At 38.8% G+C, this 277,546-nt stretch overlaps 2 protein-coding genes and 1 non-coding gene across 5 annotated transcripts; 2 read left to right on the top strand and 1 right to left on the bottom strand.

The window, feature by feature from the left end:
• Nucleotides 1-54,500: 54,500 nt before the first annotated feature.
• Nucleotides 54,501-93,426, top strand: BVES (blood vessel epicardial substance). Of its 2 annotated transcripts, XM_066248010.1 has the most exons (9): nucleotides 54,508-54,692; nucleotides 55,095-55,252; nucleotides 59,892-60,107; nucleotides 62,569-62,693; nucleotides 64,140-64,327; nucleotides 65,441-65,549; nucleotides 74,225-74,392; nucleotides 75,631-75,772; nucleotides 91,822-93,426. In XM_066248010.1, exons 3-9 carry the CDS (start codon nucleotides 59,903-59,905, stop codon nucleotides 91,944-91,946), a joined length of 1,062 nt encoding a protein of 353 aa, XP_066104107.1. In that variant the 5' UTR covers nucleotides 54,508-54,692; nucleotides 55,095-55,252; nucleotides 59,892-59,902; the 3' UTR covers nucleotides 91,947-93,426. The 2 variants fall into 2 exon arrangements, with proteins under 2 accessions (XP_066104106.1, XP_066104107.1); XM_066248009.1 differs by lacking the exon at nucleotides 55,095-55,252 and having other exon boundaries at nucleotides 54,501-54,692.
• Nucleotides 93,427-131,642: 38,216 nt separating this feature from the next.
• LIN28B (lin-28 homolog B) lies at nucleotides 131,643-272,830 on the bottom strand. Of its 2 annotated transcripts, XM_066248160.1 has the most exons (5): nucleotides 272,539-272,830; nucleotides 260,512-260,560; nucleotides 252,841-253,028; nucleotides 191,923-192,107; nucleotides 131,643-132,012 (listed from the first exon to the last, which is right to left on the bottom strand). In XM_066248160.1, exons 2-5 carry the CDS (start codon nucleotides 260,546-260,548, stop codon nucleotides 131,643-131,645), a joined length of 780 nt encoding a protein of 259 aa, XP_066104257.1. In that variant the 5' UTR covers nucleotides 260,549-260,560; nucleotides 272,539-272,830. The 2 variants fall into 2 exon arrangements, 1 of the variants encoding a protein (XP_066104257.1); XR_010727675.1 differs by lacking the exons at nucleotides 131,643-132,012; nucleotides 191,923-192,107; nucleotides 252,841-253,028 and adding an exon at nucleotides 259,348-259,532 and having other exon boundaries at nucleotides 272,539-272,551.
• TRNAA-AGC (transfer RNA alanine (anticodon AGC)) lies at nucleotides 214,521-214,596 on the top strand. The gene has a single exon. It is a non-coding gene; the product is annotated as a tRNA-Ala (tRNA).
• Nucleotides 272,831-277,546: the final 4,716 nt, after the last annotated feature.

Here is a 277,546-nt window from a genome sequence, read left to right as displayed (position 1 = left end):
GAAACTCTACAAGCTAGAAGAGAGTGGACCCCAATATTTAAAGCCCTGAAAGAGAGGAACTTTCAGCCAAGAATACTATACCCATCAAAGCTATCCTTCAAGTATGAAGGAGATATAAAAACATTCACAAATACAGAAAAGATGAGAGAATTTATCAACAGAAAGCCCCCACTCCAGGAAATACTAAGGGGGGTTTTCCAACCAGATTCAAAGAACAAAAGAAAACAACACCACAAGTAACAGCTCCACCAAGAACACAATAAAACCAAACTTAAACTGTGACAACAAAGGAAAAAAAGGGGGGAGAGGATGGAGATTAACAGTAGCAAAGGATGATGAAGTGCAGAAATACTTATAAGATAGGGTACTACAATGAATATGGTAGGTACCCTTTTCATTACTTAATGGTAACCACCCTTAAAAAAATCACCACAAAAACACTTGACTTAAAAAAGGTAGCAACAGAGGAAAGAAGTATGGAACACAAACAAACAAAAACAAATGATAGAAAAACAAAAGAGAAGAATCAAACTAGATACAAAACTAACAGAAAGCAATTTATAAAATGGCAGTAGGGAACCCACAAGTGTCAATAATTACACTAAATGTAAATGGATTAAACTTACCAATAAAAAGACACAGAGTAGCAGAATGGATTAAAAAAGAAAATCCAACTATATGCTGCCTACAAGAAACACATCTAAGCAACAAGGATAAAAACAAATTCAAAGTGAAAGGCTGGAAAACAATACTCCAAGCAAACAACACCCAAAAAAAAGCAGGTGTAGCAATACTCATATCTAATAATGCTGACTACAAGACAGAAAAAGTACTCAGAGACAAAAATGGTCATTTCATAATGATTAAGGGGAAGTTGAATCAAGAAGACATAACAATCCTTAATATATATGCACCAAACCAAGGAGCACCAAAATATATAAGACAGTTACTTATTGACCTTAAAACAAAAACTAACAAAAATACAATCATACTTGGAGACCTCAATACACCGCTGACAGCTCTAGATCGGTCATCCAAACAGAGAATCAATAAAGATATAGTGGCCTTAAACGAAATACTAGAACACCTGGATATGATAGACATCTACAGGACACTTCATCCCAAAGCGACAGAGTATACATTTTTCTCTAGTGTACATGGAACATTCTCAAGAATTGACCATATGTTGGGCCACAAAGATAATATCAGCAAATTTAGAAAAATTGAAATTGTACCAAGCATATTTTCTGATCATAAAGCCTTGAAACTAGAATTCAACTGCAAAAAAGAGGGGGAAAAACCCACAAAAATGTGGAAACTAAACAACATACTTCTAAAAAATGAATGGGTCAAAGAAGAAATAAGTGCAGAAATCAAAAGATTTATACAGACAAATGAAAATGAAAATACGACATATCAGAATCTCTGGGATGCAGCAAAAGCAGTAATAAGAGGAAAGTTCATATCACTTCAGGCCTATATGAACAAACAAGAGAGAGCCGAAGTAAACCACTTAACTTCACACCTTAAGGAACTAGAAAAAGAAGAACAAAGACAACCCAAAACCAGCCGAAGAAAGGAGATAATAAAAATCAGAGCAGAAATAAATGAAATAGAGAACAGAAAAACTATAGAAAAAATCAATAAAACAAGGAGCTGGTTCTTTGAAAAGATCAACAAAATTGACAAACCCTTGGCAAGACTCACCAAGGAAAAAAGACACAGGACTCAAATAAATAAAATCCAAAATGAAAGAGGAGAGATCACCACAGACATCATAGAAATACAAAGAATTATTGTAGAATACTATGAAAAATTATATGCCACCAAATACAACAATCTAGAAGAAATGGATAAATTCCTAGAACAATACAACCTTCCTAGACTGAGTCATGAAGAAGCAGAAAGCCTAAACAGACCAATCAGCAGGGAGGAAATAGAAAAAACTATTAAAAATCTCCCCAAAAATAAAAGTCCAGGCCCAGACAGTTATACTAGTGAATTCTATCAAACATTCAAAGAAGATTTGGTTCCTATTCTACTCAAAGTCTTCCAAAAAATTGAAGAAGAAGCAATACTTCCAAACACATTTTATGAGGCCAACATAACCCTCATACCAAAACCTGGCAAGGATGGCACAAAGAAAGAAAACTACAGACCAATATCTCTAATGAATACAGATGCTAAAATACTAAACAAAATACTGGCAAACCGAATACAACAACATATTAAAAAAAATAATACATCATGATCAAGTGGGATTCATCCCAGAATCTCAAGGATGGTTCAACATACGCAAAACGGTTAACGTAATACACCATATCAACAAAACAAAGAACAAAAACCACATGATCTTATCTATAGATGCAGAAAAGGCTTTTGATAAAATACAACACAATTTTATGTTTAAGACTCTCAACAAAATGGGTATAGAAGGAAAATATCTCAACATGATAAAGGCCATATATGATAAACCATCAGCCAACATCCTATTAAACGGCATAAAACTGAGGACTTTCTACCTTAAATCAGGAACAAGACAGGGTTGTCCACTCTCTCCACTCTTATTCAACGTGGTGCTAGAAGTTCTGGCCAGAGCAATCAGACAAGACAAAGAAATAAAAGGCATCCATATCGGAAAAGAAGAAGTAAAGCTATCACTTTTTGCTGATGATATGATCCTATACATCGAAAACCCGAAGGACTCCACAAAAAGATTATTAGAAACAATAAACCAATACAGTAAGGTCGCAGGATACAAAATTAACATACAAAAGTCCATAGCCTTTCTATATGCCAACAATGAAATATTAGAAAACGAACTCAAAAAAATAATCCCCTTCACAATTGCAACAAAAAAAATAAAATACCTAGGAATAAACATAACAAAGAACGTAAAGGACCTATATAATGAAAATTACAAAGCATTGTTAAGGGAAATCGAAAAAGATACAATGAGATGGAAAAATATTCCTTGTTCTTGGATAGGAAGAATAAATATAATCAAAATGGCCATATTACCCAAAGCAATATACAAATTTAATGCAATTCCCATCAAAATCCCTATGAGATTTTTTAAAGAAATGGAACAAAAAATCATCAGATTTATATGGAACTATAAAAAACCCCGAATAGCCAAAACAATCCTAAGGAAAAAGAATGAAGCTGGGGGCATTACAATACCTGACTTTAAACTATATTATAGGGCCACGATAATCAAAACAGCATGGTATTGGCAAAAAAATAGACACTCAGACCAATGAAACAGAATAGAAAGCCCAGAAATAAAACCACATATATATGGTCAAATAATCTTTGATAAAGGGGCCAACAACACACAATGGAGAAAAGAAAGCCTCTTCAACAAATGGTGTTGGGAAAACTGGAAAGCCACATGCAAAAGAATGAAACTCGACTACAGCCTGTCCCCGTGTACTAAAATTAATTCAAAATGGATCAAAGACCTAAATATAAGACCTGAAACAATAAAGTACATAGAAGAAGACATAGGTACTAAAATCATGGACCTGGGTTTTAAAGAACATTTTATGAACTTGACTCCAATGGCAAGAGAAGTGAAGGCAAAGATAAATGAATGGGACTACATCAGAATTAAAAGTTTTTGCTCAGCAAGAGAAACTGATATCAAAATAAACAGACAGCCAATTATATGGGAACTGATATTTTCAAACGACAGCTCAGATAAGGGCCTAATATCCAAAATTTACAAAGAACTCATAAAACTCAACAACAAACAAACAAACAATCCAATAAAAAAATGGGAAGAGGACATGAACAGACACTTCTCCCAGGAAGAGATACAAATGGCCAACAGATATATGAAAAGATGCTCAGCTTCATTAGTTATTAGAGAAATGCAAATCAAAACTACAATGAGATACCACCTCACTCCTGTTAGATTAGCTATTATCAACAAGACGGGTAATAGCAAATGTTGGAGAGGCTGTGGAGAAAAAGGAACCCTCATTCACTGTTGGTGGGACTGTAAAGTAGTACAACCATTATGGAGGAAAGTATGGTGGTTCCTCAAAAAACTGCAAATAGAACTACCTTATGACCCAGCAATCCCTCTACTGGGTATATACCCCAAAACCTCAGAAACATTGATACGTGAAGACACATGTAGCCCCATGTTCATTGCAGCACTGTTCACAGTGGCCAAGACATGGAAACAACCAAAAAGCCCTTCAATAGAAGACTGGATAAAGAAGATGTGGCACATATACACTATGGAATACTACTCAGCCATAAGAAATGATGACATCAGATCATTTACAGCAAAATGGTGGGATCTTGATAACATTATAAGGAGTGAAATAAGCAAATCAGAAAAAAACAAGAACTACATGATTCCATACATTGGTGGAACATAAAAATGAGACTAAGAGACATGGACAAGAGTGTGGTGGTTACCAGGGGTGGGGGGAGGGAGGACATGGGAGGGAGGAAGGGAGAGAGTTGGGGGGAGGGGGAGGGGCACAGAGAACTAGATGGAGGGTGACGGAGGACAATCTGACTTTGGGCGAGGGGTTTGCAACATAATTTGATGACAAAATAACCTAGACATGTTTTCTTTGAATATGTGTACCCTGATTTATTAATGTCATCCCATTACCATTAATAAAAATTTATTAAAAAAAATAAATAAATAAAAAATAAAAATAAAAAAAAATAAAAAAAAAAGATTGCAGAGGCTCTTTGTGTCCTTTTTTGGTTCCATATAAATTTTTGGAATATTTTGTTCTGTATCTTTGAAGTATGCCATTGGTATTTTAATAGGAATTGCACTGAATCTATAGATTGCTTTGAGTAATATAGACTTTTTAATGATGTTTATTCTTCCTATCCATGAACACAGTATATGCTTCTATTTGTTTGTATTTTCCTTTATTTCTTTTTCAATGTCTTATCATTTTCTGAGTACAAGTCTTTTACCTCCTTGGTTAAATATACTCCTAGGTACTGTTATAAAGTACCGCACCTCAGATACTGAGAGGCACTGTACCTCATTTCATCGAGTTCAAGTAAAGACACCCAGTCCAAATAAATTTTGAAGAGTTTTATTAGAGGAAGAGATTTATTAATATGTTGGCCACATATGGCTGACACGGAGCATCTGCAAGTCCAAATCGTGCAGTGCCAAAAATAGTTCAGGGGCTGTTTATATACCCTTGATCACACACGGGCGGAGGAGAGCATGATATCATGGTACAAGCTGGCAACATTTGTTTAGGGGGTACACAGAAACATTAAGACTTTTAAGGTAACACAATCAAAGATGTTTACAAATCTTTCAGGGTTCATCTTCTCTTACTAGCCTAAAGGTATTTTACTCTCAAGATTCCAGGAAGGGGGAGGAACTACAGTCAGAGCAAGGTGGTATATAAATGCTGCCTCCTTTTGAAAGAGAAGAAGTTTCTAGGTTAACCTTTATATTTTAGATTTAAAATTGACTGACCTATTGTTCTTGCAAGCCAGAAACTTCTACATTCTTCTCCTTCTCCCTCCCTAAAGGAAGGATGGGACAGGAAAGCCTGATAGGAAAGCCTGACCTTTCCTCCCAGAATATTAATATCAATTTTCAGCTTTTGGTACCTTACAACAGTACTTTATTTTGTTGTTGTTGCAATAATAAAGGGGATTGTTTCCTTAATTTCACTTTCAGACAGTTTATTGTTGGTATATAATAATGTCACTGGTTTCTGAATATTAATTTTATATCCTGCCATCTTTTTGAATTTATTTATCAGGTCTAGTAGTTTTCTGACTGAGACTTTAGGGTTTTCTATGTACAGTATCATGTCATCAGCAAATAATGATAGTTTTACATCGTCTTTTCCAATTTGAATGCCTTTTATTTCTTCTTCTTGTCTGATTGCTATGGCTAGGATTTCTAGAACTATGTTAAATAAGAGTAGTGAAAGGGGGTGCCCGTGCCTTGTTCTTGATCTTAAGGGGATTTCTTTTCATTTTTGTCCATTGAGTATGATGTTGGCTATGGGTCTGTCATAGATGGCCTTTATTATGTTGAGGTATGTTGTCTGTATTCCCACTTAGCTGAGAGTTTTGATAAAAAAAAATGGGTGCTGGATTTTATCAAATATTTTTTCTGCATCTGTTGATATTATCATGTGATTTTTATACTTCCTTTTGTTTATGTGGTGAATCACATTGATTGATTTGAGAATATTGTACCAGCCTTGACTCCCTAGAATAAATCCCACTTGATTATGATGTATGATGTTTTTAATGTATTGCTGGATCCGCTTTGCCAAGATTTTGTTGAAAATTTTAGCATCTATGTTCATCAGGGATATTGGTCTATCGTTTTCTTTCTTGGTAGTGTCTATACCTGGTTTTTGAATGAGGATCAATGTTGCCTCATAAAAGAAGCTTGAAAGTCTTCCCTCCTCTTGAATTTTTTGAAATAGCTTGAGGATAGGTGTTAGTTCTTTAAATATTTGGGAAAATTTGCCTGTAAAGCCATCCGGTCCAGGTCTTTTGTTTGTTGGGAGTTTTCTGATAACTGTTTCAATTTCATTTGTTATGATGAGTCAGTTTAAGTGTTCTGAATCTTCCAGATTGAGTCTTGGAAAATGGTATGTTTCTAGGAGTTTATCCATTTCACCTAGGTTGTCCAATTTTTTGGCATATAGATTTTCATAGTATTTTCTTACAACCCTTTGTATTTTTATGGTATCAGTTGTTACTTCTCCATTTTCACTTCTAATTTTATTTATTTGAATCTTCTCTCTATTTTTTTTTTGATGAGTCTGGTTAAAGGTTCATCAGTCTTGTTTATCTTTTAAAAAACCAGCTTTTGGATTCATTGATCTTTTGTATTTTTTTTAGACTCTATGTCATTTATTTCTGCTCATATCTTTATTATTTCCTTCTTTCTACTTTCTCTGGGCTTTATTTGATGTTCTTTTTCTAGTTCTTTTAGATGCAGGGTTAAGTTGTTTATCTGAGCTTTCTCTTACTTATTAAGGTATGCCTGTAATGCTATGAACTTCCCTCTCAGGACTGCTTTTGCTATGTCTCATACATTTTGAGTTTTTTTATCTTTATTTTTATTTGTTCTGTTATAAAGTGCTGCACCCCAGATTCTTAAAGGCACTCTACCTCATTTCATCGAGTTCACGTAGAGACACCCAGTCCAAATAAATTTTGAAGAGTTTTATTAGAGGAGGAGATTTATTAAATATGCCAGCCACATATGGCTGACATGGGGCATCTGCAAGTCCAAATCGTGCAGTGTCAAAAATAGTTCAGGGGCTGTTTATATACCCTTGATCACACATGGGTGGGGGAGAGCATGACTTCATGGTACAAGCTGGCAACATTTGTTTAGGGGGTACACAGAAACATTAAGACTTTTAAGGTAACATAATCAAAGATGTTTACAGATCTTTCAGGGTTCATCTTCCCTTACTAGCCTGGAGGTATTTTACCCTCAAGACCAGGAAGGGGGAGGAACTAAAATCAGTGCAAGGTGGTATGTAACTTCTGCCTCCTATTGAAAGAGAAGAAGTTTCTAGGTTAACCTTCATTTTAGATTTAAAACTAAATGACCCATTGTTCTTGCAAGCCAGAAACTTCTACATTCTTTTCTCTCCCCTCCCTAAAGGAGGGATGGGACAGGAGAGCCTGATAGGAAAGCCTGACCTTTCCTCCCAGAATATCAATATCAATTTTCAGCTTTTTGGTACCTTACAACATCCCCAATGATTCTATTTCCTAAGTCAAATCCTTGACTTAATTTACTAAAGACTATGAGGCTTTTGTCTAGGGTTATTAACTTATAAAATGTAAAAGATATTTAACAGACAGAATTAATAGCATTACAGTTCACTAAAGAAACAAATATTACTGATTAATTTCCTATAGACTGTACAATTTTCTTTTGCAATTTATATAAAACTAATTGGCCTTTATAACAATTTACCTTTAGTCAGAACTCTTAATTTTAAAATTTTTAGTGACAATTAAGCTGGCTTTTGTTTTATCCTAGTTTTCCTTTTCCCAGAGTCTGATAAAAAGAAGTCCTTAGTGAGTTTTTCATACATTCGCCGTATGTAGACCAACCAGCTTCAGTTTGTGGTTGGAGTAGGGCACGTCGTTTTACTACTTTAGCAGCAGTGGGAGTGGTCAGAATCATGGTGTGTGGACCTGTCCACATGGAAGTCAGTCCTTGTGATGTACTACTGAAAGTGCCTCTTGGACAGTCTTTGAACAGTTTGCTGAGTAACCTGTAAATCCTGCAAGTACTTAGGGAAAGGGTGGTTACATTTCTTTTACTATGTGATTCATGCATTTTACTTGTCTTGACCTTTTGGTACCTGTGGGCACAATGTAACTTCAAATTAGTTTCTAAATAATATTGGGTTTCTTTCCTACTAGCCAAATCTTTTTCTAATTGGTTTAGAATAAACCTTTGGCAATAAGGGTCCCAAGACCCCACTGGTTCTGGGTGGCATCTATTCATTTGAATTACTATGTTCCGATTTTGAGGCAGACTGGAAAAATATACAATTAACAATAAAATTCAAATAGTTAATGTTAACAAATACTATAACAAGCATCTTAATACAATAAAATGACTAAAGCCTACTAGATTATGAAACAAAAATAAAATTCTAACAAATTATAACAGGATTCAAAATAAAATTCTTACAGTCACAAGTGTTCTTAACATGTTAACTAAGTAATTTCACTAAGTCTGAGAAATGTCCTAAAGAACAGGAGTTACACATATTCAGGAAAAGTCCACAAGGCATTGGAGTTGTGGTCACAGTCTGCACTTTGCAGCTAGAGTTTAAGTCCTAGTGACCACTGCTTCTAGTTGGAATTAGGAGCAGGTCCCAGCCTACAATAGGCATGGGGCATTGAAACAAGAAGAATAAAGGAGACACTATACATTAAATCTGTGGTCCCCAACCTTTTTTGGGCCACGGACCGGTTTAATGTCAGAAAATATTTTCATGGACCAGCCTTTAGGGTGGGACAAATAAATGTATCACGTGACTGAGATAAGCATCAAGAGTGAGTCTTAGACGAATGTAACAGAGAGAATCTGGTCATTTTTAAAAAACAAAACATCATTCAGACTTAAATATAAGTAAAACGGAAATAAGTTATTTATTCTTTCTCTATGGACCGGTAACAAATGGCCCATGGACCGGTACCGGTCACAGCCCAGGGGTTGGGGACCACTGCATTAAATAAAGCAATAAAATCAGACTGTCAATACCCACAGTAGAGATCTTCAAGGGATAAGTAAAACTGAAATATTCAGGCAAGGCATAGTAGATGGCCCTTGTGTTCACAAGAAATGAGATCAGTTTATCTGCTACTTGGAAGAAATACCTTAGGCTCATAAACGATGTCCTTGAGCCTTCAGTGGCAATTCTCAGTAAGCTGGGCAAGGTCAGGTCACAGGTAGCTGGAGCAGGGCTAGAAGAGACTGAACTCTCCCTCCATGGAGCAAGGAGGCAGCTTAGCTTCTCATGTCCCTTTTTCCACAGCAAAGACATGTCCTCCAGTGGAGCAAAGAAGCCTCGCAGGCTTCAATTCATTGACTTTCTTTCCACTCTTGAAGCAGGGCCATGATGGAATCCTATGAAGCCCTTTAGGGCGCCGGAGCCTTTGAGTGTATGCCAAAAGCTGGTATTTCCTGACCTTTTTTGGGCCTTATTTTCCTTTTCTGTTACTCCCTTGGCCGTTATAGACCTTAAAAGCCATGCTCAGAAGATCTCACTGAGGGGCTTGAGAGCCCTTTTCTATCTATATAAACTTTTGGAAAAAAGACAAAAACAACATTATTAGCTAGGTCAATTCAAGAAAAATAGGTTTGGGTGTCTCCTTTAGAATTCCAGAGTCTCTTATGGGAGTTGATGCTTCCAGCTCCTCCCCCCCTTCTATCTCTCTGTCTCTCCCTCTCCTCTCTAAAAAAATGAATAAATAAATAAATAAATTTAAAAAAATAAGCCTGACCTGTCCTGGTGCAGTGGAGAAAGCATCGACCTGGAAATGCTGAGGTCGCCGGTTCGAAACCCTGGGCTGGCCTGGTCAAGGCACATATGAGAGTTGATGCTTCCAGCTCCTCCCCCCTTCTCTCTCTGTCTCTCCCTCTCCTCTCTAAAAAAAATGAATAAATAAATAAATAAATTTAGAATTCCAGAGTCTCTTTGCTGCTAAATGATTCAGTACATTAGCATTCAAAAGAAAATTTAACAATACTGTTTCAAAATGATAATAAACTAAACATTACATAAAAAGACATTATTAATAATTTCTAATATTTAAACTAAGATTCCAATATTACAGGGCTATAAAACAGCAAATAAAAGAATTAACAAAAGGCCTTTGAAACAATATATACATTTAAATAATTTTATCATGGAAAATACTTTTATACAATAAGGGATTCCTGGTATAAACTACCCAGCTGTCAATGAAATATTAACTTTCTTTTGACTTACAGTAATTTCAATCATGAGGGGTGGGGTGGATGCCTGAGGGAGAAGCAGACTCCAAGAACTGAGAGCTTGCTGCTTTTACCTTTTTTTTCTCTGCAATCAAGCTCCTTAGCAAGACAATGGGACCTCTCCTAAGCAGGACTCAAATCAATTTGCCACCTGTAAACTAACTGCCTTGCTTTGAGCAGCTAAATACAATTTGTACAAAATTAATTTCCCAATAGTGAGTTGCTTTAGCCTATATGAGGTTTCCAATTTTTCCCGCAATTCCCTAAAAATTCTTTTTACAATTTTTACCATTATGGTTAATGCTGTGGGTCTTCCTTATGAACTTCATGTCTTTTACAAAACTGAAAAACTTGGGAGGAGAATCCAACACCCTCTCTGTCCATGGGAGAGTGCTGGAATTCCTCTCTAATTTTTACACCTGTGGATGGCAACAAGCCCTCATCCCTAACCCACAGAGAGCTTATTTTTTATTTTATTCCCTACAATCCTATTACTTATGAGTCTATCACTCCTTCTGTAGTTGCAATTTAATTTAAGAAGCTGCCAATTAACTAGCATGGTCCACACCTATGGTTTGTTAAATTCTAAATTCCTTTTCTTTCCTTTACAATTTTTCTTTAAAGCTAAGTTTTAATTTTTAATACTATTCCTACCCTGTAATTTCTAAATGAGCAAAACCTCTTTTGGTCAGTAGGTGGAAATTTGAAACTAATTTCTATTCTACATTTTAGTTAGTTATTTTATCCTTACTTCATTTCTCTTTTCTGTTGTTCTACACTCAGCAGGCTGAATCCTAACTTAACTATGTGCCTGAAGGCGGCAGGCTGTTTACTGTTTGCCTTCCACTCGGGTGCAGTGTGGAAGGAGACGGGAGAATGATGGAGAGGGTAGGGGGCATGTGTACGTTTGCCTCTCCTCTGCCCGGGCCCCACCGTATCCATCCACATACCCAGAGTCCCCGCTTGGCTTTTTACTCTTACTCAAACTGTTTATTCGCTAGTCCTTTTGCTCCAGAGTTTGGAGAAACTCTTTCAATTTGTGGATTCCACTTTTCTCTCTTCCCCGTGGCTGCTTGTAAATTGGGACATTTATTTTTCCAATGGCCCTCTTCCTCACAATAAGCACATTGATTCTTTCCTAGCCGAATCCTGTTCTTTTTTTAATTCCTCCCTTCTCTATTTTGCTCCTTTGGGGTCCCTCATCCTTAAAAGAGTCCGTCTCTTGGAGTGCTGCTACTGTCATTTTAGCTATTTTTTCATCCCTTTCCAGACTCAAATCTGGCCTGACTAGAAAGACTTGGCACCCTGTTTGCATCAAGCAAACTTTTAGCCATTGTGGTGGATCTAATGTTAAATTTAGCCATTGATCAATGTATGGAAACTGATCAGGGTAAGCTGGATCCTCAGTTACAATATCCCACACTGATTTTATTATCTGGGGATTAAAAGTCCCAACTTTCAGGGCCCTGGCCATTTGGCTCAGTGGTAGCATCAGCCTGGCGTGCAGGAGTCCCAGGTTCGATTCCTGGCCAGGGCACACAGGAGAAGTGCTCATCTGCTTCTTCCCCCCTCCCCCTCTCCTTCCTCTCTGTCTCTTCCCCTCCTGCAGCCAAGGCTCCATTGGTGCAAAGTTGGCCTGGGCACTGAGGGTGGCTCTGTGGCCTCTGCCTCAGGCACTAGAATGGCTCTGGTTGCAATAGTGCGACGCCCCAGATGGGCAGAGCATCGCCCCCTGGTGAGCATGCCGGGTGGATCCCGGTCATGTGCATGCAGGAGTCTGACTGCCTCCCTGTTTCCAACTTCAGAAAAATACCAAAAAAAAAAAAAAAAAGTCCCGACTCTCGGCCATTTAACCCTGAAAGCAGGCCATTCTGATTCACAGAAAGTGTGAAGCCTTCTCTTGGACCATTTAATTCCATACCCACGGTTGTCTTCATAAGCTTCTTGAAAGTATTTTAAAAGACAACCTAAAGGGGTGAACTGGCCCTTCTCCCATAATTAATAGCTAAGTTTACTAATTACAAAATTAAAATTACTTCAGAAAAATTCAGAAACTAGTGTACCAATAAAACAAAAATATGAGACAGATAGTTAACTAGCACCCGAATAAAAGGTGTTTGACTATAGAGATATTAATTATTACACAAGACGAGGGGAAGAAGCCAACTGAAGAGAGTAATTTCCTTCGGGGAGAAACCTTAGCTTGCCTATTCTAGGGTGCCCCAGAGCTAGTATTGAAGAACAAAGAGAATAATAGTTCGCTAATTAAGATTGCTTTTTAGTCAGAAGTTTCCAATTTTAACACAAAAGACTCAAACAGGCCTTAAAACAGACATATTTATACATTAAACAAAGAACTTATACACAAACAATGCGTGCCTATTTCAATTAAATACTACCAGATAATTTGATAAACAAAGACAAAGCCTCATAGATGAGGGAAGAGCTCCCCTTGTGGCCTCTCAGGTGCACACAGGTCTCAACACCAGAAATTTCTGAACCAGGGGTTTTAGAAACAGAAACATTAAAATAAAGACTAAGATCTCGAGAAATGCAGAGATGTCTCTTAGAAGTCTTGGGTTGAGATTAATCAATCCAGTTTAGCTCAGCCTCCACTGATTCAGTGCAATGTGAGACTGACTAATCCTGGATAAACTTAACCTCCATTAGCCTTCGTAGAGACAGACACAACATCCCCATTTTTGGCATTTTACCAAGGGCGCAACTAGATACCTCTGGAAGTCCTGGGCAGGATGAAGTTCCTAGTAATACCTCTCTTAGAGAAACTGACATCTCTGAAGGCCTGCTGCAGAACTGGGCGACCTGGTCCACTCAGTTCCCATTAATGTCCTTCTAAAGTACGAGCAGATATCCCCAAGAGCCTGAAGCAGGACTCAGTTCCCATCAATCGTCCCTCCAGAGTATAACCAGAAATCCCTCTCCTAGCAAAACCCAAAGCAGGACCACTAAAACTCCCCACCGACATCTCGGTCTTGGAGAGCCTGTGCAAACTTACGACCACGTCTGGTCTATTTAGCAGCAGTTCCAGTTCAAAACATAAAAACTATAGACTAGTTACATGCACCTACCTACTTCCACCGAGGTTCCATATTCCTAGAGTCACAACTCAGCAAAGCCCCAAATCCACTCTATCTGCATTCTAGTCCAACACAGACTACAAACTAGTTACAAACATAAACGTGAAAGCAAGAGTTCAAAGGGAAGCCAGAAAATTAAGTAAAGCAGAAAGAGTTGCTCTACCTACCTCCTCGATTTTCTCTGCCGAATTATCCAAATTGGCGAATTTGGTAACCGGGAGGCATCTACCATAGAACTGTCCAGACCCTACAGGAAGACGGGGAGCCCTGGAAAGTCCCAGGTGGCACGCCTCTCCTTGAGATTCAAGCGGGGCTGGGCAGCGCAGCAAAGAGTGCAGCTGATTCGGGGTATCTCGATCCGGTGACGCAAAACACTGGATCCTGGACGAACCCTTTTATGTTATAAAGTTCTACACCCCAGATTCTGAAAGGCACTCTACCTCATTTCATCAAGTTCATGTAGAGACACTGACTCCAGATTAATTTTGAAGAGTTTTATTACAGGAGAAGATTTATTAAATATGCTGGCTACATATGGCTGACACAAAGCATCTGCAAGCCCAAATCGTGCAGTGCCAAAAATAGTGCAGGGGCTGTTTATATACCCTTGCTCACACACGGGTGGGGAGAGCATGACTCCACGGTACAAGCTGGCAAAATTTGTTTAGGGGGTACACAGAAACATTAAGACTTATTTTTTTTTTCTTTTTTCATTTTTCCGAAGCTGGAAACGGGGAAGCAGTCAGACAGACTCCCACATGCACCCGACCGGGATCCACCCAGCATGCCCACTAGGGGGCGATGCTCTGCCCCTCTGGGGCATCGCTCTGTTGCATCCAGAGCCATTCTAGTACCTGAGGCAGAGGCCACAGAGCCGTCCTCAGTGCCCGGGCCATCTTTGCTCCAGTGGAGCCTCGGCTGCGGGAAGGGAAGAGAGAGACAGAGAGGAAGGAGAAGGGGAGGGGTGGAAAAGCAGATGGGCGCTTCTCCTGTGTGCCCTGGCCAGGAATCAAACCCGGGACTCCCGCACGCCAGGCCGACACTCTACCACTGAGCCAACCAGCCAGGGCCGAAACATTAAGACTTTTAAGGTGACACAATCAAAGATGTTTACAGATCTTTCAGGGTTCATCTTTCCTTATTAGCCTAGGGGTCTTTTACCCTCAAGACCAGGAAGGGGGAGGAACTATAATCAATGCAAGGTGGTATGTAAATTCTGCCTCATATTGAAAGAGAAGAAGTTTCTAGGTTAACCTTTATTTTAGATTTAAAACTGAATGACCAGAAACTTCTACATTCTTCTCCCTCCCCTCCCTAAAGGAGGGATGGGACAAGAGAGCCTAGTAGGAAAGCCTGACCTTTCCTCCCAGAATATCAATATCAATTTTCAGCTTTTTGGTACCTTACAACAGTTCCAGGGAAATTTTTTATTTCTTCCTTGATCTCGTTGTTACCCCATTTGTTATTGAATAACATACTATTTAGCCTCCAAGTGTTTCACTGTTTTTCAGTTTTTCTTTTGTAGTTGACTTCTAATTTCATGCCCTTGTGATGAGGATGCTTGATATGATTTCAATCTTCTTAAATTTATTGAGACTTATTTTGTGTCTAATATGTAGTCTAGCCTAGAGAATGTACCATGATCACATGAAAAAAATGTATATTCTGCTGCTTTGGGGTGAAAGATTCTGAAGATATCAATTAAATTCAGTTGATCTAGTGTGTCATTTAAGGCCGCTATTTCTTTGTTAATATTCTGCCTGGAGGATCTATCCATTGATGTCAGTGGGAATTAAAATTCCCTGGTTTTATAGTACTGTATTGCTATTTTTCTCAACCTTTATGTCCATCAAAATCTGGTTTATATATTTAGGTGCTGCTATATTTGGTGCATAAATATTTACAATGGTTATATTCTACTGTTGGACTGCTCCCTTTATCATTACATAGTGACCTTCTTTATCCCTTAGTATAACCTTTGTTTTAAAGTCTATTTTGTCAGATATAAGTATTGCTACCCAAGTTGTTTTTTTATTTCCATTTTCAGGAAATACTATTTTTCATCCCTTCACATTCAATCTATGTGTGTCTTTTGCTCTGATGAGTGTCTCTTGTAGACAGCATATGTACAGGTCCTGTTTTCTTATCCATGCAGCTACTCTGTCTTTTTTTTTTTTTTTTTTTTTTTATAATTTTATTTTTTTAATGGGGTGACATCAATAAATCAGGATACATATATTCAAAGATAACAAGTCCAGGTTATCTTGTCGTTCAATTATGTTGCATACCCACCACCCAAAGTCAGATTGTCCTTTGTCACCTTCTATCTTGTTTTCTTTGTGCCCCTCCTCACCCCCTATCCCTCTCCCATTCCCCCCTCCCCCCCCCCCGTAACCACCACACTCTTGTCAATGTCTCTTAGTTTCAGTATTATGTCCCACCTACGTATGGAATAATACAGTTCCTGGTTTTTTCTGATTTACTTATTTCGCTTCGTATCATGTTATCAAGATCCCACCATTTTGCTGTAAATGTTCCGATGTCATCATTTCTTATGGCTGAGTAGTATTCCATAGTGTATATGTGCCACATCTTCTTTATCCAGTCATCTATTGATGGGCTTTTTGGTTGTTTCCATGTCCTGGCCACTGTGAACAATGCTGCAATAAACATGGGGCTGCATGTGTCTTTACGTATCAATGTTTCTGAGTTTTGGGGATATATACCCAGTAGAGGGATTGCTGGGTCATAAGGTAGTTCTATTTGCAGTTTTTTGAGGAACCACCATACTTTCTTCCATAATGGTTGTACTACTTTACATTCCCACCAACAGTGTATGAGGGTTCCTTTTTCTCCACAGCCTCTCCAACATTTGCTATTACCTGACTTGCTAATAACAGCTAATCGAACAGGTGTGAGGTGGTATCTCATTGCCGTTTTGATTTGCATTTCTCTAATAGCTAAAGAAGATGAGCATCTTTTCATATATCTGTTGGCCATTTGTATTTCTTCCTGGGAGAAGTGTCTATTCATATCCTCTTCCCATTTTTTTATTGGAATGTTTGTTTGTTTGTTGTTGAGTTTTATGAGTTCTTTGTATATTTTGGATATTAGGCCCTTATCTGAGCTGTCGTTTGAAAATATCAGTTCCCATTTAGTTGGCTTTCTGTTTATTTTGTTATCAGTTTCTCTTGCTGAGCAAAAACTTTTTAGTCTGATGTAGTCCCATTCATTAATTTTTGCCTTCACTTCTCTTGCCATTGGAGTCAAATTCATAAAATGCTCTTTAAAACCCAGGTCCATGAGTTGAGTACCTATGTCTTCTTCTATGTACTTAATTGTTTCAGGTCTTATGTTTAGATCTTTGATCCATTTTGAGTTAATTTTTGTACAGGGAGAGAGACTGTAGTCCAGTTTCATTCTTTTGCATGTGGCTTTCCAGTTTTCCCAGCACCATTTATTGAAGAGGCTTTCTTTTCTCCATTGTGTGTTGTTGGCCCCTTTATCAAAAATTATTTGACTATATATATGTGGTTTTATTTCTGGACTTTCTATTCTGTTCCATTGGTCTGAGTGTCTATTTTTCTGCCAATACCATGCTGTTTTGATTGTCGTGGCCCTATAATAGAGTTTGAAGTCAGGTATTGTTATGCCCCCAGCTTCATTCTTTTTCTTTAGGATTGCTTTGGCTATTCGGGGTTTTTTATAGTTCCATATAAATCTGATGATTTTTTGCTCTATTTCTTTAAAAAACGTCATTGGAAGTTTGATGGGAATTGCATTAAATTTGTATATTGCTTTGGGTAATATAGCCATCTTGATTATATTTATTCTTCCTAGCCAAGAACAAGGTATATTCTTCCATCTCATTATATCTTTTTCGATTTCCCTTAACAATGGTTTATAGTTTTCATTATATAAGTCCTTTACATTCTTTGTTATGTTTATTCCTAAGTATTTTATTATTTTTGTTGCAATCGTGAAGGGGATTATTCTTTTGAGTTCCTTCTCAGTTGTTTCATTGTTGGCATATAGAAAGGCTATTGACTTCTGTATGTTAATTTTGTATCCTGCGACCTTACTGTATTGGCTTATTGTTTCTAGTAGTCTTTTTGTGGATTCTTTGGGGTTTTCGATGTATAGGATCATATCATCTGCAAAAAGTGATACCTTTACTTCTTCTTTTCCGATATGGATGCCTTTTATTTCTTTGTCTTGTCTGATTGCTGTGGCGAGAACCTCTAGTACCACATTAAATAAGAGTGGAGAGAGTGGACAACCCTGTCTTGTTCCTGATTTAAGGGGGAAAGCCTTCAGTTTAGTGCCATTTAATATGATGTTAGCTGATGGTTTATCATATATGGCCTTTATCATGTTGAGATATTTTCCTTCTATACCCATTTTGTTGAGAGTCTTAAACATAAAATTGTGTTGTATTTTATCGAAAGCCTTTTCTGCATCTATTGATAAGATCATGTGGTTTTTGTTCTTTGTTTTGTTGATATGGTGTATTACATTAACCGTTTTACGTATGTTGAACCATCCTTGAGATTCTGGGATGAATCCCACTTGATCATGATGTATTATTTTTTTAATATGTTGTTGTATTCGATTTGCTAGTATTTTGTTTAGTATTTTAGCATCTGTATTCATTAGAGATATTGGTCTGTAGTTTTCTTTTTTTGTGCCATCCTTGCCTGGTTTTGGTATGAGGGTTATGTTGGCCTCATAAAATGTGTTTGGAAGTATTGCTTCTTCTTCAATTTTTTGGAAGACTTTGAGTAGAATAGGAACCAAGTCTTCTTTGAATGTTTGATAAAATTCGCTGGTATAGCCGTCAGGGCCTGGACTTTTATTTTTGGGGAGGTTTTTAATGGTTTTTTCTATTTCTTCTCTACTGATAGGTCTGTTTAGGCTTTCTGCTTCTTCTTGACTCAGTCTAGGAAGGTTGTATTGTTCTAGGAATTTATCCATTTCTTCTAGGTTGTTGAATTTAGTGGCATAAAGTTTTTCATAGTATTCTACAATAATTCTTTGTATATCTACAGTGTCCGTGGTGATTTCTCCTCTTTCATTTTGGATTTTGTTTATATGAGTTCTTTCTCTTTTTTCCTTGGTAAGTCTTGCCAAGGGTTTGTCAATTTTGTTGATCTTTTCAAAGAACCAGCTCCTTGTTCTATTAATTTTTTCTATAGTTTTCTGTTCTCTAATTCATTTATTTCTGCTCTGATTTTTATTATTTCCTTTCTTCGGCTGGTTTTGGGTTGTCTTTGTTCTTCTTTTTCTAGTTCCTTAAGGTGGGAAGTTAAGTGGTTCACTTGGGCTCTCTCTTGTTTGTTCATATATGCCTGAAGCGATATGAACTTCCCTCTTATCACTGCTTTTGCTGCATCCCATAGATTCTGATATGTCGTATTGTCATTTTCATTAGTCTGTATATATCTTTTGATCTCTGCACTTATTTCTTCTTTGACCCATTCATTTTTTAAAAGTATGTTATTTAGTTTCCACATTTTTGTGGGATTTTTTTCCTCTTTTTTGCAGTTGAATTCTAGTTGCAAGGCTTTATGATCAGAAAATATGCTTGGTACAACTTCAATTTTTCTGAATTTGCTGATGTTGTTTTTGTGGCCCAACATATGGTCAATTCTTGAGAATGATCCATGTACACTGGAGAAAAATGTATACTCAGTCACTTTGGGATGAAATGTCCTGTAGATGTCTATCATATCCAGGTGCTCTAGTGTTTTGTTTAAGGCCACTATGTCTTTGTTGATTCTCTGTTTGGATGACCGATCTAGAGCCGTCAGCGGTGTATTGAGGTCTCCAAGTATGATTGTATTTTTGTCAGTTTTTGTTTTAAGATCAATAAGTAGCTGTCTTATATATTTTGGTGCTCCTTGGTTTGGTGCATATATATTAAGAATTGTTATGTCTTCTTGATTCAGTGTCCCCTTATCATTATGAAATGGCCATTTTTGTCTCTGAGTACTTTTCCTGTCTTGTAGTCAGCATTATCCGATATGAGTATTGCTACACCTGCTTTTTTTTGGATGTTATTTGCTTGGAGTATTGTTTTCCAGCCTTTCACTTTGAATTTGTTTTTATCCTTGTTACTTAGATGAGTTTCCTGTAGGCAGCATACAGTTGGATTTTCTTTTTTAATCCATTCTGCTACTCTGTGCCTTTTTATTGGTGAGTTTAATCCGTTTACATTTAGTGTAATTATTGATACTTGTGAGTTCCCTATTGCCATTTTATATCTTGCTTTCTGTTAGTTTCGTGTCTTGTTTGATCCTTCTCTTTCGTTTTTCTATCTTTTGTTTTTATTTGGTTGTATTCCATACATCTTTCCTCTGTTGCTATCTTTTTTATCTCATGTGCTTCTGTGGTGGTTTTTTCAATGGTGGTTACCTTTGAGTAATGAAAAGGGTCCCTACCCTGTTCATTGTAGCGAACTATTTTGTGAGTACTTTTGCACTCCATCGTCCTTTGCTACTGTTAATCTCCGTCTTCTCCCCCTCTTTCTTTTTGTTGTTGTCACAGTTTAAATTTGGTTTTATTGTGTTCTTCTTGGAGCTTTTACTTGTGGCTCTGTTTTTTTTTGTTCTTTGTATCTGATTGGAGAACCCCCTTTAGTAATTCCTGGAGTGGGGGTTTTCTGATGATAAATTCCCTCATCTTTTCTGTATCTGTGAATGTTTTTATTTCTCCTTCGTATTTGAAGGATAGCTTTGATGGGTATAGTATTCGTGGCTGAAAGTTCCTCTCTTTCAGGACTTTAAATATTGGGGTCCACTCTCTTCTAGCTTGTAGAGTTTCTGCTGAGAAATCTGATGATAATCTAATGGGCCTTCCTTTATATGTTGTATTCTTCTTTTCCCTGGCTGCCTTGAGAATTTTTTCTTTGCTGTTGGTTTGTGTCAATTTCATTATGATATGCCTTGGAGTAGGTTTGTTGGGGTTAAGAAAACTTGGAGTTCTGTTTGCTTCTTGAACTTGAGGCTTTAGTTCTTTCCACAGGCTTGGGAAGTTCTCATTTATTATTTGTTTGAGTATGTTCTCCATTCCATTTTCTCTCTCTTCTCCCTCTGATATACCTATTATTCTTATGTTATTCTTTTTGATGGAGTCAGATAATTCTTGTAGGGCTATCTCATTTTTTTTAATTTTTGAGTCTCTTTCTTCTTCTCTCTGTTGTGCCTCAAGTTGCTTGTCTTCTATTTCACTAATCCTCTCTTCTATCTGACCTGTTCTATTAGCTAAGCTTGTTACTTCGTTTTTCAGCTCGTGAATTGAGTTTTTCATCTCTGTTTGATTTGTTTTTATAGTTTCAATTTCCTTGGACATATATTCTTTGTGTTCATTGAGTTGTTTTCTGAGCTCCCTATATTGCCTTTCTGTGTTTTCTTGTATATCTCGGAGGATTTTTAGTATTTCTATCTTGAATTCTCTGTCATTTAGCTCCAAGGTTTCCAATATATTAAATTTTTTCTCCATAGATTTTTCCTCATCTAGCTGTGTTACCTCTCTTTCTTTTGTATCCATGATATTCGATTTTCTCTTCCTTAATGGCATCTGAGGGTGGTTTTGTTGATAGTATTAATGAGATTTAATAATGAATAAAAAGTTAAAAAAAATAAAAAAAATAAAAAATCGAAAAGAGTTGTTTTTTTTTAAAAAAAATTAATAATGAAATAAAGAAAAATAAAATAAAATAAAAATTTTTTAAAAAAGGAAATTATTCCCCCCCTCCTTTTTTCCTCTCCTCTCCTCTCCCCTCTTTCTTGAGAAAATCTTGTGGTGGACTGTGAGTTATAACAAACAATGCCTGTGATGGAGGGCCTGAATTGGGGAAAAGTAATAAAGGGGCAAAAAAGAAAACAAGAAAAAAAAAAGAGCGTATGGACCCACAAAAAGCAAATAAGGAAAAAATTTGGGTCAAGAATAAAATGATTTGCTTTTAGGTGTTGGTTGTCTAAGAGTTATGATGAGAGGAATAAGAGGAAAACGGAAAAATGGGGGGACAAATTAAAAACTTACTATTGTATTTAGTGGAACAAGAACTAGATAATATGGAGAGCCAGGAATGGGAGCACTGCTAGTGAGTTAAAAAGGTGAAGTAAAAAAAAAAAAAAAAAAAAAAAAAAAAAAAAAAAAAAAAAAAAAAAAAAAAAAAAAAAAAAAAAAAAAAAAAAAAAAAAAAAAAAAAAAAAAAAAAAAAAAAAAAAAAAAAAAAAAAAAAAAAAAAAAAAAAAAAAAAAAAAAAAAAAAAAAAAAAAAAAAAAAAAAAAAAAAAAAAAAAAAAAAAAAAAAAAAAAAAAAAAAAAAAAAAAAAAAAAAAAAAAAAAAAAAAAAAAAAAAAAAAAAAAAAAAAAAAAAAAAAAAAAAAAAAAAAAAAAAAAAAAAAAAAAAAAAAAAAAAAAAAAAAAAAAAAAAAAAAAAAAAAAAAAAAAAAAAAAAAAAATAAAAAAAAAAAAAAAAAAAAAAAAAAAAAAAAAAAAAAAAAAAAAAAAAAAATAAAAAAAAAAAAAATAAAAAAAAAAAAAAAAAAAAAAAAAAAAAAAAAAAAAAAAAAAAAAAAAAAAAAAAAAAAAAAAAAAAAAAAAAAAAAAAAAAAAAAAAAAAACCCCCCCAAAATGCCACAAACATAGGTTTGAGTCCCAGATAAGATAATTTGTTTGTTATTGAGGTTTGAATGAGAGGAGATGTAAAGGAGAAAGGAAGAAACTAATATAGAGGGAGAAAAGAAAGAGAGAGAGAGAAAAAAAAGAGGGAACCACTAAAAGAAGAAAAAAGAAAGGAGAGAGAGAGAGAGTTAAGGGTTTTGGAGTGCAACCCTCATAGAGAGAAAGGAAGAGAAGAGAAAAGATAATGGGAGATGTAACACTTATGGGTAGTGTAGTTCAAGGAGAGGAGAGAGTAAGACCAGTAGAGAGTTAATCGGCCAAATTGGAGGAAGAAAAAAAAGTATCAAGAATGAAGATAAGAGAAACAAACGAACAAATATAATAAAATGGGATAGGTTATAAAGTCTGCAGATTATTCTTGATTTTGAGAGGTTATCTTCTTGCTTTTTCTTTTCTCTCCCTCTTCCTGGTCGGTGACTCTGTACCCCGGGTTCTGCCCCTTTGGCACGCTCAGGTAGAGGCTTGCAGTTGATAAGTCTCTATGGCAATGTCATGTATTGTGCTTTAGTCTCGTGGGAGTCGAGGCTCATTAGCATTTATAGGCTCCGACAGTGAGAGAGTCCGTGTTCCTGGAGCCTTTCTCCTAGTCTTTCCTTCCTCAATTAGTAGCCTGATAATCCAGCTATGGGGTTGCTGCTGCCTCTGCCTGGATAGTAAGAGGCTCAAAGAGCTGGCAACTCCCCACTCTATTTCCACTCAGCACAGGGCTCTGGGTAAGGCTCAGTCAGTCAGAGCTGCTAGCATAATCAGGCGGGCTTTCCGCCCACTCAAAGACCACTGGCTCTGCCACTCTGTCCGGTAACACAAACGGACGCCCACTTCTGGGGGGCGCTTGGAGGAAACTCTCACTCACTGTCTGCGACCAGGATATCCAGCCAGCAGTCTCACGCTCTGAGTGAAACCCCCAACCGCAGGGAAAAGTTGCAGCGTTGGAATTGAGTCTCGCTCCGTCCCCGTGCGCGGCTTTTGCAAGGCGCTGGGGCGGCTCGAGATTCCGCTTTGGCCCACACAAAGGCCCCTGACTCTGCCCCTCTCTGCGATAACACGGGCGCGCACTGCGGAGGCACTCGGAGGAATCGCTCACTCCTTATCTGCGCGCGCACACCCGGATATGAGGCCGGCCGCGGTTCCTTCTGAGTGAAACCCTCACCAGCACGGAAAATCTCCACCGTTGGAAGTAGTTCTCACTCCCTCCCGTGCGTGGCTTTCCCAGGGCGCTGGGGCTGCCCAGAGACTCTGTCCTCGGCCCACAGAAAGGCCTCTGACCCTGCCTCTCCGTGGGGCAACACGGGCACCCACTCTCGGGGCCTAGGAAGAAATTCTCGCCCACTAACTGCGCACCGACCAGGAGACCGGGTAAAATGGCCGCTCCGCTTGTCTTTCTTTGTTTGGGTTTGGCGCGAGTGTTAGCTTGTATTGCCCGGGTTGCCACAGGATCAGATTTTCCTCGGCTTGGATCTGTGTGCCACAGCCTGGTTCGGCCGTTTGTGCCGCGGCGGCCTGGATCTATTCACCCCCTTTGCCCGCCTCAGTTTCTATATTCACAGTTACCAGAGAAAGCCGCCCTGTTTAGGTTAGTGAGGAAGGTGGAGCATTTCTTACTCCCTTTTTCCTTCGGGGTTTGGTTATATATTTAGCCAATTTTTCACTCAATCATACCTTTGGGTGTATTGCGAAGCATCTGGAAGCTCCAAGTATAGGTTTTTCTGTTTCTGGTTGAAGATCTTGTTGAGTTTTGGGGGAGATTTATCGGTATCGCTTCCTACTCCGCCATTACTCTGACGTCCGCTACTCTGTCTTTTGATTGGAGCATTTAATCCATTTACATTTAAGGTTATTAATAGTATGTACTTATTTATTGTTATTTTATTCTTTAAATCTACAGCAGGCCCCTTAACATTTCTTGCAGCAATGGTTTGGTGTAATGAATTCCTTGAGGTTTTTTTTTTTTTTTGTCTGAGAAACTTTTTATTTCTCCTTCAATTTTAAACAATACCCTTTGATTATTTCTTGCCAATGCCCTCTGGCCTCAAGTGTTTCTGTTGAGAAGTCAGAAGTCATCTTTATGGGGGCTTCTTTGCAGGTAATTAATTACCTACAAAGAAGCCCCCATAAAATAGCTGCAGCTATTCTCTTGCAGCTTTTAGTATTCTTTCATTGTTTCTTAACTTTGGGACTTTAATTATGATGTATTTTGATGTAGGCCTCCTTGGGTTCCTCTTTAATGGGACTCTATGTGCTTCTTGAACTTGTGTGACTTTTCTTTCCTTTTATCAATTTAGGGAACTTTTCAGCTATGATTTCTTGAAACAAGTTCTCTATCCCTTGTTCATTCTCTTCTCCTTCAGGAACCCCTATGATGTGGCTGTTGTTTCTCTTCATGTTGTCACAGAGCTCTCTTAGAATTTCCTCAGTCTTTTTGAGTTCCTTTTTTTTCCTGCTCTGCCTCTGTGCATTCATTTTTCTTGTCCTCTAAATTGCTGATTTGATTCTTTACTTCATCCAGCCTGCTGTTGATTGCTTCTACTTCAGTCTTCATTTCTGATCATGTATTTGTCATTTCTGACTAGTTCTTTTTCTATAATTTCAATACCTTTTTTGATGCTTGCTATTTCTTTATTTAGGTGCTTATTACGTCCATCTATTATTGCTCTTAGATCCTTGAGCATCCTAAAAATCATTTTTTTTTTTTTTGTATTTTTCTGAAGCTGGAAATGGGGAGGCAGTCAGACAGACTCCCGCATGAGCCCGACCGGGATCCACCCAGCATGCCCATCAGGGGGTGATGCTCTGCCCATCTGGGGCATTGTTCTGTTGTAACCAGAGCCATTCTAGTGCCTGAGGCAGAAGCCATGGAGCCATCTTCAGCGCCCGGGCCAACTTTGCTCCAGTGGAGCCTTGGCTGCAGGAGGGAAGAGAGAGACAGAGAGGAGAAGGGGAGTGGTGGAGAAGCAAATGGGCGCTTCTCCTGTGTACCCTGGCTGGGAATCAATTCTGAGCCTGGGACTCCTGCATGCCAGGCCAATGCTCTACCACTGAGCCAACTGGCCAGGGCCTAAAAATCATTATTTTAAACTCTGCATCTGGTAGTTTGGTTACTTCCATTTCATTTAGTTCTTTTTCTGAGGATTTCTCTTGTTGATGCATTAAGGTCACATTTCTCTGTCTTCCAATTTTGTCTGTGTATTATGTAGCACTGTCTGGCTTTAAATTTTTTGTGGTGTCTTTATAAGGAAGTTCAGTTCAGTGGTACTGACCTCCAGGCCTTCTGTTTTTCTTGTTCTAGGAATGCTTCTTGAGGATACTTATTTCCCTCTTGTATTTGAGTATATTGAATGCAGTTGGTTTTTTCATGGATATGGTTATCCCTTCAGACTGGCTTACTCTAAGGGTCAACCTTCATAATGTGTATTATACACTGTACAATGCTTGTCCTGCTGGGTGTATTTATTCCCCGTGGTGTTTGGTGCCTGCTAGACTCTTCCTTTGGGCATGCTGCTTGTATATCTAGCTGAATCTAGGGTTGGTGCTGTCTGCCACCCACTACCAGGTGTGTTGGCTCTAAATCTTCTTGGGTTGGCATCAACTATTCTATGTAATCTGCTGTGGGCTACCTGTCTGCAGCTACTGCACTTTTCAGTGTTTATGTCTGCATTTTCTGTGCCTGGGTAGTACAGGAGGAGCTAAGTTTTGTATAAATATCAGCTTCTTCTTGCTTATAAATGACAGCAGCTCTGTAAAAACCCCAAACTCCATAAGGTTTGTCTCACCTTTCAGCCACTCCACCTCCTCTTGCAGCTGCCTGGTCTTCCCATAGAGTCTTCTGTAGTAAGGCTAGTCTGGGCTCCAACTGGCCTCACTCAACCAACTCTTCTACAAGTTGCACACTTGGTGGGTTAGGGCAGCTGAGGTTGTGAATACAACATTAGTGGGACCACCTACTTCAGGGGTCTCTTGATCAGAAGCTCCATACATGGAATGTGGTCCCTACTCCAGAGCTTAGCCCTTCAGCCAATGCTGAATACTCAAGTTTTATTTCTCCCCAACAAGGTGAGCAGCAGGTTCAAACCAAGTGTGGCCAACAATCCCCTCTGCAGAAGTTCTTTCAGCTGGTGAGACCCTGGTCTCAGGGAAGAAGACTGAGAGAGTCCCCTCCTGGGCTTGACTGTGCCCCCCCCACACACACACACTGAAGGTGGCTAGGCCCCTCAACTAGATCTAACAAAAAACTCACAGGGACCCACACATTAAATGTCCATGCCCCAAGTCTCTCTCCCTTCCCCCTGTGGAATCTAGCTCCACAGGGCAGGATATCCAGCGCCCAGGCCAGCTGACTATGAAGCTCCATCCTATCCAATGCACATACATGAGCCACTGTGCCAGTGCTAATCACAGAGAATGGAAATTACCATAGCTGGGCCTGGTGTGAATAGCTTTTTTGTAGGATACCACTCTAGTAAGGATTGTTATATCCTGAACCAATGTTTCTCACAGCTGACCCCTGGATGTGCCAGCCCTGTGCCTTCCTGGCAGGAACACAACACTGACCAGTGGGAGACACTGCTCTTAACTGGCCTTCAGCAACCTTCTTGGAGCTACAAGCAATCTAGAGTTTGTGGCTGCCTCTGCTAGGGCCAGGTGTACATGGAAATACCAAGCTGCACTCCTAGACTGGCTTTCAGCCACTCTGAGCCTGGGGGAAGGTCCACTAAAAAGGCCAAGTTTCCCTGTGTCCCATCTCCTGCAGTCTCTGTCTGCTGGATGCTTGTTGGGCTCATCTACTGTAAAAACCTCTACTAGAGTGTAATGATTGCAAGCAATTCAGGTATTAGCAAGGGTGGTGGGTATGGCTCTGCCCCTCGGCCCCAGATGTCAGTCTGTTCAGACTTTTATTACAGATCTCAGGAGGGTTTGGCCTCAGGAGTCCTGTGGGTATAGCCCCCAAGACCCAGAAGTGTGGTCTGCCAGCTTTCCAGACAATTTCTACTGAGTCTCCCATGAGGTGGAAGCACCAATCCTAGAGTCAGGTGCTTAGGGTGAGTGGGGAGTAAAGCTTCAATCTCAACACCAGAAAACTAAGTCACTGATGCACCTCCTGCTTCCTGGCCTCTCAGAATATCCCGTTGCCATTCTGGGGTAGGCGAGACTCCCGAAGGCATGGCAGTTGCTTTTCTCCAGGCTGATGATGCTGCACTAAGGGGATGCTCCACCCAAGAAAGATGGTGACTGCAGTAGTGGAGAATGATTCAGCACAGGGGCTCTAGTGGCCATCCCCCATAGTGTCTCTTCCTGGGCCTCCAGCCTTTATACTCTTCTCACACAACTCCACTTCTCTCAGCTCTCCCTTCACCAGAGCCCTGGGTAAGGGGCTGTGAATGAGATTTTTCTGCATGGGCCCTTTAAGATGGAGCCTGTGTCTCCAAAAGCTCAGTCTCTTTTCTCAAAGACAGAAACCCTGCTCTTTTCACTGCCAAATGCTCTCTGGGTGCCTTCTCTTGACTCTGGGACTCTAGGCTGGGGTTCCGGGCCTTGGGCTGAGCACCCACACCTCTCAGGGTGACTGTCCCCACAGTGAGAGTCCCTCCAGACCCTCAGCCACTGCTCACTCCTGGGAGCAGGGCAGCCCTTTCCACATCTCTGCACTTCATACCAGTCTCAGTGTGGCTTCTTCTTTGATGCTGGTTATAGAGTTCTCTTCCTTTAGTCCAAAGTTGGTTTTTCAAGATGATTGTTCTTAAATTAAGTTGTAATCCAATTTGGTCCTGGGATGTGGTAGTTGGAATGTCCACCTACTCTGTCACCATCTTGGAATCTTCTATACTTTAATTTCTATAAAAATTTGGCTCATTGTAATATCAGCCTAATTGTTTCCAACTTAAATTCCTTTGATTCATGTATTACTGGAAATAATGCAATAAGATGAGGCATTGCTTGTTTTCTTGTGTTAAAAATGCTGTATGGCTTTGTATACAAGATCTGTATATGCATAAATAAATGGAGCACCTTATTCAAAAAGTATTAATGTTTTCAAGACTAAGACAGAGTATTAAACCAAGTGCGGAGTTCTTGTAAGCTTAAGGCTCTTTGTGACTCTACAAGTCACATGCTTCTGAAGCATGCCTGGCCAAGAGTTGCCCTTAGGACTTGAAGGAATTAAAGCAATTGCTGTGTGCTTTCCTGCCCTAAATTATATGGGCAGTAAAGACTTTAAGAAATAAACTGAGGCATAAAGGGAGTAGCTTAAAAAGAGCCTCATAAACACCCCATCGCAGGCACCAAGGCAAGTTACCTGGGTTTCTAGCACAGTCTTTTCTACACCTGGACATTTGAGGGCTTTCCATCTATCTACCTAGTGGATGGTCCTTTGAACCTGATTTGACCTCTGTCCAAATATAAGAAGGGATCAACAGGATTTCCCCCTAAGAACTCATGGTGTTGAGATTAATCTACCATGAAAAAACACTGTGATGCTCTCTAAACACTAATGGGGTAAAGAATTTTCTTTCCTCTTCAAAAGAGCAGAAAAATATTCACTTGGTCTCTGCTCATCTGGATAACCTCTGGGTATCATTCAGAGGTGGATTTAACAGCTGGCACACCAGGCACACACCCAAGGCCCCGACTTCTGAAGGGAGCTGCAAAACTCCAACTTTACACTTTTTCCTAATGACACCAAGTTTGGTTTCATATGTGCAATTTTAACATTAATAGTACATAATATTTTTTATTTATTTAAAAATATGGTTAACATTTATTTTTATTTTCCCTGTCTTTTTTTTTAAAGGGGCTCAATATTTTCTTCAACAGACCTTAATTCACCTGTGGTTTCATTGTTACATTGCATAGACCAGGACAAAATTGCTTTGACAAAACCGTTACAAAGTGAAATACATCAGCTAAACTGGCAGGAAGCATAAGAAAAACATACCAGGCAGACATTACAGATTATTATACAACATTATGTAGTTAGGACTCCTGGTTTGATCAAGGACATAAATATATATGTAGTATTAGATTGCACATCTAACTCCCATTCCATTGCACATGATTATGGAACAAATTAACCTTCAAAAATGGTGTTCCCAAATTAATTTTTTTATAAAAGACAGTTTTTACCAAATTAAAGAAATCAGTGGGCCCAATTAATTTTATTATTTTCCTCATTCCACTAAAATTTAAAACATACATATAAATAAAAATGTAAAGAAATATCAGTATCATATAGACCAATTATAATAAAATACAGGTTTAATTTTATAGAACTTTGTTATTTCAAGACCAAAAATCTTACAATAATAAAAGAATGTGGCAAGATTGAAATATTAGTTACTTTAGCTCTTAGTCATCTAACTATGAGTATTACCATCATTTTAATGCTAGGTAGCATTTTGCATATACTAGCATGATTTGATTATAATTTGAAGTTTTATCATTATGTTAAATTTGAGTAGTTTTAGTAACTGCTAGCTAGCTATTAAGGATTAACAAGAGAAAAGTGTAGTTTGAGTAATGTCAGAGAAATGGTGGGATGAGAGATAATCCTGATCTCTCCTCTTGAAATTTCAATGAATTTTACAACTACAGTGGTGCCTTGAGATACAAATTTAATTCGTTCTATAACCAAGCTCATAAGTCAGTCAACTCATATATCAAACTGCCGATACTGGATCCACGCGCCAACGCGCCAACTAGTGGCAGCTTCCTGAATCACTACTTGTATCTCAGAATTTCGTTCGGATCTCAAAGAAAAATACGAACCAAGTTGCAGCTTGTATCTTAAAAAAACTGTATGTTGGTTTATTCGTATCTCAAGGTACCACTGTATATGCAGAGAAAAAAACCCCAGATGAACCTGAAATATACACACACCAGACAGACAAAGGTATGATTGAGTAAAAAGGTGGGCCAAAGCTCAGAAGAAAAAACAATGCCAGAGGACTGAGTATTTCTTTTTCCTCATGCATCTGAGGGAGGGAAGTATTGTTGCCACAGACTTTGTCTCAGACCTGGAGCTGGGAGGAGAGTCTGGGGGGAAGGAGCTGAAATAGGGGTGATGACCAAAAATGGAGAGCAAGGCCATTTCCCAACGTCTGCCACACTGGTGATTGCAGGGCTGTGAGATTACAGGCACTGGGCAAACACAAAGCCAGTGGCATGCTCCCAAGAACTACAGGCAAATAGCTTGTGGAGATCAGCCCATGGGGCACTGGGCATGTGTGATCTGCCAACTGTTCAGCCTTCTGATGCCAGGCACCCCTGTTCTGTGAGCTCTACCACAACGGCTCCTGAAGCTCAGGCACTGGCTCATGGCATGTAGCCCCTGCCCTGCCCAGGGCCATGCTTTCAGTGCTTAGAGTGGTATCAGAGGAGGGACTGGACTGTGACACCCCAGCATCCTGGTTTCTCATTGCTCCCCTTACTGTGAGAACAGCAGTGGTAGCAGACCACCCTCCACTAGATCTCCAGGCTACTCTCTCCTGTGAGAGGTGGAAGCACCCAGACGCTTGATCCTTGCACTGTTGGGATGTGGGGAAGGGCCCTGGAGGATCCCTGCTGGGCCATTCCTAAAGCCATAAAATTGCAAAACCCTGGCAAAGGGCCCCTCTTGCCAACACAACGGCCCTGCTGCATCACTACAAAGGCAACAGCAGAACACCCAAGAATCTCACAGAGGCCAATCTTGTAGTACAGCGTCCCCTGCCAGAAAAAGGAATAATTATTTCTTGTTGGGGTTATTAACAATACCACTTACAAATACCATCAAGGAAAAAGAAATCAAATATGGATATACAAGGCAGAGATGTAGCTCAGATAGATGATAAAAAAATCTCCAGGAAAAAATCTCAATTACATGGAAACTTTGGAGTTAATGACTGAGAATTCAAAATTGAAGCTCTAAAAATACTCAATAAGATACAAGAAAACATTGAAAGGCAATTTAGTGAGCTCAAAAAACAACTTAATGAAAAAAAAAAAAGAGTACTTCACCAAGGAAATTGAAACTATAAAAAAGAACCAAACAGAGATGAAAAACTCAATACACAAACTAAAAAATGAGGTAACAAGCTTAGGCAACAGAACAGGCCAGATAGTGGAGAGAATGAGTGACATTGAAGACAGGCAACTAGTGTTACTACAGAGAGAAGAAGAGAGAGACTCACGAATTTAAAAAATAAGAAAGCCCTACAAAAATTGTCTGACTCCATCAGGAAGAGCAATATAAGAATAATGGGTATATTAGAAGAGGAAGAGAGGGAAAAGAGAATGGAGAACATATTAAAACAAATAATTGATGAGAACTTCCCAAGCCTGTGGAAAGAGTTAGAGCCTCAAATCCAAGAAGCAAACAGAATGCTGAGTTACCTCAACCCAAACAGACCTACTCCAAGGCATATTGTAATGAAATTATCACAAATCAATGACAAAGAAAGAATCCTCAAGGCAGCTAGGGAGAAGAAAAATATAACATATAAAGGAAGGCCCATTAGGCTATCATCAGATTTCTCAGCAGAAACTCTACAAGCCAGAAGAGAGTGGACCCCAACATTTAAAGTACTGAAAGATAAGAACTACCAGCCAAGAATACTATATCCATCAAAGCTATTCTTCAAATATGAGTGGAGAAATGAAAATATTTACAGACATACAGAAGCTGAAGGAATTTATCACCAGAAAACCCCCACTACAGGAAATACTAAAGGGAGTTATCCAACCAGATACAAAGAAAAAAACAAACAAAATCACAAGTAAAAAATTTCTGACAAAACCACAATAAAAAATAAGGATAATCTGTGACAACAGTAACATAAAAGGGGAGTGGATAAAGATCAGCAGTAACAAAGGAGGATGGAGTGCAGAAGCACTCATGAGATAATGGACTCTAATAAATTTGATAATTTTTATTTTAATAACCTAATGATAAACACCCCTGAAAATGCCACTACTGAAACACATAGCTTAAAAAAAAAGAAGAAACAGAAGATAGAAGTATGGAATACCACCAAACAAAAATAAATGACAGAAAAACAAAAAAGAACCAAACAAGACACAAAACTATCAGAAAGAAGTATATAGAATGGCAATAAGAAATCTTCAAGTGTCAATAATTACACTAAATGTAAATGGATTGAACTCACCAATAAAGAGGCACAGAGTAGCAGATGAATCAAGAAACAAAACCCAACAGTATGCTGCCTTCAAGAGACACATCTAAGCAACAAGGATAAAAATAGATTCAAAGTAAAAGGATGGAAAGTGATTCTCCAAGCAAGTAATATCCAAAGAAAAGCAGGAGTAGCTATACTCATATCTGACAATGCTAACTACAAGACAACAAAGGTAACCAGAAACAAGGATGGACATCTCATAATGATAAATGGGACACTATGTCAAGAAGACATAACACTCTTTAATATATATGCACCAAACCAGGGAGCACCAAAATATATAAGACAGCTACTAACTGATCTAAAAAAACAAATTGAAAAAAATATAATCATACTTGGAGACCTCAATATACCATTGATGGCTTTAGATCATTCATCAAAACAGAAGATCAATAAAAAAATATCGGCCTTAAATGAAACACTAGAACAAATGGACATAATAGACATCTACAGGACATTTCATACCAAAATGTCAGAGTATACATTTTTCTCCAGTGTACATAGAACATTGTCAAGACTAGACCATATATTGGGCCACAAAACTAACACCAACAAATTCAGGAAGATTGGAATTATACCAAGCATACTCTCTGTCCATAAGGCTTTGAAACTAGAATTCAACTGCAAAAAAGAAGCAAACACACCCACAAGAATGTGGAAATTAAACAACATACTTCTAAAAAATGAATGGGTCAAAGAGGAAATAAAAGAAGAGATCAAAAGATATATACAGACAAAAGAAAATGACAACACGACATATCAGAATCTCTGGGATGCAGCAAAAGCAGTAATAAGAGGGAAGTTCATATCATTACAAGCTTATATGAAAAAAACAGGAGAGAAATAAAGTAAACAACCTAACATCAGATCTTAAGGAACTAGAAAAAGAAGAACAAAGGCAACCCAAAACCAGCAAAAGAAAGGAAATAACAAAAATTAGAGCAGAAATAAATAAAATAGAGAATAGAAAAACTATAGAAAAAATTAATACAACAAAGAGCTGGTTCTTTGCAAAGATCAATAAAATCAACAAACCTCTGGCAAGACTCACTAAGGAAAAACGAGAAAGGACTCATATAAACAAAATCCAAAATGAAAGAGGAGAAATTATCACAGATATCATAGATATACAAAGGATTATTGCAGAATACTATGAAAAATTATATGCCACCAAATTCAACAACCTAGAAGAAATGGATAAACTCCTAGAACAATACAATCTTGTAGGATGAATCATGAAGAAGTAGAAAGCCTAAATAGACTGATAAGCAGGGCGGAAATAGAAACTATTATCAAAAACCTCCCTAAAAATAAAAGTCCAGGGCCAGATGGCTATATTAGTGAATTCTACCAAATATTTAAAGAAGAGTTGGTTCCTATCCTTCTCAAAGTCTTCCAAAAAATTGAAGAAAAATCAATACTTCCAAACACATTTTATGAGGCCAACATAACCCTCATGCCAAAACTTGGTAAGGACAATACAAAAAAAGAAAACTACAGACCAATATCTCTAATGAATATGATGCAAAAGTCCTAAGCAAAATACTAGCAAATCGAATACAACAACACATCAAAAAAATCATCATGATCAAGTGGGATTCATCCCAGAAACACAAGGATGGTTCAACATACGTAAAACAATTAATGTAATACACCATATCAACAAAACAAAGAACAAAAACCATATGATCCTATCAATAGATGCAGAAAAAGCATTCAATAAAATACAACATCCTTTTATGTTTAAAATACTCAACAAAATGGGTATAGAAGAAAAATACCTTAACATAATAAAGGCCATCTATGACAAACCATCAGCTAACATCATACTAAATGGTAAAAAATCTGAAAACTTTTCCTCTAAAATCAGGAACAAGACAAGACTACCCATTCTCTCTACTCCTATTCAACATAGTGCTGGAAGTTCTAGCCAGAGCAATCAGATAAGAGAAAGAAATAAAAGGCATTCATATTGGGAAAGAAGAAGTAAAGGTTTCACTATTTGCAGATATCCTGTATATAGAAAATCCCAAAGACTCCACAGAAAGGCTATTAGAAACAATAACCAGTAAGGTCACAGGATACAAAATTAAAATACAGAAGTCTATTGCTTTCTTATATGCCAACAATGAAACCTCAGAAAAAGAACACAAAAAATAATCCTCTTTTAGTTGCAACAAAAAGAAAATAAAATACCTAGAAATAAACATAACAAAGAATGTAAAGGACCTATATTCTGAAAACAAAGCATTATTAAAGGAAATTTTAAAAGACACAATGAAATGGAAAAATATTTCTTGTTTGTGGATAGGAAGAATAAATACAGTTAAAATGGCCATATTACCCAAAGCAATATACAAATTTAATGCAATTCCCATCAAAATTCTGTCATTTTTTAAAGAAATAGAACAAAAAATCATCAGGTATATATGGAACCATAAAATTATAACCTCAAATAACCTAAGTAATCCTAAGGAAAAATATTAAGCTGGAGGTATTACAATACCTGACTTCAAACAGATAACGATACAGAGCAACGATAAGCAAAACAGCATGGTACTGGCAAAAAAGTAGACACACAGACCAATAGAACAAAATAGAGAGCCCAGAAATATAACCACATATATATGGTCAAATCATCTTTGATAAAGGAGTCAAAAACACACAATGGAGAAAAGAAAGCCTCTTCAATATATGGTGCTGGGAAAACTGGAAAACCACATGCAAAAGAATGAAACTCGACTACAATTTGATCCCTTGTACTAAAATTAATTCAAAATGGATCAAAGACCTAAATATAAGACCTGAAACAATAAATTAGATAGAAGGAAACATAGGTACTAAACTCATGGACCTTGGCCATAAAGAACATTTTATGAATTTGACCCCAAAGACAAGGGAAGTAAAGGCAAAGATAAATGAATGGGACTACATCAAACTAAGAAGCTTCTGCACAGCAAAAGAAACTGTCAACAAAACAAATAGACAGCCAACTAAATGGGAGATAATATTTTCAAACAACAGCTCAGATAAGGGGCTAATATCCAAAATATGTAAAGAACTCACAAAACTCAGCAACAAACAAATAGTCCAATAAAAAAAATGGGAAAAGAACATGAACAGACACTTCTCCCAAGAAGAAATACAAATGGCCAACAGATATATGAAAAAATGCTCATCTTCACTAGCTATTCGAGAAATGCAAATAAAAACTACAATGAGATACCACCTCACTCCTGTGAGATTAGCTGTTATCAGCAAGACAGGTAGTAAGTGCTGGAAAGGCTGTGGAGAAAAAGGAACCCTCATTCACTGTTGGTGGGAATGTAAATTAGTATAACCATAATGGAAAAAAGTATGGTGGTTCCTCAAAAAATTAAGAATAGAATTACCATAAGACCCAGAAATCCCTCTATTGGGAATATACCCCCAAAACGTGAAAACATGAGTACGTAAAGACACATGTACCCCCATGTTTATCGCAGCATTGTTCACAGTGGCCAAGACATAGAAACAGCCAAAATGTCCTTCAGTAGAGGATTGGATAAAGAAGATGTGATACATATATACTATGGAATACTACTCAGCCATAAGAAATGATGACATAGTACCATTTACAACAACATGGATGGAACTTGATAACATTATACTGAGTGAAATAAGTAAACCAGAAAAAGCTAAGAACTGTATGATTCCATACATAGGTGGGACACAAAATTGAGACTTGATGTCATAATTCTGTAAGTTAACATAAACAAGAAGCTTCCCAAGGAACATTTTAAAAGTGGCTTGATGTAACATTTCAGTAGATTAACATAAAATGGGCTCTCTGCCAGGGACTCCCAAAAAGGTGGTTTGAAATGATAATCCTGTGGATTGGCACCTGTTAGAAGATGTTGGCCAGAAAAGATACTAAAGCTGAGGGGCCCCCTGCCAAGGTAGTTGCCCAGAATCTAATGTGAACATGGACTGTCTCCACGCAGCTCTGAGCTCTAAACAAAGACATCTGAGAGGAGCACGCCGACAGAGCCCCCTTAAGCTGTACCAAGGCACTCCAAAAGGATTTGTGAGTAATAAACTGCCTGTGTGATTCTTGCAACTAACTTTATGTGTCGGTCTCATGTCTTTCCTCCGGTAGCAGTTAGTGTCTGCCCTAGTAAATAGAATCCTCATAGCTGCCACAAGAGTAGTCTCAAAGAGGCTGCCAGCCCTGCTGATAAGCATCAGGAGTGTCCCACTGCACAGGGAAGTCGAAGCAGGGACTCGTGATGGACTTAGAGCTCGGGCTCTACTGGGACAAGGGTGAAGGGAAGAGTGGAGAGGGACGGGGGTGAGGATAAGAGGAGGGGCTTAAAGAGAAACAAAATATAGGGTGACAGAAGATGATCTGACTTTGGGTAATGGGTATTCAGCATAATTGATTGTCCAAATGATGTGGAGATGTTTTCTCTAAATCTATGTACAGTAAGTACTCTGATTGACCAATGTCACCCTGTTAAATTTAATTGTCTAAAAAAAAAAAGATTAACAAGAAACTTTCTTTTTTCCCCTTAAGAATTGATTATTTGTATCTTCAATTATAATTTTTCTATTTATTTCAATTCAGGCTTTAGTGCTCTTAATAAATGTAATTTTATTTAATTTATGATTCCAAAAAAATTTTTTACACAATTTTATAGTATTATTTCAGCTCCATTTAGCTTAACACCATTTGTTTTGTCATCTAACATAAGATTATTCTTATTAAATATAAAATTATCTCCCAAATGATATAATTACAAGACAATATCTTATATCTATTTAATACTTTATAGTTTATAAGGTATGTGCCCACACATTATTTCATTTACTTATTCCTTGGAAGATTACCGTTTTATGGCTAAAGATTAGGTTGAATCACAGTACACAGTGACACTCAACCTAAGCCAGTTCTTCCAAATAACTGTTCTTGCAATTTTCATGCTACACTGACAATGGTGTTCCTCAGTGACTTGAAGAGAACGAAAATGTCCCCAATCTGAAATGAAAGAAAACTCAAAGTCAAAAAGCTACTTACACATCTGCTAGATTTGTTAATGACACTATGGATTCCAAAAATGAACCTTTCTTCCTCAGCAACTAGCTTGAGCTCAAATGTGGTTTGCAAGTGGAATGTGCATTTAAATGAAGCTATTATAATGATTATAAATGTATATAATGAAAGGTCATGTCTAAGCTTCTTTGATGCAATTTAAATAAGTTCTTCCGCCTGACCAGGTGGTGACGCAGTGGATAGAGGCTCGGTGTGGGACAGTGAGGACCCAGGCTGGAAACCCCAAGGTCGCTGGCTTGAGTACTGGCTCACCAGCTTGATTTCAAGGTTGACGTTTGAGTCCAAAGGTTGTTAGCGTTTGAGTCCAAAGGTCGTTAGCTTGAAGCCCAAGGTCACAGGCTTGAGTACTGGCTCACCAGCTTGAGTTCAAGGTTGACATTTGAGTCCAAAGGTTGTTAGCTTGAAGCCCAAGGTCACAGGCTTGGGTACTGGCTCATCAGCTTGAGGTCAAGGTTGGCGTTTGAGTCCAAAGGTCATTAGTTTGAAGCCCAAGGTCATGGGCTTGAGCAAGGGATCACTGACTCAGCTGGAGCCCCCACTCCGCCACCCTAGTCAAGACACATATGAGACAGCAATCAATGAACAACTAAGAAGCCGCGACAAAAGAATGGATGATTCTTATTTCTCTCCCTTCCTGTCTGTCCCTCTCTCTCTCGTTCACTAACTAAGTAAATTAATTAATTAATTAATTAATTAAGTTCTTCAAATTTTGGATCTGTCCAGTTTCCTTTCAGACACTTCCATGGCTCATTTGACATCATCCCAAGAATTTACTGAGCTGCCTTGTCTCAGACCATCAAGCTTTATATGCCCCCTCCTGCACTTATATAGCTCAATTAATTCAGTGCCCCTTGTACTGCTGATTCTCTCTTTCTTTTAAGACAGAATAAAATTTATGTACACTGAAACTTTGTAAACTGAAGCATTTTTCAAATAGCAGCAAGTGAGGCCCCCAAGATAAAAAGATTTTTGGGTGTGTGTGTGTGTGTGTGTGTGTGTGTGATGTAAGCAGAGCTTTTGAAGAACAGGGTACTACTGTGGGATAAAAACTGTTTCACCTGAGATAGAAGTTAAGCCAGTGTACCAGCAAAATATCTATTTTTCTGAGAAAAGAACTTTCCTCACTAGTCTACATCTTATTCACCATTGGGGAACAGTGCCTGGCACAGTCTAGCTACTTTGTAAATATTTGCAGAGTAAAAGGAAAGTAATTGTTCTTGAATTAGCATCTGAATTTTAACACTGAATCCCCCTTCCAAATGACTTTAATGATGACTTGCCATCCACAGTTTTATCATGAAATAAAATTAAGACATGATAATGTCATTTTTTTCTGTATGACATAGAACCATTATTTCTTTAAATGATTTTCTTTAAAAATGTTTTCCATTTATTGACTTTAGAGAGAAAAAGGAGGGAGGAAAGGAGGGACATTGATTTATTATTCATGCATTTATACTCATTCATGCATTTATTGGTTGATTCTTGTAAATACCCTGACCAGGAGTGGAACCTGCAACCTTGGCATATTGGGATGCTCTAACCAACTGAGCTACCCAGCCAGGGTTCTTTAAATAATTTTTAAAGCTTACACTTTTCTTCCTGATACTGTTAAAGTGAGTTTCAGCCGCATTTATTCAGAATGCATAGTTATTAGTTTTCAGGCTAATTTAGCTTAGACTGATCTCTGTATATGATCTCTGTATTTCATTTTCTTCAAAAATGTCCAGTTTGGGAGCCCTTCTGACCTCATCTAAAGTCAATTTCCATACTTCCATTATATTTTTCTGAGCAAAAAATCACCCATGGTCTCGTGTCTGGTATATAGCAATTGTTTGTTAAATTGTTTTTGAAAAAAGTGAATAAAATATGCAGCTGGTATGAACTGAGGAAAAATTGATCAGACAGGTACTTGATAAACACACCTTTCTTTGGTCATTGATCTCTTCCTGTTTTCACACCCACTTCCCCATAATGGAAAAAAAACCCACTTAATCCTAGAACTTAAAAGTAGTTTCTTTCCATTTTAAATAGTCATTTATAACGATCCTCTCAGTCTTTCTCTCTTTGCTCCTGGGATGCAGGGTCAAGTTTACAAGGCTTCATGGCAGAGCAGCTGAAGTGTTTTGACCTCAATCACTGTCCTCAGAGTCCTCCCTGGACCCACTACAATGTTGCTTGGCCACTTGGCCTCTGGGCATCTGAGCTGGTGGCCTTCGAGCATGGTTGGTCTTGCTTGTGGAGTCCCTCTGACTAGGTGTCCTTGCATGCTCCCCCGACTGCTGCATCCTGACCCAGGCATTCCCACCCATCAAACCACTTGATGTTTCTAAATGAATAACGGGTACTCAGGGTTAACCCGTCATCTCTTCCTACTCATTCTAATTCTATCTTTTTCTTGTTCCATTAACAAACAGCTAGATGGGAAGGGGAAGGAGAGGCAGGTAGTGGAGGGGACTGTGAGAGTGGGCAGGAGAGTAGAATGTCACTATTATAACAAAGAGATCACTATAATTCTAATAAAGTGATTTCTAATCTAGTATTGAGTGTCATTTTTTGTTATTTATTCTTTTTATTAGAATGATAATACGACCATATTATAAACAAGTTGGAATTTAAAAAAATATTGGAGTTCCACTATTCTAACACAATGTCTATTAACATGTTGGTATAGATTTCATATATTTATTCTATTATTTTTTCCATTCATGATAATTTAAGTTGTAAAACATAATTTTAAAATATATTTACGCCTGACCTGTGGTGGCGCAGTAGATAAAGCGTCAACCTGGAAATGCTGAGGTCGCCGGTTCGAAAACCTGGGCTTGCCTGGTCAAGGCACATATGAGAGTTGATGCTTCCAGCTCCTCCCCCCCTCCTCTCTCTCTGTCTCTCTCCCCTCTCTAAAAATGAATAAATAAAATAAAATTAAAATTAAAAAAATAAATAAATAAAATATATTTACTATTTCTTCTATTAGAGAATGATACTTGAAAACAAACACACTCAATTATTCCATCAACTAATATTTACTGAGTCCCAAATATAGATGAGTCATATCCCAGGTACCATGGAGATATGAAAGATAAACTAGACACACTTTCCACCCTCTGGAAACTTATGAGCTAGAGGGAGAACTAAGACTTGTACATAAATACATAAAAGGCAGCAAGTGATAAATGTTATAAATAATATAGATAGAAAGTAACTGCTCTAGGAAATCACAATTCTGTAATACTATTTTAAGACACATGTCAACAAGTTAAATCATTAATAAGTAAGTACTAAATGCCGAGGCATTTTTAATTATTTCATCATATGACATCTTATAATAGTCATTAACTGTCATATTCTACTAGAATTTTTCCTACCCAAAATTAATTTTCTAGGCATTAGAAGTTTTATTTATGCATTAAACTCATGAAATCATCTGCAAGGATTCCTGACTCACATTAAAACACTCTGTTGCCTTTAGATGCCATTTTCTGAATTTATAATACAGTGTGTCCATAAAGTTATGGTGCACTTTTGACCGGTCACAGGAAAGCAACAAAAGACAATAGAAATGTCAAGTCTGCACCAAATAAAAGGAAAACCCTCCCAGTTTCTGTAGGATGATGTGGCAGCATGTGCACATGCGCAGAAGATGATGTAACACCGGGTATACAGCGGAGCAGCCCACGGCCATGCCAGTCGAGATGTGGACGGTACAGAGGAAAGTTCAGTGTGTTCTGTGGCTCGCTAAATTCGAATCTGTGCCCTGGCCGGTTTGCTCAGTGGTAGAGCGTCGGCCTGGCATGCAGAGGTCCCAGGTTCGATTCCCGGCCAGGGCACACAGGAGAGGCGCCCATCTGCCTCTCCACCCCTCCCCCTCTCCTTCCTCTCTGTCTCTCTCTTCCCCTCCCGCAGCGAGGCTCCATTGGAGCAAAGATGGCCCAGGCACTGGGGATGGCTCCTTGGCCTCTGCCCCAGGTGCTAGAGTGGCTCTGGTCTCGGCAGAGCGACGCCCGGAGGGGCAGAGCATCGCCCCCTGGTGGGCAGAGCGTCGCCCCTGGTGGGCGTACCAGGTGGATCCCGGTCGGGCGCATGCGGGAGTCTGTCTGACTGTCTCTCCCCGTTTCCAGCTTCAGAAAAATACAAAAAAAAAAAAAAAAAAAAATTGAATCCGTGACCAAAGTGCAACATAAATATCAGCGCGTTTATAACGAAGCGCCACCACAAAGGAATAACATTACTTAGTGGGATAAGCAGTTGAAGGAAACCGGCAGTTTGGTGGAGAAAGCCCATTCTGGTAGGCCATCAGTCAGTGACGAGTCTTGTGTAGAGGCTATACGGGATAGCTACCTAAGGAGCCCTAAAAGATCTGTGTGTGAGCCCACATCGAACTGCACTGAATAGGTATGAAACTGGGAGAGTTTTCCTTTTATTTGGTGCAGATTTCACATTTCTATTGTCTTTTGTTGCTTTCCTGTGACCGGTCAAAAGCACACCATGACTTTATGGACACACTGTATATTCATTACAGTTCTGTTCAGATAACTTAAAGTGGTGTAGTTGATGTAAAAAAAAATTAAGAAATCCCTAAGTTGTAGTAGACAGTAAAACTGCATAAGAAGTTTTGTATGCGACATGTAAACCAAAATGGTATTCTGTCAGAAAATGCTACCCAAGGTATTTTCATTCTTCCCTCACTCTAAAACACTTAGTGAATATAAAATACATATCTTTTCAAAGAACGACCTTTTTTTTCCTGTGACAGTGTGTGAGTCTCTGTAGTTTTTAAACCCAATATCATCATAACCATTTTGTGCGGTTTTAAATTGTAGTGAATATGTTTGATCTTGGACGAAATAACGTTTCATCTTGTTTATCACTTTTTATGCCAAAAAATAAAACTCCTGGTAATGTGGTTCACAAATATTTTATTAGGTTTTAGATACGCATTAAACTAGGAAGGTGTTTCTGGCCAGGTGCTCAGTTAGTGAGAGTGGTGTCCTCATACACCAGGGTTGCAAGTTTGATCCCTGACCAAGGCTCATACAAGAATCAGCCAGTGAACGCATAAATAAATGGAACAACAAATTAATGTTTCTCTCTCTCTCCCTCTCTCTCTCTAAAATCAATAATTTAAAAAATAAACTAGCAAGGTGTCTTATTTTAATAAATGTATTACAATTTAAGTAGTAGTGTTAATAAAAATTTGCATTTAAATAATTCTTTTCTCCTGGGAATGCCGAGTGCTCTTGCACTTCAATTAATGCCTGATGGCAGCAACATTGTTCTTAACCTTTTTTTACTATTCCATCTTTATGATATGTTGCTTTGGGTTTTTGTTTCTGGCCAGTGTTAATTACCAAGCTGGCTAATATCAGGCCTCATCTTTTCCTCTAAAATCATCCCTTTTTGAGAATTAATTGCCTAAGAGAATGGGATTGCTCAGTAGAAACTCTATGACTAATAGTTTTGCTTTGACAAGATATGGATTAAAAGTCATTCCATGGTTTCACTTTCAATCAAGATCTTATCTATACCTTTAGATTACATGTTATTAAGAATTACCAAAAGTTATTTTTTAATCATTAACAACTTCTTCTCTCTAATGACCAAGTATATTTCATATAAGGAAGTTATTTACACACTTAAAAAACTGTACCTTAAAAAGATCATCCTCAGGGTTGTTGCATTTCTCTGTTCTAAAAGTGGAGGTGCTTAACTTGGAATTCATCCAGCAGGCTTCAAGGGTCTGAGAATTTCTAGAAAGGGAAAGAACAAAACACAATGTTGCAGGAGAGCAAAACTTTGGAGGATCGACATGCAGATAACATATAAGAAGAAGAAAAAAAAAATTTTATTAAGCCGGCAGAACACATGGAGCTATAGCTCCAAAGACACGTGCTCCCCGAAATTAGATTTCTTACATCTTATATACCCTTTACAGAACATAAGTTCACGTGATTCCTTTGTCCTCAATTACATGACTTCAGAATGGGAGGGGCTTACAAGTTGCCAAAGGATAATCATTTGTAAATCGCCCATTAAGGAGAAAGAAAGGAGGGAGGAAAGGGCTACTCGATTCTCTCTTCCCCCTCCTATATTCCTGGCTGTTTTACCTTCTTTCACTCAGGTGTATAAAAGGGAGGGGGTCCAAGCCTCCTTCTTCTTTCTATACAAAACCTTCTAAGTGTGAAAACCTCTTCATTTACATTATAACAGCTCTTCCTAAGCAGAAATATTATCAGCCTTGAGATTTTGTAAATTACACAAAAAATCATATTTACAAAAATCTCTCTGAATGCCTTGACTTAAATAATAAAATATTCTTGAAGTGTTTTATTTAAAAGGAGGTCTCCTTCCTCAACAAGAGCAGTTGTGTTGGGCAAATAAGTTTGTAAAATGTGATTTTTATGCTCACTTTGTTAAAAATGGACACTGCTCATGTGATGCTGCCACGTGATAGTGCTGATTGACTTCATGCTTGGGAAGGGGCTTGGTTATGCTAATGTGTGCTGGAGGAGGGATTGTCGTGCCCAAAAAGTTTTAAAAGGAGGAGCTAGGAGGCCATTTTGGAGGAGACCATGTTGTTGCAGGGAGAGAGGTCACGTGGTTGCAGAGGAGGCAGTCAGCCAAGATGGAGGCGTGCAGAGGGTACTGAGTGAGGCTAGTGGGGCCTTTGATTCTAGAAAAACTCGGATGTGTCAGTAGCTTTGTGAGTGCTGAATGAGTGGGTTTTGGAGCCCAGTCTGTTTGTGTTTACTCGCTTGCCAAGTGTGGGCTAGGAAGTTCTTGGCCTTGTTGTTTCTCTACAATCTATCCAAATCTAATGTGAACCTGCATGATCCAGGCGGCTGTGATGGTGGCCACGGCTACTGGCTTTACAGGTTGTCAGGCTTTTGAATCTGCTACTCCAGGGGAACATGCATGGACCCAGGACCAAATTTTGTTTTGCGAATCCAACTTGAGCTCCAGCTCTGAAGTTTCTTTGGGACTGATTGTGAATTAAGAGCTACTTTGATCCTCTTTTGACATTTAAAAAGGAGATTCTGTTGTGCTTACTTACTTACAATAAATTTCTTCTCTTTGAAATAACTTCCTAAAAAAATTAGGACAACCTGACCAGGTGGTTGCACAGTGGATAGAGTGACAGCTTGGGACACTGAGGATCCAGGTTCAAAACCCCAAGATAGCCAGCTTGAGTGTAGGCTCATCTGGCCTGAGCACAGGGTGGCCAGCTTCAGTGTGGGGTCAGAGACATGACCCCATGGTTGCTGGCTTGAAGCCCAAGGTTGCTAGCTTAAGCAAGGGATCACTGGCTTAGCTGGAGCTTTCTGGTCAAGGCACATATGAGAAAGCAACCAACGAACAACTAAGGTACTGCAACTATGAGTTCTCATCACTCTCCCTTCTTGTCTTTCTGTCCCTGTCTTTCTGTCTCTCTCTAACTAAAATAAATTAGTAAATAAATATATGTAATATTAAATTAAGACATTTTACTAAATGCTTCACCTATGGCTTTCATCTGTTATTGTTCATGTTTAAAACAAACAATTCACAAATGCAAATCTTCTGTTTTAGAAGAAAAGCTACATGAGGAAGAATAGACAGAGTATTGGTCTGCTAATTCTTGACATTATACTCACTAAATGCACATTACTGCCAGCACCAAGATGATGAATTACTGTAACTTAGCTCTGCCAAGTGCTGATTTCTAGAATCTGTACTATTACATATTTCATGAGTTTGTTTTTGAAGCCAATACCTCATTTCTGGCTACTCCAGGGAAATCCCAAACCACCAGAAACTTTAGCATGTGCCAAACTCTTGCAATGTACAAATAGAATGAAACAAATAGAATGTACAAATATTTGAAACATCAGTCTTGTATATATTACATTCTATGTATTTAAAATCCAGAGAAATGAAACTACATCTTAGCTATTTAAGTGGTTATAGAATATTTCAACTATTTCATCAAACTAGGGAATTTGAATGACTGAAATTCTGACAATTTTTATTGATTGTATTCCGTGTACAGAGCACTATAAGGAATGAGAAGAGACGTACAATGAAGCTACCAAAAGCTGGATGGCAGACATTTTTAAAAACATAGTATCTAAAAGTCAAAACAATCTTGTCAGCTAAGAATTATTTTCCCAGTTTAACATACAAGTAATTGAGGCTTAGAAAAGTTTGATAAATGATCTGAACTCACTGCGCTTATTAAATGTAAAACCATGGTTCAAATCTAGATGTTAATTCCAAAGCCTCCATTCTTGCAACTGTCTTCATAATTCACTGTCCTCTTAAAGTTCTGGGTCACTTTTTAAAATTTTAGTTGCATTTTGCTTCTTTTAAGATTTGTTAAATAAACAACTCAATGAATAAAATGTAAATCAGTTTTTTCAGAGAGCTTCTTCCTGAATTTAGTATTTAGTATTAGAACTGGAATGGTTAGTTTTAACCTTTTTTTTAGACTGTGGGCCTTGAGATACAACAAGAATGTGGAAGATTGCACTGCCTTGCTTTGGGATGTTTGTTCCCTGTTTTTTATTTAATCAAAATATAAAATACCTGTTCAGTGCATAACCTGTTTGGTTATTTTGAAAAAATAACCGAGTCAGTTTAAAAAGCAAAAAACACCTATAATAATAGCTAACATCCAAAAAAGTGATAACAGCAAATGTGAGCAAGCATGTGGAGCAATAGAAACTGTCACTCACTGCTGGTAGAAATGGAAAATGGTCCAGTCACTTTGGCAGACTGCTTGGCAGTTTCTTATAAAGCTCACAGAGTTTGAAACATGATATGGCAATTGCACTTTTTGGTATTTATCCAAATGAATTGAAAACATGTCCGCACAAAAACCTGAACACAGAAGTTTACAGAAGCTTTAGTCATAATTGCCCCAAACTGGAAGAAACCAAGATGCTCTTTGTAAAGCCAGGAGCCAGGGCCGGGGACACCATCAGAGCAGCCCGGCCCATGCAGGTTCGCATTGGATTCGGACAGTTGGTAAAGAAACAACAGAGCCAAAAACTGATAGGCCATTTTCTTTCATTCTAGCTTGCACCCGGCGGGCAAGTAAAAACACACACTGGGCTCCAAAACCCAATCACATTCAGTGCTCACAAAGCTACTGACTTATCCGAGTTTCCTAGAATCAAAGGTTTCTAGCTCACCAGCCTTATTCTCCTCAGTTCCCCATCTCCTTCCTTATCCCAGATACAAACTCTGCACAAACTGGCATCTCACTCAGCACTCCGCCATCTTGGCTGCTTCTCCTGGCCTACTCTACGTGGCCTCCTTCTGCTCTCTGCTCTGCTCTCTCCTCTAATGATAATCTCAGGAACCAAGAGCGCAAGCTCCCGCTCAGTCCCCATTTTATAGTGTAGAAATCCAAACCCTTAATCCAATATACAAAATAGGGAAGTCTCTAATACAAAGTCACTTTCTGAGGCATGATTGGATTGTACCACCCCACATCAAAAAGGGTAGGAAAGGCTTAATCCCAAAACCAAGCCCCAGGCTACAAGGATTCTGCCTGCCTTTAGCCCACCCCAACACACATTAATATCACCTGGGCGACGGCCTCCTCGTGTTATCTTTAACAAAGTGAGCATAATACATTTTATCTGCCCAACACTCTTTAAAAATAGTGAATGGATAAACAAACTGTGGCACATTCATACTACGAAATATTATTTAGTGATTTAAAAAATGAGCTATCAAGACACAGAAAGACATGAAATAATCTCAAATGTATATTGCTTAGTGAAAGAGGTTAGTCTGAAAAGACAATATTCTAAATGATGCTAACTCTGTGGGATTTTGGAGAAGGCAAAAGTATGGATACAGTAAAAAAAACAAACACACAAACAAAATCAATCAGTGGCTGCCAGGGGATTAGGCTGGGATGCAGAAGAGGAATGATTAGGAGGAGAACAGGAGATTTCTAGGACATATTTACCATTATGCTGTAATGGGGGGTACATGACATTACCAAAGGAAATCTGTTTCCTCTGCTCACAACACTTCAGACATCAAATGTGTGTGTTTTTGTCACACCAACTTGTTCTCCAGCTCTCCAGACACCAAATGGGTATCCTACAATTCAATGCTGACACTAAATACCCAGACTTTGTGCAGATCCCACATGCTAAGGATTCAGTTCCACACGACTGCCCACCGTTTCCAATGCCAATAACAAATCATGGGTCCCAGGTTCACACTTACGTCTGATTTGGCTATCAGTCAGGGTTCCCATGACTTTGTCCTCAGATTTGTTAATTTCCTGTGATGACTCACAGAACGCAGGGAAACACTTATTATAAAGAATATAATAAAACATACAAACAGCCAGATGAAGAGTACAAAGAAAAAGGTCCAGACGATTCCTGAGTGTGGGAGTTCTATCCTGTGGGGTTGGGGCACACGAACCTCCCAGCACTTATTTGCATTTGCCAACTAGAAAGTTCTCTGAACTCATTAGTTTAGAGATTTTTATGGAGGCTTTGTCACATACTTAAGATCAATTAATAACTCAGTTGCCCATGCCCCACCCCGCCCAGCCCCTCTCCACAGGATGGAGCAAGGGGCTGAGAGTTCTAACCATTCTAATCATGGCTTCATCTTTCTGGTGACCTGGACCTACCCTGAAGCTACTTGGAGCTCACTTAGAGTCATGTCATTAGAACAGAAGACACTCTCATCACCCAGAAAATTCCAAGGGATTTAGGAGCTCTGTGTAAGATGCTGTTATCACCCCCATCACTTGGGAAATTACAAAGGCTTTAGGAAAGCTGTGTCAGGAATGGGGAGGGTCCACGTTTAAATATTAGAAGAAAAGATGCTCCTAGCACCTTTATCACTCAGGAAATTACAAGGGTTTTAAGAACATTGTACCAGAAACTGAGAAAAGACCAAATATATATTTCTTATTATGTCATATATGATATTATATATTTGGCAAAACCCATAGGACTGTACGTGGGAGACTGCAAGCTGGCAAAGCCCTCGCAGTTTAAGGCTTAAGCTAAAGGTTAAGCTCTTCCCCACAACTCCATATTGGCTATGAATCTGAGTATTTGTACTCATCCCATCGCCCCACCTCACTTGTTTGATTAAATTGCTAGGGGCAATTTACATGTCCTTCTTCTCATCCCTTGTTTGTACTGATGTTGGTTGATTTCAGTTATGCATGTTGAGAGGATTCTGTTTAGCCTTAAATGGATTCCTGGCCTTAAGAGAATTCCTGTTTCTGAGTCTCATTTTTATGTCCCATCTATGTATGGAATCACATAGTTCTTAGTTTTTTCTGATTTACTTATTTCACTCAGTATAATGTTATCAAGGTCCATCCATGTTATTGTAAATAATCTGATATCATCATTTTTTATGGCTGAGTAGTATTTCATAGTATATATGTACCAAAGCTTTTTAATCCACTCGTCCACTGACAGACACTTGGACTGTTTCCAGATCTTCGCTATTGTGAACAATGCTGCCATAAACATGGGGGTGCATTTCTCCTTTTGAAACAGTGCTATGGTGTTCCTAGGGTATATTCTTAAAAGTGGGATAGCTGGGTCAAAAGGCGGTTCCATTTTTAATTTTTTGAGGAATCTCCATACTGTTTTCCACAGTGGCGGCACCAGTCTGCATTCCTACCAGCAGTGCAGGAGGGTTCCCTTTTCTCCACATCCTCGCCAGCACTTTTATATGTTGTTCTGTTGATGAGCACCATTCTGACTGGTGTGAGGTGATATCTCATTGAGGTTTTAATTTGCATTTCTCTAATGATTAGTGATGTTGAGCATTTTTTCATATGCCTATTGGCCATTTGTATGTCCTTTTTGGAGAAGTGTCTATTCATTTCTTTAGCCCATTTTTTGATTGAATTGTTTGTCTTCCTGATGTTGAGTTTTACAAGTTCTTTATAAATTTGGTTATTGACCCCTTATCAGACATACTGTCGAATATGTTCTCCCATTGTGTAGTTTGTCTTTTTATTCTGTTCTTATTGTCTTTAGCTGTGCAAAAGCTTTTTAGTTTGATATAGTCCCATTTGTTTATCCTGTCTTTGTTTTTTTTTTTGTTTTTTTTTTTTTCTTTTCATTTTTCTGAAGCTGGAAACAGGGAGAGACAGTCAGACAGACTCCCGCATGCGCCCGACCCGGATCCACCCGGCACGCCCACCAGGGGCGAAGCTCTGCCCACCAGGGAGCGATGCTCTGCCCATCCTGGGCGTCGCCATGTTGCGACCAGAGCCACTCCAGCGCCTGGGGCAGAGGCCACAGAGCCATCCCCAGCGCCCGGGCCATCTTTGCTCCAATGGAGCCTTGGCTGCGGGAGGGGACGAGAGAGACAGAGAGGAAAGCGCGGCGGAGGGGTGGAGAAGCAAATGGGCGCTTCTCCTGTGTGCCCTGGCCGGGAATCGAACCCGGTTCCTCCACACGCTAGGCCGACGCTCTACCGCTGAGCCAACCGGCCAGGGCCTGTTTATCCTGTCTTTTATTTCACTTGCCCATGGAGATAAATTGGCAAATATACATGGACAAGAATGTGATGGTAAGGGGTGAGGGGGAGAAGAGGGAGAGGGTGGGGGGAGGGGAGGGACACAAAGAAAACCAAATAGAAGGTGACAGAAGACAATTTGACTTTGGGTGAGGGGTATGCAACATAATCAAATGTCAAAATAATCTGGAGAGGTTTTCTCTAAACATATATACCCTGATTTGTCAATGTCACCCCATTAAAATTAATTTAAAAAAAGAGAATTCCTGTTTATGCATCAGATGTGTGACTTTGTATCAGACTTTCTTATTTGCATATGGCTCTGCACTATATAATAAAGCAGACCCAGGACTTTGCTTTGCTCTTGCAAGCCATTGGCTGTGCAGAGACCTCCCGATTCCATTCTTTTTCTCTCTGAGTTTATTTCTTAATACCACACCATTCTTACTCAGGACCTGGACAATTACTAGCCATGCTAGTCTGTGGCACTGTACAACACAAACATAAACCCTAATGTAAACTTTTTTTTTTTTTTTTTTTGCGAGAGGGACAGATAGGGACAGACAGACAGGAAGGGAGAGAAATGAGAAGCATCAATACTTTGTTGCGGCTCCTTAGTTGTTCATTGATGCTTTCTCATATGTGCCTTGACGGGGGGTGGGGGTCCTACAGCAGACTGAGTGACCCCTTGCTCAAGCCAATGATGTTAGGCTCAAGTTAGCGACCTTTGGGCTCAATCCAGCGACCATGAGGTCATGTCTATGATCCAACACTCAAGTCAGCACCCCCTCTCAAGCTGGTAAGCCCACGCTCAAGCCAAATGAGCCTGTGCTCAAGCTAGCGACCTTGGGTTTCGAACCTGGGTCCAATGCGTCCCAAGCTGACACTCTATCTGCTGGGCCACTGCCTGGTCAGGCCCTAATGTAAACTCTTGTTAATAATAATACATTAATATTTGTTCTCTAATTGTGAAAAATGTATCACACTAAAGTTAAGAGGAAACTGTGAGGGAGGGGGCTACGGTAGACTGAGTGACCCCTTGCTCAAGCCAGCGACCTTGGGTTCAAGCTGGTGAGCCTTGCTCAAACCAGATGAGCCTGCGCTTAAGCGGCAGCCTCAGGGTTTAGAACCTGGGTCCTCTGCATCCCAGTCTGACGCTCTATCTACTGCGCCACCACCTTGTCAGGCCTGATATTTTGTTATGTATACCTCATGCCATTTCCATTCTATCCTGTGCAGGTTACCCCCTTACATCATATTAGTTTCAAATATAGCAGAGAATCTTTCAATCTGACCTTTTCATGACTAGCAGGAAGAGACCAAGGAGCCTAAAGCATTCTCAAACCTGAGTTTTTGTGTCTAGAATTCTTCTTTTGAATTTCACAGAACGAGTATTTATATATCATTGATAAGAAACTTAACTATAAAATTATGCTGTTAATTCTTAGATATGTTATAATGAAGGGTTTAGGTCTAGTTCAGTCCCTGTGTCTATAGAACATAGATACAGAGAAAACACAGACTGTTATCAAGCCAGGACTCAAGTCTTATGATATCAAATTCAGTGCTCTTTTCATAAAAGTATGCAGTCTTTCACATGACTCGATAACCATACCTCTGGAGTCTGGCTTTCTTTTCTGCAAAAGTCAAAATTTGTTCTACTGTTTTAATAAATGTTTTTAAATTATTATGAAAGTAACATGATAACTGTAGACAATTTAGAAAGAGAAGGAGCAGGAAGAGTTAGAGGAAAGAAGGGAAGCAGGGATGGTTAGAAGGAGGGAAGGAAAAAAAGAAAAATCACAATTTCACAACTCTGAGTTAAGGATTATAAGCATTTTAGTATTTGTCAACTTGGATGATTTGTGATATTCTGCACACTCTCGTAACTTATCGTTTTCTATTTAACATCTTTCCATGGGAGACAGGATAGCTAGAGTTAGAAGGTGACAGAAACTGTGTAGCTAGTGAAAAAGAGTTCATGCTTTGAAACTAAACTGCCTGGTTCATATCCTGCCTCAGCCTCTCAAAAGCTGTGTGATCAGGCCCTGGATGGTTGGCTCAGTAGATAGAGCATTGGCACAGTGTGAGAACATCCCAGGTTCAATCCCTGGTCAGGGCACACATGAGAAGTGTCCATCTGCTTCTCGTCTCTTTCCTCTCTCCCTTCTCTCTCTTCCCCCTTGCAGTCAGTGGCTCAATTGATTTGAGCATCAGCCCCAGCTGGGGGTTGCCAGGTAGATCCCAGTTGGGGTGCACACAGGAGTCTGTCTCTCTATTTCCCCTCTCTTCACTTAAAAATAAAACAATACAAAACAAAAAAATACTGTGTGATCTTGAGCAGGCGACTCAAACTCTCTATTATCTCAGTTTCCCCTCTATAAAACGGAGATAAAAATAGTAATTCCTTTAACTCCTTTTTCATGGGTCCATTGTGAAGATTTAATAGCTTAATATCTGTAAGCCGCTTATAATAGTTCCTGGCACAAAGTACACTTTATGTCAGGGTTAGTAAAATTTTTCAGTGAAGAGCCAAATAGTAAATATCGATATTTAAGGCTTTGCAGGGGTATATGGTTTCTGTTGGAACCCCTCAATAATGCCTTTGTAGCACAAAAGCAGCTATAAATGAATGAGGTGGGTGAGTCCAATTAAATTTTATGGTCACTGAGTTTGAATTTCATATATTTCACGTCATGAAATATTCTTCTAATTTTTTTCAACCATTAAAAATGTAAACACTTTTAGCTCACAGTCTGTACAAAAATGGGAAGTAAGCTGGACTTTGGAGCCATAGTTTGCTGATCTTTCTTCTATATAATGAATAGACATTATTATGTCTTTATTATCTTTCTATAAATTATCTTTAATGGCTGCCTATAACAAGATTGTTTGGCTGTCCTATAATTTACTTAGTCCCTGACGGTTAGAATTTGTTATTTCCAGTATTAATTATTTTCACCTTCCAATGACTAGCCATGCAAAAACTTTGTGCACATTGAGTATTACATCTACATCCTAAAGTGTATTTATTGGTAGCTACCAAAGGAGCTGGCAGAGTATCTAGAAAGAAATAGAATCTGAAGAAGTAACCTTGAAAACTAATCTTATATAGTTATATCATTTTTCAAACATGTCAGAGAAGGAAATTTATAAGTACAGCACATATTCATCTACATAGAACTATGTACTGCGTACCACTCTAAGGTGTGTGTGTGTGTGTATAAAATTTAATACTCAAAATAATCTTAGGAGGTACAGGTGCAATCATCATCATGATCCCATAGTACAAAAGAAGAAACTGAGGCAGAGAAAAGCTAAGTAATTTCCCCAAGGTCACACAGCTAGCTGGTAACAGAAACAGGATTCAAGCATGGTGGGCCCAGCACTATAGCCTATGATCTTGAAGGTAATGATGAACAACCCCTTCACTAGTGAGACTTGGCCCTGCTAGGTACTTACTTTATAATGTATCTGTAGTGTTTTGTATATTTAGATCATGTTTGACACACATGAGGGACCTCATACTCTAACTCTGGGCACAAATTCTATCCTATAATGGGACACTCAGGAGGAAACTGCCCATCTAACCTTCTTCCTCTTTTGTCCTTCAACCCTCCCCTCATGCCAACTCTTCATTAATTTGCCCTGCATTTCTTACCCAAATAGTTGTCCTTTATAAATAGTAAATACTGATCAGCGCATCCTTTCACGTCTTGTTTTCCAATTTAAGGTCCCAAATCTACCCAATTTACGTGGCGAGTTCGGTGGAGCTTGGCTTACAATGGAGGCCCCTGCACAGCCTTGGGAATGCACATTTCGGGAAAATGCTCTCCTTTGAAAACAAAACAGTGATTCGGGTCCAGAGTCTCTCCTACGTGGCACCCGCAGCAGTAGGGCTGGCTCGCTCTGGTCTCTGGCGGATCCCGAGGGCGCCAGCCTGCGTCCGTCTGGACCGAACCGCCAGCCTCCGCCGTCAGGCTCAGACGCGATGTGCGCATTCTCCGACCTTTCCCAGCTTGTGTTGAGTTGTGGGCGACTGGTCTAGGAAGGAGTTACGCGAGTTGGTCTTCCACTTTTGAGGGGAAATGAAGGTTCTAGTTCTAATATCTTATCCTGACTTTTCTCTGCTGGGACTCCACTGCTCGAGTTATCTCCATGGGGATGAGCTACCAATACCGATGGTCCCAAGATGCCGCCCGCGCCCCCTTTCATGCCCAAACAAGGACAGAATCGAGAAGTAGAGAGGAAACGAGGAAAGAAAGAAGTGGGTGTTTCAAAGTGATCGCGGTTGTGCGGACGTGGCAGGGGAGCTGGAGCAGCCCGGAGGGCAGTCGGGGTGGAGGCCCCAGGCTTCCACCGCCGGGGGGCGCCGGGGCGCCGGGCGCGTGCGCGGTGTGGGCTCCAGCCAACCCCGGCCGCGGCTGCCGCGATGCCTATTTTAGTCAAAGCCACTGCGAGCGCGGGGATCCGACACAAGTCGAGGAGCCTCCGGATCCGCGAATCTGCGGAGGCCTTGGCGTCGGGTGTCGGTTGAGCCGATGCGCCCGTGTACCCCGCGCCCCGCCGCTTGCTGCCCCAAACTTTGGCCAGCACCGTCCAGGCTCGGTTCCAGGGACAAGCCAGGTAAGGAGTGGCAGGCGCAGCTGGTGCCGTGAGCCCGGCTATTTCCAGCCTCGCGCTCCCGGGCTAAATCGGGAAGCGAAAGTTGGATCCCTGCTCCACTGGGAGCAACTTTGCGGGTATCTGCGCCCTCTTCTCACTGGCCGCACCCTCTCGGGGTTCCCTGCCCTTGGAAGCCACTCTTCTCCCCGGGTGTATGCATCGAGGCCAGAGACCCTTAAGTGTCAGCTGCCACAGCTCTGGTTTGGCAGCGCCAGCGTCCCCAGGCGCTCGGGCTCCATTGGGTGCCCGTTCCCGCGCTCTGCCTCCTACAAATCCCTGGTGAATCCGGCCTCTCCTCTCTGCGCTGGGCTCCTGGGATTACCTGCCCCGGAACCCACTGCGGCTGCCTTTCGCCCCCTTTAGGGCATCCAGGTCCTACGCGGAGGCGGTGCGCTGTGCCGCTACCCAGCTGGAGCTGGGAGTGTGAGGCAGACACCACGCTTAGTGCACACCCCTCGTGGTCCGAGAGCTCCGAATCAAGGGGAGCAGTTGACATTGACCCTCCTTCTTTAAGGAGCCAGGTAAGGGGGGCCCTTCGGGGTGTAGATGGCTAGGGAACCAGAGTTCTTCGCCACCACTACCACTCCACCCAGCGCCACCCCCGCGCCCTCATTAACAAGGCTTTGGGAAACTGGTTGTCAGCCAGACAAGTCACAGAAACGGCTTATTTTTAAGTGCGAAAAGACTCTTAGCGATATAATGTCCTTTAGGATATTGAAGGTGTGCAAAGGCTCGTTAGAATTACAGAATAATAAGTGTACTAGCACACCTTTTGCTCATTGCTGTTATCTTTTTCATTTTTGTAGTTTGGGGAAGGGTTAAGATTAATGGCTCCATTTATTTATTTACCCCTGCAAACACCCATTTGAAAACCAATAGATAAACAGGACTTCATTTTATTTATTTATTTATCTATCTATCTATCTATCTATCTATTTATTTATTGAGAGAGAGAGAGAGACGCAGACAGGAAGAGAGAGAGATGAGAAGCATCAACTTGTAGTTGCCTCACTTTAGTTCTTCATTGATTGCTTCTTATATATGCCTTGAAGTGGGGGTCTCTCAAGAGGAGCTAGTGACCCTTTGTTTAAGCCAGCGACCTTGGGCTTCCAGTCAACAACCATGGGATCATGTGATGACCCCGGGGACTTCGGGGTTTCAAACCTGGGACCTCAGGGCCACAGGTCCACTCTTTATCTACTATGCCACCACCGGTCAGGCTAGAACAGTTAATTTTAGTAATTAGACTCTGAGAACTAATAGAAGAAAAAAAGTTTTCTCAATTTAATCAAAATCAATCTGAACGTTTACCAATTTACAAGTCCTTATTAGACCCATTCATTCTCCATATAAGGATAGTTCAATGTAAGCCACTTACATTCACGAATGCTGATCAAAGGAAGCTGAAACCAACAAGATCTTTTCAATATTTAGTGATGATAAGTAGCTAGCATTTCAGAATAGACATGCAGATAAATATACATAGGCAAATAATAGACAATAGGTAAATATGCAAGTAAATAAATAATATATAATATGTAATCTTATACAAATAATAAACACATATAGAAATGTATATAAAGCCTGACCTGTAGTGGCACAGTGGATAAAGCATAGACCTGGAATGCTGAGGTCGCCAGTTCGAAACCCTGGGCTTGCCTGGTCAAGGCAGATAGATATGAGAGTTGATGCCTCCTGCTTCTCCCTTCTCTCTCTCTCTCTCTCTCTCTCTCTCTGTCTCCTCTCTAAAATAAATAAATATCTTTTTAAAAAGAAACAAAAAAATATATATACTATTATGTGTGTATATATATGTATATATATATATCTTTAGTAAGGTATAGTGCATCAAAATATGTTGTACAATGATCTCACCATTTAAAAACATATTATTTCCCTGGTTCATGAGTCAGTAGATTGTAGTTTTCCTATCATTTCTTTTGTACCAAAAATTGATACTTTTAGTGCCATTTGAAGAACTTTTAAAAGTCTGAAACTGAACTGCAGTGAATTAGGTGGCAATATAAGTGTAATTTAGGTGGATGTGGGGAGGATGGCATGTAATAATTAGCTTATTATATAAATGTGTATTAGAAGCACAGACTATTAAAACTTGAAGAGGTTTCAGAGAACCTATAGTCCATCCAGCCACCTCTGACCCCAGAGGGAAGAAGACCCAAGGAGCAGAGGTGACTTGCCCTGGTTTAAGTGGCTCTCTGGGGCTTACAGTATAGGCCAGTTCTCTCAACCTCAGGATGGGTAGGCATTCTCCTGTCTTTACTGCTGAGGTTTGGGGATTACTGCTGAGGTTTGGGGTGTTTGAAAAGTGATTTCTAACTGTGTTCCTCCTTGTTTTTGACCCTTTCGTATGACTTTCACTTGTTGGATTCTCATAGATGAATATAACATCGTCCCTACTTCACAGAGAATATAGAGTAATTAGAAGAACAAAGGACAATGGGAGTGAAAGTACATTCTAAAGTGTAATAGAAATGGTAGTTACTGTTAGCTTATGTGATACTAATACATAAGCTGAAACTGACATTAGTTTATTAGTGATAAAGGACATTTACTATCATTCTCTCTCCAGCAGAAATTGTGAGATTAATTCTGATTTGGTTCTTAAAGGCAAATTTTGTGTAAATAGAGTTATCAAAATACTGATGCCTCCCTACACAGTCCCAATAGGCCTATATTTTTATTAATTCAAACATTTGGAAAGTAGTTGAATTTTTATTATTTCTTTCCTTTTTGCAGAAAATCAATATCTAAGTCAACTATTTGTCTTGTATTTATGAGCTATTTCAGAATTATGCATAGATCTTTAATTGACATGATCATTTGTAAGTTTGTATTTTTTTTATCTTTCTTTTTAAGAGAGAGAGAGAGAGAGAGAGAAACAGAAATGTCAACTTTTCTAGTTAGTTGTGCCATTGATTGCTTCTCATATGTATCTTGACTGGGACTTGAACTGGCAACCTCTGGGGTCAAGCTGGCACCCTAGGGATATAGCCAGTGTCTTCCCAATCCAGCTGGTGACCCCGGGCTTTAGTGGGTGACCTCAGAGGCTCTATCCAGGGTGCCACTGCCCGAGGCTGTTTTTATTATATTGTCTTAGAGATGTGGAATTTTTCCACACTTGTCTAACAACATTCTTTCAAAATGCCCAACCTGCACCAGTTATTCTACCATCTAAGATCTTTACTTTCGTATGAAGAAAAAAAATGAATGGAAAAGTATAGTTAATTGCATGACCTTATATAGAAAGCTACATATTTTAAACTACATTTAAAGGTATGTTTGGTCCCCATTTAGAATTCTTTTTTTTTAAGTTTATTTATTTATTTATTATTTTTCTGAAGCTGGAAACGGGGAGAGACAGTCAGACAGACTCCCGCATGCGCCCGACCGGGATCCACCCGGCACGCCCACCAAGGGCGAAGCTCTGCCCACCAGGGGGCGATGCTCTGCCCCTCCAGGGTGTCGCTCTGTTGTGACCAGAGCCACTCTAGCGCCTGGGGCAGAGGCCAAGGAGCCATCCCCAGCGCCCGGGCCATCCTTGCTCTAATGGAGCCTTGGCTGCGGGAGGGGAAGAGACAGACAGAGAGGAAGGAGAGGGGGAAGGGTGGAGAAGCAAATGAGCGCCTCTCCTGTGTGCCCTGGCCGGGAATCGAACCCGGGACTTCTGCACACCAGGCCGAGGCTCCACCACTGAGCAGAATAATTCACCTATTCTGGAAATCTACATAGCTTTTTTCAGGGACCAACTTGTATAATCAATAATAGAAAAAATTATTTTAAAAAAATCTAATTAGAGGTGTAAATTAGTAAAAATGTTTTTTGTTCCTCAAATTCAATACCGTTGCTTCTTCTGGATGTATCTTATAGTGTTAAGATACATAATAAATGTCCTTACTAAGTAAAATTGTTCTAACACTGTATGAAAAGTATAGAAAGAGTTTTTTAAATATCAGAGATGGGAGATAGGTAATATAGTCGGAAAGTAGTGACATTTTGTGTAAAATATATATTCTTTGAGATGTATTTGCTACAGATTTTTATATTAAATAGTTCATGTATATTCATGATCTACATATAAATAAAATGGAAGTTTACTACTTTTCAATTTGCAAGATGCAACCAACTAGGATTTTATGGGAAAGAAAGTAGAAATTTAAATTAGACACTGAAAGAAAGAGTAATTGTTATATCTTTCTGTGTATATATAAATGATTAATGTATTTATTATGTACATATATGAAATTCAGGATATATATACGTATGATATAGTGATTTCACAATATAAAAATAGAGCCTACCAAATATTTCAAGCAATTATATTTAAATATGAGGTTGTTAGTTTTTTTTTTAAAGTATTCCAAAAAATCAGTTATTCCAGTTAGTCTTCCTGGTTTGTGACTTAGTGTCACTATTGGAAATATGATGGGAAACTATACTAAATAACTTTGTAATTGTTATAGTTTATGAACATTGGGGATTATATTTTTAACTAGGTAAATTCCATCATTCCTTTCTCCATCACCATTATATATGTTTATATACTGATATGTAGATATTACAGATATATATAGATATACATATATACAAACATATATGAGAGTAGTGGTGCACTATGCTAAGTTTTGGGGGTATTTTGGTGACAGACAGAGAGAGGGACAGACAGACTGAAAGGGAGAGATGAGAAGCATCAGTTCTTCGTTGCAGCAACTTAGTTGTTCATTGATTGTTTTCTCAATATGTGCCTTGACTGGGGGACTACAGCAAAGTGAGTGACCCCTTGCTCAAGCCAGCGACCAAGGGGTCCTGTCTACGAAACCACGCTAAAGCTGGTGACCTCGAGGTTTTGAACCTGGGTCCTCTGCATCACTGTCCGACACTCTATCTACTGTGCCACCACCTGGTCAGGCTATGCTAAGTATTTTATGTATTTTATTTCATTTAATGATAAAGCTAAATGAGGTATTATTATTTTCTTAACAGATCAAGATTCAGGCTGTGACAGAGCTGGAATTTGGACCTGGTTCTGTCTAATTCATAAACACCAGAGAAGTCTATTTACCAACATTTAGTTCACAGAATTAATTTTGTTATAAGATACAGCTGCCATTTTTATGATTGTCCTTTTGTTTGTTTTTACAGGAATTTTCAAGATGAATTATACTGAGTCCAGCCCAGTGACAGAATCAACTGCAATAAATTTTACACCCGTGCCTTCCAGTGAGACTACTTGTGAAAACTGGAGAGAGATACATCATCTAGTTTTTCATGTAGCAAATGTTTTCTTTGCAGTTGGGTTAGTTATTCCAACCACTCTTCAACTCCATATGATACTTCTTAGGGGGCTGTTAGCTATAGGTAAGATACCTAGATGAGACTTTATGTAACTTTTTCATAACTGGAATCAGATGGGTTTTGTACTGGGAGCTTTAGAGAATTTTGAGTTCGGTCTATAGCATACCAAAAATATCTCTATGTTATTAAGTTAGCAGTATACCAAGTAACTTAGAACATAGGCCTCGTACCATACCACTCCCTTACTTACTTTAGATAAACCTTTGTACATTTTCACATTGTTTAGATTGCCCAGATATCACAAAATCCATTTGTGTGTAGGAGTGCAGATTTTGGAGCCAGATTGTGTGATTTGAATCCTGGTGCCAGCACTTACTAATTGTGTAACTAGAGCAAGAGATTTAACCTTTCTGTACCTCAGTTTCCTTGTGTGTCAAATAGGGTAAAAATAATACCACCTCCTAGGGTTGTTGTGAGAATTAAATGAGTGTGTGGGGGATGTGTGAATGTACTACACATTTGACTTATAACAGTGCCTGGCACTTAGTAAGTACTAAGAGTCTTAAATATTATTACTTGAATAAATATATGCTTGATATGGGCAGCAAAGCAACATTAGGAACAAGAGCAATTATCCAGACATGCTAGTTTAAATAAAACTCTTTTGGCCCCAGTAACTGATGAAGCAGATTAAGTTGATTGATTCACATCAAAATACTAAAAAAAATTGAATTTATTATTTTAGCCAGTGAATTTTGACAAATTACTCTCTGTGATTATTTCCCTAATGATTCATTTATTCAGGTACAATTTTGAGCACCTGAATGTGTCAAAGATGAAGAAGGCAGTTTTCATCCCTGAAAAAGACACTCTTTTGGGGGAAGAAAACAGAGGGGTGGTCACATGTAATGCAGGTGTGTGTGCCCAGTGCCAAGGAGAAATGAAGAGAGTTATCACTATTGGCTTAGCAAGAAGGCAGAGCAAAGTCTCCTTGAGGGAATGACATTGGAGCTAGCTTTTGGAAGATAAGTAGGATTTCTTTGAGTGGTAAGCGTGTGTGGATTCCAGGTAAAAGGCACAGTGGAGAGAGAAATACAGCATATTGAGAGAGAATGAAGAGTATCTCATTGTGCCTGAAATACATGAAATATGACATGGAATGGCCAATGTAGGGGCTGAAAGGGCAGTTAGAAGGTAGCTGATGGGACAGGACTTCTGTGTCTGCGTTATCTCTGAGTAAGGTAAGGATTGGAGCAGGTGGAGCAGAATATTGAATAAAAAAATACCCTATAAAAATCAAAAGCTAATTATGATTTGAAGACAGAGTTTGGGAGGTGGAATAGATCAAAGAGATTATTTAGTCTAAAACTATAAATGAAGAAACTGAGGCTTAGGGAAGTTGAATGACTCATCCAACGCTAAGGCTGAGAGAACGTAGCCTTCCCAGGACTGTAATTCAGGTCCTCTGGCTTTCCATCAGCCTTTCCATTATGTTTCCTTGTCTCATTTAAGTAATAATATTTAAAATTTTTTCAAATTTTGGTATGAAATAGTTACAGAATATTCAAAGTTTTACACTTTATACTGTTATTCAGCTGCCCCAAATAGTTCTGATGAAATAAAAAATTGCAAATAAATAACTTTTTAATATGGGAGGTTAGCTTTTATGTATGTGTGTCATTGATATATCTTATTTGTATCATTGATAATTTTATTTTGAATTAAATATATATAGGTGCTCTCACCATAAAATTAATCAAAAGAAACTATTGATATTTTACTTATAGTAAAATAATCAATAAGAAAATCTAGGAAGATTCTCATAGGTGAATGGATAACCACCAAGTTAAAATTCAGATGGTTAAAATATTTGGGTAAAATATTCAAACTCACCAAAAATCATGGAAATGCAAAATATAATTTTACAAATTATGCAGAATTCCTCCAAGTTAAGAGGTCGCAAATTTTATAATACTGACAACTAGGTACCTGCATTTTCAACTAGTAGAATTACAAATTTTTAGAAACCTTTTGGGAAACAATTTTTCAGTATCATCAAAAGCTATGAAATTCACTTTGACTTACTGTCAGTCTCTTCACCAATAGGGAGGTGGCTGAATAAATTATGGTTTAATCAGTTACTGTCATTAAAAACTACTACAAAAGAGTTTTAATACGGTGGGGAAATCACTGCAGTAAGTAAGAGAGAAGGTTTTAAAATCGTATCCAGTATTTTTGCCGTCAGGTGAAAATGCATAAAGACTGTAAAGAAGTATTAAATGTTGATAGTGATTTTCTTACATAGAAGAATTATGGATTTTCCCCCTTAAAATTTTTTTAACTACAAACTTTTGGTAACAAAGCATGTTTTTTTTTTTTATAATCAGCAAAAAAAAGAAAGTGAAACTTAATGTGATGTGGCGCTGATATTTCTAGAATGTGTTTGGTTCATTTTACAAATTCATTAAGCTTCATGCTGAAGCTATTCTAAACATCTAACATATTGTATTTTGTTATTCAACAGGATGCTCCCTTTATATCGCCTGGGCCACCGTGTACCGATGTGCCTTGGATATCATGATCTGGAACTCAGTGTTCCTCGGTGTCAACATTTTGCATCTTTCATATCTTTTGTATAAGAAAAGACCGGTAATTACTAAAAATTAATTAGTAAGGAAGAGATTTTAAAGCTAAAAGCTTTTAGAGTACTTTGTTCAGACTTGAGAATGAGCATCTAACATCTTTAATCCCTTTAATATCATTCCAGATGGAACTTTGTTTATATATGCCCGAAAATGAAACATTTGAATACCATAACATGGCAGTATTCTCTCTTTTTCATCATATACCTTCATTATTTCTTTTGTCTGTTGATATTCAAATGTCACTTGGGAATATCTTCACCTAGTTATAAAATTAATTATTCATAGGCAACTTCTATAAACATACTAGCAATTTACCAATAGCTCATGCTATTTTTTATGCTACTTTTTAAATGTAATGACTATATTTTTTATTATGCTCAAAATATTCGTTTAAGCATGTCACCATTTTTGGTGAGTTGTCATCAAGCCACTAGGACTTAAGTTTTTCTTTTCAGTTCTGATTTATCTTGCTGTGTTTCCTTGATCATACCAAGAATGAAAAGATGTAGATAGAATATAAATGCTGGTTCTTCATGACAGTGGCACAGCAGGACGAATTAGAATATTACAAAGGCTATCATGACTTCTGAACAAATCTCCTTGTCTGGGTCTCTACGCTTCATAGCATGACTGCCATCGATTTTATTGGTATTGATGATCACTTAAACCCCAAAGTTCACTGAAACGCAATCCAGTTTTCCCAGACCAGTGCTGGGCCCAAAGATGAGTGTGACTGGACTTTGCTTGTCTGACCACCGAAGGGATTGAGCCAATTTGCTTTTCCCTTCTTCCAGTAGCCAGCCTTACTCACCAGTGGGTTCTCCATTCTACAGATTTTTTTTAGCTTAGAATGAAACGGCTGCACTGAAACCCTTTTATACTATTCACTTTGCTTCAGAATAAATAAATGAGAAGCAATAATTGCAGCTGTGGATGCATGTTTTCCTATAGTGATTCATTGTTAATTACTTGTAAATAAAATGTTTAATGTATGTATTTTCATAAATGCGTTTCCACATAGACTCCTATTTTATGTGTTCATTGTCTTGATAAATATTTCAAAGTTAGTGTAATTTTTTTCTGTGAAACAAGATTGTTCTAAAAACAAGCAGGTTTTGTGTTATTTGTAGAAAATCCTAAAATTGGGAAGATGAATGCTATGACAACATTCACATCCTCCACAGTAGCTTTATAGCAGCACATAGGGAAAGAGGGGATCAATAATGCAAATCTTCCCCACATGCTCTCAGTTCCATTTAACAGCAAAAGTACCCTTTCAGCACTGAAACTTAAATCACCACTTACTCTCTGTGTAAGATTCCATTGGCTGAAATGCAGAAGGATGATAGTATATATTACAGATTTATTCTCAGAGCTGTATCTAGCCCACAGAGGCCAGTGCTTTGTTAGTGCTGCTTTAGTACAGCATCTCATCACTGCTGCACTTCAGGTCAAGATCGAAAAGGAACTCAGTGGTATCTACCGGCGATTGTTCGAACCACTCCGCGTACCTCCAGATTTATTCAGAAGATTAACTGGACAGTTTTGTGTAATACAAACCTTGAAAAAGGGTCAGATGTATGCTGCAGAGGATAAAACCTCAGTTGATGACCGTCTCAGTATTCTTCTAAAGGGAAAGTAAGTGATCTTCTCATGGCCTCCAGGTAGGAAATGAACAGAAGGGAATATTGCCCCAAATAACAGGAGGAAGTGGTCACAGAGTTTGTTGGTGAGCTTTAGGTTTACAACGGCAATTTGGAATGCTACAGAGCAACATGTTAGTGACATAGAATTGGCTACTCTTCATCTTCTTGGCGTCAGGATTTTTAATTGTGAACCTTGTTAACTTTTTGATCTTACTGTGAAACATATAATTTTATTGACCAATGTCACCCTAGTAAATCCTGTTAAAAATAGATTTAAAAAAATAATGAGTCAAAATTGAAGTAGGTTTAAGTCAGGCATTAAAGTTCAAGAAGCTTATGCATGTTTCAGAGGTCATTATTTTTTGAATATCACAAATCTGATATCTAGCCCTGGCTGGTTGGCTCAGTGGTAGAGTGTCAGCCCAGCGTGTGAATGTCTGGGGTTCGATTTCCAGTCGGCACACCAGAGAAGCGCCCATCTGCTTCTCCACCCTTCTCTTTCTTCTCTCTTTCTCTCTTCTTCTCCTGCACCCATGGTTCAATTGGAGCGAGTTGGCCCTGAGCACTGATGATAGCTCCATGGCCTCCACGTCAGGCACTAAAAAGAGCTCAGTTGCTGAGCAACGGAACAATGCCTTATATGGGCAGAGCATTATCCCTAGTGGGTTTGCCAGTTGGATCCTAGTCAGGGTGCATGCAGGAGTCTGTCTCTGCCTCCCCTCCTCTCACTGAATAAGAAGAACAAACTTGTAGGACTATCAGTCTTCTGGGAAAGAGCTAGTGTATGTTGTTCTGATGTAATAATTAATACAACCCTTTCTCTGAAGTGTCTGAGTTTGAATGTGGTTGCTGTGGCTAAAAGAGCAATGATACACATTGGAAGACACATATCTGGTTTAATACTAGAACTTGTCCTTTTCTTATTGGTAAAATTTATTTTGAAATAAATACTTGTTTTCAGGAAGTTCTTTTAATTATGTCAGTCATTTGGGGAGTCTTTAAAACTTTAGTACAAAATACAAACCCATAAAGTTATGGACATTTTAAGGATTGTCATTTTATTTGTGGACATTATGCATTTATTAACATTAATTTCTGTTATCAGAATGAAGGTCTCCTATCAAGGACATTTTCTGCATAACATTTACCCCTGTGCCTTTATAGATTCTCCTGAATTTAGATCAACTCAGATGCACAAAGGTGAAAAATTCCAGGTATGTTTTGGCATGGGGTGTTTTGGGGGGGTTATTTATTTATTTACTCTATTTATACATTTATTTTAAATTGAGGTATATTTGACCTATAACATTATATTAGTTTCAAATGTAAAACATAATGATTTAATATTTGTATATATTGCAAAATGACACCCCAATATGTCTTGTTAACATTCATCACCATACATACATTAGTTACTTTTTTTTTTCTTGTGATGAGAACTTTTAAAGTCTGGCATGATTTTCAAGAAGATTGAAACTAGTTCATGCCTCAATAAACGAAGGATACTATAGAGAAGTGTCCATTATTTATTGAAAAAAGAGGTTACCATGTGGTATATAGAATATGCTCTCATTTTTTATAACTTTAAATAGTGTATATATGTGCATATCTTAATTTGGTGACAGTGTTAACACTGGTATTTCTGGTTTGTTGAGTTTGATTGCTTTTTTTATTTTCCTTTGGTTATTTGAATTTTTATCATTTTTCATGGAAAACATCTAATGCTTTTTTTACAGAAAGAAGGAGAATGTCAGTTGTGGGTAATCAGTATTCCTAAAGCATGTAATTGGTTACTCTTATTGAGGAGAAACAGGAAACCGTCTCTGCCCTAGGAAATTCATGTTGTTAATCCTTATGAAAATCTAATCACTTTTCTCTTTTATATGCAATGACTATATTTAAGAGCAAAGAATGAAGGTTTTCATAGTTACACCAATTTGTACATCGACTACTCAGCATGATATTTTTTTGTATCTTAAAATAAATTGCTCCATGATATGGCACTTTGTTGTGATTCGTTCTGTAAATACCAACCTTCCTATTTTGTAAGGTCTACCGGAAAGTTCTGTCCGTTTCTATCACAAGTTTCGACACGTAAGCACATTTATTTGGCGCATGTGCGCCTCTCTATTTTTATCACTTAATGTATACATACTGACGTAGCAAATTAAAACAAAGTTGATTCACGTTAGTCTTATGTGTGAAGTGATAGTGTACCCATGGCTACTGATAAAGTTCATTTACGCCACTGTAATTTTTACGAATTTCAACAAGGAAGAAATGCTACAGAAGCATGTCTGTCGCATCCACCATATTCCCCAGACTTAGCACCCTCCAACGATCACTTGTTTTTGTCCTTACAAAATTTTTTGAAGGGCAAAAAATTCAAAAATGAAGAAGATATCAAACAAGCACTGGTTCAATTTTTCGCATCAAAAGATAAAACATTTTTAAAAAATGGGATATACAAATTGCCCTCACACTGGCAAGAAATCATTAATAATAATGGCAATTATATTATTTAATAAAGTTTATTGACGGTAAGAAAAATTGTATTTTGTTTTATTCCAAAAACAGAACTTTCCGGAAGTAACCAAGAAAATAGGTGACAGCTTCTTTTCATCTTGGCTTCTAGATAAATATCAGTAAGGGAATAGTCTCTGAACAGGGCTGCTTGTGAGCAAGAGGATGACCATATGTAGGTAGGAAATACAATAACCCAAGGGAGGAAAAGTCAGAACTCTTTTTTTTCTTTCTTTTTTCTTTTCTTTTTTTTTTTTTTTTTTTTTTGTTGAGAGAGACAGACAGACAGACAGAAACAGACAGGAAGGGAAAGAAATGAGAAGTATCAACTCATAGTTGTGGCACCTTAGTTGTCCATTGATTGCTTTCTCATACGTGCCTTGATGGGGCTGGGGAAACTCCAGCTGAGTCAGTGACCCCTTGCTCAAGTCCAGTGACCTTGGGGTCTCTGTTACCACGGTCAAGCCAGTGACCCCGCACTCAAGCCAGATGAGCCTGCACTCAAGCTGGCGACCTCCCGGGGTTTCCATCCTGCGTCCTCAGCATCCCAGGCTGGCACTCTATCCACTGTGCCACTGCCTGGTCAGGCAAAAGTCAGGACTCTTGATTACAGATTTTATTCTTGAGTCTCATTTTGAGATGCTATAAAATTTGGGATGCCGCATGGAAATGAAAGGGAAAATTTATAGACATACGGTTTAGCTTATTTGCAATGGTTTCAGCCCTGCCCTGCTCCCACCTTGCCTGAGTAACAGTACAGCTTGTTAAAGTGATGTGCATGTACTAGAAGGTCTCAGATAAGCTCACTAACTAGGGTCAGTGTTTCCAAGCTGGTTGAGTGTAAGCTGCAGAACAAAGCAAATGCTATATTTGGGCTCTCTAATTTACACTCTCATCCTGTGTTTGTGACAGTCAGCTATGCCCTGAGATTTATGTTCTTATTGTATCTTTAATTATCACTGTCTACAAACTGAACAGGGCCACATCTTTCCGCTCTCCTCCTTTCTCTGACCTCCATACAATTTCTTTTTCCAAAGCCTGACTTTTATCTATTACATCCATTTCTCTATGCGTATAGTAGCAAGTGCTTTTACACAACAGGTCAGTTTTATATGATCCAGAATAGACTGAGATTTGGAGAGACAGTGAGAACCGAACCTCCTTTGTTTCCAGAAGCAAATGGCCCCTGAGAAGCCAGGGATAAAACATGTATAATCATTTCTACTGGGCTTCAAATTATTATATTTATAATTAAGTTAACAAGAAAGGAATTCTTACCACTAGTTACACTTCTCTCTCTTCTTGGAGACTGGGATTTGAGATTTGATAGTTGATAAATGTTCCTGATAATAGCTATGAAGATTCCAAAACATGATCCAAGTGGAGATGCCATAGCTGGGTAAAGAGTATGTATTCAGCCTCCTCAAACACCAGTCACCTTTTCACTGCATAGAGTCTGGTGTGGCACCTCCTAACTGGTCAATGGATAACAATTACTCTAGCATCATCAAACCTGTATCCTGCCCAACTAGAGCAGATTCCATCAGAACAAGCCCTCCAGAGAAATTGTGTTTTGTTTACAAAATGTTCCCATTGGCAGTTACTCAAGGGTAAAAGTGGCTGTTGCGCATTTGTAGAGTAGTATATCGCCTCTTATTGAACTAAGTTCCCAGAGGAAAAATGTCACATGTTCCAAAGGCAAACTTCTTTCTGCTGGTGCCCATGGCAGAGGACACTTGAAATAGTGGTCAAACTGCTCCACTCACATGCTCTTTACATGCTAATAGCATTTTCCTCTAACCTTTCCTTTAAATTCTCATTTATTTCCATTTATTCTCTGGTAGTAGCACTAAGGAATTCTGCAATAAGATGAAAGGAAGAAAGAAAGGCAGGTGGATTTGACTGTCCCTTGAGACTGCCCAGCCATTCTTGTTCGGGTGCTATGGTAACTGTGATGATGGACAGAGTGGTAGAGCTGAGAAAACAGATTCAGACCTTACAGCTGCTCCCTATGGGCTTACAGTTGTTTTGGTACTTCTAAACCAAGGTTTCTCCTGCTAATAGACTCTAGTATAATTATTATAAAAGGAAGAAGTTGTCTTTTGTGTTTGGTTTCTTCTTCTTTGGGCAGTTATTTTATATACAGTGGTCTTTGCCACTTACTTGTTTTTCTTTTTCCTTCCTATGGTCGATAGCGGGTTCTATGATGTGAAGCCTGAAAATCAAAGCTTATTGACTTTAAGGGAAGAAGAATGTTTTGGAGGCAGATGTCCAAGCTCTTGTGAAATAAATGAACACTAAGTTTCTGTTTCGTTTTGTTTTATTCAGTGAGAGGAGGGGAGGCAGAGACACTCCTGCATGTGCCTTGACTGGGATCCACTGACAAGCTCGCTAGGGGCAATGCTCTGCCCATCTAGGCCATTGCTCCATTGCTCAGCTACTGAGCTCTTCTTAGTGCCTGAGGCAGAGGCCATGCAGCCATCCTTAGCTCCAGGGGTCAACTCGCTCCAATTGAGCAATGGATTTGACAAGGGGAGAGAGAGAGAGAGAAGCAAGAGGGTGAAGGGTGGAGAAGCAGATGGGTGCTTCTCTTGTGTGCCCTGACTAGGAATCAAACCCTGGACATCACACACTGGGCCAATGCTCTACCACTAGGCAAACTAACCAGGGCCTAGATGAACACTTAAGTTTTAACTGGTATTTAAATAAAGCCTTACCTTAGTATTAAATAAATCTTTTGGTTAAGCTGTGAAACAGTTTAATCTGCCAGTTTTGACACTGCTGTATTTTAATGCTCTGAGAACTCAATGAGAATGAGTTGAATAGACCACTTGCAGGACATTTTCATGTTCCTGTCATTTGAAATGTTGTACAACACATAAAGAAAATAATAGGCCCTGGCCGGTTGGCTCCGTGGTAGAACATCGGCCTGGCATACAGGAGTCCCGGGTTCGATTCCCGGCCAGGGCACACAGGAGAAGCGCCCATCTGCTTCTCCACCTTTCCCCCACTCCTTCCTCTTTATCTCTCTGCCCCCTTCTGCAGCCAAGGCTCCATTGGAGCAACATTGGCCTGGGCGCTGGGGATGGCTCATGGCCTCTACCTCAGATGCTAGAATGGCTCTGACAGCAACGGAGTGATACCCCAGAGGGGCAGAGCCTCACTCGCTGGTGGGCATGCCGGGAAGATCCTGGTCAAGTGCATGTGGGAGTCTGTCTGACTGCCTTCCCGCTTCTAACTTTGGAAAAATACAAAAAATTAATTAATTAACTAATTAATTAATTAAATTCTTCCCTGAGGGCAGTCAACCTGTCATCCGGTCAGACTCCTGTTTTTGGTCCTAGTACATTCACCAGTTCCCTCAGACACCCTTGTTCTTGTGTATCGCCTTCTCCTTGTGTGAGGGAGCACAGTGGTTTGGAACCTAAAGTGCAAGACTGATCCTGTACCTCAGGTAATCACAGCAAACCTGGTTACAAATGCTTAGTGAAACTCTACCTGAAAGAAATTATTTCATGCCTTCTATTGCTGTGTTAGCTTTTATTTTTCAGTAAAATTCTTCACAAGAGCTCAAGTATGGTGTTGCTGAGGTAGCCTAATACCTCAAGAAGCAAATTTATTTTACAGAAGCTTTAAATATTCTAATATCAATTTGTAAAAATTCTTCATTAAAATATGTTTTACTTGACTGTTAAGTAACCATTAACTACCCACTACTGACTAAATACTTGCTCTTAAGGACCTATAAGTTACTCATACATACTGCAGTGATAGCTTATTATCCTATTATAATATCTAATTCTATTATGATATTCTATTATTAAGTTTAAATTTAATAATAATTTAAACATGGTTAAAGAAATTTTCAACCATCATTAAGAAATGGATTTGCTAAGCAAATTATAGTATCATATTAAAAGTGTCATTACCTCAGTGGAAATAAGGCTATTAAAATAGTTGAAAAGAAGTTAAGTGCTTTATCACCTACATACAATTTCTTCTGCTGGATGATTTCAAACTCCTTTTTAAATCCTTGTCCTGCTGTTCATGAATTATATTTTCCAAAGTCATGGACGAAGTCTTTGCAAAATGAAGGCACCTCAACTCTCCAAACCTTTTCTTCAGAACCTATGTGCATGGCCGGCCGCATGAGTGCCCAGTGCCCACCTCTCTAATCACTCTTAAAGAATACTAAGGCATCTGCATTTACGTACCCACCTCCTACTGTTTCTGGGAACTCCCAAGGACTGGCTTGACCTTACACTTCTCATCCTATACATCTTATCCTTTTTTGTCATATGCTTTTACTTTTTATTGGCTTCCTCCATTAGAATTTAGGCTTTATGACAGGTGCTTAGCTGTTCTTTGTCTAAGGGACTTTCAGTGGACTGTAAGCCATGCTACTTATGGTCACTTTGCCAGGTTACTTTCTATTTCATCGTCTTGAAGAATATTGGACACATTGGGTAGGACTTGGCCTGGTGGGAAAATAGGCCTGGGCTGAAAGTCAGAAGTGCTCACTCCACCACTAATTAATATGTGGTTATGAATATGGTTTTTGTGCTTCTCATTTGGCATCTGAAAAATAGGGGAAAATATTACCTGTCTTATCTTAAAGGCAATTTTGAGGATCCAGTTATACAATAGATATAAAAGCATCTTAAATGTTTAAAAATACAATACATATATTTAGTGAGTGGCATTCTACATGGCTATCATTCCTAGTCATTTTGTATCACTTTCCCCTGTTCTGTATTTGTCAAAAATACTTATTGCCACCTGAGTGGGTCATATTTTATTTATGTATTTTCTATCAGCTTCCTTCACTAGAATGGCAGCTTGACAGGGCAAGGATCTTATCTTTCTTGTTCACCATCCTAACCTCAGTGCCTTGAACAGTGTCTGACATTAAGTGAATGTGTAATAATATATGTTGAAAGGATGAATTGAATTTAATATTTTATGGAGTCACAGAGCTACTAATACATTTCTTAAATCTAATATGTTTGGTTTTGGAGATTCCTACATTTAAGATAATAAATAATTGTAATTTTTTTCTAGGAATATTGACTCACTTTTTTTTTTTTTTTTTTTGTATTTTTCTGAAGCTGGAAACGGGGAGAGACAGTCAGACAGACTCCCGCATGCACCCGACCGGGATCCACCCGGCATGCCCACCAGGGGCCACGCTCTGCCCACCAGGGGGCGATGCTCTGCCCCTCTGGGGCGTCGCTCTGCCGCGACCAGAGCCACTCTAGCGCCTGGGGCAGAGGCCAAGGAGCCATCCCCAGCGCCCGGGCCATCTTTGCTCCAATAGAGCCTTGGCTGCAGGAGGGGAAGAGAGAGACAGAGAGGAAGGAGGGGGGGTGGAGAAGCAAATGGGCGCTTCTCCTATGTGCCCTGGCCGGGAATCGAACCCGGGTCCCCCGCATGCCAGGCCAACGCTCTACCGTTGAGCCAACCAGCCAGGGCCTTGACTCACTTTTTAAAGTAGCCAAACCTTAATATACTAAAGATCAGATTTTAGTTATTGATGTGAAGAGAGAAGCTAGGTTTTCCATTGTCTCTCTTAGTTGACATAAATAACCCCTTGTCGCCCTGGCCGGTTGGCTCAGCGGTAGAGTGTCGGCCTAGTGTGCGGAGGACCCGGGTTCGATTCCCGGCCAGGGCACACAGGAGAAGCGCCCATTTGCTTCTCCACCCCTCCGCCGCACTTTCCTCTCTGTCTCTCTCTTCCCCTCCCGCAGCCGAGGCTCCATTGGAGCAAAGATGGCCCGGGCGCTGGGGATGGCTCTGTGGCCTCTGCCCCAGGCGCTAGAGTGGCTCTGGTCGCAATATGGCGACGCCCAGGATGGGCAGAGCATCGCCCCCTGGTGGGCAGAGCGTCGCCCCTGGTGGGCGTACCGGGTGGATCCCGGTCGGGCGCATGCGGGATTCTGTCTGACTGTCTCTCCCTGTTTCCAGCTTCAGAAAAATGAAAAAAATAATAAATAAATAAATAAATAAATAACCCCTTGTCATCTGAAATTTGTTTAATTTTGTGACTAACAGAGGGGAAAGAGCTCCTTTGGAAATATATTTGCTCTGAGGCTGAGATATTACTTAATATCAACTAAAAAACCCTTTATTAACTTCCTACCTGGATAGGCCCTGGATCTAATATTGAGATATAAAAATGGATTTTACCTTCAACAGTATTTGTGTTCGTTTGTTAATTGCTTCACACAATAAATATGCATGGAGCACCACTGTGTGTTGAAGGACATTCAGATGTGAAGATGCCTCGTTACTTATGTCATAGTGCTCGGTGGGGGGCAGATGTGCCAGGATTCAGGGACATGTGCCCCCTGAAGCTCAGAGAAGTACTAAGGGGGTGGCGTGGGAGGAAGAGCTGGCTGGGAGCTGTGAGGACGTGGAGAAGGGATGTGCTTGAGGGATACTGTCTCTGGGGAGTGCAGTTACAGTGCGCTCCCACTCTCTGTGCAGCAAGACGGAAGGGAAGGCTGTGGTGTCCCAGTTCTGGTCTCACTGTGGATCTCTGTGTGAGTCTGCAGTGGGCCACATTGGAGATAACTTTGAAAGGTCACCCTCAAGAAATATGTGTAACAGAAAGACTCGGAGAAGGTCCTTTGCTAGCCGTATCTGTTAGGAACGGCTGGTTACTAAAACCAATTCGTTAGTCAGTTTTCTCATTCGCTAGTGTTTGAGGAGTTGGCTGGAGAAGGTCTTTCATCCATAATTTAGCCTCATGAATTTTACCTCAGTTTTTTTTTTTTCTTAACACTGGGTTCTTTTTTTATTTTTCTGAAGTGAGAAGCAGGGAGACAGAGAGACAGACTCCCGCATGCACTTGAGGGGAGCCACCTGGCATGCCCACCTGGGGACGATGCTCTGCCCATCTGAGGCCATTGCTCCATTGCAACCAGAGCCATTTTAGCACCTGAGGAGAAGCCATGGCGCCATCCGCTTGATACTGTATTCTTAAACTTCTGTTAGAATCTTCAGGGTGTAAAGAAATATTTAGTCATAAATTATACATCTTATTGGGATATTAACCTAATATGCTCCACACAGTGCTGTTGGTACAGAGGCCATTCTGTCACCAGACCTCACAAAGCAACAACCACAAACTCGGAGAATTTGCTTTTTTTTTTTTTTTGTCTGCAGATTGTTTGGTTTTAAACAAAATTTTATACATAGTTATAGAAGCTTGTGTGTATATTCTTATTTTAATTTAATTAATATGACAAATCATTGTTCTAATAATATCCACTAGATTATTCCATACTTCTCTTCCCCCAAATTACTACAGTCCTAATTCATACACATCGATGTACATTTTTTTCCCTGTTTCTTTCTTCATCAGGTCACCATCGTTGCTGATGATAACTGCAGATTTTTATGCTGGTCAAGAGAAAGATTAACTTACTTTCTGGAATCTGAACCTTTCTTATATGAAATATTTAGGTACCTTATAGGAAAAGACATTACAAATAAGCTGTACTCATTGAATGATCCCACTTTAAATGATAAAGTAAGTGTTCTTCTGAGTGTGTTTATTTTGTTAAATAAATGTGTGTAGTGAAGTATACCTCACTTGATGCAGTTAGTCATAGGTTAACTAAGGGAGGATGCTTCTACTTTAGAGAGTCTTCAGGGAGTCATGTCTCAAGAGCGAGGAAATATTTTGTAACTATTACGTTTGCAGTTGCCTAGTGAGGTATCTCTAAATGTTAAGGAACTCCACTGATGGGGTGAGGTGCTCTCCTCTTCATAAAGAGTCTTTTAAGCAATCAGAGGAAGATGGTTTGTGAGTTGTACGAGGGAGTGGGGGTAGAGTAAGTCAGAGAAGGCAGTGCAGTGGGGAAGTTCAGGCCGAGAAATGCAGGCAAGCCCCAGGCAGCAGGAAGGCAGCACTTTAACCCTGGAGTCTTCAGTCTTGCGCACCCTCCTGGTCAGGTTCTTTCTCAGAAAGCCCAGAAGTGACAGGAGAGATACAGGGGGCAGGTCCTCAGGTTATGACATAGTTCCATTCCTACAACAGTAACATAATCCAAATTTTGGTGTAAATCGAAACACCCACTATCCTAAGTCACTTACCTATCCTAACGCAGTTGTAAAATCATAATCTAGAACATAAAAACAAACTAAGCCACAGAAAAAGGAAAAGGACATAAATATACTGTACTGTAGTAACAGGAAAAATGACAAAGAAATGAGTGTAAAGAAAAGTACAATGCTAACAGTGTAAGCCGAAGCACGTCTCAATTTTTTTTAATTTTATGGGAGTGAGCATCATAAACTCAAAACGTCATGTCGAGCCTCTCATAACGCGAAAACCCCCTTTATAGAGTGGAGGTCTATAACAATTCAGTTTGGAATTTCAGAGGTTTATAGATCTTCAACAATTCGCAATTTGACTTCACTTCCCCATATTTGCTTTGAAAGAATTAAAATGCTCACAGAAGAGAACATGCAAAACATTGTTCTTGTGATTACTATTCTCCAGGGTGGGTTGTAAGGTCATCTTGTTTATCAAATTAGGTTGGTGCTTATTATATTTTTAGATTAATAAGCTATTGAGCATACTAAATGTATTATAATGCATTTATAGTCATTTCAGAAAATAAAAATTATAGCTAACATTTATTGGACACTTATTATTATACATACTGGGTGGCCTTTTATTTCAAGGCAAAGTTCTTGCTGCTGGTAAGGAGTAGGTGATCTAAGCCCCACACATGTCAGAAATCTTAAAACTTTGCTTCTTAGAAGGCCAAAAAGTTGGAGCACCAGCTGAGCCTTTGCACGCAGATTTCCATGCTGGAGATGAGGAACAGCATAGCCAGCTCCAGCGACAGCGAGGACGGCTTACACCAGTTTCTCCGCGGCACCTCCAGTGTGTCCTCTCTTCGTAAGTTATCCCACAACTGATACTACTTCAGGCTTCTGAAAGATGTCACTGGAAATAGACAAATGACAACTTTGATGAGGCAAATAACTTTGCAAGTAACTATTTGACAACCTAAAGGTATCATTAAAAATAATCAAGTTTTGCCCTGGCCGGTTGGCTCAGCGGTGGAGCGTTGGCCTAGCGTGCGGAGGACCCGGGTTCGATTCCCGGCCAGGGCACACAGGAGAAGCGCCCATTTGCTTCTCCACCCCTCCGCCGTGCCTTCCTCTCTGTCTCTCTCTTCCCCTCCCGCAGCCGAGGCTCCATTGGAGCAAAGATGGCCCAGGCACTAGAGTGGCTCTGGTCGCAACATGGCGACACCCAGGATGGGCAGAGCATCGCCCCCTGGTGGGCAGAGCGTCGCCCCATGGTGGGCGTGCCGGGTGGATCCCGGTCGGGCGTATGCGGGAGTCTGTCTGACTGTCTCTCCCTGTTTCCAGCTTCAGAAAAGAAGAAGAAAAAAAAATAATAATAATCAAGTTTTTTCTAATGTTTTGTTTGTTTGTTTCCCCCATATTGCATATCAGCTAAAATCCAACATCAGACTCTTATTTCGGTCTCAGAAAGTGTTCACTTATTTTTGCCATGTGTTTTTCTTAAATACTAGTTCACTGGAATAATGTGAAAGAGTCCTTACTGTTTGGTGGGTATTCACCTTTGCTGTTTTTATGATTTTAGTTCTAGTGACAGCCTAGAGCCGGCAATGTGATAAAAAATTGTAGCATTGCCTGACCTGTGGTGGCGCAGTGGATAAAGCATCGACCTGGAAATGCTGAGGTCGCTGGTTCGAAACCCTGGGCTTGCCTGGTCAAGGCACATATGGGAGTTGATGCTTCCAGCTCCTCCCCCCCTTCTCTCTCTCTGTCTTTCCTCTCTCTCGGTCTCTCTCTCTCCTCTCTAAAAATGAATAAATAAATAAAAAATTGTAGCACAAAACTGCTGGGTGTTTTACTGCTGGCTGGTTATCTCAGTGTGAGCACCAACAGTTAACAGGTGACCAGCTAAGAGAATAGTCCTGAGGATGAAGGAGACCACTCACCATCCCCGTGAGTTACCACATTCACTCACCACCAGGAAGCAAGTTTTGCAAGACCTTCCCATAGCTGAATTGTTTTAAGACATTTTAAGTACACTGATATTGATTAGTAAATAAAATGAGAGATATTAGATTATTTTAAGAACTAATGCTTAAAATTGTTTCAAGAATCATTCCAAGAATAATAGTGAAAGAAACTTGAACAAATTCATATAAAATAGCAAAAAGATTCTCCCATTACATAAACTAACAGCGGCCTGACCTGTGGTGGCGCAGTGGATAAAGCGTCGACCTGGAAATGCTGAGGTCGCCGGTTCGAAACCCTGGGCTTGCCTGGTCAAGGCACATATGGGAGTTGATGCTTCCTGCTCCTCCCCCCTTCTCTCTCTCTCTCTCCTCTCTCTCTCTCCTTTCTAAAATGAATAAAAAATAAATTAAAAACAAACAAACAAACAAAAAACATAAACTAACAGCTATTAATACTTCCAATTGTATGTAAATCTAGCATAATTTTTAAGTAAATGTAGATACACGTTCAGCAATCCTAAGTGTTTATGTATATAACCTTGTAACTTTGAATGCTTTAGGTAAATTGGATTAAGGATCCAACTGTTGCATAGTTTAAATTGACAAAGGATTGACAAAGCCATATAATTGGTGTAAGTTTCCAAAGCAAAGTCTAGGCATAGAAATGCTTTGTAGACCTAAAGGAGATTTCAGGAGCCATACAAATGAGAAATTGGAAATGGTTGCATTTTATTCCAAAGTTACTTTTTGGAAGTAACTGAAGTTGACCACAGTCTGCCATCTACTAGCATATCAGTGTATCATCAGCCTTGTTGAAACAGTTTGGTGGTCAATAAGCATTTTCACATCGACCCATCTCAATTACATATATAGTGAAAACTTACTAAGAAAGGTCAGCAGAAAGGAAATTACAGTTAAATATTGTATGTGGATTATTTTTCCTATAGAATAGCTTACTTTCGTTTAGTTCTGTAGTATTGCTTAGGAAGAACCGAGAACCAGCAGTATATAGTATGAACATTTGTTGTCTTAAAATCAGTTTTGTTTCTCTGTAGTATTTTATTGTATAATCTAAATAAAACATTTTAGAGGGGGAAAAGCTTATGTAGAATATGTTGTAAAATAGAATTAAAACATGTTTTGAAGATTAACATTTGTTTCCAGAAGCCTTATGTTCAGTGGACTGATCGTGATCATATATCTTGTGCATACAGACCTGGGTTCTTGCTCTAATAATTACTAGCTGTGTGACTTGGCGAAAGTCCCACAGCCTTGCTAATCTGACATGAACTGGATCTGCTTACACTCCTGTTTCCTTCCCTCTCCCTTATAGGAAATCATGAGTTTAATCCAGTCGTTCCTCAAGTGATTAATTCAAGCTCAGTGTTTGTAAAGAGCTGTGCTGCCTTTCAGTGCAGGGTCACATCTTCACCTCGTTTCCTTGCTCCCTTGTCTGACTAGATTTTAGTACTTTGCTATGTGAAAAACGTGCACAACCTGCTTATTTATTTAATTAGCTTTCAGTTTATCATGCAAGATCTTACATGTTGACACAAATGTGTCTCACTGCATATATGTGCATATTTTTGAGTGCGTATGTGACTCACACAACAAACTCACATTCTACCTGCTCTTTTTGACCAGTCTTTGTTCTGAGTCTGTGGTTTAACAAAAGGTAAGGACTTGAGCACAACACTGACACTAAGCATGAATTACTTAATTCATTGTAGCATATAATTTATTAAAAACTGGTACGTTCTAGTTTCTCTTACTTGGGTGTTAGCTCAGAACTACTGAAGGCTGTTGTTTTGCTTTGCTGGTACCATCAATACGCCATCTACTTTTCCGTGTTACAAATTGCCTTCCTTGAAAAACAGAATGCAAAATCAATCTCGGCTGCTAAGCTGAAATAACAAAATGTATCACATTTGAGCATGTGGTAGGTCTTAGTAAATCAGAGGTCCCTAAAACTAGTGACTAAGCTGTTATTATTCCCAGTTGGTGATGTGCAAATGGGAGTCTGGCAGCTGCTCTCTGCAGTGGTATCAACTTCCTGAATGCTAATGGGGAGAAGGGAACAAATGTTAATTGACAATGGCAGCTATTAATTTTTCAGGTTCTCTCTGTACATAATCACATCTAATATTCACTGTAACCCCACACCTAAGAAGGTAGATCAGTGTTTGCTAGGTTGTGTGGCACTGACAGTCCAAATCTCTGGAGCAAGAGACTGCTTTCTTGCTCCTGTGTGCTGTGGGGGTTGCCCCAGGCCCTTATCCAACTCCCTCTGGGACGCCGAAGGAGCAGTCACTGTGTGGGTCACTGCCACCTGGCAGAGGAAAGACAGTGGTGGCAGAATCATGCCATGGCTCTTAGAGCTCCCACGTGAAAATGGCATGTACCATTTCCGCTTGTGTTCTCTGGACCAGAGAATCATTTGGCCACAACTGCCATGAGTGAATGGATCTTTAATCCTCCTGCAGGGGCTGCACAGGAAAAGACCTGCTGGGGGAGGGAAGGCAGGTATTTTCATAATAACTCAGTCTAGCACAGTGAGTATCACCTCATTTTACAGGTGAGGAAATTGGAAATATGAGATACTTATTCACTTGTTGCAGTTCCACAGGGGGAGATGCTGGGATACAAACCTAAGTATCCTGTCTGATTCCAAAGCCCATCCTGTTAGACCACATTGTCTCTGTGTTTTTTAAAACGAATAGAAAAAATGCTTTAACATTTGGCTAGTGCTTTATAGTTTCCAGGCCACTTTCAAACCCATTTGTGCATTTGAACCTGACAGCTCTGCCAGCGAGGCACAGCAGCGATTAGTCACCCCCATGCTGATGTGTCCACCTACACTCAGTGAGAAGATGACCTCTCCTAAAGTCACTTCCTTCTCCTCCAACCTGCTTCTTTGGCAAGACCTACCATCCCCCGTCATTCATTATGACCAAGCAGTGTTGCAGATAATTTTCCTAGATTGGCTAATTTCTATTCAATGAAAAATTTGCCTTATTATTTGTATAAGGGTTCTACGTAGAACATTTTAAACTAACTGCTCTTTTAGCTTTTGGTTAGCTTTCACTTTGCTTCATCTGCATTTACAGAATTACAAATTACGAACAATGCTACTCTCTAAAAATTAAATTTATTTTATATTCCTAATTAAACATCTTTTACATGATTCCATTTAGTCATCAACTCAAGGAACTAGATTTAAACATTAAAATGCATATAAACACTTTTCATAATTATTTTTCAAACCAGGGTGATCACGTACCCATTGTGGTTGGTTGATACATCTCTAAAGTTTCTTTTAATCTCTGAGCTTCCCTTTCATCTGTGTCTGTCTGTCTGTCTCTCTCTCTCTCTGTGTTTCTGCATTTTTGTTCCATTTTGAGGTTTTTTTGTTTGTTTATCCTTTAAAATATTGAGTCTTTAACATAAATGAACATATGAGTCACTTGGAGGTCTTATTAAAGATTCTGGGCCCTGGCTGGTTTGCTCAGTGGTAGAGCATAAGCCCAGAGTGTGGATGTCCCAGGTTTATTCCTGGTCAAGGCACAAAGGAGAAGCAATTAGCTGCTTCTCCACTCCTTCTCTCGCTCTCTCTTCTCCTCCCCCCCCGCAGCCATGGTTAGATTGGTTTGAGTGAGTTGGCCCTGAGCACTTAGGATGGCCCCTTGGTACCTACAGCTCAGGCACTAAAAATAGGTTGGTTGCTGAGCAACGTCCCCAAATGGACAGGGCATCCCCTGGTAGGGGGTTGCCAGGTGGAGGTCAGGGCACTTGCGGGAGTCTGTCTCTCTGTCTCCCCTCCCTCACTTAAAAAAAAAGTAGAAGATCCTGATGCAGACTGAGGTAAGGCCTGTAAGTCCTCCCGTTTAAGAAGTACCATGTGATGCCAATGTGTCTGGATCCTGAACTACACTTTTGAGTATCTAGGTTGTAGAATTCCCTACATTCTGGAATTTTGTAGATTGTACCCTTCTGGTGGTGATTAAAATGTTTGTTGTATTTTCCTGTCTACTGGTAAGTAGATCAAGGAACTTGAACAGATACAGGTGAAAAAACTATTTTAAAGATCTTGACCAGTATGGGATATAATGCTACAAACATATTTCATGACGTTGCACAGCATACGTTCAGTTTAATAGAAATACAGTTCAGAAAAAGGCAAAGGAAAACTTTAGGTGAACTATTTCAGTGAAATTTCTGCTGATCCCATTTCTTACATTGTGCTCTGTTTTTACACGTTGCATGATGCGAAATCCAGAGCAAGATCACTATCTCTACTACACATTCTGTATTCCACATCAAATTACCATTTAAAGTGAGGAAAAGGAAATACAAGATAGCCTAAGAAAAAAATGGTTTCTGCCTGTTTATTTAGGAGCTCAGCATCCAATTAATGTAACTCGTCTTGCTTGTTTCATTTCCTTGAATTTCATGGTTGGAAGTGTCATTAGAAGGGACAGGATGGTCAGAATATATGAGAAGGATTTAATGCCTTCATATGGATATAAGTTTTGTTCTCTCTGTTCCTGGACCAATGTGCTTAGCAGGGCACCTTGTCATCTTCTCTTTTCGTAAGGAGGTTTAGCGCCCCTCATGCAGTGTGTAAAACACACACACACAAATTGATTGCCCTTGGCAGGTCCATCGCTAATAAGTGGTGCTGAACACAGGCATTGTCATGACAACCGAAGCACATACTGTGTTTCCTTTAAAGTTACAGTACTTTATTTTAGATAATTGGGGTTAAATGACCTATTCAGTGTGTTTGTTTTTTGTTAAACCTGAGGTAGTATAGGCAGTAAAGTTCATTGGAACTCGTCTTTTAAAAGTTTTATTAGTTTAAACCATCTATTTTTTCAGAAATTACACTGAAAATTTATGATTTTTAGAAAGATACTATGAAATATTTTGAGAGATATTTCTTACTGACCAAAAACACCTTTTCAGGTGTTTTGTTGTTGTTATTAATGTCAAGGTGATGCTTTGGACAGCCTACTAATTGTGACCTAATTACACAAATATGCTTAGGTTAAGTTAGCTTGCATTTGGTTAGTATTCTTGTCTGTAGACACTAGCAACACAACTCTTATTTATTTATTTACCTGGAAAGATACAAAAAGCCAATACGACAATCTTAGTTTTAAGGCTGGTTTCATGAAATAATCTGCTCAACTCAATTTGTACTTCATTTCCCCTGTGAACAACTGTGTACTTATAAACAACAAGCTTTACATGAATTACACGGACAGGTGGAGAGGAGGTGTGGCTAGGCAGCAAAAATAGGAAGAGCCCATGAATGGGTCTCAGACCCACCAAGATGGCTTCTGAAAAGCAGTACCCTCCCTCTGTAGATGAATAGAGTACAGCTGAGGGAGTTTAAATAACTTAGTCAAAGCTACTCAGCTAGCCCTGAAAGTGCTGAAATTTATTTTAAATTGTTGCTTTGCTATTTTCCTTACAAATACCCATCCATATCCATATGTGAGCATAAACTTGTTTGAGGATATTGAACCATCGATGTAGCAGCTGATGCATCCTGACCACTTTCATATGTCCTCACTGCACAACCACCCAGTGTGGAGATGTGTTGCATTTTCCCCTTTTAAGGTTGAAGAATATGACATTTATCTCCTCGGGGTCTTTGGTCCCCCAGCCAGTGGAGGCTGTGCTGTCTGCCTCCAGAGCCCCACCCTCACCAATCCTCTGGCCTGTGTCCTCACATAGCATTTCCACATCTGTGAAATGGCTATGAAGGAATTATATACAGTTATACATTTTTCATATTTTAATCAAAATTTTAAAAAATTATCAAGTTAATATACACACATAGATATCAAATATTAAAAAACTATTTCAGTGAAAACAACTGCCCCTTCCAACCTAATTGTTCCCTAGGAGCAATCACATTGGAACAATTTTTGTCTAAAATGTTAAATAATGTGCTGTGTTGTTATATATTGATTTATCTACTGACCTAACTCAGCTCATTTTTTTTTTTAATTAATTTTTTTAGCAAGAGAAAGAAAGAAAAAGAGACAGGAAGGGGAGCGATGAGACGCATCAACTCATAGTTATTCATTGATTGTTTCTGAAACATGCCTTGATAAGGGGGCTCCAGCCAAGCCAATGACCTTGGACTCAAGCCAGCAACCATGGGGTTATGTCTGTGATCGCACGCTCAAGCCAGTGACTGCACGCTTAAGCCAGCAACACTGGGATTTCGAACCTGGGTGTTCAGTATCCTAGGTCGATGCTCTATCTTTTATGCCACCACTGATCAGGCGAACTCAGCTCACTTTTCCCTTCTACTCTTTGCTTAGTATGGTGATGTCACTAGGTTTTATTCTTTTACTGTTAACTTTTGTTACATTAAATAACACAATAAATCTCTATTTCTTTTTCTCTCTGAGGTATTTTTAAAGGTGAGAACATTAGCATTGCTACCCCTTTCTTATTCTTTGCCCCTTCTCCCTTCAAACTGTTATGGGGCTCTTTCACTTTTAAGCAACCAAGGTTTATAACATATAGATTCTGTTCTCTCTTCATTTTTCAATATTTTTAAAATTATGATAAAGTACGCATAACGAAGTTTATTATCTTAACCATTTTTAGGTATACAGTTCAGTGATATTAATGCTCTGTTCTCTTGGGTAACTGTAAGTAGGTCTTCCTTTGTCTATGGATTGTCTTGCAGAATTTAAAGCAAATAAAAAATGTTGACATCTTGCTTTATTCAAAACCAAATAGTTACCTGTTGCTACATTTCTTTCTTTTTGGTTCCAATGTCATCATTCCTGTTCTGTTCAGAGAAGACTGTTCCTAATATCAAGTACAGTGAATTCTGCTTTTGTGCACAACATAAAAGTCATGCCACAGTCTACTCCATATTTTGGCCTTCCTTTTTTCTCTAGAGTTTTTATTGCTTTGCTTGTGTGGCCATCTTATTCCTCATGCTCCAGGTATCTTCTAGCTTATTTCTCATTCTTTCAGGCAAAATCTCTTTCCTTTTCTATTAAAACCTCTGAGTAGTTGTTTACTGTTTGAATCATGCTTTTCATACCACTTTCTGTTTCTATGGGTATCTCTAGTTGCCTTTCTTTTTCCTTATCCTTGCATTTTTTTATATCTTTACTGTCTCTGTTCATCAATTCCATGTTCCCTTGTGCTAGAGACCTTTCTCACAGTCTCCTCACTGTCCCCCATGGACTGGGAATTCTGCGGATCTGTTCTGCGGCTGCCATCTTAGAACCGCCTCCCTTCTTGTGAATTCGCCCACTGTCTCTGCCGCCCAACAGCTTTCTCCTTGGTGCAGGCAGGGGCTGCAGACTTGCACTGTTTTCTTGGCTGTTCAGACCTGTTGTACATCTCTGGGCCCTGGCCCCCTTGGAGTACTGAGGAATTGGCCTGAGGATAACTCCTCGGGCCAGAGAAAACCTCCTCTTTGGAGCCACTAACTTCCTTTGACCTCCCTCCCGTTTGCCCTGATTTGTACACTTCTTTGCTTGAGTCCCTCTCTACCGGTGCTGAGTCCCCCTAAGAGAAGTGAGGTACAAAGGCCACACCTGCCCTTCAACATTATTGTTCAGAAAGCCTCAATCCAGACTCAGTTGTTTAGATTTAAAAATATCTTACAACCTCACCATTTTTTTTTTAATAAAAAATTGTGGCCTGACCAGGCAGTGGCACAGTAGATAGACCGTAGGACTAGGATGCAGAGGACCCAGGTTCGATACCCAGAGGTCACTGGCTTGACCGTGGGGTCACTGGCTTGAGCGTGGGATCATAGACATGACCCCATGGTCACTGGCTTGAGCCCAAAGGTTGCTGGCTTGAAGCCCAAGGTCATTGGCTTGAGCAAGAGGTCACTCGCTTTGCTGGATCCCCCCTATCAAAGCACATATGAGAAAGCAATCAGTGAACAACTAAGGTGCTACAACAAGAATTGATGCTTCTTATTTCTCTCTCTTCCTGTTTGTCCCTATCTGTCCCTTTCTCTGTCTCTGTCACAAAAAATAAAAATAAAAATTGTGACATAAATAGTCAAAGACAGGAAAAGGTATGATAATCCTTTCCAGCAAAGAAACCATTAAATCCTTCCCCATCCCCATTTATCAAAAATTGTATGATTAAAATTCTAAACCCCTGTAAGCTTTTTGATTACTTGCTGAAGCAGTCAGCCAGATGGTTAAACATAAAAAAATAATAAATTAAAAGGAATAAAGAAAATGTCATCGAAGTTAATAGAGGAGGGGGGAAACTTTACATTACATTAACTAGTTTACAGAAGTGTCGCCCGGTTTAATAATTAGTGTGTGTGTGAAGCAGAGAGAAATGTCACTTGACAAACTTTATATCATGGGACTGCATTTATCTAAAGAGCAAACAATGTCATTTCTTTATTCCCTAGAACAAGGGTGACCTTCATTCTGGATTTAAGAGCAACAAATAAGTCTGTTTACTTTGACTGCCAGGAGAGGCTCTCGGGCCCTGAAAATTAGAAGCACACTAAAATAAAAATAAACTTAATAAGGATAGCATTCTGTCAAAGGCAATTTCTCTTACCTAATCTTTTAGTATTCCATGTTGGGGTTTTGACTGTTATATATCATCTTTGTGGTCTATGTATACAAGGCTTCCTATGGTTCTTTCTCTTTTTTAAAAAGTATTTTTTAAGTATTTTAAGGCATTCAGTATTATATTCATTTCAGGTGTATGGCATAATGTTTAGGCTTTTATATAACTTGCAAGATGATCTCCCCAACAGGCCTAGTACCCACCTGACACTATGCATAGTTATTCCAATATTACTGACTATATTCCCTGAGCTGTAATTTACATCTCTGTGACTGCCTGTGGTTCTTTGACTCAGGACTTTACGAAGACAAAAGGGTCTGGTGGCCCAATCTGAGCCTACCAGACCCTTTACAGAGACCCGTGGCCAACTTGCAACACAAGGGTCTTGATAGCAAGCTTCTGTCTCCTTCAACTAAAATCTGGCACTAGCTGCTGTGTGAACAGGTCTGTTGAGGAAAGACTGCTTCCGGCCGGGATCCAAATCTCCCTGTGGGTGTCCGTGGTGTTGTCACCCCCCGTGCTCTGGCACTAGTGAAGGTCTTCACTGTTTGGTTCAGGGCTCTTCTAAGTCTGTCTTCTATACTTACTCTAGCCTGTGTTTTTTGCATTTGAGTTTTCCTTTCTTGCCCTCCGAAGTGCTGCCTGGTGCTACAGTTATCTGTCTCTCCTGAGCTCACTGGGAGTGTGGGTGCAGCTCCCAGCAAGTTCTGCTCTGAGGCTGTATCTGCTGGGTGCATTGGTATCTGTGGAAGGAACATGTAAGTTTTGGGGGCAGACTTTTTTTCCTACCTGATGTAATATGAAATATCTCTCAAGCAACAGTAACTCTTGTCATAACTGTTTAACCATTTTACACCAGATAACTCTGGATTGCAGTTCAGTCTGAGACTGTTCTACATACTTTTGTAATAAATTCTGTTACTTGGCAGCCTGAGCCAACTATGTAGAAGGTGATTATAGCTAAGAGAAAATAATAATAATAATAATAATGTTGATTATCTCTTTTTTATTATAATAGGCACCAAAGGAGATAGTTTAACCAGTTTTGTCTCCCAACTGTAGAAGTGGTTTTAATAGAATGATAAAAATAAGTTTTCTGGAAAATTTATGAATATGTAATTATTTGCTTCTCTGGAATATGGAATGAGGAAAAGAGGAGAAATACTATACCGAGGTTATGACCTCATACTAATGCCTCAAGGGGCAAAAGTAATCTGACCAGCACTTAACTAAAGACGTTAGATATTGCCCCTCCGCCCTCTGGGTGCTCTCACATCTGGGTAAGACACTGGGCCTTCTAGGCAAATATCTGATGATGCATCGGTGCATAAAATTAATGAAGAACCAGGCCAATTTGTAGAAAGAATCTGTTAATGTTCAACTTGTGAAATGTAAGGTAGATCCCTAAAGCAGGACATTCTCTCTCTCTCTCTCTCTTTGTGCACACTGCAAATTGGGTTTGGATTTATTAGTGGACAAAATAATGATTTCTAGCAACAGAATGATGGCCTCTGAGTCTTTCCACTGATGCAGCAGATTGCGTGCTGAGGATGGAGGACACCAGGTCTAGGGCCCAGGTGAGCTCCTTGCTCTTAGAAACCTGCATTTCTGGGGACTAGGATGGTGGCAGTTTTCCAGGTGAGGCCAGTTCCTGGCACTCGGAAGTGCAGGAAGCCCAGGCTAACTGAGGTTGGTCTGAAGCAGAGGTCGGGAACCTATGGCTCGCGAGCCAGATGTGCCTCTTTTGATAGCTGCATCTGGCTCACAGACAAATTTTTAATTAAAAAAATAATAACTTGCCCTGGCCGGTTGGCTCAGTGGTAGAGCATCGGCCTGGCATGCGGAAATCCCGGATTCGGTTCCCGGCCAGGGCACACAGGAGAGGCGCTCATCTGCTTCTCCACCCCTCCCCCTCTCCTTCCTCTCTGTCTCTCTCTTCCCCTCCTGAAGCCGAGGCTCCATTGGAGCAAAAGATGGCCCGGGCGCTGGGGATGGCTCCTTGGCCTTTGCCCCAGGTGCTAGAGTGGCTCTTGTCGCGACAGAGCAACGCCCCGGATGGGCAGAGCATCGCCCCTGGTGGGCAGAGCGTCGCCCCCTGGTGGGCGTGCCGGGTGAATCCCGGTCGGGCGCATGTGGGAGTCTGTCTGACTGCCTCTGTTTCCAGCTTCGGAAAAATACAAAATAAATAAATAAATAAAAATTAAAAGATAAAAATAAAAAATAATAACTTTAATCCATTCATTTCCTACCACTCATGTTCATGGTTGTGGGTGGCTGGAGCCAATCACAACTGTCCTCTGGGACAACACCAAATTTTTATTGGATAATGCATAACGTACACGGGTCATTGTATGGCTCTCACAGAATTACATTTTAAAATATGGGGTGTTCATGGCTTTCTCTCAGCCAAAAAAGTTCCTGACCCCTGGCCTGAAGGTGGGCCCTCTCAGCGACCGTGATCCCTATGGAGGGGTCAGGCAGCCAGCGGCACTGAGTGGCTCGTGGCAGTTACAGGGAGGCTGAGTTTCTGTTGCACAGCTTCAGGTGCATCTGCCCGCTGGGGAAAGAGCAACGGGCACTGCTGTTGTGGAAACTGGGACCTGGGGACTTGTGGGTTCTAACCCAGCCCACAAAGCCTGAAATGAAAGTGAATCTAGCACTCCATGTGAAAAGAGCTTTAGCAGAAAAAGGCAATCTTGTGGGACTATTAGGGCCTCCTGGTTTGTTGTGCCAGAATGTGTTTGAAGTGGTTTGCTCCCTGGTGAGAAAGGCATTCATTCACAGCAGCTGCCCCACTCTGTCTGCTTACACAGGGTGTTCAAGGTTAGCTTCTGGACAGAAAGTAGAAATGATAGTGTGTATGTGATGAGCATGAATTACTCTGAAAAGTGCACTGAGTTCCTGACAAATAAGGGAGTCAGACACTGTGTCTGTTTAGTTTTTATTTCCCCAACATTTAACCCAGCCTCTAGCAGCTGACTGGATGAAACTTGGTAGCAGGTGACGGCACTGCCACACCTTATTGATGTTTACTGAGAGGACAGTGCTCTTTGCTGTAAGCACTGTCAGATCAGCCACTGTCAGATCAAATACGACAAATATGTGTCGTATTTGAAAGTGATTTCCCTCGGAACACAATGCAGAATATAGTGACAACAGCCCCTTTCCACTGTGAGGATTGACTGTGACCCAAGACCTGCCTGCACTTGATTGCTGCCTGACCCATCAGAGATGAAATGTGATGGCCTTGTGCCTCTCCCACATCCAGGATCAGCTCTCTTAAGACCCTGTGCAGAGTTTCAGAGGGATTGTTTTCATGCACTAATTACCAAGGACCTGGCTATGTATGGGGTACTTCTGAGGCTGCAGGAGAGGGGACACTGTGGTTAGAGCCCTCAAGATGCTTGTTTTCCACTAAGAGAGAAGTGTGTGTACTTCTGGCCTCATTTTGGTCCAGAATGTGTAAGGGCTGTTGCTATATAGAGGAAAATAGAATCTCCCTACAGAAAGACTCAGGAAAGACTGCAGATGAAGGAGGTGGGGTTTGAACTACACCTTGAAGAATGGCTGAGAATTGCTGGAGAGGGATGGGAATGGAAAGACCATTCTAGGTGGAAAGAAAAGTAAAAGGAGAAGAGGAAAAGGATGGTTGTATTTGGTTATCAGTGAGTTTTCCAGAGCTTAGATGAGACGGGAAGGATGCCACCCAAGACTGTGAATGACTCCTGCCTTACTATCTTTTTATATTATACAGTAACCACTACACCTTTTTCTTGCAGGCAAATATAGTGTGAACAGAATTAGTTCTTTCACAGAGAAACTGGAAGTGCTTGGAAAGTTTTCACTAGTTCATTTGCAGTTGCTTTGGGCCCTCTCTTCATTTTCTCTCAGTGGGAAAACGCAGGAATTAGTGAGGTAGTGAGAGGGGCAGAACATTTTGGTGCCCTGTAGATAGCAGCCTCAGGATACTGTCGGTTGTCACCCCTGGTTTGATAGATGGGCCTAAAAACTAGAGGTCAATCAGTCCACTCCCTAGTCAAAATAAACTGGACATGCTTCCATTATGTGTCGTATACAATTATGTCTAAATGCTCTACATTATTGATTTGGTTTAATGCCATCTTGTTTGTTCTGAGAGTTTTATCTGATTACAAATGTTCAGCCCAAGTTAATATTTCATGAGACTCAATCATAACTCGAGGCTATTGTTAAAAAAAAAAAAAAAGAATAACTACATTGTGTACTCAGGGCCATTTAGATGGAGAAACACAAATCCCTATTCAAGTACTCATCCCACATCCTTTCTTTGCTCTCCCTATGGGCAATGATGGATTTTAACAAGTTTTCTAATTATTTAGGCTATTGTCCTCCGAGACCATATTAATACAGTCATTTATTGACTTACAAGTATTTACAAAGCATTTATCATATTCCACACACTAATCTGAGTAAGAATTTTACTACTATTAAGAAGTTTATTCCTTCTAACAGCCATACGAAGTAGATATTCTTTTCATTCCTATTTTACAGATAGGGAAGTCAGGCACAGAGGAATGAGATCACTTGCCCCATATCACACACATAGTATCCATTGCCACTTGAGTAGCCGTGTGAATTGGAGGTTGTGTTTGGCAAGAACTTGCCTGGGAGCACTCTGCCATGCTGTGCTCTGTGACAGACCATTTTAATACAGGCTTATTTTCTACAGTGTGTCAGTAGTTGTCTTTCAAGAAACTTGGTACCTTAAGTGACTATAAATGTTTGAAAGTGAATAATTTCTGTGTATGTACAACAAACGCTATACCTAAGTCCAGACCTGCATAATTATGACCTTTTTATGTTGGAAGATGTGGCTATTGGTAGTGGCATTTCCCAGGATGTATGGCCATGACTATATAGTTAATAATAAATGACATTTAGTGATATTTTCTACGTGCTCACCATTATGTTAAGCACATTACATGATAATTTTGTTTAATCGTCCCAACAACCCCATAAGGTAGGGCCTGTGAATATCTGCTTTCTACGATATGGCAACTAAGGCCTAGAGGGGCATAGTAATGTAGCACAAGTCACACAGCTAGGAAGCAGCAGAGCAGGGTCTTGAACCCTAGAATTGTTTCCTGAGCCTCTGGTCTTGAGCAGTGTGCATGCTGCCTGCCCTGTGCCATGGGATTGACTGCTGGCCTCCGGGCCTCCTTGCTGAGTGCAGAACGCTTGCAGAGCTGGTCGGCCCTGCTGGCTGCTGATGAATCTTACCAAGGATCAACAGCTGGTCTGGATAAATTTCTTGTAGCCATTCTGCTTTCTGTCTTTATGGGATCCTGCTACTCACCCTTGCTGTACAGCTAATGTTTGAAGAGTCAGATTTCACCCATTGTTCTTCCATCATCAACCTTACACCCGGCCTGAGCTCAGCACTGGCTGAATGCCACTTGGCCCTGTTGGCAGGCAGCAGGAATGTGGCACAGGTGTGAGTGGAGTGGGTGGGTCCTGACAAGATGGATCCCAACATTGAATGTGGGAACTATATGGAAGAGAGTTTATGTTTATGATGTCATGTGAGCTGCTCATTAGGCACTTTAAGGAGTCTATGCACCTATTATAATGAGTTCTCTTTTAGACAGTATTTTCTACATCAAGCACGGTGTCCATTATATGATAAATGCTCAATAAGTTTTTGGTGAATGTGCAAATGAATGAGGGGCTGACTGAGTGAATCATTTATGGCTTGGTCCTTTTGATTAAGTAGCATTCTAAAAGGCCCTGGGATGCTCTTGCCCTTCTTGCTACTTGGGATTCTATTCCCTCCACCTGGCTCCTCCCTCCTGCATGCCTAGACCCTCTCCCTGTCCTGCATGGCCCCTGCCCCTTTACCGTCTCCTATTAGTTCACAGAATGGCTGGACAGGTGGTGGCAAGACTGTTCTTTTGGGTGGTACTACAGATGGTGTTAGATTCAACGGTTTTAGAATAAAACCAAACCTTTGGGAAATTAAGCTTTCCAGAGACTCCAGTCACCAGGTATGATATTAATGGAGGAACATTCTGAGTCCTAAAAAAAGATTTTAGGGCAACCCACTGGGAACTGTGTGTGTTTGAGAAGCTCATATCATACAAGCACACGCAGTGGAATTTGTTCTGCACCTGTTCTCATGACTGAGAATTACTTCTTGACTTGGTTGTCTTATTGAAATGCTAGATTGAAAGTATAGTGTTAAGGGAAACTACATTCCTAGTACCAGCAATAGATTCCCAGGGGTTTGAGTTTTTGGTTGGAGTTTAAAATTGACACATCATGCCAGCATTAGGACAGGCTGTACATTAAGTGGTTGTCCTTCCTGTGTCTTTGACAGATGTGTCATCCCCACACCAGCGAGCCTCTGCCAAGATGAAACCAATAGAAGAAGGAGTGGAAGACGATGACGAGGTCTTTGAACCCGTATCTCCAAAAACATTTAAAGTCCATCAGTTGCCTTGATCGGAGAGAAGAGTCAAGTTACCAAGATGAACATTGTCTTGAAGAGACCCTGAAAAATAGCAGCACTTTTTCACTGCTCTTAGATTATTCTGTGTTAGGACATCCAGACTGGTATGGTCTGAAGGCAGAAAAGTGAGGAAGAGTAAAAAATGGGAAAGTTATTTTAGCTCTCCTTTTTAAAGTGGTTGTTTTCCTAAGCCTTCTGACTAAGCCTAGTTCTATTTTGAGATATATATTTTCACAGTATTTTCTAGATACACTATCATTTCCACTTTTAAAAATCTTCGTGTCTGTCAATACAAAAGCCTTTTACTTATTTTTCCAAGTTGTGGTTCATCTTCCTCACAGGCAATTTTTTTCTCTACCATGGCAATGGCGCTGTTCAACTGATCGCTTTAACAAACAATGCTTAAGTTTGAAGTTGAGCTGGAAGTAACATTAAAAGGCAGGGTATCTTAGGCTGTGCTAGGTCACTCACTGAGAAAACTTCCACAGATTGAAAATCCAGCTTCTAATCTCTTTGTCAAATGTTGGCTTATGAACATATCAGTAGAAAGGCTGGTTTCACTTTGCTAGTTAGCTGTCTCTAGAGCAGTATGCTGCATTAGAAACATGTTTGGGAGAAATGAAGCAAAGGTGAATGACTGGGCCTCAGCTTTCAGATTGTAGAGATATATTAAGCTGAACTATCGCCTTCTGTGCCTGAGATCACATGTATAACTACAAAGGGATGGTGTTGATACTTTCTTTCCTGTTGGAATCAGGTCATGCAGACCATTTACTTTACACATGCATACAGATAATTACAAAACTACTCTGCAGAGTACTTAGATGTTACATCCTTCCCTAAGTAGAAAATAATTTTAGATTCCACCAAAGCCACGTTTTTCATGTTCCATGGGTGCGTAGAACCTTGGGATTTCCTTACCCTGCCATGTTCAGGTTTGTCTCGCTTTGTCAACCTCAGACAATGGTAAGGGTCTTCTCTAATGATCAACCTAAATGTGTTTGCAGGTTCTGTTCTGTAGTGCCAGGAACAAACATTTTTAAAAGCACACTGCTATGATTAGGTGATATAAAATCACTTACTGTTTTCCTTATAATGTGTATTATAGTGTGTGTGTGTATGTGGGTGCACGTGCTTGAGTGTCATTGATAAGAAGACTGTAATCTCAAGATTAGGAATCTTTAAAGAACCACTTAGCCTGAATGAGGAACATGAAACTATTTTTAAATACAGACCTCTATAAAAGACAGTAAGACTCAGAGAAAAGGAGCCACAGCCAGTGAGTAGCCCTCCCACACAGACTTGACAGCAGAGGAGCAGATAAGAAAACAGAAGAGTTCTAAGTGTCAGATTTCCTCTTTAAATTCATTTATGCAAATGGACAAGTGTGTCTTTGTATAAAGCATAAATACATAAACAAAAACCAAATTTGCTTTTAAAGCCACCAATAAAATGCTTCCTGTGTCTTTTGGTTATCTACTTAGCTATGTGACTAAAGTTCTGAAATGGTCTGCAAAAGTTATTCTATACGTAACCTCAAATCTATGTTTAAAAGCAAGAGCAAGTCTGTTGTATGAATCTAGTATAACGTTTGTACCATAATGTATCATTTGTAATATTTTGAAATCCCGCATAAATATTTATATTTATAGAGTAATAGCACAGATATTGGATAGGTCCTCAATGATTTTTATATCTCAAATTAGTAATAATGGGTGCTATGTAATTATTTTGTAGTCACCATCCTTCACACACTGGGATCTTGTCCATACTGCCCTATGGTTCAATTTCACTCTAATCATTGGATACTTTCATGCTTTGCTGCCAGCAGTGTGCACTAGGAGACATCACCTTCTTCCTGTGGTCCTCCATCCATGTGTTTGAAGCCTTTCTGGTTTTATAACTTGCAGCTGCTGATTCCTGCAACCCAGGCCCTATGTTGGCTCCAAAACAGAGTCACTTGGATGCTAGAAAAATCTTTGGGGAAAGTTGATGTAACCTACACACTCTGCCCTGTTCCTGGTACAGCCAGGTAATGACTTCGCCCTCCAGCGAAGATTTTCATGCTGGGGTATGGTGCCCCAGCCAGGAACTTGAGCATGCAGGTCAGTTCCGACCTCCGGGATCCTGCTGCCTTCCTTCCCGTAGACCTCAGGGTGCAGCACCAAGGAGCCACTATCCACCCCCCATCATTTCCTCAGTTATTGCTTAAGCTGCTCTGTAGAAACCTCTGACCTTGCTATGCCTCAGTTTACCATCCCTTACCTCTTCCCAGCCCTAGTTTCTCAACATCTCTTTCTAATTATCCTGAACTAGAGTGACTAAAGATTCCTACCTACTCAATTTAAATTCCCAAATATTTGAAAGGATTGGATACTGTGTAGGGAGCTTGAGGCTGCTGTGTAATCATGGCTTCAGTTCTGCTCAGGGGAGACACATTTTCTCACTGAGAGTAACCATGCTTTGATTGTCATGAATCCTCCAAATGCCTGTGTAGAATAAATTGTCACTTAAGAAACCTGCTTTTAAGTACTGTTTGCAGGTTCTTCTGTTATATTTGCAACCTAGTTTTAAAGTACATAAGTATTTTATGAATGCTTTATACCAGGGGTCAGGAACCTATGACTCGCAAGCCAGATGTGGTTCTTTTGATGGCTGCATCTGGCTCACAGACAAATCTTTAATTAAAAAAATAACATTAAATATATAAAACATCTCATGTATTACAGTCCATTCATTTCCTTCCACTCATGTTCATGGTTGCAGCTGGCTGGAGCCAATCACAGCTGTCCTCTGGGACAACACCAAATTTTTATTGGATAATGCATAATGTACACGAGTCGTTGTATGGCTCTCACGGAATTACATTTTAAAATATGTGGCATTCATGGCTCTCAGCCAAAAAGTTTCCTGACCCCTGCTTTATACAGTCACAGTATTTATAGGGGGAACTCGTTCATTCTGCTCTTAGGTGCCATTTACATAAAAAACATATACTTTATAATCACATTTTCTCTGAATAGAGTCTTATAGTTTAAAACATCTTCATATATTGTCATCTGATCAAATAAATTTCTTACTTAGAAAATACGTGTATCTTTTATTTCATTGTTCTTACATGTACAGTAAGTCCTCAATGTGAGCGATAGGTTCTGTGACTTTAAGAGAAACAGCAGGCCCTGGATAATTGGCTCTGGTAGAGCATCAGCCCCACATGTGGATGTCCCAGGTTCAATTCCCAGTCAGGGCACACAGGAGAGGCAACCGTCTGCTTCTCCACCCTTCCCCCTTGCCTTACCCTTTCTCTCTCTTTTTTAAGATTTTATTTATTCATTTTTTAGAGAAGAGAGAGAGAAAAAGGAGAGAGGGGGGGAGGAGCAGGAAGCATCAACTCCCACATGTGCCTTGATCAGGCTAGCCAGGGTTTTGAATCAGCGACTTCAGCATTCCAGGTTGACATTTTATCCACTGCACCATCACAGGTCAGGCTCTCTCTCTCTTCTCCTCCCACAGCCATGGCTTGATTGATTCGAGCACATCAGCCCCAGTGCTCAGGATGGCTCCTGGAGCCTGTGCCTCAGGTGCTAAAAATAGCTCAGTTGCAAGCAGCCCCAGTTGAACAGAGCATTGGTCCCAGACAGGCATTGCCAGGTGGATCCTCGTCGGGCGCATGTGGGATTCTGTCTTTCTCTCCTGTCACTTGGAAAAGAAGAAGAAGAAAGAGGAGGAGGAAGAGGGAGAAAAAGAAGTAGAGGAAGAAGAAGAAGAAAAGAGAGAGATACAGCATATAATGAAACCAGATTTATCACAGGCTAATTGATTACACAAGAATTAAGTTCCTACAAATTCAATCAATGTTATAATGTTGAACAAAACAATGTTACTGGGGACCTGCGGTAATGTTTGCTGTGACTCCATGCCCGAGGCTGGGGCTGCTCAGTTGTCCTCAGAGGTTACAGGAACCACTCGGGTTTGGGTCCTCTGGGCAGACCGGCAGAGGAGGCGCTCTTGGGTCAGGCTCACTGCCTTTCAAAGCTCTGCCATGTTGGCTGCCTTCAACGATGAAGAGTGGCACAAAACAGTGTCTGGAATCAGCAGTTGAGAAACCTTCAGAGTTTCACTGTGGGGATATATAGACTACAACTTTGTATCCACCTACTTGAACATTTCCTTCCCATTTCATTTTGTAAGGTTCAACAGCATAAGGAGTCATGTGAAGAAGGCGGAAAAATCTCCCTTGGGCTTATTTTGTGGTGGGCAGGATGGACCAATCTTTTATTCTTGAAAAAAACCACATTCCTTTCATTGTCTGTCCTAGTATTGGAATGGGAACTGGAGAGCTCTGAAGGTTTCTCAACTGCTGATTCCAGGCACTGTTTTGTGCCACTCTTCATCGTTGAAGGCAGCCAACATGGCAGAGCTTTGGAAGGCAGTGAGCCTGACCCAAGAGCGCCTCCTCTGCCGGTCTGCCCAGAGGACCCAAACCCGAGTGGTTCCTGTAACCTCTGAGGACAACTGAGCAGCCCCATGTCTTGGCTGTCAGTAGCAAGCACTTGCCCTAGTTAGACCCCAAATTGACCCAAGTGGAAAGGAGCATCTTTTAGTACCATAACAAGAATTAATTCTTTCATTCGACAAGCCCTGCCACCCAAGTCTAAAGTCCCTTCAGATCATTGTAGAATCTGACAAAGCCTTTTCTCTTACTCACTCAATATCTGAACACTCCACAGGGCCGTGAAGGTGGCAGGACAGGTGTCAACATCCTGTTAGATGTTAGGTGATAGGGAAGTGCAGAGAGGATGAGTGACTGGTCCAAGGTCACATGGTGAGCAAGTTAGCAACCAGGACCTAACCGCATGCTTGGCTTGGGCACTGTCCTAGCTCCATCTCAGGACTCTGAAAAACCTATTTCTTTCCACACATGCTCTTCATCTACTCTTAGGCCTATTACTCATTGCACTTTGGGGCCATTTTTACAGCTTGGAGTGTAGCAGCTTACTGCAGGTTGCTACACCCTGGATGTATGACATTAGACACCACATCACTCCACCCTTGCTATTTACTAGGAGAAAGCTAGCCCACAGCCCTTCAAGCTTTCCCAGTCCCCTTCTTCATTTTGTCACAGGAGAATTCAGCTCTACCCAGCTTTCAGCAAAGGCTTTCTGTTTTCTACCTCTATTTGCTGTCACAGCTACTTGTTACACTGTGGTCCTCACCGTGGCAGGGCTGCTCCCAGAAGGAAATATTCTGATGGGATTTTCCGCTCTGATTGCTTATGTGACAAACCAACAGAACCAAACATGGTTTGAACTAAGCTAAACTACCCCACACCAGAGTGAATGGAAGTTCCACAACTATAAAATGCACTTGTATGGGAAACTGGATTTATAGGAAAGCAGCCTCAGGGGTTAGGGTTATAGTCATTTACTTCTTGATATATATATATCGCAAATAATGAAAACACAGAGCTTTTCATGTCTGTTGGTGGTTGCATATAATTATACCACTCGTGCGGAGACTGGGGTGAATCCACCTAGTCTCATCAAAGCCTCTGAGACAAGGAACAAACCTCAGGCCCAACCCTCCGAGGGGCCAACTATACTGCATGTAAACCAAAACCACCAGATAGTCATCTGCTCTGAATTCATTTCTCTTAAAATAGCTTCTGCTGTCTTGGAGACCTAGCCAGTCTTTGTCAAGGTATTTCCCATAGTTTTAGTTATTCTCATCTGACTTCTTTGAACTCTTCTCCTTATTAGTATTGTTATGTACTACACTGGGGAACAATTTTTTTTTCATTTTCTGTTGCATGAGGTTTTAGAACTGTTTCTATATATTTCTGCATAGCTGACTCCAAATCTGAAATCCATTTTTTGGTGCATGCTCTAGTTTTTATGCAATTTTAATTTCTTTTTGTTATAGTTAATGGCATGCATTGGTTTTTAAATTGGAGTTAAAGGACAATGACTCTTGGATTGAACATAACCACAAGGCAATTAATGTTTTACAAACATCACTTTTACATAATTGTAGTTGTTTTTAAATGTAAAAAATTATTATCTGATAAAAAAACACCCTCTTATTTTGCTTTAGGATTGAATCATGGCTTCCTCAAGTAGGTGTAAATGTAAGAATAGTCCTGACACCTTCTGTTATATATATGGCTGTTACACACTTCAATGTCAAAAGTGAAATATTTCATCATTTATGATACATGTATATATAGCCTATTTTCAAGTTCCCCTTGGCGATCAAGACAAGAATTGGGCTCCTCATATTGTGTGTCATAATTGTGTGGAAATGCTTCATGACTGGACAAAAGGAAAACGCAAAGGAATGCCTTTTGGTATTCCCATGGTTTGGCGTGAACCTAAGGACCACAGTCGTGACTTTTATTTGTCTGATCCATACAAAGGGTATCAGCTAGAAAAAACGGCATATGATCTCATATCCTAATATTCCTTCAGCAAATACGACCTATCCCACACTCTGAGGCACTCCCGGTTCCAGTTTTCAATTGTTTTATTTCTTCTAAGGACGAAGAAAGTAAACATGGTGATCAAGTGTATTTTGCTAAGATGCATGAGGAAATGGTTGTAGAATCTGAAGGGTCTTCTTCTGATGCCAAGCAGTCATTAACCCCTCAACAGTTTAGCCAACCCGAATTGAATGACTTAGTAAGAATGACATAAAAATTGTCCTCGACTTTCTGAAGTATGAGGAGCATAACTGGATCATTTGTGTGGATCTTAAAATGGTAAATTTCTTGATAGGACAACAGAGAGGTTTCACGAAGTATCCTTGCTTTCTGTGTTTGTGGGACAGCCGAGCTCGGGAGAAACACTGGACAAAGAAGGAGTGGCCGAAATGTGAAGCTCTGGAAGTAGGGATGCAAAATATTGTGAATAAACCTGTAGTTAATTGAGGCAGAATCATTTTTCCCCCCACTTCACATCAAACATGGCTTAATAAAGAAGTTTGTTCAGGCTTTGAATAGAGAAAGTGAATGTTTTTAACATATTATTTCTGCTTTTCCTGCCTTGTCTTTCGAGAAGATAAAAGCAAGTGTATTCGATGGACCTCAAATTCGAACCTTCATACGTGATGAAGAATTTTCCAGGAAGATGAATAAGGAGGAGAAAGCAGCATGGCAGTCTTTTGTGGCAGTTACAAAGAACTTCCTTGGCAACAGAAAAGCAGAAAACTATGAACTTCTGGTTTAAAGGATGCTGTTAGCTTTCCATGACATTGGATGTAACATGAGTGTTAAGATTCACTTCCTGAACAGTCACCTTGATAAGTTTCCTGAAAATCTTGGAGCTGTTAGTGATGAGCAGACTACTGCTGGAGCATCAAACGAGATTGTCCTCAACAAGTACACAAACGCAAGAGCTACAAACGCAAATTTTTGCCTCAATAGAATTTAAATAAGTTTTGAGCAAATTTTATGATTAAAGTAAGTGTTTTAATATGTTCTATTTTAAAATTGTAGACAAATTTTGATGCAATCATATCTTTTAGTGGATTAGTGTATTTAATGCATTATATAAGTTATTATATTTTCACAAAGATGATGCCCAAGAAGACATTCTACTTCATTATGTTAAACTAACTGTTGAAAATTTTACAATAAGATGAAAACCTAAAATCTTGAATTGCAAAAAAACTGTAGCTTACAGAGAAAAACTAATGTCAGATTTGAGATCAGCACACTCGAATTAGGTACCGGGAGCTTGCATGTTACAAGACAATATTAAAGTAAGAGGACTAATCACCGCAGACAATAGGATTGTTAGCTAGGGTGACTAATTAAACATTCTTCAAAAACCAGTTTTCTGACTGTTCAAATTCTTTTTTTTCTCTGTACAAACCTCCTACAACCTGCACAAACCTTCTGCAACTTACACAACCTTCAACTTTTATGAACTTTCTTATCCAGAAATAACTGGCTTTCATAACAACTTCCTTTTTCCTTTTTCTTTCAAAAGTATTTTCATATCTTATACCAGGGGTCCCCAAACTACGGCCAGCGGGCTGCATGTGGCCCCCTGAGGCCATTTATCCGCACCCTCTCACACACACTTCCAGAAGGGGCACCTCTTTCATTGATGGTCAGTGAGAGGAGCATAGTTCCCATTGAAGTATTGGTCAGTTTGTTGATTTAAATTTACTTGTTCTTTATTTTAAATATTGTATTTGTTCCCATTTTGTTTTTTTACTTTAAAATAAGATATGTGCAGTGTGCATAGGAATTTGTTCATAGTTTTTTTATAGTCCGGTCCTCCAATGGTCTGAGGGACAGTGAACTGATCCCCTGTGTAAAATGTTTGGGGACTGTTGCCTTATACCTTCTATTATCAAAACCATACAATTCCTTTCTAGTCAGAACTCTTGATTTTAAAAATCTTAACCTTTAGTGATAATTAAGTTGGCTTTCATTTTACCCTAGTTTTCCTTTTCCCAAGTCTGATAAAAAGAAGTCCTTAGTGAGTTTTTCATAAATTCGCCATACGTAGACCAACCGTTCCAGTTTGTGGTTGGAGTAGAGTACACCATTTTTCTACCTTAGCAGCAGTGGGAGTGGTCAGGATCATGGTGTGTGGACCTGTCCACATGGGAGTCAGTCCTTGGGTGATGCACTGCTGGAAGCGCCTCTTGACAGTCTTTGAACAGTTTGCTGAGTAACCTGTAAACCCTGCAATTACTTAGGAAAAGGGTGGTTACATTTCTTTTACTATTTGATTCATGCATTTTATTTGCCTGGACCTTTAGGTACCTGTGGGCACAATGTAGCTTTAAATTAGCTTCTAAATAATATTGTTGGGTTTCTTTTCTACAGGCCAAATCTTTTTCTAATTGGTTTAGAATAAACCTTTGGCAATAAGGGTCCCAAGACCCCACTGGTTCTGGGTGGCATCTATTCATTTGAATTACTGTGTTCCGATTTTGAGGCAGACTGGAAAAATATACAATTAACAATAAAATTCAAATAGTTAATGTTAACAAATACTATAACAAGCATCTTAATACAATAAAATGTCTAAAGCCTACTAGATTATTAAACAAAAATAAAATTCTAACTAATATAACAGGATTCAAAATAAAATTCTTACAGTCACAAGTGTTCTTAACATGTTAACTAAGTAATTTCACTAAGTCTGAGAAATGTCCTAAAGAACAGGAGTTACACATATTCAGGAAAAGTCCACAAGGCATTGGAGTTGTGGTCACATTCTGCACTTTGCAGCTAGAGTTTAAGTCCTAGTGACCACTGCTTCTAGTTGGAATTAGGAGCAGGTCCCAGCCTACAATAGGCATGGGGCATTGAGACAAGAGGAATAAAGGAGACAAATACATTAAATAAAGCAATAAAATAAGACTGTCAATACCACAGTAGAGATCTTTGAGGAATAAATAAAACTCAAATATACAGGCAAGGCATGGTAGATGGCCCTTGTGTTCACAAGAAATGAGATCAGTTTATCTGCTACTTGGAAGAAATACCTTAGGCTCGTAGACGATGTCCTTGGGCCTTCAGTGGCAAATCCCAGTAAGCTGGACAAGGTCAAGTCACAGGTAGCTGAAGCAGGGCTAGAAAAGACTGAACCCTCCCTCCATGGAGCAAGGGGGCAGCTTACCTTCTCATGTCCCTCTTTCCACAGCAAAGATGTGTCCACCAGTGGGGCCGAGAAGCCTGGCAGGCTTCAGTTCAATGACCTTTCTTTCCACTCTTGAAGCAAGGCCCTGATGGAATCTTATAAGCCCTTTAGAGCAGTAGTTCCAACCTTTTTTGGGCCACAGGCCAGTTTAATGTCAGAAAATATTTTGCCCTGGCCGGTTGGCTCAGAGGTAGAGCGTCAGCCTAGCGTGTGGAGGACCCGGGTTCGATTCCCAGCCAGGGCACACAGGAGAAGTGCCCATTTGCTTCTCCACCCCTCCGCCGCGCTTTCCTCTCTGTCTCTCTCTCTTCCCCTCCCGCAGCCAAGGCTCCATTGGAGCAAAGATGCCTGGGCGCTGGGTATGGCTCTGTGGCCTCTGCCTCAGGCGCTAGAGTGGCTCTGGTCGCAACATGGTGACGCCCAGGATGGGCAGAGCATCGCCCCCTGGTGGGCAGAGCATCGCCCCTGGTGGGCGTGCCAGGTGGATCCCGGTCGGGCGCATGCGGGAGTCTGTCTGACTGTCTCTCCCTGTTTCCAGCTTCAGAAAAAAAAAAAAAAAAAAGAAAATATTTTTACGGACCGGCCTTTAGGGTGAGACAGATAAATGCACAAAATAAAATAATGTGGCCGGCGTAAAAACTGTGGTATTTTTTTTGCCTGACCTGTGGTGGCGCAGTGGATAAAGCGTCGACCTGGAAATGCTGAGGTTGCCGGTTTGAAACCCTGGGCTTGCCTGGTCAAGGCACATATGGGAGTTGATGCTTCCTGCTCCTCCCCCCTTCTCTCTCTCTGTCTCTCTCTCGTCTCTCTCCTCTCTAAAAATGAATAAATAAAAAAAAAAAAACTGTGGTATTTTTAAATATAATTGTCGAATTTACAATATTTATTGGGCTAAGTTAAAGGAACGAACGAACATGTCCTCATTATTCAAGCTGTATTTAAATTTGTTATTCTGACAACGTTTCATGTCTGACATCAATATGTAATATGATAGGTTCAGGCTCGCTACCAATCATGAACCTACGACAATAAAAATAAACATGAACCCACTGTGTACTCGTATGCAACTTTATTAGAAGCATCCTTTTAACATTGCACCAACAACATAACATGAGTAACATCCTCTCTGCCTCCAAACACTTTCCAGTCACTATGGTAATGTTTAAACATGCCTTAAAAATAAGATACAACACAAAAACAAATATAAAGTGCATGAAAAATACAACTCACCATTGTTATGAATATTGTAAGTTAAGGGTTATTTATTATTAATGTTTATATAGAATGAGAGATAGTAGCCTATCTCTCAACAACCATAAAGCTAAATCAGTGGGAGCCATGAGCTTGTTTCTCTGCAACTAGACGGTCCCATCTAGTGGTAATGGGAGACAATGACACCCGAAGTGTGTTGCTTATGTCCAGTCTATTCCGTAATTTTGTTTTGGTTGCTGTCACTGCAGAAAATCCCACTTCACGCAAATAGGATTTCAGAAATGGAAACAGGGTTTTTAGTGCTTTTGTGGTGATCTCAGGGTATTCTGCCATGACTTTAATCCAGAACACCAGCAGAGTTGTAGTCTCGAACATATTTTTAAGGCAGCCGTCATTTGCGATCTCCAGTAGTTGATGCTCTTCTTGCATAGACATGCTGGATTCACCTGGTTTGTTGACAAATGGATAGTGGATCCACTCCTTGGCAATTTGTGGGTCTTTTGTGGTTGGGAAGTAGCGTTCAAACTCTTTTAAAAGCAAATACAGGTGATCATGCACCAGCTGGGACAATGAAGGCTTGGGCTCAGTCTCTTCCAAAATTCCTGCAAATGTTTGAAACATGTCAAATATACACCTGTTCACGCGTCGTCCCCACAAATCCAGTTTGGCTTTAAATGCAGATACTTTATCTGCCAACTTGAAGACAGTTGTCATTTTCCCCTGAAGTGACCAATTGAGTTCATTGAAATGGTTAAATATGTCACGCAAGTAAGCGAGTTTTGCAACCCATTTCTCGTCACTGAAATGTGCTGCTAGCGGTGACTTTTTTTCTGAGAGAAATCTTTGCAGCAGCTCTCCTAATTCAAACACTCTGGCCAGGGACCTCCCTCAGGATAACCATCTATTTCTATGTATAAGAGAAGGTGTCTGTGCTCCACATTCATTTCCTCACAAAGCTGCTCCAACAGGCTTGAGTGAAGGGCATGTGCTTTGATGTGCTTAATAACTTTAACGACATCATTCAATACGCTGTTAAGTTCCGGTGGTATATTTCGGCTAGCCAGCATTTCCCTGTTAATGACACAATGCGAAAACTTGCATTCAGGTGCAACCTCCTTAATTCGAGTAGTTAAATCAGACATCCTTCCAGTCATGGCAGCAGCTCCATCTGTGCATATGCCGACACAAAAAGATCATTTCAGTTTTCCTGATATATAGTCATCTAGCGATTTAAATAGTTCTGCGGCTGTGGTTTTTGGTTTGCAATGATAATGCACATAACATATCTTCATGCACATCCTCTTGATAAAGATAACGCACGTAAACAAGTAGCATTGCCTTGTTGTCAATATCTGTAGATTCATCAACCTGGAGAGCGTACCGCGGTGATTTATTAATCCTTTCCAACAATTGTTATTCAATGTCCTCTGTTATTTCCTCAATGTGCCTTGTGACGGTGGTAGTCGAAAGAGGTATCTGTGCTATCTTTTTAACCGCAGCCTCTCCTAGAAGTTCACGACAAATGTCTTTAGTGGCTGGAAGGATCAATTCTTCACCAATGGTGAATGGCTTCTTAGCCTTAGCAATACAATTAGCCACCAAGTATGATGCTCTCAGTGCATTTGCATTTATTGATGTAGTGGCCACCAGTAATTGTTTCTGTCCTTCTTGTTCATGCTTTTTTCTTTCAAAATACTCAGAAGGCTTGTCTTTTAAAGTAGGGTGCTTGGTCTCCAAGTGGCAAAGCAGTTTTGAAGGCTTCATGGCCTCATTACTTAGCCGGTCGCCACATATTATGCAGACCGGCCTTGGTGCATGAGAATCACCAGTTGCAATAAATGAAGCCTTCTTTTTCTTAGAGGTTGTAGGTTCTTCTTCTGTCTCCTCACTGGCCCTTTTCCACTTTGCAAAAAAACTTTTGATGGAATTTTGTTTTTCACTGATTTTGCTAGTTTATGGGTTTAATTTTAGCGGCAACGTATCACATGACCGAGACAAGCATCAAGAGTGAATCTTAGATGGATGTAACAAGGAATCTGGTCATTTTTAAAAAATAAAACATCATTCAGACTTAAATATAAATAAAACAGAAATAATGTAAGTTATTTATTCTTTCTCTGTAGACCAGTACCAAATGGCCCACAGATCAGTACCAGTCCACGGACCAGGGGTTGGGAACCACTGCTTTAGATTGCTGGAGCCTTTAAGAGCGTGTGCCAAAAGCTGGTATTTCCTGACCTCTTTTGGGCCTTATTTTCCTTTTCTGTTACTCCTTTGTCCATTATAGACCTTAAAAGCCATGCTCAGATCTCACTGAGGGGCTTGAGAGCCCTTTTCTATCTATATAAACTTTTGGAAAAAAGACAAAAACAACATTATTAGCTAGATCAATTCAAGAAAAATAGGTTTGGGTGTCTCCTTTAGAATTCCATTCTCTTTGCTGCTAAATGATTCAGTACATTAGCATTCAAAAGAAAATTTAACAATACTGTTTCAAAATGATAATAAACTAAACATTACATAAAAAGACATTATTAACAATTCCTATTATTTAAATTAAGATTCCAATATTACAGGGCTATAAAACAGCAGATAAAAGAATTAACAAAAGGCCTTTGAAACAATATATATATTTTATTATGGAAAATACTTTTATACAATAAGGGATTCTTGGTATAAACTACCCAGCTGTCAATGAAATATTAACTTTCTTTTGACTTACAGTAATTTCAATCATGAGGGGTGGGGTGGATGCCTGAGGGAGAAGCAGACTCCAAGAACTGAGAGCTTGCTGCTTTTACCTTTTTTTTTTTTTTTTTTCTTTTCATTTTTTTTCTGAAGCTGGAAATAGGGAGAGACAGTCAGACAGACACCCGCATGCGCCCGACCGGGATCCACCCGGCACGCCCACCAGGGGCGAAGCTCTGCCCATCAGGGGGCGATGCTCTGCCCATCCAGGGCGTCGCTATGTTGCGACCAGAGCCACTCTAGCGCCTGGGGCAGAGGCCACAGAGCCATCCCCAGCGCCCGGGCCATCTTTGCTCCTATGGAGCCTTGGCTGCGGGAGGGGATGAGAGAGACAGAGAGGAAGGCGCGGCGGAGGGGTGGAGAAGCAAATGGGCGCTTCTCCTGTGTGCCCTGGCCGGGAATCGAACCCGGGTCCTCCGCACGCTAGGCCGACGCTCTACCGCTGAGCCAACCGCTTTTACCTTTTTTTTCCTAGTTAGTCACCAAGCCCCTTAGCAAGATAATAGGACCTCTCCTAAGCAGGACTCGAATCAATTTGCCACCTGTAAACTAACTGCCTTGCTTTGAGCAGCTAAATACAATTTGTACAAAATTACTTTCCCAATAGTGAGTTGCTTTAGCCTATATGAGGTTTCCAATTTTTCCTGCAATTCCCTAAAAATTCTTTTTACAATTTTTACTATTTTAGTTAATGCTGTGGGTCTTCCTTATGAACTTCATGTCTTTTACGAAACTGAAAGACTTGAAGAGACTCCAACACCCTCTCTGTCCGCGGGAGAGGGTTGGAACTTTTCCTCATTTTTACACCAGTGGGAGCAACAAGCCCTCATCCCTAACCCATGGAGAGCTTATTTTTCATTTTATTCCCTATAATCCTATTACTTATGAGTCTATCACTCCTTCTGTAGTTGCAATTTAATTTAAGAAACTGCCAATTAACTAGTATGGTCCACACCTACGGTTTGTTAATTTCTAAATTCCTTTTCTTTCTTTTATGATTTTTCTAAAGCAAAGTTTCAATTTTTAATACTATCCCTACCCTGTAATTTCTAATTAGGCAAAACCTTTTTGGTCCACCAGTGGACATTTAAAGCTAATTTCTATTCTACATTTTAGTTATTTTATCCTTCCTTCATTGCTCTTTTCTATTGCTCTACACACAGCAGGCTGAATCCTAGCCTAACCATGCACCTGGAGGCGTTGGGCTGTTTACTGTTTGCCAGCCGCTCGGGTGCAGCACTGGCGGAGACCAGGGAATGATGAAGGAGGGGGGAGGGACCATGCGTACTCGGCCCCACCCCTTGTTCCACGCACCACGCATCCCCGCTCAGTTTTTCTCTCACTCAAACTGTTTATTCGCTAGTCCTTTTGCTCCAGAGTTTGGAGAAACACTTTCAATTTGTGGGCTCCACTTTTCTTTCATTTAAATCGCTTGCTTGCCAGCTCTTTCTGTATTGAGGAAGTTTTTAAGCCACTGTGGTGGATTCATTGTTAAATTTAGCCACTGATCAATGTATGGAAACTGATCGGGACAACCTGGGTTCCCAATTACTATATTCCAGACTGTCCTTATTATCCGGGGATTAGAATTCCTGGTTGCTATTACTTATTACAAAACTGAAACTTGTTTCAGGAGAATCTAAGAATTAGTGCACTATCAAGAAAGGTAAGACAGATAATTAACTAGCACCCAGAATAAGAGGGTGTTTGACTATAGAGATATTAATTATTACACAAGACCAGAGGAAGAAGCCAACCAAAGAACAATTTCCTTCAGAGGAAAAGTCAGAGTGCCCTGAATGTAGGTTTTGAGAACAAAGAAAGTCACTTAAACATAGTTTTTAGTCAGAAGCTTCCAATCTTGACACAAAAGACTCAAACAGACACATTTAGACATTGAACTTATACACAAACAATGTGCACCTATTTCAATTAAATAATACCAGATAATTTGATGAACAAAGACAAAGCCTCACAGACAAGGGAAGGCTCCCCCTCTCGTGGCCTCTCATGTTGTTGGCCAAATAAGTTTGTAAATATGATATATATGTTTGCTCGCTTGTGACTTATATTGGGTGTGGGGGACAGGCTATAAGCAGGCCAGGTCGTTGTAGCCTAAGGTTTGGTTTTAGGACTAAGCTTTTCCCCACACCCTTGACTGATTGTATGATCTGGGTGGTGCACTCTCATGAGGAATCCCATTATGCCTTGGATAAGTGACTTTGTATCAGAGACTTCCTTGTTTATATATTGGATTAAGGGATTTTGGTTTTCTACACTATAAAGTGGGACAGACCAGGAGCTGGCTCACACAGTTCCTGCTATCACGATTGCAGGGGCTTCCCTGATCCCTTGTCCTTCATGGGAAAAGCTGGTTTTCTGCTTTTCCCTTGTCTTCTTTTGTGGTTTGCCTGTCTTGGTGAGACACCAATAAATAGGATGGCCCACCATCCTCTGACTCCGCCATTTCTTTATCGTCTGCCCGAATCCAATGGGAACCTGCATGTGAATGGCCACGATGGCGGCTCCTGGCCTTACACATGTGCACGTAGTTCTCGGAACCAGAGATTTCTTAACCAGGGGTTTTAGAAACAGAAACATTAAAATAAAGACTGAGATCTCGACAAACACAGAGACATCTCTTGGAAGTCTTGGGTCAAGATTAATCAATCCAGGTTAGCTCAGCCTCCACTGATTCAGTGCGATGAGAGATTGACTAATCCTGGATGAACTTAACCTCCATTAAACTTCCTAGAGATAGATGCATGTCCCTACTTCTGGCATTCACTGAGAGCGCAACTAGAACCCAAGGCAGGACCACTAGAACTTTCCACCGACATTTCGGTCTTGGAAAGCCTGCACAAACTTACAACGACGTCTAGTCTGTTTTGCAACAGATCCAGTTCAAAACATAAAAACCATAGACTAGTTACAACCAACAAAGCAGTTTTGAAAGCCCTACCTACTTCAACCAGGGTTCCACATTCCCAGAGTCACAATTCAGCAAAGTCCCTGTTGGGCAGATAAAATATATTATGCTCACTTTGTTAAAGATGACGTTGCCCACGTGAGGCCATCGCCCAGGTGATATTAATGTGTGTTGGGGATCGTTGTAGCCTGGGGCTTGGTTTTGGGATTAAGCCTTTCCCACCCTTTTTGATGTGGGGTGGTACAATCCAATCATGCCTCAGAGAAGTGACTTTGTATTAAAGACTTCCCTATTTTGTATATCGGATTAAAAGTTGTGAAGCTACAGTATAAAATAGGGGCAGAACGGGAGCTTGCTCTCTTGGCTCCTGAGATTAACATTAGAGGAGAGAGCAGAGCAGAGAGCAGAGGAAGGCCACGTGGAGGAGGCCAGAAGAAGCAGCCAAGATGGCAGAGTGTTGAGTGAGAAACCAGTTTATACAGAGTTTGTGCGGGGAGAAGGAAGGAGTTGGGGAACAGAGGTGAATAAGTCTGGTGAGCTAGAAACCTTTGATTCTAGGAAACTCGGATAAGTCAGTAGCTTTGTGAGCACTGAATGTGAGTGGATTTTGGAGCCCAGTGTGTATTTTTTACTTGCCCGCCGGGTGCAAGCTAGAATTAAAAATGATGGCCCACCAGTTTGTGGCTCCGTTGTTTCTTTACCGACTGTCTGAATCCAATGTGAACCTTCATGGGCCGGGCTGCTGTGTTGGTGGCCGTGGCTTCTGGCTTTACAGTCCCCAAATCCACTCTACCTACATTCTAGTCTGACACAGACTACAAACTAGTTACAAACATAAAAGCGAAAGAGTTCAAAGGGAAGCCAGAAAGTTCAGTAAAGTAGAAAGAGTTGTTCTACCTACCTTCTTGATTTTCTCTGCTGAATTATCCAAATTGTCGAATTTGGGAACCAGGAAGTGTCTACTGCAGAACTGTCTGGACCCCACAGAAAGACTGGGAGCCCTGGAAAGTCCCAGGTGGCACGCCTCTCCTTCAGACTCAAGCGGGGCTGGGAAGCTCAGCAGAGAGTCCAGCCAATTCGGGGTGTCTTGATCCGGTGACGTGAAACACTAAATCCCGGACAAGCCCTTTTATGTTATAAAGTACCGCACCCTAGATTCTGAAAGGCACTGTACCTCATTCCATCGAGTTCATGTAGAGACACCCAGTCCAGATGAATTTTGAAGAGTTTTATTACAGGAGAAGATTTATTAATATGCCGGCCACATATGGCTGACACGGGGCATCTGCAAGCCCAAATCATGCATGCCAAAAATAGTTCAGGGGCTGCTTATATACTCTTGCTCACACACGGGTGGGGGAGAGCATGACATCATGGTATGAGCTGGCAACATTTGTTTAGGGGATACACAGAAACATTAAGACCTTTAAGGTAACACAGTCAAAGATGTTTACAAGGCCCTGGCCGGTTGGCTCAGCGGTAGAGCGTTGGCCTAGCGTGCGGAGGACCCGGGTTCAATTCCCGGCCAGGGCACATAGGAGAAGCGCCCATTTGCTTCTCCACCCCTCCGCCGCGCCTTCCTCTCTGTCTCTCTCTTCCCCTCCCGCAGCCAAGGCTCCATTGGAGCAAAGATGGCCCGGGCGCTGGGGATGGCTCTGTGGCCTCTGCCCCAGGCGCTAGAGTGGCTCTGGTCGCAACATGGCGACACCCAGGAGGGTCGCAACATGGCGATGCCCAGGATGAGCAGAGCATCGCCCCCTGGTGGGCAGAGCGTCGCCCTCTGGTGGGCGTGCCGGGTGGATCCCGGTCGGGCGCATGCGGGAGTCTGTCTGACTGTCTCTCCCTGTTTCCAGCTTCAGAAAAATGCAAAAAAAAAAAAAAAAAAAAAAAAGATGTTTACAAATCTTTCAGGGTTCATCTTCCCTCACTAGCCTAGAAGTATTTTACCCTCAAGACCAGGATGGGGAGGAACTACAATCAATGCAAGGTGGTATGTAAATTCTGCCTCCTATTGAAAGAGAAGAAGTTTCTAGGTTAACCTTTATTTTAGATTTAAAACTGAATGACTCATTGTTTTTGCAAGCCAGAAACTTCTACATTCTTCTCCCTCCCCTCCCTAAATGAGGGACAGGACAGGAAAGCCTGATAGGAAAGCCTGACCTTTCCTCCCAGAATATCAATATCAATTTTCAGCTTTTTGGATACCTTATAACAGCAGAATGCTGGAGAATTGCCAGGGGCAATGAGTCGGTGGCAGTGCTACAGTGAGTTAGTAAAAGTCCTTTGGGAACTAGATATGAAGAATGCTGTTTTCAACCCTGGGTCCCGTGGGCCAGATGAGGAAGTGTTTATGACAAAAATAAGGGAATGTATCCTTGCTAGCGCCCTGTCATCCCTTTTTGGGTCACTTGTGGCTATCTTGGGCCCCTATGTGGGGCAGCCCATCGATGCAGTTACACAGATGGTAGCAGATTTGGGAGAGCTGGAGGCCGCTTGAGATCATAAAGCAGTGAGGGCTGCTGCCTATGTTGCCCCCCCCCCAACTAACAAGGGAAATGGGCCTGTAAAGGTTACCCGAACACAGATGTGGGTAGATTTGATTGCAGCTGAAGCAGATAAGGGAAAATTGGATGGCCAGTCTAATAAAATTCTTTTGGAGCTTTGGCGGCAGCTTAAACCAGAACAGAAGTTCCAGCCACTGAGACGAAAGGCCCCAGCAGCTACCAATAAGATGTTTGGTGCACGGGCAGCTCGGTTACAAGATTATATGATTGAGATGGCCAAGGGAGAGGAGAACTCCAAAGACCCATTGAACCAGTTTGAATAGGAAAAGGGCCGAGGGACCCATCTAACAGGGATGGGTGGTGACCAAAGGCCACACGTGGAACTAGCTATCCACTGGTCCCCTTCCAATGTACAACGGGTGTTGGCCTTGGTGGATACAGGTGCAGAATGTTCCCTCCTCTATGGGAACCCAGAGTGGTTTGCTGGGACCCCAATGGCCAATCATGGTTATGGGGGCCAAACTGTTCAAGTGAAGCCAATAACTATTCCATTGGGGATAGGAAGACTGCTTCCTAAGCCATATAAGGTGTATGTATCTCCTATTCCTGAATATATTTTTGGAGTAGATGTCTTGCAGGGACTATGTTTGGAAACTACAGCCGAGGAGTTCTGGCTGTGGATCAGGGTTGTAAAGGCAGTGTTGCGGGGACACAAATCGCATTTCCTTTTGCAATTACCCATCCCTCGGCGTGTGACTAACAACAAGCAGTACTGCCTGTCAGGTGGTTATGAAGAAGTCACAGGGATAATTGTTGGGCAGATAAAATACATTATGCTCACTTTGTTAAAGATAGCGCTGTCCACGTGGAATCACCATCACCCAGGTGATTGCTTGGGATGGGCGTGATTGTATTAATGTGTGTTGAGGGGGGGCTTTCATGCCAAAAGGTCTTAAAAGGAAGAGAGATCACATTGTTCCAGGAGAAGATTGATTGCGTTCTAGGAGGAGGGCAGAGAACAGGGAGGAGAGCAGAGTAAGGCCATATGGAGGCCAGGAGAGGCAGCCAAGATGGCGGAGTGCTAAAGGAGAAGCTAGTTTGTGCAGAGTTTGTGCAAAGAGAAGGAGATGGGAAACAGATGAATAAGTCTGGTGAGCTAGAAACCTTTGATTCTAGGAAACTCAGATAAGTCAGTAGCTTTGTGAGCACTGAATGAATGGGTTTTGGAGCTCAGTGTGTGTTTTTACTTGCCCGCTGGGTGCAAGCTAGGATTAAAGATGATGGCCCACCAGTTCTTGGCTCCATTGTTTAATTCTGTCTGTCTGAATCTAATGCAAACCTGCATAGGCCGCTGGGTGCAAGCTAGGATTAAAGATGATGGACCACCAGTTCTTGGCTCCATTGTTTCATTACTGTCTGTCCAAATCTAATGTGAACCTGCATGGGCCAGGTGGCTCTGATGGTGGCTGTGGATACTGGCCATACAGACAATCCTTGAACTAGAAAAGGTGGGGATCATCCAGCCAGCACACAGTCCTTACAACTCCCCAGTATGGCCTGTGTGCAAACCAGACAGAACCTGTAGAATGACAATAGATTACAGAGAACTTTATAAAGTTGTCCCCCCTTTGCACGCTGCTGTTCCCTCGATAGCTAACATGATGGATCGGCTAAGCCATGAGTTGGGGACATACCAGTTTGTGGCAGACTTGGCCAATGCTTTTTTCTTTATTGATTTAGCTGCAGAGAGTCAAGACCAATTTGCCTTCAGTTGGGAAGGGAGACAATGGACCTTTACAGTGTTACCCCAGGGCTATTTGCATAGCCCCACCTTGTGCCATGGGCTGGTGGCTGCTGACCGGCTAAATGGAAACAGCCAGAGGCAGTTCACATGTACCATTATATTGATGATACTATGCTAACTAGTGATTCTCTTGCAGAATTGGAGCAAGCAGTCCCTACCCTGCTATCGCTTTTGGAAGCATGTGGCTGGGCAGTCAAGGAGAACAAATTACAAGGACCTGGGTTAGCTGTTAAATTCTTGGGAGTTGTCTGGTCAGGTAAGACAAAAGTTATCCCTGAGGCAGTTAGAGATAAGATCCAAGCATACCCTGTGCCCACAATGGTAAAACAGTTACAGGAATTCTTAGGTTTGTTGGGGTATTGGCGAGCATTTATACCCCATTTGGCTCAGTTACTACGCCCCTTGTACAACCTTATTCGGAAAGGGGTTCGCTGGGATTGGACTGAGCGGGCACAAGGTGCATTTGCAGCAGCTAAGAGAGCTGTCAAGGTGGCACAGGCCTTGAATATGTTTGATCCTGCCAAGCCCTGTGAGTTGAATGTTCATGTAACCTCGGAGGGGTTTGGATGGGGCTTGTGGCAACAGAGAGAGCGCTTACGGCAACCTATTGGGTTTTAGTCCCAATTGTGGAAAGGTGCTGAAGTTTGTTACCCATTAGTGGAAAAGCAGCTGGCAGCTGTGTATGCTGCCCTCCTGGCCACTGAGAGTATTAGAACCACAACACCAATTACAGTCAAGACAACATACCCTATTGCAGGATGGGTGAGAGATTGGGCAACCAAACCATGCAGTGGTATAGCCCAAATGTCCACCCTGGCCAAGTGGGGTGCCTACCTGCAACAATGCTGTGCTCTTAGCACCAGCCTGTTTAAGGGCAGAACTGCAGGAAGTCTTGGTCCCAGTCACCTATGCGACCTTAGAGTCAGGTGCAACTGGGGCTCAGGAGACAGAACCTGAAGTCAGTCCCTACCAGGAGGGGCGGGTGCCCATCCCTGAGGATGTCTGGTATACTGATGGTTCCAGCAGGGGCCAACCTCCCAAGTGGACGCCCATAGCCTTCCATCCGGCCACTGAGACTATTTGGATGGACACAGGTACGGGCCAGAGCAGCCAATGGACAGAATTAAGAGCTGTTTGGCTAGTTGCTCATAATGAACCTTCACCTCTGGTGTTCTGCACTGACAGCTGGGCTGTCTATCATGGACTGACCCTTTGGATTGCTACTTGGCACATTAACCAGTGGATGGTAATGCACCGTCCACTATGGGGTCAGGCCATGTGGCAGGACTTATGGGAAATAGGACACCAGAAGCAGGTGACAGTATATCATGTCACTGGGCATGCCCCTTCTAGTCCATCCTGGGAATGATGAGGCAGACACCTTGGCAAGGGTGCGATGGTTGGAGACTGCCCCTGCAGGTGATGTGGCACAGTGGCTCCACCGGCACCTGCTCCATGTGGGACAGAAAACTATGTGGGCTACGGTTAAGGCTTGGAACTTGCCTGTGTCCTATGCAGAGGTACTTGCAGCCTGTGAGCAATGTGCAGTATGTTCCAAGAAGCACCCTCGGAAACCACTGGTGTCACCTGAACAGATCCAGAGGGGTCATGTTCCACTGACACGATGGCAGATAGACATCACTGGACCTTACCAAAGTCAGAAGGGTACCAGTGTGCATTCACTTGTATAAATACTGCCACTGGTCTGCTTGCTGCTTACCCCACCCATAACCCTGACCAGAGGGCAGTCATACAGGCTCTGGACTGCCTGAGTGCTGCATATGGATGACCGCTGGTCCTTGAAAGTGACAATGGTACCCACTTCACTGGTTCAACGGTGAGGCAATGGGCTCAAAAGCTGGGGGTGGACTGGAAGTACCATGTTCCCTACCACCCCCAGGCTGCTGGTATCATTGAGCGGTATAACAGACTCTTAAAGCAGGGACTGCGACTGGAGGGGGCACCAGCTTCCTTACTGGATGGACACGCCGCTTATGGACAGTACTCTGGATTTTGAATGAGAGACCTCGATGGGGAGCCCTCCTGCAACGGGCAGCTGCCCCCATTCAGTTGCAGATACGCACCAAGGACATTTTACTCAAGCCAGGTTTTGGACAGCAGGGCAACATGCTCTTGCCTGCCCCAACAGCCCTTCTTAAAGGCCAACGGCTTCGATGGACTTGGCCCTGGACTGAACAGGCCCCCCCATCTGAGATGGGTGGCCTTGTTGGCACCATGGGGAAAGGGGATAGAGGTGGACCTCCAGTTAACTCCTTGGGCAACCAGCACCTGGCCACCTAAGGTAGAAGTGTATTATCCCTTGAGTGCTCAGGGGGACAGCATTATGAAGGGCACCTTTGTAATTTCTTTATGGCCAATAATGAGTTCTCCTATTTTACTACACATATGTTGGGAAAATAAAATATATTATGCTCACTTTGTTAAAAATGGCGCTGCCCACGTGGAAGCCCATCGCCCAGGTGATATTAGTTGCCCTTCTTGCTTGGAATAGTCGTGATTATATTAATGTGTGTTGGGGGTGGGCTGTGGGCAGGCAGGATCCTTGTAGCCTGGGGCTTAGTTTTAGGACTAAGCCTTTCCCAACCACCCTTTTTGATGTGGGGTAGTGCACTCTCATGAGGAATCCCATTATGCCTCAGATAAGTGTATCAGAGACTTCCTTATTTGTATATTGGATTAAATGTTTTGATTTCTACACTATAAAATGGGGGCAGATTGCTGAGAGGAGAGCAGAGACAGGCCACATGGAAGAGGCCAGGAGAAGCAGCCAAGATGGCAGACTGCTGAAGGAAAAGCCAGTTTGTGCAGAGTTTGTGCAGGGAGAAGGAAAGAGATGGGGAACAGAGGTGAATAAGTCTGGTGAGCTAGAAACCTTTGATTCTCGGAAACTCGGATAAGTCAATAGCTTTGTGAGCACTGAATGAGTGGGTTTTGGAGCCCAGTGTGTGTTTTTACTTGCCCGCCGGGTGCAAGCTAGAATTAAAGAAAATGGCCTACCAGTTTTTGGCTCCTTTGTTTCTTTACCAACTGTCCGAATCCAATGCAAACCTGCATGGGCCGGGCGGCTGTGATGGTGACCCTGGCTACTGGCTTTACAACATAGAACCAGCAGATGCTGGTGTATTGGCCAATAAGGTTTGGTATGCCCGATCAGGGCGGCCTCTGGTACCAGTTATGGTGTTGTCTGTAGACAAAAACTCTAGCCTGTATTCTGCCAGAGGGAAAAGATTTACCCTTCTTGGTGCCCCACTGACAGCTCTCTCATTTTGCCCATAGCTTTTGGTTTATTAATCCTATTGCTGTAGTTGGTACTGTTTCTGTTTATGCAATGTATCATAACTCCTTGCACAGTGATCATCATAGAAGATACTTGTGGTTTAGATTGTGAAGCGAGGCCTGACCTGTGGTGGCCCAGTGGATAAAGCGTCAACCTGGAATACTGAGGTCGCTGGTTCGAAACCCTGGGCTTGCCCGGTCAAGGCACATATGGAAGTTGATGCTTCCTGCTCTTCCCTCTTCTCTCTCTCATCTCTAAAATGAATAAATAGATTGTGAAGCGAGCAAAAGGGGTGGGATGTTGGTCAAATAAGTTTATAAATATGATATATATTTGCTTGCTTATAGTTTGTATTGGGTGTGGAGGACAGGCTGTAACCAGGCCGGGTCATTATACCCTAAGGCAGGGGTCTCCAAACTACGGCCCACGGGCCACATGCGGCCCCCTGAGGCCATTTATCCGGCCCCCACTGCACTTCCAGAAGGGCCACCTCTTTCATTGGTGGTCAGTGAGAGGAGCACAGGATGCATCCGTACCCTGTGCTCCTGGAGTACTATAGGTGGTGGCACCGCAAAGTGCGGTGTCGCTCACGTACAGTACTACTTCTGGTGACGCGGGACGCACGCGTCATGGCTCCTGAAGCATGTCATATCACTTGTTACAGCTAGCAGTGACAAATATGAAACCGGACATTGACCATCTCATTAGCCAAAAGCAGGCCCATAGTTCCCATTGAAATACTGGTCAGTTCGTTGATTTAAATTTACTTGTTCTTTATTTTAAATACTGTATTTGTTCCCGTTTTGGTTTTTTTTTGTTGTTTTTTTTTTTTTTTTTTTTTTTTTACTTTAAAATAAGATATGTGCAGTATGCATAGGGATTTGTTGATAGTTTTTTTTATAGTCCGGCCCTCCAGCAGTCTGAGGGACAGTGAACTGGCCCCCTGTGTAAAAAGTTTGGGAACCCCTGCCCTAAGGCTTAGTTTAAGACTAAGCTTTTCCCCACACCCTTGACTGATTGCATGATGTGGGGTGGTGCACTCTCATGAGGAATCCCATTATGCCTCAGATAATTGACTTTGTAGCAGAGACTTCCTTGTTTGTACATTGGATTAAAGGTTTTGATTTTTATACTATAAAGTGGGGCAGACTGAGAGCTTGCTCTCTCTCGGTTCCTGCTATCACCATTGCAGAGACCTCCCTGATCCCTTGCCCTTCATGGGAAAAGCTGGCTTTCTGCTTTTCCCTTGGCTTCTCTTGTGGCTTGCCTGTCTTGGTGAGACACCAATAAACAGAATGGCCCACTATCCTCTGACTTTGCCATTTCTTTACCGTCTGTCTGAATCCAATGGGAACCTGCATGTGAATGGCCATGATGGCAGCTCCTGGCCTTACAGTTGCCACATCAAATCCTTAAAGCTCTGGCATCTTGGCAATCACAGTCTTTATAAAGAGCCAGAGGGAAGAAAGAGAAAAAGGAACCAGAGGGTCAGTGCCATGACCTGAGAAAGAGTCAGGGCAGGGTACTATAACCGAGGCCCCCTCTGCTCACAGCAGGCATGGCGGAGGGCACAGGAGCCCCATGCTCACAGCCGTGCTCTCTGTACGCATTGGACTGTGGCAAAGAAGGAGCCTGTCCAACTTCGGTAAGTGTCCAGAAAACGCTAGGTGGGAAAGGAGGTTATAGGTGTCTCTGTGAGGTGGCTCTGTGATGGTAGCTCGTGGTTAGATGATGATCTCTATGAGGTGAAGAGTCAGAGGAACATGTTAAGTGTGGTCAAACTTTAATTTATTTTTAGTTAATACCCTTGCTTATCTCCCTGTGGTGGCCTTGAGCAGGGTGGGGTTGGGGGATCTGCATGGAACACAGGATGATTAAGTTCTGACAGATAGGAGGAAGGGCAGAAGTTCATCTAAACCCCAGATTGTGTGAGGGAGGAAGAAGTTCTCCAAAATTTAGGAGACTTGTATTCTTTTTTTTTTTTTTTTTTAGATTATATTTATTGATTTTTGGAGAAGGGGAGAGAGATAAAGAGAAAGAGAGGGGAGAAGCAGGAAGCATCTACTTGTAGTAACTGTTTCCTGTAAGTCTCTTGACCGGCACACCCAGAGACTTGAACTGGTGACCTCTGCATTCCAGGTTGATGCTTTTTCTACTGCGCCACCACAGATCAGGCTAAGTCCTGTATTCTTTTCTTTTCTTTTCTTTTTTTTAAAGATTTTATTTATTCATTTTAGAGAGGAGAGAGAGAGAGAAAGAGAAAAGGGAAGAGCAGGAAGCATCAACTCCCATATGTGCCTTAACCAGGCAAGCCCAGGGTTTCAAACCAGCGACCTCAATGTTCCAGGGCGACGCTTTATCTACTGCGCCACCACAGGTCAGGCTAAGTTCTGTATTCTTGATACGGCTTGATTGCTAAAGAATGTCGGGACACTGGGCAGGTCACATTGCCTATTTGGGCCCAGTTTCACCTGTGAAATGAGGTTAGAGCAGGTGAGGGCTGTCCCAGCTCTCAGGTCCATAATTTCAAGGGCGCATGCTTCGTAAGAGCTGACATGGTGTCTCCCTCCTGGTCCAACTAAGGCAGGACATTTTTATTGCTGTTGTTGATTTGGAGGGTTAGGCAAAGTCTCACCAGCTATCCCATATCTGGCTGTCTTTCTGTCCAAGACAGCCCCACCCTTGAGCTGTCCTTCACAAATGCGTGCTAGTTTGAAGTTGTTACCATTATTATCAATACCAGAACTATATACTAGGTCCTTTTTATCACCAAGCATTCAAGATTTCTTTTTATACTATTCAAAGGGTTTCTCAAAAGTTCTCAAAGCAGTCAGCTTACTGAAAAGCCCCGTTTAGCCTTTCCTAAATGGTGTTGATTGAGATTTTGGAGACAAAAGGTGAAGATCCCTTCATCTTTTATTTTACTTACCCAGCCCCTAACCCCTCTCCTCTGACTGCTATCAGTCTGTTCTATGTAACTGTTGTTCTGTTTCTATTTTGTTTGTTAAATTATTTTTTTCATTACATTTCACATATGTAAAGCCAGTAGGCAGGGCCAGGGCCACCATCACAGTAGCCAGGCCCATGCAGGTTCGCATTGGATTCGGACAGTCGGTAAAGAAACAATGGAGCCACAAACTGGTGGGCCATAGTCTTTAATCCTAGCTTGCACCCGGCGGGCAAGTAAAAATACACACTGGGCTCCAAAACCCACTCACATTCAGTGCTCACAAAGCTACTGACTTATCCGAGTTTCCTAGAATCAAAGGTTTCTAGCTCACCAGCCTTATTCTCCTCAGTTCCCCATCTCCTTCCTTATCCCAGATACAAACACTACACAAACTGGCATCTCACTCAGCACTCCGCCATCTTGGCTGCTTCTCCTGGCCACATGGCCTCTTTCTGCTCTCTGCTCTGCTCTCTCTGCTCTCTCATGCTAATCATCCCAGGAACCAAGAGCGCAAGCTCCCGCTCCGTCCCCATTTTATAGTGTAGAAATCCAAACCCTTAATCCAATATACAAAATAGGGAAGTCTCTAATACAAAGTCACTTCTCTGAGGCATGATTGGATTGTACCACCCCACATCAAAAAGGGTGGGAAAGGCTTAATCCCAAAACCAAGCCCCAGGTTACAAGGATTCTCAACACACATTAATATCACCTGGGCAACGGCCTCACGTGGGCAGTACCATCTTTAACAAAGTGAGCATAATACATTTTATCTGCCCAACAACATATAAGTAAGATCATATTGTAATTGTCTTTCTCTGCCTGGCTTATTTCACTTAGCATAATACTCTTCAGATCTATGCATGCAGTCACAAAAGGTAAGATTTTTTTTCTTTTTTTTATGGCTGATTAGTATTCCATTGTGTGAATATACCATGACTTTTTTTATACCTGGGCATACTATTGTGAACATTTTAAGATATAGTTTCTTCCCAGATAATGGGAACATGGACAGACCTACAAAGATGTCTAAGTGAGAACAACCTCAAAGGGTTTTTTTTGTGTGTGTTTTTTTTTACAGAGACAGAGAGTCAGAGAGAGGGATAGATAGGGACAGACAGAAACGAAGAGAGATTAGAAGCATCAGTCATCAGTTTTTCGTTGTGACACCTTAGTTGTTCATTGATTGCTTTCTCATATGTGCCTTGACCGCGGGCCTTCAACAGACCAAGTAACCCCTTGCTCGAGCCAGCGACCTTGGGTCCAAGCTGGTGAGCTTTTGCTCAAACACAGTTGAGCCTGCGCTCAAGCTGACGGCCTTGGGGTCTCAAACCTGGGTCCTCCGCATCCCAGTCCAACGCTCTATCCACTGCACCACCGCCTGGTCAGGCCAAAGTTTTAAGTAATAAAATCTCAAATGAAAAATTTGCAAGTCTTGTATTTCTTATACCTTGAAATCTGGATGAGGAATTTATGGGACAATGATGCAACATGAGTGTTTCTTATTACAAGAGACCTAGAAATCCTCAGATAAAATACTTTGTCCTAGACAAGTTACCAATATCAATATCCCTCTGGCACCACAAACTCCACATTGACAGTTTCTGTCTTCTGCATAAGAGCCCATAAAGTCATATCTTAGAATTACATATTTTTCCAGGCAGAAAATTTCCTAGGTGAGTTTATCAAACATAAAATATTCAGAAATTCTAATAGCTGAGGCGATGTAAAGTATTAGTTTCAGAGAGCAAGTGAAGAGTGCCCTCTGGTGATGGAATGCGGCAACTAAAATGCATCATACTTGGTCTTGAATCACAGAATTACTCCATCCAGTTCTACAGATTAAAAGCCAGACTTTCATTATAACCAAAAGGAATTTCTACACTTCCAAAGACCTGCTATACAATGTACATCATTAGGACATGCTATTTATATTGTGTTATGTTCTTTAGGTTATCTTTTATAGGCAGCCTAGAGAAAATTTTAGTTGGGACAGTGTTCCATTAAGAAATAATTTTTAAGAAAAAAGAAACACTGTGAGTGAAAAGGGCACACTTCCAAATGGGATATCTTAATATATATTCTTGGCTCACAGTTCTTTTTATTACTGACTTGTTTTGTTTTTGGATGGGGTTGGGACTTGTATTGAAACATTCAGACATTGTGATGAGATTCTAATGGAGCTTGTTGAACCTTCTCTAGTAGGTTTTGGGTATAACCATCCAGGATGATCTGGTGTGATGCTAGATAAAGATAGAATATTGAACCAAATGACATTCCAGGGATCCTCCCGAACATTTTGTTCCTTGTTTTATTTTTCTTAGCAATCTGATATGTCTCCCTATTCATGCTGTGCAGTATAAACAATATAAGGAAAACACAAACCTAAGGAAACAGTGAGCACCTCCAGAATGTTTTAATGACTTCTCATATTTCAGCCCCTCCTTTATATTTTCCAAATTTTCTACCATGAGAAAATTTATTATGGTTGGAATTAGATTTTTATCATTATTGTTTTATTTTATTTTATTTTAGTGTGACAGAGACAGACAGATAGAGGGACAGATAGGAAGGGAGAGAGATGAGAAGCATCAATTCTTCGTTGTGGCACCTTAGTTGTTCACTGATTGCTCTCTCATATGTGCCTTGACTGGGGGGCTACAGCAGAGCGAGTGACCCCTTGCTCAAGCCAGCGACTTTGGGCTTCAAGCCAGTGATGTTTGGACTCAAGCCAGTAATGTTTGGGCTCAAGCCAGTGACCATGGGGTCATGTCTATGATCCCACGCTCAAGTCAGTGACCCCGCACTCAACCGAATGAGCCTGTGCTCAAGCCAGTGACCTCAGGGTTTCAAATCTGAGTCCTCTGCATCCAAGTCTGATGCTCTATCCACTACACCACTGCCCAGTTAGGCATATTATTATTGCTTTAAATAAACTGTTTTGTGTGAGTGGCAGAAACAAGTTTAATGCAGAACTAGCTGAAGTAATATCTGGATTAGCTAATAAAAATTATTTGTACAGAATTAATATCATAAAGAAATAAAATAATTTGCAAAGCCAGTGTGGAGAAAACTATAATGGCTTGAACATGTGATCTGACAACCTAAATGAAAAAAGTGATCAATAAACTGGAAATCTCTGACATGGCAGTAGTGAGGTCACACTTATAAAGAAAAAATGTGGAAAAACAATAAGGAACACATGTCAATAATACCTGTATCTGAATCAAGTCAAATGTAAATATAGTTTGATTTTCTTACACTTTGACTTTGCAGCATTGTTGCTCCTATGACATTTAGATATGAAGTGAATTTTCTTGACAAAAATGCAGAACAAATGTAAGAACCCCAAGGTTGGAGTTGGTACTTTAAATGATTTTCATAACCTGGACCAGGCAGATAGCTATAGATGCCAAGCAACTCAGAAATTAAACAGAAATTGAAGCCCTTGACCTTCAGAAAACAGCTTACATCTTTAAAAAAACTTTAACTTTAGAAACAAAGTACATAGATGTATATTAAATAGAAGAAACTTTTTAAGTGGAAATTGTGTTAAGTAACATGCCTAATAGACAACCTCAGAAACATTTACCATTTTCCAGGGAACCGAAAACCACTTCAGAAAAGTGTGTGTGTGTGTGTGTGTGTGTGTGTGTGTGTGTGCGTGTGTGTGTGTGTGAAAGAGAGAGAATTAGAAAGGGTAACATATGCTTATTTCTAAACAGAGGATGACAGAAATTATATCTGAGTAACAGTAAAAATATTCCTTTAAGTTTCAAGTGTTTCTAAGCAAAGTAGACAAGAGAAAGTCATAGAAAGAGTTTGTGTGAGAAAAAAAATTTCAAGAAAATAACAAGGAAAAAAAGGAGCCAGATCTATCACAAAATGATAAACTGGCGCATAAGCAATTTTTTTATTTAGTAGCCTAGGCAGCAAATGCTTCATATAATAAGGCTCTTATAAAATACTAATTATGCAAAAGGCACAAACAGGTATAGTACAAATGCAGGCTCTGTGCACAGGATTCTGGGGCTTCTTATTATCCTGAATGGAACTTATATTTGTTCTTTATTAGGAAAAAGAAAAGAAACCTTAATTGTTACAAAAGCATATTAAACTACCTATATTTTAGTTGTCAAGTTCTCCTATCATTTAAACACTGTAACTTCTTTTTTCCAGTGTAGCTCTCTGGAGAGGAGACGAATGTGGTGAACTATTTCCCTAACTCAGCATGTGGCTTCGCCAGCAAAATACGCTTGTGGAATTTATAAAAAATTCCAATTATCCTTCTCAGTGATAGTCTAAGGAGTTCCATCAAAATACCAAAATTAAGTATCCTTTTTTCCTCCCCATTCCAAATGCCACTTAGAAAGCATTGAAAAGAAGTGGTGAGATGTCCTTTCCCTCATGTTCTTTCATGAAAGCAAGGAGTTTCATACTTAGGGCATCTTCCAGAACCTTCTTTCACTCTTCACTGTTCTATTCTCTCTGACTTCAAATGCATGCTTTGTATTCTTAAAAGGTAAATAAGGCCATAAGAAGACATTATTAAACTATAGACCCAAAGGGCTGCTTTTCTTTATTTTTTTTATTTTATTCATTTTAGAAAGGAGAGAGAGAGGGGGAAAGAGAGAGAGAAGAGAGAGGAGGGGGGAGGAGCAGGAAGCATCAACTCCCATATGTGCCTTGACCAGGCAAGCCCAGGGATTCAAACCAGCGACCTCAGCATTTCCAGGTTGACGCTTTATCCACTGCGCCACCACAGGTCAGGCCCTAAGGGCTGCTTTTCCAGGTGTTAAGATCAACTCCCTTGTCTGATTGCCTGTTTTATGGTCAGATTCACTAGGATTCAAACCCACAGCAAGGTACTGGGGAAGATAGCCACCCATCTTCAGGAGTAGAAACAAAAAGCAGAATCCAACAGGGCTACCATTTTAGCAAGCAAGTTGGGGAGCAAGACTGTAACATTTAAATAACTTTGTTAAGGAAGTAACCTTGTTATGCTTGAAGTAATATTGTTAACACCTGTAGCTTTTCCACATTATAGCACATTGTTTGTTATTTTATGTATTTGCCCCTCAATGTAATAGAGCAAAATAATGAACAAAATAGCAGTTGTTTTTTTCATCTTGAGAAATTATGAACATTCACTTTTTCTTTTTTGTGTGTGTGTGTGTGTGTTTCTGAAGCTGGTAACGGGGAGAGACAGTCAGACAGACTCACGCATGCACCCGACCTAGATCCCCCCGGCACGCCCACCAGGGGCAACACTCTGCCCACCAGGGGGCGATGCTCTGCCCCTCCGGGGCGTCGCTCTGCCGCGACCAGAGCCACTCTATCGCCTGGGGCAGAGGCCAAGGAGCCATCCCCAGTGCCCGGGCCATCTTTGCTCCAATGGAGCCTTGGCTGCGGGAGGGGAAGAGAGAGACAGAGAGGAAGGAGGGGGGGGGGTGGAGAAGCAAATGGGCGCTTCTCCTATGTGCCCTGGCCGGGAATCGAACCCGGGTCCCCCGCACGCCAGGCCGACGCTCTACCGCTGAGCCAGCCGGCCAGGGCCGAACATTTACTTTTTCTAATGGCTGCATTGATTGCATTTATCTTATCTTGAACTCCTATTTCAAATAGTAGTAGTATAGCCTATGTTGTCATTTTTTTAAAACCTCTGCAATTTGGTTCCACTCATATTGCTCCATTAAAAATTTTCTGTCCATAATTCTGGATACTTTTTAGTAACCTGTCTTCCTGTTTATTAATCTTCTATTCTGTTGCTTTCCTGCTTTTCCCCGTTCTTACAGCAGTTAACCTGCTGTTAAACCCATCTGTTAAATTGTTTCTTACAGCTATTGTAATTTTCAGTTCTAAAATTTCTGACTTGTGTATCTTCTCTATTTGCCACAGTTATTTTTAATGTCCTTGTATAATAATTGCAATATCTGAGTCACCTGTGTATATGTCTGTTGTTTTCTTGTTTTCAGTGAATTGGTTGTTTATTAGCATGCTTCACACTATGTGATTGATTGCAGGACATTGTAGATGAAAATTTGTAGAGGCTTTGGCTAATGTCTTCTTCCAAGGAGGGTTGTTTTATTTTGGTAGATGGGTTTTGTACCAGTTGGTCACCTTGTCCCATCCAGGATTAATTTCAAGCTTTGTTAGGGCTGGTCTATTTTAATTCTGCCCCTTTCCTGCTGTATGGTCTATATACTCTTAGGGCAGACCCTTATTCCTAGATTTAGATCGGGGATCCAGCTAAAAAGCCCAAGTGTTTCCGAGGTCCATCTAACTCTTTCTTTCAAATTCAGTCTCCATCTGTCCAGCACTAGATGGCCGAGGAAATTAACTCATTTCGCCTCTCAGCCAGGGGGGCAGAGTAGGGTGGGACAAGGAAGGTGCCTGGAGCAAGGGAACACCCTAAAAGTGAGCACCTCTTCACGTTATGCCCTCAGCAGCTCTCCTTGTGGCCCTGCTCTCAGCATTCAGCTCTCCTGCTCTCACCATTCTGCTGAGTCATAAGATTCAATGACTTGAAAGGAATCTGTGTGAAGGTTTTGGGAGCTTCTGTTCTCTATGAGCTCTCCTATGTGATTTCCCATTCAATTTTCCGTTTCTCTGGTGGCTCTGTTTTCTCAGCTCAGGAAGCTGCCACTTTCTTTTTGGGTTCTAGCATCTGGGGCACCTCAGGGGACTGGCAAGTGCCCGTGGGGTGGGGGGAAATGTGGTCCTCAGTTGTGCTTTTCCATTCTTTCAAACTTGGTAGCCCCTCAGGTCCTTGGCTGCATTACTTGCCCTCCGATGCATTCAAAATGCTTTCTATACTTTGTCACACCAAATTTGTCTCTTTGCTGGTTGAATTATGCATGGCTTATTCTCAGCTCTGGTCTTTTGCTTATGCTGTTTCTTCTGCCTCCAACTAACTTCTGTCACTCATCCAAGCCAAGCCCCTTTCTTGCTTCACCTGAACATCCTTCCTCAAACCACTTGTACTCTTGTCAAAAATGTTTTGCACAAATTTGTTGATGACAAAACATTATATGACGTAAGAGAAAAATTGTAACGTTCCAAAATATATGTAACCTAATTTTATCATTAAAATGTCTAATTTTTGAGAAAAGACCAGAAGAAAATTAACAAAAAATATTAATGGTCACTTCTAGGTGATAGAATTATGTATTTTTAAAAAGGCTTTCCATATTTGAAACTGATAAAAAATATATATTACCAGGTGATGGGATTATGTATGAATTTTATTTACTTTTAAGGTTCTCCCTATCCTCTAGTAAAGTACAGTTTACTTTTATAACAAAAAGCTACTTTTTAAAAATGATTATCAAAGAAAGTAAATATAGTTGAAATGTTTATGTAGTCACACCCTCATAAGCATTCATGGTAGAGACCTTCAGATCCTAAAAGTGAGTCATTCAACATTGCACAACAGTGTGAATGTACAGAACACCACTGAGGCATACTTAACAATGGGGAAGATAGTAAATTATGAGTTTACCACAATTAACAAAATTAGAAGTAGGAATCAGAGCAGTGCCCCTCCCAACACTCACACAGTGAACCATCAGGTACAGATCTGAAGTGAAAGTGAGTTTAATCATGGGACTGGCTAATTTACAGAACTCTTATCAAATTGTCGAATATCAACACTGTGTACATAGTTTGACAAATCTACATTCACATTTTAGATATTTGGTACTGGTGTAACTGGCTTTGATTGTTCTTTTTAAATACTTTTAAATTAATATAAAAAAAAAACTGTAGGAAAATTGTAAAGTGGTTCCTCCAATAGGGCTTGCTTGCACCTTCTTGTTTCAGGTGACTTTTCCTGAACACATGAAGCATGTGTCATGATTTACATGCTTGCACCATCCATGCTGGCTAATCCTGGACAATTACTAATGACAGAACCTACCTTTATTTCTTCATTCCTTCAGACTGAATTTATTCACCACTTGTACTGTCATAAGGCCCATATTTATAATCACCTCTCTTTGAAGAGCTGTTAAAACTACTTAATTTATGCTCAGATAAAACAGCCTTTTACCTACTCATTTAATTGAGCAATCAAACAAATCATAAAAAATCTCCAAAACTCATCATAAATGCCAATGTTATATGTTTTATTTTTAATTAAGTCCTTTTTTTAGACCTCAAAATATCCATAATTGACAGAATAAGACATGAGGCATGAAATGAAAATATAAAACCCATGGTCTGCAGAAAGGCAAACGGTAATTCAGCCCATCAGGACTGCACACGAAGGAAATGTCATTTGAAACATCTCCTTTTTTGTCCTCTAAAAACATACAGTTCAAGTGTTTTATTTTCACTTGTAAACAACATGAGTCAAAACGGACAATGAGGCAATCTAAATACTATACAGGATAATTTTTAAAAACACTAGATAAAACACTGTATTAAAGACATATAGAAATCAGTGTTCACTTTGGTCTCTAGTATGGTTAGGGCTGTTAATACAAAATAATATATATATACTAAATAAACCAGCTTGGTGGTGGGTGCCAGTGGTTGATAGATGTAAGTAATTCAAGAGGTAGTCAACACCATCATTTTCAAGCTGGTAACTCTCACAAGTGTTAAGCCACAGGTGTATTAAATATTGTAAATTTTCTCACAGCACAGTACAGTACTTTGCCATAACTTTGCAGCTTTGTTCCATATATAAAATTTAAAAATGATTCATAGGTCAACTTTTCACTCTAACTGAACTATGACACAGATCACGCAACCACCACATCTTAAAAAGGCTGATGACAGCTATGTAAGACAGAATTTGATGCTTTTAACAAGTTGTTCTTCTCTAAAACAAATAAATCTCATTAAGACATCTAGAAAATTAAAGTCCGTATAGCGGCACTTGTACATACCTTCCCAAATTTTATAACCATAGAAGAAACACACATATATATTTTATGATAAACATTTCTCAGAGAAAACAGATAAATTAATTTAAATTAACTTTAAGACTTAATGAGATTTCCCATGTCCTGTATAATTCATCTTACAGTGAATGTTACAAAGTCTATTTATTAACACTTACGAGCTTCTATTCACAAACTAAATACAACTAGCAGTAACTTGGGGCCACATTGGTGCAAAATAAAACTAGGCCAGAGTATTTTTTAAAAAGGTAATAAAAACATCCTATTTTTGTAGGTGGATCAATGCTAATAACATGATGTTTCCTGATCTTTTCCCCTACATTGCACACCAAACTTCCAAGTTATAAGCAGGTAAATCTTTCTATATCTTTCAACTGTAAAAATACACCCAAAGTCTTCTAGTAAAGACTAGAAATACAAGTATAAAAATGTTTCCACTATAATCTGCCACATAGCAAATGAATAGCTCACAGGGCTGAGACTGGTAGAGCATCTTTTTTAGGAATTACACTTGTGTTTACACGGGGGTGAGGTCAAGGGGCAACTAATTCACAGACCTCCTGCCCAACCCATGATAAACTGATGCTTCACCAGACCCTTCCTCTCAGTAGCTAGATATGGCATTGCACATCCACTCTATGTCTACGCCTTGGCAAGCCGTGCTAGTCAGCTGTGTGCCTAGGGCAATCATGCTGCGATATGCTTGGCTTCAGGGCAGCATAGACACAAATGAAGATGGGCATCTTTTATACTGTCTGCCCAGTATGAATACACTCATACACCGACCTCTCCTCCTGCTACCCTTTTCCTGCCTCGACCTCTGGGCAAAGCGGGTGTTTCAAGATTGCTTCCGTGTTCTGCTTTGCTTAAGTTAAAGAGTGCTCATAATTCTTTCAACTAAATACATGATACATTTAAGAAAATGTCTGGAGACTTTGCTAACTAAATGAGATGCTTCATTATTCACAGGTGTTTGTCAGAAACATGTGGTTGTGAATTGCTATAGTATACTATAAAAGGGTTCTGTACCACAGAATTATCAGCCACTGGAAGGCTGGAGCAGCATAAAGGTGTGCTATGCATCAGCTATGAGGTAGCCTTTTGTTGTAAACAGAATTAGATTTCACCCATGTAAATGGACACTGTGCTCACATCAGTGATATTCACATATACAAAGAGTTCAGGAATTCTGTTTTAGAGTACTTTTCACATGAAATAAAAATAGGAGAAATGATATCTGAAATTCAGGAATTTTGATCTATTTTAAAGAGGTAGTTATTACTAACATCAGAATATAATACTTATATAAATGTCCAAGTTATTTGGTTTGTTTTGAGTAAGCAGGACTGCAGACTATTCTGTAAGGAAACAACATCATCATCATCATATGGTATGTTCCCTGAGCAAAGTTCTTTGTCCTGAGTACATTATGTAATAGTGATAATATTCTTATATAAAAAATAAACCCCAACTCTTAATCATAACATAGGTTTGGTATGTGCTCTTAGTTCAGTCTGGTAAGATGCTGAAAATGGTTGCAAATTGCACCCAAAGGTCCACAGTTATAAAATGTTTCTGTTTTTTTAAAAACATGACCTCAGCTCTGAACTTTTTCATATGGAAACAGGGAATGTCCAATTCTCAAGTCCATAACTTCCTATTTCTATAAGGTCAGGGAACTTTGGTTTGGATTTTCAAAGTGACTTATGTTTTGCATTTAACTTTTAACCTGCTTATTATACCTGATAAAAATTAAGCAATGCCACTTTGATTTGTCTATATAATTTAAATACGCTTACAATCCTCACGTAAGGCAAGGAAGGACTTCTCTACAGCTATATCACATTCAATATCGTCAAAGGTAAGCGTTGCATCACAGCACACTGAAATCTCAGTACGTACTATGGAGAGTCTCACAAACACTGTCGAGGAATTCGCGCTGAGTTGGGAAGGACAGGTGGCCCAGCCCCAGGCATTTCTCCTTAGGCCAGCTTGCAGAAACAGCAACTGTACAAGTCTCCCATGGCAGGACAAGGGGAGGAGGGGAGAAAGCGGAAACTGTTCAGTAGAATACGTCTCATTTGAGCCATGCTATTTTCTTTTTATGATTATCTAAGCTTACAGCAACAGGCCCATCATAAAAAATTATATTTATTTCCAATGTTAAGCATTACAATTAGTTGGTACCTTCTTGGAGATGTTTCAAAAATGTACCCATAACATCTATAACCAGGATGACACCAAATGAATTTTCATGACTGAAACCTCAAAGGGACCAATACTATGACTTCCCTAATCAATTTATTCACATAATGAGGACCGACCTGAGAAGTGTCTCTGTCCCCATCGCTGCCTGTTCATCCTGAATCAACCATAGAGGTTACTTCAGCATGAGTAATGGAGGCAACTTCATAAGATCAATTTTATTGTATAAAATCCTCCTAGCTCTCTGACGAGAGAGGCTTTGGCACCTCTGCCCCAGGCTCATCACTCTAGTTGCCTGCCACCCAACAGTGTACTTTTTAATATATTCAAGGTCATACATATTGGGCAACTATGAGCATCCACTTAACGGTTACTCTCAAGCCTGGCATTTTATTTCTATCTCTGCTGTTTTGTTTGTTTTAAAAACAAGTTAGATAAATCTCCAGGGGGAATAAAAATAGCCACCAAAATATATACCAAACAATTGGAGTTTTCCTCCAAGGTCTTCAGTAGTAAACAAGGAGGGCCTCTGCTTGAAGTGATGGTTCAAAAAACTGACGTAGTCACAGGAAGCTGCTGTTGCCACAATCCCTTAAAAAAACCTCACAACATGTAATAGATTATGAGCTGGTATCAAAATACCACTGAAAACAATCAAGTCACTACATTTTTCCATTGCCCTCCCACTTGCCTCCTCTTAATACGCATCTAATTTTCAGTCAAAATATACGAATTAAAAACATCGAAATATTGGCATAGAAATCACACATTCATTGTCTTTTCTGGAGTTATGTATTTCAGATTCAAAAAAGCTTATGGCAGCCAGAGGCATACGGAGTTAAGGTACTGCCTTCAAAGGGGGTGAGGGCATTCTATAGATACCAAGAAAAAAAGGCAATCCCAAACATGGGGGAATTGATGATTTAAAAACCTTTAGTACCATGTGATTGGCAGTTCTGACATCTGAAGTATCCTTTGGTTCACATAAAAGGTAAGAGTCATGTTTTTTCTTTTGTGTAATGTAAAGGGAGTGGTATTTAGAGAAAAACTCCAGGGGTTATTTTTGAAACTCTCTAAAATGCTTCACATGAGCTGTCAGTTCTTGGGGATGTCAAATTCTGTGAGGGAAGGTGTGTGCTTATCTCTCTATACACACATACATAAAGACAAACTCTGTATATGCGCCGGTTCCTGCATAAATCCTCCTACATGCACACGACTCAGGCTCTCTCCCTCTCACACACGCATCTATAGACACACACAGCATCTCATTCTCTGAGTTACATAAAGCATGACACCCTGCTCACATGGAATTTGCTAAGAGTGATTTGTCTGTTTAAAAAAATTCACAGTTCCTCAACAGTAGTTAAAAACCCCAGGTCAGCTGCTGCTTGTGAAATACTGTTCCCCTGTACTAGCATGAGGTAGACTTCCCAAGTGGGGAGAAAAAATGATACATTAAGGAAAAAGATTATGTCTTTTTCCTTTTTTGAACAGAAGGCCCCTTTTTGCTTTGTTCTTCGGGTGCTGCAGATGACTTCGTGGAGGAAGCTTCTTGAGGTGACCTGCCTGGCCACTCTGTGATCTCAGACCTCGGCTCCTGAGGAAATGACGGTGATGTACAGCCATGCCCTCCCCCCACCTCCCGTGGGAAAGCTGAAGTGCAGGGCTGCGAATCCGCTTCCGGTCTTCCCTGAGAACTGACTGGCGGCTGCACAACAGTTTTATGTGGGCAGTTTGCCACCATGTGCGTGATGCTTTGACAGTAATGGCACTTCTTTGGCTGAGGAGGTAGACTACATTCCTTAGCATGATGATCAAGGCCACCACAGTTGTAGCATCTGCAAAAAGAATAATGAAAACACCTTAGAGGTAGGAAATATGTATCATAAAAATGTGTTGTTTTATGTATGTAAAAAGATACCAAAAATATACACAAACTCTCAATGAGATCAGCTTATTTTAATGTGTCTTATTAAGAATGTAATGCTCTTCACCATACCAGTGGCGACAAATGCCATCATCACCAATATGCTCTAGGAAGGTTATAAAGCTAGTTGTACTCAACACACCAGTCAATGTAAAACAGTAAAAGCTATGAAATCACTTCCACAGAGAAAATGACCCCTTTTAAAGATCTAACAGGTTATTTTGAAAGAACATAGCCCACTAGAGGGCAGCCAATGTTCAACAACAAAACAACCAGCTAGCTTTTTTGGGGGTATTTTTCCGAATAAGAGTGTGTGCGTGTTTGTGTGTGTCAGACAAACTCCTGCATGCTCCGGACCAGGATCCACCTGGCTACGCTGCAATCGCAGGGAGGAAGCCATTCTAGTGCCTGAGGCTGAGGCCATGGGGCCAGCCTGAATGCCCACACCAACTTTACTCCAATGGAGCCTTGGCTGCGGGAGGGAAGAGAGAGATAGAGAGAAAGGAGAGGGCGAAGGGTGTAGAAGCAGATGGGTGCTTCTCTTGTGTGCCCTGGTCGAGAATCAAACCCAGGATTTCCACACGCCAGGCCGACACTCTACCGCTGAGCCAATCGACAAGGGCCACAACCAGCTAGCTTTTAAAAGAGAGTTAAAAAAACAGTTGTTGACATAATATGCAATAGCAATGAGTTCAGCACTTGGGAAAATTATAGAGCAAATTAAATTTTAACAGCTTAACATTTGAGTACTAATTATTTTTAGTATGGAAACCAGTTGACTGGAAGAATTATTTTATTCTTTGTACAAATTAAGCAAGGCAGTGAAATTTGATATATAAAAAAATTAGATGTCTACTATGGCGAACATTATCTGGCAAATTAACAGATAATTTTAGAGCAATACAGTAAGTATCTAAATCAGAAGAATGCTGTAAAAGAAAGTTTCTAACTACTTAAAATGGATTCAAAAAGGTTGATGATAATTCAGTGACACAAAGAATTTACTTTCTTTTCCTTCTATAAGAAATTAGGCCCTGGCCGGTTGGCTCAGCGGTAGAGCGTCGGCCTAGCGTGCGGAGGACCCGGGTTCGATTCCCGGCCAGGGCACACAGGAGAAGCGCCCATTTGCTTCTCCACCCCTCCGCCGCGCTTTCCTCCCTGTCTCTCTCTTCCCCTCCCGCAGCCAAGGCTCCATTGGAGCAAAGATGGCCCGGGTGCTGGGGATGGCTCTGTGGCCTCTGCCTCAGGCGCTAGAGTGGCTCTGGTCGCAACATGGCGACGCCCAGGATGGGCAGAGCATCGCTCCCTGGTGGGCAGAGCATCGCCCCTGGTGGGCGTGCCGGGTGGATCCCGGTCGGGCGCATGCGGGAGTCTGTCTGACTGTCTCTCCCTGTTTCCAGCTTCAGAAAAAAAAAAAAAAAAAGAAATTAGTTTTCCTCTAGGGTAATTCTTCTAAATAGAAATAAACACAAATCCATCCTTAATTAGAATTTAAATGCATGTTGGGTACATAGTTTTATATTGGATGTTTGAAGATTCGACAGCTTCTAACAGCTGAGCAAGTAAATAATTTGGAAGACATATTTGCTCAATTTATTAGATTTAAAAAAAATTTATACTAAAAATAATAAAACAGCATGAAGTAGAGAAAATAAAATTTCATAGTTACAAAGGTTTTTAATCTACTTGTTGAGCATAGAATTTGCTTACTCATTTGTCTCCAAATGAAATGTCTTAAGTACTCTTTATTTTAAATTCATTTTCAAATACATTTATGACTTCATAATTATTATTATGAAGCACAAACAATAGGTCACAGAGTCTTAAATAATAACAAAATAAGTGGTAACTGTGAGACTCAGCTTAAGACTAGTACGACAACAAAACAATTAGGTTTATGCATGTGAGAGAATAGCAAGTTTAATAACTTATACTACCGTATATTTCAAAGACAAACTATTAAACTACTTCTACTCTACTGAGCAGTAGATGTAGGATACTTAGTATTTTATTTTCTGGAATAAGTTATAAAGAGTGAAATTTTTACTTGGCAAAAACTAGGATAACTACAGCTTGCTTCTCCACTTATCAATATTACCTTATAGATGATAGAATAATGAATTCAACAAAATGGACTTTTAATTTTTGCAATATTAACCAGTATTTTGTCTAGGGGAAAAATATATTTTCAAAAATTAAAGGGAAAAGTCAAGAAAGCACTTTTTCTAGTTAAATTATTTATTTTGTAATTACATACCTTAATATAATAAATCAACAAAACTTTATAATTAATATTACAATGAAGATTCACTATTGTTTCAGCCATGCATTTTTAAAAGATAATGCAAAATTAAAGAATAAAAATTACTAATGTTTGAAATTCAGGTCCCCAAAATAACACTAAAAAATGGCATCTTTCAAAAATACAACCATATTATTTATAATAATGTTTTCCCATATAGTTATCTTCTATAATAAATAAGTGAATTCTTACATTAAATTTTCCCATTAATAAAATATCTGCTTTTGAATGAAATACACTTTCTTGAGGATAATACCCACTTAGCTCATTTTAAAGAAAGAGAAAATAGGTGAAAGGCTTCAGTAATAGAGCAGGCTCTCCTGCAGAAACATCAGTTTCATCAGCACTCTGGTATGCACTGTGTTATCCAATTTAGGGAGCCATTTTGTCCACTCATTTACCAAGGGCCTGATGTTAGGATTCCACTTTCACAAATGAGGTCTTCCATCCTGTTCTATATGTGCACTTACCATTACATTTCAGTTTTAAACATTATTTTTAAGGATACTATATAATGTTGGTTTTCTTGCATTCTGGCCTGCATAGTTAATTTATCTTCCTAGCTTTTCAGATATATACTACCATTAGGCAAGACTGCCTTCCACAATGAACAGATCTGCATTCAGTTTATAGATGCCTAGCTGTTAAAGGGGGGCAGTGGTATTTATTCTCCTCTTCTATTTAATCACGAAATGTCAATCACTCTTACTAAGAGTGCAGATCACACCCCATTATGAAACCCCTTCCTTCCCGAGGGACTGACACCAAAATGGAAATGTTCAGTTATCGCTCAGTTTACAAATGATAGCAGGCCACATACTCCGTATAAGCTCTACATGGCACTAGTCTCCTTTGTTCACTCTCCATACCTCTGCAAATCAGGTTGCTTTTGTTAGTTTGAATGAATTCCCCTGTGGCGTAAGTATAAAAATAGCATGTGTGCACATATAGCTACATGCTGAAGAAATACAGGGGTGGAAAAAAGTTGTGAGTATGTGGAACAGTTTATTTTTTGTGTTATTATTTATTTGCATTATAACTGTAAACCTACTTTTGGCCATACCTATATAAGGACAGACTCACAAGCAAAAGAGTGTATACAAAGAAACCATACTCTGTATTTCAATTGGCCAGCTAATGTTAAGTATTTTACAAAATGATGAGTCAGGGGCACAGAAGATATTTTCTCACATATTTATCATAAAGATAAATAAAAATGTTCAGGATAATCTTACAACTTTATCAAATTCTTCATAAAATTACTTTATACTTTAATTCTAAAGAGCTAGCATAGCACATTCTGAATATATTATTTCTTATAAGATGTTTAAAATGGAAAATAGGTCATCAAAGTGGTGTCAATTTTTTAGAAGATTATCAAAATAAGATTAAAATTCTTAAATGAAAGGAGAATATCAAAATAGATATAGAAGAACCTAAAATGGCAAATAAAAATAAATTTTAAAAATTTACACCAATAGGAATAGTTGATTACCTTATTAAATAAGTAATTATGCAAGTTTTAATAAAGCCCAAACACTTACATTAATAAGTTAATCAAAACATATCCAAAGTTTTGAGGATTCCATAATAAAAATGGAAACTCTGATTTGAAAATCAGAATTTAGATCTGCTAAGGCCCTTAAAAAACTTATCTTTTTTGAAGTCCACAACACTAAATAATTATATTTTCAAATGACACCAGCAATAATGGCTAGCACTGAGCTCAACTAAAGACCACTAGATTATATAGATATTATATAGACATTAATTTTTAAATGATACCTCATCGGTTAAATGAAATGATTCATCAACTGTGTATTTCCCCTGGATCCCAAAAGATTTTTAAAAATTGGATTGAGGCGTGATACCACAGTAGAAAGCCAAATTTGACTGCCTTAAAATGTAATGGATAAAAATGTAATTTAGGTGTTTCTAAGTATAAAGTATTAGCTTAATAAGAATTTACTTGAAAACTTAAATTTGTATTCTTTGGGGTTTGGTGGAGGCATTAAGAATAAGGAGAAGTGATCTTTAAGTGTCTCTAGAGAAAGAAATGTTAAAAGAATAGTAAGTAATTTCAGGGAGAGAGACTAAAGAGAGGAAAAAAGTGCAAGCTGTGGGGCGGGAAGAAGGGTAACTTTGGGAAAGAAGTGCATAAAAACCTCTGGGGAAAAAACGGTGAGAAAAGAAATCAATGAAATTTCCCAATGGGAAACCAGAGGGGCTAAAGAAAAGACAAGTTGCAAAGAATTTTAGAAACTCATTCAGGGGAAAGACAACTGACACTAAAGAGATTATCATTTCAGTCTTGAAGTCTATCGTTTTTTATTCTGTCTGAGCATTTGTTATCTAATTCAACTGTGTATCAACCAAATGAACACCGGGTGTGCTGGATCCCAGCCTGGTGGTGGGAGGGAGGTAGATGGGTACAGATGCCATTAGAGAACCTAAGAAAAAGGAGGAAAAGGGAAGAGCCAGAGTGTAGCTTCTTATATAAGCAACCTGCAACTTGCCTCCTCCTGAGGGTAAGAGAGACAGATTTTAAGACCAACCTTCCAGATGAATGCCCCATTTTGTTCTGAAAACTCCCAATCAATTTAATTTACACGTGGATATAGTTTGTTCACACTACAGAATCTGTTCCAACATACCAAGAGTTAGAAAACTTTGATGATTCACAGAACTGGAAATGCCTTTCAACAGTGCACACATTTTCTGACCTCTATCAAAGCAACTTATTCTTTTTTCTGAGAGAGAAAGAGAGAGGAAGGGTGGGGAAAGGGAGAGAGTGTAAAAGAGAGAAGCATCAACAATTATTCTACTTACTGGATATCCCCATGTATATATAAGATGCACCTTTTTTCGATAAATTTGGGGTCTAAAAACTGAGTGCATCTTATATAGTGGTTGCAGTTTTTTTTTTACTTGCATCCCACTTTTTCACACGGATGAGGAGTTCAATAACTTCATGTAATACATTTTCTTTAAATTTCGGGCCCTGAAATTAAGGTGTCTTCTATATGGGAACATCTTATACATGGGGAAATATGGTAGTTGTGCACCCACTGATTGCTTTTGGTAATCAATTCCTCAGAATCAAGCTGATGATGCGGGGATCAAACCTGCGACCTTGGCACTGAGATGGTGCTTTATCTACTCTACCTTGAGCCAGAGCAAAGCAAGCTATCCTTTATGTGAATTTCTGTTTCTTTTATTTCATTCTTCTTATATCCAAACTCCTAACACTGTAAGCCAATTAAGCAATAAAACAATTAAATAAAATTTTATATATTCTTACTAAGTACAGTGGTAAAAATATAAAGTTTCAAAAATGCTTGTGGTGATTTATGTTCTTTTTAAAAGCTGCCCTGGACAAGTAGTTCAGTTGGTTAGACTGAGCACCAATATACCAAGGTTGTGGGTTCCATCTGTCATCATGGCATACACAAGAATTAACCAATGAATGCATAAATAAGTGGAACAACAAATTGATGTCTCTCTATCTAAAATCAATAAATAAAATTTTTAAAAAGTAAAGTAAAAAGATTCTTATGGAACAAATACACACTTAATACCTAAAAATAATTTTATTTCTGTTTTTTAAAACCTAGACGCCAGTACCCCTCTCAATTACTGTAATGCTAAAGATAAAATAACCTATGCACAGCAGGGTTGAACACAGTGTTAACACAATTAAAATAATAATATGAAGCCCTGGCCGGGTAGCTTAGTTGGTTAGAGAGTCATCTAGATATCCCAAGGTTACCTGTTCAATCCCCAGTCAGGGCACATCCAAGAATCAACCAACAAATACGTAAATAAGTGGAACAAATCAATGTGTCTTTGTCTCAAAATAATAAATAAAATGATAATAGAAATAATAACAGGTATTGTTTCAGACACTGTTCAAAAGATTTTTATTTTATTTATTGGTGAAAGAGAGAGAGAAAAAAATATCAAATTGTTATTCCACTTATTTATGCATTCACTGTTTGATTCTTGGATGTGCCTTGACCAAGGAATTGAACCTCTAACCTTGGTTTATCCAGATGATAAAATAATCACTGAAATGCCCCACCAGGGCACAAAAGGTTTTTAATGTGTTATATAATTAATCCTCCCCCAAAGCCAAAGCCTATGAAGTAGGTATCACAATGTCTATTTGTACTGATAAAAATATTCAGCCGTAAAGCCACGCCCCAGATGGGCAAAGCATCGCCCCGTAGTAGGCTTGCCTGGTGGATCCTGGTCCAGCACAAGCGGAGTCTGTCTCTCTGCCTCCCCGCTTCTCAAATCAGAAAAAAATACAAAAAAAAAATTTGGCCTCAGAGAGTTTATGTAGAAGAAAAACTTTAAAATAATAAATTTCATTTGTATTTTAATTATATAAAACATTACACCCAACAATACAGATATAAATTTTTTGAATGTAAGTTTAAAATATATAGAGTCCTGGAAATGCTGAGGTCGCCGGTTCGAAACCCTGGGCTTGCCTGGTCAAGGCACATATGAAAGTTGATGCTTCCAGCTCCTCCCCCCTTCTCTCTCTCCTCTCTCTCTCTCTCTCCTCTCTAAAATGAATAAAATGGCCCTGGCCGGTTGGCTCAGAGGTAGAGCGTCGACCTGGCGTGCGGGGACCCGGGTTCGATTCCCGGCCAGGGCACATAGGAGAAGCACCCATTTGCTTCTCCACCCCCCCTCCTTCCTCTCTGTCTCTCTCTTCCCCTCCCGCAGCCAAGGCTCCATTGGAGCAAAGATGGCCCGGGCGCTGGGTATGGCTCCTTGGCCTCTGCCTCAGGCGCTAGAGTGGCTCTGGTCGCGGCACAGAGACGCCCCCGGGTGGGCAGAGCATCACCCCTGGTGGGCGTGCCGGGTGGATCCCGGTCGGGTGCATGCGGGAGTCTGTCTGACTGTCTCTCCCCGTTTCCAGCTTCAGAAAAATACAAAAATACAAAAAAAAAAAAAAAAAGAATAAAATATATAGGGTCCTGGCCCTGGCCAGTTGGCTCAGCGGTAGAGCCTCGGCCCGCATGTGGAAGTCCTGGGTTCGATTCCTGGTCAGGGCACACAAGAGAAGCGCCCATCTGCTTCTCCACCCTTCCCCCTCTCTTTTCTCTCTATCTCTCTCTTTCCCTCCCACAGCCAAGGCTTCATTGAGCCAAAGTTGGCCCGGGCACTGATGATGGCTCCAAGGCCTCAGCCTCAGGCACTAGAATGACTCTGATTGCAGCAGAGCAATGCCCCAGAGGGGCAGAGCATCACCTCCTGGTGAGCATGCCAGGTGGATTCCAGTCAGGCACATGGGGCAATCTGTCTGTCTGCCTGCCTACCCCCCACCCCCACTTCTCACTTCAGAAAAATACAAAAGAAAAAAAAATAAGTAAAATAAAATATATAGGGCTCTGAATTTAAAACACCAACACACACATGCACACACGCACAGAGATCTGAAGTAAGTTTTTCTTCAGATTTGGGCTGCTCTCCGTTACTATGCTGCTCCATTACTATGCTGTGGGGAAGGGAGCTCATCTCGCTGAGATGAAAGGTTGAAACTAGTTCAGGCCAGATTTTCAATTTCATTTCTACTTCTTTTGTACTTTCTTTAACAATTTTCCATTGCCCTTAATCCTATGTTTAAGACTTTAAAGCAGAACTTCAGGTTGACCTTCCACAGTCAGAGCTATCAAACCAAATCAATAAAATTCCAGTCAAAATACAGAAACCTGAGCCTAACCAAGCAGTGGTACAGTGGATAGAGTGTCGGACTGGGACACGGAAGACCCAGGTTCAAGACCCCAAGGTCGCCAGCTTGAGCACAGGCTCACCAGCTTGAGCGTGGAATCATAGACATGACCCCATGGTCACTGGCTTGAAGCCCAAGGTCACTGACTTGAGAAAGGGGTCACTCACTCTGCTGTGAAGAACTGATGCTTCTCATCTCTCTTTCCCTTCCTGTCTGTCCCTATCTGTCCCTCTCTCTGACTCTGCCAATAAATAAATAAGCCTGACATTTTAGTTAGCCCATGAAGTCATACTGTAATGCAAATAATTTACTTAAGCCTTGAAATAAATATTGCAATATTTTCTGTTGGTTGGAGCAAATGTCAATTAAAACTGCTTCTCTTAGAGGGCAATTTGACAGCTTGTTTCAAGAATATTAATGCACATACTATCTGATCTAGCAACTCTACCTCTAGGAGTTTGCCCTACAGGAATATTCACTGAGAAGCACAATGATTTTGGTAGTAAAGTGTTGTTTATATTGGTAAAAAATAGAAAAATTAGCCTGACCAGGTGGTGGAGCAGTGAATAGAGCATCAGACTGGGATGTGGAGGACCCAGGTTTGAGAAACCGAGGTTGCCAGCTTGAGTGGGGGTTGCCAGCTTGAGTGGGACTCACCAGCTTGAGCAGGGCTCACCAACTTGAGCACAGGGTCACTGGCTTGAGTGTGGGATCATAGACATGACCCCAACATCGTTAGCTTGAGCCCAAAGGTCGCTGGCTTGAAGCCCAAGATTGCTGGCTTGAGCAAAGGATTGTTTGCTCTGCTGTAGCCCCCCAGTCAAGGCACATATGAGAAAGCAATTAATGAACAAGCAATCAATGAACAACTAAGATGCCACAACAAAGAACTGATGCTTCTTATCTCTCTCCCTTCCTATCTGTCCCTATCCCTATCTCTCTCTCAAAAAAAAAAATTAAATGATAATAATACCAACAACAATAATAAATACTAATGATAAAACCCAGGTAGTCTAGTTAAAGAGTCCATATTCTTTTTTTTTAAAAAAATTTTATTGGTTGATTTTAGAGAGAGGAAAGGAGAGAAACATCAGTTTGTAGTCCCACTTATTGATGTTTGTATGTGCCCTGACTGGGGATTAAACCAGCAACCTTGGCATGTTGGGTTGGTGCTCCCAACTGAGCTATCAGGCCAGGGCAGAGTCCTGGCTTTAGTCCTTTACTACTAAGCTGTAAATAGTAAAAATGAAAAAGAAATTAATGTGCATACATACCAAGGAACATTGCAAATATTAAAAGGAGTGGAGTAAAAGAATATTTTTAAAACTTAGGTAGACCTACTTGTGTTGACATGGAAAGATCTCCAAAAAACAAACAAACAACAACAAAAAAACACAGGCCCTAGCCAGTTAGCTCAGATAGAGCATTGTAGGTTTGATCCTTAGGGCACACATGGGAAGTGACCAATAAATACACAACTAAGTGAAACAACAAATAAATGCTTTTCTCTATATATATATATAAAATCAATTAAAAGCAACAACAAAGAATATATAAATATATTATATAATCCCATTTATTTCAAAAACACTATAGACAGAGAGAAGGACAGATAGAGACAGACAGGAAGAGAGAGAGATGAGAAGCATCAGTTCTTTGTTGCGGCACCTTAGTTGTTCATTGATTGTTTTCTCATATGTGCCTTGATGGGGGCTGAGGGTGGGGGGCAGGATGGGCTAAGCAGAGAGAGTGACCCCTTGCTCAAGCCAGCAGCCTTGGGGTCGTGTCTATGACCCCCACACTCAAGCTGGCAACTTTGGGGTTTTGAACCTGGGTCCTCAGCATATCAGCCCAACGCTCTATCCACTGTGTCACTACCTGGTCAGGCTAATTGTATGCATTTTTAAATGCATAGAAAACCCACTGGAAACAGCAAATTAGCAGTGGTTACATCTGGAGAAGAAAATAAAATTAGTAAGGTATGGGGGGGAATTTCATATTTACTTCATAAATTTTAGTATAGTTTCTTTTGTAGGTAACAAAAAAAGAATCAATATATTATTTGAGTGATTTAAAAGAGAAAAAGAGCAATTATAAATCTCCATTTCCATTTTTTAGTTTGACCTTCATCTTTAGTATTAATCACCTGACAGTGAACCTGTATACCAGTGGTTCCAGAATCATCAAACTTATAAAAAATGTCTGGGCCTTACTCCAGGCAGAAGTCTCAGGCATTTGGGATGTGGTTGAGAACAGAATAAATCTCCTCAAATACTGTTGTTACAACAGGTCACTAACGCAGGAAGGAGGGAGGAAAAGAGAGAGGGAGGGAGGGAAAGAGGGAAGAAGAAAGGAAGGAAGGAAGAAGAAAAGGTATGTACTTATCTTATTTCCTTACTGGGAACTAAAAGTGACTCCCTAAAATTTTTGACTGACAGAGTAAGAGCCCACAACCTTTTACCACCACCACCAATCCCTGCTTATTTTTGGAAGGCAAACATTGCAAATCTACTGAGTTTAGCATTAAAAGTGGTTTCTTCTTTTTCTGAGGCATTATTCAATTCTTAGTTCATCAATCAAGGATGGGTTCAATGTGTAGGCACCCATGTCATCAGAATGGGCGATAATCTACAGCTCGAATCGACTGACGCTTTCTGTATACTTCAACCAACATTTCCAATTAACATTTATTGATTTCCCATAACAAGAAGATAAATTCTCTATCTTCTGATGCCTGTGTCTAAAATAGTTTTCAAAAGCATATACACTTGTTTAGTATGGATATACTCATGCAAACATTTCTCCTAATAGCCAAATTCTCTTGGCACGTAAGTAGAAAATTGTTTTATGGATATAAACATAATCACAAGATCTCTGCTTTTAATAAAATCTACTAGCCATCAGATTTTTAAAAGCTCTAATATTGCCCTGGCTGGTTGGCTCAGCGGTAGAGCGTCGGCCTAGCGTGCGGAGGACCCGGGTTCGATTCCCGGCCAGGGCACACAGGAGAAGCGCCCATTTGCTTCTCCACCCCTCCGCCACGCTTTCCTCTCTGTCTCTCTCTTCCCCTCCCGCAGCCAAGGCTCCATTGGAGCAAAGATGGCCCGGGCGCTGGGGATAGCTCTGTGGCCTCTGCCCCAGGCGCTACAGTGGCTCTGGTCGCAACATGGCGACGCCCAGGATGGGCAGAGCATCGCCCCCTGGGGGGCAGAGCGTCGCCCCTGGTGGGCGTGCCGGGTGGATCCCGGTCGGGCACATGCGGGAGTCTGTCTGACTGTCTCTCCCTGTTTCCAGCTTCAGAAAAAAAAAAAAAAAAAAAAAAGCTCTAATATTTAAACTACATACTGCCTAAAAGACTGCCACTGCTCACTGTTTTCTATACTTAGAACAAAAAAAAGGAAGTCCATAATTGATGGTCTACAACCCTAAGTGTAGATCTGCAACATTGTTTTTATTTATTTATTTATTTATTTAATTTTTTTATTTTTCTGAAGCTGGAAACGGGGAGAGACAGTCAGACAGACTCCTGAATGCGCCCAGGATCCACCCAGCACGCCCACAAGGGGCGACGCTCTACCCACCAGGGGGCGATGCTCTGCCCATCCTGGGCGTCGCTATGTTGCGACCAGAGCCACTCTAGCACCTGAGGCAGAGGCCACAGAGCCATCCCAGCACCTGGGCCATCTCTGCTCCAACGGAGCCTTAGCTATGGGAAGAGAAGAGAGAGACAGAGAGGAAGGAGAGGGGGAGGGGTGGAGAAGCAGACGGGCGCCTCTCCTGTGTGCCCTGGCCGGGAATCGAACCCGGGACTTCTGCACGCCAGGCCGACGCTCTACCACTAAGCCAACCAGCCCGGGCCAACATTGTTTTTAAAACACAAAATTTAGTCACTAAAATTGCCATTCAGTTCTTTCTGATGCATGATCAATGGCAGATGTTTGGGTGGTTCTGTATTGCCTAGTTCTATTCAGAGTAAGCAAGAGTCAGTCTGTTCTTGCATGAAACTAATACTGTACATTCAAATTCTAGAACTGCTGGCAGTGGAAATGAATACCTTATGTCTCTTCCAAACCCCAGTTTTCAGAACATTTACTAAACTGACCTGGGATCTGTACTGAGTTCAGAAGGTTATTTTATTTTATTTTATTTTATTTTATTTTATTTTATTTTATTTTATTTTATTTTATTTTGACAAAGAGAGAGAGAGACAGAGAGAAGGGCGGGTAAGGACAGAGGGAAGGGAGAGAGATGAGAAGCATCAATTCTTCGTTGTGGCACTTTAGTTTTCATTGATTGCTTTCTCATACGTGCCTTGACCGGGAGGCCTACAGTGAAGTGAGTGAGCCCTTGCTCAAGCCGGCGACCTTAAACTTGGGTCCTCTGCATCTCAGTCCGACGCTCTATCCATTACACCACCGCCTGGTCAGGCTGCTGTTTTGTTTTACTTTGTTGTTGTTTTTAACTTACCATCTACTGTTCTAACCTCATTTATTATCAGGTTCCATGATAAAAAAATTATCTAAATCCTTGTCTGTTAGTGGGTTCAACTACTTATAATGCCCATGCAATATTTCATAAGTGCAAATAAAAAATACAAGCACTTAATGTCTACTACGTATAAAACAGGGGTAGTCAACCTTTTTATACCTACCGCCCACTTTTGTATCTCTGTTAGTAGTAAAATTTTCTAACCGTCCACTGGTTCCACAGTAATGGTGATTTATAAATTAGGGAAGTAACTTTACTTTATAAAATTTATAAAGCAGAGTTATAACAAGTTAAAGCATATAATAATAATTACTTACCAAGTACTTTATGTCGGATTTTCGCTAAGTTTAGCAGAATCAATCTTTATAAAACAACTTACTATAGTTAAATCTATCTTTTTATTTATACTTTGGTTGCTCCGCTACCGCCCACCATGAAAGCTGGAACACCCACTAGCGGGCGGTAGGGACCAGGTTGATTACCACTGGTATAAAACTTTGTACTAGATCCTAATGAAATGTATGTGAATCTTTAGCTGAACGGTTATATACAGTTACATATTCCATCTTGTTCAATGTCTTCTTTTGACTGCTTTATGGTTTGCCTTATGTGTATTAGTTTTTGGACACATTCTGATTAATCCCATGGTCTGTCATCTATATTATAACACCACCTAAAAATGCAACAAAGTTATTTTGAAAACCAGCTACTGACCTGTGGAAACACAGTAGATAAAGTGTCAACCTGGAAAGCTGAGGTCGCCAGTTCAAAACCCTGGGCTTACCCAGTCAAGGCACATATAGGAGTTGATGCTTCCTGCTCCTCCCCCCTTGTGTCTCCTTTCTCTCTCTCTTTTTTCTCAAATAAATAAATAAAATCTTTAAAAAAAAAAGAGAGAAAGAAAACCAGCTAAAACAGTAATAGTTCTATTCACAAACCTTTCATTATCTCATAAAAACAAGGTAAGATGGAAAATGTAAGGGACAGATATGTAATAAATGGCAGTGCAAGGTATCAGGAGAACTAGGGATGGAACAAGTAGCAGTTTCAAAAGACCAGAGGACATGGAAGGGGAAAGAAATCATTGGAGAAACGGGGGCAAAGGAAGTCTTTTTCAAGTAAGGATGCTCCCCAATCAGGTATCATTATATGCCAATTTTGTGTATCATTCCATCATGTTTAAAAGTAGTTGGTCGGGTTTGTGGCGATTTCATGGAAGAAAAACCACTTGTTGAGAGTTTGCTACTTTGTACCATAACTTAAAGAGCTTAATAATAAATTTTAGGTCATAAGGTAAATCTGTATTTGAAATAAAAATGCTATCTCTCATTTAAGTGACAAAAACATCCCAGACAGTTAATCTGTTCTGGCTAATAGAAAAATTGAAAACACAAGGAAAAAATGTACTAACACAGATAACTTAATGCTTTCAAATTTCTTGGGAGTAAAAAAGTTTGTTATGAAATAGAACCCAATCTCACAGGCAGTGGGCATGCTGTCAGCGCTGCTTTCATGATCCCAACACAACTGAGGAGGAATGTCCAAGCCACCTCTCTCTCTAAGTAAAAGCCACATGTGCTTTTGAAGTGGCAGTGTTGCAACTATCTCAACTGCAGGTTTAAATTAATCCTTGTTGAAACCGAGGTCAGTTTAGCTACCATATTTGATCACACTGACCTTCAGGTATAGCTTATTTTCAGGGTAGTGTTTCATGTCAAATATGAAGCAAAGACACATTTAATTTATCTTAAAATGCTCAAAATTAGGTGTTTGTTTTGCTGAAAGAATAAGATCATAAAATGTAATCTGAAAACGTTGGTTCATTTATGACAGCAGCCAGCCGTGGTGAAAGGGCTTCTTGCCTTTCACCAGACCTTTCTACCTGCGCCAATGCCACAGGTGTGAAATGTGCTGTAAGCAAGCACTGGTTCGGCCTGAAAAAATACAATTCCACAACTGCTTTTGTGACCTTTTTTTTTTTTTTTTGTATTTTTCTGAAGTTGGAAACGGGGAGGCAGTCTGACAGACTCCCGCATGCGCCTGACCAGGATCCACCAGGCATGCCCACCAGGGGGCGATGCTCTGCCCAGCCTGGGCATCGCTCTGTTGAAACCAGAGCCATTCTGGTGCCTGAGGCAGAGGCAGAGGCCACAGAGTCATCCTCAGCGCCCGGGCCATCTTTGCTCCAATGGAGCCTTGGCTGCAGGAGGAGAAGAGAGAGACAGAGAGGAAGGAGAGGGGGAGGGGTGGAGAAGCAGATGGGAGCTTCTCCTGTGTGTCCTGGCCAGGAATCGAACCTGGGACTCCTGCACACCAGGCCGACGCTCTACCACTGAGCCAACTGGCCAGGGCCTGTGACAACTTTTATAAATGTTTTTTCTTGTTCATCACATGATTTCTTTTAGGCTTTGGCTCTGTAAAATAGTCTTATTTTCATGGTTGACAATATTTCACAAGTCATTCTAAAGTGATATCTTTCTCTTTATATGCACATTGAATAATCCTTCCTTTACTACTAATAAACATTTGGCCAGAAGCACAAGAAATTTTAAAACAGGAATTTCATCATGACTTGATGGGTGAAGCAATAATCTGTTAACTAGAGAAGTGAATGTAAACATCAAAACAGTATACAAAATAATTTAAATACACAATTAAATTACTTTAGATGTTTAAAAGAACTTAAATAATGTTGCAAAATAAAAAAGTGACTAGCTCTTATTTTATCACACATACGTCATCTCTGTTAAAACACAGAAGAAAAAGACACATTGAGAAATCTTGAAGAAAGGAAAGCCGTATACAGGTCAAGAATCAACTTCAGTGGTGTGACCAAGGAGTTGTACAGAAGGAGGTTCAAAAACACTGGGGAACATTTTTTTTTTTTCATTTTCTGTTGCATGAGGTTTTAGAACCGTTTCTATATATTTCTGCATCGCTGATTCCAAATCTGAAATCTGTTTTTTGGTGAATGCTCTAGTTTTTATGCAATTTTCATTTCTTTTTGTTATAGTTAATGGCATGCATTGGTTTTTAAATTGGAGTTAAAGGGCAACGACTCTTGGATTGAACAGAACCACGAGGAAATTAATGTTTTACAAACATCACTTTTACATAATTGTTGTTGTTTTGAAATGTAAAAAATTATTATCTGATAAAAACACCCCTTATTTTGTTTTAAGATTGAATCATGGCTTCTTCAAGTAGGTGTAAATGTAAGAATAGTCCTGACACCTTCTGTTATATATGTTACACACTTCAACGTCAAAGGCGCAATATTTCATCATTTGTGACATGTGCATATACTGCCTATTTTCAAGTTCCCCTTGGCGATCAAGACAAGAATTGGGCTCCTCATATTGTGTGTCATAATTGTGTGGAAATGCTTCATGACTGGACAAAAGGAAAACGCAAAGGAATGCCTTTTGGTATTCCCATGGTTTGGCGTGAACCTAAGGACCACAGCAGTGACTGTTATTTATGTCTGACCCATACAAAGGGCACCGGCAAGAAAAAATGGCATATGATCTCATATCCTAATATTCCTTCAGCAAATACAACCTATCCCACATTCTGAGACACTCCCGGTTCCAGTTTTCAATGGTTTTATTTCTTCTAAGGACGAAGAAAGTGAACATGGTGATCAAGTGTATTTTGATAAGATACATGAGGAAGTGGTTGTAGAATCTGAAGGGTCTTCTTCTGATGCCAAGCAGTCATTAACCGCTCAGCGGTTTAGCCAACCCGAATTGAATGACTTAGTAAGAATGACATAAAAATTGTCCTCGACTTTCTGAAGTATGAGGAGCATAACTGGATCATTTGTGTGGATCTTAAAATGGTAAATTTCCTGCTAGGACAACAGAGAGGTTTCACGAAGTATCCTTGCTTTTTGTGTTTGTGGGATAGCCGAGCTCGGGAGAAACAATGGACACAGAGAAGAGGCTGAAACGTGAAGCTCTGGAAGTAGGGATGCAAAATATTGTGAATAAACCTGTAGTTAATCAAGACAGGATCATTTTTCCCCCACTTCACATCAAACTTGCCTTAATGAAGCAGTTTGTTCAGGCTTTGAATAGAGAAAGTGAATGCTTTCAACATATTATTTCTGCTTTTCCTGCCTTGTCTTTCGAGAAGATAAAAGCAGGTGTATTCGATGGACCTCAAATTCGAATCCTCATATGTGATGAAGAATTTTCCAGGAAGATGAATAAGGAGGAGAAAGCAGCATGGCAGTCTTTTGTGGCAGTTACAAAGAACTTCCTTGGCAACAGAAAAGCAGAAAACTATGAACTTCTGGTTCAAAGGATGCTGTTGGCTTTCCGCGACATTGGATGTAACATGAGCGTTAAGATTCACTTCCTGAACAGATAAGTTTCCCGAAAATGTTGGAGCTGTTAGTGATGAGCAGACTACTGCTGGAGCATCAAACGAGATTGTCCTCAACCAGTGCACAACGCAAGAGCTACAAATGCAAATTTTTGCCTGAATGGAATTTAAATAAGTTTTGAGCAAATTTTATGATTAAATAATATAAGTGTTTTAATATGTTCTATTTTAAAATTGTAGACAAATTTTGATGCAATTATATCTTTTAGTGGATTAGTGTATTTACTGCATTATATAAGTTATTATATTTTCACAAAGATGATGCCCAAGAAGACATTCTACTTCAATATGTTAAAGTAAATGTTGAAAATTTTACAGTAAGATGAAAACCTAAAATCTTGAATTGCAAAAAAACTGTAGTTTACAGAGAAAAACTAATGTCAGATTTCAGATCAGCACACTCGAATTAGGTAAGAACAAGTGTTTTTGTGGATGCAACAAAAATTTTGTTCCCCAGTGTAATAGTTCCAGGTATGCAAACTGGCTGTTTGCAAGCTAGAGGCAAAAAAGAGCTAGGTTAAAAGATGCTATCCTAGTTTTACTCAAGTGAGTTATTATTATTAATATTATTATTATTTAGCCAAATGGGTTATTCAAAGCTTGAAGTTACCATTACTGAATTATTATCTTTGATGTAAGTAATAATGTTGGTAGTATGAGTTTCTATGAAAGTAGTGTCAAAACACTTCCCTATTGTTGTATTCCTAAATTAAGATTACTACTGGAGGCCCTGGCTGGTTGGCTCAGCGGTAGAGCATCGGGCTGGCATGCGGGGGACCCGGGTTCGATTCCCGGCCAGGGCACATAGGAAAAGCGCCCATTTGCTTCTCCACCCCCACCTTCCTCTCTGTCTCTTTCTTCCCCTCCCGCAGCCAAGGCTCCATTGGAGCAAAGATGGCCCGGGCGCTGGGGATGGCTCCTTGGCCTCTGCCCCAGGCGCTAGAGTGGCTCTGGTCGCGGCAGAGTGACGCCCCGGAGGGGCAGAGCATTGCCCCCTGGTGGGCGTGCCGGGTGGATCCCGGTCGGGCGCATGCGGGAGTCTGTCTGACTGTCTCTCCTCGTTTCCAGCTTCAGAAAAATACAAAAAGAAAAAAAAAGATTACTACTGAATTAAGGCTATATTACAGAATTGGTAAGAACTATGTGCACACTTTCCATATTAAAAAGTTTACATGAGCAACATAAAAAATCCTACAGAGGACCTGTTGTCCTAGTGCATGTTGCTTGATGCGATCTATCTAAAATGTACCCTCAGGATTAATTCATGTGCAAGAGGAAAAAGGAGATTGTGATTGTGTCAAACCATTTCTACAGTTACTCAGGAAGCAAAAGGAGTTAAAAACTGTTGTGCTGAAATCACCAAGGAAAGGCTTCTAATGATCAATAAATTTGATCTGTTCCAGCACCAGCTACTGCTGAGGAAAATGATGAGGTACAGAAGAGAAGTAAATGACCTTTGTTCACTTCCCCCTCTAGTCCAATTGGTTCTCCTATGACTCACTATATATCACATTTTAACAATCATCAGCAGTTCTTAAATTGTTCGCCATGTAGGTAGGTAGGTGAAAATTGAAAAAGGAAATTGCTATGTTCGAGTAACCTCTGTAAACGGATATTATCTCCTCTTTGTATAGATCTGATTCTGAGAATTAAAGCTTAAGGTAAAGTCATGTAAGGTATTCTTGGCCTCATGGCTATTTCCCCCCTCCTTCTTACTGGTTGTAGTTGCCTTAATGTCATCCAGCCTTTTATATGACTAAAGCTTGATGGTCAAGCTGCTAAGGCATTCCTACTGATCTTTTCTCTGATTACTGCTCCCTGTTTCCCTATTTGAACATTTTAAGGCTGTGTGACCCTGTAACCACATGGCCACTGATTTAAAAAAAGGGTGGGGAGAGAGAGAGAGACAGCTGTAAACCAAGGATGGAGGTTAAGAACTGAAGGTGTAATATGAGAAGAATAGACAGGTCCCTGGACAAAGACAGAATTGTTTACACATGTCCAAATATTCTTAATGTTACCCATTAGTACTACAGTCTACACATTAACAAATTTATGTTCATATTCTACAAGCCAAAACTGGCTTGTCTTGAAGACAATGCCTTGAGTATTTGAACCATAGAGTTTTTCATCTCCTTTGGTCATCTTCTGATTTTTTTTTTTTATGACAGAGAGAGAGAGAAGGACAGACAGGGATAGACAGAGAGGAAGGGACAGAGAGATAAGAAGCATCAATTCTTTGTTGCGGCACCTTAGTTGTTCATTGATTGCTTTCTCATATGGGCCTTGATGGGGGGGGGGCTGCAGCTGAGTCAGTGACCTCTTACTCAAGCCAGTGACCTTGAGCTTTAAGCCAGTGACCTCTGGACTCAAGCCAGCGACCATGGGGTCATGTCTATCATCCCACACTCAAGCCTGGGATCCTGCATTCAAGCTGGTGAGCTGGAGCTCAAGCTGGTGACCTCAGGGTTTCAAACCTGGGTCCTCAGCATCTTAAGTGGATACTCTATCTGCTGTGCCACCACCTGGTCAGGCTATATTTTTTTTTATGTGAGAGGAAAGGAAATAGAGACTAGCACTTGCGCCCCAACCAAGATCCACCCGGCAACACCCATATGGAGCCAACCCTTGGACCAACTGAGCTATCCTCAGTGCTCGGCCTATGCTCAAACCAATTGAGCCACTGGCTGTGAGCGGGGAAGAGATAGAGGGGTGGGGGAGAGAAGCAGATGGTCACTTCTTCTGTGTGCCTTGACTGGGGATTGAACCCAGGACATCTGCATACCAGGCTTACACTCTATGCACTTAGACAACTATCCAGGGGTCAATATTTTATAATTTAAAATCTTAAAAATCTTTCATCTTATAGTTGAAAAAATTATGAGTTTCAAAATTGATATATACATTACTCATGACCACAAACCCAAAAATGGAGAGCCCAGGGTTTCCTCATCCATAAATAAGTTTCAGCATCCAGGAATCCTTTTTAAAAGACAGTAATTCCTCTTTACTTCACATGGTTATTGTTGCTCTCAAATGAGATATTTTTAAAGGCTTTGCAAACTACTAAATTCCAGGTAAATTGTAGGTGCAATTTCTTTCCCTAATCTTGGAATTCCAGCAGCACTTCTAGCATAATAGTGTTAGATGTTAATGGTAGAGGAACTAAAGTTCTCATGAACTGGTGGGAGGGGGAAGAAAAAATAACAGAAAAAGCTTAAAATATTTCCCCCTTTTTAAGAATAGCAAAAAGAACAATCTAAACAGGTTAATAATGGTATTTTGCCTATAACTGTACTTTTTATAATTAATTTCTATTTCCATTCCATGGCCACTGGGATTCTCCTTACCATTTCCTACTTTTGCAATTGAATGAGATACTAGCAAATTAGTTTGCTTTGCTGCAGATTCCATGCATTTCTTCCTGTATATAGGTCACTGTTGAAATAGTTTTTTCAGATTTATAACTTTGAGTCCATAAAAATAAAATCTCAGCGTAACTTTGTTTTAATAAAGTGTATCAGAAAATTCTCTAGATGAAGAAAATTATAAAGACTTTAATCTGTATATAATACAGTTTTATGAATGGGAAATCTGCTCACTACTTTTGTCTTCTAGAAACTATTCTTTCATTTGGCTTTCAAGATGCTCTATGATACTGATTTTCATTCTATCTCTTGGACATTATTTTCCTGTCTTATTCTCAGTACCTTCCTGGATTCACCAAGATCTAAATTTATGCTTGTCTATCATCTCTCCTGTAGACAAGTTATTTCCTTTAAACAAATTATTTTCTTTATGCTGATCACTCAAGAATTATTCCCAATTTGATGTTTTCCTGTAATCCCAAACTCAACTCATCTCTTCAAGGCCATCTGATCCCTAGTTCCTAGTTCTCTTCCAATATTTATTGATTTTCCCACAAGTTACATAATTTATCATTGTATTCATAGTGTTAATTGTTACATTACTTGGTTCAAATAAAAGAAAAAAGAATCATTAAAATTTTCATTATCTTTTTGTCCTTTAAAAGCAAAATGGAAACATAAAGCTTACTCTTGGGCCAACTCTTCTACATCTATTAACAGTTTTCTCAGCTTCTTGTCCATTTACAAATAGATTACTGGTCTTGTGGTCTTGAGGTCATGCCAAAGTTATAGCTGGAGCTAATAGTTATAGCTAATAGCTAATCATTGGATGTCATACCAATTGGCACTGGTAACTGATACTCTAGCTATAACTATTAGCTCAAATGGCCCACTCAAATCACCAACCAGCAATGACCATATTAGTAGTACCTTGGATGATGTAAATAAAATAAATAAAAATTTATTAAACCAGTCCTCTGTATTATTTTTTTTAAAGTGCAGTAAAATAATAAAAACAACAAAAACTATCATGAGCTGTTGGAACCTGAAGATGAAAAGGAGAGTATTTAATACCAAAATCAACATCATTAAAGTAGGTGAGGTGTAGTGATGATGTAAAAAGAAATAATAATAAAAGCATGAATTCCTACCTACTTTAATTTTGTACCAAATATTACTGTCATATAGTCTAGTTGGTCAATATTGCAATGTAACAGGCAACCACAAAGCTATCATGATACCTTATGATAGATTTTTTTCTGTCTTAGGCAAAAAGCTACCAAACTCAGCTCAATTTCCCATTATCCAGTTATCTTTTGACAAGTCTCTGATTCAATTTTAGTATCACTATAAGGACTTTTCCAAAAAGTAGTAATGAGAACTAAAACTTAACTGTGATTGATGTGCATTTTTGAAGAGAGTGCTAATCTGAAATCTGAGGAGAAACTAAGGTTGAAAATCACAGAGGAGACAACACTGAAAGGATGGGTGGTAGTTACAGCCATGGGACCAAGGTCAGCTAGCACAATGTGAAGATTGATAAGAAGAATGCACATCAAGTTTTCAGAAATACTCCTTTTTAATAACTTTCACGTGGAGGAACCAATTAGAAGTCTAAGAAAGAGCAGTCAAAAAGTAGGCAAGAGGGCAAGAAAAGAGGTGTTTCTCTAGTTCAAAAAAAGTTTCATAAGGGGGGAAATTGGCCAAATAGTGATCAAGTAAGATGATAACAAAATAGTTTGCTAGATTTAGCAAGCAGGAGGTAGCAAGAAGTCTCAGGTGGAACACACAAACATACGAAAGAGTTAAGGAATTAAAAATGAGCTGCAGTGTCAGTAGCAAACTTAACTTCCTCTCTAGGTCAAACATGCCTATCTTAGGAAAAAGGTCTGCCAAGGGGATTCACTTCCTCAGAGTGGAGAAGCGCTTTGCAAAACTGAATACTACATGTTATTTTGAAAATCAAGAGAGTCCAATAGAAAAACAGACCAAAGCCTTGATGAGGAAATTCACAAATAGGAAAAAAAAAGACAAATATTTTAAATACATTAGCAAAATTAAAATAACTTTTAAAAATCATATAAACAAATCAATAAATTATATTCTCTTCAAAGTAGCATATAAAAATATTCTGATCATAACACGGAGAACAACTAAACATATTGGAGAAAGTATTTTTAAAACATCTTTTGAAATGTATCTTTTGATCAGGCAATAAAATATGGGATGCCTGTAAGTGCAAAAATAAAGTTAAAGCAGAAAACTAGGGTGGTAAAAGTGGAGTACTGAAACAAACTCTCCCCTGGAGGTATGTATAGATGTCTTAACTTTATGCTTTGACCTTGGAAGGGGGATGCTGGAGCAGAGGGGTCGGGAAACAAAGCTTAGAAACTGCCTGGAAGGTGGGAGTCCAATAAGAGATTCCTGCGCCCCATAAAGCTATGAACATCCCCCACCCCCCAGCAACTGCACTCAGATGTAAAGATAAATGAAAAAGAAACTTGCCCTTAAGAAAGGGATGGCATGAAAATTCTTCTACCCTCAACATGGGAGAGAAAACAAATCTCTCTGATCACCACAACCCAGACTCAAGTGGAGATACGGCATGAGCTGAGAATCTTTTTATTAATGGTTCCTACTTGGTACAGTTGCCTCCAGGCACATGGCAAAGTAGAGAGAGAGAGAAGAGAGGTGCAATTTTTCCCTGGGGAAAAAAAATGCACCTTTACAGTCAGAAGGCAAAGAATCCTAATGGATAAGAGTCTCAAAAATATGAGGGGGTAAAAATCATAAAAGACATAAGAAAAGAGGGTACTTACCATAAACTGCAGCCAGTAGAATCAGACCCAGAGACCTGAGCTATTGGGTTGATCAGATACAGACTATAAAACAAGTTTTGATATGTTTAAAGCAATGGTTCTTAACATTATCTCTACTTTTCATAACAATTCTTTTTATAATGCCCCTATTCCTATCCTGAAAGAAACCACACACACACACACACACACACACACACACACACACACACACACACATAATCTTAATCATAATACATAGGGGGAGTAATTTACAATAAAATAATACATCGTTCTATTAAAAATATAGTAAAAGGCCCTGGCCGGTTGGCTCAGCGGTAGAGCGTCAGCCTGGCGTGCGGGGGACCCGGGTTCGATTCCCGGCCAGGGCACATAGGAGAAGCGCCCATTTGCTTCTCCACCCCCATCCCCTCCTTCCTCTCTGTCTCTCTCTTTCCCTCCTGCAGCCAAGGCTCCATTGGAGCAAAGATGGCCCAGGCACTGGGGATGGCTCCTTGGCCTCTGCCCCAGGCGCTAGAGTGGCTCTGGTCGCGGCAGAGCGACGCCCCAAAGGGCAGAGCATCACCCCCTGGTGGGCAGAGCGTCACCCCTGGTGGGCGTGCCAGGTGGATCCCGGTCCGGATGCATGCGGGAGTCTGTCTGTCTCTCCCCGTTTCCAGCTTCAGAAAAATACAAAAAAAAAAAATACAGTAAAAAAAATCACACTAGAAGATAATGAAATTGTCAGTGCTATAGTTGCTTATGATAAATAAATCTGGATTTTAAAGAAGCCTTTTCACAAAAGTATAGAAAATATTGATAATAAAGAAGAAACACAGGAATACTAGGATAAAGTTAGTGTGAATATACGTATATACAACAAGAAAAAGTAAAATAAACCTTAATTGAAGGAGTATAACATGACAAGACAAATTAAAAAACAATCAATATAAAAAATACAATATTCTTTAAAAGAGCTAGACCTAGTATTTTGAAAGTGCCGTAGACAACCGAGATGAAGTGCAGCAGAGACCTCTCCATGTGTTTTTCAACTCCACCACATGCTGTGACATAAATTCCATGTCAAGCATATAAATAAATCTTGGAAACCATCCTTTAATAGCTGATGGGGAATATCTGATGGATTGGGGAAAAGAAATTTATACAAGAGGTTATAAAGAAATTGTTTCTGGAAACAGTTATCACAGTAAGGCTGAAAAACAATTTGCAATCCCAAAATAAGTAATTTCTATGTGTAATTTTTACAATATAGATTCTTTATCTCTGTGCCACAAAGAAAATAAAGAATACATAGATTCAGTGGACTTCTGACCATGACAAACTATTACTAGATTTCCTCTTCTTCAGTAAATAACTACAAAACTGGAAAAGATATAAGAGGCAACTGTTTACAGGCACTGGATTTAACAACAGGCAGTGGAAAACTGTAATGCTTTATAGAGGGTAATGTTTAAAGTAAGTACCACACTGACCTGACTTTCTGCCTGCGTAGACTTTCAGGACTAAGGGTCAGGAAGATGGAACCCAAGCACAGTAAAGCAGTGTCAGTGAGCCAGAGAGGTATAGATTTGAGTTCAGAGCTTATGAAGCAATTTGTGGAACAGACTACAGGAGAGAAGAGATCTGTGCAGAAGAGAACCACCCACTACTATACACAGAGTGAGAGTACAAAACCGCAGAAAGAGACAGTTTGGTGAAGAGATAAACAGATACCTAAGGTCACATAGTGCTGGAGAGACCACACCGGATTCCAAACCCAACACCTTGGCCATTCAGTTGAAATCCTAGTAAGCTCATACCTTATGAATAAAGAGGGACCATACACTAGAGCAAGGGTGACACCCTAGCACTAAACACAAAATCAAAACAGAACTACTCCAAAATAGAATAAAAATAAGACTTGTGGAATAAAAGTCTACCAACAATTCAACTGCTGGTCAAAACAAGACTCAACACCTTGTAAAGAAGATAAAAACCCAGACTAACTACAACCTACCAGCTACACATTCCATGTACACTAAAAAAAAATTACAAACATATGAAAAAGCAGGAAAAAACAACACATTAAAAAAAAGTCAATAGAAAAATGCTTGAAAAGACACAAATGGTGGAAATTTGTCTGCAGACAAGGACTCAAGACAGCAGTAATAAAGATATTCAACAACACGAAGAACATAATGAATAAAAAATTGAAAATCTTGGCAGAAAAAAAAGAAAAATAAACCGACTGAAAATTCTAGAACGGAAAGCTTTCCATCTAAAATGGAAAGCTTCCTGATTAGATAACAGTATCTCAGAAACCACAGAGAAGAGAGTCAGTGAATTTAAGATCAGATTACAAAAAATATATACATGAACTTAAAAAAAAGACTGAAAAATAGTAACAAAGTCTCTATGACATATGGAACAACATAAAATAGTGTGATATACATGCAATTAGAGTCTCAGTAGGAAAAGAGAGAATAGAGCAGAAAAAAGTAGTTAAAGAAACAAACGTTGAAAATTGTCTAAGTTGTTACGGAAAAGACTCTGTATCAACAGATTTAAAAAGCTTATAGAACCCCCAACATGATAAAATCAAAGAAAATCACACGATGCCACATCATAAACAAAATACTAAAAACCAGGCAAATAAGCAAGGGGGAGAAAATACATTTCATACTGTGAAACAAAGAAATGAACAACATTTAATGTCTTCTCAGAAATAACAGAGGTCAGGTAACAATATAACACCTTAAGTCGTAAAAAAAAAAAAAAAAAAAAAGAAAAACTTGCTGAGAGAATCTATGGTTAGCAGACTTCCACAAAAAGAAACGCTAAAGAAAAGAGATTCTTTAGGCTAAAGAGAAATGTTACTACATGAAAACTCAGATGTACGCAAGGAGATGAAGAGAATTAAAAATCAGAGATGCCCTGGCCGGTTGGCTCAGCGGTAGAGCGTCGGCCTAGCGTGCGGAGGACCCGGGTTCGATTCCCAGCCAGGGCACACAGGAGAAGCGCCCATTTGCTTCTCCACCCCTCCGCCGCGCCTTCCTCTCTGTCTCTCTCTTCCCCTCCCGCAGCCAAGGCTCCATTGGAGCAAAGATGGCCTGGGCGCTGGGGATGGCTCTGTGGCCACTGCCTCAGGTGCTAGAGTGGCTCTGGTCGCAACATGGTGACGCCCAGGATGGGCAGAGCATCGCCCCCTGGTGGGCAGAGCGTCGCCCCATGGTGGGCGTGCCGGGTGGATCCCAGTCGGGCGCATGCGGGAGTCTGTCTGACTGTCTCTCCCTGTTTCCAGCTTCAGAAAAATGCAAAAAAGAAAAAAAAAAATCAGAAATGTATGCATAAACGGAAAACAGTATTTTCTACTCTTAGTTCTAAGGTAAATATCAATTTTTAGCAAAAGTAAGAACACTGAATTGTGGGCTTTAAAATGAAGTAAATATATGACACAATAGCACAAAGGATAACATTAGGAGTGAATGAAATTATATTAATGATACTTTTGTAAGGCTTTTACATTTTATAGCACATGAAACAATATTAACCAAAAAGAAATAAAAAAATGAAAAATAGAGAAACAAAAAATGAACAAATCACAAAAATAGAAAACAAATAACAAAATGAGAGACTTGTATTTAACTACATAAATAATTGAATACAAATAGTTTCAAAGCTCCAATTAAAGGGCAGAAATTGTCAGGTTTCATTAAAAAATTAATACCTAATTATATTTTGACTATAGGAGACACTGCAAATGTAAAGTCACACATATGCTGAAATTAAAAGGAAATAAAAAGATAAACCTGCCCTGGCCAGTTGGCTCAGTGGTGGAGCGTCAACCCAGTATATGGATATCCCAGGTTCAATTCCCAGCCAGGGCACACAGGAGAAGCACCCATCTACTTCTCCACCCTTTCCTCTCTCATTTCTCTCTGTCTCTCTTTTCCTCTCCTGCAGCTAAGGCTCCACTGGAGCAAAACCCCAGATGGGCAGAGCATTGCCCCCTGGTAGGCATGCCAGGTGGATTCTGGTCGGGTGTAGGCAGAAGTCTGTCTCTCTGCCTCCCTGTTTCTCACTTCAGAAAAATACAAATAAAAAGGATAAACCATGCAAACAATAATCCACCCAGCAACCCCATCTTGGCCAATGCCCAAGTACCAAGCTATTTTTAGCACCTGAGAATGATGTGCTCCAAAGAAGCAATCCTCAGTGCCCAGGGTCACACTTGAACCAATCAAGCCACTGGCTGTGGGGGAAAGAGGGAGAGAAGGGGGAGAAACAGGAGAAGATCAGCAGTTGTTCACTTCTTCTGTGTGTCCTGGCTGGGAATTGAACCAGAGACGTCCATACACTGGAGAGTGACGCTCTATCCAGTAAGACACTGGTCAGGACCTCAAGACACTTTTTTTTTTTAAAGATTTTATTTATTCATTCTAGAGAAGGAGGAGAGAGAGAGAGAGAGAGAGAGAGAGAGAGAGAGAGAGAACGAACAGAGAGAGAAGGGGGGAGGAGCAGAAGGCATCAATTCCCATATGTGCCTTAACCAGGCAAGCTCAGGGTTTCGAAGCAGCAACCTCAGGATTGCAGTTTGACGCTTTATCCACTGTGCCACCACAGGTCAGGCTCAAGACACTTTGAGTAAACGAGATTACCTTCCATAATGTGTGTGGGCCTCAAACAACCAGTTGATTTTTTTAAGGGAAAAGGAGCGAGGTTCTTGAGGAAGAGAGAGTTCTGCCTCCAGAATGCCTTTGGATTTGAAATGCAACATCAACTCTTTGCTGGGTCTTTAGCCTACTTGAGATTTGTGTCTGCAAATTTCAGACCCGCCAACCCCCCAGACAATCTTCCTCCAGACTGCCTAACTCAAGCTGAGCCTAAAGGCACCAACAACTCTTCTCTGGGTTTTCAACCTACTGGCCCTGCAAATTCTGGACTTGCCAGCTTCCCTGACTATTGAAACTCACATCCAGTAAAGACCATGAATTTGTAATAAAAAAAATTCCAGTAAAGCTCTAAACCCAGATAGTTTCACTGTTGAGTTTTTTTCAAACATTTAAAGAAAAAATTAAAAATAAATGATGCAATCTTAAAAAATCCCTTTCAGTATAAGAAGGGCATTCATTTATAAGATCTAAATAATCCTAATACCAAAACCTGACAAATATGTTACAATAAAATTATACACCAGCATTTTTCATGAACATGAACAGACAAATCAACAAATAATAAGCAAAAAGAGTCCTGCAATATATAAATAGGATTATGTATCATGAGCAACTAGAATTTAGCCCCAGAAATACACCATTGGTTTATCTGTAAAGTCAGTTAATTCTCTATGCTAATAGGATAAAAGAGATAAAAAACATCTTGTCATCTAGGAACACACAGAAAAAAGCATCTAACAATCCCAACATTCATTCACGATTGAAAACTCTCAGAAATTAGAAACAGAAAACTTTCTCAACCATAATTAACAATGGAATATTGAACGACTTTCCTTCCAAGAATGAGAAAAAGGCAATAATATCCACTCACCATTTCTAAATAATATTTTACTGAATTACTTAGCCAGTGCTAAAAGGCAAAACAAAATTTTAAAAAAACCCAAATAAAAACAAAACACCAAAAAACATAAAAATGAAAAGAGAAGAAAAATTCTCTTCATTTGTAAACAACACAATTGTTAACATAAAATCCCAATAAACCTAAAAAAAATGGAGTAGGTAAATATATTAGTTACTAGTTAGTTGTGTTTTTATATCCCAGCAGCAAATTGTAAACAAAATTTTAAAAAATTATTTACAATAACATTACAATATATTCTATTCAAAGGAGGATGTGGAGGAGGGTACAGAAGGGATAAATGGTGAAGGACAAAGACTTGACTTGGGGGAGGGTGAACATACAATACGGGGTACAGAGATGTGTTGTAGAACTGGGCACCCGAAACCTGTATGCTTATGTTAACCAGTGTTACCCCAAGAAATTTATTAAAAAAATTTTTTAAAGAATAAATTTATTAAAAGATATGGGAGACTTTGTATACTAAAAATTATAAAACATTACTGAGAGAAATATAAAAACCCTAAATAAATGGTCATATATAGGTTAATAAATCTGAAGACTTAAAATTATTAGATGTCAATTCTTACCAAATTATTCTATAGATTAAATACCACCCCAATTAAATTTTCAGTTGACAAGTTCATTTTTGTAATTTATATAAAAATGCAAAGGACCTTGAATATCTAAGACAATTCCAAAGAACATAAACAAGATTAGAGGACTGATATTATCTGATTTCAAGACTTATGATAAAGGTACAGAGGGGTTTTCAACCTTGGCACTTTGACATTTTAGGATAGATAATTCTTGTGGGGATCTTTCCTGTGACGGTACCACCCTGGTTAAGAATCATTAATTTAAAAAAATAAGAAGGAATTGAAAATTCGGCCAGGAGCAGAAGACTAAGATATCACCAAGCAGATTTAAGAAAAATATACAGAATACCTAGAAATAGAAAAGTAATTGAAACTAAAAGCTCAATGGATGACTTCAAAAGCAACAGGATCAGAAACAGCTAAAGAGAACGTTAAGAACTTCTGCTTCCAGCAGTATGGCCAACCAAGTACTCTAAAGAACACTTGGAAAAAACATATTTTTATACATTGCTTGAAGAAAATAAGGGAAATAACACCCACAAATAAATCTGGAGGTAAAGTTCGAGCAAAAAGCAGTGAGCTATAAGTAAACAGTAAAGGCATGAATGTCCTGAAGGCAAATGACATTAAAGGTCTAATAGAGAAATAGAGGGAGTCATGGGCCAGCAGCAACTGAATCCACTTGTCTATCACAGCAGGGATCCTTCAAATTAGTTACAATGGTCAGCATTGTGCAAAATCATAGCTCCAGGCAGAAGCAAACACAATCCTTCTCAAGGAAAGGTCTCTCAATTTTAGCATGCACTATTTTCACAGATTATAATAAAATATGTATAAACTCAGAATTAGAAGATTATGGGGCATTAAGAAATAAACCACCATGAGTCTATGGCCATAACAGCCTCAATGCATCTGACCTTGCCTAATTTTGGAAGCTGAACAAGTTAGGGACTAGTTAGTCCTTCGATGGGAGCTATAAACCACTATGAGTTAGGGTCAGTAAAAACAAGAAAGTATAGATTTAGATTTCCAAGGGCTTTACTGGAATTATGAAAAACAGACTATAAAATAGCTAAAGACAAAGTTTTTAAAGAAATAAAAGATAAATTCATAAAATGAACAATCAACAAGGAACTAGCAAAACTAACCAGATTTATCTGAACATATGAAACTTAACAGAATTATTAGATATTAAAATGATACTGCTGATATTTAAAGCTCAGTGGAATTATTAAATAGCAAGTTAGACAGAACTAAAGGTAGGATTAGCATGCTGGAAAATAAACCTAAAAAAGTTCTGTGAAACACAGGACAGATAAAAGAGAGGTTAAGAAATACTGAGAACAGAGTAAGAATGTCTCAAGTACATAATATAAAGGTATGTCTGTATGTGTGTGTGATTAAGAGAGTGAGAATAAACAGAGAGAGAAGGAATAGAGAGAATAAAGAAGAGGCAATATTTGAAGAGAAAAATGTCTAAAAATATTCCAGAATGGATGAAACACTTGAACTATATGTGAATATTCCATATACCAAGAAAAATAAATAAACATGAATGCATATCTATGCATAGTATAGTAAAATTGTAGAAACTTAGAATGAAACTTATAAGCAGTTCAATAGAAAGGAAGATCATCTGCAAAGAAACAGCAATTAAACTGATGGCCTATAACTGCAGTAATGGAAACCAAGAATCATTATAAAAATATCTTTAAAATGCTGAAAGAAAACATCTCTTAATGAAAAATGCATTCCCTATCCTTTAATTATAAAAGTAAAATAAAGATAAATTCAGATAAAAACAAGAGTTTACCATAAACAGATGTTCCTACAGAAAATTCAAAACAATATATATTGAGGAAAAGATCCCAGAAGGAAATTCAGAATAAGAAGAGGCCCTGGCTGGTTGGCTCGGCAGTAGACCTGGTGTGTTAAGTCAGGTCCTGAGTTCTATTCCCAGTCAGGGCACACAGGAGAAGCGATTATCTGCTTCTCTACCTGCCCCCCAACACCCACCACCCGCAATCTCTCTCTCACTCTTCCTCTCCCACAGCCATGGCTCAAATTGTTAGAGCAAAGTTGGCCCAGACACTGAGGACGGCTACATGGCCTTGGCTACAGGCACTAAAATGGCTCAGTTACCGAGCAATGAAGATGTGGCCCAGCTGGGCAGCGCAGCGCCTAGTAGCAGCATGCCGGGTAGATCCCCAGTCAGGGCACATGCGGGAGTCTGCCTCTGCCTCCCCACTTCTCACTTAATAAAAGACAGCAAAAAGAATAAGAAAAATAGTGAGTCTACATTCAGTTCATTAGGCATGTGGGCATCAATGACTGATAATAATAATAATACGTAAGAATAACTTATAAGGCTTAAAGCAAAAAATGAAGCATAACCAACACATTTGCAGAAGTTTCCTAGGCCCTAAATACTCTATATATAATTGTTTGATGTAAGGAATCAAGAGCAGAAGTAAACTTAAACAATATTTATCAACTATTATAATGTGGTACCAACCAATCAGAATGGTCAGTAAAATAACATAGCTATACAGGTAACACATTTGTTGAATATTAGTCTTAGGTTGAGAGTTAGCTTTAGAATTTGTTAAGTTACATAAGAGTGGTAGAATTCAAGGGAATGACTAAAAGACTAGAAATAGGTTTTATAATCCTTGAACTACTGAGAGGAAAAGATGAAAACAGAAAACAAACCATTAAAACATCAATCAGTGAAAGCAGGGGGAAAAAAAAACAGAAAAATCCAGAGTGACTAGATAGAAAAAAATTTGTAGTAAAAATGCAACAGCCCCAGTGGGCAGGCACCAGCAACACCCATTCCCCAAAGCCCAAGGCAGCAGCAGCAGAGAAGGAGGCAGGCTTGCAGACAGACCACACCTAGGGAACAGAGGCTACACCCAGTGGACTCCAGTGGCCAAAACCTTCTTTTACACAGAAAAAATGAGAAAGCAGAGAAATGCAACACATATGAATCAAGAGAAATCCCCAGAAAAGGACCTGAATAAGTCAGATATAACCAAATTACCAGATGTAGAGTTTAAAATAATGGTTGGTAGGATGCTCAAAGATATTAGAACAACAATAGATGGTCACTATGAACACATAAATAAAGAGATAGCAAATATAAAAAAGGACATTGAAATAATAAAAAAGAATCAGTCAGAAATGACAAATACAATAACAGAAGTGAAGGACACAATGGAAGGAATTAAAAGCAGGATGGATGAAGCTGAGAATCGAATCAGCGAGTTAGAGGACAAGATAAATGAAGGCATGGAAGCAGAGCAGAAAAAAGAAAAGATACTCAAAAAGTCTGAGGAAACTCTTAAGAGAGCTCTGTGACAACATGAAGAGAAATAACATCTGCATCATAAGGGTTCCTGAAGAAGAACAGAAAGAACTAGGGATAGAGACTTTGTTCAAACATATCATAGCTGAAAACTTCCCTAAATTAAGGCAGGAAAATGTCTCACAAGTTCAAGAAAAACAGAGAACTCCATTAAAGAGGAACTCAAAGAAATCTACACCAAGATACATCATAATTAAAATACCAAAGCTTAGTGATAAAGAGAAAATATTAAAAGCAGCTAGAGAAAAAAAGACTATCACCTACAAAGGAGTCCTCATAAGGATGACTTCCGACTTCTCAACAGAAACACTTGAGGCCAGCAGGGAATGGCAAGAAATATTCAAAGTAATGCAGAACAAGAACCTACAACCAAGACTACTTTATCCAGCAAGGCTATCATTTAAAATTGAAGGAGAAATAAAAAGTTTTCCAGAAAAAAAAATAAATAAAACTCAAGGAATTCACTAGAACCAAACCAATGCTGCAAGAAATGCTAAGGAAACTGTTGTAAACAGATCAAAGGGGAAAAAGAATATAGCAAAAGAGGAATACAATTTTAAAGAATAAAATGGCAATAACCAACTAAATATAAATAATAACCTTAAATATAAATGGATTAAATGATCTGATCAAAAGACATAGGGTAGCTGCGTGGATAAGAAAACAGGACCCATACATATGGTGTCTACAAGAGACATACCTTAAAACCAAAGATGCACATAGACTGAAGATAAAAGAACGGAATAAAATATTTCACGCAAATGGAAATGAAAAAAAAGCTGGAGTAGCAATACTTAGACAAAAAAGACTTTAAAACAAAGGTTATACTAAGAGATAATGAAGGTCACTACATAATGATAAAGGGAGCAATCCAACAGGAAGATATAATCATTATAAATATCTATGAACCTAATATAGGAGCACCTAAATATATAAAGCAGACTTTGATGGATTTAAAGAATGAGATCAACAGCAATACTATAATAGTAGGGGATTTCAATACCTCACTAACATTACTAGATAGATCCTCAAGAAAGAAAATTAGCAAAGACACAGCAAACTTAAAGGACACACTAGATCAACTCGATTTAATAGGTATCTCCAGAACCTTTCACCGTAAAGCAGCAGAATATACATTCTTTTCAAGTGCTCATGGTACATTCTCTAGGATAGATGTTAGGGCACAAAATCAGTCTCAACAAATTTAAGAAGATTGAAATCATATCAAGCACTTTCTCTGATCACAATGGCATGAAACTAGAAATCAACCACAACAGAAAAACTGAAAAATACTCAAACACTTGGAAACCAAATAACATGTTATTAAATAACGAATGGGTTAACAATGAGATCAAAGAAGAAATAAAAAAATTCCTAGAAACGAATGATAATGAGCATACATCAACTCAATATTTATGGGAAACAGCAAAAGCAGTACTGAGAGGGAAGTTCATAGTATTACAGGCATACCTTTAGAAGCTAGAAAAAGCTCAAATAAACAACTTGACTCTGCATCTAAAAGAACTAGAAGAACAACAGCAAATAAAGCCCAGAGGTAGTAGAAGGAAGGAAATAATAAAGATCAGAGTGGAAATAAATGACATAGAGGCTAAAGAAACAATACAGAGGATCAATGAAACCAGGAGTTGGTTCTTTGAAAAGGTAAACAAGATTGATGAACCTTTAACCAGACTCACCAAAAAAGAGAGAGAGAGGACTCAAAGAAATAAAATTAGAAATGAGAATGGAGAAATAACAACTGACACACAAAAATACAAAATATTGTAAGAAAATACTATGAAGAACTGTACGCCAAAAAACTAGACAATCTAGATGAAATGGACAAATTCCTTAAAACATATAATCTTTCAAAAATTAATCTGGAAGAATCAGAAAACCTAAACAGACCAATTACAACAAATGAGATCGAAACAGTTATCAAAAAACTCCCAAAAAAGAAAAGTCCTGGGCCTGATGGCTTCACAAGTGAATTCTACCAATTATTCAAAGAACTAACTCCTATCCTACTCATGCTATTTCAAAAAATTCAAGAGGAAGGAAGACTTCCAAGCTCCTTTTATGAGGTGAGCATAATTCTGATTCCAAAACCAGGCAAAGACAACACAAAGAAAGAAAATTATAGGCCAATATCCCTGATGAATTTAGATGCTAAAATCCTCAACAAAATATTAGCAAACCGGATCCAGTGATATATGAAAAAAATCATACACCATGATCAAGTGGGATTTACTCTTGGGAGGCAAGGCTGGTACAATATTCACAAATCAATCAATGTGATTCATCACATAAACAAAAGGAAGGAGAAAAACCACATGATAATTTCAATAGATGCAGAAAAAGCATTTGATAAAATCCAGTACCCATTCATGATTGAAACTCTCAGCAAAGTGGGAATACAGGGAACATACCTCAACATGATAAAGGCCATCTATGACAAACCCACAGCCAACATCATACTCAATGGGCAAAATTTAAAAGCAATCTCCTAAGATCAGGAACAGGCCCTGGCCGGTTGGCTCAGCGGTAGAGCGTCGGCCTGGCGTGCGGGGGACCAGGGTTTGATTCCCGGCCAGGGCACATAGGAGAAGCGCCCATTTGCTTCTCCACCCCCATCCCCTCCTTCCTCTCTGTCTCTCTCTTCCCCTCCCGCAGCCAAGGCTCCATTGGAGCAAAGATGGCCCAGGCGCCGGTCGGGCACATGCGGGAGTCTGTCTGACTGTCTCTCCCCGTTTCCAGCTTCAGAAAAATAAAAAAATAAAAAATAAAAAAAGATCAGGAACAAGGCAGGGGTGGCCCCCTTTCACTACTCTTATTCAGCATAGTTCTGGAAGTCCTAACCACAGCAATCAGACAGGAAGAAGAAATAAAAGGCATCCAAATTGGAAAAGAAGAAGTAAAAATATCATTATTTGCAGATGATATGATATTGTATTCAGAAAACTCTAAAGTCGCATTCAAAAAACTACTGGATCTGATACATGAATTCAGCAAGGTGGCAGGATACAAAATTAATACTCAGAAATCAGAGGCATTTTTATACGCCAACAATGAACTGTCAGAAAGAGAAATTAAGGAAGCATTCCCCTTCACCATTGCAACCAAAAATATAAAGTACCTAGGAATAAATTTAACCAGGGAGATTAAAGACTTGTACTTGGAAAATTTTAAAACATTGATAAAAGAAATCAGGGAAGATACAAATAAGTGGAAGCATATACCGTGCTCATAGTTAGGAAGAATAAACATCATTAAAATGTCTATATTACCCAAAGCAACTTATAAAATCAATGCAATACCAATTAAAATACCAATGACTTACTTCAAAGATATAGAGCACATATTCCAAAAATTTATATGGAACCAAAAGAGAACACGAATAGGCTCAGCAATCTTGAAAAGGAAGAATAAAGTGGGAGGTATCACACTTCCAGATATCAAGTTATACTACAAGGTCATTGTACTAAAAACAGCCTGGTACTGGCATGAGAACAGGAATCTAGATTAGTGGAAAAGAACAGAGAATCCAGAAATAAACCCACACCTTTATGGACAACTGATATTTGACAAAGAAGGTAAGAGCACACAATGGAGTAAAGACAGTCTGTTCAACAAATGGTGCTGGGAAAACTGGACAGCTACCTGCAAAAAAATGAAACTGGACCACCAACTTACACCATTCACAAAAATAAACTCAAAATGGATAAAAGACTTAAATATAAGGCGTGAAACCATAAGCATCTTAGAAGAAAACATAGGCAGTAAGCTCTCCGACATCTCTCGCAGCGATAAATTTCCTGATTTATCTCCACAGGCAAGTGAAATAAAAGACATGATAAACAAATGGGACTATATCAAACTAAAAAGCTTTTGCGCAGCTAAAGACAATAAGAACAGAATAAAAAGACAAACTGCACAATGGGAGAACGTATTTGACAATACGTCTGATAAGGGGTTAATAACCAAAATTTATAAAGAACTTGGAAAACTCAATACCAGGAAGACAAACAATCCAATCAAAAAATAGGCGAAAGAAATGAATAGACACTTCTCCAGAGAGGACATACAGATGGCCACTAGGCATATGAAAAAATGTTCAACATCACTAATCATTAGAGAAATGCAAATTAAAACCACATGAGATATCACCTCACACCAGTCAGAATGGCGATCATCAACAAAACAACACAGAATAACTGCTGGCGAGGATGTGGAGAAAAGGAAACCCTTCTGCACTGCTGGTGGGAATGCAGACTGGTGCAGCCACTGTGGAAAACAGTATGGAGATTCCTCAAAAAATTAAAAATCAAACTGCCTTTTGACCTAGCTATCGCACTTTTAGGAATATACCCCAAGAACACCATAGCACTGTTTCAAAAGAAGAAATGCACCCCCATGTTTGTGGCAGCATTGTTCACAATAGCGAAGATCTGGAAACAGCCCAAGTGTCCGTCAGTGGAAGAGTGGATTAAAAAGCTTTGGTACGCCTGACCTGTGGTGGCGCAGTGGATGAAGCGTCGACCTGGAAATCCTAAGGTCGCTGGTTCGAAACCCTGGGCTTGCCTGGTCAAGGCACATATGGGAGTTGATGCTTACAGCTCCTCCCCCCCCCCTTCTCTCTCTGTCTCTCCTCTCTCTCTCTCTCTGTTCTCTCTAAAATGAATAAATAAATAAAAATTTTAAAAAAAGTTAAAAAAAAAGCTTTGGTACATATATACTATGGAATACTCCTCAGCCATAAGAAATGATGACATCGGATTATTTACAATAATATGGATGGACCTTGATAACATTATACTGAGCGTAATAAGTAAATCAGAAAAAACTAAGAACTATATGATTCCATACATAGGTGGGACATAAAAATGAGGCTCAGAAACATGGACAAGAGTGTGGGGGTTACAGGGTGGGGGGAAGGAGAGGGAAGGGATTGGGGGAGGGGAGGGGCACAAAGAAAACCAGTTAGAAGGTGATGGAAGACAATTGGACTTTGGGTGATGGGAATGCAGCATAATCAAATGTCAAAATAACCTGGAATTGTTTTCTCTGAACATATGTACCCTGATTTATCAATGTCACCCCATTAAAATTAATTTAAAAAATTTTTTTTAAAGAAAATTTCTATACACATGAAGAAATGAATATTTAGAAGAGGTGATGTTGTTTTGGAACAAGACTTTCTTGGTGAAGGAAGAGGCATGTTGATTTACATTACTACACAAACTCCTCAGGTTGTTGGAAAACAGAAACATTTTACAGACTGGCTACTCTGAATAGCACTGTTTTATGGACATCAATTGTTTTTGCTTAAACTATACCCAGTATCGTTTTATAACATCACCTTGATTTTCCTTTGGGAGAGATTTCCTGTCCTTATTTTTAACCTTGTGGTTTGAATGGGACTCACCTCACTTCTCTGCTCAAGGAATGGGCATATGACTCAAGTCTAAAGAATAAGAGTGTCACTTTATAGGTTAGACCAGTGGTTCTCCAAGTGTGCGCCAGGGCGCACTGGGGTGCCCTAGATTTCCAGGTGCGCCTTATGGTAATCCAGAGAAATATGTGCCTGTTGGGGACCAAAAAACCAACAGAGTTTTTGGAGTTCAGATTTTTTGGAGGCAGAGGTGTGGGGAATTGGTTGTAAGCTGACAGTCTGTCCAACCCTCCACCTCACTTGCCTGATTAGGTTGCAAAAGGCTGTTAAACTGTGATGCTGGATTGTTTACACTTCCCCTCATGTTCCTTGGAAAGACTGGAGGCAAGTTTCTTCTATCCTTGGTGTAAAGTTAAGATGATATGAATGGTGGGGGGTTTTGGATTGATGATTAAACATAAGAAATTGTCTCTTGAAGCCTTTTGAATTTCTATAAAAGAAAAATGTGGCAATATCTAAAAAAGCTTTGAACATTTTACTACAATTTTCAATATCCTATTTATGTGAATTAGGATTTTCTACTCTCAACACAATTAAGAGTAAAAAGAGAGGAATTCTTCAATGTATTGACAAGGAAATGAAAGTTTGCCTTTCAAATATATGCCCAAACATTGAAGAAATCACTAGGACACATCAAGCTCATGTTTTTCATAAACACAAGAATGAAAAAACTTAACACATTCACACCGGGACCTGCCGAATTTACCATATCTTACTAAGAATGTATCTATCTATATATATCTATATTTATATATAAGGTCTACCGGAAAGTTCTGTCCATTTTTGGAATAAAACAAAATACAATTTTTTCTTACCGTCAATAAACTTTATTAAATAATATAATTGCCATTATTATTAATGATTTCTTGCCAGCGTGAGGGCAATTTGTATATCTTATTTTTGAAAAATGTTTTATCTTTTGATGTGAAAAATTGAACCAGTGCTTGTTTGATATCTTCTTCATTTCTGAATTTTTTGCCCTTCAAAAAATTTTGTAAGGACAAAAACAAGTGATCGTCGGAGGATCCTAAGTCCGGGGAATATGGTGGATGCGACAGACATGCTTCTGTAGCATTTCTTCCTTGTTGAAATTCATAAAAATTACAGTGGCATAAATGAACTTTATCAGTAGCCATGGGTACACTATCGCTTCACACATAAGACTAACGTGAATCAACTTTGTTTTAGTTAATTTGCTATGTCAGTATGTATACATTAAGTAATAAGAATAGAGAGGTACACATGCGCCAAATAAACGTGCTTACGTGTTGAAACTTGTGATAGAAACGGACAGAACTTTCCGGTAGACCATATATATAAAGCTAACTTTTTTGTCATTTTTAATTTTTAACCCCTCTTTTTTACAAATTCTAAAAAGCATAACTCAAAATGTAACAAAAATGTTTTTTAGGCCCTGGCCGGTTGGCTCAGTGGTAGAGTGTCGGCCTGGCGTGCGGAACTCTGGGGTTCAATTCCCGGCCAGGGAACATAGGAGAAGTGCCCATTTGCTTCTCCACCCCCTCTTCTTCCTCTCTGTCTCCCCCCCACACCCTGCAGCCAAGGCTCCATTGGAGCAAAGATGGCCCGGGCGCTGGGGATGGCTCCTTGGCCTCTGCCCCAGGCGCTAGAGTGGCTCTGGTCGCGGCACAGCGACGCCCCGGAGGGGCAGAGCATCGCCCCCTGGTGGGCGTGCCAGGTGGATCCCGGTCGGGCGCATGCGGGAGTCTGTCTGTCTCTCCCCGTTTCCAACTTCAGAAAAATACAAAAAAAAAAAAAAAAAGAAATGTTTTTTAATGTCAGGATAAATTTAATTTTGTCATATTTATTTTGTTTAATTACCTTAAAGGCACACTTGGACTTTATATTTTTTCTTTAATATTTGACTTAATTATTATAACATATTTCTCAGAAATTTGTATATAGTGCACCTACAATTATTTGTAGTATTTTAAATGCACCCTGACTTCAAAATATTTGAGAACCGCTGGGATAGACCAATAGATCTTAGGCTTTTGTTAGAATTGCGGGCAATTCTTGCTTTCTTGGCAATTCTAGCTTTCTAGGCACCTGAATTGAGCACTCAAATCCAGACGCATCTGAAACTATTCTAATTCCTGGAGTTATAAATCATATGACTCAGGGCTCTGGCCGGTTGGCTCAGCAGTAGAGCATCGGCCTGGTGTGCGGGGCACCCGGGTTCGATTCCCGGCCAGGGCACATAGGAGAAGCGCCCATTTGCTTCTCCACCCCCACCCCCTCCTTCCTCTCTGTCTCTCTCTTCCCCTCCCGCAGCCAAGGCTCCACTGGAGCAAAGATGGCCCGGGCGCTGGGGATGGCTCCTTGGCCTCTGCCCTAGGCGCTAGAGTGGCTCTGGTCACGGCATAGCGACGCCCCGGAGGGGCAGAGCATCGCCCCCTGGTGGGCAGAGCGTCACCCCTGGTGGGCGTGCCGGGTAGATCCCGGTCGGGCGCATGCGGGAGTCTGACTGTCTATCCCCGTTTCCAGCTCCAGAAAAATACAAAAAAAAAAAAAAAAGAGTAACTGGACAGTTTGTTAATAACAAAACAAAGTAAAAGAAGACTGCAGGGAACCATAACTTGGGATAAGAATGGATAAAGCTGGCCCTGGCCGGTTGGCTCAGTGGTAGAGAGTCGGCCTGGCGTGCAGAAGTCCCGGGTTCGATTCCCGGCCAGGGTACACAGGAGAAGCGCCCATCTGCTTCTCCACCCCTCCCCCTCTCCTTCCTCTCTGTCTCTCTCTTCCCCTCCCGCAGCCAAGGCTCCATTGGAGCAAAGATGGCCCAGGCGCTGGGGATGGCTCCTTGGCCTCTGCCCCAGGCGCTGGAGTGGCTCTGGTCGCGACAGAGCGACGCCCTGGAGGAGCAGAGCATCGCCCCTGGTGGGTGTGCTGGGTGGATCCTGGTTGGGCGCATGCGGGAGTCTGTCTGACTGCCTCCCCGTTTCCAGCTTCAGAAAAATACAAAAAAAAAAAAGAATGGATAAAGCCTACTTGTCTCTGTAGCGCAATGGATAGCGCATTGGACTTCTAAGAATGGATGAAGCCTGAGAATTTTTATTTTTAAAAAGATCCCTGTACACATGTAAGTATCCATAGACAACACAGAATATTTCTTGATAGTTTTAAAATAAGTAATAAAAGGTGAAATAATATTGCATAAGTCATTCTGCTACTTGCTTTATTATTCAACATTACAGTGGGCTTTTAAAAAACTATCTAGATTGATAAAAGTAGCAATAATGTTCATTTTCCATTATCATTTGAAGAATATGTAATTTAATCATTCTTTTATTATTAGGTAGAGTTTTCAGGTTTTTGTTATGCAAACAATGCTTCAATAAACATTTTTTGTACAATTGTCTTTGTGACCATGTGACTATGACCCATGATGAGCATACATTTTTTATCATGGTTTATCACTCACATGGGCATGTGCATGTGCACGCAGCACACACACACACACACATAGCACAATACAAAAGTTTATGAGACAATACTCTTACTACATTCAGTGCAATGATGGTTTCCATTGTATTTTATCTCATTAAAACAACAATTATATTGGTCATAATCCACTAAATATCAAAAGCCCCTAGTGGGCTCCAACCCACAGTTTGAAAAACAGTGGTCTGGGAAATCCACCTAGAAATGGAATCAAAAGATATGAACAATTTTTAAAATTGATTTCAGAGAAAGAGGAGGGGGGAAGAGAGAGAGAGAGGAGTGAGAAAGGGTGACATTGATTTGCTGTTCCACTTATTTATGCATTCCTTGGTTGTTTCTTGTATGTGCCCTCACCAGGAATTGAACCTGTAACGTTGGCATAATGGGTTGACATTCGAACCACCTGAACTACTTGGCCAGGGCCAAGATATAAACTATTTTGATTCTACCCGATATTGCCAGATTGCTCATTTAGAGCGGTTATATCAACTAAAGATCTCATCAGAACTGTTTGACATTCTTCTTAATACTTGGTTATGAACAGACTTTAAAATTTCTGCTAATTCTATGGGAGTGAAATGATATCACATTTAAATTAGTAATGCTGAGCATATTTTTGTTAATTGAGTATTATTTTTCTCTTTTATAAATTATCGCTTATTTACTCACTTTTCTACTGGGTTTTTACTTCTTTTTGATTTGTAGTCCTTTATATATTTTGGATATTAATTCTTTATTAATTAGTGCAATGCGAATCTTTTCTCATTCTATATCTTATTTTCTAACTTTAATTGTTAGTGCTGGACATCATTTGGTTGTGGCTGGTAACTATGCTCCCCAGTATCTTCTCTGAATGGTTTTGTGTTAGCCAAAAGAGAAAGTAAGTGTGGAGGGAGGAGCAAGAAGCATCAACTTGTAGTTGTTTCTCATGTGTGCCATGACCAGGCAAGCCTGAGGTTTCATTTCAAACTGGCGTCCTCAGTGTTCCAGGTGGACCAATTTATCCGCTGCACTACCGCAGGCCAAGCTAATAAAAATTTTTTTAAAAAGGAGTATACCAAAGCCTGACCTATGGTGGCGCAGTGGATAAAGCGTCGACCTGGAAATGCTGAGGTCGCCGGTTCGAAACCCTGGGCTTGCCTGGTCAAGGCACATATGGGAGTTGATGCTTCCAGCTCCTCCCCCCTTCTCTCTCTCCTCTCTCTCTCCCTCTCTGTCTCTCTCCCCTTCTCTCTCCTCTCTATAATGAATAAAAAATAATAATAAATAAAAAAAAGGAGTATACCAAAGAAAGATTTATATATATTCTCTTTTCCAATGGTCTATTTGTCTTTAAGTGAGGCAGCACCTTACTTAATGACATATACTTACATAGTTGTATAATAAATATTGATACCTGCTCATAGAGCTCTCACACTTTGGTTTTCATTTACAAAACTGTGCGATTATTGGCCCCATGAACTTCCAAATCAATTTTAGAATTAACTTTATAAGAACTCTTAATGAACTTACATTGAATTTGGAGATTAATTTATGGGGAATTACCTTCTTTAAAATAATCAAATCTTGCCATTCTTTTACAAAATATCCTTCTTTTATTCAGGTCTGCTTTTATAACTCTCAATATAAGTTTATCACTTTCTCATAAAACTCTTTTATAATTTGTAAGATTTACTCTTAGGTATAGTATATTATGGTTTATGTTACAACTGTGAAATAAATCCTTTTCTGAATTTTAAAGTTTTTTACTGTAAGTTCCTGTGGTACATGATTGTCCTTACACTCCTGATATTCAGCTGTTCTCAGTTCAATTTCTGTGTATTAAATTTATATCTAGCAATCTTGTTAAATTCTTTCATTTATTTCAATTATTCTAATAATTTATCTGTAGTTAAGATATAAAATCATATTGCTGTGAATAACAAGGCATTTGGTTTCTTCTTTTCTAATCCTTAGATCTTTTTTTTCTGAAGTGAGAAGTGAGGAAGGAGGCAGAGAGACAGACTCCCGCATGTGCCCAACTGGAACCCAACTGGCATGCCCACTAGGGGGAGATGCTCGGCCCATCTGGGATGTTGCTCTGTTGCAACAGGAGCCATTCTAGTGCCTGAGGCTGAGGCCATGGAGCCATCCTCAGTGCCTGGGTCAACTTTGTTCCAATGGAGCTTTGGCTATGGGAGGGGAACAGAGAGACAGAGAGAAAGGAGAGGCAAAGGGTGGAGAAGCAGATGGTTTCTTCTCCTGTGTGCCCTGGCCGGGAATCAAACCCGGGACTTCCACATGCGGGGTCTACGCTCTACCACTGAGCCAGCTGGCCAGGGCCTGATCCTTAGATCTTTTGTTTTCTTCTCTGACTGTGTTAGTACTATCTCTAGTACTATGAATAATAAACTTAAGAGAGGACTCTAAAGGGCTACTAAAACCGAGGGACTAAAAGCAAATGCTTAAATCATATAACAGAGTCTGCAGTGAGCAAAGTAGAAAAAAAGCAGGAACCACTTAGCAGTTTCATACAGTGATCCTGGGGAAAAAAATTGCTGTATCCCTCTGGCTTTTATTTGACCGTGTAGAATGGCTAGTGAGAAGGCAGACTAAGTTTTATTTGTAACCATGTAGAATGGCAAAGAAGTAAGCAGGCTAGGTATAAAGAACCCTTGCTTTAAATTTAGCACAAGGCAAATAAGCTGTCTATGATTATATTTTTCTTTCCCCATTAATGAGACAGCTATGAAATCTAATTGTCCTTAGTATAAGTTCACTGAAAAGCTGAAAGGTTTAAAAATAATTATAGTCTGACCAGGTGGTGACACAGTGGATAGTGTCGGTCTGGGATGCAGAGGACTCAGGGTTGAAACCCCGAAGTTGCCGGCTTGAGCGTGGGCTCATATACATGAAGCCCAAGGTTGCTGGCTTGAGCAAAGGGTCACTGGCTTGGCTCTAACCCCGGTAAAGACACATATAAGAAAGCAATCAATGAGCAACTAAGGTGCCGCAATGAAGAATTGATGCTTTTCATCTCTCTCCCTTTCTGTCCATTTGTCCCATCTGTTCCTCTCTCTGACTCACTATCTCCCTCTCACTTAAAAAAAAAAAATTTAGCCTGACCAAGCGGTGGCACAGTGGATAGAGCGTAAGACTGGGACGCAAAGAACCCAGGTTCAAAACCCCAAGGTCACTGGTTTGAGCAAATCTCACCAGCTTGAGCCCAAGGTCGCTGGCTTGAGCAAAGGGTCAGTCGCTCTTCTGTAGCCCCCTGGTCAAGGCACATATGAGAAAGCAATCAGTGAACAACTAAGGTGCTGCAACGAAGAACTGATGCTTCTTAACTCTCTCCCCTCCTGTGTGTCTGTCTCTATCTATCCCTCTCTCTGTCTTTCTCTGTCTGTCACACACACACACAGAAAAATTAAAATAAAATAAAAATTATAAAAGGTATAGCTAATATTTTTAGCCTTCATGGAAGGGCATATGTACATTTGTAGCATTTCCAGAGATTTTTAATATTTTCTATAGTCACTGAGTCAACAAATAACTATCCTTTCAAAAAGAAGGGGAACACTTGAATTTATTCCTAACTAATCCCTTTATTTTAAATGATCTGCACCAGACAAGGCCAAAGATGATCACAAGAGCATTTTTGCCTTTACAAAACATTTCTGAAATCTAAAATCTATCCTTTGATTATATCCAAAGGATCTACACTTTAAAAACAGCAAAAATGTATATGTCAACAATATTACTTTATAGGGAACTGATTATGAATCTTATTTTACAAAAGTAAAGCCTGCTTTTACTAAATTATTATTTCTTCCTGATAACTGCAAATAGCTGGTAATTTATATATTATCACATATATTAGAAATAATAATATAAATAAAGCAATCTTATTTACATCAACAACAAAAGGAACGATCTTTTTATAATTATGAGAATAGTTACAGTCTTAGCTCTTAACCCTTTTATTTTAACCAAATTTGCAAAAATTAAAATTCCAGTGTAAATTTACAAGAACCTCACACAGATTCATCAGAATAGAACTGACCTATACTTCTTAATTAACAAAGAATTAAAAAAGGCTAGCTAAAGGCTATTAACAACTTTGTAATTCCCTGGATTATTACTTGGGCTTGGGGCATAGGACTCGTATTTTAGTGGAAGGATTTAGCAGCATAAATATGGAAATTTTCTGTTAAGTAGTCTTCATTTTGATTAACCCTTATTCTATTCACACAGGAAGAAACTGGACATCACGGCAGACATAAGCACGAGAATTTGCTTTGAGAATTTAAAAGTGATACCCCAAACAATGTCATGTGTTCATTAAAAATATACTTACTTAATATTAAAGTCTATATTAATTTCCTTTTTTGAAAGCAACTCAAAATTTCTAAACATTATCCAATTCTATATAATAATCATTTTTACAGAAACCATCCAATAAGTACTTGATCTTGGTTTCACCAAGAACAGAGTCTAAAGAAAGAAAGCTATCTAAAGTTACTTTTAAACACACAATTTCTACTTGAAATATTATTAGAGTCTTTTCTGGAACATTTTTTTTCTGCAGGCATTATTTTACTATTTATTATAGTAAATAATTAGAGAATAAAACAGCAATCAGAAACTCAACCTAAAACTGTGATTATCTGCTACTTGGCTTCTGACCATGCCATCAGGCACCTTGGGAGACCTATGTAGCAGCAAATGGAGCTCAGCTCCACACAATGTCTTGCAGAGGGTGATGAGAATGGCACATTGTCTGCCCAGTCTGAACAGAGGTCACAGCAGGGAGAGCATCTGCTAAGATAATGTGAATGAAGGAAACAACTATAATTGCCTCATTAAGAGATCTCTGGCCAAATAATCACAAGAAGAAAGGACTTGGAAAACCACCCTAAAATTAAGTCTCTAAAAAGGTAAATTTGAGGTAGAATAAAAAAATGCAGAAGAAAGAAGGAGACACGGGTATTCCACTGGTTTTACTAATTTCCTTAGTCACTGTATTGATGAATGGAAAATTGGATGCAACAGTTCAGTTATTCAACTCCAGCCCTTGCCAGTCATTAGTAGGAAGCTGAAGATGCAAATTCACAGCTGTCCAGGATACAAACAAATGTAAAATAAAGGATGCTGGGGAACTGCTTACAAGGGACCAAAAACAGGAACTAAGAAGGAGTATCTACTGATCTTTATTGTGAAATTACAATGAAAAGCATATAATTAAAGGCATAAGGAGCATTTTAAGAGGGAAGAGGAAAAATTAAAAGAGCAAAGTCTCAGACAAAGGAGAAAAAGGAACAATTGTTCCTGTCTCATCAATTTACTTTTTCCTATTTTCTACCTCTTACTTTAGAAATTAGATTTTTAAAGAAGAAGCCAACAGTATAGAATCACAACTAAATCCTTAGCCACCTGAAATTATCAGCTGATACAGGTGTATATTTTTTATTCAACATTGTTGATATATTAAAATATCTTATGGTAAAAACTAACGTAAATGTTTTTTGTAATTTAAATTAAGTATTTTAACTGAACACATGACTAAAATAATTGATACTGTGACAAATAAATTTTGCATTTTCTGATGTTTTGAAGTTAAATTTTATGAACCTACTCCATATTATACAGTTAAAATTTATTATTATATAAATAGATTCTTGAAGTGAATTATGGTTACTAAATTTTTCTGATTTCAACAGAATAAAATTAGCTTGTTATACCCATAAGCCAGGTTTAAAATAAGCAAACTATTTGATGACTTTGATGTTTTGCACCCAAAATGTGCTGGCTAATTTTTCCATTCCATTTACCATTCCGGTCTTTAAACTGCCTTAATCTCCTGCCCTCAGATGTTGACCTTGTAAGAATAGGGGTCATAGGTTAGAATAGACAGACCTCAAAGGATCTGGACTATCAATTCATGCCTGAGAGATTTCTCTTCCATAATGGGAACATACTAAACAGCAAATTCTTAAATCTAATCACACAAGTATCAGGGTGAAACAGTTATTTATTGGAATTTGTTGATTTACATTTTCAAAAATCTCTACCACTTAAGGTGCACTTTCCTTTTTCTTTTGGGAGCAGATTCTGGCATAGAATAAATATGAAAATAAAATAATTGAAAGAACTTTTAATGTAAAACAGGTATCTTTAATACAATTGTTATCATAAACCTAAGTGTAGATTTATTATTTGAAGGAATTCTATGTAGATTTTAGATATGTATGTCTATATAACACTCTCTATAACTATGTATATATAACTAGGATTCCTAATCATAAAGAATCTGAAAAACTTCAAATTATACCACAAAGATAATGAGTGCAGTGGAGGCGGGTGGCGGAGGTGATAAAAGAGGATTACCACAAGTTTTGAGCTTAGTTGAGGTAAATAAGGGCATTCAATAAATATTCTTAAATAAAAAAGTGAAAATAAACAAACCTTCAATAAAGGACAATATGTCAGGGCTTCTAAAACATTCTTACAAATTAAAGAATTTGAAACCACAAAATTATTGTCTGGTAAAAATAACTTTACTATCACTTTTATTTAAAAATAGGACAAGTTAGTTCTTCTGAGCTGGAAATAAATTAGATATATATGATGTGTTTCTGTTCATGTTTACCTTGGTCTTTTTGACCATAAACAGTAAATATCACAATGTACTATTCTCATTTCATTTTAATACTGAACTAAAGGAAATGCCAAATTTCATAATCAATTTTAAGTCTAAATGAAGAAAATCTTAAAAATGATAAATAAACAAGTCTGTTATCATCAAATGAAAGGAATTTCCTATACTTCAAAGCCCAAAGCACTGATACTGAACTATGTAACAATTATCCTGCTTTCTAAACAAAATACATTAAAACTTCAACTCATGTAGAAAATCAAAAAGCTTACTCATGTGCTAATGCAGTGATGCACATAAAATATTGCCTGAAATAGAATAAAAGCAGTAGAACAATAGTATTATTTTCTAAGTTATTTTAAAAAATCTCAAGTCAACATTGTTGAAAGGAAACTTGCATTATTATGAATAGCACTTCTTGGACTATGTGGTTGGGTCAAAAGATGTAGAAGGCTAAAGGAGAACAAAGAAGATAGTCACTACACAAGAAAAAAATTAGAATAAAAAAGGAAGTAAAAAAAAGAAACCATAAACAATTAAAAAAATAAAGCTATATGTATATACCCAAGATAGACATCTACCATGTGTGCATGCTTTTCAAATCATTTTAAAAATTACATGTATCTTTATTCCTTAATTAAGAATGAAAATAATTTCACCTACATAAAAGATATCCAAACACATTATTTTAGTACACATCCTTTTTATAAATAACATACTTGTTAATATAAACTAAAATTTTATTATATAAAATAATTATATAGTATAGGTTTACATAGTTATTTCATATAAATACTAAAAATCAACAATGTCAAAGTAATAACCCATCGACTATCTTTCCCCACAATTTCCTTCTGTTGAAAAAATTCTTCTTTGTCCTCATAGTTAATTGTGGTTTATTACAGAATAAACACATAACAAGTGTAAGCCAGTTTGTGAGAAAAAATATAGTTTCAAAATCTTTTTATTAACAACAACCTTCATTTAACTATATAAAGAGAGCTTTATAGGGGTCATTCAATTTCTTTACTCTTCGAGAATGAACATAAGAAAAAGTAAGCAGCAAAAATAAATTCAAAATTATTTCATTTGAAATTTTTAAGAAAACATTTTAAATGTGGACAATTTAAAATAAAACAAGATAACACTGCTATAAGATAACTGGACACCAGTAACTGAACACTAAATTCAGCACAATTTTAAGACAAGATGAAAATACATACATATATATATATAAAGATAAGTTTTCTGTCATTTCTTTATTTTTTAACCCTTCTTTTTTACGAATTCTATAAAGCATAACTCTAAAAATGTAACCTAAAAATGTTTTTTAATGTCAGAATAAATTTAATTTTGTCATCTTTATTTCATTTAATTACCATAAAAGCACGCTTGGACTTTATATTTTTTTCTTTAATATTTGACTTAATTATTATAACATATTTATCATAAATTTGTATATATATGTGTGCTACAATTATTTATAGAATTTTAACTGCAACCCAACTTCAAAAAGTTTGAGAACCACTGGTGTAGAGTGAAAATAAAAGCCATTTTCAAAAGCTTACAAACAAACTGAGCCTGAGATTATAAGAAGGAAAGAAATAACAGAGATCAGAGTGGAAAGAAATGAAGTAGAAGCTAAAAGGACATTAAAAAAGATCAAAACAACTAAAAACTGGTATTATGAAAAGATAAACAAAATAGGCAAATTTTAACTAGATTTACCAAGAAAAAGAGGGTTTTAATAAATAAAATTAGAAATGAAAGGAGACATTACAAATGATACAACAGAAATACAAAGAATCATAACAACTACTATTAACAGTTATAGAACAACAAATTGAACAACCTAGAACTGTGACGGTGTACCTTTTTATAAAAACCACCCACTTTTGCAGTACTGGTCAACCTGGTTTTTCCCGCCCACTACTGGGCGTACCAGCTTTCATGGTGAGCCAATCGCAGCGCCGTTTGGTTGCTCTGCTACTGCCCACCATGAAAGCTGGAATGCCCACTAGTGGGCGGGAGGTATCAGGTTGACCAACACTGCAAAAGTGGGTGGTTTTTATAAAAAGGTAACGCCATCACGGACCCAGAACAAATGGGTAAGTTCCTAAAAACATACAACCTACTTACCTATTATGAAGAAATAGAATATTTAAGCATACCAATTACTAGTGAGATTAAATCAGTAATCAAAAACCTCTTGCCTGACCTGTGGTGGTGCCACGGATAAAGCACTGACCGGAACACTTAGGTCACTGGTTTAAATCCCTGGGCTTGCCCAGTCAAGGCACATATAGGAAGCAACTACTATGAGTAGATGCTTCTCACTTATTCTCCCCTTTCTCATTCTTCATCTCACTCTCAAATCTCTCCAAAAATCAATAAATAAAAAATCTAAAAAACAAGTCAAACCAAAACCAACAACAACAAAAGACACAAAACAAACAAAAAAAACCTCTCAACAAAGAAAACATCTGGACCATGTGGCTTCATTATTGAGTTCTACCAAAAGTTTAAAGAATTAATACCAATTCTTCTTAAAGACTTCCAAAAAACAGAAGAGGAGGCAACACATCCAAATTTATTTTATGAGGCCAGCATTACCCTGATAGCAAAACCATCAAGGATATGACAAGAAAAAATTTAAGGTCAATATCGCTGTCCCCAATGAACACAGATGCAAAATCCTCAATCAAATATTATAAAAACAGATTCAACAATACAGTAAAAGGATCATACATCATAATAAAGTGGGATTTATAGATACAAGGATGGTTCAATATCTGAAAATCAATCAATATGATAACACACATGAACAAAATGAAGGATAAAGTCATATAATCATCTCAGCAGATGCAGAAAATCTTTTGACAAACAACATTCATTTATAATATGAACTCTCAATAAAGTAGGTATAAAGGAAATGTACCTCAACATAAGGGTATCGTATATAAGAAGCCCATAACTCACATCATACAAAAGCTTTCAACTTCTTTTCTAAGATCAGGAACAAGACAAAGATGACAACTTTCATAACTTACTCAATGTAGTATTAAAAGTCTCTGCCAGAATTAATACAAGAAATGAAAGACATTCAAATTGGAAAGGAAGAAGTAAAACTGCCTGTATTTGGGGATGACATATTACATATAGCAATCTTCAAAGACTTAACCAAAACATTGTTAGAATAAATCAATTCAGTAAAATTGCAGAACACAAAAGTCCATACAAGAAATTCAGGTGGTTTCTGCCTTGGCCGGTTGGCTCAGTGGTACAGCATCGGCCTGGTGTGTGGATGTCCCTGGTTCAATGCCTGGTCAGGGCACACAGGAGAAGCACCCATCTCCTTCTCCACCCCTCCCACTCTCACTTGTTTCTCTCTCTCTCTCTTCCCCTCCCCTCCAGCAGCCATGGCTTGATTAGAGGGAGTTAGTCCTGGGCACTGAAGATGGCTTAATGGCCTCTGCCTCAGGCACTAAAAATGGTTTGGGTTGCAACAGAGCAAGTGCCCCAGATGAGCAGAATATCACCCCCTAATGGGTTTGCCAGGTGGATCTCAGTCAGGGCACATGCGGGAGTCTGTCTCTGCTTCCCCTCTTCTCACTAAAAAAATAAAAAGTAAATCAAAAGAATAAAAAATTCAGTTGGTTTCTATACACTAACAGAAACCAACAGAGAGAGAGAAATTAAGAAAACGATCCCATTTAGATACAACTGCATCAGAAAAAATACAAAATCTGGGAATAAATTTAACCAAAGAGGTAAAAAATCTGTACACTGAAAAACACAAGACACTGATGAACAAAGTTGAAGAAAACATAAATAAATGGAAAGGTATGTTCAAGGAAGAATTTGTATTGTTAAAATGTTTATGCCAACTAAAGTAATCTATAGATTACTATGGCATTATAAAATGCAATTCCTATGGCATTATAAAAATTCCTATGGCATTTTCCTCAGATATAGTATAAACAATCCTAAATTTTTTATGGAGCCAAGAAAGACACCGGATATCCAAAGCAATCTTGAGAAAAACATAGCTGGAGGCACCACACTCCCTGATTTCAAAACAATAGTAATTAAAACAGTATGGTATTGACATAAATATAGACACATGGATCAGTGAAACAGTATAGATCTCAGAAATAAACCCATACACATATGGTCAATTATTTTACAACAAAGGAACCAAAATTATACAAGGGGAAAGAATTGTCCCTTCAATGAATGGTGCTGGAAAGCTAGACAGCCACATGCACAAGAATGAAACTAGACTACTATCTTACACCATCCACAAAAAACAACTTAAAATGAATTAAAGACTTGAATATAAGACCTGAAATCATAAAACTCCTAGAAGAAAACATAAGGGGCAAACTTCTTGACATAAATTTGGCAATAAATTTTTTCTTTTTCTTGGATTTCAAACCAAAAGCAAAGATACCATTGCAAAAAGAAATAAATGTAACTATATCAAACTAAAATGCTTCTGCACAGCAGAGTAAATCATTACCAAAATGAAAAGGCAACTTATAGGAGAAACTATTTCAAATCCTTTATCTGGTAAGGGGTTAGTATCCAATGTGTGTGTGTGTGTACATATACACATATACAAATCAATAAGAAAAAAATAATAATCTCATTTAAAAAAATAGGCAGAGAACATTTTTCCAAAGAAGACATACAAATGATCAGCAGGGACATGAAATGGTGCTCAACAGTACTATTCATCAGGGAAATGAAAATCAAAACCACAATGAGATACTTCACACCTGCTAAAATGGTAATTATCAAAAGGCAAGATATAGCAAGTGTTGGTCAGAATGTGGAGAAAGGGGAACCCTGGGATACTATTGGCATAAGGGAAGGGAAGACACTTCAGTAACAAAGCCTCTTGTAGCTGTTGCTCCATATTTTTTTATTATTATTTTTTATTTATTCATTTTAGAGAGGAGAGAGAGAGGGAGAGAGAGAGAGACAGAGAGAGAGAGGAGAGAGAGACAGGGGGAGGAGCTGGAAGCATCAACTCCCATATGTGCCTTGACCAGGCAAGCCCAGGGTTTCGAAACGGCGACCTCAGCTTTTCCAGGTCGACGCTTTATCCACTGCGCCACCACAGGTCAGGCCTGTTACTCCATATTTTTACTTGTCTTGCATTTCCTGTATTTATCACAGTTTATGTTGAACAACTTTGTTTTAAGTATCTGGGGAATTTATCTTGTCATCCTCCCTGTACTTTCTCTCTGCACCTACCTGTCCCAATTGTTGATAGGGATGTAAATTAGTGCAGCACCTATGGAAAACAGATTGAAGGTTCCTCAAAAAATTAAAAAGAAAACTACCTTATGATCCATCAATTCCACTCTGGATATATAACCAAAGGAAAGAAAATCATTATCTCAAAGAGATATCTGCACCACCATGGTCACTGTAGCATTTTTTACAAAAGCCAAGACATGAAAACAACCTGTATGTTAATGAATAACTGGATAATACACATATGGTAGATATACAATAGATTATTATTCAGCCATTTGGGATAACATAGATGGATCTGAGGGCACTGTGCTAGGTGAAATAAATCAGACAAAGAAAGACAAACACTATATTAACCCACTTATATATGGAACCTAAAAAAACAAAATCATAGAAACAGAGAACATATACCATTTTAAATATTTTGTAGGCTATCAGTTTGAAACTGTCTTAATGCCAGTATGAAGTACTCAAAAAACTATGAGGACTTGTCAAAAGACACAAAACCAACTTGAAAAGGCTTTAACTGGCTGAAATTTGAGCAATACATTAACCGATGATGGCTACAGATTGTAACTCACTATAAAAAATAGAAACCCATGGTCCATAATGATAAATAAATGTAAAATGTTAGGTTTGCTGAAGAATTAAATATCTACATAGTCTTACATTCAAAATGCTAATTAATTACAAATGGAAAAAGGAACTTCCAGGTGCAGAAGCCAGGCAGACACCTCCCTGACAAAGTGTCAAAGATATGTGATGGAAAAAACGCAAAATGGTATGCTGACAAAATACAATGAATGCAACACAGTGATTCCATGATATTTTTACCGAAGTTGAAGAACCTTAATGTAATCATAAGGAATTTTTAAACAAACTCAAACTATGATCTGGACTCATACTAGTGTTTTGAACTTGTTTCCATAACTCTTTTATTGCTTATAAATTGAAAGTTTGATTGAAATAATTTTGTTAGATTCATAGTAAACATAATACTTCCAATTTATAGGTAATATAGGTGTTACAGAAACAAGTTTAAAAACAGTGGAATGAACCAGATCATGATACATTCTATGAAACAATTGGCCTAGTGTCTTCAAGTTAATGTCAGAATTTTTCCTAAAAGGGATATAAGTGTAATTCTAGATTATGAGACACTTGAGATAATATAAATACTACTGAAAACCATGTTCCTTAACTGGGATCTGATTGGAAAAAAATAACCATAAGGGATAAGTTTTGGATAACGGGGAATATCTTAATATGAACTGAGTTATTAGATGCCATTAAGGAAGTACTGTTTATTTTGATAGGAAATTTAAGGCATGACATTTCAGTGATACAACATCTGAAATATATTTTTAAAGTTTAAAAAAAAGTATTCACAGTGTTAACCCATATCATTTTTTTACTTTCTATATTCTGAAAATTTTCATAATAAAAAGTAAAATAAAATAAAATAGAAAGAAATAAGAATAATCACAAAGTATTAGGAAAAACAGTATGACAGGTTCATATTAATATGAGCTGGTTCTTTAAAATGCAAAATAATTTTTTTAAAAGGCAATAGAAAATAACTAGAAAATTCAAAATATTTTAGCATTTTAAAGGGTACTTTATGTAATTATGCTAATAAACATGAAAATCTGGATCAAGGCATAATTTTATTCTCATTGCTAAAACTGTCTCTGGAAGTGGACATGGTTAATTACCGTGGAAGAAATCAAGAAGTTATCAAAGATTTGAAGTCTGTTAAACATTCAGAAGGCAAATCATTGCCTTGGTAACTATTTCAGACATCAGTTGCCATTTTCACAATCTGTTTTCTCATTGTTTCAGTTTCTATACAAGATTCTCTGTGCTTATTTGAATATCTTACTGCAGTTTGTCTCCATCATTTTATAAAAACAAGTGGCACATGGGACTAGAATTGCTAATTCTAGTGACAAAAATAATGGGCATCTTGAACTTAATAGAAAATTGGAATTCATTAGATATCAACTATGTCAAAGCTTTAATGACAGTAAGACACACAATAAATTTAAATAGCTGAAGCAATTACTATTTACCTTCTGACTACCACCACCTTCTACCTTTTCAGATCATTCCTTGTAGCATATCAATTACAAGTATTCTTTGACTCCATTTGCAACTTATCCATCATGAATCTGCCACTTTAATCAATGTCCTTACTCCATACCCAGTTTATATTTTATCATTAGAATTGATCCTTTGCACATATCCTCAATGCCTCTGCTTCCCTCCCTTTCTCATTCTCAACTAAGAGAGCTCCAACTCTAGTTAAAGTCATCTTTCTTCTTATTGCACAACTATACTAATGAAGTCAACAATGGCTGGAGAAAAAAACACAATCATAGTGATTGACTTTACTTTATGTCCACTACCCTTAAATGGGTTTTTGTATAGTCTGGAATTCTATCTTTTTTCCATAATATATTGGTTCACTCTTCTATTTTCCTACTTCATACCTCCTTCCTTCTTTTTAAATTTCCAAACCTCCTCTTATACCATCATTTTCAATTGATGACCTTGCTTCAAATTTCACTAATAAAATAGAATAAGCCAAACTAGGCGGTAGCGCAGTAAATAGAGCGTTGGACTGGGACACAGAGGACCCAGGTTCAAAGCCATGAGGTCACCAGCTTGAGTGCGGGTTCATCTGATTTGAGCATGTGGTCGCTGGTTTGAGCATGGAATCACAGACATGACCTCATGGTCACTGGCTTGAGCCCAAAGGTCAGTGGCTTAAAGCCCAAGATCACTGGCTTGAGCCCAAGGTTGCTGGCTTGAGCAAGCAATCAATGAACAAGCAATCAACGAATAATTAAGATGCCGGAATGAAGAGTTGATGCTTCTCATTTCTCTCCCTTCCTGTCTGTCTGTCCCTATCTGTCCCTCTCTCTGTATCAAAAAAAAAAAAAAAAAAAAGAGGTGAGAAATCTCATATCTACCTACCTACCTGTACCTGAATGCCATGTCTTACCTCCAATTTTTTTTTTGTTTTGTCTTTGTTTTTATTTTTAGGTGAGAGGAGGGGAGATAGTGAGGCAGACTCCCACATGCACCCTGACCAGGATCCACCTGGCAACCCTGCCTGAGGCTAATGCTCGAGTACTGAGCTATTTTTAGCACCTGAATCCAATGCGCTCAGACCAACCAAGCTATCCTCAGTGCCCAGGCCTACACTTGAACCAATCAAGCCACTGGCTGTAGGAAGGGAAGAAAGAGAGAAGGGGGAGAGAAGCAGATGGTAGCTTCTCCTGTGTGCCCTGATCGGGAATTGAACCTGGGACTCCATTCGCCTGGCTGAGGCTCAACTGGCCACGGTCACCTCCAGTTTTAAAGAATGAACCACCTGTACTCAGGCGCTTTAAATCTCAATCCTTGTTTCCACTGAAAGAATTTACTCCATCAATTTCATCCACTCTCTTGCATGTTCAATCTTTCCTCTCTTCCTAGACCATTCACACTGATATATAAATATACTATATTTCTTCCTCTCAGATACTGCTTCATTTTTCTCCTCTCATTTATAGGAAAACTTCTCATAAAATTGTCTGTACTGGCTGTCTTCACTTCTCCTTTACTTTCTATTAAAAACAATCCACTTAGGCATTCACTCCCACCAGTTTTCTGAATCTGATCTTGTCAACTTCACTAATGACTTCCCGGGTTGTTAAAATGGTCAAGTGTTAGTGGTCATCTTATATAATCATTTTACCATCAGCACCATTTATCACACCTGATATTCTCTCCTACTTCACATTTTTCTTTTCTTGACTTCCGAGAAAAATCCCTCTTGATTCTACTCCTATTCCCCTCCTTACTTAGTGACCTTTGCTATTTTTTTATATTCTTCCTCATCCCTAAATGCTGGAATGCCCCCAGGCTCAGTCCTCTTCTCTTTACTATGTATATTCATTCAGTCTGATGGTGGTCTCATTTAGTCTTCTAACTGTAAAGGTTGCCTGACCTGTGGTGGCACAGTGGGTAAAAGTGTCGACCTGGAATGCCGACGTCGCCGGTTGGAAACCCCAGGCTTGCTCAGTTAAGGCACGTATGGGGACCAATGACTACAAGTTGATGCTCCACCCTCCCTAAAATAAATAAATAAAATCTTAACTATAAATGTCATCTTTTTGTTGACTACTACCAATTCTTTATATCCAGCCCTGGATCTCCATACTCATGCATCTATCTGCCTAATATCCATCTCCACTTGGATATCTATTATGTATCTCCTGAGTATGTCTGAACCCATAGTTCTTATTTCCTGCTCTTTCCCTAGTCTTCATTTTGATAAATGGTCCCTCCATCTTTCTGGTTGCTCAGGTGAAACAAACCTTGAAGCCATCCTGAACACTTCCTTTTCCTCACAGTCCACACCTGACCCATCAGGAAATCCACTGTCTCCACCTTCAAAACGTATCAGGATTTTGGCTCAACACCTCTATTACTACCATCTCAATATAACCACCATTATCTCTTTTTTGCATTATTGGGACTCCTCTGTAGTTGTTTCTTAATTTCAATTCTTGTCTCTCTACTTTGTGTTATCATCACAGCTGCCAGAATGATACTTTAAGGAGGAAGTCACATCATGGTACTTTTTAAATTCAAATCTTCCAATGACTTTACTTTTTTCCCCAAATCAAAGTCTTATAATGGTTGACATTATATAGCAATGGTTTTACAGAGCAGACATTTGAGTTGAGTCTAAGAGGAGTTTCAAGGAACATAAAGGAATATCCAGCTGCTATCTTACTTCACTACTCTCAGCCTCCATTTCCTCCCTCTCTTAATGATTCCACTTAAGGACAGAGTATATGAGTCAGAACTATATTGTTAAAATTTGACCTAAAGCACATGGAAAAAGCTTTTTATATTTCTATCTAATTTTATTTTACTTTACTTTAATAATATGCATTCTATATATAGAAGCTCTCTCTTTGAGAGAGGAAAATCATTCTAACAGGTAAATATATCATTTCACGTATACATTTTCATGGTCTTTCTTCTATACAAAATGAGCTCCTAAAAATGTAGATAAAAACAATTTATTATCTTACTTACAGTTTTCCAAACCAATGGGAAATATGGTGGACTAAGCAATAAATGCTGTAGGGATAACTAATGAGCAATTTGGAGAGAAAAGAAAAGCTAGATCCTTTAAAATCCTCTCTTCAAAAAGCCAGATAGCTATCAAATCAGAATTAACAGACTTGTCTGTATAAAAATTCAAAAGTTAAATACTAATTTTAAAAGTCACTATAATTAAAACTAAATACATCTTGCAAGTTGAAAAAATATTTATCTGAGACAAAAGATTAATATCATAAATATACAAAAAGAACTTGCAAATCTATAATAGCAAATGACCACAGCAATAAAAAAACAGAGTAAAAGATAAAAAACATATAATTCAGAGAAGAAAAATTAAAACAAAAATATTTTTTATTCAAAGAATATAAAGAAAAACAATAAGAATCACTTCTTAACCTATGGAATTGGAAAAATTAAAACAATGACATTATTCAATGAACAGTCTTACTTTAGGAGGGGTTGTGGGGTTACATATTGGCCTCATCATTTCTGGAGAGAAGTTTGGAAACAGATACCAAAGCTCTTAAAGTGCCTAGTTTTTAATCCAGCTTTCTCATTATTAGGCATTGAGCCTGAGAATAAAATCAATTTTCAAAAATGTACATATAAAGATTCACTGTAGTGTTATTGATAAATTTACCAGCAATACCCTAAAATTAAATTTGGAACATTTGCACCGTAGGAATCTATGCAGGTGCTAATGATTGACATGAAATGTTCCATGACATATTAAGTGAAAAAAAAATGCAAGTTTCAAAAACACTGCATATGTATTATGATTCTCACCTCTAGTTAGGATTTCAAGTGATTTCCCTCCCTAATTTCTTTATAGTTTCTTTTAAGTTATTTGAACTTTCTGTATGAGTTTTCTATTAAAAACAGACAAAACAATACGTGTATTTTCATTTGAGAAAACAGGTGAAGTGTAGGGATGTACAGACAGCCATTTCTGTCTGTTGAAAACTCCACCTTCGTTTGTGGTCTCAAGACAGTCTAATGAAAAAGGTGGTAGGGGACTGACTACTCAGTCAGTGCTCGACGCTGAGTGCTCAGTCCAGTATATTCTACAGGTAGCTCAAATCGCAAGATAGGCCTATATATTGCTGATACAACTCTATACAGCTACACCGTGGTGGCACTTTACTTTTTCTAGACTATAAAATTCTGATAACATAATAAAAATATCAACTTTCAAAAAATCTTTCCTCAAAACAATAAGGCCATAGACTAACAAATTAAAATGATAAATTACCTACCTATCTCCCTTTGGTTTTCTTTTTTGTAGTATCTTCCCTTTGGGTCTTCTTTCACTTCCTAAACAGGGGCTCCCGCCAGGTCCTGTTACCCGTATTGATTCAAGGCCTTTGGAAGATTTTTTAAATGTGAATTCCACTGGTTCTCCTTCTTTTAGGCTTCTAAATCCTTCCATGAACAATTTGCTCTGTACAGAGCAAAAGAAGGAGGGGGAGAGAGAGAAATTATGATTATCAATGCTTTATAAATTATCTTTATAATTTTAAGATTAACATAGCAAGATATTTTTTGATATCTATTACTAAATATGTCTTTATTGTTTGTTTAAATTCAGTGAAAGTTATACCATTTTAAAGGTTAATGTTGCATTTCTGACAATAAGAACACACTAATACCATTTTTAAAAGCAATTTGGCAATATTTACAAAAAATTTATATGTGCATATTTTTTGACCCAGCAATTCTACTTCAATGACTCTCCTACAGACATACTCACACAAAGGTTCAAAAAATAAATAAATAAGACCTCTATCAAAATTTACCACAGCACTCTCTGGTAAAAATATCAAAACTAATGTCTGTCATTGGTAAACTGATCATATAAATTATATGATCAGCTATAGAATCATATAAATTATATTACAGCTATAGAATGTAATATTATTGAGTCATTAAAAGAAGATCTACATGTTATTAGTGTGGGAAGATAAAATTATAACATTGCTTAATTTTTAAAATTAAGGTTAAAGAAGAGTGTGTTTACCATGTTTACCATAATGCCATCTATGTCAAGAAATTTTTAAAAGTTACAGGTTTATTTATGTAGAGATGAGGTCGGGAACAACAGACAACAAATCATAATCAGCCGTTTCCTAGTCCTTTTCTGAGAAAGTGGAAAAGTTTTTTTTTGTTTGTTTTTTGTATTTTTCTGAAGCTGGAAATGAGGAGAGACAGACAGACTCCCGCATGCGCTCCACCGGGATCTACCCGGCACGCCCACCAGGGGCGACGCTCTGCCCACCAGGGGGCGTTGCTCTGCCGCGACCAGAGCCACTCTAGCGCCTGGGGCAGAGGCCAAGGAGCCATCCCCAACGCCCCGGGCGGCCATCTTTGCTCCAATGGAGCCTTGGCTGCGGGAGGAGAAGAGAGAGACAGAGGGGGGGGGGGGGGAGAAGCAAATGGGCGCTTCTCCTATGTGCCCTGGCCGGGAATCCAACCCGGGTCCCCCACACGCCAGGCCGACGCTCTACCACTGAGCCAACCGGCCAGGGCCTGGAAAAGTTTTTTGATAATACATGTGACTGTACTGTATGAACTTTCTAGAATTTGAAAGGGAACAGATTTTCCTAACTTAAAAGACAGTTGATATTTTTGCAAAAAAAAAAAAAAATTTTTTCCTGATTATAAAAGTGTAACCTTGATTACAAATATAAACTGGCTCTTTATATCTTACTCCTTTTGTCAAAATAAAAGTGCCAATTCTAAATATACTAAAAATAATTTAAAATCATTTCTTTATTTCTTAAAAAACCCTTGTGTATATTTTACTGATCTAATGTGGAATATCATAAGCAAAACAAAATATGGTAGAAGAATGTGTTTCAAGTTCAGTTTTTTAAGTAAATAGGTATGCTGCTTTGAATGAGTCATTTTATCTCTTTTCTATTTATCTGTAAATTTAAGAGATTTGAGTTTCCCCACATGTCCTGAGGAAATGTTTCCAAAAAAGGCTCCATCAAGAAAGTACTGTGGTCGAGTAAGTTTGTGAAATGCTGTACAGTATATTGCTTCTCCTTAGTCATAGTATTAAAGTTCCTGAGATACCCTCCCTTTCCCCAACCACTGAAATAAAAATCTGATTTAACTGTGTTTAACCTAGCAATTGCCCGACATAATTGATGCCAGAGCCCTTTCTTTATAAATACAGATGACTAGTGTACTTGGGAAAACACTGAACCAGAAAATCTTTACCCCTCCCAAATCCATGATTCTAAAGGCATTTAAATATCCACATAACCAAATCACTACATGGAATAAATAAAAACAACACAAAAGGAGACTATTCATTGTGAAAGTAATACGATACATGAAAACTGGGTTTTTAACCTGTTTTTAGTGCAGTCATCTGACACTGCAAAATCCTTCACGTGGAAGTCTATAACTGGCAGCACCCTTTCTGCTGTCTGATGCTATGTAGAAATCTAAAGAAAACAAAAAAACACAACTGCCTACACTCTTGAAAATAAAAACAATTATTGTTTTTAAGGTTTTTTTAAAACATTTTCAAATAATCTATTTTTTTCCCTAAGCTTTCTCCTCAGTAATGATAAAAAGTTCTTTTGCTTTCATTCTTTTTCTCACTCCCCACTCAAGAAAGCAGATTATCAAATCAGAAGTGGAGCATAGGTCAACTACTGCAATTAAGAGAATAAACACAGGTTTAATTAGACTTATCATATTTTCATGTTTTGTTTCTGTAGTAAAAAAAAAAACAACCCATCAGATATTTGGTTTCTCCTCGCTTCTAGTGTTCATAAGCACTATCTCCAACTTAATTTGATTTTATTTTCCATTATTATGATATTTAATAGGTATAATTTATAAGTAAATTTATCATTGATCACTTAGATTGGACATTCCAAATGTAAAGTAAATTTCCACCTCTTATGGACCACTGAGTTCTGTATATTCTTCATGATATTATCAAAGATTATTTTTCTAAAATTCTATCACATATTCATCCTTCCCCAAATTACTACATAATTAGTTATGATACTTCTCACAAAAATAATATCTCTAAGAAGCTAAAATGGCACTGGAAAAAAAGAAAAGATGATTCACAGAGATTTCTACCTTTGCTATTATATCAAAAGTTACTGCTACATAGGTGGGAAAGATTTGTTGAAAGATGGGGAATTAGCTTATTATATTTCTTCACAAAAATCAACTTCTTTCCTTGACTTGATAATTCTTATTAAATGTGCCTCCATTTATCTAGGTCTTATCCTTAATTTTATCCAAACCATTTACTAAATCTTATACATTCTGTGTTCATAATTTTTTTCATCTGCTCCAACTATTTCATTTGATTACTATTGCCCAACTTCAGGCCTTGTCTCCTACCTAGATAAGTGCAATAGTTTCTTCATTAACATTTTGTCTTCTCTCTATTCTAGTGTCTTCCACACCTGTATACTCTCTCTGAATTAATCTTACCCTGTTAGTTTCCTGTCTCAAAGTACAGAGGATGAATCAAAAGATTGAAAAAGAGAAATACCTTTCCTTGGGTTGTAGATGAGACCATTCATTTATAGTCCAAAGCAAAGAATGTGAGGCCCTTATCTAAAGAGACTGAAGGAAATATTTAGGCAACTGGTGAAATATTAGATCCGACACCTCTATTCATTCTAACAATTAGGAGGCCACTGGTGCAAGAGCTGGCTCCCTGCCCATTCAACCTTAAATCATTCCTATCCCTCGTTCTTGTCCCTCATTCATACTTCTGAAGGGTCAACCAAGAATCACAAAACATGCATCATGATGAAGAAAGGCCAAGATAAATGAGGAAACAAAAGAAATTTCGTATACCATCCAATTAGTATCTCCAGAGATATCTGAGATAATATGACATCAATAAAACAAGACCAAAAACAACCAGAAAATTAGAAAAAAAATCACAGAAAGTTAAAAATAAATGTGGAAATTAAGTGGATTGGAAGTAAATGGTTAGAAAAATCTCTCAGAACCTAGATAGACAGATCCCTCACCCCCCAAAGAAATATATAATAGAAAAGACAAGAGTACAGAGGATGAATCAAAAGATAGAAGAAGAGAAATTATTAAATGAAAACTATAAGAAAACTTCCCAGAGCTAAACGGAGTATCAAGGAGAGGAGGCCTATACCAGGCAGAGGTCAGTATAGAAGCTTTTACACATAAAGTACACTTTTGAGTGTATGGACAGAGTGCAAGATTTTAATGGAGAATTGAGAGTAATAATCCATACTTAGCTAATGGTTTAACTATATGATTGTATAGCAGGATAACTGAAACATGTTAGAGGCTAGAAAATACAAGTTAGAGCCAGATGATGGAAATTGTTGACTGATAAAATAGTTTTATTCTGTCTAAAATAAAGATCTAATGATATATATATATGTATATATATATATTGCTTTTTATAAATAGCAAGATTAAACTTTTTTTAAAATATAGTTTCTTTGGCAATTACGTGTATGTGTGGAGAGGACTGTATGTGGGCACACCTGTTACAAAGTAACTCATAATCTTAAGCAAGAGATGGTTACAACTACACTAAAAAATGAAAGGAAGAATTGATTATGCAAAATACTTCAGAAGTTAATATATCATCTGCTATAAATTATTACTTGGCCATGTAACAATTTATTGTTAAAATGGAGAGTTATGTAAAAGCAACGTGGACATCTTTGTAAGTGCTTCATCACAGAAAGGATCACCTAACAGTCAGCAGGAAGACAACTCTAAAATATCAAAATTTGGCTTTTTCTTTTTTACTACTTCCTGAAGAAATTATTTAACATCTTCAGGTTGACTTCTTTTAACTAAAGCAACAATAAATTTAAGAGTTTCTCTTTATTATTAGGTAGTATACTGAAAATATAATTAAAAATTAAATTGTATTAGAATTCAGTCCAATAAAGCTGGGTAATATAGGTATGTTTAAAAAACATATTCCTAGAATAACATAATTTTAGTGGGCTGAGAAGCTGAAAAAACAATAAAAATTCAAATATATTTAATTTATTTTTAATGTTTTTATGAAACAAAGGCTAATAATTTCCTAAGGTATCAGTGAAAAACCTACAATTAAAAAAGGGCAGTTGATTATTACACAATATGCAGTGGTAGAGATATCACACAATATGAATGAGTAATGGTCAACACTCTTAAGGACTCTATGCTTTTGACCTAAATGCCAAGATAATTCAGGAATCATTAAGCCTGCGGCTGGCAATCACAATAGAAAGATCACTGGACTCAGTGCCAGGAGATCTGGGATCTAGCCTTGGCTGCACAATTAATGTGCTGTACAAGCATGGAAAATTGCTAACCATTGAGTGAGTCATCTTCTGGTATTTGTTTTTTTTTGTTATAGAACACAGAACTTTATCCTTTGTTGTAAGACTCTTAAAAAAAATTATATGATTTCACTCTATGTGTACATAGATAAAAATAAATGAGTAGGCCCTGGCTGGTTGGCTCAGCGGTAGAGCGTCGGCCTGGCGTGCGGGGGACCCGGGTTCGATTTCCGGCCAGGGCACATAGGAGAAGCGCCCATTTGCTTCTCCACCCCCGCCCCCCCCTCCTTCCTCTCTGTCTCTCTCTTCCCCTCCCGCAGCCAAGGCTCCATTGGAGCAAAGATGGCCCGGGCACTGGGGATGGCTCCTTGGCCTCTGCCCCAGGCGCTAGAGAGGCTCTGGTCGCGGCAGAGCGCACCCCAGAGGGGCAGAGCATCACCCCTGGTGGGTGTGCCGGGTGGATCCCGGTCGGGCGCATGCGGGAGTCTGTCTGACTGTCTCTCCCCGTTTCCAGCTTCAGAAAAATACAAAAAATAAAAATAAAAAAATAAATGAGTAACCTTTTTTTGTCAATGCTAAAGTATATGGGGATTTCCCCTTACACATTCTTAATAGTTTCCAATTTACTGAAGAAAATCGAGGATTTAGTTCCTACTTAAATCAAATCCTTTAAGAAGCCTGGCCATGGTGGCGCAGTGGATAGAGCTTTGACCTGGAATGCTGAGGTTGCCAATTCAAGACCCTGGGCTTGCCTGGTCAAAGCACATATGGGAGTTGATGCTTCCTGCTCCTCTCCCCCTTCTCCCTATCCCTTTCTCTTCCCCCACTTCTAAAATAAATAAATAAAAACTTTTAAAAAGTCCTCTAAGAAAACAGAAGCGAACTGTATAAGTCAATGTTTACCAAGTTTTACTCAAAATGAAAACTCAACAGCTAAAATCTAGTTTAACCCACATCAATCCATCAAATTTCACATAAACAGGATAAAGAACGAGATTTCTTTTTTTACTTTTACTGAATTTTTTTCTCTTGAAATTAAAGAAAATCTTGGAAGCCTCTCCATCTGGCTTGCACTTCAAAACTGGGAAGGACACACTAAAATGGGCCAAAGTATTGGAATGTCATTGAAAAGGCAAAATGGAAGCACAAAGTTCAAAGCTGGATTTGAGTACTGTTTTTGAATCCTGACCCTACTACTTAAAACCTAAAACTGCATGACCATAGACATGTTTTAAAAAACCCGAACCTGTTTCCTTATCTATTAACTGGGGATTACACCCTCTAGGAATAAAACATATCAAAGTACAGTAACTGTTAGATTCCAAATAACTAATGTAAAATGCCAAGAACAGTGTTTAGCACCCTGAATAGCAGCTCGATAAATAGTTTACACTATTTTTATTAGTATACAGTCTGCTCCTCTACCTGCTGACACAGTATGGGAGAGGTAGAAGAAAACACATGTCAAGAACTTATTCAATAACAGGTACTGTGCTGCTTTTACTGTTATTTTATTTGATCCAACCTACTTACTCTCTACTGCTGTCTACACATTACTGAGTTTAAGTTTAAACACAATCTCATCTTAAAAGCCTTTCATGACTTTCTAGAGCAAACATGGGTACCTTTCCAGTGATCCAATTATACATGACATAGAGCACCATTATAACACTTACCATCCTGCATTATAATGCGTCTGTTTTCTTATAAGGCTATAAACATCTTGGAGAGAATTATCGTAATTTTTCATTTATATATATCCCCATGCCTAAATCCATCCATGAAACATAGCAGGGTGCTCAATAAATTTGAGGCAGAGAGGGAGAATCAGGGTAGTAGAAATCAAGGAAAACAGTAGTTGTGACTTATTTTCTTTTCTTTTTTTTTTTTTGTATTTTTCTGAAGCTAGAAACGGGGAGGCAGTCAGACAGACTCCCGCATGTGCCCGACCGGGATCCACCCGGCACACCCACCAGGGGGCGATGCTCTGCCCATCCGGGGCATCGCTCTGTTGCGACCAGAGCCACTCTAGCGCCTGAGACAGAGGCCATCTTTGCTCCAATGGAGCCTTGGCTTCGAGAGGGGAAGAGAGAAACAGAGAGGAAGGAGAGGGGGAGGGGTGGAGAAGCAGTTGGGCGCTTCTCCTGTGTGCCCTGGCCGAGAATCGAACCCGGGACTTCCGCACGCCAGGTCGACGCTCTACAACTGAGCCAACCGACCAGGGCATGACTTATTTTCTTTAGATGAGAACATTGAGAGACTCAATGGTAGAGCCAGGACTCAAAGCCAAATCTTTGACACCAAAAGCCTTTGTATACCATGATGCCTACTGTAACATTCTCCACAATATTTTAATTGTTTCTCAACACCATGTCATAATATTAAGCTTTAGAATCTTCAAGCTATAGGCCTACTGCAGACCTTCCTACTCAATTCATGCTTAGCTTTTATCCATTAACATTTTTTATTAACTTTTTTTCTGTAAAAACTTTTAGCTGATATACTGACTTGTAAGAAATCAATCCTTTTATGTTACAACATCTTATTGCTTGCTTCTTTATGAAAATAAGAAGCAATTGATAGATTATGGCTAAATTAAAAAAATTATATCCTTATCACACTGAAGCTTCTGAGATATTCATGTTTCACCAAATTGAAAGCTACTTCCAGTAGATCTTACTTATAAAATACATCTCAATATTTCAATGGTGCTGTAACAACTGGACATCATTTGCCAAATAAAATGTGAGTGCAGTCATAGACTTTTCACCTTTTATAAAAACAAAATCTTGCCCTGGCCAGTTAGCTCAGTGGTAGAGTGTTGGCCGGCATGTGGAAGTCCCAGGTTTGATTCCTGGTCAGGGCACACAGAAGAAGGGACCTTCTGCTTCTCCAGCCCTTCCATTTCTCTCTCTCTCTTTCTTCTTCTCCTTCCCCTCCCTTTCTCTCTCTTTCTCCCCCTCACAGCCATGGCTTAAAACGGTTTGAGCAAGTTGACCTCAGGCACTGAAGATGACTCCATGGCCTTGGCTCAGCTCCTAAAATAGCTTGGTTGTGGAACAACAGAGCAGTGGCCCCAGATGGGCAGAGCATCCCTGGTAGGGGGTTTGCCGGGTGGATCCCAGTCTGGGTGAATGCCAGAGTCTGTCTCTCTGCCTCCCTGCCTCTCACTTAATAATAAATAAATAAAATAAAAACTAACTCAAAATGGATCACAGACCTAATTTTATCATGTAAAACTGTAAGATTCCTAGAAGATAACATTGGAAAAAATCTAGATGACCTTGGGTATGGCAAAACAATAAAAAAGCCAATGAATGAATTAAAATAGAATTTCAAAAATACCTTATTAACACAGAAAGCAAAAATGAAAGAAAAGAGTTAAAAAAAAAATTCTCAAATGGCATAAACAACTAAAAAGAAGCAAAGTGGTAAATCAAACCAGATAAATAAATACTTTAAGTACAAATAAACTTATCATTCCAACTCAAATGCAAAGATCAACAGAATGGATAAAAAGTAAGATCTGACTATATGCTTTTACAAGAGGGACATTTTAACTATAAAGATCTAGAGATTGAAAATTTGATGACGGAGCCCTGGCTGGATAGCTTCATTGTGAAGAGCATAGTCCCAAAGCACAGAGGTTGCTGGTTCGATCTCCATTCAGAGTCTGTACAGGAACAGATCAATGCTCCTGTCTCTCTCCCTCTCTCCCATCCTCTCTCTAAAATCAATAAAATAAACATTTAAAAAAAAAAAGATGATGGAAAAGATATACCATTAAAACAATAAGCAATAAGAGGGCTACCGTTATATTAAAGAGAGTAAAAGTACACTTCAAAACAAAGTTTCCCAGAAATAAAGGGCACTTCATAATAAAAGTAAAAAACTAAGACATAATACTAAAAAAAAGGACACGATACTCATAAATGTGTAAGTGCCTAGAAACATAGCTCTGAGATAGATAAGTCAAGAATTGATAGAATTATAAAGAGAAGTAGACAAATGCCAATCTCATTTGGAATACTTAGGAGTTTTTTATATACCACTCTCAGCAGCTGATAATACTAGAAAAAAAAATCAGAGGGAAAAAAAATCACACAGGACATAAGACCTTAAAAGAACTCTATCACTCGTTTTGCACTAATTGACACATATTTTTAATGATCAACAACTGAAAAATATAATGCTTTGTGGTCTATTCACCAAAATAAACCATAAGCTGGGCTATAAAAAAATTCTCAATACATTTCAGATGATCTTACAGAGTATGCTCTCTCATCAAAACAATTAAAATAGAGATTAATATCAGTAAGATAGATAATTTATTACAAATATTTATAATTAAACAATGTACTTTTGACTGAAATCACAAAGAAATTCAAAAAACTCTTTAACTGAATGATAATGAAAAAGTCTCAAAATTTGTGATATACAGCTAAAACCATCCATGAAAGTTTTGCATATTTAGGCCCTGGCTGGTTTGCTCAGTGGTAGAACATTGGCCCGGCATGTGGAAGTCCTGGGTTCAATTTCCGGTCAGGGCACATAGCAGAAGTGTCCATCTGCTTCTCCACCCTTGCCCCTCTCCTTTCTCTCTATCTCTCTCTTCTCCTCCTGCAGCCAAGGCTCCATTGGAGCAAAGTTGGCCCAGGTGCTGAGGATGGCTTGCTCTATGGCCTCTGCCTCAGGCCCTGAGGCGTTGTTTTGGTTGAAGCGGAGCAACGCCCAGATGGACATGCTGGGTGAATCCCGGTCAGGTGCATGTGGGAGTCTGTCTGTCTGCCTCCCCATTTCTCACTTCAGAAAAAAATACAAAAAAATAAAGTTTTGCATATTGAAATGGTTATTATATTAAAAAAAACCAGAAAGGCTCTGTATCAACACCATGGAGTTTCACCTTATGAATGTAGGGGGAAAAAGCAAAGCAAACCTAAAGATAGTAAATGGAAGTAAGGAATAAGAGCATAAATCAGCCTGACCTGTGGTGGCGCAGTGGATAAAGCGTCGACCTAGAAATGCTGAGGTCGCCGGTTTGAAACCCTGGGCTTGCCTGGTCAAGGCACATATGGGAGTTGATGCTTCCAGCTCCTCCCCCACTTCTCTCTCTCTGTCTCTCCTCTCTTTCTCCTCTCTAAAAATGAATAAATAAAAAAAATAAAAATTAAAAATTAAAAAAAAAAAAAGAGCATAAATCAGGCTCTTGCTAGGTGGCTCAGTGGATGAAGTGTCAATACAATGAGCCAGAGGTTGCAGATTCAACCCTAAGTCAGGGCACTAGGAGAAGCAATCAATGAGTATACAACTAAATGGGACAAATAAGTGAAACAATGAATTAATGCTTCTATCTCTCTTTTTTTCCTCTGGGAATTTTTTTAAAAAGATTAAGAGCACATATTAAATAGCGAGAAAAAAAAAGGAAAGAGAGAGAGAAAACTAAGAAAGCCTAAAGCTTTTTTTTTTTTTTTTTTCATTTTTCTGAAGCTGGAAACAGGGACAGACAGACTCCCACATGCACCCGACCGGGATCCAACCGGAATGCCCACCATGGGGCGATGCTCTGCCCACCAGGGGGCGATGCTCCGTCCATCCTGGGCATCGCCATGTTGCGACCAGAGCCACTCTAGCGCCTGAGGCAGAGGCCACAGAGCCATCCCCAGCGCCCGGGCCATTTTTGCTCCAATGGAGCCTCGGCTGCGGGTGGAGAAGCAAATGGGCGCTTCTCCTGTGTGCCCTGGGCGGAAATCGAACCCGGGTCCTCCGCACGCTAGGCCGACGCTCCACCGCTGAGCCAACCAGCCAGGGCAGAAAGCCTAAAGCTTTTAACAAAATTGATAAACTTTTAGGTAGTTAGGAAGAAAAAAAAGAATGCAACTTATCAAAATCAGGAATCAAATAGAACCTATTACTACCAATCATACAGACATGAAAAGAATGACAAAGGGTTATAAATAAATGATTGCCAGTTAAGAAGAAATGGAAAATCCTTTGAAAAATAAGACTTTCCAAAACTGACACAAGATGAAACAGAAAATAACTGAAAATAAGACTTTTAGAACTAAAATTTTCAGCAAACTAGAAACAAGTAAACATTCTCAGTCCACTAAGTGGCACCTGTGAAAAACTCAAAGCTAACTCAAACTTTATGATAAAATACTGAACATTTTCTCCTCAGATTGAAAGGCAAGAATGCTATTTCATTATCTTTATTCAACAATGTGCTGGAGATCTTAGCCACAGGGGGAAAAAAAAGGCGGGCAAAGAGGAGGCAGAAATATTGGAAAGAAGTAAACCTGTTTCTGTTTACATAACAGGAATAGTTATATAGAATACCTTAAAGAAAATTCAAAGCAACCTTGAGAACTGTAAGTAAATTCACAAAGTTTCATAATACAAGCTGATATGCAAAAATCTAAAATGTATTTTATGAACTCACAGCAATAAATGGAAAAATAAAATTCAAAAATATACCACTTACAACATATGAAGTTATTAAATAAAAGATACTTTAAGAACACTATAGCAAAAACTACAAAACACTGCAGAGAGGAATGCAATAGTTAAATAAATAGGGTGATTTACCATGTTCATGGATTGGTGGTATAAATTAAGGTATGAGTTCTCTGAAGTATAATTATAAATTCAACAAAATTACAACCATAATTCCATCAGGTTTTTATACAAAATATGAAGTTGAGCCCTGGCTGGTTGGCTCAACAGTAGAGCATGGGCCCAGCAGGTGGAAGTCCTGGGTTCAATTACTGACCAGGGCACACAGGAGAAGCGCCCATCTGCTTCTCCACCCCTCCCCTTCTCCTTCCTCTCTGTCTCTCTCCTTCCCCTCCTGCAGCCAAGACTCCATTGGAGCAAAGTTGGCCTGGGCACTGAGGATGGCTCTATGGCCTCTGCCTCAGCTGCTAGAATGGCTCAGCCGCAATGGAGCAATGCCCCAGATGGGGTGAGTATCACCCCCTGGTGGGCATGCCGGGTGGATCCCGGTCGGACACATGTGGGAATCTGTCTGACTGCCTCCCCTCTTCTAACTTCAGAAAAATACAAAAAAAAATTAAAGAAAAGAAACCTAAAAATAAAAACAAAACGTGAAGTTGATTCTAGAATTTACATATGAATTTAAAGGATTTTTATATATAAAACAGTACTGTAAAGGAAGAACTAAGCTATAGGACTAACACTGTCTCATTACAAGATTTATTATACCACTATTGTAATCAAGAAAAGATTTGGAAAATGAATCTACAAATATATCAAAGTAGCTGAATAGAGTCCAGGAGCAAATTCACGCCTATAAACTCACCTGACCTCTGAAAAAGGTGCCAAACTAAAGGAATTAAGGAAAAAATGTCTTTTTAATAAAATGTTGCTGAAATAGTTTGATATTAATGTAAAAAAAAAATTGATCCCTACCCTAACCCAAGAACATAAATTAATTTGACATGGATAACAGACCTAGTCAAAAAACTAAAACCATAGAGCTTTTAGAGGAAAATATAGAATATTTTTGAGACTTGATAGGCAAAGGTTTCTGAAGACAAAGAAAGCAATAACATAATCAAACTTCATCAATAGTTAGAACTCCAGCTTGACAGCTGGTGGTGCAGTGGATAGAGCATCAACCCAAAATGCTGAGGTCCCCAATGCAGAACCCCTAGGTCCCGGCCTGAGTGTGTAATTGCAGGCTTGAGTGCAGGATCACTGGCTTGAGCCCAAAGGTCACTGGTTTGAGCAAGGGGTCACTGGCTTGGCTTGAGACCCCCAGTCAAGGCATGAATGACAAGCAATCAAGGAACACCTTTTTTTTTTTGTATTTTTTCACAGCTGGAAACAGGGAGGCAGTCAGACAGACTCCTGCATGTGCCCGGCTGGGATCCACCCAGCATGCCCACCATGGGGCGATGCTCTGCCCATCTTGAGTGTCGCTCTGCCGCAATCAGAGCCATTCTAGTGCCTGAGGCAGAGGCACCTGAGCCATCCTCAGCGCCCGGGACAACTTTGCTCCAGTGGAGCCTTGGCTGCGGGAGGGGAAGAGAGAGACAGAGAGGAAGGAGAGGGGGAGAGGTGGAGAAGCAGATGGGCGCTTCTGTGTGCCCGTGACTCCCGCACGCCAGGCCAACACTCTACCACTGAGCAACCGACCAGGGCCAAGGAACAACTTTTTAAAGTGAAGCAACTACGAGTTGATATTCTCACTGCTCTCCTCCCTGTCTTTGTTTGTCTCTATCACTCAAAGAAAAAGAAAAACAAACAAAAAAATTCACATCAAAAGACATGGTTAACTAAAAGAAATAGTAAAGACAGAGTTTACTCTGGAAGGAAAGACAATGTTCCAAAATTGTTTGTTATATAAACTTTGTCAAAAAGATAGTGTGAAACAAAGGAGATCAGTACCTCACTCAGAAGTTATGTAGCAATCTGAGAGACCCAAAAACCTCAAGTGAAAGTAGCTTTATACAAAAAGAATATATACTGTGTGAATTCATTTATTTGAATTTTTAGAACAGACAAAACTAACCTATGGTAGGAAAAAAGTTAGAATAGCTGTTGCTTATGGGTGAGTTCATGCATGGATTGACTGATGAGGAAGGTGAGGGATTTTCTCAAGTGGTGATAATGTTCAATATTTTGAGAAGAGTTTAGGATTACAAAAGTGTATACAGCCTGATCAGGCAGTGGTATAGTGGATACAGCGTCAACATGGGACACTGAAGACCCAGATTTGAAACCTAGAAGTTGTTAGCTTGAATGCAGGCTCACCAGCTTGAGTGTGGGATTGCTGGCTTGAGTGTGGGATCACCAACATGACCCCTATGGTCGCTGACTTGTGCAAGGGATAATTAGCTTGGCTGGAGCCACCCAGTCAAGGCACATTATGATAAAGCAATCGTACAGGCCAGCTGGCTCAGTGGTAGAGCCTGGGCCTGGCATGTAGATGATCTGGGCTCAATTCCTAGTCAAGGCATTGGAGTGAGTTTTTCAGGGCAGATGAGAATGGCACCATGGCCTCTGTCTCAGGCGCTAAAAAAAGAATGTCTCTGGTTGCAATGGAACAAGTGCTCCAGATGGGCAGAGTATTGCCCTCTAGTGGCCTTACCGGGTGAATCCCAGTCGGGGCACGTGTGGGAGTCTGTCTCAGCCTCCCTAAACTCTCACTAAATAGAAATTAAAAAAAAAAAGAAAGAGAAATGCAATTAATGAACTAAAGTGCGGCAACAAGTTGATGCTTTTCATCTTTCTCCTTCCTGTCTGTCCATGTCTGTCCCTTTCTCTTGCTTAAAAAAAAGTGTAGACACTTGTCAGTTATTGAATAACATACTTTAACAATTTTTACATTTCATTGTGTATCAATTTTACTTTTAAAAGATATTAAATTCTAATTAATGATATGCATGCCAAAAGATTTAGGGGAGGCTGTATTGACATCTGAACTTCTGAAATGCATCAAAAGATAGATTAATGGATCCATAGAGAGGTAACAGATATAGAGTTATGTGAAAAAACAAGTGTAGGGAAATGTTAATTATACAATCTAGGTGTTGAATATAATGGTATATGTTAAAATTCTCTTCAACTTCTTTCAAAATTTTCACTTTAAAATAATGGGGGGAAATATATATATATTTCTAAAGATTTAAGCCTGACCAGATGGTGGCACAGTGGATAAAGTGTTGGACCAGGACGCAGAGAACAGGTTCAAAACCTAAGGTCACCAGCTTGAGAGTGGGCTCATCAGGCTTGAGTGTGGAATCACAGACATGACCCTATGGTCTTTGGCTTGAGCCCAAAGGTCTCTGGCTTGAGAAAGGGGTCACTTGCTCCACTGTAGGCCTCTGACAAATGAGAAAGCAATCAATAAACAACTAAAGAGAAGCAATGAAGACTTGATGATTCTCACCTCTCTCCCTTCTTATCTGTCCCTCTCTGTCTCTATCATAAAAAGAAAAAATTTTATTTTTTAAAATTCATTTTAGAGAAGGGAGAGAGAAAAAGGGGGAGGGAGAGAGAGAGAGAGAGGGGAGCAGGAAGCATCAACTCCCATATGTGCCTTGACTAAGCAAGCCCAGGGTTTCGAACCAGCAACCTCAGCATTCCAGACTGACGTTTTATCCACTGTGCCACCACAGGTAGGTGAAAAATATATATATATATATATATATATATATATATATATATTTTTTTTTTTTTCCATTTTTCTGAAGCTGGAAACAGGGAGAGACAGTCAGACAGACTCTCGCATGCGCCCGACCGGGATCCACCCGGCACGCCCACCAGGGGCGACGCTCTGCCCACCAGGGGGCGATGCTCTGCCCATCCTGGGCGTCGCCATATTGCGACCAGAGCCACTCTAGCACCTGAGGCAAGGCCACAGAGCCATCCCCAGCGCCCGGGCCATCTTTGCTCCAATGGAGCCTTGGCTGCGGGAGGGGAAGAGAGAGACAGAGAGGAAAGCGCGGCGGAGGGGTGGAGAAGCAAATGGGCGCTTCTCCTGTGTGCCCTGGCCGGGAATCGAACCCGGGTCCTCCGCACGCTAGGCCGACGCTCTACCGCTGGAAAAATATATTTTTGACAGATATTTTAAGGGTGAGAGATATTTTGGTATGCTTAAATTTAAATTTTTAAAAAGTAATAATTTAATATTGAAATTATTGTCCTTAATATATTATAAAGTATTTAGCAATACCAGTATGTATATGACACTGTATCGAACATTTGTAGCAAATTTTAGAAAACCATATCTTCTAGTGACCAAGAATGACATTGTATGTCACTTGTATAATTCAAAAAGGAGAGAAGGGGGGGGATTGAGGGGGGAGAGAGATGTGTGAATAAGAAGTAGTGCAATGGGCTATTACTTGGCCATAAAGAAGAAATATCTTGCCATTTGCTACAACATGGATGTACCTCGAGGGTACTATACAAAGAGAAACATGTAGGACAGAGAAAGACAAATACCGTGTACTTGCACTTATATGTGGAATCTAAAAATAAATAAATGAACAAACAAAACAGAAAAAAAACACACAGATACGAAGACAACAATGATGGTTACCAGACGGGACTAGGTTTGGGGGATGTGACAAGATGAAAGGAGTTAAATAATAGAAATTGCCAACTTAAAAAAGTAAGAATGGTGTCAGGTGAGGTGATCAGTACTCATTTGATCTATAATATAAATGTCTAATCCCTATGTTTTGTACAACTGAAACTAATACATGTATAAATGAACATAAGGACTATGTAGTGAATTTGCAGCATTATCTTCAGACTGTCTACTCTCAACTCTTTGGCTGATGCCTGAACTTCAATGGCAGCAGGAAGCTGATTCCGAGAACACATCATGGAAGCTTAGGTCATGAAAATGAAGAAAACAAAGATACAGAGATCCTGCTTTCTTTTACAGCACTTTTCTGAGAGGAGTTACACTTTATCCTTTCTTCCAGGGCAGCTTCTGCTCTCTGCATGGAGCTGATTTGGCTTTGAGAACAGTATATGATATTGATTCTAGCTTCAGTGATCATTGATGGGGATAGCTAGCAGGAAAGATGAATCAATGAGAAGTGTGTCCACTTTTCCTTTATTTAAAAAAAATTATTGAATTTATTGGGGATGACATTGGTTAATAAGATTATACAGATTTCAGGTATACAATTCTAGAATACACCATCTGTATATTGTTTTGTGTGCTCACCACCCCAAGTCAATTCTACCTCTATTACCATCTATTCCCCCCCCCCATACTCTCCTCCACCTCCCCTGATTAGAGCTCAGGAAATAATTAGAAACTTCTCAAGCTGCATAAGTAATGACAAAAATTCCAAACTTATCTTTTTGCTTTATTCCAGCAAAGAAACAAACAACGCCTCAACTTTCCACAACCTCCCTTGCTCACTTCCATCTGAAATCCTTTGAAAGAGTGATTTTAGACTGTACTATTTTTAAAACTCTGGAGTTAGAGAAATGTTTCAGTGATTCTAAAATAATGTATCATGTTTTTCGCTCCATAAGACCTACTTTTTCCCCCCAAAAGTGGAGGGGAAAATGCTCGTGCGCCTTATGGAGCAAATGTTCAATTTTTTAAGCTGCTGCGGGGCGCTGCACCGGTAAACATATGTAGAATAAGCACCTGCGGGAGCATAGTCATACTCTCCACAGCGGCGTGTGGAACCCGCATCTGCTGAGCGATCTCCTGGTTCTGGTCTCCACAGTTGCATGCAGCACAGGAGGGAAGGCGAGCAATGTTGTGTGGGCACATTCATCTGGCATCATCAAGGGCAGGCATGAGAGGCTTGCTGCAGCAGTGGAGGGCTGCACTGCAGCTGCTGGAGCTCTGTGTGAAGTGCTGATATCACTTGTTGCCAGCCTCATAGCATTTCATTGGCTGACTAGCTAGCAGACATGGGAAGAGCCAAGGATGTTAGAGGGCTTCTGAAAAAATCTACCCTAGTAATGCTTGACCAGTTTAGAGCATATATTAGCACTCTTTCTCTCTTTCTCTCTCTCTCTCTCTCTCTCACACACACACACACACACACACACACACACAACTTTAAAGAAGTGAAGACTCATCTAGCTGTAATTCCTGGGGGTCTTACCAGCCAATTGCAACCTTTCAACATTTCCATCAACAAAACCATTTAAAGTCTTTATGCAGGAAGAGTGAAACAAATGGATGGCTGCTGGTAATCATGATCTGACATTAACTGGACGAATGAAGAGACCCACTATCACTAAAGTTTGTGAATGAGTGAAAACATCATGGCAGTCAGTGAAGAATGAAACCGTGGTACGGTCATTCAAAAAATGTGGTATTAGGAATGCCTTAGATAGCACCGAAAATGGTATCATATATGAAAATAGTGAAGAAAGTGGTACCAGTGATTGTGAGCAACTGAGCTTCTTAAATTCTGACACTAGCGATGATGAGTTCCTGGGGTTCCCGGACAACTTGAAGAGTATTTGAACATTAAAGTCTCTTCTCATTTGTTAATAACAGTGCTAATGGTTGTTAATACTGCTGTTGAGTTTACACTGTTGAAATATTATTGTGGTATATTTTATTAAATATTTTTTTTAATTTTTATTTATATTAGCCAGAGAGGAGAGGGGAGAGAGAGAGAGAGAGAGAGAGAAACAGGAACATTGATTTGTATGTGCCCTGACTGGGGAATCAAACTGGCAACCTCTGTGCTTCAGGCTGATGCTCAAACGAACAGAGCTATCTGGCCAGGGCCTTATTAAATATTTTAACACACCACTTAGTTCAGAATATTTTTTTTCTTATTTTCTTCCTTAAAACCCTAGGTGCATCTTATGGTCAAGTGCATCTTATGGCACGAAAAATATGGTATTTGAATTTCTAAATACATTTTTCATGTATCCTAAACTCTAACATACTTAAACTCTAACTTAAGTCAGTGGAAATCTCTAGTATATTAGATAGTACCACTAGGTTTGCACATTTTGTGTGTGTATGTGCAGATTTCATAATAGTTTCTATTAGTGTCTTTCAGTGCATGTATCAAAACTTGGGCTTTTTGCCTGACCAGGCGGTGGCGCAATGGATAGAGCATCGGACTGGGATGCGGAAGGACCCCGAGGTCACCAGCTTGAGCGTGGGCTCATCTGGTTTGAGCAAAAGCTCACCAGCTTAGACTCAGGGTTGCTGGCTTGAGCAAGGGGTTACTCAGTCTGCTGAAGGCCCACGGTCAAGGCACATATGAGAAAGCAGTCAAGGCACATATGAGAAAGCAATCAATGAACAACTAAGGTGTTGCAACGAAAAACTGATGATTGATGCTTCTCATCTCTCTCCATTCCTGTCTGTCCCTATCTATCCCTCTCTCTGACTCTCTCTCTCTCTCTGTCCCTGTAAAAAAACAAACAAAACTTGGGCTTTTGATTTTTAATACTAAATACAGCTCCTTATTGATTTCATTAAAGCTTCTGGCTTATTGATGGCCACTTCCCCTCAAATCAAAAGAGTGTAGTTACTACTGGAGCACAAGTGATATAAATAAAAATGACAAGACTCCTAATTGTCACTTGTTTATTGACAAGTGAATACATAACACAGTTTGTTATAATACTTTGAGAGTTCTTCTTACCTGAATATCAGTGTATAAAATGAAAATAACTACCTTGAGAGAGAAGAAGAGAAGCAGAAAGAGAGAGAGAAAGAAAGAAAGAGAAAGAGAGAGAGAGAGAGAGACATCAACTCATTGTTCTACTTAGTTGGGCCACCGATTGTTTCTGATATGTACTCTAACCAGAGTTTGAACCAGTGCCCTTGGGATTGAACCAGCGACCTCGATGCTCCAGGATGATGCTCTATCCACAGTGCTACCAGCCAGGGCAAAAGTACCTTTAAAAGCTAGAAAGAGTTTTCTATTTCTTGATTAAAAGCAGAACGTAAAAAAAATATGTCAAGTGTTTAGACTCAAGGTAGAAACAAGTTACATTATACTAACAATCACAAATTCCTTAATTGTTTCCACTACACAAACAGTGCCCCAAAATTTTGTATAAAATCATCATTCAAAAGCAACCAAGTATTATGACCTTATTTGATGTTAAGGTACTTACACCTCATGGAAAATAAAAATTGTCCAAACATATATGTTACAAATAATAAAATTTAACAAAATGTTTAAATGGTTGCTGTCAAGAGACAATGTCATTTTCAAATATAGAATGAAAATAAGCCTGTTCACTTATTTTTAGTGTAAACTGACTTAGTGGTTTGAAAAACAAAATTATATCATTTAAAATAACCTACAAAATTGAGTATTAGGTGAAAACAGTCATTGACAAAGGAAAAGCTTACTAACTTAGCAATGTGGTATTACAATTGTATTAGGCTTACAAGATAATGTCAGCAATAAAATAAAAACAAAGTTTGAACATAAAACTTTGAATTAAAATTTTATACATAGAAATAAAATTTTATCTGACAGAAAGGTCCTGACTATTTTTTAGACTGCAGCATAGAATAACATGATTAAAAAGGCATTTTAAAATATACATGTTTATTTTCAACCATAAAAGAACACTTAAGTCAGCAGAGGAATCTGGTCGTGTAAGATCTAAAAATTGGACATTTATAATTTAAGGATACAAGCAATTGTTAAATATTGTCAGTAATTGAACAAAGAATAAAAAATGTCCTACACTTCTTTCAATCTTCTGAATCTGTACCTTTTCTTTTCTTTAAGAAACTGCTATTGAGGAAAATAGCTCCCAAATTTTATAGAATATTAATGTCTTTATTTTCGCTACATTTATTGAACACTTAATTTTCAACAACTTGTCAGGGTTCAGTGGCAGCTCTTAAATCACATAGCCCCAGCCTGACCAGGCAGTGGCAAAGTGGCTAGAAGTTTGGATTCGGACGCAGAGAACCCAGGTTCGAAACCCAGAGATTACTGGCTAAAGAAGGGGGTCATTTGCTCTGCTGTAGCCCCCTGGTCAAGGCACATATGAGAAAGCAATCAATGAACAGCCAAGGTGCCACAACGAAGAATTGATGCTTCTCATCTCTCTCCCTTTCTGTCTGTCTGTCCCTATCTGTCCCCCTCTCTCTCTCTGTCTCTGTCAATAAATAAATAAAATCACATAGCCCCAAAAGATGAAGCTGGAAGGGACCTTAGATATCTCACTCTTGGAAGACACATATATCGTAAAATTTGTTAAGACAGCAAGAGCAAAACTTCGAAAACATGCATAAGTTGAATGCCATTGTGGTAGCCATTATGGCTGTTGCATATACTTTGGTTACCCTCTTTTTCAGGGAAAATGGTTAAGCTGCACTTCACTACTGTCTTTTAAATTAGGCATGACCACATGACTTGCTTTGGCCAATAAAATGTGATCAGAAGTGACTTCGATACTTTGGAGAAGTAGCTTTAAGAGCAAGTGCACAATCTGCCTTGTTATCTTTTCCTGCCTCAACACTCACAGGGGAATGTTTCATAATGGAGGCTCTGTTAGATTGAGTCTTGAAGTGAGGGTCAAGAGTATATGGCCTTGCAGACCACACTGTACATGTAGTATGAGAGGGACAGAATTTTCATTGTGTGGCCACTGAAAATTTGAGGTTGTTAGCAAAACATAATCTAGACTGTCATGAGTGGCACAGAAATAAGAATCTAGAATGTGACTTGTGGCCTATATTTGGCATTACAGGTTGGTAAGTGAGAGGGAAGAAAATTATATTGGATGGCAATTCGTGCATGTGGTGTCAAAGCATTTATAAAACTGTCAAATAAAAAAGTGGCCTGGTCACTCTTAACGAACAGCCAAGGATCACCAGATATTTCAACATGAAAGAAAACAACACAAGCAAACAAACAAAAGCCTGGAGATGCCTGACTTATAGTGGTCCAGTGGATAAAGTGTCGACCTGGAATGCTGAGGTCTCCAGTTCGAAACCCATGACTTGCTTGATCAAGGTACATTATGAGAAGTAACTCCTATGAGTTGATGCTTCCCATTCTTCTCCTTCCTTTTCTCTGCCCCTCTTTCTTCTCCCTCCCTCCCTCCTTCCTGTAAAAAAAAAAAAAAAAAGCCTGGAGGAAACAAGACAATGTTGGGACAAGAAATCTTTAAAACTTACAATTAACAGAGAAAATTACATTGCATCCATAAAACAAATCAGGATATTCCTGAAAACAAAAGAGTTCTTGGAAATTGAATATATGATTAGAAAAACTGCAAGTCATAAGAGGCATTATAAAACTGAGTGAAAAGCTTAAAATAAAATACAACATCTATGCATAGAAGTAGCAGAAAGCAAGAACTAAGGAAGAAGAGGATTTTATTGAGAATAGTTCCAGGTATAGAAAAATATGTGTTTTCACATTAAAAGGACCAAGTCATAAAAAAAAATGATTAAAAACCCCGCATATCACAACCTGGGTTGGGGTTGGAGGGTTGGGAGAGGATCTAAAAGCTTCCTAGAAGAAAGAAAATAAAAGGGTGGGGTTTTATAAAAAAAAATAAGAAACAGAATGGAATCTGAATTCGCAACAGCAACTATAGACACTAAAAGAAGTATATTGAAAAGTCTGAGGGCCTGACCAGGAGGTGGCACAATGGATAGGGCATCAGACTGGGACGCAGAGGACCCAGGTTCAAAACCCCAAGGTCTCCAGCTTGAGTGTGGGCTCACCAGACTGAGTTCAGGATCATAGACATGACCCCACGGTCGCTGGCTTGAGCAAGAGGTCACTCACTCTGCTATAGCTCCCACCCTCATCAAGGCACATATCAGAAAGCAATCAACAAACAACTAAGGTGTCGCAATAAAGAATTGATGCTTCTCATCTCTCTCCCTTCTTGTCTGTCCCTCTCTCTGTCTATCTGCCTCTGTCACACAAAAAATAAAAAAGTGAGGGAAAAGTATTTCCATATCACTTTTATACCTACTCAAATTACTAGATATAAAGAGTCTTAAAAACTTTACCTCCTCAATATTTGTTCTTAGGAAGCAGTTTAAGGATGTGTTCCATCAAAACATAGGAGAGGCCCTGGCCGGTTGGCTCAGCGGTAGAGCGTCCGCCTAGCGTGCGGAGGACCCGGGTTCGATTCCCGGCCAGGGCACACAGGAGAAGTGCCCATTTGCTTCTCCACCCCTCCACCGCACCTTCCTCTCTGTCTCTCTCTTCCCCTCCCGCAGCCAAGGCTCCATTGGAGCAAAGATGGCCCGGGCGCTGGGGATGGCTCTGTGGCCTCTGCCTCAGGCGCTAGAGTGGCTCTGGTCGCAACATGGCGATGCCCAGGATGGGTAGAGCATCGCCCCCTGGTGGGCAGAGAGTCGCCCCCTGGTGGGCGTGCCAGGTGGATCCTGGTCGGGCGCATGCGGGAGTCTGTCTGACTGTCTCTCCCTGTTTCCAGCTTCAGAAAACAAAACAAAACAAAACAAAACAAAAAAACATAGGAGAAAACTGCCTGACCTGTGGTGGCGCAGTGGATAAAGCATAGACCTGGAAATGCTGAGGTCGCTGGTTCGAAACCCTGGGCTTGCCTGGTCAAGGCACATATGGGAGTTGATGCTTCCAGCTCCTCCCTCCTTCTCTCTCTCTGTCTCTCCTCTGTCTCTCTCTCACCCTCTCTCTCTCCTCTCTAAAAATGAATAAATAAAGAAAGAATCAACAGACTTAAGTAAAAATTTCAAATTTCAAAACATAGGAGAAAACCAAGAAAGATGAAGACATGAGATCCAGAAATAATAAGTAATAAGGAAGTAAAGGAAATTCCCACAATAAGAGAAAAGAAAAGCATAGGTCAATAGCTACTCAGCAGGACCCTACAGAAGTTTAATTTGTAGCAAGTGTAGTAAATCCTAAGAGGGCTGATCCAAGGCAGGGTGGGGGACTGTCCAATGATGTGAGATGTTTAAAGCTATTGAGTAGCTTTCTAGATCTGTTGGAAGATTTTTGGAGACATACTAATAATACATACATAAAAAATTAAAAAGAAAAAAGGGTATTTAACTCTGTTTTTTTTTTAAAGGAAAAGAAATCATAGTATATTGCGATTCCCTTTGAACATTCCTGCAGCTGTAATAAAAAGTAAATATACTAAATATTTACTCAGTCAAAATTGTGCTATTTTTTTTTTTTTGAAGAATGAGGAAAAAGTAGTATAAAAGAGCTGAGTCTTTATCTTCTTTTTTTTTGTGACAGAGACAGAGAGAGGGACAGACAAGAAGGGAGTGAGATGAGAAGCATCAATTCTTTGTTGCAGCACCTTAGTTGTTCATTGATTGCTTTCTCATATGTGCCTTGAGTGGGGGGTTTCAGCAGACCGAGTGACCCCTTGCTCAAGCCAGTGACCTTGGGCTCAAGCTGGTGAACTTTCCTCAAACCAGATGAGCCCACAATCAAGCTGGCAACTTTGGGGTTTCGAACCTGGGTCCTCTGCGTCCCAGTCCGACACTTTATCCACTGTGCCACCGCCTGGTCAGGCCTAAGTCTTTATCTTCTGTTGTGGGACATATATAGATATTATCTGGGGAGTAAAATAAATAGCCATATAAAACCTGGTGGTAAATATCAGAAAAAATAGTTAGATAATTTAAATTTTGTTTCCTGTACTAAAAATATGTTGAGGCCTGACCTGTGGTGGTGCAGGGGATAAAGCGTCAACCTGGAATGCTGAGGTCACCAGTTCGAAACCCCGAACTTGCCTGGTCAAGGCACATATGGGAAGAATTGATGCTTCGTACTTATCCCCCCCTTCTCTTTTTCTTTTTCCTCTCTCTAAAAATGAATAAATTCTAAAAAAAAAAAAAAAAAAAAAAAAAAAAAAGCCGTATAGCCAGCCTACACACACACAAAATATGTTGGGGAGAAAGTGGAGGTACCAAATTGTTCTTTTTTCCTTCTAAGCTGTATAGAAATATTTGATTTTTTAAAGTATTACATTGATAAAAATTAAACTTAAAATACAAAGTCAGAGAGAGAAAAAAATCTAGTCACCACCTCCACTGCTTCCTCATCCACTTATTCCTCAGTCCTTGTCAAATGCCTCTGCCCAAACTACAGAAATGCTCTCATTAACGTCACCCTGTAACCCGGTAAGTGCGGATCCAGTGGACTGTTCAGTCTTTATTATATTTGTCAGTTTTACAGCATTTGATATTAACCACTCCCTCATTGTCCTTGGAATCTGGAACCCTACGGCCTAATTTTCTTCCATTTGCCTCAGATCACTCCCCTGCAGTTACACTGTTAAATTATCCTTCTTCCCTGTGTTCCTGCTTGGCCTTCTTCTCACCATAGCTGCTTCCCCTGGGATATCTCTGTATTCCCTTACTTTCAACTACTGCTTATGTATTAACTCCCATCATAGTATCTCCAGCTCAGACGTCTTTACCATGCTCCAGCCTCATCTATCTAACAGGACTCTCCCTCATTATGTCTAAAACTTAACTCATATCTCTACTATTAATGATTAATACATATAGTACTTATTTGACAGGAACTATTCTAAGTATTTTGTATATATTAACTCATGCGTGAATGAAGCGAATGAAGGTAATTAAGGCACAAAAAGATTAATTAACATGTCCAGGGTCACAAAGCTAATAAACAGCAAAGCCAGGATTTTAAACCAGTCAGTTTGGTTTCAAAATGTAGCCTCTTATACCTGCACACTATTACCTCAACAGTCGCTTCTTAATGTATTCCTTAACCCAGTGAAAAGTCACCATCCCTCAACCGTTGTCTGATGCAAAAACTTCCATCTCCCTCAATCCACGTCAAGTAGTCACCAAGTTGAATTAATAACTGATTTTACTTCCTTAACACGTGTTAATATCTGCTCCCTTCCTTCCATTTTCCTACTACAAATCTACATCATTTCTCACTTAAACTGGAACAAAGGCTTCCTACTGGTCTCATTGCTTTCAAGTCATTCTCCACATTGCTGCTGAAGTCCAGATGTGCTCCTTCTCTCCCCGCACCTTCATGCTCCCCCAGTCATATACATAAGATTAAAAGTTTTCAATGTGTTCCCATAGTGTTTAGCACACTGTTTAAACTTAGTCCATGCTTCCTAGTCCTTGCTAGTATTTCCTGGCTTACCTCTTACCATACTCTTCCACTTTTTCTCTATGCTTTAGGTAGAAACCTCACAGATCAGTGTCTGCATCTGCAGCTCGCTCTGCCTGGAAAACCACTGCTTTCCTCTCTATATTGGCTAGTCTCAGTTCCGCAGCTTTCCTTTCTGCTTTTTATAATACCTGGGTACACCTCTATGACAGACAGTCTTAGCTATTATTATAATGTATCGTTCTGAAATGACTGCAAGCTCCAGAAATGATATCAAGTCACTTCATCCTTTCAATAGGAAACGGAGGCTATTAAGCCCTGTAACTTACTCAAGGTTACACAACTAGTTATCTGAGGACATGCTATTTCACCCAGATCTGCGTGACCCCAATGTTAATGAAGTTCGTGGGTTTTTTTTTTTCATGATAAGCTGCTACAACTTTAGACCAACAGAGTCCTCATATTCTTGGGCAGTGGTTTAGTAGTTTCTATAGTTAACAGGTCTGTTTTTAAATTGTGATTAAAGGCAGGGTTTTCTTAGCTTCATCAACACCTTCTCTGTCTCTTTGGGTTACCTTTTCCACTCAAAACTGCAGGTCTTCATAAAAGTTGTATCTAAGGGAACAAAAGTACCCAAAATTACTATGACAAGAGACATCTAAAGTTTTTTTTTATTTTAAACCTACAATTTAGAGATGAAGAAATTAAATTGAAATTAACTTTGGAAAATTAAATGCCTAAAGTCATAACTAGTTAATGGCAAAGCAGGGACAAGATAATGTTTCCTGTCTTCGAAATTAATGTTCTTTTTCAGTACCTTCATAATACTGTTTCCCATAAGCCCAATTTTAGAGTGTTTTACTGTTTAACACAGTAAATCTCTATTACTGATTAACCTGAATGAAAATTTCCTCAAAAATCTAACGGGCAAACATACTGTTGTCAGCATATACTGTCAAAATACAAGAACAGCTTCTGCCCAATTTGAAAAAACAGGATGGTTTCTCCTCAATAAACTTATACTTTGAAAGCCATGGTTTTAGACAACACCAATGACCTCAAAAGATACAGGAGTGTTTAACAAGAGAATGCGATGCAATGTTCTGTGTTTGTGATGTCCAAGATGGAAGCTATTAACTGGCCACATGTGGCTACTGAACACTTGAAATACTGTTAATACAACTGAAGAACCAAACGTTTCATTTTTAATTTAAATAGTCACACAGGCTAGTGACAACCACTTTGTATACTGCAGTCTTAGAGTTATGTCATAATGACCTGAAAGGTACTTTACACAGGATGTTTGAAAACAGTACGCATGACCTGTGATGGTGAAGTGGATTCAGCATTGACCTGGAATGCTGAGGTCGCTGTTTTGAAACACCGGGTTTGCCTGGTTAAGGCACATATGAGAAGCAACTACTGTACTAGGAATTGATGCTTCCAGCTCCTTCCCCAATACTCTCTCTCTCCACTTTCTAAAATCAATAAATAAGATCTTAAAAAAAAAAACCCAAAAAATGAGCCCTGGCCAGTTGGTTCAGCAGTAGAGCATTGGCCCGGCATGTGTAAATCCTGGGTTCAATTACTGGCCAGGGCACACAGGAGAAGCACCCATCTGCTTCTCCACCCTTTCCCCTCTTCTTTCTCTCTCTTCCCCTCCTGCAGCCAAGGCTCCACTGGAGCAAAGTTGGCCTGGGTTCTGAGGATGGCTCCATGGCCTCCGCCTCAGGCACTAGAATGGCTCCTGCCACAACGGAGCAATGGCCCAGATTGGCAGAGCATCGCCCAATAGTGGGCATGCCAGGTGGATCCCAGTCGGGTGCATGTGGGAGTCTCTCTGACTGCCTCCCTGCTTCTAACTTCGTTAAAATACAAAATAAATAAATAAATAAAAAGTACAGAAGGCCCTTGAATAATTGTTTTATTATAACATCAAGAAGGGGAAAATGATTTTTGGACGGATCCATTGTCTGTGTGGAATGTTTGCACATTCTCCCCACATCAGCATGAGTTTTCTCCAGGTATTGTGGTTTCCTTCCACATCCCAAAGATGTGCACATTAGGTAAACTGGTGTGTCCACATTGTTCCAGTCTTAGTGAATGTGGATGTATATGAGTGCACCCTGGGATAGAACAGTGTCTTGTTTGGGGGTTGGGCCCCACCCATCTTGTACCCTGAGCTGTCTGTCAGAATAATATCCAGCCATCCGTTACCCTGAACTAAATAAGTGGGTTGGAAAATAATCCTCTTGTTTTTATTAGTCTTTTTTAAATGTATGTATATCTCACTTTATTTCAATGTAATTTTTGAAGTGCTTTGGGTCTTTATTTGCAAGTTTGGTGATTTTTGTGACCAGAAATATGTTGTAAGCATTTAACTCTTATTTATATCTACCTATGGTAAAATTGGTTTCATTATACATCATTTTTTTTGTTTGTTTTTTTTTTAATTTATTTTTATTTTTATTTTTTATTTATTCATTTTAGAGAGGAGAGAGAGAGAGAGGAGAGACAGAAAGAGAGAAGGGAGGGAGGAGCTGGAAGCATCAACTCCCATATGTGCCTTGACCAGGCAAGCCCAGGTTTTGAACCGGCGACCTCAGCATTTCCAGGTCGACACTTTATCCACTGCGCCACCACAGGTCAGGCTTATTATACATCATTTCTGTTAAAGTCACAGTTTCCAAGAACCAAGTGACAATATCAAGTAAAGCCCTACTGTAGGGATCAAACTGCTCTCATAGAAGCAGAATGGAGTTTTCTTGGCCACCTGCCACCCAGTGCTTCTCAAAGTACTTCGAAGGAAATCAAGGTCATTTCTGAATACAGTATAACCTCTAAGTTTGAAAACATCATTTTAAAAGAATGACTACACAGTATTATAATACATGGATATACATAATTTAATCTAATGATGATATTTACTTTTTTCAATTCTGTTATTATAAAAAATGCTATGACAAAAATCTTTGGAAAAAAAATCTTTGTGTATATCCATTTTATTTACAGGCTTTAACATGTATTGCCAAATGATCCTTAAAAACTTGTATCAGAATACACCTCTGCCAGAGATATGTGAGACTGCCCAATTTTCTGCAAATTCCCCAATATCAGGTATTTTTAAAAATGATATCAATAACTTTACAAACTTTCACCTGTCAAATGTTGTTTTAAACTTACATTTTTAAATTTTCTATACTTATACTTTTATGAATTTCTATGTTCCTATTTTTTGCCCATTTTCTATAAGGATGTTTGTTTTTTTCTTACTAATTCACAAGACTTCTTTACACTGCAAGAATATTAATCCTTTGTATATGTGTCATAAATAATTTCCCTTGGAATTTTGGCTTTAAACTTCTAACAAGTTTCTACAAGCTATATAAGTTTAATTAATATCAATAGGAAAAAGATCCATGGTTATGTGCAATACAAAAAAAATTCTGGTTTACTCTATTCTGCAGATGCATAAACATTTAATTTATACATATTTTACTCATTTTGCTTATATGTATGACTCCAATATATAAGATAAACTATTTCATGAAATTAAAATATATTTGTAAAAGATCTCTCATTAAACAAATAGCCATCTTTACTTTTATAAATAATAGGTTATCTAAATATAAAGTAAACTTTAAATGTTAACATCAGTGAATGATTAGTGATACTGGATTCTAAGAGAAAATGCAAGAAGAAATTAATTTTTTGTACATGCAGTTGTAACCTGACACAGCTGCCAAATTTGGACAGAAAAAGCAGGGGTGAAGGTCAAAAGTTTTTAAATCACAATTAACAGCTTAATTATTATTGTCTATATTTGAACCAATAAATTAAACTACCATACTAAGTAAAATTAGATGAAGTAAATCATCTAATCCTGAATTATCTGGGAGGGATGTTTATTGTTAAATATGTTCCCTATTGGCCCTGACTGGTTGGCTAAGTGGTAGAGTGTCAGCTGGAGTGTGGAAGTCCTGCATTTGATTCTCGTTCAGGGCACACAGGAGAAGCGCCTATCTGCTTCTCCACCCCTCCCTTTCTTCTATCTCTCTGTCTCTCTCTTTCCCTCCTCCCCTCCCACAGCCAAGACTCCATTGGAGCAAAGTTGGTCCAGGCACTGAGGATGGCTCCATGGCCTCTGCCTCAGGTGCTACAATGGCTCCAGTTGCAACGGAGCAACACCCCAGATGGGCAGAGCATCGCCCCCTAGTGGGCATCCTGGGTGCATCTTGGTCGGGTGCACACAGGAGTCTGTCTCTCTGCTTCCTTGTTTCTCACTTCAGAAAAATACTCCCCCAAAAAAGTTCCCTATTAAAGTTTAGCATTGGTGGGATAGCTCAGTTAGAGCAGTGGTCCCCAACCTTTTTTGGGCCACAGACTGGTTTAATGTCAGAAAATATTTTCACGGACAGGCCTTTATTTAGGGTGGGACAGATAAATATATCACGAGACCGAGACTAGTGTCAAGAGTGAGTCTTGGCCCTGGCCAGTTGGCTCAGCAGTAGAGCATTGCCCTGGTGTGCGGGGGACCCGGGTTCGATTCCCGGCCAGGGCACATAGGAGAAGCACCCATTTGCTTCTCCACTCCCACCCCCTCCTTCCTCTCTGTCTCTCTCTTCCCCTCCCACAGCCAAGGCTCCATTGGAGCAAAGATCGCTGGGGCGCTGGGGATGGCTCCTTGGCCTCTGCCCCAGGCACTAGAGTAGCTCTGGTCGCGGCAGAGTGATGCCCCGGAGGGGCAGAGCATCGCCCCCTGGTGGGCGTGTCGGGTGGATCCCAGTGGGGCGCATGCGGGAGTCTGTCTGACTGTCTCTCCCCGTTTCCAGCTTCAGAAAAATACAAAAAAAAAAAAAAGAGTGAGTCTTAGCCTGACCAGGCGGTGGTCCAGTGGATAGAGCGTCAGACTGGGATGCGGAAGGACCAGGGTTTGAGACCCCGAGGTCACCAGCTTGAGCGCAGGCTCACCTGGTTTGAGCAAAAAAGCTCACCAGCTTGGACCCAAGATCACTGGCTCGAGCAATGGGTTACTCAGTCTGCTGAAGGCCCGTGGTCAAGGCACATATGAGAAAGCAATCAATGAACAACTAAGGTGTTGCAATGTGCAAAGAAAAACTAATGATTGATGCTTCTCATCTCTCCATTCCTGTCTGTCTGTCTCTGTCTATCCCTCTCTCTGACTCTCTCTGTCTCTGTAAAAAAAAAAAAAAAAAAAAAAGTGAGTCTTAGACGGATGTAACAGAGGGAATCTGGTCATTTTTAAAAAAATAAAACATCGTTCAGACTTAATATAAATAAAATGAAAATAATGTAAGTTATTCGTTCTTTCTCTGTGGACCAGTACCAAATGGCCCACGGACCGATACTGGTCCGTGACCCGGGGGTTGGGGACCACTGGGTTAGAGCACCGTCCTAAAACACAAAGGTTGCACATCTGAACCCTGGTCAGGGCACATACAGAAACAGATCAATGTTTCCGTCTTGCTCTCTTTCTTTTTTTCTCTATAATCATTATATTTTTAAAAAGTTTAACATTGAGAAATCTAAATAAATGATAAAATGCTAATAAATGTTAGCATCTCTCTTTTAGTTGAACTTTATACTTTATGAATGAAATGCAGTCTCAGTACTTCAGTGATATAAGTTAAATTTTATTGCAAGGAACTTCAACCACTTCCAATTTTTACCTTATGGAGTTTTGTAATATTTAACACTTAAAATTATGGGCCAGGAATTAGGCACGTTAATTTTAAAACTGTTATAGTATGAGTTGGTCTGCATTACATACTGTATTTAAAACTATTCTAGCCTGACCTGTGGTGGCGCAGTGGATAAAGTGTCAAAGTGTCGACCTGGAAATGCTGAGGTCGCCAGTTCGAAACCCTGGGCTTGCCTGGTCAAGGCACATATGGGAGTTGATGCTTCCAGCTCCTCCCCACCTTCTCTCTCTCTGTCTCTCTCTCCCTTTCTCTCTCCTCTCTAAAATGAATAAATAAAAATTTAAAAAAAACAAACTATTCTATATATGATTAAACACAAATTAAGTAGATAACAAAAGCACTTAAATTTTATAATATAAAAAGATTTAAAACAATCTTTCAACAGTCTTCTCCAATAATGGAAACGTCGTCTCATTTTATTACCATGTATAAGTAAAACTTTTTTTAAAAGGCATCTTAAGAAGACCACCTTAGCAAATGGGCACATGAGAATAAATTAAGGATAAAAGCATAATGCTTCTTCCGATGAGTACCACCAACACTAATGGGATAATAGGCATCTTAAATTAAGAAGTATCAGGCTTCACTAATGCTCTCACACTGATTTTTATAGGATGTGAACTCAGCTACATGCAGATTATAAATTCTGATTTCAATATAAGTATGAGTTTCTTACCAATAGCAAATTCTATCTTTGTCACTAAACATCAAAGCTTTCAACTGGAAAACATTATCATTTTATCAGGTATATCTTATAACTTAGAATATCTGATAGAAACAGCAGTGGTGGGTATTGCATACTTTTGTTAATACTGTATTAACCAACTGAGAAACTATGTATATATAAATATAGCCCAATTTTATCACTGTCAAAGGTTCAGATTCTGAAGTCTTCTCTTTCTTTACATCTTAGTGATAAAGGCTTGCTCACTCTTCCTCCTCCAAATTTCCATTTCCTTTATATTACTGCCTTTTCCTTTCTGAAAGAATCGATAGTCTCACAACTATCAAATGATCCTTTTCTAACAAGCAAAACAAAACAAAACAAAAAACAGAACAAAGTGTATGATGGTTCATTAAGCAAACATTTTTTGAAGTTCAGAATATATATATAAAAAAGCACATGGACAGATACTTTAAGAAAAATAATGTTATTCTGAGTTATAGTCAAGGTAATTAGTTCATTAGAATCAGTTTTAGAGTTTAATAATTTTAAAAGGCAGTTGTGTTGTCCACACTCATTTCACCATACCATAACCTGGTCCAGGAATCTACCTGAACTAAATTCAAAGTTGATAATTTAAAACCATTCAGCATCTGGTCTCTACTTAGCTCCCCACCTCCTTTAAATACTATCCTTACTGTATCCCAACTATACTTTTTGAGGATGCTCAACATTTCTTTCTGTGACCAAGTCTTAGCTGAACCTCTTCTCTTTCAATGTTAGAGCGTAAGGAAGACAAAAGTAGCTGTTGCAGCCAGAGGCTGACCTGTCACTATCAGGTAGGCTTGGTGCAGCCAGGAGTTGGCTTAGCACTCAGAGCCATGCCAGGGTGTTCATAACATAACATTTTATGCTATATATAAACAATTTCAGAGAATGGCATCAGAGAAGGTCACTCTAACTTTATCTGAACAGAGACAAAAACAAGAACATTGCGCAAACCAAATTATGGTCAAACACTCCCTTTTTTGGCTAACATGCCTGCTTCCTTACCAGTTTAAGTTTTGGCACTATGTTCTTTCCGTCTTCCAGACAAAGATTATTAAGATATCCAATCATAGAATTACTCCTGCTTTTTGATAGCATCCAATACAGGGCAAACTCCTGCCTCCTTGATCTCCCCTTTAAATCAGCTAACATAAAACCAAATCCTAAAAATCCTTTTAACACCCTCTCACTGAGATACTTCAAGTTTCCACATGACATGCCCGCTCCCTCATTGTCACAAGTTAGTAAATTCAGTTTTGTTTGATTCAGGTGTGTTCCTGGTGGCATGTATTTATATATGTATTACACACACACAAACAAAATAAAGCTATTTTTAGTTTCAATATATACTTTTACAGTTCATATTATATTCATGCATATTTAATGTTGTTTTTTAATATTATAAGCACATATATATTTGCTCCTTAATTCCATAAAAGATAAGATCTTTGTGGTTCTAAATATTTATATCTTTAATCACTACAAAAAATGCTGTAGATATGTCATTAATTCCTTTTATTTATTGGTACTTTCCCAAATTCTGATTCCTGGTTCCTTCCCACTCTACATTTTCTTTCTTCTCTTTCTCTTTCCTTTCTTTCTTCCTTCCCTTTCCTCCCTTGACTTTATTTATTGATTTTAGGAAGAGGAGAGAAAGACAAAGAAAAGCAGTGAGGAGGAGGAACAGGAAGCACCAACTCGCTGTTGTTTCTCATATGTGCCTTGACCAGAAAAGCTCCAGGTCTCGAACTGGCAACCCCAGTATTCCAGGTTGACGCTTTATCCATTGTGCCACCACAGGTCAGGCCCCACTCTACACTTTCTTCTTTGATGATGCTCTCCATCTCACTTCCACTAGCACTTAAATATGATGACTTCTAAATTTATAATTAAAACACATAAGATAGTTAACAAAGCTATTATTAAAAATTAAATTATAAAAAGATAAAATAATTTATATAAAACATTGTATAAAATATTGAAGTCATTACTTATTTTACTATATTTTATTATTATCTATGTTCCTGAGCTTACACATCCATTGAATCTCTATAGTGGAATTACTCCACAATAGTGTGTCACAGTCCATTTCTTCTCAAATCCACATTCACTGATATCATATTGATCACTTGAAATTGGCCATCATAGAAGTATTTACACTATGGAAATTGGCAAATGTTATATAAATCAAGGCTTAATTTAGTCTTCTGTTGAGTGTCTAGACACTTTGGAAAATGATGGTGAAAATGTTAACAATGCAAATTAAAATTAACAATGTATTATGTTTATAGCTGTTACATTGTAAATAGCACAAAAATTGGGGAAAAATTCTTACATTTCAACAACTGTTAGTATTCAAAAACTGTTATCCAATTCAGCTTTCTTTATCCAATTTGTTTTTGTTTTAATTTTGTTTTACTCATTAGTATTTTTAAAAAATCATTTAACATTCATGGAAGAACTACACTTGTTCATCAATTACAAAAATAGCTGCAGATAAGAGTTCAGAAAAAAAGTCAACATATGCAATCTGTGAGAACCAAATGGCCACATGGAATTTATGATAGAGAATTGCAACTGTATTATTAGTTGTAAATTGTGTTTTACATTCTTTATAACAATGAAATTTATAACATCTGTTTTGGAAAGCCAATTATTAAACATTTAACAAATCACCCCAGTTTTTAAAAATGTTTATCAGTCCACAAATTACCAAAATCATAATTAATGATGGAAATTTTATATTTTTAAATCATTTTTCTTCTACTTGTGGGATAAAAAGTTTTGTTCTCAGCCCTGGCCGGTTGGCTCAGCGGTAGAGCGTCGGCCTAGCGTGCGGAGGACCAGGGTTCGATTCCCGGCCAGGGCACACAGGAGAGGCGCCCATTTGCTTCTCCACCCCTCCGCGGCGCTTTCCTCTCTGTCTCTCTCTTCCCCTCCCGCAGCCAAGGCTCCATTGGAGCAAAGATGGCCCGGGCGCTAGAGTGGCTCTGGTCGCAACATGGCGACGCCCCGGAGGGGCAGAGCATCGCCCCTGGTGGGCGTGCCGGGTGGATCCCGGTCGGGCGCATGCGGGAGTCTGTCTGACTGTCTCTCCCTGTTTCCAGCTTCAGAAAAATGAAAAAAAAAAAAAAAAAAGTTTTGTTCTCAGTAGGAAGAATTTTAGGCAGTTGTAAGACAGTTTCAAGTTGAGAGAGCAGGCTAGAAGTGGTGATACTTTATCTCGTAATAGTGCTGGTGTGGTCTGAGCATTGGTGCTGGTCAGTAAGCTGTTCATTACTGGACCGAGACAAGTATACAAACAGGAAAGCATTTGTACAAAAGTATGTGGTCTGCAACATATCAGAAATTATACAAATTTTAAAAAATGTTTGGAATCACTGCTCTAGACAGCAAAATTTGCCAGGAAAGTATGCCTCATGTCCTCTGAGTAACTGGGGTAGCAACCTTCAAGAAAACTTCACTACCGCCTGACCTGTGGTGGTGCAGTGGATAAAGCCTCGACCTGGAAATGCTGAGGTCGCCGGTTCGAAACCCTAGGCTTGCCTGGTCAAGGCACATATGGGAGTTGATGCTTTCAGCTCCTCCCCCCTGTCTCTCTCTTCTCTCTCTGTCTCTCTCTCTCCCTCTCTCTCCTCTCCTAAAATGAATAAATAAAATTTAAAAAAAAACTCAAAAAAAAAAAAAGAAAAACTTCACTACCACTACTACTTAAAAAAACAAACAACAACAAAAAAATCCAAATAATTTTTAGAAAATAAAAAAGAAAGAAAAGAAAAAGCCAGGCAAATGCTACAGGCCAGAGACCACTCCCAGAAGCTGCTAGTGAAAGATAAATATGTATCACTTATCGTAAGTTTTCTATTTTTTTTTCACCCCACACAGAAACTATCCTGGCAAAATTTCAGCCTTCCTATACCACTGCCAACATCATCACCCTTTACCGGTCTTGATGTATTTTCACTCTCCTTTTAAGATGTCCATGTGCATAGTTGATATTTTGTAAACACGTGCACAATTTTAGATAATCTGTTAAGATACTTTTATATGATGAACCACCCTGCTCCCAGCTTTTCTGGATGTCTTGAATATTATTTAAGTCTCTGGTTTTGTAAAATAAAAATATATTACTAAAAATGTTTTAAATAAATTTAATTTATTTTAACAGTGATAAATTTTGAGCTAAAGAGTAAAGATGTCAATGTTGACTAATACACAGATTACTGGCCATCAGCTTAAACTTCTCAGTGCTTGTCTTCATGGGACCATGTTCCATGAGTCAATTTTTAATGGAAAATACTACATATTATATTGCTACTGTGGAGACTGATAGTGTACTATAGTATATTAAGGCATTGAAAATCATAAATTAAATGAAGAAATAGACTGAGTTTTGTATAAGCAAGAGGTTCCCAAACATATTGAAAATGAACTTCTTTTCCTTTCAGAAACACTTACTAATACACTGTAGAAGTAACTTGTTTGCAAAACATGCTTAGGAACATTAGCCATCAATCACTCTCACCACGGAGCCTAAGGCCTTTCAAAATTAACTTCCTTTTATAATAAGCCTGTCTATATCTAATACCACTATTTGCAAAACCTTTAAGTAATGCCTAAGGGATATTCCAAATACATTTTGGCCATTTTGTAAATTTTCTCACCAGATCTTATAACCTTATTTCAGGCTAACTTGGCTGTTCAAACTTGTCCACAACCTAAAGACAAATTCTTTTAACTCTGCATCTAAGCATAACAGTACCTGCTGTGTTTAAGAAAATATCCTTTCTATAAAAAGAGCAATGTAGTCACTCTCCCTGGCTTTTCTGGACCTTATTGCATTAGTTTCTATGACAGCATGATTTTTTCTAAGTGCTTTGGAATTGCTTTGCCTTGGTTTTTGTAGGAAAGTCAACAAAAATAAGGAAAGCAGCGCACCCATTTTGATTTGCAGTCCCTGCCATCTGAATAAGAGGCAGCTGTATAAATTAAATTGCACAAGTATTAGAATTATCTAGAACCATTGAGGAGATACAAATTCATGAACATGGATATTCACTCTTCAGTACAAATGAGTAACCGAAAGCCAAGATTGAAAAGTTTATAAGAAAAAAGTAAAGTGAGCCTGACCAGGCAGTGGCGCAGTGGACAGAGTGTCAAACTGGGACAAAAAAGATCCAGGTTCAAAACCCTGAGGTCGCAGGCTTTAGTGCAGGCTCATCCGGCTTGAGCGTGGGGTCACTGGCTTGAGCGTGGGATCATAGACATGACCTCATAGTCCCTGGCTTAAGCCCAAAGGTTGCTGGGGAAATCATGGGGTCACTCGATCTGCTATAGTCCCCTTCACCCCCCGTCAGGGAACATATGAGAAAGCAGTCAATGAACAACTAAGGTGCCACAATGAAGAATTGATTCTTCTCATCTCTCTCTTTGTCTCTCTCTCTGTCTCTGTCACACATGAAAGAAAGAAAAAGAAAGAAAGAGAGAGAGGGAGAGAGAGAGAGAAAAGAAAGAAAGGGAGAGAGAAAGGAAAAGTGATAGGAACTGAAGCACAGATACAAGCTGGGCAGCAATGGGCAAATGATTGAAATTTCAAGCTCCTTTTCTTTTGTTAAAGCAGCTTCTCCAGTAAACTAAAATTGATTAATCAGAGAACCTGACAGATCACAGGAACCCGGTCAATTTCTCTTAGCAGCCAGCTCCATGTGTTAAAGACTTTGAAGCAGAAAGATGCCCTTATCAATTTCCTACAGAAGGTCTTAACACCAGGAAGGGGAGTAGGGATGGAAGTTGAGAAAGAAGAGAAAAACACACACACATTAAAAGGTAAAAGAAAAATAAGTGAAAGATTTAAAAATAGCAGTGTTTTAGAAAAGATGGGAAATAACACAAAGAAAACAAAGATTAAGGTGACTTGATAGTATTGAAGGATATGTCCTGCCATATTTTTGCTAGCTAAAATAAGATGTTCCAGAATCTATTGGGGTTTCCAACCTCAGTTCTGATTAGCATTATATTAAGAATGAGCCAAGCATCCAGAAGACAAGAAAGAATTTACAGCACAAAACATGTAGCAGAAAATGATTAACGCCTGACCTGTGGTGGCGCAGTGGATAAAGCGTCGACCTGGAAATGCTGAGGTCGCCGGTTCGAAACCCTGGGCTTGCCTGGTCAAGGCACATATGGGAGTTGATGCTTCCAGCTCCTCCCCCCTGTCTCTCTCTCCTCTCTCTCTCTCTCTCTCTCTCTCTCTCCTCTCTAAAGTGAATAAATAAAAGTAAAAAAAAAAAAAAAAAAAAAAAAAAAAAGAAAATGATTAACAATAGGCATACCTTTTAATATATGGTAGGAATAAAATTAATAACAGATTAGGGATGGGCTGTCCCTACTCTTTGTGTTGGGTAAATGAGCAGGATGGCCCAACAATGAAAGTGGACATGATATGAAAAGGTTAATTCAGTCTGAGTGTAGAAAGACACTTAGCAAACAGATGATACATGGGTGACAACTAATTAACAAGTGGATGAGCAGATAATGAATCAATCACTATTGAGAAAGGGACATTTAAAGAGAGTATAAAGGCTGCTTCCTTTAATGTGAAATAAAAATTGTTTTTTTAACATAGATTTTTAATTTCTATAATTAAAAATTAAATTCAGGCAAGATAGATCCTGAAGTCTATCTGCCACTTAAATTTAGGTCAGGATATGATTTTTGGGTCAGAAAAAGGAATATATACATTTGTGCAACTCTGAAAACAATTTGAAAATTGAAAGTTGACAGGGGCTTCTGGAAACTCTCAATGGCATATATAATTTTCAAATGCAAAGGACTACTTCTACCTTTCAACACCATCATTTTCCCTGCCTAGAATGCTTTTCCTTCTTGCATTGTGGCCACACATCTTCCTTTCTCAAAGAAATAAAAATTCACTTTCTGTCACCTGTAAATGACACTGACAAGGTACTTAAAATACTATGATATATATACATATATCTACACATATGTTTTATAAAACTTGTATAAACCCCTAAGTTTTATTTCATGGTATTTGATTCTAAGACAACTATATTACAGAATTTTAAATAATATATTTTAGAACTAAAGGTCACCTATAATATAGCTAAAATTAAATTCCTTTATCAGCTAAAATAATTTTAATTTGCTTATAAAACTGAAAAACTAGCAAATGATTTAATGACCTTTTAAATTTTTAAACAAAATATATACCAATTCTTTTTATATTTTGCACGTGAAATAAAGACATATATTAGCTTTGTCCAAGTTTTCTAGATGACATTTCAAAAGATATAAATTTTTAAAATGTCTCACATATTCACACTTGTAAAATTACAATTAGATTAAAATAAGAATTAATGGCCTGACCAGGCAATGGAGCAGTGGAGAGAACATCAGACTGGGATGCAGAAGGCCCAGGTTCAAAACCCCGAGGTCACTGGCTTGACTGTGGGCTCACCTGGTTTGAGCAAGGGGTCATCTGTCTGCTGTAGGCGCCTAGTCAGGGCACATATGAGAAAGCAATCAATGAACAACTAAGAAGCCACAATGAAGAATTGATCCTTCTCATCACTCCCCCTTCCTGTCTGTCTCTCTCTTTGTCACAAAAAATAAATAAATAAATAAAATAAGAATTAATATAGGCCTGACCAAGTGGTGATGCAGTGGACAGAGCATCAGCCTGGGACACAGAGGACCCAGGTTTGAAACCTCAAGGTCTCCAGCTTGAGTGTGGGCTCACCAGCTTGAGCCCGAGGTGGCTGGCTTGAGCAAGAGGTCACTCACTCTGCTGTACTCCCCGGTCAAGGCACATATGAGAAAGCAATCAATGAACAACTAAGTTGCTGCAACAAAGAATTGATGCTTCTCATCTCTTTCTCTTCCTGTCTGTCCTTGTCCATCCCTCTCTCTGTCACTCTCACTTAAAAAAAAAAGAATTAATATCAGATGTTAGGTTTACTCTTATTCCAAAAGAATGTACACATTAACAAATGTTTAGAATTTGTCAAATGCATAGTACAGTATAGCTGTTTCTTTTGCTCTTTTTGTGTGTTTTTTCCGAATGTAGAAGTGGGGAGGCAGTCAGACTGACTCCTGCATGCGCCTGACTGGGATCCACCTGGCATGCCCACCAGGGGGTGATGCTCTGCCCATCTGGGATGTTGTTCCATTGTGGCTGGAGCCATTCTGGCACCCAAGATGGAGGCCATGGAGCCATCCTCAGCACCCGACCGGGCACCCTCCGCTCCAATGGAGCCTTGGCTGTGGGAAGGGAAGTGAGAGATAAAGAGGAAGAGAAGGGGAAGGGTGGAGAAGCAGATGGGCGCTTCTCCTGTGTGCTTTGGCCAGGAATCGAACCAGGGACTTCCACACACCAGGCCGACACTCTACCGCAGAGCCAAATGGCCAGGGCCTAGCTGTTTCTTTATACTCTATTTCTCAACTTCCAATTTAATTTATAAAAACCTAATTTTCCTGTTACAATTTACTTAATTTTAAACTCCTTTGATTTATAATTGGCAATAATTTGAAATGGAATTGAAAGTTATTTTCCCCATTAGTGAAAAACATTTATTTTTGGCAAACAGCATAAAAAAGTTAATGATTCAAAAACAGCATCTGGACCGAGGCTGGTTGGCTCAGTAGTAGAGCACCAGCCCGGTGTGGATGTCCTGAATTTGGTTCCCACCAGGGCACACAGGAAAAGCGCCCATCTTCTTCTCCACCCCTCCCTATCTCACTTCTTTCTCTCTCTCTCTCTCTCTCTCTCTTTTTCTCTCTTCTCCTCCCCTCCTGCAGCCATGGCTTGATTGGAGAGAGTTGGCCCCAAGTACTGAGGATGGCTCCATAACTTCCGCCTTAGGCATTAAAAAATGGCTCTGGTTGCAATGGAGCAAGGCCCCCAGGTGGGTAGAGCATCGCTCCCTAGTGGGTTTGCCAGGTGGATCCCGGTCGGGGAGCATGCAGGAGTCTGTCTCTGCTTCCCCTCCTCTCAGTAAAAAAAAACAAGCATCTGTTTTTAAGTTATAAAGAGTAGAAAATATACTACAAGGTAAGCAGTTGGGTATCTCTGGGAGGGTGGAAAATGGGTGACTTATTATTATTGTCTTTATATTCTTTTGTCTAAATTTTCTATAAGCAACATGTATTACATTTATAATCAGAATAATGCAATATACAACATTTTAAAGATAAAAATGCTAAGATGAGCCTGACCAGGTGGTGGCACAGTGAGTAGAGAGTGGGGCTGGGACATAGAGGACCCAGGTTCGAAAGCCACTTGGGTGTGGGCTAACCAGCTTGAGCGCGGGGTCACTGCCTTGAGTGTTGGGTCATAGACATGACCCTATGGTTGCTGGCTCAAGCAAGGGGTAACTTGCTCTTCTATAGCCCTTCAGTTAAGACACATATGAGAAAGCGATCAATGAACTAAAGGAGCCACAACAAAGAATTGGTGCTTCCTATCTCTCTTCTTTCCTGTCTGTTTGTCCCTATCTGTCCCTCTCACCATCTCTCCCTCTCTGTCTCTGTCATAAAAAAAAGTTAAGATGGCCCTGGCTGGTTGGCTCAGCGGTAGAGCGTCGGCCTAGCGTGCGGAGGACCCGGGTTCGATTCCCGGCCAGGGCACACAGGAGAAGCGCCCATTTGCTTCTCCACCCCTCCGCCGCGCTTTCCTCTCTGTCTCTCTCTTCCCCTCCCGCAGCCGATGCTCCATTGGAGCAAAGATGGCCCGGGCGCTGGGGATGGCTCCTTGGCCTCTGCCTCAGGCGCTAGAGTGGCTCTGGTCGCAATATGGCGACGCCCAGGATGGGCAGAGCATCGCCCCCTGGTGGGCAGAGCGTCGCCCCTGGTGGGCGCATGTGGGAGTCTGTCTGACTGTCTCTCCCTGTTTCCAGCTTCAGAAAAATGAAAAAGAAAAAAAAAAAAAAAAAAAAAGTTAAGATGCTTCATATTTAGTTTTCAGTCCATATTCTTACTTAAATATGAACCTATTGGTAATTTCTTACCCCAAATGTGCAACCACTCTAAAATCATTTTAGACTATGTTTCTGCCTAACAATAGATTATAGATATTAATCATAAACTGTTATACATTTGGAGGAGCACTTAACAGAGTCACTAAGGAGTTCTCAAATGGGGGCATTTGGCACTCCAGGGGACATTTAGCAATGTTGGGAGACAGTTTTGGTTGTCCCAAATATGGAAGTATACTGGTTGGAATCTTGTGGGCAGAGGTCAGGGACATTGCTAAACATTCTATAAAGCACAGGATAACCCCTCACAACAAAGAATTATCTGGCCCAAAAGGTACAACTTGACCCAAAGTACTGAGGTACAGAAATCCTATGAATCATTAATTTCTACTTGTCTTCATTAACAATACTGCTATTGGTATCTTAAAGTGTAATTTTTAGAATTCTATAGGATTCAGACTTAGTCATCATCACATAAATATTATTTTCATATTTTCCCTTTATCCCAAAATAAAACAACTTCTTTCCGATTTCTAGAGTTCAAATATTACTATGACATTTAAAAATTAAAGATGCTGCATTTTACACAAAATATTATTAGTCTATGTGCCCACTGTTTACAGTGGAGACAGAAGATATACAAAAGAGATGAGGAAAGTGGGAGTGGGCATAGAAGGGCAGGTGTTTTCATTCATTTTGTTCTGCTCATTGCTGTATGTCATATATTAGGTGTTCAATTATTATTTGTTGAATAAACTGATGGAGCTAAAAGTCTTTTTTTAAATTAATTTTAATGGGGTGACATTGATAAATCAGGGTACATATGTTCAGAGAAAACATCTCTAGGTTATTTTGACAATTGATTATGCTGCATTCCCATCACTCAAAGTCCAATTGTCTTCCATCACCTTCTAACTGGTTTTCTTTGTGCCCCTACCCTCCCCCAACCCCCTTTCTCTCTTCCCCCCCTCCCCATAACCCCCACACACTTGTCCATGTTTCTGAGTCTCATTTTTATGTCCCACCTATGTATGGAATCATATAGTTCTTAGTTTTTTCTGATTTACTTATTTCTGGAGCTAAAAATCTTGATGAAGCCTGACCTGCGGTGGCGCAGTGGGTAAAAGCATCGACCTGGAACACTGAGGTCGCCGGTTCGAAACCCCAGGCTTCCCTGGTCAACGCACATATGGGAGTTGATGCTTTCTGCTCCTCCCTCCCTGTCTCCTCTCTCTAAAATGAATAAATAAAATCTAAAAATAAATAAATTAATTAAAAATCTCGATGAAGACTGCCTGCCACCAGGTTCCCTTTAGAAACTGATCTACCTGCAGGAGCTCACCCCTGGAAGACCCTACAATCAAATGATTATTGACAGACATCTAAAGCCAAATTATTATCATATGCCTGCCTTTAATTGCAAAGCTTCTTTATCTGATTTCCTAACTTTGAGGTCTTGGTTCTTCTATGTATGGACCTCAGGGCAGCCAATCAGACTCTGCTGTGATCATTAAGATCTCAAATACAGATGACAGGAATTTATGTGGCATTTTGAAATTATATATTTGATTTCAAATCGCGACTGGAAATCAGTACACATATAAAAAAGGAATGGTTATTTGTGGATGTTCTACCCAAGGAAATAGAATAAAGTCAGAAAGAAAATAAGAATACAGAAGTAAAACAACAGTGAGCCTTATAATAGTAAAATGTAAATAAATGCTCCCCCAAGACTAAATAAGCCAACTTAGAATAGTTCCAAGGAAAATGCTATGTGCTTAGACTGATAGGAACGATCGCTTATGTTAGAGATGAAGTCATCTTTCCCAGGGACACAGGGAGACAAAGGTGGATACATGAACAAAATAACTGTGGTTTTGATTGGAGGGAAGAAAGAAATGAATGCTGAGTGTGCAAACACTAGTGACCACTACAAAAACCGTAGACCTTTTTCACACAAGCAGGTATCAAGAAAGACTACCCCTATCCTATACTTGTGGAACTGACTTGCGTCCATTATGCTCTTGACTTTTGTTAATTAACCAGGATGCAGATAACTCCTTTTTGTCTATTAAGTTTCATAGTATCTGCTAAGTGTTGGCCCTGTCATCCTTATACCAGCTATCCTTAACTGTAGCACATCTACATTCTTAAAAAAAAAAAAAAAAAAATTTTTTTAAAGAAACAAAAAGATGACAGTAAGGATACCCTTCATTCCCTTTTTAGACACTAGGTTATACTAAACATACATATACTAAACATACATAAACTCTAATCCTTACAACCTTAAAAAGTTAGTATTGCTATCTAAGGCAATGTGGCAAAATTGAAACAGCTAGTAAGCAGTGGAGCTGGGAGTCCATCTCACTCCTATTTACATTTGCTACCATCTCATATCCTTAATGATATTGCCACTTAAAACATTTATTGAATATTCATGTCAATGTTCTCTGAAATTAAAAAAGAGAATTAGATACGTTAAGTTCCTCCTTACCAATAAACGGCAAACATTTTAGACTTAGCAGTAAACTGTGGTAATAAACATAGTACAAAAGCCACCTTTTTTTTCTGTTAAAAGAAAAAAAAAGGCAGAAGTCTAAAAGTGTTCTGGGCCCACAAATGCAGTTTATCATATATAATTCAATGCATAACGAACATATTAGAATGATAAAAAGGAAACTGAATATAAGTTGAACATTAGGGTTTTTTAATCAAGAAGAGTTCACACTCTATCCAGCTAGCTCCACATAATACATATTTTTTCATCTAATGGCAGATAGAGAAAGCTATTCCTAAAGTATATACTATACTTTTATCAGTAAGAAAATGTTCTGAGCAGAAATTATATGAAAAGCATGCATCAAGCGGTAGAGCGTTGGCCTAGAGTGCGGAGGACCCAGGTTCGATTCCCGGCCAGGGCACACAGGAGAAGCGCCCATTTGCTTCTCCACCCCTCCGCCGCGCTTTCCTCTCTGTCTCTCTCTTCCCCTCCCGCAGCCAAGGCTCCATTGGAGCAAAGATGGCCCGGGCGCTGGGGATGGCTCTGTGGCCTCTGCCCCAGGCGCTAGAGTGGCTCTGGTCGCAACATGGCGACGCCCAGGATGGGCAGAGCATCGGCCCCCTGGTGGGCGTGCCGGGTGGATCCCGGTCGGGCGCATGCGGGAGTCTGTCTGACTGTCTCTCCCTGTTTCCAGCTTCAGAAAAAAAAAAAGAAAAAAAAAAAGAAAAAAAAAAGAAAAGCATGCATCAAAACAGAATACAAAATTTGATAAAACAATTCCACTTAAAATTTGCAGTTTAGTAAGACAAACGAGAAACCAAAAATAACAAAAGACAACCTATGACAAGTGACCATTTATTAAGAGTTTTGGAGTGTGAGCATATCTAGCTAGAATGATGAAGAAAGGCTTTAGGAAAAGAAGGAACTGATTTGGGGCCAGATTCTGAAAGATGGTAAGGATTTCCAAAAGTGAATTTAAGAGGAAGACAGAGTACTGTCTGTGCAAAACAGAAGCCTTGGTGGCCTGACCAGGCAGTGGCACAGTGGATAGAGCGTCGGACTGGGATGTGGAGGACCCAGGCTTGAAACCCCGAGGTCACCAGCTTGAGCACAGGCTCATCTGGTTTGAGCAAGGCTTACAAGCTTGAGCAAGGGGTCACTCGGTCTGCTGAAGCCCCCCAGTCAAGGCACATATAGAAAGCACTCAATGAACAGCTAAGGTGCTGCAACAAATAATTGATGCTTCTCATCTCTCTCCCTTCCTGTCTGTTTGTCCTTATCTGTCCCTCTCTTTGTTACCAAAAAAAAAAAAAAAGAAGCCTTGGTAGAGCAACATTTACACTAGTCTTTATGATCAGGAAATACAATAGAATCAAATGGTGACAAGCTGGTTCTCTTACAGGGAATGGTAGTAATGACAACCTCATATAAGCAAGCAGCTAAAACAAAACAAATATATATATGTTCCTTGATCTGGTGAGAGGTTGGACCAATAGAAAGGAATAAAAGGAATATATGATTACATTCTAACTGTATTTTTAAAGTTATTCTATCAAAAGATTACTTACACTTATCATTCTCCTATTCCCTTAAATATACTTGCTGTTACATTTTTATATTTGCCTTTTACTTAAATAATTATATTAAAAAGTTTCAAAATATCTTTGGTACATCCTATAAAACATAAGTAGTATGTAATGTTCACTTTATTATTTTTCAGATATAAATTATGACCTCTAAAATCCTCTTTAAGCTAATTGTAAGATTCCATGACCATTCTGCCCTAGTTTTTCAAACTAGGGTCAACCAGTACAAGAGACTTGAACAAATGCATATGGAGCTAAGGGACTGCCCTTTAAGATGATGAAATAGTAGCAAAAATAGCTATAGCACAGTGGAAGAAACTTGGGCCCCTCTGTTTATAGTGTTTACCCCAATAAATCTGCATCATTTTCTTACTCATCCTGAAACCAGATGAAAAAAAAAAAGACTTCATGAAAATTACTCCTAGGAAGTAAATTATTAAAACAATGTTAGACTTATTCATATCAAGTTATTTTCATTGTCAGCCTATTTTATGAGTTATTTTGTAGCTTAAAAAGCCTCTACGCAAAAATATGTTAAGACACACATTACCTTTATAAAAATGACAAATGATGCAGAGTAAAATATTTCATATATATATATATATATATATATATATTATCCTTTGAAAATTTAGGTAAATACTGCAAATATCAGTAACTGTTTAGAAATGTGAAAACTGCCTAACTGCCATTGCTTTTATTCAGAACACACTCTGTTTTCCAATATTAGGAAAATCACTGGCAACAGCCATTAGAAAAAGAATAAAAGACTTAACCAAAGCTGAATAAAGAGAGAAAACTAGTGAAGGACTGAATTTGACTTTTCTAACATCTAAACAAAGTAGGTTTCTTTTTTCAAAATGACAATATCCAACTATTCAAAAAAATAAATTTGAAATTAATTTGAAATTTAAGAACAAATTTGAAGAACTCTGGTATCTTCATATATATTAACCTCTTCTCATCTACACTCTTTTTCAAGAGATGATACTTTTGCTAAAGACAGACACTTTCTGCTGAATGATTGCTTTTTTCTAGTATCTCTAGAGGTAGGGCCTCAGGCTTCCTTCCCGAATGGGGGTGGGGGAGGGGAAAAAGAAGGGGAGGTAGAGTCTAATAGAGAGAGACCACTTAGAGCCCTAATAATTTCTGCAGGCAGGTCAAATGATAATGTTAGGACAGGGAATAATTTGAGAACAGCTTAATGCTTTAATAACTTGGGTAATTTCTTTTTTCAATTTTTAATTAAAAACTGAAAAATATAAATCAAAATTAACTTTTATTAAAACCTCACTCTGACAACATTCTCTCTTGTCTGAAATTCTTCTAAAAATTGTTTGAATTTTGTAAATTCGGGTAATTGAATGTATGTTGAACATTGAATCACACAGGAAATTCTGGTTACCTACAGGAATACTAATGGTTTAATAATGAGCAGATACTTTTAAAAGGCAGAGTGGACAGATAATGTGGCCAATACCTAATAAGATAACTTCTCAAATATCATTGGTTAAAAATGTTTTATATCATATCTTTAAAAAAAGAAATACTAAAGAATATGTACTGAAGCAAATGTTCACATTTACTTGTCCCTTCATATATTTCAATGATTTGAAAATTTATTCCCAACTTTTATAAAGTTTGTTTTAAAAGAAAATCTAGAAAACAAATCACTCATCAACTATATGTTTACAATAAAGCGTATAAAAACAAGTAGTAATATCTCAAATGGTGTTACTGCCACAACTGAGGCTGGTACTTTTGACGTGAAGACATGAAGACACCCAAAGCCATATATAATTCGTTTTAAAAACCACTTTTATCCACACAAGTTAAAGAAAACTTTCTCAGGAAGAAAAGAGTTATAAAGGGGGAAATGTTCAGTTTTTCACTTTTTAATATCAAATTTTGTTGGGAAAGAAAAAACAAATGTGACATACACACATACACACGTACCAAAAATTAAGCTTGCGTTTCTTAATCTTTTTATTTTAAACCCACAATAACACCAAGATATTAATAGACTCAATTAATTCCTTCCTATATTTGCATGCAGTCCTGTCAAACATTTTTCTTTCTTTCCTTACTAGCAATTTTTCCTTGTTAAAATCATCCCAACCACCACCACTACTTTCTTTACACTGAGTTCTGAGAAATAAGCTACGGTTCAGAAACCTCAAACGATGCTAAAAGATAACTGGTAGAAAAACAAGGACACTGAGAAACTACCCTTTTGCAGATAAAAAGATCAGTATAATTTAAAAAATCTATTTAGCAACTTATTTTGGACTCCTAAAAAAAACAACAGAATGGATGTAAAGTAAGGTATTGTGAGTCAAAACAAGTATTTTAATGCAGAAAAAGCATGAATTAAGAGGCAGATTTCAGTAAATATTTCATATAAACATAAAACTTCTGATAATTTATTCATTTTGAGATTCACTTTAGCATTATCTATAACTAACTAAAAGGGAAATCACATGACTTACACAATGAAAGAGAAAGAATAGTTTTCTTTCCTTTCCTTTCCTTTCTACAGGAAGAAACAAAAGCTCAGTATTAGCTATCCAAGGCCAATGGGTGGGGCCTGCAGGCTAAAAGCTGTAATGGATTGAGGTTAATCTTAATGGGGGCCCACTTTAGTTTTCTGAAAGCATCAAAAATTTGAAAACCACAACCAGGATGTACAAAAAATAACAAGTATTTAATTGAAGTTAGGTTTTAGAACTAGAAAATTCTACTGGGACATAATTCAGTTTATAAACAATGTTACTGCTTTTGTTGGGGTAAAATCGCCTATGATTTCCTATACAGATACACACACCATCCCCCACTGGCTCACAGATACTTCACAAGCTTCTTGAATAAATAGGAGTATCCAATGTCCAGGGTGATGGGTGGTCCTGAGGTCCCGAACCAGAGCTGTATACTTTTAAAGGATGCTGAGATAAGAACAAAGTGTTTTGTGTTCCTTTAAACCTGGGTTTATATTTAAACTCTTCACACTATTATTCATACAGTTCATAAACTTGTACTATATAGGATTCACACAAGTTTTAAGTGTCACCATAAATGTTGGAAATTAACCCCATCAAAACAAAATACTCTGGGGCCTTTTACAGATCTTATTCAAATTAACTAATTCAATTTACTTAAAAGTAATTACTACATCCCAAAGGTGTAAAATCTCAACCTGAGATATTTTCATTACCAACAGGGTGTTTTTATATCTTATAAAATCCCATGGATTTAAGTAAAGTTGTATATATCAAATAAAAAATACTGAGATTAACCCACATGAAATCACAATCAAGCAGCAACTATTTTTAAAAAATACTTTTATACTCTAGGCTTTATTATAAGTCTAATATAAACGTGTTTTCTCTCTCTATCTCTCTCTCTTTCTTTTGCAGAGCAAAACGGCAGGATTTACAAGTGGCCCAAGGAAAAGATAAGTAATGAATAGTTCTGACCCCAGCTTCTCTGGCTTGATCAAGTGGGTCTGCAATCTGAGCCAAAGGGCACAAATTCCTCACCATTCAAATTTCTCCAATGGCATGGGGGAAGAAACAGTGAAAGGGGCAAACATGCAAATCCAGCTGTCCTTAGATTTAGTACTGAACTAAAAATTTTAATGAGTGCTAAACAAATGAGGTCAATACTGTGATTAAATTTCTGGCTCATAATTTAAGCAATTGTAAAAAGTTTCCTTGATAAAAATTTTAAGTTTCTTTTTTTTTTTTAAATATAATACATTGAACTATAATAGGTACATGTCTCTAATATCATTTAATCTGTATATTTAAAGGAGTTGCTGAAAAGTAGAATTAATTTCCAAGCACTAGAGTTTCCATATTATAAACAAAATGATATAGTATTAAAATCAAACCTTCAAAAAAGAAGTTGGAAGAATTCATTCCAAGCTTTAAAATATATCAACAATGTATTAAGCATTTAATATGATACATATAACCAGTGTTATCAGCCTTCTGTTACAGACTCAACTAAGGCTAAAAATTCATTTGATTGAAAAACTATTAAAAAGAATTTAGGCATTCTTGTATCTGGGAACATATCAGTAATGGCACAGGGAATTCCTTTCAAAGCTTAAGGAAAGAAATGGCCATAAACAAACACAATACAAGTAAAATTAACTTTAAATTTACATAGTCTTTATATAATACAGCACAATAAAATGGAACAAAAATCTTAAAGTTATTATCAAATTACACTTACAAGATTATGAAATAGAAGCCAACTTTAAGATAAACAAAAGCAATAAATTTAGTCGGGTTCTTATTTTTATAAATGGACTCATAACAAAAGGTTAAAGCAGCTGGTAAAAATTAAATAGGTTACTAATAACACAATAAAATTCTAACCTTGGGTTAAGATAGTTTCCATGCATAAAATCTAAGAGCTATGTATTTTAAGACTGATGAAAAATAATTGTATTTAGCTCAAAATTTAAAAACTAACATTTAAAAAAAATAAGTATCCTCAAACTAAATGTGTAGAGGTTATATAATTAGACTTTGTAAAATGAAAGTGAATAGTACATGGGGAAAAAGGATCCTTTCTTTTTATATTTTGTATGAAAAGCATGAGGATTGGAAATTTTTAATTAAAAAGTCTGCTAAGGCCCTGGCCGGTTGGGTAAGCAGTACAGCATGGCCTGGCTTTTGGAAGTCCCAGGTTTGATTCCTGGTCAGGGCACACAGGAGAAGTGACCATCTGCTTTTCCACTCCACCCTCCCCCCCCCCCCCCACACACACACACAGCCATGGTTTGAATGGTTCTAGCAATTTGGCCCTGGACTATGAAGATGGCTCTGTGGCCTGGACTCAGGCATTGAAATAACTCAGTTGCCAAGCAGTGAGCAGCAGCCCCAGATGGGCAGAGCATTGCCCTGTAGGGGGCTTGCTGGCTGGATCTTGGTCCAGGCACATGCAGGAGTCTCTCTGCCTCTCAAAAAAAAAAAAAGTTTGCTAAAAAGTACAAAACAGAAACATATAGAGCAAGCTGGAGAGTATAACTCTTAAATCTATCATACAACAGTTCACACTTAGTATGTGATCAATAAAAGAGTTAACTAGATAAAAAGGTAACATTTTATATGAAAGTAAACCACCTTATCAATTTACACCTCTAAGAATGTTTATACAAAAACTCAGTTAAGACAGGAATTCATTAAATTTCCCAAAAGAAACATAAATATCAATAAACCAAAATCTTCTCTTTAGGTAAATAGTGAGTTTGGAAAGTACTATAAGGATAAATGAAATTTAGAATATTTGTAAAGTGCCTACTAATTAATCTCGCTTTCACATGCACAGAAACTATTTTTGTAAAGATCATTTCCAAGCAGAAATAATTAAAAACAAACAAAAACACATAAATATAAATGTGAATTGTATTTAATAAAGAATGCTAACTAGATTGTAGCCTATATGTAACAAGATGAAGTTAAAAGGAACCAGGTAAATTAACCAGTAATATAACATACCAGTATTATATAGCACAATTACGCCTCTTCTCTTCAAGGGTGACTACTAATGAGCACAAGAGAACTTTCTGTGGCAATTTAATGTTCTATAACATAATTGTGGTGGTAGTTATACAGTTTGCCAAATTTACCTAATTGTATACTTATGTTTTGTGAATTTTATTCTATATATTATACCTCATAAAGCTGACAAGGCAAAAAATAAAATAAAATAATTGACATGAGCTTACAATTTTTAAAAAATTCTGACAATGGGCCCTGGCTGAGTACCTGAGCTGGTTAGAGTGCCCTCCCCATATGCCAAGGTCGCAGGTTCGATTCCCTAGTCATGGCACATACAGGAATCCAACAATGAATGCATGAGTGAGTGAGTGAGTAAAAATTCATTTTCTCTCTCTCTCTACCTCTCCAAAATGAATAAAAATATATTTTTTAAAATTCTGTCGATTTACATGATGAAAGTATTAATAAAAATCTAGTGCTCAAAATAAAGATTAAAACTAAAACCTTGGATTTTTACAGTTTTAAAACTATTTTCATGTATATTACATCAATTGATCCTTACCCTATACCTCAAAAAATGGAAAGAAAGACATTATTGCCCACATTTTACCCGTACGAACATTGAAATTCTGAGGAAGCAACTACTGTAGAGTAAGGAACCAACCAAGAGGCAGAGTCAAACCCAAACCTTAATTTCCAAAGTTTTCTCCCTCACTCTACCACACTAGTTCTTTTTTGTAACATACAGAAAGCATTGCTGTGCCCTTACCACCTCCCAGGCTCTCTGTGAAAGGCTTTATATTACATATGTCATAACATTTAATCCTCATAATAACCCTCTACGAGGTGCATACGTTTTTGTCCCCTCACTTGCAGGACGCTGAAACATTGACAAAGTAACTTTCTCTTCACACATAAAATAAACTAAGATTTGAATACTGATCTATATGAACAGACCCTATACCATTATATAGTCTCTCACAGAGTTAAATCATAATTTTTTTTTAAGCAACAGAACGAGGACAGACAGGGACAGAGAGACAGGAAGGGAGAGAGATGTGAAGCATCAATTCTTTGTTGCAGCTAATTGATTTGTTAATTGATTGTTTTCTCATATGTGCCTTGACTGGGGGGCTACAACAGAGCGAGTGACCCCTTGCTCAAGCCAGCAACCCTGGGCTTCAAACCATCGACCATGGCGTCATGCCTATGATCCTATGCTGAAGCCAGCAACCCTGTGCTCAAGTTGGCGACTGCGGGGTTCAAAAGGGTGTCCTCAGAATCCCAGGCTGACGTTCTATCCACTGCACTACCACATGGTCAGGTTAAATCATTATTAATACAGTGACAGATTAAATTACCACAGCAGGTCTATTTAAAATAATATTTTTTTTCTTAACTTATACTGAAGACTACACAAACTGAATACATAACACTGATAAAATCTCATGGTACAACAAATACTTTTAAAATATATAACAAAAGACCTGTGGTGGCTCAGTGGATAAAGCGTCGACCTGGAAATGCTGAGGTCGCCGGTTTGAAACCCTGGGCTTGCCTGGTCAAGGCACATATGGGAGTTGATGTTTCCAGCTCCTCCCCCCCTTCTCTCTCTCTGTCTCTCCTCTCTCTTTCTGTCTCTCCTTCTCCTCTCTAAAATGAATAAATAAATAAATTTAAAAAATATATATATATATAACAAAAATATTTCCAAGCTTCATTTTGTATCCTAATACGTTAAATAATATTAAATACCATAAAATTATAACACAAAATTTTGTAGTTCACTAAAAGAAATTAAGTTATTAACATTATACAACATATTTTGCCTAATTTAAAAGACAGCACATGGAAGATATCAATTTAATTTCCTATCAAGAATATATGCCATTAAAGATAACTGGTTTTATTGTGGCAAAGATTAGTTTCCATTTTAGTTTATTTATTCAACACATACTTGCTAGACAGTTTATGTAACATGTCTACTCTTCACAACAACCTGAAAAGTTAGGTATGATTACTCCTATTTACAGCTGATTACAGAAAAAAATGTAAAACTAAATTATCAATCAATTATCTATAACTCTTATCTTAGATGGCATTTCCAAATTGTCAATTCCTCAGTTATTGAGGAGAGGGATGGGGAAGCAATCACCAGGTTATCTTCCAATTTGTTGCTAAACAGAAGGTAAGATTGATCATGATGTTATCAAAATGCAATCTAGGCCCTGGCCGGTTGGCTCAGCGGTAGAGCGTCGGCCTGGCGTGCAGGAGTCCCAGGTTCGATTCCCGGCCAGGGCACACAGGAGAAGCGCCCATCTGCTTCTCCACCCCTCCCCCTCTCCTTCCTCTCTGTCTCTCTCTTTCCCTCCCGCAGCGAGGCTCCACTGGAGCAAAGACCGGGGCACTGGGGGTGGCTCTGTGGCCTCTGCCTCAGGCGGCAGAGCTATGCCCCAGAGGGGCAAAAGCATCGCCTCCTGGTGGGCCTGCCGGGTGGATCCCTGTACCCCACTGATATACACACTGATATGCAATGTATTTTCTTGAATATGTTGTTATCTAGTTTTCTAATATTGGATATTAAAATCAAATTATTTTAAAGAATAAAAATTACTTAAATTTCTCATGAGCTATCTATACATGTTACAGTGCCATAACCTATAGCAACTATATACACATATTGATCCACTTACAACCTATGCAACTAGCGACCATTCGACTTTACAACCACAATCACTAGCCACGACCACTAGCCACGACTGCTCCGCGTCTGGCAGCGCAAGCGTTGCCCAGCTAGGCGTACCAGTGCGGACCAGCTTTCGGCAGCACTACCATCTCCACGTGCACCATTTCAACCAGTGGCCAATAAACTGTTTCATACATGTTTATATATTTTGATATGTTTTGCAATTGGAAAAATGTTTCCTATGGTATTTTTTACACCTGTAGTTTATATTTTTTATGCACCTGTATTTTGTAATTTTGTATGTTTTGCAAATATTAAACCAGTTGTACTGGTAATACAATATTTTACTAAAATGTAAAAATAAGAAACAAAATGGTGTAGAGATGATACAAATGGCATAAAATGAACAAAGAAAATTATTACATATAACAATAATGAAAGAAAATTATGATAAGATATACTTAAAGATTTTTATAACATCATTTCACAGTACAGTACATATAGTCTACTCAACTTACGACCAAATCGTGTTACGACTGGTCTGTCAGAACCAATCGTGGTCGTAAGTTGAGCACTAGCTGTACTGAACAAGCTGAACTTCTTGTTACTTAAAATTCATAGAGAAATATCTCAAGGTTGAAGAATTGATAATAAAATAACTTCTATTTATTTGTCTTTAACTCTAAATCAAGTCTATAAAATACCAAATCTAAAGTAATAAATTTTCAGTTTAATTAATTAGAAATATCACTTTATTTGTTTAGGTTATACTTGGTTTAGAAATAAAATTACAATACACCATATTTTAAACCAGTAACTTTTATGTTAATCATGGTATCAAAAGAACTACTCAGTTAAGCTATACAAAACTATTCTCAATATTTACATAATTTCTGAACAGGAAGATTCCAGTCTAATTCAGATAATGATTCTTTGCTGCCCTAAAATAATAAAATTTACAGTGAAGGACATACTTTTTAATCCAACATGTTAAATGCAGATAACAAAGTTTTTATCTTCTTATGAAACCCAAGAACTCTAATATGAGTCAAAGATAGTTGAAAATGTTATGCTTAATTGCTTTCATTTATTGTGATTGATTTAAAAAAAAAAGATTCAAAAATAAAAAAGAAAATATTTAAGAGTTACACCAGTAAATTTTAGAATGAAGACTATTTCTTAAATATGTGCCCAATTTACATTTCTTGTTAGAACTGAATGAGAATAAGAACATATTTTTAGAAGCAAACAAAAAGGGTCTTGAGCCTGACCAAGCAAGGGCACAGTGGATAGAGAGTGGGACTGGTGCGCAGAGGACCCAGGTTTGAAACCCCGAGGTCGCTCGCATCAGCTGGCTTGAGTGCAGGCTCATTTGGTTTAAGCAAGGCTCACCAGCTTGGGCCAAAGGTCGCTGGCTTGAGCAAGGGATCTGCTGTAGGTCCCCCTCCACCCCTGGTCAAAGCACATATGAGAAAGCAATCAATGAAATGAAGAATTGATGCTTCTCATCTCTCTCCCTTCTTGTCTGTCCCTATCCCTGTCTCTCTGTCACAAAAAAGAAAAAAAAAAGGGTCTTGAAACCACCATTTGAAAATCAGAAGGAAAGTATCCAGTATCTTTTATAAAATAATTAGTCTTATAAAACTTTATTTAAATGCCTTTAAATGTAATTGAAATTAAGACAATATGTTTGGGATTTTTCCAAATTGGTCAACTGGGCAAATCATCATGAAAATTTGATAGGTTTAGGAACTATTTTCAAAATATTAAAATATATAACTTACTAAAAATGAGCTATATTTATTATGTGATCACATTTTAATGTTTCTAAAATTTCTCTTTATCTAAATAATCTTTTTGAAATTAAAATATTCAACAGCCCTGAGAATCACATGTATTGTGCATGTGAAAAATATTTTCATGCCTATGACAAAAGTAGATTTAGCTAATAAATTAGTGATGGAATACTATGAAAAGCTCTTAAATATGAACATATTGGAGTAATGTTTTTATAAGCTGTGTAATTAAATTGAAAACACTGGGACATGAACTTTATGATATGTCAACTGAAGTGTGTACAATACTTAAAATGTTCATATATATAAATGATTCATCTCCAAATGTCATAAGTTGTACTATTAATAAAATACTTTAAATTTATCTCAGTTACAATAATTATCATTCTTTCTTTTATTTCCATTATTTGAGATGTTTTCTAAGCAAAGTAATAAAAGAAACAAAATATGTAAAATCTTCATATGTATATTTGTATCTTCCATAAATATCAAACTACATACAAGTCAGAAAAACAGAGCATAAGAAAATATCAGTACTAGAAAAGTAAATTAATTCAAAACCAAATTTTTAAAAAATATTTAAGCCTACTAAGAGTAGATAAACAGCAATCATTTTTAATTATTCTGTTTGAGACAAAGTCTTACATAAATTGTGAAAAAAAGAAATATATTTATGTTAAAAATTCTTTGCATCATATTTGATGGCCAAGAATTTAAAATATAACCCAACAAGTAAAGAAATATTACTAAGCGAATAAGCTTAAGAGGGCAATAAGGAGAATGGATTGTATTCATCCTGTAAACAAAATAAATTTCAAATGATCATTTTATTAGGTGAGATAATGACTTTGGAAATAAATGTCAAAATATATGTAGGGAAAACTTACAGGATAACAAATATCAACAAGTAGTTATGGGGAATACTGTTCTCTGGAAAAGCTCTAATATTTAATTACCATGCAATTTATCTAAAGTACCATCAAATACTTAAGTCTGATTAAAAGCTTAAAATATTGCAAAAAGTTGCCAGAGACTTTTCTATGTAATTTAAAAATGTTAGCCCACAATCTGTGGATGCAAATTTTGAAAATGCGTTAATAATAAAGGATAGGAGTATTATTAGTACCTACAAAATAACTGTATTCTAACCAATGACATCACCTTAGTAGGAACCTAGACTTAAAAATCTGTATTAACCATGTGTACCCTTTTCAACTGAAAGGCAAATCTGTTTCCCATTGAATTATTATTTTTTCCCATTGAATTCTTAAGTAAGAATTCCTATAAATTTATCTTATTGACAAATTAAATCATCAAAACTGTCAAAAGTTAAATATTTTAATGAACACCTCAAAGACTGTGCACTGTGGCAAAATTCACAATTATAATATTTATACATTTTTGTTGTTTGTAAAAATAAAATATTCCTTATTGAATGCTATCAATGTTTCAGTATTGACATGTATCAGAATACATATATTCTCATTAATAGCCCATAAAAAGTAAGGTCATTTAAATCACAAGTTAACATTAGGAAGTCAGATGACACTGTCATTTTGAACCACCTATGGTCATTCACCATCTTCAGACAGCAGAATTTCACTGCATTTATCAAATAGTCTAAAGACAGGTAAAGTACAACATCTAAGTTATGTGTTTCCTTTTTGAGGAGCTGGTAACATTAAAGAAACTAAAAGTTTGATTGTATTATTGCCAACTAACTTTAAATAGATTTATGTAACAATGTACAGATACACACACACACACATACACACACAGGTATATGAGACTATATATAGTCTTTTCATTTCCTAGCAACTGAATTGTTTTTGATGTGCAGTTCTTTGCAGTCAGTATTTTCCAAAAAAAAGATACATCCTCAGTGACTTGACATGAATTTTTAAATGAATTTTTAAAGAAACTAAAATAATTATTTTTTCCCAAGGATATACAATTAAAAACATATTTTTGAATTAAAAATATCCAGTGACACATACACTTCTGAGCGCTCAAAAAGCACCTAAGTCATCTATTTAAAATATATGCAGATCTTGGTCCAGGAGAACATTTAAAATTCCTAAATATCAATGGCTATTCTTTCATAATAAAAGGGTATACAGATATAATAGGGGGAAATTCTAACTTATAATTATACATAAAACTTAATATGTTTTCAAAACTGCTCAGACAGTAAAAATGGCAGCAAAAATAAAACATTTAAAAGACATTTATACTGGAGTGAACACACAATACAGCATACAGATAATGTGTTGTAGAATTGTGCACCTGAAACTTGTATAATTTTGTTAACCAATGTCACCTGAACAAATTTAATAAAAAGGAAAAAAATCAGTGGAATAAAATCACTAAAATATGATGTGATTTTTCTAAAATAAAAAATTATTTATGGCTATCAAATTGTTACTTGTAGTTGCTTGGCTAAAATCAGTAGGATTCCTGCCCTTGTTCCAAACAATTATTCATGTAATTTAATATGTAATTACATTAAGTCCCAATATAATAAGACAGAAACCCAGGTATCAAAGTCATGACTCAAAAAAAAAAAAAAAAAAAAAAAAAAAAGCAATACATACCTAGATAATTTTTCCCTAGAAAAAAACTTAGATATATTTTAAAAAACAAATATTATATCCATCAAAAAAAAAATCCCTTAATATCACTTTCTAATTTTAAAGTTAAAGATTATCACTGTCCGGGTTTTTACACCACTAAAACACTAATATTTAAGTTTTATTGACTTTTTACATACTTCTTCCTAAGAATGTATCTGGATATATTCTTCTGAAGAATACAAATTCATATATTTAAAGAGCATTTTTATCACATGTCATCTTAATATTGTTTTTTAGTAAACACACAATGTATAACAATGATTAAAGCAAGTCTTATTAAATAATTAATTATTATACACTAGAAACTATCTATAAAACTTTTTCAGCAATATACTAAATTTCTGAATTTAGTGGATAAAGGAATATTTATCAATATATAACCATTACACAGCGTAAATTTGGATGTCTCATGGTTCTAACATTAATATTGATTAATAGGATGTCTACTATTTGAATATATTAAAGTAAACACAGAAAACCAAATTATAACAAGGTGTGATCAAAGAAGAAAAGGGCTATTTTTTTCATTCATCTATAAAACAAATTTATGAGATCGTAAAGAACAATTTAACAACCCAAAGAAGGTTCAAAGGGGGGAAAGCCAGAGCCTGACAGAAGTGGATCTGTCAATGATTTCAATCATTCACTCCAGGGAAGAAAAAAGCAGAAAATGTGGCTTCATTTTGCAATATAAAGTAGGAGGCATAAAATTCAGTAGCCTGTCTGTAGACTTCTATTTATGTATTTAAACCTTGTTTCAATTCACAGTTCACAGATTATGCTGATCCTTCCACATATAAACAGCCAATAATGATGGCCAGGCCTTTAGGAAAGGAAAACACACACCACACAGCAAGATCAGGAAACACCACAGGACAACAGATCAAAACAGAATGGTTTCATATGTTTCTATTGTTTATATACTTAATTTGGAGATGATATTCCTTAGAGGGAAAGGAGGTTGTAAATATAACCGGGAACATGCAACACAGTATCAAATAAAATATGTAATTTTCACACAAACAGCCTAAGTATTTCCTGCATGTACCTATGTCAGTCAACCTGTAGTATATTGATAGCCATTCATTGAATTCTTTTTAACTTAGATGTCAAGACAAAGTAAACCTCTTTACTCTCAAATCCCTTTACTCCTATCTAAAGAATTATTAGAGAATTTATTGTTCTTTAATTCTTTTGATGAAATGATCAAGCTTGCAAACTGTAAATATATTTCTTACTAAAAAGAGGTTAAGCTATAGAGAGGAGTGGATTGAAAAGGGATGAGGTATTAATTTGTTTCTGCATAAAAATTTTAAAATGAGAAGCAATAACATTCTGTTTGGTATTAAGCATCTTTAAAAATTACAACACACTATAAGCAATGGTGGAAATTTACCCTCAAGTAGCAGACTAGCACATTTTAAACACACAAGCTAAAGCCGCCTCTGGCCATATGTTTTTTCTGTTTGTTTGTTTGTTTGTTTGATTTTTTTTTTAGTTCAGTCTCTTAAAGAGACAGTATCCTTAGACGTATACAGGAAGCACATTTCTAAAATGTTTGATTACTAAGCGTCCACACTTGCATTTCTTCAAATCCATACTAAGCCAACAGTGTTTTATTTTACTTTACTGTAAAATCAAACTATTTTGACTTACATCTACAAATGACTACTGGGCAGGAAAAGATGAAATAAGATGGAGAACTACAGACTAGGGTGTCTAAAATATGGGGACCTATAGATTTTTTTATAACAGCAAACTGTTGTGTTGCTTTTTTAAAAAAACCTTAAAATGGTCTTCATTTATTCATTCATTTACCTACTCATTCATCAGGCGTAGGCGACAGACTACATTGTAACGGATAACACCGGAAGCTATACCACTGCAATTTTGCTGTCGAATGAATAAAAGGAACTTGCTAATAAAGTCAACAAATACCCATGCATTAAAATTTCAAAGATTTCGTTGTTTAGAAAAAAAAATACCCGTAAGGGACCCATACACACACCCTAAAAACTGCATTAACTCGTGATTATAAGGAAAATCTTTCTTTTTATATACCTAAGGACACATTATTTTATAGCCATTGACAAAATTACATATCAACTCCACGTGGAAAAAGGTCAAGAGGTGGGTAAAAAGTTTGGCTTACTTGGTGTACGAATACATCGACTGGAATATCCAAGGGGCATCCCTCTCGGTTTATCATGGAGATGAATCCAAATCCCATTCGCACATTGAACCACTTACAGTGGCCAGTTCCATGCAAAACTTGGGATTCCTCCTCTGCCTGCTCGTGCAGCTTTCCGGGCTCTTCTCCACCACCTTTGCTTGCCCCGCCTGAGAACAGGACAAAAAGTCAGTCTGTATTGCCATACAGTTCATTGAAAAAGGAAGAAAGAAAGAAAAAAAACCTGGTGGTTGGGGAGTGAGAAGGAAATAAGAAAACTCGATTAAACGGTTGATTCCTTCTTTTCTTCTACAGAAAATATTTTAAAAGAAAAAGGTTACAAGGGGAAGCGGGGGAGGGGGAGCCACACTGTTCTATCGATTACATCCCCTTCCACGGTTCTGTATAGATGTTACTTTTTCATTTAAGTCCATTTTTTCAGCCACACATTACCGTACAGCATGAGATACCTTACTTGCATATTGCTGATTTAACACTGATCCCATTTACAAAGAGAAATTTTCAGCGAAACTTTTTTCTCCGGCGGGCACGAGGAGGAAAGAGGAATCACGAAGATGGATAGAACTAGTTTAATGCACATGCGGCGGCAGCGAATCCAGGGTTATCTGCAATGTGCATTCCCCTCCCCCAATAACTTTCAATTAAAGTGGGATGGGGGAGGGGGCAGGTGTATAAAAGTTTTCTCGGGCTCACTAACTGAAACTGCGCTTAATCACACTCAAACAATTCAAACAATAGCCCCCTGAAAGCTTTTCAAGTTGTGAATCACTGTGGGCGGTACAAAACATTTTTTGAGATCTGTAACAATGGGTTGCAGAAAGCCCCCTTGCGCGATGGGGATAGTGGGGGTAATGCCCAGTACTGGGGTAAAACCGGGAAGGGGGAGACGGGCAAAGGAGGGTGGGAGAGGGGGAGGAGAGAGAGAAAGGAAGAAAGAAAATCACAGTAAAACAATAGAAAAGAAAATTAACCTTCGGCCATGTTGCCCCTCGGGCCCTCTGCTCCGAACTCGTGAGATGAAAACTTTCCCTTTGCACGGAGTGATCTTCTGCATCAATCTAACATCTTGATTTTGTGCGATCACAAATTTAGCTCGCATGGTCTAATGTGCTTTCCCTCTTTTGATTTTTTTCTCTTCTCTCTCCAGTTTCTGGCCCCCTGAGCACACGTGACTTTGTCAATTACATGCTTTCTTGCTACTAATTTCACCTCGGATCCTTAAGGGGCTGGCAAGAGGAAGAGATAACCAATCGCCATTTCATCTATGCTGACATCAAAATAATTTATGAATGAACACGAAAAACTCAAAACATGTTATCTTAAAGACAATTTGGGACGCTGCTTTATGATAATTCAGAATGCTGTTTCGTGCTTTTACTTAAAACACAATAGAGGGTCCTTGTGAGTCGTTTAGAAAAACAGCAGTCATACATGTGCACACGCGTGCCTTACACATAAGCCTGTCCAAATAATCTCATTTGGGGGAAAAAGCCATTTCAATAAAGCAACCAAGGTTACGCTATTTTTTCCCCTCTTAAGAATTCAACTGGCTCCATAGCAGTAAATCTGCTTTGGACGCAAATCTATTTCAGTTCTTAGAGAAAAATGTATAATTTACAAAAGATCTAATTAAACCTAATTACATCCCCATGAAAGTTTAGATAATGATAACAAACACCAACACTACGACAAGCACACAAATTTCCTGATTGTGCCTCGAAAAATTTCAAATTTCAAATAAAATCCTATTGGAAAAATCGCTATCACCTTTATGCAGTCAAACTGTGTTTAGGTTTATCATTTCGGAACATTTTGGAAGGGGTTGGTAAGAAATTGTACTTCACAGGTTTCTCCGCCATCTCTTTCCGGGGGAGGAGATGTGATTAATGACTTCCTAAATAACAGCCCCGTATTCCAGCCTAACATAGAGTGAACCTAAATCAGTGGCGATTGTTCCCCAAGAGCAAGACGAGGTAGGGCAGGGAGGGGGAGGGGTGCGCCGGGCAGGGGAGTGAAGAGGAGAGGCCAGCAGAGGCGGCTGCAGAGCCAGAGAAAGAGGTGGGGGAGAAAAAGCGGGCGCTAGTGGGGGGAGGGGTAAAGAAAGAGAGGCAAGTGGGAGAAAAAAAGGTAAATTCACATATTTACTGGACCCTGACATTTTTAAAGTCAATCACCAGTGAAGAGAAAAACCGAATCAACGAAAATTTAAAAATGGATTAGGCTTCTACCGCCCCAGCCCGCCCCCAGTTTCAAAATGCTTTCCCTTTACCTTTTAAATCGGTTTAAATGATTGCAGATTACTAGATACTGACACCAAATATTACCGCCCTTATCGACTATTACAATAAATATTATAGATCAAGTAGAAATGCCTAATTTCCTTTAAAATATAAAACATCACCCTTTTTGAAACATGTAAACGCACCACCACACTTAGCCCCACCCACCCCCATTTTCTTAAACAAGCAGTTTACGGAGAAACTGAACAGATACCACTTCCCTTAGGCAAAGCTACCAAGTTGACCCTCCCCCACCAAACCCGCTATCCCCTTCGGTATCTCCAAACCTGTCCACAGGGCTAACTCTTTAAACACTGCTAACACTGTTCCACATAAACTAAAATGTAGGATCCTGAATCCAAGAACTTTTGAAAACCCATGCATGGCATCTATGTGCACCTTCTCCCTTAGCTAAACAACTAAATATAAATTTATCCTAATTGGTTCAGATTTTAAATAAATGAATGTATATAAATATGCTATTTTCAGCTGTTTGTGGTAAAAAGCTTCAATCAAGACTAAAAAAAAAACTTGTAAAGATTTTTTTTTTGTCCATTTATTTTGTTGTTTCTCAGGAAAAGGGGCAAAGTTTTCTTATTTATTTTGGGGAAGAATAACCATGGTAGGAAAGCAAGAAAAAGTATGAAAATTCAAATGATTTTGAAAGAGTAACAAAAGCTCAAAGCTCTCAAAAAATTATTTGCTAACAAAACATTTATAAGGCATTATTTTAATAGAAAGCAATTGATTACATTGACCTATAATGAAATAACTTTAATAAGGGCATTCCAGGTTAAACATTTCACATAATACAAAATAGAAAATACTAAATACTAAATAAGTTTTTTAACTTTTAAGTGAAAGAATTACTTTTTAAAAATCAACATCTGGTTAATAGAAAATTAATCTGGAAAAGTATTCATTTAACTGGAGGGGGAAAGCTATTATTTATGTAAAACTAATTGTCATAAAATTCACAGGCCAGTACAGCTTCATTCTGTTACTGACACATATTTATGGGAAATATTTTATCTGTAAGTTTGTTTTAATTAGAAAAGTTTAATAATAAAATCAGAAATATATAGAATCCTTGTTTATCATTAAATTTGATTAAGTTCAAACCTATCAATACACAGATTAAAAGTGTGAAATACCAAAACTGAACTACATAGTATGGTATGGTTATGAGCTTCAGTCTTGCCTGATTGAGGGCTTCCAGTATTAGTGGAATTAAGGTAGGGTTCATTGGACTGGTCACTGGTGTCAGAGGTTATCGACTCATTCATTTCCTGAGAGGGACATCAGCCTTTCAAGTTGTGTAGAAGGCTTTGTCCAATTGGGAACTCTGAGAAATCTTCTAGTGTTCATTCACAAAGAATTGAAGGCAACTGTATTTACATACCTGGGGCGGGTTGGCGGTAAAAGAAAGGGGTAGAGAAGTGAAGAGGAGGAGGAGAAGGAAAGGCAATTGGGAAGAAAAGTGAAGGAAGGAGACAGGGTAAGAAAGACTATCAGGGATATGACATTATCTTTTACATGGATTCATCTTTTCTATCCCCACCCCATTTTTTGAGCCTAAGATCCTTTTATAAAACTGAACCTAATCTCTTTAAGCTCATAGAATACTTCTTTCACATAAAACGGTCCTATGAATCTCCTAGAATGCTTTCCAATTTGTTACCTTCCTGAAGTCTTCTGGTTTTAATTTTTGTCTCATTTCCTACTTGTTTTTAGTGCCAGAAAGACCTGTGCTTGACTCAAAACGCATGTTTTATACTTGTGAGAGCCAAATGTTTCAGTAGGTTGATTTATCATAGTTCTTCCAAAATCTTGAAAATGAGTTCAAGTAGCTACAAAGAACGTTAACGCACTGGGGGTAAAAACCAAGGAAACAACCGCCCATTGGTTATCACAATCTAAGGTTTCTCCATTTAAAAAGCACACATGTTCTCAGCCGTTATTATTTTTTAATTCCAACAGTACAATGCAAGGAGCTAAAAGAGGTGTCAAAGCCCACCATGGTTGTTTTCCTATAAGCAGTGAGTGCCTTCTATCAAAGCAGAAACAAGGCTTCAGTTCTTAAAACTAGGAGGAGGAGCTGTGGCAGTACAATGAGCGACTCCACCCGCGGTTTCCTCCTGGCAAATAAGCTGGGGTCCGCAGCCCTCTCATTTCACGCGAAGTTCGTGTCCCAGGGTCACTCAGACCCCCAGGTCAGCGGATCTGCCCCAGCCTGATACTTCCTCTCTCCTTTTTCTTTCTAGTCACCTTTCCCTTTATTTAGCACATCACCACCTTCTCTCTAGCAGTGGAACTGTTCCGAAGAAGGCTAGTGATTTCTCACTAATTAATGGATTTTTACATTTATCAGCCCCCACCCCAGAACACCAAACAAAAAAAACCTTGCCTTTCCACCATGGAAGACAACATTTGGCACAATCTATTACTTTTACTGTATTTCCAGACATTCATAATTTGATCCCTTTATCTGTGAGATGTCAGAGTCTCCGAAATCTAAGATAAGTATGAAGGGGGAAGAAATCAGGAGAACCCGAGAAAATGACCACAACCCTCCACCCTCCCTACCTCCCCGCGTCCCCGCCTTGCCAAAAATGAAGAGGTCTTCAGACTCCTGGCGCCGGTACTTTAGGGCAGCCACGAAAATATCGCCCTGCGCCTTTGGAGGGTCAGGAAAAGTAATCGTACCGGAAGGAGGTGGGGTGGGGGTGGGGTAGCGAGTTGGGGGTGAGGGGCGGACGAGGATGATTTTAGGGAACCCGCTCTCCAGCCTCGGGGAATGAAGTTTCCAGCTCAAAAGCTGCACGTCGGGCAAACTGTTCCCGATCCCTCCCACTGCGGCTTCAGCAAACTGCTTGGCAAGTAACTTTCTTGAAATTTTTACAATACGAAGTCAAATGAAAGAAGTACTCGGCTGGGTGCCTTGGTCTTATAATAAAGGCACTCAAGAATATAGGAGCATTTTGTTTTTGTTTTCAAAAAGCAAAATTCCGTTTTCATTTAATTTCTTTATCTGGAGTTAATAATGCTTAACACAGTTGTTCCAATTTGATAATTTTGACATAGTTGTAAATCTTTTAAATTTTTCCTTTAAATATCTTAACAGATTTCTCCAGATATAATTAAGTAAAATATGGAAATATAGGAGCTGATTAGTATATATTTTAAATCTTCCAAATTGTTTTCATACTTCAAAAAACAAACATTTGCAAATGTTTCCTTTTTGATCAGTTGTTTCAGCAAAGTTTTTAGAGCAATAAAATTAAATCAGAAAAAGGATATAATTTAGGAGCGCCATTTTGTTGAAAGTTTCTTTAAAAAAACAAAACAAAAAAAATCCTGTTCTATTACCATACTCCCCTAATGAAAAGGAAAAATAAGTTTTTACCACAATTCCCAAATGTCTTCTGAACTATGCTCAACAAATTACTTTCTTAAATGATTTTAATCAGAACAGAAATGGGTTAGAAAAATCATTTTGTAATAAGCACTACATTTGTTGGCCAGAATAACACAAAAGGAAGCTTCATGTTTTGTATGAAAAATGAGTCAGTATTTTTCACCTGTATGAGTTGAACATGTATGCTTCATAGTTTAAAATTCTTTTTGCAGTAAATATTGGGTCTGTAGAAACTGACAGTAATGTAAACAGGTCATTTTTTCCCCTCTAAGGCAATGAATGACATTTGGTTCTTTAAACCTAATCTCATCAAAAGAAATAATTGAAATGAGAAGGTGAACTGTTTCCCAGGCATTTATTTTAATATTTGCACTTTGGATTTATTTGGAAGAAGGGGGCAGGTGAATGAAAAGTGAGAAGGAAAAAAGTGGGGGGATAAAAAATGAAGGAAGTGGGAAGATATCACCAGGCTTTAAAATTGCCTGAGTGGGAAGGAAATCTGTGGAGAAAGAGAATTCAGCTAGAAACTAAAAGCCAGAGTTCTGGTCCCATTTGCTGACCTTGCTACTCATTAAGCTTCTCTGGCCCCAGTTACCTCATCTGCAAATTGAGGAGAGTGAACAGTTGATGTTCAAGTATTTCAGTTTAAATGTAATCCCTGGAAACAACCTTTCTTTTTGGTGAAAGTGGAACCTTTCCCAAACAACCCTTTTTTTAATCACAAGGAAACACAGACATGAAACTTTATTGCAGTCACTTAACATACTGGTGTTAACATTATTTCCCAACAGAAATGAAAAAGGTATCTGGACTGTCTCCAGTTTGCCCCCACAGAAAAACAACAATCTATAGTAATCAGAAACTAGCTGGTAAATTTAAATATTGTGGCAACTTTTCAGAATCTTCTTTTTCATGGTACTCATTAGAGCACCACCTCCATGTCAAAGGATTCCACTCTAGAAAAAAGGAAAGTGTTTGTCAAATGGCAATGCCTATCAGTGGTTACTTAAACTTTTTGATCCCTACTATTTTCCTCTTACTAAAATCTTAAATTTGATAAGCTTAATAACAGAATAACATATTTTTACTTGTACTTAATGATCATAAACCTTGTAATATCACAGCTTTTAAATGTTTTCATGGTAGTATTATCAGTCAAGAGTAGAGCCAAGATATCAAATTAATCAAAGCATAAACCAGAATATTACATTACAAATAAAATTGTTACTGAAAAGCACTGTAAGTAAATTTCAGTAATTTAAGAAAATATGTATCAAAAATCTAGGTTTTATAGTACACCTAAATAGACTAAAGGATATATATATATATATATATATATAATATATATATATAAATCTAGGTTTAAAATGTTAAAAGTTCAAATGACATTTTTGCAGTATAATCAGGAATGAATATGATACAAGTTCATGAAAATCAAAATAAATGTAGTTTTCTTGGATTAGCAAAACTGCTTAATTCTCTGAAAAATAGTTATTATATTGTGCTATTTATATTATGGTAAATGATTTGAAAACAGCACCAAGTCTCTAGCTTTAAATTAATCCAGCCTATATTTGTGAGCACCTATTTTGCTGTGGGTGTTTAAAAAATGAACAAGCTACAAATCCTGTTCATTCAGCCACATAAATAAGCCTGTAAATACCTATTATCAATTTTACCTTAGTTACAGAAAATGAATCACAAAATCCAATACTGCTAATATTAGGAGGAAAAAGAGTTAATTATAAGATTTCATTCACACATTCTGATGGAAGTATCAGTTTATAGACAGAGTGATCTGGAGTAGAGTAGGATATGGTACCCATTTTGCCAAAGTGAATTTCTAAAAGCTGTCAAGTTTTCTCATGTGCCTCTAGTGATCTTTCCAAACATTAGTGAAATATTTAATTGGAAAAAAAACAAGCACCCACTAACCTGGGGCGGATGAAACCTGGTTGAATGACCTCATCATCTTCTGAAGAACCTAAAACCAAAAAGCTCAAGTTAGTACTACATTAATTGCTGACTTAATTGCCTCTTCTTCAGCTTAATGGCATGTTAGAAAGCAATAAAATGCCTCAGTTTTGACTCTGTGAGGTCAAATTTAAGACTCACCTAACAAAATTAGATAACTAATTGGCATAAACTTGCCTTTGATTCCTACTAAAGGACACTGGTTTAATAAACACTTTAAACGGCTATTAAGATGTAATCAAATATCCTAATTTTGTGAACAATGCAATTACATTAAAAAATTTAATATTACACTGTAATTCAAGAATCCCATTCTGTTTTTTAAAACACAGTTAAAAATCAATCTAACCCACAATAGCGTTTTTTAATGAATTTATTTGGCTATTCCTTTCAGATATATTTTAGAAGATAAATCATGAAATTTAATTGTGGTACTTCACTGTTGATATTAGGTCTTTCTGTTACATTCAAATACTCTGTGAAAAAATTAATGTTAATTCATTCAATAAAGTATATTTAATTAAAAGTATCTAATATGCATTAATACACTTATTTAAAAATATGAATAAGTACTGACATTTCTAAAATATTTATGGCAGATGTCACAACACAATAAAGCTTGCAATCAAGAGTTCACTCAGTAATGAAGTATGGCAATTGGAAAAGGAAGAACTATTGGCCATTGAATTATCATTTTTATCCTCAGGTCACTTATTAAAGTTTGGAAAACAGCTTTTTTTAAAAAAAAAAAATTTTATTTAATCATTATAGAGAGGAGAGAGAGAAGTGAGGGAGGAGAAGGAAGCATCAGCTCCCCTATGTGCCTAGACTAAGGAAGCCAGGGTTTCAAACCGGCAAACTCAGTATTCCAGGTTGACACTTTATCCATTGCACCACCACAGGTCAGATGAAAATAGCCTTGTTTCAACATGCATCCACTCACTTGCTACCACCCAGGGTTGTCCTTGTTCCCTTAACTAAATTTTACACCTATATCTACTGTATCTCACACAGAATAAGCCATTATGTGCAAATTCTTTAAAGTTACAATCTCATTTTTATTCTCAGAACTAAATGGAAGAGTTTCTATAATATATTTTTTAATTTTTAATTTTTATTTATTTATTCATTTTAGAGAGGAGAGGGAGAGACAGAGAGAGAGAGGGAGGAGAGACAGAGAGAGAGAGAAGGGGGGAGGAGCTGGAAGCATCAATTCCCATATGTGCCTTGACCAGGCAAGTCCAGGGTTTTGAACCGGCGACCTCAGCATTTCTAGGTCGACGCTTTATCCACTGTGCCACCACAGGTCAGGCCAATGGAAGAGTTTCTAAACACACAGTTCTACTAAATGTTGACCAAAGATTCTTCTTATAAAGTATAACAATACCACTGAGTAATATTTGAAAAGAATAGAGGAAGAATGTGAACAAAAGGCATGTGAGCCTGACCAGGCGGTGGCACAGTGGATAGAGCGTCGGACTGGGATGCAGAGGACCCAAGTTTAAGATCCTGAGGTCACCAGCTTGAGCGTGGGCTCATCTGGTTTGAGCAAAAGCTCACCAGCTTGGACCTAAGGTCGCTGGCTCGAGTAAGGGGTTACTCAGTCTGCTGAAGGCCCGTGGTCAAGGCACATATGAGAAAGCAATCAGTGAACAACTAAGGTGTTGCAACACGCAACGAAAAACTAATGATTGATGCTTCTCATCTGTCCCTCTCTCTAACTCTGTCTCTGTAAAAAAATAAAACTTGTTTTAAAAAAATATGACTACAACTTATTTCTTTAAAAAAAAAAAAAAGGCATGTGAAACACTGTACATTAAATCCTTCAGTTGTCCTGTGTTTATACCCAAAAGATGAGGGTGGACTCTAATGTTAACAAAATTCATTATTAAAACTTATTTGAATTAAAGTTTTTCTTTACACTAACACTATCTTGTTTTACTTTGCACACTTGGTTTATGTAGGGTTTTATTTAAATATTACATATAATTGCCTGACCAGGCAGTGGTGCAATGGATAGTGGTGACATGGGATGCTGAGGACCCAGGTTCGAAAACCTGAGCTTGCCAGCTTGAGCACAGGGTCCCTGGCTTGAGCAAGGGTTCACTATCTTGGCTGGAGCACCCATCAATACACATATGAGAAAGCAATCAATGAACTAAAGTGCCAAATTACCGTATATTCCCCATGTATAAGATGCTCCAATGTATAAGATGCATCTTAATTAATTTTTGGTATTTTTCTGAAGTGAGAAGTGGGGAGGCAGTCAGACTCTCGCATGTGCCCTACCGGGATCCACCTGGCATGCCCACTTACGGGCGATGCTCTGTCCATCAGAACTGTTGCTTTGATGCGACTGGAGCCATTCTAGCACCTGAGGTGGAAGACATGGAGCCATCATCAGCGCCAGGGCCAACTTTGCTCCAGTGGAACCTTGGTTGCGGGAGGGTAAGAGATGGAAAGGAAGGAGAAGGGGAAGGGTGGAGAGCAGATGGGTGCTTCTGCTGTGTGCCTTGGCCCAGAATCAAACCTGGTACTTCCATATGCTGGGCCAATGCTCTACCGCTGAACCAAGCATCTTAATTTTGAGGCTCAAAATTTGAAAAGAATGTATTCATAAAGTTATTGAACTCAAGTTTATTAATCATAAAATTCATACAACTCATCACTGTCAAAACTCCCATCCATTAGCTTGTCCTCATCTGTGTCTGATGACGAGTCACTGTCTTCAAAAATGAGCACAAAAACAAGTGCGAAAAGGCAGGAAATGCAAGTAAAAAAATCTACAACCACTGTATAAGCCGTACCATTTTTAAACCCCAAATTTTTTTTTTTGGGGGGGGTACGTCTTATACATAGGAAAATATGGCACACATAATTTCAGCAAAACCCTAGCTCATGTTTTTCTAGTCTAATGCCCGCAGCCCCATGCTTAATTTTCTCTGCTTATATAATATTTACAGAAAAGTTAAAACCAAGATATTCTGAAGATGTAAAAAAAAATTGGTAGGGTTTGTGAAAAAATTTTAAGTAATTCAGATGATAATTATAAATGGCAGATTTAAAAATAAAAACCAAATGGCATAATGCTGTTTTAGAGCTTTATGAGCTTTCTGGGTTTAAAGAGAGCTAGTCATTTGTAATGATAAAGATGTTCAGATTTTCCACTTTCTAAACACATAGGATAGTTTTTTATTGTTTATAGTTTTAATATTATCATCCCTTTTCAAAGGAAAAGATAGGATTATTTCACAGACATTGATAATTTCATTTGATGTTAATAGCATAAAAATTTTCAAAAACAAGAATAGAAATGAAAAAGATTTATTTAAATATATTATAACCCATCCAGTATTTATTGAACAATTATGATAGGAATGAGACAGGCATTAAAATCTTTTTGACTTTTTGAGAAAGATAGGAAGGGAGACAGAGGCAGAAGAGAGAAAATGAAACACAAATTTGTTATTCACTTATTTTTGCGTTCATTGGCTGATTCCTGTATGTGCCTTGGACAGGGATTGAACCCGCAACTTTGGTCTATCTGTACAATGCTCTAACCAACTGAGCTACCAGGCAAGGGTGAAGAATGAGACAGGTAAATGTTACATAAAATATTTACAATATTAAATGTTCGTGTTCTTACTATAGGTGACTATTTGAAATAAGTTAATTCTTTAAATGCATAAATAATATAAAATAAACTATAACTTTATACATGGGTTATTTAACACTATATTTTGGGGTAAATATTAAAAAACAAAAATTGAATTAAAGTTATGATATACTAGAATATACTTCTCTGACCCTTCACCAGAATAATCCCTGTTCATCATTTAAATCTCCACTTTGATCTGTTTCTTGTTGTTACACACTGAGTATAAAGGCTTCTACCATGTAATACTATACTGTAGTTGACTATAATAGCCCAACATGCTCTTTCCCCCAACTTGACTCTAGGCTCTATGGTGGCAGGGACTGTATATATTCAGCTTATCATTTTAATCCTGGCATTGTTTAGTGTTTAATACATATTTTAAAAAGAATCAATGACTAATAAATTTCTGAACCTGGCTTGACCATCTTTAAAATGCCATTTATGAAATAAATGAATTTGTATACAAAAATTTTTTTTTATTGATCTTAGAGAAACAGAGAGGAAGAAAAAGAGAGAGCCTGACTAGGTGGTGGCGCAGTGGATTGAGCGTCAGACTGGACGCAGAGGACCCAGGTTTGAAACCCCGAGGTCACTGGCTTGAGCATGGGCTCATATCTGGTTTGAGTACAGCTCACTAGCTTGAACCCAGGGTCACTAGCCTAAGCAAGAGGTCACTCGGTCTGCTGTAGCCCACCCCCCATCAAGGAACATATGAGAAAGCAATCAATGAACAACTAAAGTGCCACAATGAAGAACTAACTGATGCTTCTTATCTCTCTCCCTTCCTGTCTGTCCCTCTCTCTGTTTCTCTGTCTCTGTAACAAAAAATAGAGAGAGAGAGAGAGGCATTCATTTTTTCATTTTTTGTTCCATACCCTCAACCCTGCTGTTTCTGGATGACGCGCTGACGGAGCTAACCAGTTGAGCTAACTGGCTTTTCTTAAAAACCATCTTTTATAAAAAGACAATGTAATAGGTAATTAATCATTTGACTATTGCAAATACAAAATATGTGTATTATTGATTTCAAGAATTTTATTTAAAACATATGTACTTACTGCTATAAAATGTCCTAACTTATGAACACTATCTAGTACATTCTTAAGACTTCAAATTTCTTAAAGTACATAACACTATTCTCAAGCACTTTATATATTGCTGTTAATCCACTATAACTATTCAATGTAAAGGAAAACGATTACTACTACACATTATAGAGTGATTTTTTTTACACTCGATCTTAGCCAAAAGGCTGGGAAGCAATTATACTAATTTTTTAAAACAATTATTAACTTTAGAGAGAGAAGAATAGAGAGACAGAAACATCTATCTGTTCTTTTATGGGCCCTGACTGTGGATCGAACCCACAATCTTTGTGTCTGGGAAAGACGCTATAACCAACTGAGCTATCTAGCCAGGGCACGTATACTCATTTAAAAAAAATTCCCAATTAAGCTGTTAGGCCCAAAGAATGGATTACTAAATAAAAATACCACTATAGTGTCTTCCTCAGAACTTTATTTCAATTAAATTTACATCACATTAGTTTTTCCATCTAATATGCTCAACTAATAAATGCAAAAAATCAATTAAAAAATTTATGCTCTTAATACATGATTTAACAATCAATATTTACCAAAATATAAGGAAAATTACTTCACTACTTATTCTCACTATAATTTCGCACATTTGAAAAAATACTCAAGACAAATTTTTTTTATTCTAAGCAGTGTTTTCTAAAATAAAGTGTAAAATACATTATAGTTGGCTACAAATATCCTTTACTTTATGGCTTATAACAAAAATTACAGTCTATTTACAATATGACTCCACTATCACTAAAGTAAATACATTCTTTGAAAGTAAGGTAGATGCCTGACCAGGTGGTGGCACAGTGGATAGAGCATCAGACTGGGACATAGAGAACCCAGGTTTGAAACCTTAAGGTCGCTGGCTTGAGTGCGGGCTCACCAGCTGTAGCACAGGGTCAATGGCTTGAGCGTGGGTTCATAGATATGACCCCATGGTCGCTGGCTTGAGCCTAAAGGTCGCTGGCTTGAGCAAGGGCTGACTTGTTCTGTTGTAGCCTCCTCACCCCTGGATCAAGGCACACATATGAGAAAGCAATCAATGAACAAGTAAGGTTGCTACAACAAAGACATGATGCTTCTCATTTCTCTCCATCCCTGTCTGTCCCTATCTGTTTCTCTCTCCATCTGTCACACACACAAAAAAGTAAAGTAGACAACAATGTGACTTTTTCCTCCCAGAAGAATAGTTGGGAAAAGTTTTTAAATGACTCTACTTAAAATTATATAGCAAACATCCTACACAAACATCAGACTGAAATCTAAAGCACAATCCTTATTTAGCTATACTATAAAAGGTATCAAATAAAATATTAAATGTAAATTTTAATATCAAAATGAATATTTTGTTATACTGTCCACTAAAGAAATGCATTAAACTCTTCCCTGTAATTGTTTCTTTGACAATTAGTCAACAAACAATTCAAATGCTGCAGAAGGAAAATCAGGATAAATTATTTTGCAATTCAACTGTACATTCTACTGTAATTTTAGATATAACTGGAAATACTGTACCTTCAAGTATATTCAAGTACAATTTAAAAAAATGATCTTCTGTGAAGTAACATAAATATTACATGTGACTTCGCACAGTTGAAAAATCATAGGTATTGGAATGTTAAAACAGGAAACTTCATGCCCTGGCCGGTTGGCTCAGCGGTAGAGCGTCGGCCTAGCGTGCGGACGACCCGGGTTCGATTCCCGGCCAGGGCACATAGGAGAAGCGCCCATTTGCTTCTCCACCCTCTCTGTCTCTCTCTTCCCCTCCCGCAGCCAAGGCTCCATTGGAGCAAAGATGGCCCGGGTGCTGGGCACCGCCCCTGGTGGGCGTGCCGGGTGGATCCCGGTCGGGCGCATGCGGGAGTCTGTCTGACTGTCTCTCCCTGTTTCCAGCTTCAGAAAAATGAAAAAAAAAAAAAAAAACACAGGAAACTTCACATTTGGTGAAATATTTTGAACATTTTCTTGAATGAAAAAATTTATATTAAAAATATTTCAAACTTGCAATTTTTATATATATAAATTAAATTATAATACATTATTTTATTTATTTATTTAATAAATTTTTATTAATGTTAATGGGGTGACATCAATAAATCAGGGTACATTTATTCAAAGAAAACACCTCCAGGTTATCTTGTCATTCAATTCTGTTGCATACCCATCAATACAATACATTATTTATAATAACACTAAATTAAAGGTTGCCGTTTTTATTACTGCTAAATCACCGAGATTGATTTAACTTTCTCAACCACTTTCAAGTAGAAATTTTATTGGTTTCACACAAGATATAGGCAATTCTAGTATTCTCATCAAATAAGTATACTAAAAAATATTTTATTCTAGAAAATAAACTTCAATGAATTATTTAGTTGGCATTGTCGATTGTTTAAAATGTATTATGACACAACTGTTAATTGGTAAACAATTCTTTAGCTTAAATGTAAAAGTTGTAACACAATTAAGCCACAACACAATTGGTTTTGCTAGTGCAAATAGTTTGTATTTTCTACAGCATAAAATAACAGTTTTATAAAATAAGTCCATAGCTGAACCATTGTTTAGGTCACATCAAAAATTAAAAAAAAAAAAAAAAAAAAAAAGGCCCTGGCTGGTTGGCTCAGCGGTAGAGCGTCGGCCTGGCGTGCGGGGGACCCGGGTTCGATTCCCGGCCAGGGCACATAGGAGAAGCACCCATTTGCTTCTCCACCCCCCCCCACCTCCTTCCTCTCTGTCTCTCTCTTCCCCTCCTGCAGCCAAGGCTCCATTGGAGCAAGGATGGCCCGGGCGCTGGGGATGGCTCCTTGGCCTCTGCCCCAGGCGCTGGAGTGGCTCTGGTCTCGGCAGAGTGACCCCCTCCCCAGAGGGGCAGAGCATTGCCCCCTGGTGGGCAGAGCATCGCCCCTGGTGGGCCTGCCAGGTGGATCCCGGTCGGGCGCATGCAGGAGTCTGTCTGACTGTCTCTCCTCGTTTCCAGCTTCAGAAAAATACAAAAAAATAAAAAATAAAAAAAATAAAAAAATAAAAATTTTTTTAAGTGAGAAGAGGGAAGGCAGACAAACAGATTCCCGCATGCGTCCAGACTGGGATCCACCCAGCAAGCCCCCTACTAGGCGATGCTCTGCCCATCTGGGGCATTGCTCCATTGCTCAGCAATCAAGTTATTTTTAGTGCCTGAGGCAAGGCCATGGAGCTACCCTCAGCTCCAGGGGCCAACTTCCTTCAACCATGCCAGGGCTGTGGGTGAAGAAAAAAGAGATAGAGAAAAGGGAGAAGGGGGAGGGGGAAGCAGATGGGGGAAGCAGATGGTAGCAGGGTCGTGTGCACCCTGACCAGGAATCAAACCTAGGACATCCACACACCAGACCAATGCTCTACCACTGAGCCAAATGGCCAGGCTATCAAATTAAAAAAAAAAAATAGTGGTCTTAAATAGTCAAAATAATGGCAAAGATTCCTGTTTAAAAACCTAATAACATATATTTTGAAAGCCCATGCCCTGGCCGGTTGGCTCAGTGGTAGAGCGTCGGCCTGGCATGCGGGACACCCGGGTTCAATTCCCGGCCAGGGCACACAGGAGAAGCACCCATCTGCTTCTCCACCCCCCCCCCTTCCTCTCTGTCTCTCTCTTCCCCTCCCGCAGCCAAGGCTCCATTGGAGCATAGATGGCCCGGGCGCTGGGGATGGCTCCTTGGCCTCTGCCCCAGGCACTAGAGTGGCTCTGGTCACTGCAGGGCATCGCCCCCTGGTGGGCAGAGCATCGCCCCTGGTGGGCCTGCCGGGGTGGATCCTGGTCGGGCGCATGCGGGAGTCTGTCTGACTGTCTCTCCCTGTTTCCAGCTTCAGAAAAAAAAAAAAAAAAAAAAAAAAAGAAAGCCCACCATAACTTTAAGATGAAAACTTTCATGTAGCTTCTTGGTATAGTAAAAAAAAAATTCTAAGTATACCTGAACACCACTATTTAATATATACTGCTCACAAAAATTAGGGTATATTTCAAAATAAATAGGAAGCAATAAAAAAAAAGCATTTGATGTTTTTTATTAAACAAGAACATCAGAAAAGCAAACGACAAGTCAAAGAAAGTTGTCCGATTATGCAAATAAGATGCAAAACCAACTTTTATTTCACTAGTGAAAATGCATGTACAAAAGGCTGAAAGTACTGAAGTATCTTCGTTTCTTGATCCTCTAATTTTTCTGAGCAGTGCAATAAACATCAAGAGATATTTTTGAGGCTACTCATCTTTATGTCATGGCCATTTAATGGTATAATAAACAGTATTAAATAAAAATAGAAATTTAACTAGCAGAGATTATACCAAGAGACTAATGCAAAGAAGATAAAACATAGTTTAGTTTTTCTAAAATTTTTATCCACAAAAAGTTATTTCTGTTATTACCTGTATGATATAAAATATTTTAGCTAAAATGTTTCTGTACAGTATGAAAATGTTACTTAAAAGAAATGCTTAAAAAACATAAAAGTAGCATTTTGGCTTTTGCATTTCCACTGTCTGTAAAAAAAAACTGATTTGAAAGTATCTAGAAAATTTAAAACATGTTTTTCCACATTACACCTGCTCAAACAACACTTATGTCCTTTTTTCCATATAATTAAGCTTTTGCTCAGCCATGAAAACTGGAAACGGATTGCTTGAAAATGAGCTGCATACCTTTTGTCCTGGTTGGTCACCTTTGACCCTTAATTTGATTATCCTGCATATCAACCCATTCTATTTTTAGGAAAACAATATCAAATTTTTATGTCTAAAGTGGTATTTTTTTACTGAAATATTAAATGTATCACAACAGTCCTTTTCAGGTAATTTCTACAATGGTTTCATACCAGTGTTCAGTACACAAAATGCAAAACACAGTAATAGTGTAAGCAGTGATAACCTAGTGTTTGTCCTGTTTTAAACAATAGAAAATTTTCCCAGAGTACTAAGTCAAGATCATTAAAAAGTCATATTTTATCTTTTTCTATTTAGAAAATTGCTTATATTATTATTGTTTCTAAGCAGGATTTAATTCATAAGTCACTTCTAATTTGATTAATTTTGATAACATGTTTTGATAGTGCCAGACTATAAAACATGAAACAAAAATTGCAAATATCAAATTCATACTCAGTCTTACAGTGTTGTCAGTTAAAACTGTCCTTTTTGAGAGTACTCATTAGTTGCTTAAATTGATTTTAAAATCTTGTCTTCCTCTGCAAGTGACAGCTTTCAAAGAAAGAGAAAATCTCTAATATTGATCTCATTGATTATAATGACATTATTCAAAATCGATGTCACAGTCAGGGGATAATTTCTTTACCACAACTTCTGTTTGATTCCAATGCAGTTTGGTAAAAAGATTACATTAAAAAGTATATATGAAATATATTTCTTACAATGATGATGTTACTTGAACCTCTATACAATTTTCTGTGTGGTTTTCAGTCAGATTTAACAGTGACCAATATGGCTGTCTTGGTTCAGCACTGTGGCCAGCGACTTCACAGAGTCACTGTGGCAGATAAATCCAAATCAGTATATATATACAAGTATATGTATATAGCGGGCAAGTTTCTCAAATCAATGTAATTCTATACTTCATATATACCTAGATATGTTCATATAAATCAGTCTCAACTTTTTAATGTAAACAATTTTCATTGTTCTGCTTGGCAAGCTAGAACTACTTCTTTACCTTGTGGTTCACTGAAAACAGCACTTTTCAAGATACTGTCTTTTTAAAAGTCAAAAAAATCAGGTACAGGTTCTAAAGCATTTAAATATAAATACTTTGGGCATTTATGGGCTATAAAATTCTAAAAGAAAATAAGATTCTAATAAAAATTACCAAGTAAAATTCTTTAACTGACCAAAAATTTGTAATGTCTCTTTTATACTCAAAAGCTCTAATTACTTATAAACTGATTCATCTCTGAATTTCTTTTCCTTTTTTTAATCAACTCAACTATAGATTAAATATTTAAAGATCATTTACAGTCCCCAAATTTGCTATTTATAAATAACACTTCAATTATTTTGAAGGGACATCAGTGTTACATCTGACAGTTATGCATGTTTTAATTATGGTACTTATTTTTCCTTTAATCATGGTCAATTATGATAGCAGTGTTACAAATACAAAAAAAAAGTGTTATGATCAGATACCAAACATTACCAAACTACCAGACATTGTTTAATCTTCTCCTTCTGAGTAAATGGAAGAAAATGAGAATTGAACTTTGAAGCATTTGATTCCAGATCTATAACAGAACAATAACTATAGAGGGTTCTAATAATATGCATTACAAATTGATTATGATTCTCAAATTCTTATGACATTTTATTATCAAGCAATGATTAGTTGATCCTATTTGTAAAATGGTAAAGTCAAAGCATTTTATCCTCTGTAGTGCATTCACCTCCCCTTCAAGCACTAGAAAGAAGCTGTGTCAGTTTAATTTCTAAAGCTCTTTGGAAATTTAGGCACACTGGATTGTCCTATTTCATACATTCAGAGATACAGAATTTGGGAAGCAAGAACTGTCTTCCAAATGGACAAAGGTCTAATTATTAACCTAAATGTAATACTAGTTATTACACATTCTGCTGATTTATAATTTGATTCCTCTTTCAATTTGTGCAAAAATACAGCAGGAAAAAAAAGACAAATTTCAAAACAAATTTATATTTTCAAAATCGCATCAACTGGCATAAATTTCCAAGAATTAAATCTTAAATTTTAAAGTTTTCCTTAATTACTTTATAGAGTTGAACTGTTTTATAAGTTATTCTTTAAAATTTTGCTTTACCAAAGGATGCATTTTAAAAAAGGTTTCTTGCATTACCACCTACCTAAATATAGTACCAATCCGCACAAAAATGACAAGAGCATATTTTTATCAGAGTAAAAATCACGTTGTCATATTTTCCCAACAATGTTTTAAATTTTCTAATACTAGTTATGTGTAATTTTAACTTCCACAGTACTTGTGACCAAGAAATAAAAACAATGAACACGAGTATAATTTATTTTCCCTTGCATTTAAAATTGTAGATATAAAAATCCTCACTGAATAATTTAGTCTTATGAACAGTAATAATAGCTGGTAACCTGAAAAACCTGTGGATGAAAACAAATTCACAGAAAGAACAGAAAGGAACTCAGGAAACACAGGAACCTATTTCAGTCTGTGTTACATGCAACAATTCAAAATGGCGGACTTACTATTACTTACATTTTAAAAATTTCCGCAATGAGGACATTAAATACATACTGCAAGATGTTACTCGAAAGCACTCAATATTTACCAACGTGCAATTTTATAAAAGTTTTTGGAGTACAAATCCTCGTAATGCACCCACATCCAGTGTTCCAGGCAGTAGTTAATGCTCCTGCAAATGTAGCATTTCTTCTTTGGTTGTTTCCTTTTCAAAAGCAACCTAAATACAAGTGCACTTTTCTCCGTTCTCCGCAAACCCTTAATTTTAATGCATAAATTTACATCACTAACACCAAAGCAGAAGGGATTCCCGACGTCTGCCGGCTACAAAGCAGCTCGGTTCGCGGAATATGTGAAGGGCAGGTGCGGACGCCCCCTGGCGACGCGGCCCCGCACGTGCGAGGCGCCCGCGCCGGCCGTGCCGACCCGCGGCCCGGACCCCAGCCTGCGCCTTACCACTGCGTCCCGGGTCGCCTTCATCCCCTCCCCAACCGGCCCTCTAGCTCACAGCCCACTCCGGCCCGCACGGCGGTAGACCGCGGTGGCGACACTCGGCACCCACGCTGGCGATGCCTAGCCCGCGAGCGCCGACCCAGCGGGGCAGAGCAGGGTGAGAAAGGTGTGAACCCGGAAGTACATCGGCCGCCCACATCTCAGTGACAACACGGGGGCAATAAATCAGGGCCGGCGAAGGAAGGATGTGGTCCGGCTCCCGAATGGCAACTTGATGAGAGACAGGTCACTTCCCCACCTTGCCCTGTCCTTCCCCCTCCCTGGCGCTCGCGCCTTCTCCTTTCTTCCTGCTCCGCGGCACCAAGCTCCCCTCGACGTGGCTCACGTGCCAGACCAGGGGCCGCGAGCCGTGTCCGCAGCGGCGCGCACACCCGGCCGCACTCGCACGGCCGCGAGGTGCGCTGCTTACCTCCGGAGCCTCATGGTCGCGTCGCTAGCTCAGGTGTGAGCGGCTATAGGGTGTGAGTACGCGGGTGGCGTTCAGTCCGGGACGGGGCGGAGGAAGGGGCCCGGAATCTGTCACTTCCTGAGGGAGCGCGGCGGCCGGAGACCCGGGGTGCCCGCGGCGGGGCCGGGAGGGTCAGCACATTGTGAGCTGGCGAGGGGACGCGGCGCGGAGGCGCTGGGGGAGAGAGGGCGGCGCTCAGCCGCGGAATCCGCCGTCGCCGCCGCAGCCCGGCGGGTGGCTGGGTGTGGGGAGGAGCGCGCCGGGCCGGGCCGGCTAGGGAGCCGCGGAGAACGGTGGCGGGACCAGGCTGCTAGATTCCAGCCCTGCGTCAGGCGGCGGCACGCGCACACCTGCCCGCCGCCGCTCCCTGCCGCGTCATTGGCTGCTCGCGCCGAGCGCGCGAGATTGAAGTTTCCATTCATTCTTAGGCGAGGCGGGCGCGCGCGGAGGCGACGGAGCTTTCCCCGCCGCAGGCTCTCGGGAACGCGCGCTGCCTTCCTGCTGTCTGAAGGCGCGCGTTCTCGCGCAGGATAGAGCGCGCTTGGCTGCCCTCGCTGGAGCTGTTGTGGAGGCTGCGAGTGTCGTGGCCTGTCGTTCGGTCCTGGCTACCTTTGACGAATTCCCTACATGGCTACTAAACTTTCCATTGAGCCTGTGCAGAATGTGATTGGCTTTAAAAATGCCTTTTCATTGGCAAGTACATAAAGTATTTCTTATATTACTCATTGAGTAGTACAGAGAATCTTTTACACACACTTATTAGTTACAACCATTGTATCTATCAATTACAACTGATTTGTTATAATGCTACACACTTTACATTATGGTGCCAAATATAATTTAGTGGAAAAAGATGCAGACATTGATCACCAGAAATGAAAATCAGCAATAAATTATATATCATTATCTGAAATATGATATGCTTTGACTGAAAAGCATTGTAGTAATTTTTTATTTATGAGTGGAGCTTATAGCTGATGCACTTACAGAAGAAACGTTGTTTTTTCAGTAACTATGTCTTTCAGGTGCTTGATAAGGCATTCGATATATTGATGTAATACCTATTTAAACTCTTGAGAAGAATTGTAAACAGAAAATAAAAGTTAAAACAGATGAAAACATAACCTAGAGTTTGTATCCCAAATAATCAAGAGGTAATTTTTCTTTTTGATTTCAAACTAATTATCATCATAGTACCATACTACTGTCACAAAAATGAAAAATGGTTCATTATAGTACTTACTGTATTATTTTATATCAGGTGCCAAGAAAGGGAGATAACGAACTTTGATAGGCTAAGCACTTATTAAAGAATATCTTAGCGTGATTAGAAGGAGATAAAAATCACAGAGAAAGTCAAAAGCAAGTGAATTTATCATTTGTATATGTTTCTTGCCAATTTCTTTCTAAAACTGTATCTTTCTACCTGGAGTTATGGTGATAGTTTTCTTTACTCTTAAAATTGTATCTGATAATTACTCTCTGAAAGAATAGAATCTATTTTACTCATCTCAGTATCTCCAGTGCCTACAACAGTGCTGGTACTTAGTGGGTGTGAAAGAAATTTTGTTTTTAAATTAGTGCATGAAAATGTACCCTGATTACATTTTCAAGCAAGTAATTAACAAGATATTTGGAAAATATAGAATGCAGTGTGTTATCTCTCACCTTTTTAAAAAATGCATATTTTATTGATTTTAGAGAGAGAGGAAGGGAGCGAGAGAGACAGGAGCATAGATCTGTTCCTATATGTGCCCTGACTGGGGACCGAACCTGCAATCTCTACGCTTTGGGACGACTCTCTAACCAACCGAGCATTCCAGCCAGGACTTCCTCATCTTTTTTTTTATGACCAAACTATATGAAAGTAAATTCAAGACATCATGTCATTTTACTTATGAATTATACGTGTTGAGTATTACAATATTGAAAAACTAGGTATTTACAGGTATTCTGCTCTAAAACTGTTTTTAAAACAGAGTTTAAGAATAAAGAAGTAGTGCCTGACCAGGCAGTGGCACAGTGGATAGAACATTGGACTGGGATGCAGAGGACCCAGGTTCGAAACCCAGGTGGCAGGGTTGAGTGCAGACTCACCTGTTTTGAGCATGGGATCATAGACATGACCCCATGGTCGCTGGCTTGAGCCCAAGGTTGCTGGTTGAGCAAGGGGTCACTCGCTCTGCTGTAGCCCCCTGGTCAAGGCACATATGAGAAAGCAAGCAATGAACAACTAAGGTGCTGCAATGAAGAATTGATGCGTCTAATCTCTCTCCCTTCCTGTCTGTCTATCTCTACCCTCTCTCTGTCTCTGTCACAAACAAAAATAGAATAAGGGAGTAGTGCCTGACTTGTGGTGGCACAGTGAATAAAAGCATTGAACTCAAACGCTGAGGTCACTGATTTGAAACCCTGGGCTTTTCTCATCAAGGCACATATGGGAGTTGATGCTTCCTGCTCTTATTCCCTTCTCTCTCTCTCTTTTTCTCTCTCTTCCCCTCTCTAAAATGAATAAAATCTTAAAAAATAAAAGGAATAAGGAAGTAGCCCTAGTCCTCAGTTAGAGAATAGTCCCCACGGGCTAGGGTTGCAAGAATGAATGAGTGTGGGAATGGGTGGAGTAGCAGATCAATGTTTCTCTCTCTTAAATCAATCAATCAATAAATAATTTAAAAAATGAGGAAGTAATAATATTTATTCTTTAGAGCTCACTAATAATCTATTATAACTAGATGATTTTGATTTTCACTGAAAAATTGAACTGATTTCAGGCCTGACCTGTGATGGCACAGTGGAAAAAGTGTCAACCTGAAATGCCGAGGTCGTTGGTTCGAAACTCTGGGCTTGCCTGGTCAAGGCACATATGGGAGTTGATGCTTCCTGCTCCTCCCCACTTCTCTCTCTCTCTTCTCTCTAAATGAATAAAGTCTTAAATTCATTTTAAAAAAAGAAAAATAGAAAGTTGGCTTTAAAAAATTTTTGAACTTATTTTAGAGAACTGACTAGATCCACATAGGTGATTTCCCTCCATTTATATAGTAAAACAAACAAAACAACAAAACTCCAGTTATAAATGCTTGTTTTAGACCACTGTATGCTTACCGAAATTAATAAGTTTATGAAGCAAGTTCTAGTATCCAAACTATATTTACTGAACTCTCCCTCACATATAGAAGAGAAAAATGGGCAGAAAGTTTAATATTCATAAAAAGAATGATAAATTTGTGCTTACTTATCAAACTGGCAAAAATTCTAAAGTGTGGTACCACAGTCTGTTGGCAAGGCTGTGGGTAAACTATTAATTTCATACACTGCTTTGGGGGTGTAAAAGAAGCACAAAGTTTAGAGAGGGCAATTTGGTGAAACATTAAAATTATAAATATACTCTATGGCCTAGTAATCCCTCTGCTGGGATAGTATGCAACAGATAAAAGTGCACACATAGCTAATTTTGTATGTACCAGGACTGCACTTTTTAAAAATAACTTTTTCTTTTTTCCTTTTTTTTTTTTTTTTTTTAGCGTGGCAGGGAGATAGAGACAGGAACATTGAGCTCTTCCTGTATGTGCTCTGACTGGGGAATCGAACTAGCAACCTCCGTGCTCTGGAAGGATGCTCCAACCAACTGAGCTCTCTGGCCAGGGCTTAATTTTTATTTTTCTGTCACCATATATTCGATTCTCTTTACCCTTGACTACTCCACCACCTCCCTTCTCTCTGGTTACCATCATACTGTTGTGTATATCTATGAGTTTTTGTTTTTTGTTTATTTGTTGCTTTCAGTTTTATATCCCACATATGAGTAAAATTATAGGTCTAATTTTTATTTTTCAATTACAATTGTCATACATTATATTCACTTCAGCTGTACAATCCAGTGACCAGTGATCACCCCAATAAAACTCGTACCCATCTAAAACCATACGTAGTTATCACAATATTATTGACTATATTTTCTTTGCTACACTTTACACACCCATGACTATTCTATAACCCAGGGGTGCTCAAACTTTTTACACAGGGGGCCAGTTCACTGTTCCTCAGACCGTTGGAGGGCTGGAC

This window comes from Saccopteryx bilineata, chromosome 12, assembly GCF_036850765.1.
Source record: "Saccopteryx bilineata isolate mSacBil1 chromosome 12, mSacBil1_pri_phased_curated, whole genome shotgun sequence".
In the NCBI taxonomy this organism is placed as follows: Eukaryota; Metazoa; Chordata; class Mammalia; order Chiroptera; family Emballonuridae; genus Saccopteryx; species Saccopteryx bilineata.
The sequence above is the reverse complement of the archived record's forward strand: the minus strand, read 5'-3'. Positions and strand labels throughout refer to the sequence as shown.

Bases quoted from the DNA above. Each gene is read 5' to 3' on its own strand.
- BVES (XM_066248009.1), top strand. From the start codon at position 54,608: ATGCGCCCGTGTACCCCGCGCCCCGCCGCTTGCTGCCCCAAACTTTGG. The intron at 54,693-59,891 runs GTAAGGAGTGGC...TTGTTTTTACAG, and splicing joins CGGTTCCAGGGACAAGCCAG to GAATTTTCAAGATGAATTAT. The intron at 64,328-65,440 runs GTAAGTGATCTT...TTCTGTTATCAG, and splicing joins AGTATTCTTCTAAAGGGAAA to AATGAAGGTCTCCTATCAAG.
- LIN28B (XM_066248160.1), bottom strand. From the start codon at position 260,548: ATGATGAGGTCATTCAACCAGGTTTCATCCGCCCCAG. The intron at 253,029-260,511 runs GTTAGTGGGTGC...TCCTGTTCTCAG, and splicing joins CCAGGTTTCATCCGCCCCAG to GCGGGGCAAGCAAAGGTGGT. The intron at 192,108-252,840 runs GTAAGCCAAACT...TGCTCTGTACAG, and splicing joins TCGATGTATTCGTACACCAA to AGCAAATTGTTCATGGAAGG.